This window comes from Castor canadensis, chromosome 14 (assembly GCF_047511655.1).
Source record: "Castor canadensis chromosome 14, mCasCan1.hap1v2, whole genome shotgun sequence".
NCBI lineage: Eukaryota > Metazoa > Chordata > Mammalia > Rodentia > Castoridae > Castor > Castor canadensis.
In genome coordinates, this window is record NC_133399.1 from 21,833,204 (window position 1) to 22,076,996 (window position 243,793).

The window sequence follows — 243,793 nt, forward strand, 5'->3', positions numbered from 1 at the left end:
TATGAACTATTTTCCCAAGATGGCCTCAATCATGATCCTCCTGATCTCTGCCTCTCGAGTGGCTAGGATTACAGGCGTGAGTGCCTTGTCAGAGATGCCATTTTTTTTTTTTTTTGCAGTGCTCGGGATCAAACCTAGGGCCTCACCCAGAAGCAAGTGCTCTACCACTGAGCTATTTCCCCAGCCCAGATGCCAAGTAAAATACGTTTTTGCAGTGTGGAATTGGTTCAATCTGTGGATGTGTGTTAGGCAGCTTTTCATCACTGTAACAAACTGCCTGAGATAATTAACTTATAAAAAGGGAAGGTTGACTTTGGCTTACAATTTTGGAGGCTCCGCCCATGATGGATTGGGCCTGTGACAGCACATCCTGAGTCAGGGAGTGAAGAGAAAGAGGCAGGGTCTCTTTTAGCGCACAGTCCCCCTTTTAGGGCATAACCACAGCGAAGTCATAACCTCTCACTGGGTCCCATCCCTGAAAGGTACCACTACTCTGCAGACCAAGCCTTTCATATGTGGACCTTGGGGAACATTCCAGACCCAAATGACAGCAATGGACCCATATGGACGCCTGGGTCTGCCTCCATTCTCGGGGCCTCCGAGGAAGGTCAAGCCACACGGCCTTTGGCTGGCCTCAGTATCTCTTAATCCCGTCTGTCCCCCTTTACCTGTCAGTCCCTCTGCTCTTATTCCTCCCTGTCCCCCACCTCGGGCTCTCACCCATCTCTTTGGTGTCAACCATCATTTGGAGATTTCTAGGTTTGAGTCCCTCCCCACAAAGGTTCACATACAGAGCTCTGGTACCTGGTGTGGTGGTGGCAGAAGGTGGTGGGACCTTTGAAAAGTAGGACATGTGACAAAGTCATTTGGTTACCATCCTCAGAAGGGATTAATGAGGTCCCCTACAGCAAATTGTTATATATTTTTAAAAAGTGACTTTGGGGGCTGCTGACAGAGTGGTTCAAATGGAAGAGCACCTGACTAGCAAGTGTGAGGCCCTGAGTTCAAACCCCAGTACCACCAAAACAAAATTGAGTTTGGCCTCTGACTCCCTCTGGCTTGCTGTCTTGCCATGTGTTTTCTCTGAGCGCCTTTCTGCCACGATATCATCCAGCCCATTGTGGTCCTCACTAGATCTGAGGAGATGCTCTAGAATCATCAGGACCATGAGCTACATCGACCTCTTTTCTTTATAAGTTACCCAGACTCAGGAATTTTATTCTAGCAGCACTGAACAGACTAAGACATATGCTCATGATGTCTGAATCTGTCTTCCATCCTCTTATCACCTAGTTATCTGAATTTCTCATTCAACATCCAACAGTGGGTTTTCTGCCATTAAAACAGCCTGGGCTGCATGGCGAGGCCCTGTCAGTTGCTCTTCTACTTAGGATGAGATTACGACCTTGTCCACTCATCATCAGATTGGAAAACCACAAGTGGAACCATTTCATAAGTCAGGTCGGGGACCATCGGGACTTTGCCTTGCAATTCTTTATCAAGAAATCACAAAATTGTAAACTGGGCACAGTGGTTTATGCCTGTAATTCCAGCTACTTTGGGAGGCAGAGTTTGGGAGAATCACGGCTTAAGGCCAGCCTGAAATAAAAGTTACCAAGACCCCATGTCAACCAATAAACAGCTGGATGTGGGGCTCATGTCTGTAATCCCAGCTACACGGGAAGTGTGGAGGCCCATGCCAGGCTGGACATCCACTCAAGATCCTATTTGAAAGATCACTAAAGCAAAAAGGGCTGGAGGAGTGGCTCAAGGGGTAGAGCCCCTGCGTAGCAAGTGCAAGGCCCTGAGTTCAAACCCCAGTGCTGCCAAAAAAAAATCACAAAATTGCAAAATAGCTCCAAGGAGGGGAAAGAGGGCTGCTGTAGACTGTAGAGGATCAGGTTGTGTCTTCACCTGTGGTAGCCTGTGATGGCCACTGGCCCCAAATAGCTTTAGACAGACCTCTGGTCTGAACTCTCCCAATTTCCCTGCCACACACAGTGCTTAGACACTTTTTCCAATATAGACGAGGTGATTGACGGGAAAACATCACTTGGCTTCCTGCTGGCTAGGCAGGTGCTCTACCACTTGAGCCAAGCCCCCAGCCCTTTTTGCTTTAGTTTTCTTTCAAATAAGGTCTTCTGTTTATGTCCAGTCTGGACCATGATCTTCCTCTATTTGTGCTTTTCGGTGGTGTCTGGATTTGAACCCGGGACCTCGTGTGTCCTGGGCGAGTGCTCCACCCCTGGGCCGCAGCCCCGCCCTGGCTTTGCCTTCTTATCTCTTGATTTTCTCTGTCCCCCTCCTCCCTGTCTCTGTGTCATTGGACTTTGCCCAGAATATACAAGCAGCAATTTGGTCTGGGCAAATGACAAAGGCGTTCACTGGTGGCCTGGTGCCATATCTCCCAGCACAGTGCTTCTTGTGTGTGCAGGAGAGAGAGAGAGAGAGAGAGAGAGAGAGAGAGAGAGAGAGAGAGAGAGAGAGTGAGAGTGCTCTGCCACCGCAAAGGACATTAATTATAAACTCGTCCCTTTTCTCCTCTTTTGGCTGGTAGGAATCTGACCAAGTAGTGTCCCCTCCTCTCAATGGATGGCTCAAAATGATGTCACTAGAGACAGACACGTGCAGGTGAAATTGTCCTTGAGATTGTCGGCTGGGGTTCCCTGAGAATCCATTTCCCCTCCTGTATCTGTTTCCTCTGGTGACCAGAGAGAAGAAAAAAATCCAATCAGCCACAGCGGGCTTCTTGAGAAAAGTGACCTGAATTACAGCAACTCAGACAATCCTCCCCTCACCCGGCCCTGTGTCCTCCACCCTGCTCTGTGCCCAGGGGCTTGACCCCAAAAGACACCATGGGGCTCTCGTGCCCCTGGCTGCCATCAGGATGACGGTGGGGGGGGGCGAGGAAGGGGACAATTTAAGTTTCTTTCCTCTGCTCCTGGTTGCCACAAGGTAGGTGCCATTCTTCTGAAGGGTCAGCCTCCTGCAGGCTGTCCTGTTTGCAAAATCTGGGAAGTTCTCCCTGTGACCCCTTACATTGCTGTCACAATGTCCAGCTCACCCTGCCTGGCTGTAAGTAGCACTGAAAGCTTCTCACGCACCCAGGCCCAGTGTGCGCTCTGTTTTCCATGGATGTTGGTAGGAGTAAAAGTTGTGGTGAGTAGGACTTACAGAGCGTGTGTCACAGGTCATGCTGGGGCGTCATGGCTGTTAACTCCCACAGGCCCTGAGTGAAAGCAGGACCGTTATCACATGCATCCTACCATGAGGGTGTTGAGGCACAGAGAGGTTGAGAAGGTCCCTAAAAATCACAGAGCAAAGATTCTAAGGCAAGCTGGGTGGCTGCAGGGTGCAAACTATTTCCTGTTGCTTGGGGGTTTCCAACAGACAGTGGTGATGGTGATGGCAAAGGAGGATGGTGGCAATGGCAGTGGTGAGATGATGGGTGGCGGTGGTGGTGATGGTGTGGAGATGGTGATGGTGACAGTGGTGGTGACTGTGGTTGTGATGATGGTGGTGGTGATGGTGGTGATGATGGTGGTGATGGTTTGGATGGTGGTTGTGATGGTGATGGTGGCTATGACAAAGATACCTGACAGAAGCAGCTTAAGGGGGGAAAGATGTATTGTGTCTCATGCTTCCAGACCACAGTGGTGGCCTCATGGCTTTGGCCCCAAGGGAAGGGAGAACACTAGGCTAGCAGGAGTGTGTGGAGGAGGAGCTGCTCACTTTATGGAGGCCAGGAAGCAAAGAGAGAAGCGGGGAGAGGAAGGAGCCAGGGCAGTGTTGTCTCCAGGGTCACACCCCCAAGGGCCCACTCCGTGCCTCCTAAGTTTCCATCACCCCCAGCAGCCCATCACCAATGGATTCCCACATTGATGACGTCAGAGCTGTCATGAGCCACTCACTTTCCCAGCACTGCTGCCAGGGAACCAAACCCTCAGCACTGAGCCTTTGTGGGAACAGCAGACAACATCAGAATCCAACACGTAGAACCTGGTTGCTGGGTCCTGACCCCAGACTTGGACATGACCCTGGAATGTTCTCTGTCTAAGTAAAGCTCAAAACTTTGCAGGACGAATGGGCTGTCATGGTGTCTTTGACCCACACAGTGCTCTGGAGGGTGACATCTTGTGCAAACGCTCCACAGACCCATCCAGAAGTCGTCTCGCCAGCTATCTGGGCAGCTCCTAGCCTAGTCAAGTTGATGCCTGTGAAATGAGCCATGGCAGCTGTATTCCAAGTGACTCTAAGGTGCAGTGGCTTCAAGCAGTAGCCCCAGGGGTCGTGAGGGTTGACTGACTGGTGGTGACTCTACTCCATGCCCTGTCATCCTCCTCCAGGGACAGTTGTCCTCAGGGTAACAGCAGGGGTGCAAGAGGCCCCGTGGAAATCTGGAAGGGCCATATCTCATCATTTTTGGCCATTGACTGAAACAAGTCATGTGGCCAAGTTCAAAGCCAAGGGGTGGAAAAATACGACCAGCCGCCATGCCAGCATGGCAGAGAGGCGAAGAGGAAGGAGTGAATAATCGGGGGATTGCTTTGTCTACTCATGGACACCCCACTTGGGAGAGCTGCAGGAGCTGAAGAGATGGTTGACTCAGCAAGGTCCCATTTGCATAAAGGAAAAAGCAAAAGTTTTTGACATTTTCAAAGGACTTTTAAGAAGCGAGGAGGGCTATTTGTGTTGGTCATGAAGTGACTCATCCACATCATGTGATTTAAAAATAGGAAAATTCAAGGCTAACTGCAGGGACTTATGCTCCCCCCGTAGCAGTGCCTATCGCATAGAGCATTTTAAGCTCACAATGTATTTTGATAACCATGTCTTATTTTATATCAAAGCAGTATATCTTAAGTCATTCTTATCCTGATTTGAGACTGGATGCTTAGGGACATGCCCAGGGTCACAAAGATTCAGGTGTTACAGCCTGGAGTTAATAAAAACACCTTCTTTGTAACAGATGATAAATGTTTATATATTCCAGACATAGCAAATTGCAACCCAGGCGCCAAATCTAGCTTATAACTATTTTTTAAATTTTTGTTCTTTTTTCATTAGTGTATATTAATTGTACAAAGGAGTTTCATTGTGATATTTCCATGCATGCATATGATTTACTTTGATCAAATTCCTTCCTCTGTTACTTCCTCTGTTATCCCCTTTCTCCTTCCCACTTTAATTTTATTTCTTTTAAAGGCACTAGGATTTGAACTCGGGGCTTTGCACTGGCACTTGAGCCACACTCTCAGCCCGTTTTATGTTACTTACTTTTCAGATACAGTCTCTCACTTTTTTGCCTGGGCTGTGCTTGGACCTTGGTTCTCTTACCTGTATCTTCTGAGTAGCTGCGATTACAGGCATGTGCCACCATGCGTGGACTTAGGTGTTTTTTTTTTTTTAATAGGAAAAACACAACCCTTACATTTAAAAGAATGCATCTTGATAAAAAGACTGGGGGTGGTTTGGTTTGGGGGTGTGGCTCATTTAGCATCTGTCAGGCCCTGGGTTCCATCCCTGGCATGAAGAAAAAAATATCTAGTGACCTGAGGGTGTTGCTCAGTGCTAGAGGGTTTGCTTAGCATGAGTGAGACATCGGAGAAAGAGAGAGCAAGAGAGAGAGAGAGAGGGAGAGAGAAGGGAGGGAGGGAGAGAGAGAGAGAGGGAGGGGGAGAGAGAGAGGGAGGGAGAGAGAGAGAGAGAGAGAGAGAGGTATGACCTGAGTTCCTGACTTTTGGGCATATATCTGATTGAATTACCAAAAACCTACAAACTTTTCTGACAGAAGGACTCAGTCCTCCTTTTGTCTGTCCTCTCATCACACAGCCCCTGGCCCCAGGAAAGAGGTCGGGGGAGGGAAGGGGAGCTCTTCCCAGACGAAGGCACCAGTCTGGGGGCCTGGGATAGCAGCTGTCCTATAATTACCCTTTCCTAAGAGCGTGAATAATTTAGGTTGCGATCTGGCAGAGGGAAGATGGCTAGGTCCTAAACACAACCCCATCCTCCTGACGCCTGGTGCCTATTCTGCAGCCCCCCTCTCCAGACCCTCACCAGGAACAGGTGGAAGAGAGGGTCCCTGTCCTCCTGTGTCATCTTCCCTGTGAGTGTCCTGCCCTGGGCTGGGAGGTCACCGCACCCACACAGAGAAGACAGAAATATCTTGATTTTTTCCCCCCCAAGGAGTAATGGGGGTGTCAGGCTCTCGTCTCCTGGCTGCATTGGCGTGAAACACTCAACTACAGATTCTTGGGAGCCATCAGTCCACCCCTTTCCCTCCCTCATCATCTTCCTCATCATGGGGAGCTACCTCCTCCTTTTCTTTTCCTTCCCCCCCCTGGCGCTGGCTCAGCTGCCTGGGCTCGGCGCCTGCCTTTGTGGGGAGCCCTGTGCTGGCGACATGGTCTTCCCCACACCCCCTCTTTCCTCTCCTCTCCCCAGGGCACCCTTGTCCTTCCTCCTGGGCGGGCCATGGGTCTGTGGGCTTCACGTGGCTCGGACCCCTGGGTGCTGATGGGGTGGCACCCCCAGGACACCTGGAGGACTCACTGCGCTGGCCACTAGCTGACTCAATGCAGGTGAGTGGGTCTTCTGAGAAGTGGGGGTACCGGGGTGCGGGGTCCCTCTGGCAGTGCTTGTTGCAAGAAATGTGCAGAAGGAGTGACTTGAAAATCTTCCTCTGTGAATAATTTTTCTAGGGGTGTAACGTGTAATTCCACATTTCACTTGTTTCTGTCTCAAAAATGTCTGCCCCTTTCTGAGGAGTTTTGGGGGTGTGTGTGTTTGTGTGTAAGACACCTCGTTTCCAGCTTATATTTGTTTATTTCTTTAAAATGCATTTTTTCAACTACGTCCAGCTCCCCCCTCTCTATTCCCCAGCAACCAATGTCTTTGCCACCTCCCTGGAACATGTGACATGTTTGTTCCCAGTAATGACAGTTTCAGACCTCAGTCACATTCTAATTTTTTTTACCCCCTCCTCTCAGGGAAGTTCACATGGAGTCACTTTCTGCTCTGACGCCCAAGCAGGTGGGACCAGTGCCAGGGGCTGCAATCCTGAACCCCTGGTCCCCTCCACCTGCCCCTCATGGGCTCAGGGTTTGGGGTCCCATGCAGGAGTTCCTGCCACCTGCCTGGCCACCCATGTTGCTAAATCTTGTTTTCTGTGCTCAGGGCAGCATGGATGTGTCAGAAAATGTGAGGTGGCAGCTGGGCTGAGGCTGGTGACAATAATGACATCGTCTTAGGAAGTCCCTTCAGACCGTTTAATATTTAATCGTCTTCAACCCCTGCCGAGGAAAAGCAGTGAAAGCAGAGGGATACCTGCTACCCTCCCTGCTTGTTGTGTGTTGTGGATTTTGGATGGAACACTCTCTCTCTCTCTCTCTCTCTCTCTCTCTCTCTCTCTTTTTCTCTCTTTCTCTGTCTGTCCCCACTATCATTTCCTTTCTCTCTTCTGTCTATCTCTCTCTGTCTCTCTGTGTCTGTGTCTTTCTCTCTGTCTCTTTACTCTCTCCATCTCTCCTCTCACTCCCCCCGCCGTCTGTATCTCCTCTGTCTCCCTCCTCTCTCTCTCTCCTATCTCTGTCTCGCTCTTTATGCCTCTGTCTCTTTCTCCTCTCTCCCTCTTTGTCTGTCTCTGTCCATCTCTATTTCTCTCTTTGCCTCTCTTTCTCTCTGTCTCTATATGTTCTCTGTCTCTCTCTTCCTCTCTATTCTCTCTGGCTCTCTTCTTCTGTCTTTCTGTCTGTCTGTCTCTCTCTGGATGCTGATGGCTCCATACAACAGATGCTACCAGGACCCTGGGCCGGGGGGGTGGGGCAGGGGCTCCACACCCAGCCTCCACTGTCTTTGCCAGGGCTCTTGCTTTGGGGGCTTCTGGGACAGCCGCCCCGAGAAGGAGCAGAAGTGGAAGGTACCAGGGTCACAGAGCACCTTCCTGGTGGCAGAGCCAGCAGGTGGAGCTTCCATTCACCCTCTGCTTCTTACCCTACAGCCAAGGTGCCTTGAAAAACCCACACTGGGTGTTCCAGCCCTGGATCACATCCTGGGACCCTGCCATGTCCCACACAGGCTGTTCTGGGACATTCCCTTGCAGGAATCCCAGATGCATACAGCCCCCACTAGTCTTTCCCTCCTTATGTAGCCTCTCGACCCCATTCTTGTCCTCAATCCCCGCTGGACCCCAGATTGCAGGAAGATCCCCAACTCCAGAAGTCTCTGACACTGACTGTCCCTAGCAGTATTCTGTTTTCCTCTAAAGACACAGGGACCTATAGGGATGTACAAAGATGTCACCACCTGGCAAACCTGGTTTAATTCAATGCTACCTCCCGCAAATGACACTGAATGCACAGCCCTGGAGGTCAGGAGGAGAGGGTGAACTTGACACAAAAAAATGGCCTGCACAGGGATGCCCAGTGCAGCCCACGGACACAGAAAGCTCCTTTATTCACTGTATCAATAAATTTGGAGACAGAGTCCGGCTGTGTAGCCCGGGCTGGCCTGGAGCTCCCCATCCTCCTGCCCCAGGAGGATCCCCAAAGCCAGGATCACAAAGCTCTTGCCATCACGCCTGGCTTGTTGTACGATTACAATTATTTTCTTAAATGCTAGCCTGCAGGACCCGAGGACCCTGGGGGCGAGGCCAGTGAGGGAGATTCTATTCCAGGATCTTCAACCCGGCTGTCCTGACGCAGGCAGACAGACCAGGGCTCCAGGGCGCTTTGCTGTGCCCCTCGGGCAAGGCCAAGCTCGTCCTCTGTGGGAGGGAGGGTGACTGAGCCCATGGGAGGAGCTCCTGTCATGAGCGCTTGGACACTGTGGTGCAAGTTCAGACCTTGGACAGCAGCCCGGCAGCAGCGGGAAGCCCCGGGGGACAAAGTCTCAGGTCCGCCAGGCCTGCTGGGTTACAATCCGCCCTGGACAGCCATCCCGGTGAGTCAGGCACAGCTCAGAGTCTGAGAAGTTCCAGCTGGTGGCTTAGCCTTTCTGTGCCTCAGTGTCCCCAGCTGAGGGTGGATGCGAGGTTGTGCAGTTGGGTACTTTACACTTACTCTCCAGAGCTGGAGTATATGTCTGATTTTTTCTTCTTCCTTCCTTTCTTTCTTTCCTTTTTTCCTTCCTTCCTTCTTTCTTTCTTATTTTTTTGTGGTGCTGGGGTTTGAACTCAGGGCCTTGTGCTTGTCAGGCAGGTGCTCTACCTATCTTTGCCTCCCTAATATCATGATCCTCCTCCCTAACAGCTTGAATTATGGGTGGCTTATTTTTAACTTGTAGAGCCAGGCATGGTGGTGCATGCCTGTAATCCCAGCACTCAGGAGGAGAGGCAGGAGGATCTTGAGTTTGAGGCCAGTCTGGGCTACATAGTGAGACCCTGGAGAGAGAGAGAGAGAGAGAGAGAGAGAGAGAGAGAGAGAGAGAGAGCCTACAAAGGCTGTGGCGTGGCTCAGTGGTAAGCATATACATAGCATATGCAAGGCAAGATTTTATTTCCAGCACCTCAAGAAAAAAATGAAAACCAAGGGACCATGTTGTAGACATTCTTAATTTGTTTGCGATGACCAAGTGTCGCCCATGTCAATGTGTAAATTAGCATCACCAAAAACAATGTTTCTTTGTCACTGAGACTTTTCTGGCCACCTATGTAAATGACAATCGGCTCCCTCCCCCTTCCTCTGTGTTTTTTTTTTTTTTCTCTTTTTGACATTCTCTACATTTTACTTGTATTTCTTTTCTTTCTTCTTTTTGGTGGGACTGGGGTTTGAACTCAGGGCTTCACACTTGCAAAGCAGCACTCTACTGCTTGAGCTACACCTGCAGTCCATTTTGCTTTGGTTATTTTGGAGGTGGAGGTCTCTGGAACTATTTGCCCAGGGCTGGCTTTGAATGGGACCCTCCTTGTCTCAGCTTTCCAAGTAGCTGGGATTACAGGTGTGAGCTATTGCACCCAGCTATATTTTACTTCTTTTTCTTGTCCCTGTCTGTCTCCCAATTAGGATGTCAGTTCCAGGAGGAACAGAGCTTTTCTGTTCACTGCTGGGTGCCCAGGGATGAGAATAATGGTTTGTATACAGTAAGTGCTCAATATATACTGTTGGCTGGCTGAAGAATGAATGATGGGGTGGATGACAGAGGTAGGGAGTGAACTTGGGAGAATGAATTCACTGGAGAATCAGAAGCTCAGACTGACCAGCCACACCTGGGGGATGTCCCCTCCCCTCTCCTTCCTTCAGTCATGTGTCAAGGTCCTGGGGTAGCCATCCCTGACCAAGCTGCTCACCTCTGGGGTGGGAGGGAGCGTGCATGTCTCTCCCCACTGTGATGGCAAGAGGTGGAAAGTGACACCAGCTGTGACTTGGTTTCTTCTTATCAGGAAGTGGACATTTCCGGTCCTACTTGGGGCCACATAGGCTTCCTGGTCTCAGTCTTGTATTCAACCTCTTCCATGTGATCTGGTGTTTCATTTAACTCCGTCCGTGTGTATGTGGAGCTGTTTTAGAGTGCTGCCCTAGGCCACAAGAACTCTTGATGGACTTGAATTTCTTGTCTTTTTTTTTTCTTTCATCTTGCTTTTTTGCCTTCTCTGCAAAGATGAGTGTGAGAAAATCCACAATGCCCAAGATGGAAGAGCATGGGGCTGTTAGCAAAATCAGAAAAAGAGTAGGGTGCCAGCAGCTCACACCTGTAATCCCAGCTACTTGGGAGTCAAAGATGGGAAGAATTGTGGCCAAGGCCAGCCTGTGCAAAGTTAGTGAGACCCCATCTCAATAAGTAGGTTGGGTGTGGTAGTTCATGCCTATGATCCCAGTTAGTAGGGAAGCATAAAAAGGAGGATCAGGATCTGGAACTGGTCTTGGAAAAGTGTAAGACCCTATCCCTAAAATATCCAATGCAAAAAACACCCCCTCCTCCAGTCCCTGGTACCCATGTCTTACTTCTTGTCTCTGGATCTTACAACTCTTGGGACTTTCTATGAGCATAACCTCATAGCAAGTCTAGTATAAAGTTCTCAATTGCATCATATGTCAGAATTTCCTTCCTTTTTTATTTCACTTGAGACAGGCTCTCACTATGTAGCACAGCCTGGCCTCAAACTCACGTGCTGGGATTACAGGCATGCACCACCACGCCTTTCCTGCTCAGTTCCCTCCTTTTTAAGGCTGAGTAATATTCCATTGTGCACATACACAGCAGTTTGCTTGTCTGTGCATCCATCCATCCATCCATCAGTGGGCATCTGGGTTGTTTCCGGTTACAAGTTTTTGATACCATGTAAATCCTGAACTCTTGTCCCATACCTGGCCACCTGCAGTCAGGAGTGTTTGCTCAGGGCTGAAAATTGCTTTCACTACCAGTCAGATCTGGAAGGTGACAAATGCATTTGAAGGTCAATTGGAAATGACCTTTGGATTAGCTCCATCCCCAGCCTGAGTGTTACCTGTTCCAGCCTAGAATCAGAAGGGAGACCATTCACGTGGGTCTGAGCGACCTGCCTGTCATCTGGGGCTGCATGGCGATGCCTCATGAACCAAGGTCTTAGCACACAGAGAAAGACGGGACCAAGAGACGAGTGGAAGGAGGAGGAAGGTGGAGGAGCGCAGAGGCCAGCGTAAGATGTGATGTCGCAGGGTCGGGGACAAGTTCTTTTTAAAGAACTCTCCTAGATTCAACAGGAATCCCCACCTGTGGATCTTCCACAGATTTTTCAGAACAACAGAAAATATTTAAACAATGGTGGTAGAGGGTTGCTTTGCATTCCTGAAGCTGTGGTTCGATCCCCAGCATGAAAAAAACAAAAACAAAGTGAGACCAGTGTTGCTGTCACCCAGTAGTGTCCCTTATTACCCGTGAAGGGATTGGTGCCAAGACCCCCAAGGAGTTTAGTCTTTGTATAAAATGGTGTAACATTTTTTATAGAATCTGTGTGTACCTTTGATTTGATTGGATTTTTTTTTTCGGTTGAAGCTGAGCACTGGTGGCTCACATCTGTAATCCAAGCTACACTGGAGGCTGAGCGTGGGAGGATCGTGGTTCAGGGCCAGCCCGGGCAAAAAGTGAGACTCCATCACCAAAATAGGAAAAAAGGGCTGGGGGCATGGCTCAAGCAGTAGAGCGCCTGCCTAGTAAGCAGGAAGTCCTGAGTTTGAATTCCAGTACTGTTTCTAATTTTTTTTTTTTTGGTTGAGACATTGTCTCATCATGTAGGCTGGCCTCAAACTGTGATCCTCCTTCTTATCTGCCTCCATGTAGCTAGGATTACAAGTGTGAGCCATCGTGCCTGTCGCTCAACTTTTAAAATGTTCATCCTCTTGGAAATAGCAATTCCATTTTCAGGATTCTACAGAGATGCTTGTAGTGAGTCACAAATATCTACGTTCAGGACATTGACTGCAACATTTTGTAGAACAGCAAAAACTCAAAAGACCCAAGCCAGGCATGGTGACACACATCTATAGTCCCAGCCATTGGAGGGGCTGAGACAGGAGGATCACTGGATCCCAGGTTCAGGGCCAGTTTGGGCAACATAGTGAGACTCCATTTTAAAAAAGAAAAGAAGCTGGACGCTGGTGGCTCACACTTGTAATCTTTACTACTTGGGAGGCTGAGATCAGGAGGATCAAGGTTTGAGGCCAACTCAGGCAAATAGTTCATGAGACCCTGTTTCCAAAATAACCAGAGCTTGGAAGTGTGGCTCAAGTGGTAGAGCACCTGCTTTGCAAGCGTAAAGCCCTGAGTTCAAACCCCAGTCCCACAAAAAAGAGAGAAAACAAAGAAGAAAGGAGACTGAGATGTTCAGGCTAGATAAATTCTATGGAGTCCAATGCCAGCAACTATAGTGACCTTGTGAGGTGACAGTCCAGGGCCCTGTCTGGCCCTGTTTTTCTTTCTTTGGATGATGTAGCCAACACTTTTGAGGAGTAGCTTAGATTTTTCTAACATGTACAATGAGTGTAGAAGAGAAGTTTCCCTCTACTTTTGGGCTCAAATGCTGTATCTCTCACTCATTTTTACCTGTCAGCACCACTTATTTCACTCCTGGGTGGAGAAGCCTGGTGTCCAGTGCAGTTAGGTAAGTGTACTTTATCCATACAGGAGGAAGGGGGTCACATAAGTGTCCTCAGACTTCCCTGCCGTCCTTTCTCCTCCCCCCATAGCCTCTGGACTGGGGCCGTACGGATCAGGAGCATCCTTGGGCTCCATCTGGTTGCCATGGCAACACAAGTTGGTCCAGCCTTGGCGATGGGAGTCAGCCATGATTTCAGGTGTGGATTTCACGTAGATGAGGGCTGACAATGGGTACAGCCAATGCCTAGTGTATTGGGCAAGTCCTATCATTGTTATTATGCCACCAAGGCTTTGTGTGGCCTCCAGCTTAATGCTGTTTATCTTCATCTATTTGTCTTTCTCCATTGTCTTCGCACGACACCATCTGTTTGTGGAGCCCAGCTGCTCCTAGGTGAGGCAAGCCCCACCTGCTTTGCTTTTTCCTCTGTGCTATGGTTGGGCAAACAGAGAGAGGGTGAGATTGACACACTTGGTCATGAGGCCTCGCAGGTGCCAGGGACAGACACCCGCTGGGGAGTGTCTGCTGCTTAGGGATATGTTTATTCCTGTGTGTACACACACAGGACAGCTGGGCGCTGGGGGACAGATCTGAGGGCTCTGCAAAGCACCGTTGGTGATGTGGTTGGAGCACCTTCCTCACACCCTGCGGACATCCCACTCTGCTTTCTGCCACAAATCAACAGAAGAACTGGTGTCGGTGGGAAGTTTCCACAGTTCTAGGGTTATGGTCTTGTCATGGCGAGCACTTGAACTTCACAAGGGCTCTGTGGAGAGCAGTCATGGATGGATGGATGACTGTGTGGATGGATGACTGAGTGGATGACTGGATGGAGAGATGGATGGGTGGATATGACTGAGTGGATGACTGGATGGAGAGATGGATGGGTGGATATATGGATGGATGACTGGCTGGCTGGCTAGCTGGCTGGATGGATGGATAGATGACTGGGTGGATGGATGGTAGAATGGATGGATGAACCTGTATCATTTGTTCCCCATCTACAGGTTCAACCTACCACAGACCAAAAATACTTTTAAAATTGCATCTGTACCGAGCATGTACATACTTTTTCCTGTCACCATTTCTTAAACAATACAGTGTGACAAATATTCACATAACATTGACATTGTGTCAGGAGTTAAGTCATCTGAAGATGACTTAAGGCCTATGGGAGGACATGCGTGGGTTGTATAAAAATACTGTAACATTTTATACAGAGGACTTGAGCATCCAGAGATTTTTAGTATCTGAGTGAGTCCTGGAATCAACTCCCTGGTGATACTAGGGGAAAAGTTTACTTGTTATGGTCCCCGTGGTGTGGAAGGGAAAATAGAGCTCCAGGGGAGTAAGGGATTTGCAGGGGACCCCACAGCCAGCTAGTCTATGCTGCTGTCCAAACTGGCTTCAGTATACCGCAGCTTTTTCTACCTAGGAAAAGCCCAGGTCCCAGGTGTGCTTTGGAGGATGCCTGGTAACTCATCATGAATAGACTCATTACTCCATCTATCCATCCACCCAGCCAGTCATTCATCCATCCATCCAGTCATCCATCCATCCATCCATCCATCCATCCACCCATCCATCCATCCACCCATCCATCCATCCATCCATCCAGTCATCCATCCATCCATCCACCCACCCATCCATCCATCCATCCATCCATCCATCCTCCATCAATCCATCCAGTCATCCATCCATCCATCCATCTATCCAGTCATCCATCCATCCATCCATCCATCCAACCATCCAACCAGGGATCCATCCATCCATCCGCCCATCCATCCATGCATCCATCCATCCAGTCATTCATCCATCCACCTATCCATCCATCCATCCATCCATCCACCCATCCTTCCATCCACCCATCCTTCCATCCATCCATCCATCCATCCATCCATCCATCCATCCATCCATCTATCCATCCAGTCATCCATCCATCCATCCAGTCATCCATCCATCTACCATCCAGAACTTTCCCATCAAAATACTTCCACCACACCTACTTGTTTTGTGGGTGCTGGGATGAAACTCAGGGCCTCATTCCTGCTAGTAAGGCACTCTACCATTTGAGCTAAGTGCTCAGTCCTTTTATTTTGCTTTTGAAACAGGGTCTGGCTTACTTTACCTGGGCTGGCCTTGAACTTGTGATCCTCCTGCCTCCACCTCCTAAGTAACTGGGATTACAGGCATGAACTAGCATGCACAGTTAGCAGATTTTTTTTTCAGGGCTATGGAAAAGTATTTGGAAAGAGACAAAACATTTTAGAAGTGAACAGTCGGAGGCAGCTATAGGGGAGGAGGTGGAGGTAGGAAGATCATGGTCCAAGTCCATCCCAGGGCACAAAGTAAAAGATTCTATCCAAAAAATTAATTGAGTAAAAAAAAAAAAAAAACCTGGCGGAATGGCTTAAGTGGTAGAACAACTGCCTGGCAAGTGGGAGACCCTGAGTTCAAACCCCAGTACCACCAATCAATAAATAAGTATATACATAACTAAATAAAATGAGCAAGCACACAAGCCAAGACAAGCAGGCCCATTTTGCAGAAGGGAACATTGACATGTTGAGAAATCCTGTCTTGTGGCCAGCACCTGGGAGGTGGAGCTAGTGTCAGGGGACCCACCCTTTCGGTCTTTCAGCCCATCAAGCAGCATTTGTTGCTGGGCAGCCTCTGAGAAGTGGCTTCCCGGCCTGGAGTTGCCAAGGGATACTGCCCGGTCCCCACTTGCCAGGCAGCGCTGGGGAAGGAGGGTGGGGTGGCCTATGTTGTCATCCTCCCAAGTTCTTTTTCTTTCCGCCTCTCTCTCTCTCTCTCTCTCTCTCTCTCACACTCTGCCTCTCCCTCTCTCCTCTCTCTTCCTCTAGTTTCTTCCCCGCTGTGCTGGAGGCAGAAGACCCTGGGATTTCTGAGCAAGGCCCATGGATGTTGAAGTCGTCCTGGGTCTCTGACCCCATGCTGTCCCCCCTCAGTTATTATGACGTCCTGCACGACCATAGCTCGGGGTCTTCAGGTGCAGACTGCATCACACCCCACACCCTGCAGGACACGTGGTCCCTCCGGATGACCAGCTCAGAAGGGCCCACTCTGAAACGGCGGGGTGGCGTGGTGGACCACCGGGATGTCATCTTGGCTCACCAGGCGCACAAAATTCACAGCACCCCGCAGGCCAGGAGGAAAGAATGGGAGTGAGTATGCGCAGTGGTGGTGGTGATGGGGCTGCACTTGGAGTCCCCTGTGGTCAGGAGGAGCTTGTGTCTGGCAAGCCTGGGGGTACAAATTCATGTCCTGAGGATGCCCTGATAAGCTATGGTGACTGCTGCAATCCCACATCCCTCCATGCCGGTTGATGGACACTTGCTGTCTTCAGAGTCCCCAAATTCCCAACTCTGGGGGCCCCTGGGCTGCCCCATGCCACCATGCAGTCACAAAGGGTTACTATGAATGTGGCAGGGAGGAACCAGCTTTGGTTGTGAGCACTCACCAGGATGGGTTGCTGGGCATGTCACTGTTTGGGATGACACATAGGACCTTCACTTCTGCCTCCACCATTGTGTCTAACTCTGCAGGTTTGGGGTCCATAGGTAAAAGTTGGGGTGCAGGCAGAGAGGGGATTGGGTGGGGCTGGGGATGTGGTGGCTTTGGTGGAGTGTGGTCCAAGGTCCTCCTTTCTCTTTGCTTGTGAACCCCAAAGTGGATCTTCCTGTGGGAGGTGTGGGGGTGGAGCAACTTGCCACGTGGTGCTGCCTGGGTGCTGGAGTGAGCAACCTTCCAGAGCACAGTGATGGCATCTGCGAAATTGCTGTACTAGGGCACTGAGAGCTGGAGGGGTCAATCCTTAATTAGCCGTTCTGTGTCCTGCTTTCCAAAGTCAGGGACAAGGGCTTTTCTTTTTTTTAGTGCCCAGGGCTGGGGTGGATTCCTTGGCAGATATCTAGGGGTATAATATGAAGGAGGATGACACTCACCGACCTGTCCATCCATCCATCATCCACCCATCCATCCATCCATCATCCACCTTGCACCCATCCATGCACCCATCCATCCATCCATCCATCCACGCACCCATCCATCCATCCACCCATCCATCCATCCATCCACGCACCCATCCATCCATCCATCCATCCATGCACCCATCCATCCATCCATCATCCACCCATCCATCCATCCATCCATCCATCACCCATCCATCCATCCATCCACCCATCCATCCATCCATCCATCCATGCACCCATCCATCCATCCATCCATCCATGCACCCATCCATCCATCCATCCACCCATCCATCCATCCATCCATCCATGCACCCATCCATCCATCCATCCACCCATCCGTACATCCACCATCCATCCACCATCTACTCATCCATCCATCCACCATTCATCCATCCATCCATCTACTCAACCACTCATCCACCCACCCATCCATCCATCCATCTACCCATCCACCATTCACCCATCCATACATCCACCCAACCATCCGTCTATTCACCCACCCATTCCACCATCCATCCATCCATCCATTGTCCATCTGTCCATCCACTCACCCATCCATACACCATCAATTCATCCACCCACCCATCCATCCATCCACCATTCACCCATCCATCCATCCACCCACTCACCCACTCATCCACCCACCCATTCCACCATCCATCCATCCATCCACCATCTACCCATCCACCTATCCACCCCACTCATCCATCCATCCATCCATCATCCAGCCATCCACTCACCCAGCCACCAATCCATCCATTTGTCCTTTCATAAATAGCCAGGATTCACATGTTAGCTTAGCTTCAATGCTAAACACTGCTCCTGGATTATCCCTCTCCAGGACTTACCTTTGTGAATCAGTCTTGAAGATCCTGAAATCCACCTTCCCACCCTCTCCCTGCTCCTGTCTTGACCACGTGGGAAGTCAGGCTTGTCCACCAGTACAGCTTTCTTCTGGGTTCCCCCTATCTTTCCTATTTGTGGGCAGGGGAGCGAGGGTTTAAATGCCAGTTCAATTGGGGAGCGCTGACGAGTGGCGTGTAAATACAGGGTGTAATGAAAACTGTACTTTCAGTTTGCTCAGTGTGAATCAGCTTCAAGGCGACAATGAATGGGGTGAACGTGGCCTCTGTGGTGGTTCCTGAGGTTAGGCTGACCTCTGGTGGCGCATTTCAGAATTAGTTAGGAAGGCAATGCAAAGACGTTTTATGTGTTCCCCCCTCCATCCACCCACCATCCATCTCCCCTCTATCATTCCTCCCTCCCCTCCTCCCTCCTTTCTTCCTTCCTTCTCTCCCTCCCTGCCTTCCTCCCTTCTTCTTTCCCCCTTCCTCCCTCTTTCCCTTCCTTTCTTCCATAAATAACCGGGATGCACGTGTCAACAAAAATTCAGTGTTAAACACTGGTCTCTCTCTCTGTCTCTGATGTCTGTCTATCTGTCTGTCTCTCTCTCCTCTTCCTTGCCTCTTTAAGTTTCTACTTACTTCATTCTCCCCTTGCTTTCTTTTATTTTCTTTTTAAAACAAAATTCGGGGCTGAGTGCAGTGGCTCAAGCTTGTAATCCTAGCTACTTGGGAGGTGGAGATTGGGAGGATCATGGTTCAAGATCAGCTCAAGCTAAAAAGTCTGTAAGACCGCATCTCAACCAATGGCTAGGTGTGGTGGTATGCGCCCGTCATCCCAGTTACACAGGGAAGCACAAACAGAGAATTTCGGTCCAGGCTGGCCTGGGCATAAAGTGAGACCCTACCTAAAAAATAGTATCAGCGTGGCTCAAGTGGTAGAGCACCTGCCTAGCAAGCGGGAGGTCCTGAGTTCAACTCCCAGTACACACACACACACACACACACACACACACACACAGAGAAAGAGAGAGAGAGAGAGAGAGAGAGAGAGATACTTGAATAGTTCTCTCTGACATAGTGAGATTTCTTAGGGGTTCCAATGAGTCATGTTGAAAAGAGATTTCTTTTTAGGGAAGGGAAAAGTGAATTAAAGAATTTAAAAACGCTGTTGTCCAAGCAAAATGATAAGTACAATTTATATTAACAGTGACAACAAATGCTTCCTAGGCAGCTATTTTCTCCATGGTCTCGCGGCACTGGCTCATCTTAGCATGAGCTAAGCCTTTTCCTCAACTTGTGGGTAAACAGAGGCTGAAAGAAAGGAGGTAACACCCAGGGTCTTCCAGCCAAGAAGCAGCAGGACTGGGATTCAAACTCAGAGCTGTCAGACCCCAAACCCAATCTCCCAGTCAATCATTTGATCTAAGACTTTTGGCAACAGTACTTGGCAAGGCGTTGCTTCCAAATAACTCAGAAAATAAGAAAAGAAATATTAAAGACAAGAAGAGAAACACAGTAGGGTGTTTAGAATCAGGATTCATTACTTGCGGTGACTTTTTTTTTTTTTTGTGGGACTGGGGCTTGAACTCAGGGCTTCACATTTGCAAAGCAGGCGTTCTACAACTTGAGCCACTCCTCTAGTCCATTGTTGTTCTCATTATTTTGGAGATGAGGTCTCATGAGCTATCTCCGTCAGTTGGCCTCAAAACATGATCCTCCAGTTCACAGCCTGTAGCTTGGATTACAGGTGTATGCACCAGTGCCCGTCTCTCATGAGGACATTTTTGTGAGGTTTTATGGTCAGCCTCGCTTGGTGAGCACTGTGCCCCCAAGTGGGGTTCCCACTGGCAGAGAAAGGCCCCCAAAACTCACAAGAAAGTCCAAAACAGTTTCCATACAGATAGTTTAGAACAGAGGACAGACCAGCTGCAGGACGATTGTTCTGGTTTCCTCCACTTGTCAGTGAGGTGGAAAACCACAAAAGACTTAAACAAACAAAACCAAAACAACAGCAATTCCACTCCTGGGCATAAACCCAGAGCAGGGTCTCCCAAATATCTACATGGCAGAATTGTTCACAATAGCCAAAAAGGGGGAGCCACCCAAGTCCCCATTTTGATGGGTGAATAGATGAAGTGTGGTCCATATACAATGGAATATTCCTTAGCCCTAAAAAGGAAAGAAATTTTGGCCGGGCTTGGTGGTGCACACCTGTAATCCTAGCACTCAGAAGGCTGAGGCAGGAGGATCGTGAGTTTGAGGCCAGCCTGGGCTGCACAGCAAGACCCTGTCTCAAGAGAAATCATTATGAATATTGTCAGTGTGATATTTGTAAGAAAAGATCTATGTGCTTTAGAGATGAAGTCTGAAGGTTGTAAAATCACATAAGGTCTGAGATTTGCTTTAAAATAGCTCAGAAAAGAAGAAAGAAGCAAATGGATTTATGATCCAGTCTGGCAAAGAGCTTGGCGATGATTAAATTTGAGGGATGGATATGGATGGCTTGCTGATCTCTGTGCTGTTAGTGTATTTGCACATTTTCACAATAAAAGACTCAGAGAGCACAGGATTCACACGGCAGAGGTGTTTTGTACCAATCAGTTAAAAAGTTAAAGCCAGGTATGGTGGTTTATGCCTGTAATCCCAGCACCTGGGAGGCAGAGGCAGGAGGATCAAGAGTTTGAGGCCAGCGTAGGCTACATGGGGAGACCTTGTCTCCAAAGAAAAAGTTCAAAGCACTTAAAAGCATTATGGATTTCATTGACGTCTCTGAATGTTTTTATTTTATAGGGCATGTGTTATCTGAGCACAATATGTGTATAATTTATAAGTGAATGCAAATGCGCTTGTTATGAGTGTGATGAAAAATTGTTTTGCTGACAGGGTGTAGAAATTCAGAAGTTTGGACACCATGGCTATACAGATGCTTTAAGTCTTTTTACGGGACTAGAAAGCAACAGAATGGGAAACTGAGGCAGGGTCTGGCCATTCAAAGAGGTTGTGGTAGAAATGGGCTGGGATGTGACTCGGTGGTAGAGTACGTTGCTGAGGTCCTGGGCTCCATCCCCAGAACTGCCAAAAAAAATAGTTTTAATAACCTTGCTAGGCACCGGTGGCTCACACCTGTAATCCTAGCTACTTGGGAGGCTGAGATCAGGAGGATCAAGGTTCAAGGCCAGCCTGGGCAAATAGCTCTTGAGACCTCCATCTCTAAAATAACCAGAGCAAAATGCACTGGAGGTGTGGCTTAAGTAGTAGAGCACCTGCTTTGCAAGAATGAAGCCCTGAGTTCAAACCCCAGTGCCACCAAAAACCAAACAAACAAATAAAATATAAGACTTTTGACAATTGTGGATCACCTTCTGATGACTATTGAGTTAATTTGCCCACACTTTTACATCTTTTGCTGATGGCACAGGGTCCTGACTCATTGTTCCTTTCTGCTTCCCGGGCAGAAATCTTTTAAAAGCCATATGTCCCCTTGGTCAACCAACTCACCAGTCCAGTCACCCATGTACGTGGGTCTAAGAGGACCATGCTATGACACTGTGCACAGGCAGGGTTATCAGTCTCATTTCTTGATCCTGCCCATAGTGTCACCAGCCAAGTGAGCTTGGACACCAAAAAGCTCAATGTTTTTCTTAGCGTTAGATGAAAAAAAAAAAAAAAAGAAGAAGCAGAGATAGAAGTTCGACTACGACTGACTCTGTATCTGGGAATTCTGCACTTATGGATCCAACCAACTTTGGACCAAAAAGATTTCTTAAAAAGTTACATTGTTGGGAACCAGGTACAGTGGCTCATGTCTGTTATCCCAGCTACTCAGGAGGCAGAGATAGGAAGATTATGGTTCAAAGCCAGCCTGGGAGAATAGTTAGTGAGGTTTTATCTCAGCATATAAACCGGTGTAATGGTACATACCTGTCACCTCAGCTATGAGGAAGGCATAGGTAGGAGGATCAAGGTTGAAGGTCAAAACATCAGACCCTATCTGAAAAAATAACAAAAGCAAAAAGGACTGGAGGACTGGCTCAAGTGGTACAGCACCTGCCCAGCAAGTGTGAGGCCTTGAGTTCAAACCCCAGTACTGCAAAAAAAATAAAAAATAAAAAAGTCACATTTTTGGGCTGGGGTAGGGCACTTGCCTAGCATGGGCAAGGTCCTGGATTCCAGCCCAGCAAGCAAAAATGTTATGTTGTTGCTCACAGATCCTGTGTGTTACATAGTATCCCCTGTGCAATGGTGACAGCTCTACTGAATGTGACGGTTTGATACATTGTGGAACGATCAAATCAAGTGAATTAGCACATGGAGGCATTTGGAGTAAGAATATTCGTCTTGTCTTTAAGTTCCTTTGAAATACAGGTACCCTGCTGTACAACAGACCAGTTCTCCATGTGACTGCATCTTTGTCCCTACCCATCAGCCTCTCTCCTTTCCTTCTCCATCCCCCATCCCTGTCACCACGATGCTCACCTTTACTCTTACATTTCCTACCTTTAATGAATAACATTTCCTGACTGGTGCAAGTTCTAAGGCACCCACAATTCAGCATGCATCAGTACTGTTTTGGAATGCAGCCCTGTATGATTCTGGGGATACTGGAGCTTCTTTCTTTGGAACAGACTGTCCGGACCTTGTGGCCAAAAACATTTCTCCTGGGGTCTTTTATGGAGGGACATTTTTGGGGCTCTGGGCTGCACCAGCGCCTGGCACATAGTAAGTGCTGGGTGAAGCCCTAGGGTCGTTCTCTGCATTCACCTGCTGTCTCCGCGGCTGCAACGAGTGGACAGTAGGTGGCGCTGTGGCCCACGAATCGGCTGCGAAAGCCCCAAGCCCGAGCTGAGCAGCTCCAGTACGGAGCTCCCGGGAGGTCTCAGTTTGCAGGGCTGAGTGCAGCCTGGCTGCTTGCAACTCTGTCTGGCTTCAGTCTGAGATGTGATTCAGTGCCCCATCTGGGAGTTGCATGGTCAGGGTTCAAATCCCAGCCAGCTGATTCTGGGGAGAGAGAACAGTTTTCCTCTCTGTGCCTCAGTTTCTTCATCTGTAATAGCACAGGTCTCCGGGGCTCTAACAGACATGAAAACCATCACATCATTTTCTGGACTGTGCAGCTCCTCACAGAAGCTTGGTGACAGTTTGCTACCATTTGAGGGGACACAGGATATATTGTCAAACATCTGTAGGCCTCTGTCCGAACAGTTAAAATACAGAGTAGTAATCAGTAGAGCCAGTAGATTAAACTGGAATTGAAATTTACACAGGGTCTGCTTGGGAATCAGCAGGGTTTTGTGTTTTTTTTTTCCTTTTGGTGGCACTGGAATTGGAACCCAGGGCCTCACGCTTGCTAGGCAGGCGCTCTACCACTTGAGCCACTCCACCAGGCTTTTTTTTTGTGATGGATTTTTTTTTTTTTGAGATAGGGTCTCCCAAACTATTTGCCTGGGCTGACCTCAAACCATGATCTTCCTGATCTCTGCCTCTAGTAGCTGGGATGACAGATGTGAACCATCGTGCCCAGCCCGGGTCTCCCAGAATTTTTGCCCTGACTGGCCTCGAACTGTGATCCTCCCTATCTTGGTCTCCCACGTAGCTGGAATTATAGGCCTGAGTTACTGTGGCTGGCCTTTTTTCTTTTCTTTTTTTAAGGGAGGCAGATAGGACGATTCTAGCCTAGTTGATATTTAAAAAAAAAAAAATAGGTCTGGTCCCAGGGAGCTTCTTTTTTGGTGCAGCGGGCAGGTTTTTGGCACAGAAAGACCCTCCTTTTGTCCTTTGAATTAGCGGCTGTGGGACAAAGTTCCCTTCAGAGTTACTGTGTTGTTTGATGTGACTTTTCCCTCCCTCCCTCCCTCTCTCTCTCTCTCTCTCTCTCTCTCTCTCTCTCTCTCTCTTCCTCATTTTTATTTTTTCTTGCTATGTAGGCCCAGGCTGGGCCTGGAACTCATGACCCTTTGGCCTCAGCCTCCCTGTGTGCTAGCATTACCACTGCATCTGGTCAAATGTGACTTTTTGATCTAGGATTTAGCTCTGCCTTGGTTTCCCAGTCTTGGAGGTGACTGCATCCTTTCTCCTCTTTGTGGGGTCTGTGTGACCCTACTTCCTAACTGCTTTTATTCTGTCACCCCGCCCCCCCCCCCGCCAATTCTACCTTTTCAACACCTCAGGTTGCTTTTGATAGACTCAAAAACCCGAGCCCACTGTGGATGTTTGCAGCTGCTCCCACTCAGGTACACGCCCACCATGACTGCTCTCATTTTGGTCAGGTCCCATTAGTGTCCCGTCTGTTCCTTTATTTATTAACCCGTGTGCCTGGCTTCTGACTTTTTGATGACCCAGTGTGACAGGCATGGTGGCCCTCACCTGCTATCCCAGCACTTGGGAGGCTGAGGCAGGAGGATCTGGAGTTGGAGACCAGTGAGACCCTGTCTCAAAAACAGAACAAAACATAAGAGATCCCACCATCTCCCCCCTAAAGTCACCTTGTCCCTTCATCATGCTAGAAAGTCATTTCTGCCTGTTTTAAGTTCCTCCGAAAGATCCAAATATGCTGCAAAGGACATATTTGGAGGGGGGAAGTCACAAAGTCCTAGTCTGTCCCATTATTGCTGGGTGACCATAGGCAAATACAACAGCCTCTCTGAGTCCTGGGCAAGAAAACAAAACTTCCTGGAGCAGAAAGTCTCCGGGAGAGCCCACCACTGAAGCAGAGTTCTGATAAGAGTCTTTGAGGACCAAAGGGGTCACCCTTGTCCCTTCCCTCCTGTGGCTTGGGGATCACCTGCTTAGTATTTCCATGTAGCTCCTTCAATCAGCAGCGAGGTCATGGGCTTCTGAATGAGATGTCTGTGGGGCTCAGTGGCTCTGGAGCCAGCTTGGCTGTTTTCATAGCCTGGTTCTACTTATGTGCTGTGTGACCTTGGACAGGTGACTTCACCTTTCTGGGATTCTGTTTCCTCACTTGCAAAATGCAGAAAAGGGCAGTGCTAGCCTAGCCCAGTTACTATCAGGATGAAACACTTGCAAAGTGATAAGCATTACAGATGTGTCAAGTTAAATAAACTAAACAACCCTCTCCCGCCCCCCAGTTGTGACCTTTAGAAGGCTGCCTCCCTCGTTCTACTGGCTGTAATTGCTGGAGGATCAGGGTGGGATGGGTGGAGGCTTAGATCAAAATCTAACCTTTAACCTTAGAGTGGGCAATTTTCTGTTAAAAGCCAGATCAGGAGGACTTTTGGCTGTGTGGTGATCACATAACAGTCTCTGTTGGAAAAACTCGCCCCCAACCTTCAAGTGTAAAAGTGGCCATAGAGTGAATGAGGGGAGGTGATGGGTGCAGCTGAAGGAGCAGGGTGCCGTGGAGAAGCTTCTAATGGTATACAGCTCAGCAGGGTCACTGTGTTTGATGACAATGAAATGTATTTTTCAAAATAGTTACTAGAGGGATGAGCATGGTGGTACATGCCTGTAATCCCAGCGCTTGGAAGGCTGGGGCAGGAGGTTTGTGAGTTTCAGGACAGCCTCGGTCGGCTACACAGTGCTCAAAACAAATATATAAAAGAATAAAAAGTAAAAAGTAAAAATGAAAGGAAGCTTCATAAAACTGGCCAGCTTGTTGCATTTTATTTCTTCCCCCTTCCCATGGGCACACTCACGTTTGCCTTAATTCCCATACAGCTGGTTCCTACAAGTGCTGCTGGTCTTCTGGGAGTTGACCTTGACTCCTCTGATCTGTGTTTGAAATCTGCAGCCCTGGGTTAAAGGCCCTGAGGTAGATTCTGAGACCTGAGCAGGTTAGTGGAATAGTGAAATTGAGGATTTCTTTGGGGATAAAAATGTGGTTTTGGTCACGGTGTAATCAGGTGGCTTGACTGTCCTGCAAAACTAGACAATCAGACCTTGTTCTTTATTTTATTTTACCTTACTTTTTATTATTGAGGCAGGATCTCGCTCTACAGCCCAAGCCAGTCTTGAACTTGTGATTTACCTGCCTCCACCACCCAAGTGCTGGGATTACAGGCATGAACCACCACACCAGTCTTGGCATTAGTGTTTTAAAAGTTCCCAGATGTCTTGAGCCCCTCATTGCTCTCTGCTGAATTTTACACTCAGTGGAGACTCCCACCCCCTGTTTCATATACAATTTGGAAATTTAAAATCCACTGGTGGATGAAAAAAAGAAAAAAAGCCAAAACAAAACTCAAATATGGGGTCTGTCTAATCCATTCCTAAGCCAATACAGAATTATTCTTGTATGATTCATGGTTTGGATTCTTATTCGTTTGGCTTTGGTGATCTCTTCTGTATTCAGAGCCGATACTGAGTGGGGACACATTGATACAGTTGATTGTGAAAATATTCAAATATTTCCTCACCAGTTAGTAAATAGCTGTTGTCACGAGTCCCCTGAGTGTCTGTCCTACCTGCCCACTCAAGTCCCTTCCTGAGTCATCCCATGTTCCTACCAGCAACCACACAGGATGGGGTCCAAGACGCCCTGTAGATACCCAAATCCAAAGATGACGCAGGATTTGTGTAGATCCGATGCACGTCTTCCTGTCTCTTTAAATTCTCCTAGGAACTAGGAAACGATGTAAGTGCTGTGTCAGTAGTCGCCGTTCTGTGCTGTTTAGGGAATAAGGACAAGAATAAAAGTCTGTCTGTGTTTGGCGATTTTTTCCTAAATACTTTCAATCTGTGGTTGGTTGAAGCACACAGATACCCACACAACAGAAAGCCAGCACACTCTGAATCTGACCCAGTTGTCTGACTTGCTCATCCACATCTGTGTCATTAATTTTCATGTCTGAGCAGATGAGGGTCTTGAACAGGTAAAACTCGATCTGTAAACTCAGGAGTGTAAAAGCAGTCCTCTATGTTGAGAGAGAGTGAGGAGGTGGGGAGGGAGGAAAGGAGGGAGGGAGAAGGAGAGGGGGTGGAGAAAGAGGGAGAGAGATTGAGATTGACCAGGTAGACCAGTTGTCTAAACTCTCTGTGGCTTAGTCTGTTCGTGGGCAAATAGTTGTAATGCCTTTCCCACAGGTGTGGGGTCAAGTTTAAGTGAAGGGATGCATGGGAAAACCCTAGAACAGAGCCTGGTGTGTAGTTGACATTGAATATATGTTAGTGTTTGTATTAGCTAGCTATTGCTGTGTAACAAATGATCACAAACAAATTTCAGCATTAAAACAGAATGCATTTGAGTAAGTACTGTGCACTAACCAATTGCACCACTGGAGCACCCTAACAGAATACATTTATGATCTCAGCATTTCTTTGGGTTCAGGAATCTTGGTCCTGCCCAAGTCCACAAATCAAGGCATTGCCAGGGCTGGTGTCATCTGAAGGCTCAGCTGGGGAAGGGATCGATCCAACCTTGCCTAGTTGTTCAAATACCCAGTGTCTTGCAGAAACTGTTTGACTGTTTGCTTCTGGCTGGCTGTTGGCCAAAGGCTGACCTCACCATCAGTTCCTCTCCAATATGGCCACTTCTTTTTTTTTTTTTTGTCAAAGTCAGCCTAAGGGAGTTTTAGCCAAAGAGACAGGAGATGGAGCCTTTTATGAATGAATTGTGGAGATGACATCTCCTCAATGTTGAAGTGTCCTACTGGATAGAGGCAGGTTCCCAAGGATAGGGAATCCCATAGTGTCTTGAGCACCAGGAGGTGGGTGCCATGGTGGGGTGCCATCTTGGAAGCTGGTACTACAGTTATTTTCCTCACCCTCTAGATGTGGAAGACTGATGCTTGGTCATAACTGCTTACTCTTGATGGTGTATTTTATGAAACATCTGGAAATTTCTTGAGTCACCAGCTCATACTCCTTTTGCCCAGCTTACAGGAGCCCTGCAAGTCTGAGGTGTCTGAGTTGATCCTGGGGCTCAGGAAACTTTGGGGGTGTTCCAGAACCCCCAAAGATCTGGCCACCTCAAAATCCTCCATGCATCCATCCTTCCACTCTTGGAGAACTTCACAGCTGTTGAGCCCAGCTGTCTGCAGAGGCCAAGCCTCTAATGGAGCATGGTGAAGGGAGCTTCCATGTTGCCATGGTTACTCTTGCCTAGGCACCTCTGGGAGATTAGTGAAGTGCACTTCTGGATGTATCTGTGAGGGTGGTTCCAGAGATGATTGGCATGTGAGTCAGCCAACCAAGTGGGAAGACCCACCATGAATGTGGGTGAAACTGTTCCATAGGTGCAGATGGAAAAAAAAAAGGAGGGAGCCAGTTAGCTGTCTATTCTCTCTCTCTCTCTCTCTCTCTCTCTCTCTCTCTCTCCATCTCTGTCTCTCTCCACCTCTCTCTCTCTCTCTCCTCTCTCTTCCTCCCTCCATCCCTCCCTCCTTCTGTCTCTCTCTCTCTCTCTCCTTTCTATCTCTCCTTTTTGTCCACCATGAAGCAAGCATTCAGAAGCAACAGAGCTAAGTGACCATGGACTAAGACTTCTGAAACCATGAGCCAAAAAATAAATCCTTACTCCCTTAAATTGTTTCTCTCAGGAATTTGTTTCAGGAACAAAAGCCTGAATAACACAGGTCAACAGGGAGACAATAGGGACTGGTGAGGCTTGTGGCAAACTGAGGAGCTCCACTCTGTATCAATAAGATCTTTGCTCAATAGAAGCTGATTGCTGGTAGGTGGGGATTTGGACTCAGTTTGGCTAAATCTTTTGATTTTTAGAGAAAAGGCAAAAATTAATCTTTGTGTATAACTTCAAATCTTCTGACTTGCTCTTAGCCTGTTTTTATCTTAAGATGCTGGTATCAAGGAAGACATTTGCAAGTGCTCAGTTTGTAACGTCTGCAGTGGTCAATAGAAATACTAGCTATTGATTTTAATTCTACATTTTAATTTTTGGAGCTGTGGTCTCATCATGCAGCCCAGGCTGGTCTGGAGCTCAAGATCCTTAGCCTCCTGAGTTCTGGGATTACAGACGTGCACTGCCAAGCCCAGTCAGACTAGAGACAGACGTAAGGATTTAAAGATAGGACTGAGAGTAAATGGAGTTTCACAATAACTGTAACGATACATAAAAATGTGGTGTTTGTTGGTGATAGAGTTACAGGTAGTGAGAATGCTGCTAATATCACTGTGACTTGTTGGCCTCCCTGTGTAATTACATCTAGACGTAGTGAAATAAAGATGTGACTTTCTTACTGTCCAAATGTACGGATTTTTTGAATTAGAAATAAAGACCCATGCTGGGCATGGTGGTGGAGAAAGGACTGTCAGGAGACCAGACGTGAGGCTACTGCAATCGTCTGAGTGAGCAATAATGATGGCCAGGACTGTGAGATAAAAAAATTCTGTTGCTTAAACCACACTCAAGTGGCTCGTTACAGCACTCTTAGCAAACTTATGTGGCCTAGCAGTGTTAAATGGTGTATTTAAACTGGGTGTGGTGGTGCATGCCTGTAATCCCAGCACTCTGGAGGCTGAGGCAGGAGGACCAAGAGTTCCAGGGCAGCCTGGGCCACACAGGGAGACCCTGCCTCAAAAACCCAAGGGCTGAGGATGTAGCTCAGTGGTAGAGCACTCGCCTAGCATGCTCAAAGCCCTGGGTTGCAAAAAAATTGCTTTTATGTTTAAATGCTCACATGCCTCAAATCTGCAGTCAGCAAGCTGGAGACCCAAGAAAGCCCACAGTTTGAAGACCTGAGAGCCAGAGAGCCAAAGGTGTGGACTCCAATCCAAGGTCACTAACCCAGTCCCAGGAGGCAGCTTTAATCCATTCATGGGGTGGAGCCTCCATGACCTAAGTACCTCCCACTAAGCCCCGCCTCTTAAAGCTCAACCCCCTCAACACAGCTGTATCAGGGACGACGCACATGAAACATGGAGGATACATTCGAACCATAGAGATGATCATTTGTTATCTCACCCAGGATTACAGCCAAAAAAGACAAGTCTAAAAAGGAAAAAAGAAAAAAAAAAAAAGCCTCCCACCCTTTCCCTAGTCATGTGACCAGACTGCCCTGCAAAGGCAGCTGGGAAATGTAGTCCACCCCTTAGACCCTGATGTGGGCAGACATACACAGCCTCTCCCACTCAGGATTAGCAGAGGTGACTGAGCCTGGACAAACCGTTGGCAGCTCTTATTTGTCAAGTGCACCACTCATCTGCCTGTCTCTGGCCCAGGTTAGCCCAGAACAGTTTCAGGCTTGTTCCCAGGAGCTGAGCTGTCTTCAGTCTTGGAGTCAGTCTCTCTGTGTTTGAATCCCGAAGCACAGAGAAATCCATCTGTTTTCTTTCCTCCTATTTAGAGGCCACATCTATGGAACCAGGTAGTGAAGGAGCCCCCATCTAAGCTTGCAACCACACAGGCATGGGACACAAAACCACTTCTTCATTTCTTCTGTTAGCCTGACCTTCTATTTATACCCAGTTTTCTTGGGAACACTCTGAGACAGGGTCTCCCCATGCAGCCCAAGCTGGCTTCCTGCTTCTGCCTGCCAAGTGCTGGGATTACAGGTGTGTGCTACCATGTCCAGCTTGGAATATTCTTTAGAGAGGGTTTTTTTTTTTAAATTGAGATCTATTTTCATTTGGGAAGAGGTTGTTGATGCAGCTTAAGCCTCATGCTTTTGGGTTTTCTTGGCTAGGAGGAGGGAAGGACAGGTGGGAGTCTGCAGGCTCGCAGACAGTGGATCCAGAGCCATAAGAGCTGCTGCTGCATCCTTTTTGCTGGGAATGCACTTCTTTTTCCAGCACCCTAGCATCTTGCCTGCCAGTTCTTCTGAGCTCTCTTCTTCCTCCCCCGGCTTGAAGGCTTTTCCAGAGCTTTCAGATGGAAAAGTGCTGAGGCCGGTGTCTCTAAGCGCTCTGTACACTTGCTGTCACAGGAAAGGAGCAGGAGCCGGGTGCCAGCTCTGCCTCCCTCTCTCCCCGAGGACCAGCAGCTATCTGATGCCACTGCACACATAGAGGCTGAAGACCCCCTGTCATCACCAACGCAGCCCTCTATCAGCTGGCCCATCCTGGTCTTTAATAACTTAAACAATTATTTTTGCATTTTATTCGTTTTTTTAAATTGAGGTTTAAGATATATATTTGATAGGATGTGTAAAGTGCATATAAACTTGCCTCCCCCACCCATGGGTTCCACAGCTGTGGATTCAACCAGCGGAGGATCAGAAATATTCAGAAAAAATTACACATGTAGCGGGGTGCTGGTGGCTCACGCCTGTCATCCCAGCTACTTGGGAGGCTGAGATCAGGAGGATTGAGGTTAGAGGCCAACCTGGGCAAATACTTCTTGAAACCCCATCTCCAAAATAACCAGGGCAAAACTGACTGCAGGTGTGGATCAAGCAGTAGAGCGCCTGCTTTGCAAGTGCAAACCCCAGTCCCACCAAAAATAAGTGTGTTGCACATTACTTTGTTTTTCTTTGTGGTGCTGGGGATGGAATCCAGGGCCCCAGGACGATGAAGTTTTTGTGGCACGACTTGAAGTTCTTCTATTTACTGAGCAGCTACTTTGAGCTCTGTTCTAAGAATTCTAAATATCACTGCCTTATCCTTGCCTGTATTTTATTCGCCTTTTTCATCTAAAAAAAAAATGGGGCAGATGCCAAAACCTGTATCAGCAAAGTGTCTGGTACGTAAATAAGACTATATTTATCAGTCATAATAATGACTAGAACTGATTTTCCTTTCTCTGTGCCCTTCTTCCTTCCCTCCTTTCTTTCCTTCTTTGGCAGTACTGGGATTTGAACTCAGGACCTCATGCTTCCTAGGCAGGAGCTCTGCCACTTGAGCCATGTCCCCAGCTCTCCTCCATCCATCTCTCTTTTGCAAACCTTCTCATTGTCTCTTTCCTTTCCAGAGGGGACAGGGAACAGAACTGTGGGTCCTTTGTGGTGGCTGGGAAGAGGGAAATGATCAAAATCAGGAGATGGGGGGAGGAGGAGGGCTGCGGCCAGCTGGACCGGATGGGCCATCTTCCTCCCTACTTCCCATCCCACCCCACCCTGTCCCCAGACAAATGATCTGTCATTGTTTCCCAGGACCTGCAAGGGTTGAGAAGCCTGGCAGGTGGGCAGGGGAGGCAGGCTTGGCCAGGCAGCAGGAGCCAGGGGAGGAAGCCAGTGGCTGGTGGAGCCACCCACCCCTTTATCCGCCTGTCTCCCAGGGCCCTGTTCCCTCCCACACACACCTTGACTGCTATTGAGCCAGCGCAGCCGGGCCCTGCAGTCACCACCTGCAGTCACACCCTTTTGTTTCTCCTACTCTTTTTACAAGAGACATCTCACCGTGTCTGGTTCATTCAGCACAAATGCTGTTTCCTGGGTGCTGCTGTGGGCAGGCACAGAAGGAGAAGGGGACAAGCAGTGTAGGGCGGTCACCTCAGGAAGCGAGGTTCAAAGCCAAGTGGGACCCTGGGTGGGCGTGAAGAATCCAGGGGCGGGGGCTGCGTGGTGAGCTGGAGTTTGTATTCCCTCTGGATGGGGTGGTCCCGGGGTGTTCATCAGAATTCTTTTAGTTTTTTTTTAACTTTTTATTAGCCTAAATTAATTGTCCAAAGGGGTTTCATTGTGATATTTTCTTTTCTTGTTGGAGGTACTGGAATTTGAACTCAGAGCCTTAAGCTTGCTATACAGGCTCTTTTAACACTTGAGACACTTCTCCATTTGGTCTCTGTCCCTGGTTTCTGACACCAGAGGCCACAGATCTGAGTGACAAGTGGCTTTGGTTTGCTAGTGAGAAGGCTTTGGCAGGGAGGCTCCTGGCTGGTTTCAGCATCCCTAGTCGAGCATGGTGGCACATACCTGTAGTCCCAGCACTTAGGAAGCTGAAGCAGGAGGATCATGACTTTGAGGCTACATAGTGAGACCCTATCTCAAACAAAATAAATGCACAAATACGACTTGAATCTACTTACGTGGGGAACTAGAACAGTTTAATTGCACAGCAGAGGTAGGAGGGTGGGTGCCAGGGGCTGGGTGGGGGATGGGGAGTGAATGAGAGAGAGAGATTTTGACAGCCATTGATCAAATGTGACAATTGGAATGAGCAGATAGGATACTGCAATGGTCCAAGCCTGAGGATGAGAACAGGGGAGGGGTGAGGGAAGTGTTTGACAAGTGACTGAGTGACTGACTAATAGGAAAAGGACTTTGTTCAGAGAGGGTTTGTAATACCCATCAAAGTGGATATCATCTGAACTCGGGCTCTCGGAACAGCCTAGACTGGGATTCACAGTTGGATCCTTTCAAATGCAGAGTTAGGCTTGTGGCTTGCTCAGAAAATCCACACACATGGGGTCTGTGTGGAAAGTCTTCTGTTGCCCTGGCAGGCTAGGAGGTTGGGCTGCATGTGACAGCAAACACAAGCACACTGAAAACTGAGTGATGACATTGGCTTTCATAACTAGAAGTTGAAAAGTAGGTGAGGTTCGGGATGAGGTTGACCAAGCACTGCTTTTATCTCTCAAGAGCCCAAGCTGTTAAGATGGCTGCCACTGTGTTTAGTAGGGGCCACCCTGTCTTCCTTTTCACAGCTGCAAAATCCAAACCCAAAACACTCAAACCAAACAAAACCCCTGTAACCACACTCACTGCCATTGTTTTAAAATAAGCTTTTATTTCAGAATACTTTTAACTTTTCAGAAAAAGTGCAAAGATAACAGGCAGTGTGTTGATACCCTTCACCCAACTTCGAACATCACCATCTTCCATTACCCTCAAATATTCAGCCACTTATCTTTACTCCCTGCTTGGCTGGTTTGTCTCGAAGGTCTTTTGGAATTTCCAACCCTTTGTTCTTCCTGGAGGTTGTTCCACCCTTGGACTTGAACTTGGGCTTGGCTGGCTGTGTCCCCCATGCTGGTGGTTTAGCTGTTCTGTCCCCTGTATTTCCTGTGAATTGGCAGCTAAATAAAGCAGGAACTGGAGGACTTCTTTCTATAAAGATTCAGGTAATAAATATTTGTAGGTTTTCATTTTTGTTTTGTGTGTAAGGGGAGCGGTACAGGGGTTTGAACTCAGGGCCTCATGCTTGCTAGGCAGGTGCTTTACCACTTGAGCCACTTTCCCAGCCCTTTTTGTTTTAGTTATTTTGGGAATAGGGTCTCACTTTTTGCCTATCCTCCTATATATGCTTCTTGCATAGCTGGGATGACAGGTGTGCACCGCCACACTCAGCCATTGGTTGAGTTAGGGTCTCACTAACCTTTGTCCAGACTGGCCTCAAACCGAAATTCTCTCCATCTCAGCCTCCTGAGTAGCTAGAATTGCAGGTTTGAGCCACCACACTTGGCTTGTTTTGTTTTTTGAGTCAGGGTCTCATTGTGTAGCCCAGGCTGGCCTTGAGCTAGTGATCCTCTCAGTTGCTGGGATTACAGGCATGTACCACCACGCTCAGGGCTACTATTTTCAATGTGGTGATCCGTAACTTATTAAGCAAGCCTTACTTATGGATACATGGGTCATTCCCAATATTTTGCCTTTCCATATAATGTTGCAGTAAATTTTAGGCAGATGTCATTGTCACATGGGGAAGTTGTACAGTGGGTCAAAGACTAAAGGTGATCTGGATGCAATTGTTGAATGATCAGTCCTTGGGAATGCATCAATTTCCATCCCCTCCCAGTGGGCACAGCTGCCCGGTGCCCACCAGCTCTGGTGACAGGGCATGTTTCTTAGCTTTTGGACCTTTTTTTCCCCATAAGATAGGTGACAAATGACTTCTCAGCACAGTTTTAATTGCCTTTCTCTTACTTTGAGTGGAAGGGGTCCCTTGTGATCCGGGTGAGGGCCATTCGTTCTTCCTCAGGCTCTTGGGGACAAGACGTGCGTAATTGGCTGACTGGCCTATTTTTACCACCCCCACCACTGCCAGCCAACACATTCTGATTCTGGTCGCCTGATTTTTGGCATGGAGTTGTCCTCACCTGCTTGATTTGAATTTTAAGTGTCTGAGGTCTGCCATCCAACACTCAACATCACCTCTTTGTAGTGTGAGTCGTGTGTTGTCTTCTGGGATCACGTGGTTTATTTAATGGTCAACTGTTCTCTTTGCTTCCATCTGATCTGTCTGTTCATCCCCAAAGAGAATTCCAAGTCCACTAGAGTAAAGATGAATGGCACCGGGTCTCAGTCAGTGGCTTCTTTGAGGATTGTCAAAATGGCAGCCACTTCCAGGTTCCTTTGAACCTACAGAATTATAATAAGCACCCTGAGAGGGAAATTCATCCACCCATCCATCCATCCAACCACCATCCACACACACACCCATCCCTCCATCCATGCATCCACCCATCTGACCATCCACTCATTCATCCACCTGCCCATCCATCCATCCATCCATCCATCCACCATCCATCCACCCACCCGCCCATCCACACACCCACCCGCCCATCCACACACCCACCCGCCCATCCATCCACCCGCCCATCCACACACCCATCCTTCCATCCAACCACCATCCATCCACCTGCCCATCCATCCATCCATCCATCCACCCGCCCATCCACACACCCATCCCTCCATCCATGCATCCACTCATCCATCCACCTGCCCATCCATCCATCCATCCATCCAACCACCATCCATCCATCCACCCGCCCATCCATCCACCCACCTGCCCATCCATCCACCCGCCCGTCCATCCATCCACCTGCCCATCCACACATCCAACCACCATCCATCCATCCACCCGCCCATCCATCCACCCACCCACCCATCCATCCACCCGCCCATCCACACACCCATCCCTCCATCCAACCACCATCCATCCACCCATCCGCCCATCTGTCCATCCGCCCATCCGCCCACCCACTTGCTTGTTTTCAATGCTATCTTCTCCATCACCTGGCACGTGCCATTCCCCACACTCGAGCTGCACACGGTGTGAACAAAGCAGACATATCCAGTCTGTCAGGTGCGGGGAGTGCTTTGAAGGCCACAATTACTAACTGCAAGGCTGAATGGCATGAACACTTCTTAGGCAAGGGAGCGTTTCAGCTGAGACCGAGCACTTCAGTAGAGCTCATCTGGGGAATGGGGAGAGGGTCCCCATGCTCCTAGCCGTGGGATCGGCACTGTAAAGTCTGGAGGCGGGAATGCATATGATGCATTTTTGTAGGGTGGTATTGGGATTTGAACTCAGGACTTTGTTCTTGCAAAGCAGGTCCCATGCCACTTGAGCCACACCTCCACTTCTAATATGGTGCATTTTAAAGAATTAAAGGAAAGGGCTGGAGTGTGGGGGCAGGTTGGCTCAAGAAGTAGAGCACCTGCCAAATAAAAGAATGAAAAGGAGTCCAGGTGACAGAGACAAAGCCGTGGGTGTGAGGTTTGCCAGGAGCTTTTAGTACGTCCTGAGCAGCAGGTACCTCCTTCAACAGCACGGTCTGTTGTGCACCTTTGGCACACCAGCTGGGGACTTAGGGAAGGTCAGAAACTCTGACGCGAGAGACAGCTTGGTGAGCACAGTGACAGAGATGGGGTTCCTAGGAAGGTGTGGGACTGCAGATGGATGGTGTGAGGGTGGGGTCTGTCACCAGATACCACAGCCTGGGTAGTTTAGAAAGGATGCAGGTGTTTCGCTCAGGGTTATGGGAGGTGGAAAATCCAAGAGCATGGCCCTGTCTCTGGTGAGGGTCTTGTGTTGCATCGTCACATGGCGGAGGGCAATGCTTGGTGAGAAAGAGCAAGGGTGCCAGTGTGGGTCTCTCTTCCTGTTCTTCAAAAGCCACTAATACCATCCTTGGGGCCCCACCCTCATGGTCTCATCTAATTCTATTCTCATCCCAAACAACCCCCTGCCCCACAAACACAGCCATTGACTTTGGGGATGAGGTTTGTAAACTGAACATTCGAGGGACACGCTCAAACCCTAATAGAGAATAGATTCTTCCTTAAAAGTAGGATAATAAAAGTTCAGAAGCCGAACAGGAGAGAATGTCAATTCCATTCGAAACACATGGGTCACCCTTATTAAAAGACTGCTGTGACAGATAACCCCTATTCCCATGGCTAAACTCAGTGAGCGTGTCCTTGTCACTGTGCTGTCCAACGGGGGTGTCCTCGGGAGGCTTTCCTCCAGGTGGTGACTCAGGGGTCGAGGGTCCCTCGCCTTGTGGCTCTGCTGTCTTCTACAAGGGCCTCTTGCGCCCCCTTCCCCTGTCGAGCTGAATTTCTATGGCGCTGAAGGAGGCAGAACACGGGCTGGGCGTTTCCTACTGGCCAGACCTGAGGGGGTGTGTCACTTCTGCCTGCAGCCATTGGTCGGGGTACAGACCCAGGGGTCCAATCAGCAGCAGGGAAAGGTGGAGGCGGGCTATTTGGCGCCGCACGTGGCGCCAGCCAGGGAGGGAGGCTGCGACCACCGAACCTGGCTCCCATTTGCCAAAATGGGGGGGAGAGGCGCCCACCACAAAGGGTGGCTTGGTGGCCAAGGGGCAGCAAGGCTATCTGTGAAAGATAAGAGCTTGGTTCACCAAGATCCTTCAACAGCACAACCTGCTTTAGAAAGTTCTTTCTCTCTCTCTCTCCCTCCCTCCCTCCTTTCTTCCTTCATTGCTTCCTCCCTTCTTTCCTTCCTTCTTTCTTTCTCTCTCTCTTTCCTTCCTTCCTTCCTTTCTCTCTTCCTCCTCTTCCATCTTCTTCTCATCCGCCTCCTCCCCTTCCTTCCTTCCTTCCTTCCTTCCTTCTCTCTCTCTCTCTCTCTCTCTCTCTCTCTCTCTCTCTCTCTCTCTCTTCTCTCTCTCCTAGTTCCTGCCACCCGCTTGACCCCAGACCTCACACACCTCCAGTCCATTTTGCTCTGGTTATTTTGGAGATGGGGTCTCGTGAAGTATTTCCTGGGTTGGCCTCTAGCCTCGATTCCTCTGATCTCAGCCTCCCAAGTAGCTGGGATTACAGAGGTGAGGCACTGCTCCCAGCTTTTATTTTATTTTATTTTATTTTTGGTGGTGCTGGGGATGGAACCCACAGGGCTTGCATATACTCAGCAAGTGACCTACCCCCGAGTCACACCCTGGCCCCATCTCTCCTTCCTTTGCTCATCGTCCTAATCCTGCTCCCCTCCCATCCTTCTTCAGCCCCATTGGTGTTTATCTTCCTGTGCAGGCGATCCCGCTCTTATCGAGGGGTGGCTGGTGGAATAAGTGTTAGATTAAATAGATTCTCACACGAGGCAGCGACTTCCCGTTCCCCAGCGTGCTCCCTGATGGTATTTTATTGGCTTTGATAGCTACAGAAGGTTCATTCGGGACTTTTTTTCTGGCAAAGTTCCCAGAGAGCAGGGTTTATCTAAACTAGCTAATATGCAGCATTTACAAATAATTATTAATAGATGTTTGCATTCTCATTCTTTATGAACACTGCTGTGGGGTGATTCTATAATTTGAGGGGGGATGGGGTGAATGAATTGTTTTTCTCTCGACACTTCCTCTTCCCCCTGTTGCAGTCTTTCCCTCAGTTGATGGCAGCTGGCGTCAAAATCTCACAGCTGGCCTTGGCCTCCCTCCTTCACTCATCCTCCACATCTGACCCATAAGCACTAGACCCTTAAATAACTTGCCATGGACCCCATCTGGCCACAGAACCCACAGCCTCCCACCTACAGCTGCCTCTTTCCAGTCTCTCATTTTGTGATTCAGTGAACGCCTGAGCCAGGTGACCTCCATCCTTAGCTCACAATCCTCCATGACTTGTAGCTCAGTGATGACAAAAGGCCAAAGTCCTCACGTGGTCCACAATTTGCCCCATCTTCTTCTTTGTGCATACTAAGTGCATTCCTGCCCCAGGACCTTTGCACATGGGGTTCCTCAGCTGGGAATGCTCTTGCCATGGATTTTTGCTGGCTCTTTTTCTCACTTCCTCCAAGTTTCTGCTTCAATGTTACCTTGCCAAGGAGGCTTCCTTAATCACCACTGCCTCATCCTCTCTCTCATCCTCTCTCTCTCTCTCTCTCTCTCTCGATCTGCACCACTTAAGCCACTCCACCAGCCTTTTTTACTTTCATTACTGTTCAAATAGAGTCTTGAATTTCTGTCTGACCTCAGACTGAAACCCTCCTTCCTACAGCCTCCTGCATAGCTGGGATGACAGGCACTCACCTCCATGCCTGGCTTGTTAATTGAGATGGGGTCTCACTAACTTTTTGCCCAACTGGCCTCAAGCTGCAATCCTCCCAATCTCAGCCTCCCAAGTAGCTGGGATTACAGGCATGAGCCACCGTGCCTGGCTAGGATTATCTTTTAATTGTGTGTAATAAAATTGAAGTCGTAATTGCAAGTTTGCTCAGATCCTTGGACTGAAGAGACAGAATGAGCCAACAGTTGGTGTTTTGCACGGAAATCTTTCCCTAATGAAATTGTGCGGTGGAGACACAGAACTCTTCATTTCATCTTCCACTGGGGAGGTTTAGCCATGAGGCTGGGCATTTGTGCAAACAGCACAGAGAGTTCTTCATCAGTTTCCCCAGAGGGGCTGTCATTTTCCAAAATGTGTGCTCTCTCTCTCTGTTTTTATTTTTCTCTAGCAATATATTTATACCTGAATCTATATCTATATCTGTTTGTCAGTTTATTTCCGCCCTGCCAGGAATGGAGCCCAGGCCTCTGCACAACCAGCCTAGCTGGTTCATCCCTCCGTCACCTGTTTAGTCGTTAGCCACCCTGTCTGCCGAGTGTCTCGCACATCCTCTGCGTTGCAAGAGCCTCTTCCCCATCCCGATCCCCGTCAGAGACTTCGTAAACCCTGCCGTCTCTTGCCAAGATTTCTGGTTTTCATTTTGCAACAGATCGAATTGTCTCATGTGCTGTGACGTTTCACGGAACTGTCACCGTGAAGCGCTAAAGACACACGCAAAAACTATTTAAAAACCAAGTTATAAGGGGATTAAAGAGAAGTTCCAGGGGCTGGGGGTGCAGTTCAGTGGCAGAGTGGTTGCCTAGCACGTTCAAGCACAAGGCTCTCTGTTTCCATCCCAAAAGCACAAAAAGCTCTAAAATAAATTAAAATTAAAAATATAAATAAATAAAAGTCCCAAAGTCATTGGGGGTGGGGAAGGAATCGGTTTGGTGATTACAAATGACTTTAAGCCCGGCACTGGCACAGTGGCCCATGACTGTGGTCCCAGGAACCCAGGAGGTGGAGGTAGGAGGATTGTTTGAGGTCATGAGTTCAAGGCCAGCTTGGGCAACATAGCAAGATCCTGGACCACAGAGAGAGAGAGAGAGAGAGAGAGAGAGAGAGAGAGAGAGAGAGAGAGAGAGAGAGAAGAGAGAGAGATGTTTGTCACCAAAGAGGCCATCAGAGGCAGTAACAGTCAGTCTCACCCAGTCTCTAAGATCATCTAGCATGAACCATTTAAGCAAACACTGACACTCTCCCATTCTACAGATGAACCTCCTGAGGCCAGAGAGGTCAAGCAACTTGCTCAAGGTCACACAGCTGGGCCACTCACCATGCTGTCTTGTGATAAGACTGTGAGCCCAATTAAATCCCTTTCCCTTGATTTGATGGCATGGGTTTATGTCCTTGCTAACGCTGTGAGACATTTCTGGAACGGGTGCCTTAGCTCTCAGAACACGGGATGAAAGCATTTATCTACGAGAAAAGACACAGCCACGCCAGGCAATGGAGTGAGAGACACAGAAAAGCGGGTTCCCCCTCCTGAGTGGGGTTGGGGTCTCTTCTGTCTCCTTTCCTGGTCTGTGTCAGGCACAGGGGGTCCTTCCTGTGTTTGCTACCTCTGTTTCTCCAACATGGACGCTTCCCTGAATAGGAGGGGTAATTCTCCCTGCACACAGCAAAGATGGCGGCCGAGGCCCTCATTTTACCTTTTCATCTTCCCATGGGGTGCTGCCCCATTCAGCAGATGAAGAAACTGAGGTTCAGAGAGGCTGAATGACAAACCAAGCTCACAGAGCAGAACACAGCCTGGAGGACTGGTTCCTATGGGGGGAAACAGAGTCTGGGAAGGGGTTGAAGGTCGTGCTGAAGGTCATGGAGCTGTGGCACTGTCCAGGAGATAGATGATATGGGTCACATATGGAATTAGAAATTTTCGAGCACTCACATCAGAAAAGAGAAAAAGACACAGGTGAAGTTGTTTTTGAGATGGGGGTCTCATTATTTGGCCCAGGCTGGCTTTGAACTCCAGGGCTCAAGCGATCCTCCTGTCTCTGCCTCCCGAGTAGCTGGGACTACAGGGGTGAGCCACCTTGCCCAGCTTAATTTTAACATTTTATTTATCCTGATATATTTAAACCGTTACCATTTCTGTACAGAACAGATGTAGAATTATTGATGTTCTATTGCATTTTGTCATGTTAAGGCTTTTTATACTTATATCTTTTTATATATTGATGTGTCCTGTGCTCAGTGACAAAGTTTTTGCATGCATTTTGGGGCTACCCTTTGGATAAAGGGAGTCCAAAATTTTTTTTTTTTTGCAGTACTGGGATTTGAACTTGGGGTCTACACCTGGAGCCACTCCACCAGCCCTTTTATGTGACGAGTTTTTCAAGATAGGATCTCTTGAACCATTTGCCCTGGCTGGCTTCGAGCCGTGATCCTCCTGATCTCTGCCTCCTGAGTAGCTGGGATGACAGGCGTGAAAGGCCAGGAAGAAATGAACCATTCATGGTGTAAATCCCCCCATCCCCACCGGTGACCTCTGGGCATTCTCTTCCCACATTCTCTGCTGTCTTTTCAAATCACTGGGCCAAACAGAAGAAAATAAGGTCCATTTTTTCTGGGGAGTTAGTGCTGCTCAGATGGCAAGGCCGCATCAGGATCATTGTCACATTTCTTTGTCCCCTTGCCCTAGGGGAAAATCATTTGTGTTGGGTTCAGGTTTATTACTTGTCTTTTCGTGAAAATACGAGCAAATGTTTTTTATATTTTCATGTAATTCTGTCATGCTGATCACCCACACTTCTGCCCAGTTTCCCTTCTTTACTTGTTTTTTTTTTTTTTTTCTGTTTTAACCTCTGTGTTGCTGAGGTCCTGGAACTCAAAAAATATTTTTTTTTTTTTTTTTGGTGTCACAGGGTTTGAACTCAGGGCTTTGTGCTTGCAAAGCAGGCACTCTTACCACTTGAGCCACGTCTCCAGTCCACTTTGCTCTGGTTATTTTGGAGATGGGGTCTCTGAACTATTTGCCTGGGCTGGCCTCGAACTGAGACCCTCCTGATCTCAGCCTAGCAAGTAGCTGGGATTACAGATGTGAGCCACTGTGCCCAGCTGAAACAAGTGATTTTTTTTTTGTTCTAGTCATGGTTCTATTATCAGTGTCTGAGACAGGACCTGGCAAAAATAGCTACACAAGTCAGGCGCCGATGGCAGAGAGCAGGAGGATCGAGGTTCGAAGCCAGCCTGGGCAAATAGTTTGAGAGACCCTATTTCGAAAAACCCCTCACAAAAATAGGGCTGGTGGAATGACTCAAAGTGAAGGCCCTGAGTTCAAACCCCAGTACCACAAAAAAAAGCTACTCAATGAACATCTGTGAATAACCTGAACACACGGAGGTGACAATTTTTCTTGAATGTCCGAAGAAATCACCACACACTCACTCAATGCTACCATCTGCAATTTCATCTCCAGGTGTGGGAAAGCTTGCTATTTTCCAAGTTGTTGGGATTTTGCTCAGGTCTTACTCAATGGAAACCAAGACCAGAGATCCCCAAAGCAGGTAGCTCATGGGATTAAAAAAAAATTTCCTGGCTAACTTCTCGAGGTAGACATGAAGCAAGAATTTAATCACGAGCCTGGCATTCTGTAGGCTACCTGCGATTTGTAATGGCTAGAAAATACAGCAAGCCTGAATACTTTTACTTCCACAATTAAACACAAGATTCTTGTCGCAATGTGCATCAAGAATATTTTGAATATTTTACACGCAAAAGTCTTTCCCCCGGCCAAGTTCAAACATGCTCAAAAGGAGAGAGAGTACACGACAGCCCGCCGTGCTTTTGTCATCGGTCTTCAATCATCAACCACTCACGAACGACTTGTGTGTCTGTCTCTACCTTTAGCTTCCACTTGCTTTAATATAACCCTGGGGAATATGTCTCATACATTGTGTGATTTCTCCTGGAAATCTTTAATTAGGCATGTCTAGCAGCTAAGGACTTCCCAGCTGCTGTGGAGGAGGGGATAGTCAAGAAAAAACTGAGTATAAAGTTTAACATACAACCGAGTAGCCCTGTTTGAGTTCATGCCCCATAGAAATGAAAGCAGGGTCTTGAACAGATTTGCACACTTGTGATCACAATGGATATAGTCACTGTAACCAAAAGGTGGACACAACCCAAGTGTCCATCAAGAGAGAAAGGGGTAAATAAATACGTGTGGTAGAGCTATGTGGTGGCATATTATTCAGCCCTAAAAAAGGATAAAGCTCTGGCACATGCTACCTTGAGGTTATTATGCTAAATAAATTCTGCCAGTCATAAAAGGACACTTGCTGTGGGATTCCACTCACAGGAGGTCCCTAGAGTCGTCAAATTCATAGAGACAAGAAGTGTCATGGTGGGTGCTTGGGGTAGGGCGGGTGGGAGTGGCTGGTGAATGGTGACAGAGTTTCAGTTGGGGGAGTTGAGAAAGTTCTGGAGACTGATGATGGGGATGGTTGCACAATAATTTAGTATGGTCACTGGAATGTATGCTTAAAAATGGTCATGGTGTCAGTTCTGTGTCTTCTGCAACAAAAGAATACTCAAAGCCACCGTCACACCTGTCATAGATCCAGGAGGGTGTTTTTCTGTCCTCTCGCTTGGTTTTGCCTGCATTTGATCTTTGGGATCCTGTACGCTCCCGCTGTGGCCTCCTGTGGCCTCGTCTGCCAGGGTTTCCTCCCTTCTTCTTGATGGTGGCATCTCTGCCCCAGTGAGGACGTCCCTTCCCGCCTCTGCCGTCCTGCCCACACTTCTCAAGGGTCTCTGCTGCCACCTCAGCCCTCTCTGTGCCCATTGTCCCCAGGCGGTGTGGGGCTGTGCATTCGTCTGCTGCCGTTTTGAAACTTCCCACCATCTAACAGTTCAGGGCGATGGACTTCTGTGCCCTGTACCCTGCAGTCTCAAGTCCAGCGTCAGGTGACAGCAGGGTCACACTCCCTCCAGAAGCTCTCAGAGAGCCCTTTCCTCGTCTCTCCAGTGTGTCCAGTGTCGCCAGCTGTCCCCAGCACTCCTTGGCTGGTGGTGCATCCCAGGGTGTCCTCTGTGTCTGTCTGTCTGTCTCTGTCCCTCTCCCTCTCATCCCAGATGGATTCATCTCAAGATCCTTAAACTACAAAGTCTCACTCACGGGTTCTGGAATTCAGATGGGAACTTCTCTTGGCAGGGGTGGGGACATCATTTGGTCCAATGTATCCCCCAAAATATGTGTTCATGTCACAGTTGCTCTCCTGGGTCAAGAGCCACACACACTGCAGGCAAATCTATAATCCCCTCTTCCAATCCTTCCCATAAACACCTTTCATTTACTTATTTATTTATTATAGTGCAGTACTGGGATTTGAACTCAGGGCCTTCACCTTGAGCCACTTCGCCAGCCCTTTTTTGTGATAGGGTTTTTTGAGATAGGGTCTCACAGAACTATTTGTCCAGGCTGGCTTTGAACCGCGATCCTCCTGATCTCTGCTTCCTGAGTAGCTGGGATTACAGGCATGCACCACCGGTGGCAGTTTGTTTTTTTAGAACAACCATCTTCTGAGACCTAACCAGGGTCCTAGGAGAATGACCTCAGTTTCTTTCAAGGGCAGTGACCCTGTGACTTCCCACTAGGCCCTGCCTCTTAAAGGCACCACCACCCTGAAGCTGTGTTGGTCCCGCTCCCAACATGGAGACCTTTGTGGGACAAACTCAGACTGTACTCAAAGCACCACAGATGCCACAGGAAGAGGGTCTGCGTGCTGTGAATGAGGTGATGGACACTGTTGAAGCAACTCGGCATCTCTGTGGGCTTACAGCCACCAGTGCCATTCTCACTTCCCCTGCATGTCCTCACACATCGAAGGGGACCTCAGCCCTGTGGTATTTTCACTCCAGGAGCCTGGGTGGGGCTGAAGGAGCCCTCACCATCTGGAGCTGTGTGTGCAAAAGAAAAGCTTCTCTAGAGGAGCGGGCACCATGCAATAGAACTCTCCAGAAATGCCCTTCACCGTGCTGGTCCACAAATCAGCTTCTAGCCAGGTGTGGTGACTCATGCCTGTAATCCCAGCTACTTGGGAGGCTGAGATTGAGAGGATCGAAGTTGGAGGCCAGCCAGGGCAAAGAGTTTGTGAGACCTCCCTTCCATCTCCAAAGTAACCAGAGCAAAGTGAACTGGAGGTGTGGTTCCAGGAGTAGAGCACCTGCTTTGCAAGTGTGAAGCCCTGAGTTCAAATTCCAGTCCCAATAAATGCATAAATGCATAAAAATAAAACAGCTGCTAGACACGCATGGCTTTTGAGTACTTATAAATGTGGCTTGCAAGACTGAAGAACTGGGTTTTGAATTTTATTTAATGTGAATGCCCCATGGGACCAGAGGCCACTGGGGGCCAGGAGGTGCCACCTTGCCATGTGCCTCCATGGAGAAAACTAGTAATACATTAGGTGATCGGCTTCAGTGCCTGTCACACCATAAGCCTTTGTGGGGGTCCAGAAAGGAGAAAAAATGGCTTCTTTTCTTTGAGGAAGCGCTATGGCTTAGAGATCTCTCTCTCCCTCCGTCTCAGTGTCTGTCTCTCACCCTTCTCCCCTCTCTCTTCTTTCTTTCTCTCCTGTCACGCTCTCTCTCTCTCCTGTCCCTCTCTCTGATCTCTCTCTCTCTCCCTTGCAGTTCTGGAGGTTGCACCCAGGGCCCCTAGGAAGCACTGTACCACAGAGCTATACCCCCAGACCTTTTAAAAACAAAACCTTTATTTTGAGACTGGGTCTTGCTAAGTTGACCAGGCTGGTCTCCAGCTTGATGTGGCCGAGGCTGGGATTACAGGTGTGTGCCATCATGCCTGGCTTATGGTTTGGCTCTTGAATGTTTCCTAAAAGTCCATGTGCTGAAGACTTGGTCACCAGCCTGTGGCACTATTAGGAGGTAGTGGATCCTTTAAGAGGCGGGGCCTGGTGTGTGGAAGTGAGGTCATTGGGGGCGTGGCCTTGGAGACTATATTAGGATCCTGCGTCTTCCTCTGTCCCTTTGCTTCCTGGCTGCCATGAGATGAACAGGCACCGTCTACCACAGCTCCCACCATGACCTACTGTGCTGCCACAGGCCCAAATCAACCAGACCAAACAAACCTTTCTGCCTTAAAAGCTTACTCACTCAGGCATTTAGCCACAATAATGGCAAGCTGGCTGACACAGGGAGAGAAGGTGAAAAAAAAATTGGAGCCCTAATGCATTAGTTATTTGTTAGTTATTTAATACTTTGTATAAGATTGTAACCCAAAACTTGAGCTGCTGGGCTGGGGGCTTCATTTCCTCTGGGGTTGTAGGCTGGAGTTGTCCTTTGTTCCTTGTCATAGGGCAACCTACAACATGGCAGCTGACTTCCCTCAGGGGAGGAGAGAGGGACAGGGAGAGGAAGAGAGAGAGAGAGAATGGAATATGGAAACCACCACAGTGTGTTTGTAACCTAATCTCAAAAGAAAGAGGAGGAGGAGGAGGAGGAGGAGGAGAAAGGGTGTGAATTCCAGCAAGAAGGCACCGATGAGGGCCATGTCAGAAGCTCCTTCCCACATTTCAAGAGTAGAATTTCAGTGGCATTTGATGGACAAAGCTTTATTGAAAGCAAGTAGTTTGTCTTGTCTACAATACCAAACAGAGCAGAACTGCGTGCAAAGGTTACCTCATACGGTCACGGTTGACACGAAGCTTACATTTTTTGGGGGGGGAACCAAGTTTCAGAGAACACAAATGGGTGGTGACATCAGAGACTCCCCAAACGAACAGCCCACCCAGATCACCCAGCAGGATCCACAGGAGCCTCGAGGAGGTCCTGTGTCCTTAAGTGTAAATCCTCTGCATTCACCCGAGGGTTTCCATTCAACTGAGGACAACCTCCAAAATGACAGACACCAAAAAGTAACAAAGGAAAGGAAGAAACTTGGAAAACCAGAGAGTATGCAGGGGAAAGTACTATAATCGTGAAACAAGAACAAGTTGCAATAGAAAAGGAACACGCAAAGAACAATAATCTAATTTACATTTTTTTTGGTGGTACTGGGGTTTGAACTCAGGGCCTTGCACTTGTGAGGCAGCCTTAAGGATGCTTAAGTCACACCCGCATCCTTGTTTGCTCTGGTTGTTTCTGAGATAGGGTCTCGTGGCTTGGACCACGATCCTTATGTTTAAGCTTTCCTGCATGGCTGGGTGACAAGTGTGCACCACTGTACCACCATTGCTTGAGATGGGGTCTCGTGAACTTTTTGCCTAGTTTCCTGTTCTTTGGCTCCCAAGTAGCTAGAATTACAGGCATGAGCCACCACGCCCAACCTGCTTAACTTTTTATTTTGTTGAAATTTCTGACTTAACAAAAGTTATGCAAATAGCAGGCAGATTTCCTTTCCCTCAAATGTTAACAATTGATTCCTCTCTCTCTCTCTCTCTCTCTCTCTCTCTCGATCCTTTTATGATTCCTTTTTAATTTAGTATAGGTGAAGTGTGGAATGGAATTTGCCTGTGGTATTTCCATGCATGCATGTAACGTTCTTTGGTCACTTTCACCACCATTGCTCTTTTTCATCCCTTCCTAACCCCACACCCTCGGTGAGTCCCTGAAACACGACACTCTCTTACAATGCCACAATGCTCCGAATCAGGAAATTCGCACTGGCACACCAGTAGTACTCATCTACAGACTTTATTCAAATGTCGCCAATTGTCCCCAAAACGCCCTTTGGTGGCAAAATGAGATCCTGACCCTCCTCCTTTTGGATTTGATGGTAACTTTTCCTTTCATCTGGACCAGTCTCTGTCTTTATTTGAGCATTGTGACACTAACACTTTCGTAGAGAAGTTACTTTGTAGCCCGCCTTGCATTTGCAGATGGTCAGATACAAATTACTCAAATCATGCACTTCTGCAGGAAGTCCCCAGGTGGGATCCTCTGGTCACCACAGGAGGAGCTGCATTTACCCAGGACCGGTGTCCTCGACTTTAATTGATTGCTTGTCTGTTAGGGACCCCAGAGTTACTGCTATTTAACCATTAAAGTTAACAATTAGTCCAGACACGGTAGCTCACACCTGTAGTTCCAGCTACTCGGGAGGTGGAGGTCAGGAGGACCACAGTTGAAGGCCAGCCAGCCTGGGCAAAAATTTCTCAAGACTCCAAACAACCAATAATGGGGTTGGTGGAGTGAGTGGCTGAAGTGGTAGAGAGCCTGCCTAGCAAGCGTGAGGCCCTGAGTTCAAACCCTGGCATTGTAGCAAAACAAAAATTTTTTTAAAAAGCCCACCCACGTTCAGTATGGACACAATTTTTTTCTGATTTTTTTTTGTTTTGGCAGTAGTGAGGTTCGAACTCAGGGGCTTGCATTTGCTGGGCAGGTGCTCTACCACTTGGGCCACTCCCCCCAGCCCATTTTGCTTTAGCTATTTTTCTGACAGTGTCTCATGTTCTTTCCTGAGGTAGCTTAAGGCAAAGACCCTCCTACACCATGTAATCCCATGGTTGGGACTACAGATGCATGCCCCCACACCTGGCTTGTTGGTTAGAATGGGGTCTCATTAAGTTTTTGCCCAGGCTAGCCTCAACCTGTGATCCTCCCAATCTCTGCCTCCTGAGTGGCTGAGCTTACAGGTGTGAGCCACCATGCCCAGCTCTGAATATTTTTGATTGGCAGTTTTTTTTAACCCAGTTGGATTCTGAGGACCAGAAAGTGGTGCTTAGTTCTGTCCCCCACTAAGCGTGAGCAGGTCTTAGTGACTCAATTCCAAAGAGGAGAGTAGGAAAGGCAGTCACTTGAAGCTGGGCATGTTACACACTCCTGTAATCTCAGGCCTTTGGAAGTAGAGTTAGGAGGATCACAGGTTTGAGGCCAGCCTGGGCTACATAAATAGCAAGACCCTGGCTCAAAAAACAAACCAACAAAGAACCGACAGACTCATTTTATGCACAGTGTTAATGTCAGAGGAAGCTGTGTGAAGGGTATGTGGTCACCCCTTGTGTATCTTTTCAAGTTTTCCGCAAATATAATATTACTCCAAAATGAAAACATTTACTTGAGAAATTAAAAATGAGCCAATAGTGAATCAATGTTAGTCAATGCCATTCAGATGATGATTTGAACTCAGATCTGTGCCCAGAGTTAGTTTTGCCTCATTTGTTTTTGAAAAATTTTGCTGGGGGAGGGGGTGGGGGCAGGGGGGTGAAATGACCCAAGCCTTGTATGCACATATGAATAATAAAAGAAAAAAAATTTTTGCTGGGTATATGTTGCTATTTAACGTTATGCTGGGAGTTGGAGCCATGTTTTATTTTATTTATTTATACTTGAAACAGGGTCTGGCTAAGTAGCTTAGGCTGGTCTCAGACTTTCAATTCTTCTGCCTCCACTTCCTGAGCGCTGGGATTACAAGCGTGAGCCACCATGCCTGGCAAGGTCTTGGTGTGCAGACCAGAAGGCAGAGACTAAATGTCCTCTTTGGAACGACACGTGACTGGATCTGCTGGTAATTGTTTTAGTCGTTGGATGAATTTGATTTGCTTTTATTTATTTGGAGCATTTATTTCAAAGAGGTTAGCTCTGTTCAATTGAATAATGTTCTTAAAACCAGGATGGTAACACTGTGCCTGGTTGATAAGTTAACCCCCCGTAGGCAGATATTTTAGAGGTCAGAACCAATGGCCACAGCCATTTCTGGGGGCCTACTGTTAGATGGCTTCTGTCCATGTGGCTGTTGAGACACCAACTTTTCTACCCAATCCACACTACAGATTGGTATTTGTGGCGAGGTCAAGGAACTACCTATGGTAGTCATTTGAGGACGGTGTATAGAAATCTCTTACCCAAGCTGGGCACAGTGGTAAATGCCTGTAATCCCAGCTACTCAGGAGGCAGAGATCAGGGAGGATCATGGTTTGAAGCCAGCTGGGCAAATACTTCTCAAGACCCTATCTCAAAAAAAAAAAATCACAAAAAAGGGCTGGTGGGGTGGCTCAAGTGGTAGAGTGACTGCCTAGCAAACGTGAGGCCCTGAGTTCAAACCCCAGTGCCATTTCCCATCCCCATCCCAAAAAGTGAAGGGCTCAAACCCAGTGGGGCTCTGGACTCTATAAAGCTTTACGACACAGTGCAGGCTGACTTGCAGCCTCTGGCCTGTTTGGAGGCCAGGGTTAGGGACTTGCCATTTGTCCTCTGGGGAAAGGGGGAGGTGGGCGTTGTCTTCTGGGGTCAAACACCTCAGAAGAGAATGATTACAAATCACCATGAAAAACGGGGCTGCCAGAAGACAGGCACGGTGGTGTCAGCCTATAATCCCAGCTGCTCAGGAGGCTGAGGAAGGAGGATTGAGAGTTCAAGGTCAGGCTGGCCTGGACCTTGATCCCTCTATTTTTAGCTTCCAGTCTTAGCTGGGATGACAGGCATGTATCACTACGCCCAGCTTTTTTCCATTGAGATGGGGTCCCTCAAATTATTTGCCCAGGCTGGCCTTGAGCTGTGATCCTCCAGACCTCAGCTTCCCAAGTAGCTAGGATTACAGGCATGAGCCACCGATGCCCAGCTCAGATTAGAAAATCTTAAAGGTTGTTCTCCCTCATATGTGGACATTAGATCAAGGGCAAACACAACAAGGGGATTGGACTATGAGCACATGATAAAAGCGAGAGCACACAAGGGAGGGGTGAGGATAGGTAAGACACCTAAAAAACTAGCTAGCATTTGTTGCCCTTAATGCAGAGAAACTAAAGCAGATACCTTAAAGCAACTGAGGCCAATAAGAAAAGGGGACCAGGAACTAGAGAAAAGGTTAGATTAAAAAGAATTAACCTAGAAGGTAACATCCACGCACAGGAAATCAATGTGAGTCAATGCCCTGTATAGCTATCCTTATCTCAACCAGCAAAACCCCTTGTTCCTTCCTATTATTGCTTATACTCTCTCTACAACAAAATTAGAGATAAGGGCAAAATAGTTTCTGCTGGGTATTGAGTGGGGGAGCGGGAGGGGGTGGAGTGGGTGGTAAGGGAGGGGGTGGGGGCAGGGGGGAGAAATAAACCAAGCCTTGTATGCACATATGAATAATAAAAGAAAAATGAAAAAAAAAAAAAAAAAAAGAAAATCTTAAAGGTGCTATCCATAACTTTCAAAGGCACAGACTGGGGGAATTTATATAAAGACATATCATTTTTTCTAGAATATTCTAGAATAATCTTTCCATGGAATACTATACAGCAGAGAAAGTGAGCCACCTATAGGTACATGTGGAAGCAGGTGAGTCTTAAAGATGTAATTCACCAAAGGAAACAGAGGCTGTAGAATTAATATGAGATGATTCCACTTATATAAAAGTCAAAAGGAGGGGAAAAAATAACAAAAAGTCAAAAGGAAGCAAAATAAAACTGTAGTGTTTATGGATGTGTAATTACCTAGTAATTATAAGATGTAAAGGATTAACGGTGGCATTGCAGGTGTGTGGGTTGGGGGGTGGTTTGGTGGCAGCTAGCTTGTTTTATGAATGTATTTCACGCAGCTTCTTAACCTGGTCACTTATGTTTTCTGTGTTTTTCTTTGTGTTTTGGAATTTCCCACTTTTAAAAAAATGGTGGAATCAGGAAAGTTCTTGAGGAACAAGGGCAACCCAGCGAAATATAACACAGGAAGGCCTGTCTAGCCAACTAGGACCTGGTTATTCACTCCTGGGGACCCAGACTAGTGGCCTTTAGGGTCTCAAATAAACCCAAGACTCAAAACATTTGCACAAGTCTCCCCAAACCATTCTTCCAACTTTCACAAACTGTCTTTTGCTAAACAAGGGCCAATGACACCCAGTTGGCCACAGCCACCTCTCTTACCAGCTGCTTCCTTCCTTGTGTTCTCTGATGCCTGAGTGTGTTGGCTGTCACCCTGGAGGACAGAGGCAAGGGGACAAGGTTCCTCAGGGTTGGGAGGAGGCCTCGGTCCCGGCTACCCACCCCTTCCCTGGCCAGGCGACCATGCGCTTCCCCCCCTCTCCTCCACAAACTCTGCTGGGCCCTGTCCCCCCTCACCTCGCGATTGGTGGCGGGCCACCATGTGTCCCAGCGCTGGGTGGGTCTTTCTGTCTTTCAGCACTTGCTGGCCTTAGAGCTTCTGGGGCCAGGGTCTCAGCTCTTTGCTCCCATCTAAAGTTCCCTCTCCCTTTCTCTCCACCCGCCTCCCGCAGTCTTATTTTAGCCGGGGGAGCAGGAGGAAGCCATGGCGGGGGAGGGGAGGCCGCTAGCCTTTGCCGCACCAGAGCAGCTATTCAACAGCGGCGCATCGCTTCTCTCCCTCTTTCTCTCTCTCTCTCTCTCTCTCTCTGTCTGTCTCTCTCTCTCTCCCTCCCTCCCTCTCCCTCTCCCTCCATCTCTCTCCCTCTCCCTCCATCTCTCTCCCTCTCCCTCCATCTCTCTCTCTCCCTCTCCCTTCATCTCTCTCTCTCTCTCTCTCTCATTCTCTTCATCTCTCTCTCTCTCTCTCTCTGCCCCCACTACCTTGATGGGAATTTTCAGGATTTCTTTGCTGCAATTTAACCCCAAGATGGGGCAGCACGGGGCGAAGTGCGCGCACACACTCACCCTGTTCCCTAAGCCCGAGATGCGGCGGCTAATGATTCAGGAAGGGAAAAAAATATATATTTATATATCTCTATATTTTTAAAAACCCGGGACTCTGAAGCTTGAAGACTCCTTAAGAGCCCTCCGGAGCGTCTCCCCGCCCTTTCCCTCTCCCCTTTCCCCTTTTCCTATCCTTTTAATCTCGAAATTTTGCTGTGGGAAGGGACTACCCATCTTCCTGGATTTTTTTCAGGTCTAGGAAAGTCAAGCAAAACAGGCGGAGGGCTTTTAATTGTTTTGTTTTTTTTTTTTTTTGACTAACTCCTCCCCTCTAGCAAAGATCTGCTTTTGATAAATTTTCTTACATCCGATTTTTTTTTTCCCCAAATGGGCCGAGCGCACGCTCTTTGCAAGGTGCCAGGCTGACTGGGACCTCGGAGGAATTTTGCAGCTTCCCCTCTACGTCCCTGGGGAAGAAAAGGAAGGGAAAGGAAGGAAAGGGGTGGTGGTGGGGGGAGCACCTGCGGTCCTTGCAGAGCGACCGCATCCTAAAAGGCCTCTGTGCATTGTGTGTGGGGTGCGCACTGGAGGGGGTGCGCACTGGAGGGGGTGCGCATTGGGGTTCTTTTTTTTTTTTTTTTTTGCTGGAGTGGGTGGACTGGGGATTGCCTGGATCCCTTCCTCGGTTATTTTTTGCCTCTCTCTCGCGCTCGCTCTCTCGCTCGCTCTCCTCTCGCGCGCGCGCTCCTCCCCTCCCCCTCCGGCCCCCGCGCCCCGCCCCCGCGCCCTCCTCCCGCCCCTCCCTCTCCGGGGTCAGCCAGGAAGATGTCCCGAGCTGCTGTCCCCGGCTCGGCGGGCCGGGCCTGGGCTTCGTGAGCCCCCGAGCCGAGCCGAGCCGCCGCCCGATGGGCTGGGCCGCGGGGCGACTCCGCAGTGGCAGGTGCAGCCGCCGCCGCGCTCGGAGCAGCCTAACCCGGAGCCCTTCGCTCTCTGCAGAATGGCCCGCTTCGGAGACGACATGCCGGCCCGCTACGGGGGAGGTGGCGGAGGTGGTGGCGGCGGAGGTGGCGGCGGCGGCGGCGGCGGCGGCGGAGGAGGAGGAGGAGGAGGCTCCGGGGCAGCCGCCGGGGTGGTCGTGGGCGCCGCGGGCGGGCGCGGAGCCGGGGGCAGCCGGCAGGGCGGGCAGCCCGGAGCGCAAAGGATGTACAAGCAGTCAATGGCGCAGAGGGCGCGAACCATGGCCCTGTACAACCCCATCCCGGTCCGGCAGAACTGCCTGACCGTCAACCGCTCCCTGTTCCTCTTCAGCGAAGACAATGTCGTGAGAAAATACGCCAAAAAGATCACCGAATGGCCATATCCTTTCCCCGTGCGCCTCCCCTCCTCCCCCTCCTCCCCCTCCTCCTCCTCCCTGCGCCTCCCCTCTTCCCGGCTGGGGCTGGAGACAGACCCGGGGGTTGATGGGAGCTGGTGGTGATGGAGTTTGGGGGGTGGGGGGTCTTTCTGAGGGTCTTGCTGGAGCTGAGCAAGGTATGGCTCCATCCCTGGTCTGGCCTGAGCCACACTTGGAAGTGGGCTGGGGTGGCGGGGGGCTCCCCAAAGAGGAGAGTCCCTTTTGAGGATCCCAAGCAGAATGAGGGCTGGGCCCTAGAGTGGTGCAGGGGCCTGTCTAGGGGGCTTTGGAGCCAGTTGCAGTGAGCTCGGACTTGTCCCCAGTGAGCCTAGGCCCAGGCCTTGGCTACAGGGCAGAGAGAGAGAGAGAGAGAGAGAGAGAGAGAGAGAGACAGTGACAGTGACAGTGGGGGCCTTGGCTGGTGCCCCTTCTAGGACCAGCTTTGCTTGTCCCAAGATGTGGGCCCCAGGCATAGGGCAGGGCGTCTGGTGGCTCCCAGAGCCAGAAAGGATATGGGGAACCATGTGGCCTTCCGAGGGAGAAGCCAGCAAAGGGCCAGGCCGGATGTTCCCAGGGTGAGCTGGGGATGGTCAGTGTCCAGTTTGAGGCACTCTTATTCTCTTCCTATGTCTGAAGGCCCCATCTTTTTGGGATGTAAAGAAACACAGCCAGTTTGCCTTCTCTGGAGCCCTAGCCTGGGACGACACAATGTGTGCTATTTCAGTAAGAAAGACAGGGGGACAAGAAGCCAAGGACTGGGTCCTTTCTCTGGGGGCCTCCCAGAGTCCAGCCTTGGGTTGGATTCAGCTTCTCCCACCTTGGGGAACTGGGAGGAGACATCAGGAGAACCAGCCTGCATGTGGACGCCTTGGTCAGGTAAACGCTTTTTTTTTTTTTTTTAAATGCAGAGGAAAAAAAAAAAAAGGTTGAAAACCACCTTTTCCCCTGTGGAAATGTGATCAGAATTCAGGTCCTTGGTCCTGACTTCAGGTAAACCTGGAATAGGGCTTCTGGAGATGTCAGCAGGCAAGGGTGGGTAACATCGCACAGTTATCTAAGCGTGACCCAGATTTCAAGTGGGGGGGATACACCCTGCTCCCCAGGCTGGCTGGCCACTCTGCCATGCCCGAATGTGTCTCTTCTCGGCCCCGCTCCAACTGGCTGCCTTCTGTGTAGAAAGGAACTGACTATGTGTGTCTTTGTGGGCTCAGCCATGGCTCCTCAGGGGTCAGTGATAGGTCCCCTGCCCTTTTTTTGTCTCTGTTTGGTTTTGACTTTCATATATGCACCAGGGCCGGACCCCTTGTGGTCTTTTGGGGTTGCTACTTAAACAGCGAGGTGATGGGTGGATTCCCTTTTGCGGGGCATGCAATCGTTGGGTGAATGGCTGAAATTGTATCAGGAAGCATTAGGTTTTGGAGTAGGAGGTCTACTTTGAGGATTGTGAAAATGAAGATTCAGAAAAAGTCCTTTATTGGGGGGAGCTGTACCCCTAACCACGATCTTACCTTCATTGTCTCTCAAGGCAGGAATGGGGTCCTAGTGCCCTTAATTCCAGTCTCTAATGGTTAGAAATTTCCTCACCACAGACACACAGACACACACACTCCAGGCTGGGCCAAGTACTCAGGGGTTATGTTTTTCCATCAGGGCAGGGAGTGGTGGGGAGCTTGGAGGGTGGCGGGGGGCCCAGTGTATGTGTGCATTTAACTTCAGGGGCTGTCATGGGGTGGGCTTCGCTGTGCTGACAGGTTTCTCTATTGAGGGTGACTTTAAGCCCACCTTTTGGAGCCTTTTAAGAGGAAGGGAAGGAGGCGGGGAGCCTTCTGTTATCCTTACCTCACCCCTGGTCAGCCTGAATCCTGCAGATCTGAGAGCTGTTGGCTAGAGAGGGGATGACAAGGGCCCCTGACAGTGGTGGGGACAGATGCAGGTGAAGTGGAAATGTGGCTTGAAGCTGTAAGCTTTGTTTTCGACAGCTCGTCCAAGGCAAATGCTCTTGCTCTTAGTAGATTTCTGATGAGTCTGAACATCTCTCTCTCTCTTTCTCTCTCTCTCTCTTTCTCTCTCTGCAGAGTTTTTGCTCTCTCTTTGGCCTGAGGAAGCAAACATATTAGAGAGTCCCACTCCAGAAAGGAATGGCTCCCCACCCTGGCTCCAATCTGTCACCAAGCCAGGCCATCCAGCTCTGAGCTTTGTCTGGGAGGGATGGAGACAGGAGGGAGAGACAGAGACCTGAGGCCAGCAGAAGGAAGGGATAAACGAAATGCCAGGGTGTCAGGACACTGGGGTGGAACATTGGACTTTAAAAAAAAAATTCAAATACTATTGGTGTTTAAAAAAAATATGCTTAAGTACTTTTGAACTTTCAGAAAAGTCTGGAGGATGTACAGAAGTTGGTTTCAGCTTAATGAATGTGCGTAAAAAGAATGTTCTTGCATCTGTCACCCAGGTCAAGGGCACACCACAGTAGGTGCCCCAGAAACCTCCTTCCCACCCTGGCCTAGTCCCACTCCAGACAAGGGTGGGTAAGGTAACCAAGGTCCCTCCTGAACCACTTCTGTGTGGAGTCACTCCTTTGTTCTTTTGCATCTGGCTTCTGTGCGTGTGTCTGTGAAAGTCACCCACATTCACAAGCACTTGTATCTTTGCCCCGTCGTGTTGTATTTTGTGTGTGTGTGTGTGTGAGACTGTACCTTAATCTAGCGGGTGTGGACCGGCATCGGAGTGGGTTCCAGTTGTGGACATTCTTGTGCATGTCTGCTGTTGAATTTTCCCGGTGGCTTTCTTTCTCTTGGATCCACCTAGGAGTGGCTGTGCTGGCCACTTTTTGATGTATTTGATTTCTTTTTTGTTTTTTGGTTTTTTTTTTGGTGGCACTGGGGTTTGAACTCAGGGTCTCATCCTTGCTAGGCAAGCGCTCTACCACTTGAGCCACCAGCCCTTTTTGATGTGTTTGGAAAGGGTGTCTGCTAAGAGTTGCAGGTAATCTGGTGAGTGATCGCTCCACAGGCTTGGCCACACTCGCAGAACCGAGGTGTTACTCGCAGTGCAGACCCCCGCGTGGTGCACAGGTGGAAAATGGGTCTTGCACCCCATTCCAGTGGCTTGTTCAAGCCTGAACTTGGTCATCAAGTGAACTTCCTAAGTCGGGAAACCCAAGGGGAACTTTTGGTGTTCACATCTGTTTTGCTGCCTTCTTCTCTTGAGCCGTGCCAGGCAGCAAGCTGTCCTGATTGCACACATCATGGCTTTGGGATCGCCTTTCCTGGAAGTCTGATTTGAAGGTGGCCAAGATGGACTCCGATGGCTTCAGCAGAGCTCAGCTCTGTCAGTTCCCGAAAGCGCATCTGTTAACTCGCCTAGAGCCCTTGCTTAACGCCATGCGCTCCTTCTGATGTGCCACAAGTGACAGTGTCATTTCCGTATGTCAGCTCGGCTCCCACTGACAGGGTGTAGAAATCCAAGCCATTGCAAGAGCCAGGGACTCGGGTCTGTGTCTTACCACCTGGGTCTCCCAGATCATACCCAGCATTGCATCCGTGTTTCTCAATAAGAAACCAGCCAGGCACCCGTGGCTAAGCCTGTAATCCCAGCTACTCAGGAGGCAGAGGTCAGGAGGATCATGGTTCGAAGCCAGCCTGGGCAAATTGTTTACAAGATCCTATCCTGAAAACACCTTCACAAAACAGGGCCAGTGGAGTGGCTCAAGTGGTAGAGCACCTGCCTAGCAAGGATGCAGCCCTGAGTTCAAATCCCAGTGCTGCCAAACAAACAAATAAAAAACTCACTGACGTCCAGTAGCCTGTAGATGTTGACCAACTGTAACTCCCCCCATTTTTATCTTATTTTATGATTTTATTTTATTTTCAAAGGAAAGGCTCTTTAAAAACAGAGTGCCCTGGGAGATGTGACAGTCCTGAGACGTAGAATATTCTAGAAGGCTCTACTGTAAAGGCACAATGGCACAAACCCCAGGACCTTTCTCTTAGATTAGCTTGGCTGGTGTTTACAGAAGAACAAAATTGGGGCAAGTGACAATTAGTGTGGCTTTGCCATTGGGAATTATTTTTCCAACAACAGTGTGATCTATTATCCATAATTTTAAAATTCCCCAAACTGCAAACCAAAAGATGAGACTGTAAAGGTAACACCTATCAGGAGATGAATTAATGTACTTTGGTTTTGCTTTTTGTGGATGGGGTTTTTAGGATGTCACTGTGCCAAGAATCTGTCCATGACAGTGCATTCCCCAAACTTCGGCGTGGACAGGGGGTCCTCTTGCTAAAATGGTGGTTCTGGTCCATCATTCTCCTCCTCCTTTGGAGACAGGCTCTCACTAAGTAGCCCAGGTTGGCCTCAGGCTTGCAGTCCTCCTGCCTCTGCCTCCTGAGCACTGAGATTACAGGCGTGCACCACTGTGCCCGGCGATGCTGTGAGTTTTGACAAATGCCTGCAACTAGGTAGCCACCACCTAAGCCAAGATGTGGAACAGTTCCGCTCTCCCTAAATAGCCCCTCATTCCCTTCTGAGTCAGCACCCCACTCCTCTGGTCCCTGGCAACCCCTGGCCTGAGCCCCTGCGATAGACCCTGGCAGCGTGTGCCTTTCTGAGTCTGGGTCACTAAACCTTTGAGGTCCGTGCATGGTGATGTGTGTATCAGCAGCTGTTTTTGAATGACTGAGTAGTATTCTGAGGTACCGATGGACCCCAGCCTGTTCCCCCCACATCCCAGCCAAAGAACATTTGGGGTGTTTCCAGGGTGGGCCATTATAAATAGTTGGCATCAACGTTAACGTGTGGGTTTTCAGAGTATAGGGTAAATACACAATCCAGACTGTGATTGCTGGTGCGATGGTTGGCGTGTTTATTTGTTTATTTTTTTGGCAGTTCTGGGGTTTGAACTGAGGGCTTTGCACTTGCTAGGCAGGTGCTGGACTGCTTGAGCCGCTCCACCAACCCACGTGTTTACCTTTATGAGGAACTGCCAAACTGTTTCAAAGTGGCCTGGCTATTTTACATTGTTGCCTCTGTTATCTTTCTAAAAACCCCAGTTCTAAACTCCAAAGCTTGTCTGGCCTGGGGGTTAAGAATTAGAGATGTGAATCGTAGAAAGTAGAGCGAGAGGTCGTGTGAAATGCCAGACAGAGACACGGGAATGGTTAAGGGTTTTGCCTTTCCCTGCGTGCACTAGAGAGACGGAGTGGTCTCTGGTGTGGGATGTACTCGGCCTGCCTGTCACCAGTCAGAAGTCAAACGGAGCTGTGACATTTCATGCCTGTCAATCTGTTCTTCATTTCTGCAAGCCACACTGTGCTGCAGTGTTTGTTGAGTGACTGAAAGAAGTGTCCATCTTCTTCCGTTAGCTAAATCCTCTACCGTCTGATCTACTCTTGTACCAGTGTCAGTGGCTTTTGGATGTGGGAGGCTGGGGGATGTGGATGAGGCTGTTGGGGTAACAGAGGTCTCTGTTTGAGCTCTTGGAAGCTGTGGCCTTTTGAGAACCAAGTTTTCCTTCAGGTCCTAGGGCGGGATGGGGGGATGCTTGGAGCCCCCCTCCCCATTACCCCTTTACCCCGAGAAGCAAGCGAGCACATGTATGCACTTCCTCAGCAAAGAGGCACCCATGGGAAGGTGGACTTGAACCAGAAACAGTCCAGAATGTGCAGTCAACACATTCCCGAAAATGCTCTCAGCTTTTGGGGAAGTGACAGGGCGGGTGTCCAACCTGGAGGTAAGTTGTTCCTCTCTGGTGGCATCTCTCTCGGGAGACAAAACGAGGCCACACAGGGAAAATGACCAGCCCGGTGTCTGGCCCAGAGGAAGCCTGAAAAGATCAGAACCCTAATTGCAGAGGGTCATTTGGTCCCCTCTGTTCTTTTGGAGGAGGCTTTGGCTAGGCGTGGCGCTCTCCGGGAAGGAACGGGAGCCCCGAGCCCCCTCGTGACTGGCTGCTGTTCAGTTGTGCACTTGAACTTGGAGCTCTTTAAGGCAACCACGAGATGTTTTGCCTTCTTGGTTCTTTCTGGGAGGTTTCAGAGAAAGATAAATATTCCTGCCTACTTGGCCCACTTTTCTATTCCCTTTGGTTTAAGACAAAATTAATTTTCTTCCTCTCCCCAGGTCCCTCCCTCTGTGGGTGAGAAGGTGAGGAAGGGTGCAATTAGCTTTTCTGCCCCACCCCGCACCCCCAATCTTGTCCTTTGGGGCCAGGATGTTAACGAAAGCCCAGGATAGGTTCTGTGGCCGCCCCTCTGCCAACTCAATGGGAGAACATTGCTTGAATGTCAGGTTAGAATTTGGGTCCTTCCCGGGCATGATAGTGCATACCTATAATCCCAGCACGAGGATCACAAGTCCCTGGCCAGCCTGGGCTACATAGCAAGTCTCTGTGTCACAAACAAAACAAAAAAGAAGAAATAATAATAATTTGGAACTCTCCTCCATCTTCTACTTTATCCCCCCCTGCCCCCAGCTTTCTTCTCCCTAATCCCTGGGAGAATAGAGAATTTAAAGAACATTTTAGCCATTTGAGTTTCAAAACACCACGATCCACAGATCATCTCTCAAGACTCATCAGTCCTGGAAAAATTGGGGGCATTGGTTACTCTAAGCCGTGAGTTCTTAACACCGTAAGTGAGAGGACAGAGGCTCTGCCCTATGACCTGTGTGTGACAGGGGCACCTGTCCAGGTGCCAACAGCCAGGGAAAGGGCAAACTGATCGCTTTTCTCTTTGAAAAGCCAAGACATTTTATCAGAAGGAAAGCTGGTTTTGGGAGCTTCATAAAGGCAGCTGATGTGAGCAAGAGAGATCAGAGCTTTGCTTCGTAGCTGAGTTTGCCTGAGTTAAGTCTGGATCAAGTTCTGTCATCTGGGGCTGAGCTCGGTGCCTCAAGCCTGTAATCCCAGCTATGCAGGAGGCGGAGATGGGGAGGATTGAGATTTTTTAGCCCAGATAAAAATGGTTGGAGCCTTTTAAAACTGATATTAGAAAGGTTTTTAGGGCTGGGTTTGTGGCTCAGTGGCAGAGCTTGCCTTGCACACATAAGGCCCTTACTTCCACCCCGAGAACTGATAAAAAGAAAAAAAAGGGGAGAGGTTTCTTGAGACAGGGTCTCTCTGTGTAGCCCAGGCCAGCTTTGAACTTTTTTTTTTCTGGTACTGGGGTTTGAACTCAGGGCCTCACACTTGCTAGACAGGTGCTCTACCACTTGAGCTCTTGATCCTCCTGCCTCGGCTTCCTGAGTGCTGGGATTACAGGTGTGCACCACCTCATCCAGCCAAAAATGTGTTTTTATACAAGCACTGGCTCTGCTGTCAGATGGTTGTGCTGAATTTCCTGTGGAATGGCGTCTGTTGGAGTGGAGGGGCTGGAAGGAGGAAGAGAGAGTGGTGCAGGGCAGGGGTGAAGAGGATGAAGACCCCATGAGGGGTGTCGGGGGGACCCAGCACCTGCTGCAAATCCAGCTCTCACTGTGGTGCCTCTAGCTTCTTACCTGTAAAATGGGTTACTAGTCCTGTGTCCAAGGGACTGCGGGAAGGACAGAAGATACCGTGCTCAGAAAGCACAAGGCATGTGTAAATCAACCACTGTGAAAAGAAGCCACCGTGAAAAGAAGACTTTGGACCCTGTGAAATCTAAAGTTAGACTTTGTGCTGATACTTTGGTCCTGAGCCTGGCAACTCCAGGTACAGAATAATAATAATAATAATAATAATAATAATAATTACTATTACTATAATTACTATAAAAATAAATAAATAAATAAATAATTACTATATAATAATTACTATTATTATTATTATTGCAGTGCCAGGGATGGAACCCAAGGCTGAACACTGAGCCGCCCTCCCAGCCCCCTGCATCCATCATTGTTTTTGTTTCATGTTAACACTTACTTTAATGCTAATTCAAGTTCATAGCATTCTGCTGATACAGTCTCTCGTTTTACCTATTTTTACTTATTTATTTTAATGATAAAGATAGCTTTTCACATCCACAAGCTCAGCCCAACCACAGATGGAAAATATTTGGGGGAAAAAGTTAGATACTTAACTAGACATCTGCAGACATTTTTTTTCTTGTGGCTCAGTGATACAGTGTAATAACTAGGTGACAGCGTTTACATTGTATCAGGTAGACAAAGTTATCTAGAGAGGAATGAAAGTGTATAGGAGAGCCAGGCGGGTGTGGTGGTGCACGCCTGTAATCCCTGCTACTTGGGAGGCAGAGGTTGGCGCTTAGGGCCAGCCTGGGCTACATATCTCAAAAGACATCTTTTTTTGGTGGTGCTGGGATTGGAACGCAGAGCTTGGTGCATGCACCCTACCTAAGCCTCACCCAGACCCTGTGACCCCCTCCCCACCCTGCCCCCTCAAGGCAACCAGTCTCTTGAATTACGTGTTGTCTTAATCCCTTGAATCTTCTTTTTAAAAGAATAAAATTAAGCCAGTGCTGGTGGCTCACGCCTGTAATCCTAGCGACTCAGGAGGCAGAGATCGGGAGGACCATAGTTCAAAGCCAGCCTGGGCAAATAGTTCATGAGACCCTATCTCAAAAAGCCCTTCACAAAAAAGGGCTGGTGGAGTGGCTCAATGTGTAGGCCCTGAGTTCAAGCCCCAGTACTGCAAAACTAAATAAATAAATAAGAAAATGTTAGGTATTTATAAATGCTTTACCCATGTGCATTTCACTCCCCTTACTTTTGAGTCTTTTATATTTTCGGACCTATATGGTGCCACTGGGATTTGAACTCAGGGCCTTGCGCTTGCTAGGCAGGTGCTCTACCACTTGAGCCACGCCCCCAGCCCTTTGAATTTTGCACTTCTAAGACTCCTTTTTTGCTGAAGGTAGCGGCAAGTCACTGACTATATTTTTCTCTGCTGTGTAATATTACACCGTGGGACAATTCGGCCATTTATCCTTTTTCCTGAGTGAGGGGCGCTTGCGATGGTTCCAGTTTGACGTTTCTTTGTTCGTTTTTATTATGAAGAGCGCTAACGTGGTGACTCCATAACTTGTGAATTGAAGAATGAAACCAGGGTGCTCATCTGAGTGTGTGTGCGTGGGAACGCAGGCCCAGCCAGGATCGCCTGAGCGTCATCAGCATTTACGGGGCGCCGGCCTGGTTTCTGCGGCAGTTTGAATGTGCTCTGAACATTCATGTGTCTGACATTTACTCCCCAAAGCCACAGTGCCGAGAAGAAGGGCCTTTAAGAGGTGATTGGGCTGGGTTGGGTGGGGCTCGGGGTGGAGCACTTGCCTAGCATGTGTGAGGCCCTGGGTTCCATCCCAGCGTCTCCCACCGACCTCACCAAAAATACTGATTGGGTCTTGAGGTTTCTTCCCTCGTGTGTGTATTAATACCACTGTGATGAGACTCGGATCCTGAATTAGCCACCTTCACTTCCTCTCCCTGTCTTGCTGGCTCTCTTACCTTTCCACCTTCTCTCATGGGGTGATGGCAGACTACCCAAATCAGACACTAGCCCTTTGATACTGCGCTTGAAAACTGTAACAACCTTCCTTTCTTTATAAATTACCCAGTCTGTGGCATTCTGTTACAGCAACACCAAATAGACTAAGACAGTTTCCCAGTCTGTCTGGTGGGGATTCTGATAGCGCCTCTCTTGGAAGATTAAATGCATTCATGCGCACGATTAGAATGGCGCCCGGCACACACTAAGCACGATGTGTCTGTCCATGGGTGGAAGGATGGTCGGGTGAGGGATGGATTTGGATGGCCATTTTTGGGCTTCTTAACCCAATACTTGAAACTCTGCATGGCACACAGTAGGTGCTGTGTAAGTGTTTAAAGTCTACCCTGTGTTGCTGAGGCCCCAAACTCCTTCCATCTCTGTTATCCTTTGGTGTCTGTGTCGTGCTTAGCCAATGTTACTACAAGATATAAGTCAAGGGAGACCCTATAACAATGTCTTTGTGGTTGTTATTTGCAGTGCTGGGGATGGAATCCAGGACCTTTGCACATGCTAGGCAAGCGCTCAGCACTGAGCCAGACCCAGTCCTTGGTGATCGTTGGTTCTAGAATTCCATGGTGTCCAGGCCCGGGCAGGGTTTTCCCCACCTCTCAGCGCACATGTTCCTCATGGTCTCCTCCCATTCTCTACAACCCAAAGCCTCCAGTCTCCATACAGCTTCTCCTTCCTGTCCCTACCTTGCCTTGTCCCTTTGCCATCTTTGAAGACATCAAATCCTTCAAAGTAGCTGGAATAGACTAGCTGCTGTGAGGATCTTACAAGCACTTGAAGTGTTTTGGTCTTGTGCAAATTATAAGAGTCAGAAATCTTATGGCCTTGAGCTCTCATTGGACATTGTTAGAATGTTAATCATTGATGGCGTGGCCTGTTCCTTATGGCAGAGATTGTGGATGGATGGTTTAGGGGCAGGAAGGGCTTCCCACACAGTTGCTGTTGGATAAGTTAATGGATGGAGGTGCATGGGAGAATAGATGGATGCATGGAGGGACAGTGGGTGGATGGAATTGATGGATGGGTGGATGAACAGATGGATGGGTGAGTGGATAGGTGGATGGAGGGGTGGAGGGAGGGATAGACAGGTGGATGGGTGGGTGGATGGGTAGATGGAGGGATGGGTGTGTGGATAGATAGACAGGTGGGTGCATTTGTGGATGGGTGGATTTATGGATGGGTAGATGGAGGGGTGGAGGGAGGGAGGGATTGAAAGATGGATGGACTGTTGGATGGATGGATGGATGGATGGATGAACAGGTGGATGGGTGGGTGGATAGACGGGTGGATTGATGGATGGGTGGGTGGATGAATGGATGGAGCGAGGGAGGGACAGAATGGTGGATGGGTGTGTGGATGGATTGACAGGTGGATGGATTAGTGGGTAGATGGGTGGGATGACGGAAAGAAGGAAGGATAGATGAGCGGGAGAAGGGATGGATGGGGGACTGGATGTGTAAGTGAGTGGATCATAGGTTGGTAAGTAAATTAGTAGATGACTGGCTAGGTGGGCAGACAAATGGATGGATGGATGGATGACTGGATGGATTGGTGTATGGGTGACTGTGGGTGGATGAATAGTCAGGACAATGACAAGAGTAGACTGAAGACTGGGAAGACGGATGGGGTGGTGGATGGGTGAATGCTGGGTATCATGGTCAGGGTGAGTCCGTGTTTGGTCTCTCTTACATTGGGTGAATCTTATTTGCTTTTATGAAAACCAGTAGGATTATATGTTTTTGTCATACTCTCTAGCTAGAAAACTCCTTGAGGGCGGAAGACAGGGATTTACATTTGTAGTCCTGTGCTGCGTCTTGCATGAGTGTTTAATTGGGAAAGGGTGAGGGGATAGACAGTGTCTTTGACAAGGATTATTATTATTATTATTTCCTGGTACTGAGGTTTGAACTGAAGGCCTTCACCTTGAGCCACTCCACCAGCCCTCTTTTGTGAAGGGTTTTTTTAGAGATGGGGTCTCTCGATCTGTTTGCCTGGGCTGGCTTCGAACTGCAATCCTCCTGATCTCTGCCTTCTGAGTAGCTAGGATTACAGGCGTGAGCCACTGGTGCCTGGCTCAACAAGGATTATTAAAATTCTGAAACACTTAATTTTTTTTTTTTTTTAGTGCCGGTACTGAAAGTGGGATGCCTTTGGGTCTTGCTCCATTGGTAGGAAGAGCGATGGGCTGGTGGAATGTCTTTCTGCCAGGCGCAGAGTCCATGTCAGATATCACAGGGTCCTATAAGGCCCTTTGTGATTTGATCTGTTTTGTGTTCGATCCCATCCCTCCCACTCTCTGTCCCTTCCAGGTGTCCCCTCCTCACTGACCCACCTCACTTTCATCTCCTTGCATTAGCTGTTTCCCAGATCACCCCTGGAGGGGGAGCTAGGTCTTTCTCTTCATTCAGGACCCCAAACTCACCTCCTCCAAGAGGCCTTCCCTCTTCATTTATCGAATTACAAAGAAGAAACAAAAATATATGTATACCTACCCCATCCAGAAAGAATCTCTTAATGATACTTTTATTTCATTCCATGTCTTTTGATGGATACAAACTTTTGTGAACACAATTCCATGCCACTAGATATTGTTGGAAAACACCAGTTGCACAGGCTGTACACTGCACAAAGGTAGCATATCCCATACAGGCATCCCAGGGCTGTGTATGTATTAGTTCAGAATCTCAGCTGATGGAAGCTTAAGTGTCTTGTTCTAACAAAATGAAGATATTGTGACAATTTTTGACAGATGGACCTCACAACTCAAGAAAGGGCGTCTTGTTTAAATTCACACAGTGGTGCTGTATGAGTTGGCAGTAACCCCAGAAAAAGACTGTCGTTAATATCTGAGATATTCTGCTTTACGGTGTATTATACTTCCTGTTACCATAACCAGTTATTTGTCTTGCGGTTATAAACAACAGTGCAGCGAACATCTTTGTGGGTGGAGCGCTGTCCAAGGTTCTGAATGTTTTCAGAATGAAATTCTTGTCTGTCTATGACACTCTGGGTCCATAATTGAAACTGTACTGTTATCACTTTCTTTGAATCTGTCGCAGGGATTTTGAGGCCAGGTGACTGGTATATTCAAGACATTGATGACGAGAAGCAGAGAAAGAACAGTTAATTGAGTTGGAAATTTTCCTGGGCTGCATACAAAACAGCGTTTTTTGAACTGGGGGCGATTTTACCCCTGAGAGAATTTTTGGCAAAGTCTGGGGACATTTTTGGTTGTCACGAATGCAGGTGGGGGTGGGATGGGGAGGTGCTATTGGCGTCTAGTAGGTAGAAACCAGGAATGAGCTGAAGAATCTAAAATGCATAGGACAGCCCTCGCAGGAAAGAATTATTCAGCCCAAGATGTCAATAATGGCAACAGTGAGAGATTCTGATGTCACAGATGTCCTGGGTTTCTTTGAGGGGAGTGGGTGGATTTAGGGTTTTTGGGTGACTTAAATTTAATTTACAGTTTCTCTTCCTAGCTGGGTGTCTAAGGCAGCTTTCTGTGAACTTTAGATCCCACACGATCAGCAACAAGCTTGCTACCGACAGATTCGTTGATATAAATATAGATGGGTGTATAGAAGGAATCTCAGCTGGAGTTGGAAAGGGCTGGAACGTAAGCTGCTGCGGCCTCCCATTCTCTCTCCTCCTCCTTCTGTCGCCCAGTTTCTAAGTCGTGCCTCACTTTTTTTGGGCTCCTGGCATGGTGAGCACTGCCCTCATTCCCGCACTAGGTGGTCGCCTGGAGCCGTCCAGAAGACCAGGCCCTGGAGTAGAATATGGATTTGAAGGGGAGAGAGGCTCATCCACCCATCCACAGATCCACCTGTGCACGTATGCATGCATCCACCCATCCATCCACATACCCATCCGTCCATCCATCCCCCACCACCCACCCAGCCGTCCACCCACCCATCCATCCATCCATCCACCCGCCACCCACCCAGCCGTCCACCCATCCACCCATCCACCCAGCCGTCCATCCATCCACCCATCCACACACCCATGTTTACTGAGCACAACTCTGTGCCAGTGATTGGGAGGCAGTCATGGCAGGGAGGTGACCAGGGTAGAGGGTTGAGGGCTCTGTGTATCTTGGTGAGTGTGACCCTTCACTCCAGAGGACCCGGCATACCTACTCCCTGTTCTTCCCCAATACCCACCTCAACCTTTTGTTTCTCATAGTGAAAATGGGGTCATCTGGGGTCTGTGTTTCAAGACCAGCTATTTTTTCACCAACATGAGCCACTCCACAAGGAGTGACCTGTTAGTGATGTCTGCACACATCTCTCCCTTTTTGTGCCTGTTTTCTTGGGCTAGATTCCTGGAAGAGGTATGGTGGAGTCCTAGATAAGACTTCGGGGCCAGGTTGTGAGGAATGGGAAGTGTGTGTCCTTTCAAACTCCGATGCTCTCTTTCCCTGACCATGTGACCAGCCTTCACCAAGCTCCTATGTCAAGGGTGGACGCAGAGTCAGCTTTTGCTGGTGTGCACTTGGCCAGTTACAGAGGACACGACTCATTCCAGATTGACAGGTGCTGTCTTTGTATCCTGTGCTCTGCTTTTTTGGAGACATTCCTCACAGCTGTCTTTTGGGGACTGGACCTGTGTTCCACAGATACTGAGGGGTTTCTTGATTCTGTTTTGGGCTTGAAGCCATTCAGCCTTGTGTTTAAGAGCGAGGGATGTACAGTCAGGCTACTTGGATGCAAATCCTCACTCTGCTTCCTGTCCACATCATCTTGGGAAAGTGGTTAAACCCCGGGGTCTCCGTTTTCTCACCTGTAAAATGGGTACCTCGTCAGTGCCCAGCTCAAGATGTTGATTTAGAGCCCAGAACAGCATCTGACACACAGCCCATGATAAGTTAAGAGTTTGCATGTGTTATTTATTGTTGCTAAGTGCTAGCTGTGTCTCAGCGTGATGGTGCCTGTATTTCCGCACTAGCCCCTTTATTTCGGGGACACAGCAGCTGCTGTGTGACATAGAGTGAGTTCTCTGAACCTTCATACCAGCCGGGACTCCTTCAAATGATCAAACAGGATTGCTCACTGCAGCCCCAATCGCAAACTGTAAATGCAAAGCAGGTGGACCATTTTTCACATGATCCCTGTCCTCGGCCCCTGTGCTGTCCCGGACTGAATTGCACTTGGTGTCTGTCTGGTGAAGAGGACACGCTCTGTTCCAGAAGGACATGGGATCCCTCTCTCTTTGCAGAACAGTTTCAGTAACAGTAGCTTTCCTTCCTGGGGCGTTTACGAGCTGTAGGAGAGCTACCTTAATTGGCTTACCCTCATCCCAGCCCTGGACGCTCCTGGCAGAGGCTTCTGCCCCATTTCATAGATATGCACACTGAGGCTTGGAACCATAAAGCCAAGCCTTAGCAAATGGAGAACCCTTATAGCAAGTGATAGCTCAGCAAAGACAAAACCTAGAGGATGGCAAATGGTCAAAAAATCGTGTCTGGGAGACCATGGGTGCTCTGGAGAGGTTGAAGTGGCTGTGAGCCACGGGAGATGGTTAAGGGGACAGAGTTTAGGGTCAGCCAGGACTAGGTCCCTCTCTGTCAGTTGTGTAGCTTTGGGAAGCTACTTAACCTCAGCACCTGTCAGTTTTCTCATCTGTAAAATGGGCCCAGGAGTCATTTTCTCTCTTGTGAGTGTAAAATTGATGGTGAACTTGACGGGTGGTGGTTGCTATTGATTTTTTGAATGCTCATGCCCAGTCTCAGCCCCACAGATGCTGGTGAGGTTGCTACAAAGGTGTGCGAAGTGCTACGGTGCAAAAAGAAAGGTCCCCAGGTGACCTCCTGCACCTGGAATGGACAGGGAACTATCAGGGTGTGGCACAAGAAGCTGAAATGGGGACGACCTGAGGGGGTGTGGGGTAGGGGAGGTGAAGAGTTGGTGTGGAGGGATGGGGGACCCTTCTGTCTCATCCCACAGGATGCTTTCTCCTATGAGGGGAAGCAGGGACTGACAGGGAGACCCCAGGGCACGGATGGGCCAGGGGTCCTGAGCAGGTGGGTTCTGGGAGAGTTCTGCCAGGTCTGTGAGTAAATGACGTCACAATTCCAAGCGCTGAGCAGGATAGGGTCCTGCATTCTTGCCCAGGCCATCCTTGGACCACTGTCCTCCTATCTGTGCCTCTCAACATAGCTAGAATACAAGAGCACACCTCCATGCCCAGCTATTGCTTGAGATGGGGTCTCACTGACTGTTTGCCACGATGGCCTCCATCTGTGATCCTCCCAATCTCCACTTCCAGAGAAGCTGGGATTACAGGTGTGAGCTACTGTGCTCAGCAGTGAAGTGTTAATTTTTAAAAATCAGGTCAGCAGCTTCGCAAGGGGTAGCTGGAGTGGTGGAAACCCAATTCTTTTTTTTAAGATGAGTTTCAGTGTGGGCTTTTTCTTTCCTTTTCCATTAAAAAAAATTGAGGACTAGGAGTGTAGCTCAGTGGTCGAGTGCTTGCCTAGCATCCATGAGGCCCTGGGGTTTCATCTCTTCTTTCCAGACAAAAAAAGTTAACAGCTAATTTGATGTTATATGCATTTACCTCAACTTTTTACTTCTTTCTTTCTTTCTTTCTCTCTCTTTTTTTTAAAATGGGTCTGGGGTTTGAACTCAGGGCTTTGCACTTGCAAAGCAGGTACTCTGCCACTTGAGCCACACCTCCAATCCATATTGTTCTGGTTATTTTGGAGATGGGGGTCTCATGAACTATTCACCTCGAATAGTTCTCAATCCTTACAATCTCAGTCTCCAAAGTGGCTGGGATTACAGGCATGAGCCACTAGCACCCAGCTGTAGTTCCAAGACATTTTGGTCACTCTGGAAAGAACTGCAAACTCGTTCGTAGTTACCCCCCCCCCGCCTTACTTCCCAGCCTCTGACAGCCACCAGTCTCCACTGTGTCTCTGTGCATTTAGCTATTGTGGCTTTGGGGGCATTTGAAGTCTCCTCCCCTGGCAGATGATCCCTGGATATCCACGTGAGACTGAAAAAGCCCAGGTCCCTGCCTTTCTGGGCCTCAGTGTCTCTGGCACGTGGTGTCCCACCTGGTCCCCTCAGGGGTCCCCACTTCTCACCCGTCCCTCAGCCTTGGTTAATCGGAACAGCAGGCTCCGTGTTCTGCACCCTGGGGTGGCCACAAATGAGAGGTTTCATCTCAGCTGGGTTTCTCCCCGTTAAATATTTAATAAATAAGACCTACAAGTCACGATGCTGGGAGTGTTTGATAGTGAAGTTAATGAGAGGCTGATAGCGGCAGGCGGCCACTGGTCCCCGCCTGAGTCTGGCCAGGCGCCCTGGGGGCGGGAGCCGGGCTCTGTCCCTGCCTCGAGGTTCCTCAGAGGTTTTGTGGCCGCTGTGGGAGGCTCCATGTCGTGTGCCTCTTTCTTTAGCTCTGTTTTTGGCCACTTGATAAATGTGTGTTAAAAGAGAGAAAGGTGGCCAGGTGTGGTGGTGCACGCCTGTAATTCCAGTGCTGGGGTTGAGCAAGGAACATCAAGAGTTCAGGTCAGCCTGGGGTATGTAGAGAGCTCGTCTCAAAACAAACAAAACAAAACAAAAGGGGGGAGGTGACAATGAAAAGTGGAAGGAGAGACAGACAGAGAGAGGTGGAAGGAATGGAAATGATGGGGGAAGAGAAAAAAATGAGAAGGGATGGAGGAATGTGGTGAGAGACAGAAACAGAGAGAGAGGACTGGGGAAACAGAGGGAATAAAAGAGAAACAGCAGATGAACGGTGCTTCTTGTAGCTTCTCCCTCCCCACTATCCTCAACCATCTTTTATTTTCTTCTTTTCTCTCTCTCTCCACTTCTCATTTCCCTGCCCCTCGCCTCTCCGCCCCACCCTCATCCCTTTTCATTTCCTGTGTCCGTGTCGTCGCTTCACTCTCTGTCTGGGCACTGTCTCTTCTCTTTTTTATCTTTGATAAACTTCCCCTTGGTGTGGGCATCTTTTTTCCTGTCCATCTTTACCTGATAGTGTGTGTGTGCAAGACTGAGAGAGACAGAGACACAGGCAGACAGAAAAACAGACACAGACAGAAAGACAGAGACAGAGAAGCAGGACTGAGAGAGACCGAAAGGGAAACAGGCACACAGAGACGGAAAGACAAAGAGAGAGACGGCGGTCAAGTGGGAGGAAGGGAAGAGAGAGAGAGACAGACAGACACCAAAAGAGAGACAAAGAAGAAAACCTAGAGAAACGAGGCAGACAAAGAGGAAGATACATTCAGACAGACAGAGACATAGAGAGACTGACAGACCAAAACAGAAGAGAGACACACACAAAGAGAGAACACTGAGCACAGACAGGGGTGGAGGAACATAGAAAAACATTTTACAGATAAACCTTAACAAACACATTTTACTTAGATCAAGGGCCACAAGGGCCACTGTGTCCCCAGATTCTTCCCCATGCTGTTCCCAACCCCAGCCCCTCCTTCCTTTCCTCGGGAGCCACTGCTGAGGGGACTGGCCTTGTCCCCTTGTGGCTCCTGGAGCAGTGTAGTCCGGTGTCACATGGTTTTGGACTTCATATTCTGTCTTGGGACTTGCTGTGTATCTGGGAAGATGGCATTTGTCACTTGGGACCTGTGGCCCCTTCATGGTTGTGTTGTCCTTCACCAGTGCTGACTGTGTGACTTGCTCCCTTTTGGTGGCTGTCTTTGCTGGTTGTTTGTGGATTTTGCTGTCTCTGGGTGAAATTGCCGGGTATCAATGTTGGTGCATCTTTGACTTAACTGAACACTACCCAACACAGCCAACTCTTTTATTGGGCTGCTTGAATTATTTTTTTTAAATATTGATTTGTCAGTGATCTTTACATATTCTGGAAACATCCTCGACTATTCATTACGTGCTGTGAAATGTCTCCTTTGGGCTTTTAAAAGAATCATCGTATTGTTGTACTGGGGTACATTGTGACATTTATGAAAGTGCTTACAATATATCTTGGTCAGATGCACCCCCTCCGTCATTCTCCTTTATCCCCCTCCCCCCTTCTTAGAATAGTTTCAACAGGTCCCATTTTTCCACTTTCATACATGAGTACCTAATATTTCCACCACATTCACCCTCCTACACCCCTTCCCTATATGGGCTTGCTTGCTTTGATTCCTTTTTTTTTTTGGCAGCACTGGGATTTGAACTCAGGGCCACACACTTGCTAGGCAGGTGTTCTACCACTTGAGTGACTCCACCATCCTTTTTTGTGTTTGTTATTTTTGAGATAGGGTCTCAAGTTTATGCCTGGAACCAGCCTGGACCGCACTCTTCCTGTTTCTGCTTCCCCTGCATAGCTGGGATGATAGGTGTGTGTCACTGACCCCAGCCATTGGTTGAAATAGGGTCTCACAAATTTTTTGCTTGGGCTGGCTTTGAACTGTGATCTTCTGTCTCTACCTCTTGAATAGCTAGGATTACAGGAGTGAGCTACCACAAGGATCGAAGGGCCACTAAAGCTATAACCAGTGCCTGTATGTCTGCATGTGAAGGATGGCTTGGAACAAGGAAAGAGTGGAAGCCACAAAAACCAGTTAGGAAAGCATGGCTGTCCTTCAGGGAAGAGCCAGTGGCCTTGGACTAGGATGGTTAGGGTGCTGGCTGAACAGATGGAAATCTTTGAGCAAACTGAAAGGTTCTTCAAGCTTCCATGATCTCCTCTCCCTCCTTCCTTCTCTCCCTCTCTTTCCTTTTCACTCCCTCCCCCTCCCTCCCTCCCTCTCTTTCCCTGTCTCCCTTCCCCTCCTTCTCTCCTTTCCCTCTTCCTCTACCCCCTCCATCCTCTCCCTCTTCTTCTCTCTCTCCCTCTTCCCCTCCCTCCCTCCTTTCTTCCCTCCTCCTCCTCTTCCTCCTCCTCCTCCTCCTCCTCCTCCTCCTTCTTCTTCTTCTTCTTTTCTCTCTCTTTCTCTCTCTCTCTCTCTCTCTCTCCTGGTAAAATTGTTTGGGTGATGAAAGCGATTTGTGTTTCTGCCAAGGATATGTGCTCCAGAGGACATATTGCCACAGATGGTCTTTGGAACTCTGGCCGAGAGAGTCACTGGCCAGCCCCTGGCCCCCAGGGTTTCTGGCGCCAGCTCAGCAGTGTGACTTATTAATAACCACAGCGGCCCACAGCTTGTAGCCTTTTCTACGGAGTGCCTTTTAGTTATCACCACACTTTGTCACCAAATTGTCATATCATCCATTTTAGTATAAGAGGGGGAGGTTAATTCTTTAAAAAAATTTTTAATTGACATATATAATTGGCACATTCATGGAGTACACTGTAATATTTCAGTGCATGTATACATGTGTAATGAGCAAATCAGACTAATTAGCATATCACTCACCTTAAACATTTATCATTTCTTTGTGCTGGAAACACTCAAATTCCTGTCCTTTACTTATTTTTGAAATATTGAAATATTATACTATCCTTCATAAATATGTGCAATTAATCAAAAAATTGAAAAAAAAACATTAGGCAGATGGAAGTGCTCACCACTTGTTTCATCATGACAGGTTATGTGCATGTATGGAATTACTACACTGTATTATTTTAGTGATCATTAAAATAATAAAACTGTGACAGATGGTTGTAAACCATACTTGCCTTGCTTGAAGTCACAGGAAACCTGGTGGTTTGGGTGTTGGAAACCAGTTGCAAAGTCTTCCTGACTAGGAGGCTCTTAAGCAATTCAAAGGGCCGCAGTGTCCTTGCTTGTAAGTGGCCATTAGAATAAAATTTTATCCCGACACACCCTGCGCTGTGTCTGACCTGTGGTGGGGCTGACTGCACTGGACCATGAAGTATCTGCTGTGCCCTTTGGTTGCAAGGGGCAAAAAATTCAAAGGGGTTTAAGCAAGACGGGGGCTTGGGGTCTCACAGGACAGAAGAGTCAGGGAGGTCCAGTTTCAGGCTTGCCTGGATCCAGGATCAGATAATCAGATGACATCATTGGGCTTCAGTGTCCTTCCTCTCTTCCCCCCACCCCTTCTCTCCCTTCTCAGGGCTTCGCACTTGCAAAGCAGGCTCTCTGCCCCTTGACCCACACCCCCAGTTCACTTTGCTCTGGTTACTTTGAGGGGGGGGCATGTCTCGTGAACTGTTTGCCCAGGTTGGCCTCGAACTGTGATCCTCCCTATGTTAGCCTCTCAAGCAGCTGGGACTACAGACGTGAGCCACTGGTGCCTGGCTCCATGATTTGATAGCAGTCCCTGCCCTCCCTGGAGCATAGCCACAGACAGTTTCTTCTTTCCTCGCCGTCTTCCCAGAGTTCTGGGCAAAGGCGTTCTTGTCTTTGATTGGATGTTCATGGAGTCATGTGCTCAGGCCAGAACCAATCACTGTGTGGAAACGGGAGGAGAAAGGAGGTTCTCTGATTGGCTTAGCCTTGAGAAACTGAATTAGGATAGTTTACAAAGGCATCCAAAACAGAGAGGGAGGGAGGGAAGGAAGCAGGGTGCAGGGAGACAAGGCAGGATAAATATTCTAATCTCATTGCCTCTTCCCAGTGTCCTGCCAGGGCACCACATTGTCCAAACCCAACTGGATGCCAGCGGGCAGAGAGCCCATGCACACAGTCACAGGAGGGTAAGGAAAGAGGAACAATGCATGCTGGGTAACAAACAACAGCCAATCCCTGAAGCCCACCCGACCACAGGGGACGCTGGGAAATGTAGTCCATGGAGGAGGCATTGCACGTTGTTTTGAGTGAAATATTCCTGGTATTCTTAAAGGAAGTTAAATTCTATGCTAAGTGTAAGTGTGGTTCTGTGTAGAGGGTGAAACCTGGGTAGCTAGGGTCCCCGCAGCCATTCTTTGCCCCTGGGAAAGTCCTTGGCTTACCCCCATTTGGAGTGAAAGACAGTGCCTTGATGGGTTCAGAAAAGAAGGGAAGAATTGTCACCTAAAGCCAGCCATCCCCTGCTGTAGGTGAGCTCTACACAAAACCCATCAGGTCTAGTCCGGAAGGTGAACTCAGGTGCCAGGGGCAGGAAGCGATCGTCTACCCCTCACCAGTGCCCGCTTCTCTTTGGAGCCTGTCTTGGCAGCTAAGCAGGTGCACAGATGACCTTGGAGGACTTCAACAATGGCACCCACCCCCGTCTGGTCCAGCTTTGCTGGCTGCAGATCCTGTCTCCAGCCCCCCAGGGTCAGCCCAGCGAGTCTAACAATGGCCAGCCCCTCCCAGCCTCGCCCACTCCTGTCATCTCCAAAGCCTGCTGTCTGTGTCCCCACGCCCAGGAAGAGCAGCCCACAGTGTCTCTGGCAGCGGACCAACCAGGTGCCCAGTCCCTCAGGACCGGGCTGGGGCCGCCTCTCATGAGTTCTGGTTTTCATTCCTTTCCTGCAAGCTTTGCTTCTAAAAGCGGTGGCTGCCCATGACTCCACCTTTCTGTGCCTCAGTTTCCATCTGTAAAATCAGGACTGTCGTAGTAGTAAGAGTTACATGCCAAACACCTCACTTGTCCACCCTTCTAATACCCTGAGGGATGGATACTAATGTCCCCATCCTGTGTGACAGAAGGGAAAACCAGGACAAAGAGAGGTTTGGAGGCTGAGTTCTTGAACTCCAGAAAGTGGGATGTGAACAGATTATTTTGGCAGTACTGGGGTTTGAACTCAGGACCTCACACTTGCCAGGCAGGTGCTCTACCATTTGACCATTCTGCCAGCTCTTTTGTGTGTGTGTGCGTGTGTGAACTTTTTTTTTTTTTTTGAGATAGGGTCTTGTGAACTATTTGCCCGGGCTGGCTTTGAACCCTGATCCTCTCAGTCTCTGTCTCGTGAGTAGCTAGGATTACAGGTGAGCCACCGGCACCCAGCACGTTGGCATAACTTTTTTTTACCTAATAATGGTCCCAATGTACAAACAGTGTGATGTCAGCAGGTTTGTTATAGTGTGTCGTTTTCCTTGTTCTGTTTTATTATTAGTTCCTGCTGCTTATCTCTTCCTGTGCCTAATTCAGACTTTATCATTAGTGTTATACAAAACACATGGGATATGGAGGGTTCACTTGTGGCTTTAGGCATCCATTGGGGATCTTAGATTATACCCCACACAGATAAAGGGGACAACTGTATACAATTTTAGATTATTGCACAAGGGTTCACGACCTGTTTTGGGGAAGGCTGGACAGTAAATACCTGGAGCTTTGCAGGACAGGCTCTCTCTCTTTGGGGCCACTTAACACTGTTACTGTGGCAAAGGCATCAGATGCTATGTCAATGAATGAACATGTGCCAATAAAACTTTATTTACACAGACAGGCCACGGATGGAGTTTGCTAACAGAGTGTGTATTACTATATATCACCGTCATGTTTGCGTCCTTCCTTTCTTTCCATTTTTTTTTACTTTGGTTTGGTTTTTGGAGAGAACATCTCACTATGGCACCCAGGCTGGCCTCGAACTCGTGATCTTCCTGCCTCAGCCTCTGCAGTGCCGGGATTACAGGCATGTGTCACCACACCTAGTTTATAAATTCATTAAATTTCCTGTTAAATTTTTGTAGCCTTTTCTAACCCATTCACCTACTGCAGGTTAAAATAGCATGCATACATTATTCTACACAGCTTAAGTCACACTGGACAGTGATAAGTGATTTTGTGGAGGTGGAGATGCCTTTCTGGCCAGAACTGTCTACTTCCAAAGTAACAATTTGGAAAAAGCAGAGAAGAAGAAAAAAAAAAAAAGCACAAACAGTTAAAAAGTTCAGGAGAGACACTTTTTTCTCTGGATTTCCAGGAACGGAGAGATAAGGATTGTCTCAGGAGAAAAAATCATGGGCTGCTTCTTGGAGGAGCACTTAAATTCTCATTAGGAAAGATAAATAACAAAAGTAAGTTGCATGTGACATCCAAAGGTTATAGGGACAATGGTGGGGACAGTGAGGGAGGGAGCGGGAAGCCAGTGGCCATGGTAGATGGAGTATCACTAAGAGGCAGCATTCTAGCTAACGATGGTGAGGAGGAAGCCAGGCGCACATGTATGGAGAAGAGGGCAGAACATGTGCAAAGGCCCTGAGGTCTAGCCATACTGGACGTGTTGGAGGAGTGAGCAAGGGACACGGTTGGACAGGCTGTGCCTGACCTGTGGGCTGTGGAGACGACACTGGCTTTTGCTCTGGTTGAGATGGAGCCATGCCGGGTTCTGAGCAGAGGGCTATGGCCTCACTCAGCTCCTCTGGCTTCAAGTGGGGAACACAGACTTGTGGTAAAACACTGTATTTTCCATTTTGGGGTGTTCAATTCAGGGGTATCTGCTAGATTCACAGTGCTCTGCAACCATCGCCCCTGCATCATCTCAGAACATTTCATCACCCCAAAAGGAAGCCCTATACCCAGTCATGGTCCCTGCCTCAGTTGCTGGGTATAAGTTTTTTTTTACCATGTGTCAGTACTCCATCCTTTTTTATCACTCAGTAATATTCCACCACATGGCTGTAACACATTTTATTTATGTGTGCATAATTTTATGGATATTTTCATTCTTCTGCTCCTTGGCTGTTATGAACAATGTCATCTGTGCATACTTTTTTGTATTTGTATCTTGCTGGTATCGATTGATATTCTTTCCGGGGGTAGTTAGACATTTATGTGTCTTCTTTGGACAAATGTCCCCTCTTTTCGCTTGGGTTGTCTTTGAGTTGTGAGGACTCTTTATATATTCTGATACCACACCCTGATCAGATATGCACTTTGTATATGTTTTCTCCCCTCTGTTGGGTTATCGTTTCATTTTTCCTTCCCATTTTTTTATAGTACTTAAAATTTTTTTGGCAGTACTGGGGTTTGAACTCGGGGCTGTGCACTTGCTAGGCAGGTGCTCTACCACTTGAGCCACTCCTCCAGCTCTTTTTGCTTTGGTTATTTTTCAAATAGTGTTTGGCACTTTTGCCCAGGCCAGCACAATCCTCCTCCCTCTTCCTGCTGAAGAGCTGGGATTGTAGATTTGTACCACCACACCAAGCTTGTTTGGAACGAGGCCTTGCTAACTTTTTTTTCTGGCAATAAACCCTGACCCTCCTATTTCTGCCCCCTAAGTAGCTGGGATTACAGGTCTTTTTAATTTTTTTTAATGGGCTCTGAGATGACGTTTTCACACATACAATTCGTGGCAGAGCCTGGACCTCTTCCTACTTTCAGTCTGGCTTGGGTTCGTAGCTGGGGGAGGAGCAAGCAGAAGGGCTGAGTCCACGCCATCATCCTGGAACCCCGTCCAACACCGGTCTCCACTTCCCCGATCTGAGCAGGAAGATGGCTAGGGCATGACAGAGCAATCCCAGTCCCAGCTCCCTGGGGCTGCAACGGCACCGACAATTGCTTGTTGGTCCTTCTGTCTGAGCCAACATGGAAGAATTCCCACATAAATTCCTGCTCCTGGCTGGGCATGGTGGTTCACTCCTGTAATCCCAGCTTCTCAGGAGGCTGAGACAGGAGGATTGCTTGTGGCCAGAAGTTTGCAGCCAGCTTAGGCTGAAACCCCCTCTCTTAAAACAAATCTATTCTCTGTTACTTTTTACTTCTGACTGAAAGGAGTATAAACTTTATTACTAACATTTCCTGAATACTTTTCATTTAGTTTCTAAAGATGAGTCTTGCTTAGGCTCTGGTTTTAATTTTCTAGCTCCTTCCAGGTATTTTTTAAATATATTTTTTTCTTCTCCCTTCTCCCCTCTATTTCCATTGATATTTTCTTCTCACTGTTATTCAGGTTTCATTCCAAACTCCTATCAAGGGCAGAGCAGTTGAGCTAAAATTGGCATGAAAACTCAAGGGTCCTCAATTCAGATCCCAATCCAACAAGCCATAAAAGCTTCCTGAGTGGAAGTGGGTATCCTTTTTCTTGCCCATCTAATATTTCTCATTCTTCTGAGGACACATAGTTGAGTGTCACTGCTCCACTTCTGTGTGGCTAGGGGAAGTGACATGGTTATAATTTATCACGTTCCATTGCCCCTGCCTCCCCGACGCGCCAAGATGGAGTCTCTCTCGGACTAAGTGCTGGAGAGAGGGGGCACAGGATCGTCCCCATCCCACCTGCGGCAGACGTGAGACGTTCCCAGCTGCTGAGATTTCGGGACTGCTTGTCACTGCAGCAGAACGGGGACGATACTGACTATCTTGCCATCGGTTACCCCGGGATGCACGTCTCAGTGCCATGTTCTCACGCAACGATGTAAAATCACGTGCATTTAAAACTTCTAGTTGGCAGGTGTTACCTCCTGTCTGCTGTCTCCCTCCGGTCTTTAATCTTCCAACAAAGAAAAGTTTGACTTTTTCTTTGAAAAGGTTAATGATGTCCAAAGCCTTGGTCTTGGTTCAGTCTCTCCACATCTCCCGTGATCTCTCTCTGCCCTTTGTGGTCCCTTAGGGTGAAAGGACCTTTTGTAACTCATCTGAACAACCTGCCACCTCATTTTGCTTCTTGTTCCCTTTGCTGTCCCCTCGGGATTTTACATTTGGGCTCAAGAAGTCAGGCCGTTTCTTGTTCTCTTCTTTCTGGCTTTCTCAGCTCCCCTGGGGAATCAGTCATAGTACCAAATTAGCAAATGACTCCTCAAGCTTGAACCTGCTGCTTTCTGCTCCCCTAAGAAAGAGGTGAGCTGGGCGCTGGTGGTCACACCTGTAATCCCAGCTCCTCAGGAGGCAGAGATCAGGAGGATCGTGGTTCAAAGCCAGCCCAAGGCAAATAGTTCATGAGACCCTATCTCAAAAAAAAATCCATCACAAAATAGGGCTGGTGGAGTGGCTCAAGGTGTAGGCCCTGAATTCAAGTCCCAGTACCACAAAAAAAAAAAAAAGAAAGCTAGAAGAGCTGCAAATATCCTGTTCCTTTCTGTAAATCCTTCATCTTCATGTCCAGGGCAGTGGTGACCCCAGAAGGACATCTTGGCTGGAGGCACTGGATGCTGTCATATTGGTGAAGCCCCTGGGGTCCTTGCTGGTCTATGGGATGAAGTCAGGAGAGCTTGCCTGCGTAGAACAACTCTGAGAGACCTGGGGTCTGTCTGTTTTCTTAATTCTTCCGGGAGAATCTTCATGGAAGAGAGCGGAGCAAAGGGAAAGGCCAGGCAGATCCTTGGGAGCAAGTGAGGGAGGTGCCACCAGCTTTTGGAACTTTCCAGAAGATCTGTTTAACTTGGGTTGCTAAGGCAACCCAAGTTAATTGTTGAGTCAGAAGGGAAAGTGGAGCCAGGTGTTGTGGGGCACACCTGTAGTCTCGGCCACTCAGGAGGCTGAGGCAGGAGGGAAGGCCAGGATTGGAGGCCAGCATGGGCTACATAGGAAGATCTCCTCTCTTTCTCTCTCCTTTCTCCTCCCCTTCTCTCTCTCCTCTCCCTGTCTCTGTCTCTCTCTTCTTCCCCCTCTCTCTTTCCCTCTCTTTTCTCTTCTCTCCTCCCTCCCTCCCTCCCTTCTTCCTCTATCCTCACCTCCCTCCCCCTTTTTCTTCTCTCTCTCTCTTTTTCTCTCTCTCTGTCCTTCCCTCCCTCCTTCTTTGTAGCAGTACTGGGGTTTGAACTCAGGGCCTCTAGGCAGGTACTCTACCACTTGAGCCACACCCCAGCCCTTTCTGCTTTAGTTATTTTTCAGATGGGGTCTCACTTTTGCCTGGGGCTGGCCTCGATCCTCCTACTTCTGGGGTCGGGCATCTGGCCTTTGGAACAGTGAGAGAATCCATTTCCATTGTTTTAAGGCACTCTGTTAGCCAGCCTTCTGTCACGGTAGCAAAATACCTGAGTCGGTTAACTTGTGAAGAGAAAATGTTGACTTTGCACAGAATCCCGGCCAAAACCGAGAAGTCGCCGAGACCGAGCCCCCTCCACCGGCGCTGGGGGGGGGCGTCCTGTCCCTCTCGGCTCCCGGAGCCTCTGGCTGTGGCTGCCCCTCCAGTCTCTGTCCCGTTCCACATGGCCGCCCGCCCTGTGCCCTGTGTCACATAACCGCACCGATCACAGAATCCGGGTCTCCTCTGATCCCAGGTGACCTCATATGTGTTTGCCTCAGTTTACCTGCAAAGACCCAGTTTCCACATAAGGCATCCCGGTCCGGGTCAGTGCTGGGCAGAAGACGCATGGCCGGATGTCGACAGCGGGGAGCAGCAGCTCGGGGATGTGGAGTTTTATTTTGGGGGTGATGGGTAGCCACGGGAACACACTGAAGGCAGGAGTCGTGCCTCGGTCGTTATTGTGAGGTCAGGCGACTCTGTCATCCCCATTTAAATGTTGCTTAGGGTGTCCTGCGGCCTGTAGAGCAGAGCTGAACTCCAGACCATGGCCCAGAGGGCTTGTGTCACCCATCCCTGATGACCTCTCGTATCCCCGCCCCGTCCCAGACGTCCCCAGGCTCCAGCCACACTGGCTGTCTCTGCACATGACAACTGGGTCACAGCCGATGTGCAGTTGGTGAGGTGGGAGACGAGGTCAAAGAGGGAGATGAGAAATGGTTGGGTCTGTTGGTGGCGGGTCACCAGACAGACGCTGGTTTGCATTTGAGAGGGAGCGTGGGCTGGATGGGGGAGTAGGGGACTCCATCCCCTACTGGATGCTTTAGTCACCTCCAGGCGTGTGTGGCTGGAGTGGCTTGGAGGGGACATTAGTCATTGATGAGGAAGTTCCTATTTCCTCCAGTGACCATGGCAGGATGGGACCGTGGTCTCCACATAAGAAGAGGGTTGTAGAAAATTAACAGGTTCCCGTGGGCCTCAGCATTTTGGCTGTTGACCTTGGACTTTCCACTGAGCTCAGCAGCACTGGGAAGGACTTTGCTGGCCTTGGCTGATGATACGACAACCCTCCCTGCTCTTGCTACTTTTCTTGGGACCCTTCTTGGGCTGCACCTGCTTTAGAAAGTGCCTCCTCCACTTGTTTGGCTTTTTAAGGTTCCTCTTTCATCTCACCTGATTTGGGAAGGCCCTTTGTGGGTTGTAGTTTTTTATGGTGGTACTGGGGTTTGAACTCAGGGCCTCACGCTCACTAGGCAGGAACTCCACCATTTGCTCCACTCCACCAGTCCTGCCAGCCCTTTTGTTGAGGGGGGGCAGGGGTTCAACATAAGTTCTCTCAAACTATTTCCCTGGGCTGGCCTCAAATGGCAATCCTCCTGATATCTGCCTCCTGAGTAGCTAGGATTACAGGCCTGAGCCACCAGCACCTGGCCATCCTTACTTGCTTGTTTTGTTTTATTTCTGAGACAGATCTCATTGTGTAGCCCAGGCTGACCTCAAACTCATGATCCTCCTGCATCACCCTCCCAAGAGCTGGGATTACAGGCGTGTGTCTGCATGCCTGGCACCTGCCTTGCTTTCTTGGGACGCTTGGCCTCAGCCTCCTGGGGGCCATCCATTCTGAGGGTGGGTGTCCTCCAGGGCTGGATTAACTAAAGTAAACCTGTAGGTGTTCCCCTTGGGTTTGGAGTTGATGGCCTTAAGAAGATCTGCAACTTTGAGAATCAGGACCGTGAGAAGGCCACAGCAGGGAGAGCAGTCCTAGGTTTGATCATGACCCAGAGCCCTCATCCAGGTGCAGCCCCCACGGTGTTTGTGGGGGGTCCTGGTTCTCACTTGAATCTGACTCCCAGAGCCCCTCACTACTCTTCCCAGACCCCCCAAAGCCTAAAATCAGTGAATGCCTCCTGCTTCACATGTATCTTGCTATTTTTCCTTTTCTCTTTCCATTAGGGAATCTTTACCGTGTCTGTGTTTCCCTGAGTTCTGGTGATGCCTCCCTGTTTTAAGTTTTTGGTTTGGAGCAATTTATACATTTAAATTGTGGATTTTCACAATTTTACATATTCACACACTCACCTCACTTTTTCCAAGAAAAAAAAATTAAATAAAAGCCAGACAAGTGTTCTACCACTGAGCTAACCACCCCAAGTCCGTCACCTCATTTAAAAAAAATAATACAGTATAGCCCTGAATGCTTTGATGACGTGCCAACCCTCTGAGCTGACAATTCGGCCCCATGGAATTGATCCTTAGAAAAACTCTCACAAATGCAGAAGGAGCTAGGGTCAGAACGCTCAGCATGCTTTGCTGGTAAGAGACAAATTGGAGTGTTTAGGGGAACATTAAATAAACGATGATGTCTCACTCACCGGAATATTTTGCAGCCTTTGAAAGGCGTGAAGTCCATTGTGTCCATCTGGATTAATGTGCCCAGGGTGGTTAGAGCCACAACAAATGGAAATTATGATACTAGTTTTGTGAAAGGAAAGTACACTGTTCTATGTTGGTTTGCGCTCATTCAGTCATTTGTTGAAGCCGGGCATGGTGGTGCATGGCTGTAATCCCAGCACTCATTAGGATGAGGTGGGAGGATTGAGAGTCCAAGGCCAGAGTGGACTACATAGTGAGACCTTGTCTCAAAAACAAAAGAAAACAACCCAAAGCAAAAATTCAAACGAATTACAGGTACCTACTGGGTGTCAGACCTGTAGCAAGGTGCTGGGCAGACAGCCAAGAGCAAGGCAAATTCTTGTCCCCATGGGGCTGAGTGGTCACGGAGGGAGACAGAAATAAAATACACTGCTTTTTAAATGAGATACGTTTGGTAAAAATGACAGCAAGGAAAACAGAGAAAGGGGTTGAGATTTTACCATCTGGTGCAGCCGGGGGAAGGTCTCACCTGGCTTTGTTGTTGTTGCTTTGTTTTTTGGGATTTTTTTTTTTTTTTGGAGATACTGGGGCTTGAACTCAGGGCTCCACACTTGCAAAGCAGGTGCTCTACCATTTGAGCCACACCTGCAGTCCAGTTTGGGTTTTTTCTGTTTGTTTTTGTTTTTTTTTTTTTTTGAGACAGTCTCACTAAGTAGTCCAGGTTGGCCCTGAGCTCGCCATCCTCCTGCCTTAGCTCCTGAGTGCTGGGATTACAAGTGTGCACCACCATGCCCACTTGCAGATAGTAAAAGCAGGATGGGCCCCACTGCTACTGGGAGGAGAGGCAGCCAGCACAGGGACCCAAAGATGACAGTCACCTACCACTGGGTCACTGTGGGAGGGGGGCAAGGAGTTTTCATTTTTTAATTTAAAGAAACATAGACGCTAACAAATAAATAAGCATACATGTTTTATAATCAAAACCACTGAGGGTTTGAGAGGCGAGATGGTCTTTGTGTTAATGACGCAATGACTTTCAATGTCACATTGTCATGTGCTTTGGTCATATATTCCCCATCCCATTCATTGCCCTCTCTTGTTGGCCCTGGGAAGGAAGACAAGAGAAAGGGGGAGAGAGAGAGAGAGAGAGAGAGAGAGAGAGAGAGAGAGAGAGAGAGAGAGAACCAAGGAGGGGTTTTTAAAAACGAGGTGGAACATGCATTTTTAATCAAATAATAATTGCTGCGTGTTGTACACACTTGTATTCCAGCACTTGGGAGGCTGAGGCAAAAGAGCAAAGGATTGTGAGTTGGAGACCAGCCTGGGCTGCATCATGAGACCCTGTTTCAAAAGCTGCTACTAATAATTTTTAAATTAAGTGAGATTCACACCCCATAAAAGTAAACTTTACCACTGAGCAACAAGCCAGCCCTCAGCCATTTTAAAGTGAGCAGGACTGTGGCATTGAGGACATTCACGGTGTTCAGAAACCTCTTCTTCTAGCCGGGCGCCATTGCTCACGCCTGTAATCCCAGCTACTTGGAAGGCAGAGGCAAGGGGCGGTCACGTTCCAAGCCAGCCAGCCCGGGCTCCAGGGTGAGACCCTGTCTCACAAACAAACGAAGAGGACTAGGGTGTGGGTCAGTGGTGAGTGCTTGCCGAGCGCACACAAGTTCCTGCGCTCCATCCCCAGCACCACCAAAAAACCCCACCTCATCTCACATAGCTTTCTAGCTCTCGGAGCAGGAGCAGGAGCGGGAGGTAGCTGCTCTGAGTAGATGTGTCCTTGCAGCGCCAGAGTTTTGCAAGTTCTTGCATGACATTGAAATGGAAGTGACCTAGCAAACATACCCGGTGTTGAGTTTTTAGACTTCTCTCTTCATTTGGTTTGTCTGGGGACACAGTGACTGCCCTCTCTGTACCCGGCATGTGAAATGTAGGTCTTTATTTAGGGTCTTAGGGAATGCTAGCGCTGGGTCCCGGGTCTAAGCCCCTCTGAGTGGATGTGAACTTAGTCTTGGGTGGGGGGGGCTTGGTCGCTGGCCGTGGTGCTGAAAGCCACTCCGGGATGGGTGCTGGCCATGGTGCTGAAAAGGCGCCTCTTGCCGCTGGCCGTGGTGCTAGGACATTCTTGGCACCGGTTGTCCTTGTTGGTCATTGTCAGAGACTCGGGCTGGTCAGCTGGCAGAGAACCTTTTATAAGCTTGAGTTTGGTTGGTACGGTGTGTTGGGGGCTTTGGGGTTTGGTAATGACAACTGGAGAGTTTTTAGGATCCTTGCAAGTGTCAACACAACCGTTTCAGATGGGCTCATGCAGCCAATGATGGCTGATCACCAGCGAATTAAATGGTGGGCCAGGGTGTGGCGTGGTGATGAGTGGAGACAAGGTCTCCATGAGTGAACAGACTTGATTTTTTTTTTTTGGTGGTGGTACTGGGGTTTGAACTCAGGGCCTCACAGTTACAAGGCAGGTGTTCTACCACTTGAGCCACTCCACCAGCCCTCTTTGCTTTAGTTGTTTTTCAGGTAGGGTCTTGTGTTTTTGCCCAGAGCTGGTCGGTTCCTTTAATTATCCTACTTATGCCTCCCATGTAGCTGGGATGACAGGCGTGCACCATTGTGCTTGGCTCACTGGTTGAGATGGAGTCTTCTAACTTTTACCCCCAGGGCTGACCCCGACCGGTGATCCTCCTGATCTCCACCTCCCGGTGGCTGAGATTACAGGTGTGAGCCACCGTGCCCATCCCCCTGATTTGATGTTGACATCAACCCCAGGAGTTTGCAGATAAGACGGTGTAGACAGCATCACGAAGCTCTTGCTGGGATGCTTGTCTTTCTGCAGTGTTTTGCTCAGGGGTGGGCACCCTCAGCCATGTCCACTTTGAGAACTAACTTTCTTTGATGCGTGGGGTCCCAAGGGGCCAGAGACTTTTAGCAAATGCAGCCTTCCTTCCCCATGAAGAATCGCTCGGTCAGATCCAGGGTTGCGTATGACCCCCCTCTGGGGCCTCTGACAGTTGGGATCAGTCTTGTGGCTGGCGTGGGGTGGTGGCGCGGGGTGGTGGCAAATTGGGGGTGGGGTCTGCATTCGCATACCTGCCCCAGGCTGTCTCCTGTCGCCATTTTGGGAAGCAGCATTCCTCCTTCCCATCAGACTTGCTTCTCTACTTTCAGCTCCTCTCCCACCCTCCCCCCATGGCCTCCTTGCTGACTTATTCTGGGTTTGCTGACATGGACATTTTCTCTCCAAACCAATGAGGACGCAGGAGGCTCAGCTCAGCTCAGCTCAGCTCAGCTCAGGGTCGCTCGCCCTCGCCGCAGCTGCGAGCTGGAACCCGGCTAAATCAGGAGGAGCAGGCACGGCCGGAGCTCATCCTCCTCTCCTCCGGCGCCACCCCTGTGCAGATGACCCAGTGCGACCTTTGCCTTCTGCCTGGGGCAGGCCATCTCCTCCTCCACCAAGAACTCAGCTCCCCATCTTTGGTCTGGCACTCATCACTTATTTGCACATTTCAAGGGGCTCCTCGCCACCTTCACACGCCCATCAAAGCCTGAGATGAAACCTGGGGACACGGCAGAAGGCAGATCCGCCCTGCTCACAGGTGTTTGCTAAGCACCCGTTATAGAGTGCATGCTTTTTTTTTTTTTAAGATGTGCAGGACAAAGCAATTAACAAATGAGGCCCCTCAAAGTCCTTGCTTCCGTGAAGCTTATAGTCTTGATGAAAGACTGCAAAAGATAGTGGGTCAGATTTTTTTTTTAAAAAGGAAAATGTAGATGATATTTAAGTAAAGGCTGAAGAGAAAAAATAAGCACAGAAGTGATTTGAAGGACGTGACCTTTGAGTAAAGATGTCCAGGAAGTGAGGGATAGAATCTTTGTAGGTGTCTTGGGAAGAGCCTTTCAGGAGCGTAGGGAGCACATGCAAAGGTCCTGGGGCAGGAACGTGCCTGGAGCACCTGGGAGACATGGAAGAGCTGTCGTCCCTGGAGGGGAGAGGAGAGGTGATGGGGGCCTTGCTGGCTGTGGGGAGGACTTTGGCTTCTTTTCTTTTTTTTTTGTTGGGACTGGGGTTTGAACTCTGGACTTCACACTTGCAGGACAGGCACCCTGCCACTTGAGCCACTCCTCCAGTCTCTGGGGTCTCAAGAACTATTTTTGAGCTGGCCTCAAACCATGATCCTCCCAATCTCAGCCTCCCGAGTAGCTAGGATTACAGGCGTGAGCCACTGATGCTCAACTTCTTTTTTTTTTTCCTGAGTGGGGTGGGATTCTGAGAAAGGCTTCAGATACTTGCGTATGCATTAACCTGGAATGTTCTTTTCTTGATCTGTCAAGAATGGGGCCTCTTCTCAGCCCCCTTGCCCAAATTAGGGACATAAAAGTGCATTCAGGATGACTGAATTCTGCTGGGCTTGGTGGAGAAAGTGGGACCCCCACCCTTTCTGCATGACTCAAAACCACAAGTCACCTGAACTAAATCTAAACCTGGCTGTGCACGCACAGGTGGACATCTCTGCGGTGCACATCTGCACATCCCGACTTAGCAGGTGGATGCAAGGCTTGGCTCCCACCAGGGGCCACCGGGGCTGCTTTGCAAGGGTCTGAGGTCAATATTGCAGGTTCCTGCCTGGCCTTCTTTGCGGACCATTGCGGGGTCCGAGGGTGAGTGGAGGAGAGGAGATGACACGTGTCTGCGTTTGACAAGAAGAAAAGGAAAGGCCTGGGAAGTTTCTTTCACTTGGGTGCAGCAGTGTCTTTTCTTTACTGGAGACTTCTGGGTGACATCGGAGGGGGGGTAGGGAGTGGATTGAAACCCGGCTAATGTAGTCCATAAATCGCTGCCGGCCTCTGGGGCTCTTCCTGGAATGTTTAGCTCAGAGCTGATGCAATGGGTGGAACATTGCAGCCCTTTGGGGTCAGGAGGCTGGGGACCCGGATGAGAGACATAAGGGACCTGAGTTGCCAGTGAGGGGGAGAAGCAAAGTCAGATTCAAGCCATAGCGAGTGGAGGCCAGGGAAAGGGCTTGGTGTGGCATCTCTGTGTACAAATATTGGCTCTTGTTTTCCAGGCTGCCCGGGAGACGAGAGCAGTATTTGTGCAACACGGCCCGGCTTTGTTCTCTGAGCTCCTGATGACTGTCAGCTCGGAGGCAGGAGGCCAATCAGAGATGATGGTGGCAGGGCTGGCTTTTGTTGTTTCCCCAAATTGCCTGAGAATTGGCTTTGCTTTTTCAGAGAGAGAGTGGAGTGCAGCGTCAGCTGCTTGCAGCGGGAGGCAGAGACTGAAGCCAGAGGAAAAGATGGGGTGGTTTTCCTGCCTTCTTGAAATGTTCGTCCCTGGGTTTTCTGTTTCAGACCTTGTTTTTCCACCTGGAAAATGGGTTTATGTTTCAACTCCCTCATCCAGAGGGATGATCTTCCTTCCTTCCTTCCTTCCTTCCTTCCTTCCTTCCTTCCTTCCTTCCTTCCTTCCTTCCTTCCTTCCTTCCTTCCTTCCTATGATCCTTCTTATCTGCATTCTGAGTAGCTGGGATTATAGGCATGAGCCACTGTGCCTGGCTTGAAATGGATGAGTGGATGAAGTTTCCAAATGCCAAACGGAACCGGGCACATTGGCAAATGCCTGTAATTCCAACCTTCAGGAGGCAGAAGCAGGAGGACCAAGAGTTCTAAGTCAGCCTGGGCCAAACAAAACTCAGGCTTGAGGCATGACTCAAGTGGTAGAACGCCTGCCTGACAAGTGTGAGGCCCTGAGTTCAAATCGAAGTACTGCCAAAAAATCATAAGAAAACAAAGCAAATATGCCAAGCCTAATTCTAGGGCCAAAGGTAGACTGAGCCAATTAATTTTCCCAAGTCAGGAGGAGCAGGGGGAGCCAATTTCCTCTAAGACATTATTGATCTCTTTGCAGAACATGGATTTCAGTGTCCCCACGGGCCAGTGGGCAGTGTCAGGTTGACGCTTTGGTTGTTCTAAGTGGAGAGGAGGTGGCAGCACCCACAGATGTCACACAGCACCCTACATTACCCAGGGCAGCCCAGCCACAGAGGACCCCCCCAGGTCAGTCCTAGTGAGGTCAGAAACCCTGTGCCATCACTGGGTACCGGTAACTTCCCCCAGGTGGCGTCCACTTCTCCACATGGGAACCTTCTTCCCAGGGACCACCAGCTGCCAATACCAGGGCTGTTGGACTGAAAATGCTTTTGAGTGAAAAGGACAGGGGACAGGGGACACTGTTCTCTCTGCCTGGTCCCCAAGGGCAGAGCCTCTGCTGGGGCTGGATGGGAACTTTGTGAGCCCAGAAGAGAGCTGAGAGCTATTGGGGAGCAGAAGAATCTGTCCCCACTTAGAGAGAGAGAGAGAGAGAGAGAGAGAGAGAGAGAGAGAGAGAGATGCATGCATGTTCTCTGCCTTTCTTCAGATCGTGAAAAATCACCTTGTTAGATGTTTGCCATGACCACTCTTTCTTTTCTTTCTTCTTCTTCTTTTTTTTTTTTTGTGGTGCTGGGGTTCAAACTCAGGGCTTTGTGCTCACTAGGCAGGTGCTCTACCACTTGAGCCACACCACCAGGCCTTTTCCGTGTTGGGTTTTTTTCAAGATAGGGTCTCTTGATCTATTTGCCCAGGCTGGCTTTGAACCGGGATCCTCCTGATCTCAGCCTCCTGAGTAGCTGGGATTACAGGCGTGAGCCACCGGCGCCTGGCACCATCTTGTTATAGGAACTAGTCTATGTGACCTACAAATGTCTCTTCATCTCCATAGGGGATCGATTCCAGGACCCTTCATGGAGACCACAACCCACCTGGCCTCAAGCCCACTCTGGAGGAGAGTGTGGTATTTGTACAGAACCTGTGCATCCTCCTGTAGATTTTAACTCATCTCTAGTGACTTAAAAATACCGGATACATTGTAAATGTTACGTAATCAGTTGTTACCCTGCATTTTGGGGGGACAGTTAGGACAAGAAAGTCTGTACATGTTTGGAACAGATGCCATTTTTTTTTGCCAAACATTTCCATCTCACGCTTGGTTGGAAGTTTGTGGGTGTAACAGCCCTGGTTAGAGAGAGCCGACTGTCTCACCCGCCATGCTTTGGTACTTAGCCTCGTCTGTGAGCAATCATTATTTCATTTACTGGATTTTCTGTGAGGCCACGAACTTCTACCTCTTCTGCCCCCGGCTGTCGCTGGTGTCAGGAACAGTGCCTGACACACAGTCAGTGCTGGATTAAATTGCACGCAGTCAATGGGGAGCGCAAATGTTCACATTTTCCTAAAAAGCAGGAAATAGCCGGGCACCGTGGCTCACTCCTGTAATCCTGGCTACTCAGGAGGCAGAGATCAGGAGGATCGAGGTTCGAAACCAGCCCAGGCAACTAGTTCATGAGACACTGTCTTTAAAATACTCAACACAAAACAGGGCTGGCAGAGTGGCTCAAGAGGTAGAGCACCTGCCTAGCAAGCGGGAGGCCCTGAGTTCAAACCCCAGTGCTGCCAAAGAAAAAAAGTTCCTTGTCCTGCGTTGGGAGCTGTAGGGACCGAATCACTCTGTCTGCCAGTGGGGACCAGAGGGACCTGGAGGGATGAGGGTACAGGGACAAGCCCATGGTGGAGAGCATTTGGGGCAGCCTGTGGGGACAGGGTCACCTCTAAGCCCCCCGCCCCGTGATGCCCTGGAACGATTTTCCTTAATTCCGGACACTCCGTTTGAATATATGATTTTAGCCACCATTATAGCAAACTGCATCGTCCTCGCCCTGGAGCAGCACCTGCCAGACGACGACAAGACACCGATGTCCGAGCGGCTGGTGAGTGGCCCTCCCGTGCCGTCCCCTCCTAGGTTGCCAGCATGCAGCTTAGGATGGGGAGAGGGGGACAGTTCTCATCCCAGAACCACGAAGGTCACCTGCCTCTCACAGCCACCACCAAGGATCTGGGGACCCAGATGCCCCCCTTCCCATCCCCCACTCACAGACCCGGGATGGGACAGTGGCACCTAGTGACATGATCCACGAAGACCTGACATTCAAAACTGAATGGGGACCTCGTATTTAGAGTCCCACGTTCAGGATGGAAGTCACATTGTCTTGGTTCGTACTGAGAAACAGAACATTTTGGTGGAAAATTTGGACCATCCCCAAAAAACCGAGGCCCCCAGGGCTGTGCCACCTTGCAAATCCTTTTTCTTCTTTAAAATTTTTATTTATTTGTTTATTTTTATTTCCTTGGCTCGTCTTTCTTGGCAGAAGTATTCTAAGTCACATCCACAAAGCAGGTCGATTGACCCCAGGTCCTTTACGTGTGTGTCACTGGAAACGTGGTCGTTATCGTCCCTGCTGTGACATTGTCAGACCCAGCACAGTTATCACTGGAGAATTTCCACGAACATCCAAACGTGGTCTGGAGTTGCGAGCTTGTATTTTATTGCGGTGTTGGGTGTGGAACCGGCATCTCCAGGTCCCTTTTGCGTCTAGTTATTTTTCACATAGGGTCTTGCATTTTTCATGGGTTGGACGTGCCCCATAGTTCTCCTCCCTACATCTCCTGCATAGCTGGGATGACAGGTGTGCACCACCATGCTTGGCTTGTTTGTTGAGATGGGGTCTTGCTAATTTTTTGCCTGGGCTCCTCTCAATCTCTACCTCCCAAATAGCTGGGGTACAGGTGTGAGCTACTGGACTCAGCCACACACATTCTAGCTTTTGTGTGGTTTCTTCCTTCTGGTATCAGTTATCTTAATCCTCCATCTCCTGTATTTCTTATGCATGGACGTCACTTCTGGAGGACATTTAAAATCCAGTTGCTCAATTGGTGAAACCTTCCAGGAGTATAAAACAGCACTAAGACCCTTCCCAGGAACTGGCAGTCTGGCTCCTCTCCTGGTTTTTTCATCAGGGCAATGAGGGAGACTCTCTCGTCTCTTACTGCCTCCCCTGAGCCAGCAGTAATACCTCAGAGGGGGAAGTAGAGGATTTCAGAAGCCACTCTTTTCTAACCCACAAAACATGGGTATGTTAGCCTTCTGTCACTGTGACAAAACACCGGAGATAGATCAACTTATAAAGAAGAAAGTTTCGTTTGGCTCAGTCTGTGCACTCCTGGAATCATTTTGGGCCTCTGACAAGGCAGAACATCCTGGCAGGGAACACGTGGTGGACCAAAGCCATTCACGTCATGGTGGCCAGGAAGCCAAAGGCGGAAGCAGAGGAGGTTGGGGTCCCCTGTCTCCTTTAAGGCCACACCCCCAATGACCTCACTTCTTCCTGCTAGGCCCCGCCTCTTAAAGGTTCCATCACCTCCCAGTCGCACCACAGGCTGAGGAGCCAGATTTTAGCACATGACCTTTGGGGGACATTTTTAAATCCAAGCCCCGTAGTAGCTGTCTCCTGACTTTTCATTTTCATAGCTAAGTATAAAAAATACAAACGGCCTAGTGAATCTGTGCTTGCAAGACTTTTTTTTTCTTAACATGAAGCTTAATAAAAAGTATCTGTGGAAAGAGTGGTAAGCAGATAACAGTACCAGTGGCAGGAAGATATTGGGAAAAAGTCGAAGCCAGGTGTGGTAGTGCTCACCTGTAATCCCAGCTCTCAGGAAGCTGAGGTAGGAAGATCGTGAGTTCCAGGTCAGTCTGGGCTACATGACGAGACCCCGTCTCCAGAAAATAAAAATCAATGAAGGCAGAAGTGCAAATGATGGAAGTATGAGGGAGTGCCGACAACAGATGGGTGGAGACAGACATGACACATTAGCTCCAAGCAGCAGCGACTCAGCAGGAGCCTGACCCAGCGGGAGGTGACCTCGGCAGGAGCCATTAATCAGCCAGAGCACAAATATGACCGTGCACGTTGACAACCTGAGCAGCTGTGCCGGGACACCCCAGCTGGGAGCCATCCGTGGGGGTCAGACTTGAGGGTGAGGGTGGCAGCCAGGGTGCGACCTCAAGCCTTTGGACTGCTCACCGCCACCCAGCCATTTCCAATGGAGCATTCCTCAGTGATGGACATGTCCCCTTGGCTACTAGGATGTCGCTGGCGTGACTGCAGAACTGCATTTTAAAATTTTATCCCATTTCAATTAATTTAGATGCACACAGCTGCGTGGGCTGCCATCTTGGATGGCACAGGGCCAAAGTGACAACTGCAGTTGGCTGAGTGGTAGGTGAGGTTGGCCAAAAGCAATGAAGGAAGGCATCTTCTGGAAGCTTCTGCATCCCTTTTGAAAGCTTTTGGATAGAAAACTGCAGCTGGGTGGGCTGGAGGGCTGGAGGGCAGGGGAGGAGACGGGGTGGTGGGCTGCTTGCTGCTCAGTCATGACCTCCCTCTGCCAGCCCAAGATGCTGACTTTGTTCTCTGTCCCTTCCAGGATGACACAGAACCGTACTTCATTGGAATTTTTTGCTTCGAGGCTGGAATTAAGATCATAGCCCTTGGGTTTGCTTTTCACAAAGGGTCCTATTTGAGGAACGGCTGGAACGTGATGGATTTTGTAGTGGTGCTAACAGGGTAAGCGGGCGGTGCGCCCTTCTCTGTGTTTGTCTTGCTAAAGGAGGAGCAGGCTTTGGAAATGGCGGTGGTTGGTGTGGTCCAGGTGGGCTCAGGAAGGCTGCCTTCCTCCTGCCATCACCTCTGTATCTCTGCTAAGTCACAGAGTGGATACTTCTGTTATAATTCAAGTAATTGCTTGTAACCGTTGGCTGCTTTCAAAGTCGTTTTTGTGCATGCTTTCCGTGTAATTCTTACTACGACTCTGTGGGTTAGAAAATACCATGTCCCCATCTGATCCCTGAGGAAGCGGAACCACAGAGTCACTTGCCTCTGAGTGCCTAGCTGGTAAGCGACAGAGCTGGGATTTGAACCTGAAATTCTCTGATTCCAGAATGGAAGTTCTTTTTCTGGTCTTGGAGATGTTTTGCCTTTATTTCAAGGCGGTGAGTGTTTGTGGGGGATTTCTGGGGTTATGACATGGGGAAATCCAGTGCGAGCAAGGCGTTTTCAGATCTGCACACAGTGGGCCAGAGTTGGGAATTGAGTGTGTACGCCCTTCCTCTCAAGAGCCCTGTCGAAAGGATGCCAGGAGCTCTCACAAAAGATCCCAAGCGAGGAAACGAGGAAACGCGACTAGCGGCAGGCTTGTGTCTCCCGTGACTGACAGGTCTGTACCTTCTCCATATTGTGGGTCCTCGTCACCGCACACAGCTCCCGTTAAACCGTGGCAGAGAAACAAGGCGATGCTTGGGAAATTCTAAGTGGGTGGAGAGACCTGACTGGTATTGCCTCCATTCTTACTCCACTGGGTCTGCTTGACGGTGTGGCTCGGCAGTAGAGGCCTCATCCACGCTCGCTAGGGAGGCTCTCTACCACTCGAGCCCCCAATCCTTTAGTTACAATAGTTATTTTCCATATAGGGTCTTGTGCTTTTTGCCCAGGGCTGGCCTCGGACCACAGTTCTACTACCTAAGCTTCTCTAATAGTGGGGATTACAGGTGTGTGCCAAAATGCCCAACTTGTTGAGATGGGGTTCTCACTGATTTTTTTGCCCAAGCTGGCCTCCAACCATGATCCTCCTGATCTCCAATACCCAAGTAGCTGGATTTACAAGAGTGAGCCACAATGCCTGACTTGAAGACATTTTTTTTGTTGTTTCAGAAGAACATTGCTCCTAAGAGGAGGGGCTGTGACTGCTTGGATTGTGTCTGTACAGGTTTTCAGATGTGGTGGTTTGTCATGAAGATCCTGGGCCAGCTTTTGGGGTTTGGAAATTCATTGAAGGACTTCAGTTGGCTCTGAAGGACCCCAAAATCCTTTGATTTGGGATCTTGGCAGGTTCCTGGGGCATGTTATGACATTGTGCGCTTTTCTCTTATGCTGCTAGGAAACTCACCTATGAAACAGCCTAGTGAGCTCTCTTTACTGCTATTAAATATATATATATATATATATACACATAGGCAATAAAATTGGTGTGGCTCAAGTGGTAGAGCCCAGTACCACTCCCCCAAAATTAAATTTTTATAAACATATAATAAAATAATCAGACATTCACAGAGAAGTGGAGAACGTCTACTGCATGCAGGAACATTTGTTAAACGTCTGCTACATGCCAAGCCCCGTTCTAGGCTCAGAGTCACAGCAGGAAACAAAGCAGACGAAATCCCGGTGTCCCCACCCTGGTGGAGAGGGGACATTCCTCCCTCTGCCCCGTCGTCCAGGAGCTCTCTGTTGGCTGTGCCTGTCGTTTGCGTTTGTCCACTGACCACCTGAGCACCACGGCCCCCACAGACCACAGATGCTCAGCCCCTACTTTAACCTGGTGCAGCATAAAACGTAAGCAACCCTCCCATCTAAACCATCTCGAGACAGCACAGAATCCGAATTCAGTGGAAGCGCTGTGTAGATACGTGCTGTGTATCCATCAGGGAATAAAGACAGAGACAAACTCTCTGTGTTCACACTGCTGGCGTCAAGCAGGTTCTTTTCAATCGGCTGTTGCTTGAATCCGTGCATGAGGAACCCCTGGGTGTGAAGGGCTGCCTACATGTTACCAATATGGCTACCGTTTTGCAACCTTAATGTTTCTTTATAAATGTGTTCTTCTGCACCCCGCATAAGTCGTCTGACTCACAAGACTAGTTCTCTGTCTGTTTTCACTGCTGTATAGTAGTCCATGGTATGATTCTCCTACCATGTGTCTGTCTGTTTGGATGGTTTCTACTTTGGGCTGTTTTGAACCAAGCTGTTGCCTCTTTCTTGCGAGGGTTTTTTCTGTAAAGCACATGCCAGGAGAGGAACTGTTGAGCTGGGTGCTATATGCATCCTTTGCCTCGGTAGCTCCTGCCAAATTGCTCTGCAACGTGGTTGTGCCAATTTCTTCTCCCTGGGGGCTGACTTTCACTGGCAGAGTCTGGCTTGACCTTGCTGGCAGGCACTAGCCTTAAGAAAAACCCTGATTTTAGCCAAGCATGGTGGTGCACACCTGTAATCCCAGCATTCAGGAGGCTGAGGCAGGAGGATCATGGGTTTGAGGCCAGCCTGGGATACCTGGTGAGACCCTATCTCAAAAGAAAAAAAAAATACCCTGACTTTTTAAAAAATGGCATAATTCTTGAGAGATCTGAGGAAGCTCCTAGACTGTTTAGCACACAGTAAGTTTCAGTGACTGGTGACTAATTGATTTGAAGGGCAGTCGTCTGACAGGTCAGTTTGTATGACTCCCTGTTTGCAGGAGGGTGGTTGCATGAGTTGCTTTTTTGTTGCTGTGACAAATCCCTGAGAGGAGCAGTGTAAAGAAGGAAAGAGTTATTTTGGCTCACAGTTTCAGAGGTTACAATCCATGGTAGACTGGCTCCATTGTTTCTGGGCTGTGGTGAGCAGAGCGTCATGGTGGATGGACCTGGCAGGGCAGAACTACCGGTCATGGTGGCCAGGAAACAGAGAGAGCCGCAGGAAGGAGCGGAAACAGGCAACTTTCCAGGACAAGACCTCAGGGACCTTCCTCCATCCAGGCCCGCCACCGACTCCCCACCCCTACCAATGAGGCCATTGAATTAAAAATCCATCAGTGACTCGATCCATCGATGGGGTCACAGCTGTCACAGTGCAAGCGCTTGTCAATGGTTGGGTCCACCAGCCAGGGACCCCAATCCTTCAACAGCCTGCCTCAGGGGACACATCACACCCAAATCTAGCTTTTTGGCACTTAATGCAACCTGAGAGAAGAAATATTTCATAGGGGATGGAGTCCAAGAATGCGACACCATAGTTGAGGTTCAGGTGGAATTTGTGTGCAGACATGGTGTGTGGTGTGTGTTTGGGGTGTAGTTTTCAGGAGGTCCTGACCCTAAGAGCACAGGGGCTATTTTCCTAAATTCTTTCCCTTTTAAATTCCTTCTCTTTTTCCTTCTTCATGCCTCTATCCTCCCTCTCCTGTTTGTCTTGCTATTTCTGTTATGCTAAGCCATCCTTCCTCATTACCTGCTCGTTAGGTCCCCTTAAGTCAGTCACAGTCCAAATTCCATCACTGCCAATTCCACAGGGCTGTGTAGTTCCTGTGGGGTCGGAGCCGGGGATAGAAAGTGAGCCCTAAAAGATTGCTCCAGACCTGGCCTTCTGCTCAGTGTCATTGTTGGGGAACTCAGTGAACCCTGGATTCCGTGTTCTGGAGGGGGACAAACCTGACCCTGAGATAAGCGGTGACTTTAATGAGGATTTTCTCCTTAAGCTGTCATCTGCTCATGTTCCTAAGCAAACCACATTAAAACACCCTTCATTTTCTGTGGATTATGGCCTCCTTCTGTGTGAGGTTTGGCGAGAAGGATCATACCTGGGGATTTTTTTTGTTGGTTGCTTTTTGTAGCTCACTGCCTCAGAGATGCTGTCACTTTGGTTTTATCCCTCTCCCTCAGAGCGTGCTTCTGCTGTACCCGAAGCCACCATGGGTAAGTCAGACGGGTGTCAGAAGATGTAGGAAGCCAGACTCTATTTCTGAGACGAGAAAGCATGTGACTGTGATGCTCGAGCAGGTAGATGGACAGACAGACAGATGAGATGGACGGATAGATACATGACAAGACAGAGGTAGGTCGTAGGCAGATACAGAGTTTTATGTATGTCCATTTGGTTTTCTAAGACACCGAAGAATACAGTCGTGCATGCTAGGAAGAGACTGTAGGGATGAAGACAGTTGCCTTAGTCACCGGCACGCACAGGTGACCGTGCAGCTGGAAGGTGGTTACACTTGTGACCCTCAGAAAGTTCTGAAAGTTTCCCTAAGCTGTTCAAGGGGACAGGCCAGCCATGGACAGAGACAGGAAGTCCCGGAGTCCACAGCAGGTGCCTCCAATAGCAGATGGCATGGGACAGGGGAGCCCTGGGTCTTTGCCACCTCTGATGATTTGTCACTCTGAACAGAGGGCTCCTTTCTGGAAGGTTCTATGCACGGCTTTGGGCAGCTAGGTGACGATCCAAGCTATGGAACCAGCTGGGAGGGACAGTGGCTTTGGTGTCACAGCACCGTTGAACTTGGGGGCTGAAAGAAAGGACTCTGGCAGGTCTGACCCCTTTATTCCACTCACAAGGGAGGCAGAACACGGAGAGGCTAAGAGATTTTCCTAAGGTCACACTCCAGTGGTTAATCAGGGAATCTTCCACAATTGGAAGACATCTTGGTGTCATGGAGCTGACCCTCAGTTTGAGAGGTCTTGAGAGTGACATAAATGCTTAACGTCACCCTCTGCGTCCACCTGAGCCGGATTCTCTTCCTTCCTTCTGCTTCTCTCTCCCCCTTCCCGGAGAAATGGCAATGGCTCCTCAGAGGACAATCTCACCCCCCTCTTTTCATCGTATTCATGAGGAACAAGAGCCCAAAGTGATCGGAGGTCTTGACCACAATGACACACCACTCGTGCTCTGTGTCGGCTTTGATTGAACAAATGCACACAGTCCTAGGGGCCTCTCTTCCTTCCTTCCTTCACCTGTGTGCAGCTGCCCTGACTTGCCTGCATATGAAAACAGCGTTCTGAAACCAACAACAACAAAACGCAGTCAGCATTCTGATCCCCGGGGAGGCAGAACGGCTCCTCGGGAGACAGGCTACGTTTTATTTTCACGTCTCTCTGCAGCCATTTCTCCCCCCACTAGTGGATCCGCCACCCTTGGTACAGAGGGTTCCCCGCTGTGGCATAAATGCTTTCTATCGTTCTCCACGCAAGCGATGATGTTGGGGAAGCATCGATCTTTTTATTGCTCAGGGCATTTGGTTGTCATGAAATTTGCTGAACCACCTTGGTTCCTAGCAGCAGGAGCTAGCTTCTCCCAACTGCTAAGGGCAGGAATACGGACAGCAAAAACAGTGACCTCAGCTGCCCCTGGCTGCTGTTCTCATCATTTATTGAGCACTTACTGTGTGCCAGACACTACAGTAACTGTTTCCTGGGCGTTATCGTATTTCAACCTTCACAAGTCTTTTGGCAGCTGAATCGGAGGCTCAAAGACACTGGATTATTGATAAAGGGGTCCCCTAGCTAAAAAGGGGTTCATGAGGATCTCAACAAATCTCCTGGGAAACTACCCTCAATTAGCATAGACCTGGACTCAAGTTAGGTCCAGATTGGGAGCTGTAACCAGCTCTCTAACCTTAGGAACATTTTACTTGCAATAAACGACAGAGTGCAGAACTCACAGGTGTGAGGCTGGCCGCAGTGGCTCACGCCTGTCATCCCAGCTACTCGGGAAGCAGCCCAGGTAAAAAGTTGGTGAGACCCCCATCTGAACAATAAAACCTGGTGTGGTGGTGGTACACGGCTGTCATCCCAGCTGTCCAGGAGGCGTAGGTAGAAGGATCAAAGTGGACTCTGGGCAAAAGCATGAGACACTAATCTCATAAATAACTAAAGCAAAAAGGGCTGGCAGAGTGGCTCAAGTAGCAAAGCGCCTGCCTAGCAAGTGTGAGGCCGTGAGTTCAAACCCCAGTGCAATAAATGAATAAATAAGCGAACAAACTTACAGTCTCTTCTATCCATGTGTGTATGTTCTGGTGACTTGTTAAAAATGGTTAAGTACCCCATTTTTTGATGGTACTGGGCGGAGGAGGGGGAAAGGAGCGGAGGGGGAGAGAGAGAGAATCAGGGCTTTGCACTTGCTAGGCAGGCGCTCTGCCACTTAAGCCAACCCCCAGTCCTTTTTGCTCTGATTACTTTTAAGATAGGATCTCACTTTATGCCCAGACTTGCTTGGACCACGATCCTCCTATTTGTGCTTTCCTGCATAGCTGGGATGACAGACACATGCCACTGCTCCCCAGGCTGGCCTTGAACCATGATCCTCCTGATCTCAGCCTCCTGAGTAGCTGGGATTACAGGCGTGAGCCACCAGCACCTGGCTTATTATCCCAGTTTACAGATGAAGAAACTAAGGTCAGGAGGTTAAATAACTTGCCCAGAGTCACCCAGCGCTTATGCAGGATTTGAAGTCAGGCAGCCTGGATCTAGAATCTATTCACTGGGTTCTTCATGGTTTCCCCAAAGTCAGGTTTGCCAGGAAAACCGACTTGAGAATGTGAGCAGAACTCTCCGGGGTTCTGCTGTGGCAAGGAAAAAATGGATGAAAGAGATTACCAGAAATGAGGGAGGGCTTGGGCTGTGTGGCTCATGTCCATCCTGAAAGGGAAAGGGAAAGAGGAGAAGGGGGAGAGAAGGGAAGGGAGAGAAGGGGAGGGAGAGAGAGACAGAATCAGAAAAAGAGACAGCGACAGAGAGGGGAAGAGAGAGGAAGACAGAAAGACAGAGACACACAAAGATATAGAGAAAGAAAGAGAGATTGAGAAAGAAACACACACAGAGAGCAAGAGAGAGGTGCAGAGAGAGACACCCAGAAATTGAGAGAGACAAACAGCAAGAGAGAAAGGGAGGAACACAGAGATAGAGACAGGGATACAGACAAAAAGATTGTGACACAGAGATACAGAGAAAGAGAGAGACAGAGTGAAAGAAAAAGAAAGAGGGAGAAGAGAGAGAGAGAGAGAGAGAGATTACCAGAAACAGGAGGTTGTCACAACCCAGTGGTCCAGTGGTTAAGACCTGGGCTGAGCTCTTGGGAAGTGATGACCTTGACTGTGGAGTTGGTCTCACTCTGAGCTTGAGTTTCCCATCTGGAAAAGGGAACACCGTCCTTTCCTCCTTCTAGAGCTGTGGCAGGGGTCAGAGCACACAGCGCTGTGAACTGAACCCCCGGGGCCTTTCTAAGTGCTTCACGAGTGACAGTTGGGGAAAGGAAGGGGGAAAATTGAAAAATTCTTTGGAGAGTGCTTGAGAGATGTTGAAACTTCCCCGCGTCTTACTCAGACACCCTGGTGGGGGCGAGCAGTTCCCCTGCAGGCGACCCTCTGGGTGTCTCCAAGGGTCCCGTCTCGCTGCATCAAAGTTGGGGAGTCTCCTCCAGGACTGCAGGGTTCGCCCAACCAGTGTCCTTCATCCAGTGAAGCTGGGAGTCGGGGTACAAATACTCAGGTGTCGCCATTGCTCAGTGAGAAAACTCAGCCAAGTTACAAAGCCATGGTGGTGTCAGCAAGGTGTCAGCCCAAACCCTTCCGTCAGTCCACCCTTTGCAATCTTCCTTCCTAGTTCCTCACTTGCAATTCCTTGGTCACCTCTCAGCTCAGCCACCTGCAGTTAGGTCCTTGACTTGGGGTCTCTGAGGATCCCAAGCAGAAGCTGGAAGCCTGTTGAGTTGTGGTTTCAGCACTGCACAGAACCAGCACCGCTGCCATTAACCTTTCCTCCGAGTGGAGTGGGGAGGGACCAAGTGAAGGACAGGTGGCCAGGTGACTGATCTGTACTGAGCTTTCTTGGCCATTTTCCCTGTGGGGCTGGAGAAGACCTCCCTGTCTGTGTCCACCAGTTCAGGGGCTCGTCCAGGTCTGGTCTTCTTGCTGGAGACACTTTCACAGGACCTGGAGATGCTGTGTGGGGACACACGGTGTAGAAGGTGGACGACCTGCCCTCTCTCTGGGAAGCGCCTGGTCCTGACCTGGACACAAGATGTCCTCATCTTTAGTGGGGCTGTGTGGTAGAGAGGCAAAGCTGACATTTGGGGCAGAGGGGTCTAGGAAAATGAGAGCAACCTCCTCCTCGTCCATCACCACCTTCTTCATCTCCTTCTCCCTCTCCCTCTCCCCTTCCCCTCCTCCATCTCCCACTCTCTTCTCCATCTTCCTCTCCTCCATGTCCTCCTCCTCCCTTCCCCTCCCCATCCTCCTCCCTCTTCTCCTCCTCCTCCCTCCTCCTCCTCCATCTTCTCCTCCCTCCCTCCATCTTTAACCTCCCACCTCCACTGCCACCACCTATCTGGATCCTCCTTCTGCCCCCACCCGGTCCCTGCTTCTGCCCTCCTCCCCCTGCAGCCTTGTATCCACACCAGCAAGCACAGAAGTTAGATCCAGTCACTTTCTTGCCTTGTTCAGTGCAGAGGCAGTGTCCTCACTGTGGCCCCCAGGGACGTGCCCAAGCTCATCTGCCCAGTCACCCGCCATGCTCGTCACTAGCAGGCTACTTACTGTCCCTTCAACAATTCAGGCAAGTTTCTACCCCAGGACCTTTGTTCTTGCAGTTCTGTCTGCCTGGGACTCTGCTCCAAACCAGCTGATTGATCCAATCCCTCATCTTCAGATGCTTCCTGTCCTCTTTATTTTAGTTCATCCCTGAGCACTTCATAAACTGGGCATGGTGGCACACATCTGTAATCCCAGCACTTGGGAAGCTGAGGCAGGTGGACTATGAGTCCCAGGACAGCCTGGGCTGCATAGGAAAATGAAAAGATACTTGAAAATAATCATCAAATTGCCCGATTGCTTTGTAGCCTGGCTGTTTCTTTTGCAGTGCGTTTTAGGCAAGCGTAAGTCCAGGTTCGTGGATGTGTTTCAAGCATGGTGCTTGAAACCTTGGCTTTGGAGGTAGAAGAGACTCCCACCCCAGCACTCCCGTCTCCCTGCTGTGTGACCTTGGGCCAGGTACTGTCCTTCTGTGAGTGTTGGCTTCCTCTGGAAGTTACCACAGTCCGCACCTGGTAGAGTTACTTTTAGAGGTTCGTGAGTTCACGTCTAGATGTTAGGTTGGGTTTGTGGAAGGAAGAGGAAGGGAGATGGTGTTTGGACTCTTTACTTTCTCACCTGTACAATGGGAGTCCCAAATGCGCCTGCCGTGAGAGGTAGCAGTCATAAGACAAGACACACAGGACTCTTAGAACGGGAGCTGGCACGGAGTGGGAGCTGAGTGGTATTAACTATTGTGAGGCTGATAACCGTAATTAAAATCGTGATAATAGTTATTACTCCCGGCCCCGTTCCACAGACCAGTGAGTGAAATACAGGCGTCTGCTGTTCTTGGTTGGGTACCCACTATCCCAACCTCCCCTTCAATTTGGGGGATCCTCCCTGCCACTTTATTTGTTTTTGCATTTGGGGATGGGGTCCCGCCCTGCTGCCCAGGCTGGCACTGAGGTTCCAGGCTCCAGGAATCCTCCTGCCTCAGCCTATAGTCGCTCAATCCTTTTTCCCCCCAAGACAGCCAGTCCTCTTCTTCTCAACCAAGCATCCTAACTGAAGGCTGGGGTGTAGCTCAGGTAGAGCGCTTGCCTAGCATGCAAGAGGCTCAGAGCCAGGTGCAGTGGCTCACGCCTGTAATCCCAGCTCCTTGGGAGGCTGAGATTAAGAGGATCAAGGTTCGAGGCCAGCCCAAGTAACTAGTTTACGAGATCCTATCTCCAAAATAACCAGAGCAAAAAAAAAGGATGGGGGGCGTGGCTCAAGGGATAGAGCACCTGCTTTGCAAGTGCAACGCCCTGAGTTCAACTCCACCAAAAACAAAAAGAATTTCCTTCCCAGCAGGTTGAGTCACATCCCATGGGCCACACTGAGCTGTCCATCTGCGCCACATGGGCTGCTCCCGCCTTCTGGCCATTGTATTGGAGCCCAGGCTGTGCCCAGTGGGAACATGTCTGGGTCATTGTTCTTCCCTTTAAAAAGAAAAATCAAGATTTCACCCCCGGGACCCTCGGGGGTCCCACTGGCTGGCACCTTTGAAAGGAGAAACAGAGGTCAGGGGCTGAATGGGGCAGACAGAGTTCATGTCGTTCCTCCCTCCTTTTAAAGAGTGTATTAGCATATATTAATTATCCAAAGTAATGGGTGTCATAAAGACATTTATATGTGATGTGCACCCCTTGTACTTTTCCCTTTCCAAATCCCCTGAGAGTACCCTTTTACTTTTGTGTCGTTTTTTAACTCCTGAATTCCACATAGGAGGAAGAAAAATATGTGGTGTTTGGCTTCTGAGTTTGCCTCACTTTGCTTCACATCACGATCTCCAGTTTCATCCACTTTTTCCCCCGCAGATGACGCGAGTTCGTTCTTCTTCCTGGCTGAGTAATACTCCATTCCAGTTCGACTATTGTGAGCAGAGCTGCAGGAAGCATGGGTGTGCAGATGTTTCTCTTGTACATGGAGTCACACTTCTTCCATGTGTCCGGGAGCGGTGTGGCAGGGTCAGACGGTACTTCTGTTTTTAGTTTTCTGTAGCAGGCTTTTTTCCCCACCGTGCATCCTCGCCGGCATCTGTTGCTTTCTTTGTTGATGATGACTGGAGCCATCGGGTCAGAACTGAAACCTTATGTCATTTGATTTGCATTTCCCTTAGGGCTGAGGATGCTGGACGTGTGGTTGTGTATTTTTTGGCCACTTGGGCTTCATCGGACGTGTCCATGGGGTTCGTTCACCCTGTGTTCTTTCAATTCCTGGGAGGAAGATGTGGAAAACCTCCCCTCCTCCCCCAGCACCCCCCTGTCACCCTGCAGTGTCTCAAAAGCCTGTGTCTTCAGAATCGGTGGCTGTGGCATGGGCCGTGTGGCATCTGACACACAGTGTCACCAGAGAAACCAGGACAGGAGCTCTGGGGACAGACAGGGAGACGGAGCTAACTCTGCTGGCTGGAGAGACTGCGAGAAGAGAGAGGCTATGGCGGGGGCCGGATGGCTGGGGGAGGGGGAGGCCAGCTGAAAGGATGGCGTCCAAGGGACAGGGTGAGTGCTCTTAGAAGAAGGGGGACAGGAGGACAAAGCTGGTCCTGTGGGGCTGGCACCAGTGTTAGGGGGGTGCAGGGAAAGGGGAAGGAGGGTGAACATGGTGGAATATTATGCACTCGTGTATGAAAATGGAGAAATGGGACCCGTTGAGACTCCTCCAGGAATGGAGGGAGGGGATAAAGGAGAATGGTGGAGTGGTGATCTCACCGATGATATATTGCAAGAACTTTTGTAAATGTCACAGTACAATAATGACACGATGCCGGTCACTCAGGCTGCCATATTTGACGGCGTGGTCGGTCATGCAGGGCTGCCACCCGTGACGGCTAGCGAGACTCTGGCTCAGGCGTGCCTCAGTTTACCCATTTGCCTCTCACTGGTTTACGGATTTCCGCTCACCGCACCCATGACGTTTTGATTTCCAGCTGTTCAGTCTTGCTTCACCTTTTGCAGTAATTTTGTGTCCCGTCATGGCATTTCTCAGCTGTGGCATCACTGATATTTTGAGCTAAATAATCCTTGGCTGTGAGGGGCTGTCCTGGGCATTATAGGATTTTTAGTAGCATTTCCGGCTGGCACCTATCAAGTAGTGGTACCATCCCGTTCCCCTTTGTGAGGTCCCAAAATGGCTCCAGACATTCGTTACCCCCCAGGTGACAATTGTTCTATTAATATTTCCAGTCTTGCATTACATCATTTAAACATTCCATACAGAGCTGAGCAGAGTGGCGCATGCCTGTAATCCCAGCCCTCAGGAGGCTAAGGCAGGAAGGTCATGAGTTCAAGACCAGCCTGGGCTACACAGCGAGACCCAGCAAGGCCTGGGGGCTTGACTCAAGTGGTAGAGCACATGCCCAGCAAGCACAAGACCCCAAGTTCAAACCCCAGTTCCACCAAAAGAAATAATATGTGAAGGATTGTTTTATAATCAGCATTGATAACCTAAATACCTAGTCATTTCTGCCATCTTCTTTCCTCCGGTTGCATCCTTGGGGTACCTGTGAGTGTCTTACTATTCTCGGTTGTGCAATGCTCATTTTGCTCAGGATGATATTAGAGTGAATTCTTTGAGATCTCAGAGGATGGCAAAAGACTCTTATTTATGTTTTCCCAGGCGACTGGGGCTTTCTTCCTCCAGGGCCACTGTAAAAGCTTGGGCCAGCCAAGCTTTGAGGATTTAGGTCTGCAAAGATGAACGTGTGGCAATAATGTCTCAAAGCTTTTGTTTTTCTTCTTCTCTTCTGAGTACCAAAGGTGCTGTCTTCAAAATTTCTGGAGGTGGGAAGATAGGGCTAAATTAACTCCCGCTGTCCTTTATTTATTTTTTGGTGGGACTGGGGTTTGAACTCAGGGCTTTGCACTTGCAAAGCAGGTCCTCTACCATGTGAGTCACTCCTCCAGCTCACTTTGTTCTGTTTATTTTGGAGATGGGTCTCTTGAAGTATTTGCCCAGGCTGGCCTCGAACCACGATCCTCCTGATCTCGGCTTCCCAAGTAGCTGGGATTGCAGGTGTGAGCCACCATATCCAGCAGCTCCAGGTTCTTTACAGGTGTCATCTTAATTTTTCAGACTTCCTTTTTTGCTTCTCTGTCATGGGTGAGCCCTGGTCTTTGCCTCCTACCCTCCTTCCCCCAGGATGCTGGTAAAATGAAAATAGCAGATTTCTGAGTTAGGCAGATGCTCTCAAGGCCAAAGTGATTTGACTGTTCCAATTGCCTCCTTATTTATTTGGGGCAGATAAGTAGCTATTAAATTGCCAGGCTTTTAGTATTTCCCCCAAGATGGCTTGCAGATTTGCTGCACGGATTGTCGTTGTTCTTAGCAAGAGGCTCTGTCTGGTCACTGGCCTGAGACAAGATGTGCTGTGTGACTGAGAAAAATCATGCCTGTGCTGCAGAAGTGAGGATGGAGGGAAGGGAAGGGAGATGGCAGATTGGTTTGGGGGCTCGCTGGAGGGGAGGGACAGGGGCCGTGGGGTGGCGATGACAGGGCACTCTGGCTACCAGAAACACTGCCTTCATCCAGGAGGACTTCCGAAAAGCAAATTCTCTCTGGGACTCAATCAGGGGCCAGGCAACATTGGTGGCTCCATTTTGCCTCGTTCTCTTTGAGATACTCAGGTCCCCCTGCCACCATCCCCCAGCTGTTCCTGTCAGCTTGAAGTCTGATTTCTGTGCCATGCCTCGTCCCCATTCCTGGCCAGAAGTTAAAGGAGGAATCCAACAGCCCTGTGTCACCTGTGGTGCCACCGAAGTGAACCCCGTGCTGCGTGTCATCTGTGATCCTCCTCTGGACTCTGAGTTAGTTGGGACAGAGGCCAGTTCAGCTCTGGATTGTTCGGGATTACCAGCGAGAGAAGAGAGGCGCAAGTAGCTCAGGACTGTCACTGGCAGGGAGAAAATTTAAGGTTATAAGATGAGTCAGGGGTCTTCCAAGACCACCCCCAAAACTATGGGATGCGGGAGGCCCTTTAGAAAGTTCAATGTGGACTGGAGGTGTGGCTCAAGCTGTAGAGCACCTGCTTTGCAAGCCCTGAGTTCAAATCCCAGTACCGTCGCTAAGGTGGAGAGAGAACACGGGTGAGGTGGGCCCAGCAACTGGGTCGCTTTGGAAGGACTTCCAGGAGCTGGACATTGGCCAGTCCAGTTTTTGGAAATTGCAGTTAGGTCTGAACAGAACTTGCCAAGTTTTGATCTTTTGCAGTCTTTGAGACCAGCTGACCTCAGCCCACCTCACCTGTGTTCACTCTCCCCTCTAGCTACATTGAACTTGGGTTTTTTAAGACAGGGTCTCACTCCGTAGCCCAGGCTGGCCCGGATCCTCCTCCCTCACCCTCCCGAGTGCTGGGATTACAGGCATGTGCCACTGCACCTGGCTGAAGTTTTTAAAGATACTGTAGTACCTACCCCATGTCTTCTTCCACTGGACACATTCGTAACCATCCCAATCTACTCCATCCTGAATTCAGTCAGATAACAAAAACTACCAGTCGTCTCATTGCCCCGTGTATTCACTTCCCATGGCTGCCCTGGCAGAGAACCATAACCGAGAAGCTTCAAGCAACGGAGGTTTATTCTCTCTGTGTTTGAGAAGGCACGGGACCAAACTCAGGCTGTTTTCAGGCCCATGTTCCCTGCAGAGAACCCAGGGGAGCTCCTTCCTGCTGCTTCTGATTCTGGCATTCCTTGGCTTGTGGCCCCATCGCCATCTCTGCCTCTCTGGTCACGTGACCCTTCCCTTTTCCCTCTGCTGCTCTCTCATAAGGACACTGTGACTGCGTCTGAGGAACAAGCTCCTCCCCTCAAATTCTTTCTTTTTATCATTAATTAATGTATTTATTTTTGTGGTCCTGGAGATTGAGTCCTGCTCCCAGTCCTTTTTTAAGAAGGTTATTACTATTTTGTTTTTGAGACAGGATATGTAACCTAGGCTGGCCTTGAATTTGAAATCTTTTCTGCCTCAAATTCTGAGTGCTTGGATTACAGGCATGTACTACCACACCCAGTTTCAGATTCTTAACTTACCTCTGCAAAGACGCTTTCTCCAAATAATCTGACAGTCACAGGTTCCCATTTTGGGGGCCACCATTACAGCCAGAATACACTTTGGAATTCACTTTCTGATATCTGGGGTCCCCTTTTTTCCCAGGACATGCTGTGTGGTTTAAGAAATTTAATATCATGCAGGCTTAGTTCCACTTACAGTCACTATTCAAAGGAATAGTTTTTTTTTTTTTTTTGGTAAATTAACAAATTTCATTCTCTCTGTGGGCAAAATGACAGAGAAACCAAGGCACAGAGGGGGTAAGTAACTCACCCAAGAACACACAGTAACAGAGCCAAGACTTCAGCCCACATGGACCAACTCAAGATGTCTGTTCTCAGCACCTCACAAGTGTGATCACAAATATTTTTTGAGCTTCCGCTCTGCTGAATGCCAGGCACCAAATAAAAATGGGACCAGGAAGCCTGGCACTTTGGTGCCCAGCTGCTCAGGAGGCTCAGGCAAGAGGATCGCTTAAACTCCAAAGTCCAGACACCATCTCAAAAATAAAAAGAGAGAGGTGGAAGATACTGTGTCTGTTAAGTCTCCTTGCTGGAAGTATTCGAGAAGCCCAAGCTAGTGGCCCCCCAGAAAGCGGGAGACCCCGTTGTCCTATGGATGGAGCATTCAGCATGGGCTCCGGGCGGACTGTGCTATTTGGGGAGCACCCCCCACCAGCCTCAGCCCTTGGCGGCTCTCTTTTGCTGTCACCACAGCTGCTGGGTTCTCAGAAACCCAGGCGTGACAGCCTTCCATCCCTGTCTCTGCCAGCAGAATGGAAAGACCCTGGGGCACTGAGTGTGTGTGGCCCTGCAGGGCTGCAAGGTAGCAAGTGTCACCAGGTAGTCGGCTGGCTGCCCGCCAGGGCCCCCCGAGTTTTTGGCAGTTGCTTTCTGACCTGGACAAGTGACTGTCATCTCTTGGAATGTCGGGCTGGCTCCTAGGGGATGGGTGACAATCCCTGTTGAAAGACTGTGAGCTTAGAGGGGACCATCCAAGCCACCTTGTGTAGGTTCTTGGTACTGCACTGTGGAATTTGGTCAGCACATTCTAGTTAGTTTTAATCGTGGTAAAGTATACATGACATAAAATTTACCATTTTGGTCATTTCTGTTTTGGATTGTGGTGGTGCTAGGCAGGTGCTCACCACTGAGCCAGCCGGGATTATCAGGACTCAAATGAAATCTGGTCCTCTTCTTTTCCTTTTTCCTTCCTTCCTTCCTTTCTCTGTCTTTCTTTCTTTTTTGCAGTACTTGAATTTGAACTTAGGGTCTTATGCTTGCTAGATTGCCTCTCTGCCACTTGAGCCAAACCCTAACCCAGCATCTATGCTAATTCTAATTTTAGTGTTTTTTTTTTTTTTTTTTAGGAACTGACATACTAAAATTTGAATTAGTTAAAATTAAGTTAGGACTGGGAGTGGAACTCGGTGGTAAAGCACTTGTGCAGCATGCATGAGGCCTTGGGGTCCATGCAAAAAAGTAGAAAAGAGTTGTAATTAAGTCCATTCTTGCCTGGGTGCTGGTGGCTCACACCTGTGATCCTAGCTACTCAGGAGGCATGGAGGCAGGGAGATGGAGGTTTGAAGCCAGCCCAGGCAGATAGTTCTTGAGACTCCATCTTGACAATACAAAACAGGCCTGGTGAAGTGGCTCAAGGGGTAGAGCACCTGCCTAGGAAGTGAGAGGCCCTGAGTTCAAACCCCAGTGCCACAAAAGAAAAAAACAAAAAAGAGCTCCATTTTTTTACTCCCAAGTGTTTCACAGCCTAGCCGAATGTGGCTGGTCACTACAGGAAGGCAGCAGAGAAGGGGACATTTTTAGCACTGTGGGAAGGTCCATCCATCAGAGAGCCTGGCACCTTGCAGAAGAAAGGCAGGACTGTGCTGGGGACGGATTTGTCTTCACCCCCCGCCATCTATCGTCTCTTGTTTCCTGGGTGACCTTGGAGGGCTCCCTCAGCCCCTCTGGAACTTTCCCTCTTTGGTAAAGGCAGGAAGTGGTCCTCTGGGAATTGCCGGACCCTATTTCTAACTGTTGTGGCCCACCCGGGTCTGAGCACCGGGGAGGAGAAACTTGTCTAGCTCTGATGTCCAGGGGTCTCCCAAGTCTCCACTAGGTGATGCAGGTGGACGTGTTGGGGGTTCAGAGGGAGGAGAGATGAGGTTCAAGGGTTGTCCCCTACACACTCTGCCCCATCTGAGTCACCTATGCCCCCGCCATGCCACACCTCCCTGTCTCAGGAAGACAGAACCTTACCTTGTCCTGCCTGGTGTCCATTGCTATAACAGGAAAACCATGGACTGGGTGACTACAATGAATAAAAAGTTCTTTCTCACACTGGGAAGGTCCAAGGTCAAGTTGCCAATAGGTTCAGTGTCTGGGTGATTCCAAGATGGTGCCTTGTGCTGTCCTCCACAGGATAAATGCAGAGAAGGGCAAACTTCTATCATGTCTTTTTTTTTTTTTTTTGGTGGGACTGGGGTTTGAACTCAGGGTTTCACTCTTGCAAAGCAGGTGCTCTACCCCTTGAGCCACACCTCCAGTCCATTGTGCTCTGGTTATTTTGGAGATGGGGTCTCATGAACTGTTTGCCTGGACTGGCCTCCAACCTCGATCCTCCCCATCTCAGCCTCCCAAATAGAGGGATTACAGGCGTGAGCTCTTGCACCTGGCTTGGCAAGGCATTTTATAAAGGCTTCTATTCACCTCTCCAAAGGCTGTACCCCTTAATACCGCCACAGTGGGGAGTAAGTTTCGAGACATGACTTTTGGGGAACATTCAGACCAAAGCATCCACCCCCCAAATCCTGCCTTCATTCCTCCTTCCCTTGCTGTCTCCTGTCTCAACTCTCGTAAGCTTCCAAGAACGTGACCGGCCTCCTATCTCCTCCTCACCCCACCAGCCTCTTATCCCACATTTCCCAGAGTGCTTTGGGCCAAGCACCCCCAGTGAGTAGCCATTTGTCCCAGGTGAGAACTTTTTTGTGCTGGCTGGGGACAGAAGTTAGGGCAAGGGCTCCACCCCCAAGCCACACTCACCCCAGAGCTCCATTCTTGACTACTCTCGGTCTCTTCTCAGCCCAGTGACACTTCTTGGCTTGTGTTTCCTCTTTGCTAATAAATCCTTCCCAGTCCCCCTTCATAGGGTCAGGGTGTCTTCTGTCCACCTAGGGTACAGCCTTGGAGTGCCACTCATGATTTGCAGGCCCTCTCTAGTGACAGTCTCGAGGTTTTAAACACATACAGACTGACTATTGTGTCACTGGACCCTCCCTCACCTCGGCTCCACCTGTTCTTTTTGGTCACCTCCCACTGTTCCTGGGTTCTGTGTTGGAACTCTGGGCGTGGACCTTCCCCACGCGCCTCCAAACCTTTGCTGAGGCTGGACGGCCCACCTTCTTGATTTTTTTAATTTAAGAGACATTTCTACTTGTCTGACATGCAAAAGGTGCTGGGTTCCATCTTCAACATGGAGGGGGAGGAAGAGAGAGAGAGAGAGAGAGAGAGAGAGAGAGAGAGCTCAGCCAAGCGTGGTGACACACACCTGTATTTTCATTGTGTCCTCAAAGTAAGTGGTGTCTACTGGAACAGAAGTGAGAAACCACCCTCTAAATCCATCCTGCTAGGTTCAGACCCCAGCTCAACCACTCGGTAGCTCAGTACATGAGTCAGGTGTCACTGGTTTCTGCTCCACACAGTCACCAGGGCCCCAGGTTCTGTCCATCTCTGGTTCTTCCTTCCCCTTCAGTGTGGAGTCATCCATTGCATCCTCTATTTGGAAGCAGATGCCGGGTGAGGAAATGCATGGATGGAAAGACCTCCAGGAAGCTTGAAGGCCTCATGTCTGGAAGTAGTTAATTTTGCTCCCTGCTGAATCCCATTGGCCGTATTGCATGTGACTCTGTCCGGATGCAAAAGTTGCTGGGAAATATAACCCAGCAGTGTCCAGGCAGATAAGAACATGGAAAATGAAGAACAACTGGTCAACCTACACCATGACACCCCACACTAAAGGGTTCCATGGCTAAGTAGCCAAGCACAGGCTGGACCACGGTGCTACACACCCCAATCTGCTCCCCTTCCTCTCATACACACACTCATCAAATCTGATGGAGACAGTCATCCATTCTTCTCCACCTTCCACCTTTCTTTATTAGTTCATAGTTTGTCATCTGTCACTCGGACCACTGTAGTCAGTCAGCATCCTTTAGGCCTCCTTCTTCTCTCTCTCTCTCTCTCTCTCACACACACACACACACACACATTCTTTGAGACAGGGTCTCACCATCTAGCCCAGGCTGACCTGGAACTCTCAATCCTCCTGCCTCAGTCTCTGGAGTGCTGGGATTACAGGTGTGCACCACCACATTCAGCCCAACCAAACAGTTTTCATTATATGAATACTCAAGTTGAATTGCTTAACTTCCCACTTCAAAAATGCCTACGAAAGGGGTCTTTTCTAGATTTATTTTAGGATGACTTTAGACTTTGGACCAAACTTTAGAAAGTTTGGCAAAGATGGGACGTGAGATGTCCTTTATATTACCACATCATTGTTCAAACGAAGAATTGCACATTAGTACATTACTACTAACTAAACTTCCAAAATGCTACTGGAACTCTAATATGCAAAGCAATGAAAAGGGAGCTTTGAAATAGAAAAGAACTTTCCAGAAAGTTCCACCTGCTCAGTCCACATCTTACTCCTCCTTGGCCATGACATGGTCCCTGACGCTCATCAGAGGAAGCCAGTTTGAACTCACTAATGCTTAGGACCAAAGACAAACACTTTGTCGTGGCCACATTGCCCCTTTTCCAACTCGCTAGGCTTTCTTCTCAGTGTTCTTCCTTCATTCAGTTATTCAACAAACATATTGCAAATCTGCTGTATGCTAGGCAGTTTTTTTCCAGCTGCTGAGGATACAACATGGATGAATTTTCAGAACTCATGAAGCCAGCAGTCTGGTAGAGAGGAAACAAATCATGGGTCATAAACTTAATGAGTTAAACATATAGCAATTAAATCATAATGAGTGCTGGAGAGAAAAATAAAGCCGACAAGGACCAGAGGTGTACAATTTTAAACAGGGTGATTAGGGAGGTCTCACTGAGAAAATAATAGGATTACTCTGTCTACATCTGTATCAAGGACAGATTGGACAGGGCTGAGGATGTAGTTCTGTGTGTGCCTAGTGTGTGCGAGGCTATGGGTTCCATCCCTAGCACCACATAAAAAAATCCACTATTTATGGCTGGGCGTGGTGGTGCATGCCTGTAATCCCAGAACTCAGGAGGCTGAGGCAGGAGGATCATGAGTGCAAGGCCAGCCTGGGCTACATAGTGAGACTCTGTCTCAGCAAGAGAGAGAGAGAGAGAGAGAGAGAGAGAGAGAGAGAGAGAGAGAGAGAGAGAGGTGGAATCAGGGAACCATGATGATGGCTTCAGTCCGAACTCTCTGTATCAGAGGATGTGGAGGAGTGGTTGGCTTAAGTGAAGAGATGACCGGATTTACAGACAAGTTGGGGGTGGCTTTAAGGAAAAGAGGAGTCAGGGAGGACTCCATGGTTTGGGGCTAGGAAGTTGGGAGGATGGTGGTGTGGTTTGGATATGAGGTATCCTCCAAGACTGGTGTGGAAGCTTGGTCCCCAGCTGGTGGCATTGTTGACAGTGCTGGGTCATGAGATCGCTGACCTCATCAATGGATTGACTCATTGGTGAGTTCATTGCTGAATGGGTTGTTGGGGGTGTGGCCCAGACGAAGAAAGGCCACTGGGGGCGTGCCTTTGTAGGATCTCTCTCTCTCTCTCTCTCTCTCTCTCTCTCTCTCTCTCTCTCTCTCTTCCACCATGCCCTTCCACCATGATGGTTCTGCCTCCACATGGCCTGGAAACAATGGAGTGAAGCAGCCATGGGCTCAACCCTCTGAACCCATTTAGTCAAAACACCCCCTCCTCCCTTGAGGTTGTTTTTTCCTCAGGCATTTGTCACAGCAATGGCACATGTGACTTCACGCAGATGGGCTTGCTGTCAGCTGAGACGGGGAGGGACAGATCAGGAGGGTGGCTTTGGACATGGGAAGCTGGAGCTGCTACTTGTGGGTCCAGGTGGGGTGTTGACACTGAGTAACGCATCTGAGGTTCATGGTTGATTGGAGAAGTCAACATGGACCTATCTGTCCATAGAAGTTATTTAAAGCTATGAAAATAGTTAAGGGAGGGGAAATTAAAAAAAAAAAAGCACCCAGGACCAGGCATAGGGCTGGCTCTCTGTCACTAAATAGACTTAGAAACTGAGAAGAAAAACCACAAAGGAAACAGGTGGAGCCAATCAGAGAAATGTGAGTCCTCGATATCTTGCAAGGAACATTGCATGATGCTTCAAGGAGAAAATGGTCTACAGCCACGACAGACACCAGTGAGTCCACTTAAGTGAAGAATGAGAGTCTGTTTTCTGTTGCTGCAACAAAGTACCCGAGACTGGGTGACTTAGAAAGAAGAGAAGTTTGTTTAGCTCATGGTTCTTAGAAAGCCACTAACCCCATCATAGGGCCTTCATCATGGCCTCGTCTGATTCCTAATCACCTCCCAGAGTCCCCCACCACCTTCACATACCTTGAATGTGTAAATTTGGGATCAGCTGTCCAACACATGAACTTTGAAGTGACACTTTGAAAGCATCACAAGGTGAAAGGCTGGTTTCAGGTCAGAGTGCACAGGTCAGGTGCAGAAACAAGTGAGGAGGTCGGATGTGGGGGCCGGGGAGGGGGGACTGTAGCCGGAAGTGCTTGGAGAAGTTTGGGTCTGGTGCTTCTGTATTTTGACAATTTTTCAAGGCCAGATTCATGAGCAAAAAGTTCTAGTTTATTTCAGTGACTGTCTGTAAGGTGTTCCTTCTTCCATGGCGCTGGTAGGCGGGGGATACAGACACCAGCAAGGACAGGGACAGACACCCGCAGTCTTTGTACTGTGAGTTCATTAGAAGACATCACACACACATTAAAGGACCCCCCACCTCCAGTGTCAACGTCAGCAATGATGTTTATTGCTCTGTCCTGTGTCCCTCTGTCACGTGTGCTGTGAAGCCTGAGACCCCCCCAAGTCACCCCCAGAAGTCTTCACCCCTACTTCCTCCCATGAGCCCCTCCCCCTCCCCCACGGGGCCAACGCTCTGTCATTCAGAAAAGCAGAAGTTGCAGAGAGCCGCGATTGTATCAATGGACCCGTCTCCATGGTAACAGGCATGAATGAGCCAAGCAGGCGAGGTAACCGTGGAGATGGCGTGAATGAGAGGTGGCCCGTTGCCACGGAGATGTGCTGAATGGAAAAGCCCCAACTTGCAGGGATGCGTCACAGGGATGCAGAGAGTCAGTGTGAAGTCGCTGTGTCTATTTTCAACTCGGAGTTACAAAAATACATTTTCATAAAGTCCCTGATTCATCTCGGTCCTCCTCCCCGCCTCCCACCCCAACCCGTTCCTCGCCCTTCTTCCTCCATCGCCACCCCGGCCCACCAGCTATCCTTCCAACCCCTCAGGGACACTCGGGGACTCTTTCTTTATCACCTGTCTTCTCAGCCCTGGGCTGAGGTACTTCTTGGGCCAGTGAGTGTCTTTCCTTTGGGGATGACAGTGTCCTCAAAAACCATGGATGGATAGGGACAGCAACCCAGCCTGTGAGAATCTGAATAAAGCAGTTGTCCACAACGGCTGGTGCGGCAACCTCTCCTCCATGGTGGTGGCATCTGGCCGTGCTGGTGATGTTGGATCCACACCCTTGGGACCACGTGGAAGGAATCTGTAAAGGACAGGGCTTGGCACTTGAAGGTGTCATAGGGAACCTTGAATGTGTGTGACTTACCCATGCTCCATTTTTTTTTCTTCTTGGTGGTACTCGAGTTTGAACTCAGGACTTCACACTTGCTAGGCAGGTGCTGTAGCGCTTGAACCATGTCTCCAGCCCTTTTTGCTTTGGTGATTTTTGAGATAGGGTCTCGCTTTACGTCCAGGCCAGCCTGAAGTTCGATCTTCCTGTTTGTGCTTCCTGCAGTCGCTAGGTTGGCAGGCATACACCACAACACCCAGCTTTTATTAGTTGAGATGAGGTCTCATGAACTTTTTAACCTCCCAGGTAGCTGGGATTACAATCATGAGTCACTGTGCCTGGCTTACCCAGAGTGTTTCTGCATTTATTTCTTCATTCATGGATCCGTTTGCGGCTTGTTCGGCTATATATTTATTAAGCATTTTCATAGCAAAAGGCTAGCAATTACTCCAGTGTCTATGAGTGGGGAACGTGCGTACCCCAGGACGTTTTGAAGGCGTTAACGAAATGAAGTGTTGGGTATTGTAGCACACACCTGCAATCCCAGCATCTGGGAGGCAGAGGCAGGAGGATCATGAGTTCCAGACCAGAAGAAGGGGAAGGGGAAGGAGGAGGAGGAGAAGGAAAAAGAGGAGGTGGAGGAGGAAGAAGAAGAAGAAATATGAACACTTCAGATAGTGTTATACAGCATCTACTCTAAAAACAGTTCTACAGTGACTATTAACTCATTTAATCCTTAAAATATACCCCCGAGGTGGACTCTCTCATGTCCCCATGGGGACATATTAATCTAAATAGCTAAGATAAGTCATCAGGTGAGTAAAAGCCTGATTCAGAGAGTTTCTTCCGTCTGTTTGGAAGCGCGTGCATTCTCTCTGGAAGCCTTCATGAGAAATTAGCAACCGTGTCTGCACAGAGGCTTGGTGTGCAGAGAAAACGTTTTTCACAGCAAACGTTTTGTGCTTTTCTGAATTTTCTACCAGCTAAGCGTATTGTCTCCCAAACAAGATAGTCATGAAGTACATAGCGTGTGCTTAGCACTCTCGGATCCTAGGGAAGTCTGGGAGCACAGGGTATTGTACCCACAGGGAATCGAGAAATGGCGAGCTGACACCCGAGATTGCAAAGCACGATGTGGGGATGCAGGTTTTAGGCAGGAAGCAGAGCCCCGCAGGAGCTACGCGTGCCTGCGTGTGCATGTGTGAGTTTGCAGGTGTCGTGCATGCGCACCTGTGTGTGCATTTTGAAGCAGACAGTGGCAGGAGAAGAATGTACTGGGCTATGCATTGAGGGGTTTAGACTTTGTCCTTAGGGTCCATGGGAGCCATGGGAGGCTCCAGACAAGGGGTGGTTGCTGTAGATTTTTATTTAGATGGATCATGCTGGCTGAAGGGTGGTGGCCCAGGATGCAGGAGGGTATGTGGGGCTCCCTGTGATTGGGCACAAAGATGGTCACCCACCTGGCTCAGCCCAGCACAGCCTCCTGGGCCTCACCAAGCCAGGAAGCGCCCCTCTGAGGTCAGACAGCCGATACTGAGGGTGTCAGCCTCTCGTCCTGTGCACGCTCTGAATGAAGCCATCCCACGATGTTGGAGTTCACGTTCTCACGGAGCTGACCCGTGAAGATCGCGTCTCCACGCAGCCCAGGCTGGCCTCGAACTCGTGATCCTCCTGCCTCTGACTCCCAAGTGCGGGGGTTAAGAGTGTACGCTCCCACACCCACCCAGCCCCACCGGACATTTCTGAAGTCACTGATGCCAATGCAGGTGGTGAGACTCTGTCACCTTCCACCCATGTGGCCCCAAGAAAATCAGCAAGCCCTCCTGCCCTGTGCCTCAGTTTCCCCATTTATAAAATGAGGCCAGTCATAGCTGCCCTGGGGAGGTTGAGTTATTATTGCAAAATACACAGACTGTCACTTTTATGGTGAGGATACGAAGGGTCCTAGTGACCAGACCGCTTGAGCACAAACCAGTTGTGCACGCTGCGTGACTTGGGTCAGGTTTCTGAACCTCTCTGGCCCCCACTGCTTTCATCAGTCCAAGGGGGAAATAATACTCCAGCATCATAAGAGAACTCACTTGGCAGTCCTGGGATTTGAACTCAGAGCCTTGCGCTTGCTGGGCAGGCACTCTGCCACTTGAGCCACTCCACCAGACCTTTTTGCTTTAGTCATTTTGCATTTTTTGCAATCTTGGATCAAGATCCTCCTACCTTTACTTCCCGCGTAGCTGGCATCACAGGCATGTTCCGCCACACCCAGTTTGGTGGCTGAGGTGGGGTCTCACTAACTTTTTGCCTAGGCTGGCCTTGAATCATGATCCTCCAATCTCTGCCTCCCAAGTAGCCAGGATTACAGGTGTGCATGATCACGCCTGGTCCCGTCCTGCTGATTTTTCAGGGCAAGTGTCTCGAGGTATGTATTGTGAGGACAGTGTCACCCAAGATAGCTGAAAGTAGCAACAGACCCTGGCTGCTTCCGATAGGACAGAAAATGTCCCAGAGCAAGGCCGAGGTGGGCAGGGCTGTGTTCTCTGTGTCTTCTGCTGACCGGGATATGGGGTCCAGAATTGGCTAAGGTTTGGTGCAAGCCCTGCAGGGTCCCCAGCCAACAAGCCAGGTCCACCTCCAGAGTGAGTTTCAGACATGAGCTGGCCACGCTGCAGGGCTGGGACCTGGTGCTAACTGTGACACCACAGAAAACAGGCCAAACCACAGGGCAGGGAGGAGAGCCCTTTAGGAATACTGGTAATGGTGACAAAGATGTGTTATTATGATCGCCATGATTTGATCGGTTTTGCCCCACCACATGCTTCTGCCTTGGTGTGTTGTCTCATCCCAGACCCCAGTCGCAGATAGAAACCTCCAAAACTGGGAGCCAAACTAACCTTTCTTCTTTTTGAGTTGACTGTCTCGGGGTTTTTGTTACAGTATTGGAATGCTGACAGAGAGTAAATATGTAAGCCAGAAACATAGTCAGTTGTTATCATTATCAAGCGTTATGTGACACATACATTGGGTTTTTCAACTCAAATGCCCGATCCCCAGGTGACATTTGAGTAAGTACAGTCCAGAAACTGGCTCCATCAATCTCTGAGCTCCAGGTGGGAGGTGTGGTTATTGATTCTTTAACAGACACCTATATAGCCAGGCATGGTGGCTCATGCCTGTAATCCCAGCTACTCAGGAGGCAGAGATCGGGAGGATCATGGTTCAAAGCCAGCCCTGGGTAAATAGTTTTAGAGACTCTATCTCATAAATACCCAACTCAAAAGGACTAGTAGAGTGGCTCAAGCTGTAGAGCAACTGCCTAGGAAGCATGAGTCCCCGAGTTCAAACCCCAGTGCTGCCAAAAAAAAAAAAGACACCTATATAGCATTCACCATGAACCTTGCTGTACTGCACGTGTGCGTGCATTTGTGTCAGCGTGTGTGCCGTGTGTGCCGGTGAACCTGCTCTGAGCACTTCATAGGTGTTAACTGATTTCATCCTCCTGTCAGCCCATTTCATTGATGATCAAACAGAGGCACGGAGAGGTGAAGGTGCTGCCCAAGGTCACACAGCTGGTGACCAGCAGGGCCAAGATTGAACAGGTATGCGTCTCCATTTCCACCCTTCTAAGAGTGTGAGCCTGGCCGTGTCCACACGCCATCCATGTTTTCCAAGCTAGCTGAATAAGCAAGTTTGTTTTAAGTTCACCTGGGGGGGTGGTTCCCCAAAACCCAAGATCAGACAGTGAGCATTCAAGTTCTAGCTTCCCCATGTTCTGGGTTTAGAGTCCGTCTGAACCTGTTTTCTACATCTGTGGACTTCCTGCAATCCTCCTGCCTTTGCTTCCTGACTAGGAACGGAGGGGATTGCAGGTGTGCATCACCACACCCGGCCATCGCCCACTTTTAATCACTAAGGAATTCACTACTTGTGAAATTGAATCTCTACTCAAATATCCCTCTGCGGGACCACCATGGTCCCCGGGGGTCCACATCTATGTTCGCTGGGTCCCCACACAGTGAGGCTGGATGATTCTCTGTGCCTTCAGGCGAATCGCTGGTTCCAACCCACTCAGTACTGTGGCACCTCCCTGTCATGACCAGTGCCATCTGCACACATACCTGTCTGTCCCCAGGGAAGCGAAGTGACTTCTGGTTGCAAGTGGCTACTGTTCTGGATTACCAAATATTTGCCTACACAGTAATGCAAGTTCAAAAAGCTTTGAAATCATCAGCGTTTCAAACAATGCAGAATTTCCTAGTGAAAGGACATGATGGTGGCAAGGGCTAAAACACACCCTAAGACATGCACAACACATGGGACCTGGACAGGGTTTATCTAGCTGAAAAGTGACAAGGACAGGGACCCTCTGAGGTCTTCCAAAGAGAATGGTTTGAGTAGCAAAGGGTCAGGACATTGGTGGAAGTGCTGGAGAATTTGGAAATGAAATCCTCCTCTTAAGAGTTCACCTCACAAGGCCTAGCATGGTGCACGTTTATAATCCCAGCACAAGGAGGAGACAGAAAGATCTTGGTTTAAGACCAGCCTGGGCAAAAGCATGAGACCCTATCTAAAAAACAAACTAAGAGCAAAAAGGGCTGAGAGTGTGACTCAAGTGAAAGAGTACCTGCCTAGCAAACGCGAGGCCCTGAGTTCAAACCCCAGTACTGAAAACAAATTATCATTCCTAACTCTGGCAGGTGTTTATGTTTTCATCTTAGCAACTCTGAGCAGGGAATTTATTCTCCCTCATTTTACAGAGCAGAAAACAGAGGCACAGAAAGATTGACAAATTCTACCAGGACTCCACACAACCAGGGTTCAAACCCAGCCTGGTTCTGGTGCCAGGTTTGGAGCCAGGAGGCTTGTGAACTGGATGCAGTGGTGAAGGGTACTTCTGCCCACATCCTATTGGCCAGAACTTAGTCACCTGGCCCCAGGTAGCTGCAAAGGAGTCTGGGAATTGTAGTCTCTGACAGGCAGCCCCCATTTCTGAACTCTTCTCTCCTTCCCTGTGCTCCATTCCCATTGACCAGTGGTAATATGACTCCCTACTCTTTGACAGTTTTATAAAACATGGCCATAATGTGTGAATTGAGAAGCGAGTTTGGACTTTGTGAGGCGAAACAAAGCAGAATGAGAAAGATGGATGTTTGAGGCTGTTAGCATGTCAGGAGCCTGTCATCGTTTGAAGTAAATAAGAAAGGATTTGGGGGGCTAGGATACAACTCTGGATGCATATTCTGGATGGAAAAATGAGAAATGGCTGTGTTTATTAGATGGTCTTACTGTTAGGTCTTGGGGAAAGAATTGGGGGACAAATTTTTGCTAAGACAAGAAATAAAGGGATATAATTTCATATTTCCACACCTCCTTCTCAGTCTCTCTCCTCCCTCTCCCTTCCTTCCCCTCCCTCTTTCCTCTCCTTTTTTTTTTCTCTCTCTCTCTCCCCCATTTTGGGAACTGTACTTCTGCTGATTCACCTCTCCCAGGGAGAACGAGAACGGAGGGAGGAAGTCAGAGCTGCTCATTGACGGGCTTCTTTAATGACTCAGTTGTGATTCACATTTTAATTAATGGAGGGAGCAAGCTGATGGGTCCTAAGACATCTGTCCAATCGCGCACAACTCCAGGCTGCTTACAAGAATAATACCTGAAAAAAAAGGGGGTGCCCTGAATTAAACCATGACTCGTTCCCTTCATGGGTCCTAAGGACTCTGCTCAGGCATTCACAGCCCCGGTCCCCTGTGCGACTTTGTGGGGCAGAGCGAGTGGACCTGAGTCCTGGGCAACCCTTCTGCAGAGTTGGCATGAGTCGGGAAAGAAGCAGAGGCCAGGGTCCTCCTGGGACAGCTGGAGGGTCATGGGAATGCAATATCCTTTCCTGAGCTGGCCTTTGGCTCTCAGCGCAGACTCAAACCCAGCCTCCCTCCCTCGGGACCTGGAATTTGTCAGAGCCGATCGCAGACGCAGTCTGTGTGCATTTTATTTTTTGCTCAGAAAAGGAGAAAAGTCTACATCATCATCATCAGACTACTTCCTGAGTATGCACCAGGCTGTGGCCTGCTCAGCACTTCCATGAGTGATCCTACTTCATCCTCCTGCCACCCACCCCCAAAAAACAGGCCTTTTATATCATTCTCCATCATCCCTGGGAGGAAACTGAGGCTTGGCGCTGTGTCCAGCGTGGACAATTAGGAGATGATCGGACAGGATGTAAACCCAGCCCCTTCCCATCTGCACTGCTGAAGTCTCCCCGTTCTCATTCGGCAGAAAAGAAATATTGAAGTTCACAGTTCCCTCGGCACATTCTTGTTGACCCCTCCCTTCCATGTGCCAGGCTCCATTTTAGGTCCTGGGAACCCATCATGGAGGCAAAGAGACAAATCTGTGGATTTGTGGCGTCGACATTTTTAGCTACTCCAGGGAATTCATTGGTATGGATTAAATTGGTCAAGTTCCCATGAGGTGTATTAGTTGTGTTTGCTGCTGTAACAAAGAACTGCCCCCAAACAGAAAACGGTTCAGACACAAAAGGAACATGAATGCTTGAGCTTCAATCCTTGTCCCCAAGGGGACTTTTTCCATCGATACATCATATTTGTTTGTGTTTATGGGGTGTAGTGACACCTGGATGCGTAATGACCCAGTCATGATAATTAGCATTTGCTTTGATTTGCTATTTCTTTGCATTTCAAAGTTTAGAATTCCTCTTCTAGTTCTTCACTGAGTATAATAGAACTTGGCGGTGTGGCTCAGTGGTACCCTCTCCAGCCCTACCACTAAATTAATTAATTAATTTAATAAATCATGGTCACCCTGCAGTGCTGTCGAACCCAAGACCTTAATCCTTGCATATAACAGAATCTTGGCCCCCGTTACCCAGCTTTCCTCAAGGTCCGTCCCTACCCCTTCCCAGCCCCCAGTGGTCGCTATTCTCCTCTCTACTTCTGTGCAGTCAACTTTTTAGGATTGTGCGTGGGAGTGAGACAACGCCTGACTGTCTTCCTGTGTCTGGTTTATTTCATTTACCATGTCAACCATTCGGTTCCAACTACATGGCTGTGAAATGACAGCATTTCATTCTTTTCATGGCTGAATATTCCATGGTGTAGAAAGGCCACTTTTTCAGAAGATGGGCTCTAGGGACAGCAGACAGTTCTTTCAGCAGTCAGGTGAGGCCCGTACTCCTTTGCGTGGTGGCTCCTCATCTCAGCCCTTGGCTTCCACCATCTCCATGCCCTCAATGTCAACAAGTCGAAGGGGAGAGAATCTGAGGGAAGTGCTCAGGCCTGACCACCCATGGTCCACCTCCTGTCCAGTGGCCAGAATACTCATGTGGCCACGTTTGCCTCAAAACTGGGAAACTCAGAAGGATGGACAGATCCCAGTCGCTGCCGTGGAGCCTCACTGAGACGCCAACTCCACATCTTGGTCCATGTCCCCTCCTTTCCAGCGAGGGACACCCCTTGCTCCTTTCACTCACCTCTTTTTCTTGGGTTTCCCTCCATCAGGAATTGCTCTTTCCTTATAATGAGAAGAGGATCGCTGCTCCTTCAGGTGGAGAAAGCTGAAATCAAAGGCGGAGATCAGGAGGATTGTGGTTCAAGGCCAGTCCAGGAAAAAAGTTGGCAAGACCCCATCTCAACCAGTAAAAACTGGGTGTGGTGGTGTGTGACTACCATTCCAGCTATGTGGGAAGCATAAACAGGAGGAACACAGTCCAGGCCAGCCCAAGTATAAATGCAAGGGCCTGTTCAAAAACTAACTAAAGCAAAAAGAGCTGGGGGAGTGGATTAAGTGGTAGAGTGCTGCTGGGCGCCAGTGGCTCACACCTGTAATCCCAGCCACTCAGGAGGCGGAGCTCAGGAGGATTGTGGTTGGAAGCCAGCCCAGGCAAATAGTTTCAAGACCCTATCTCTTAAAAAAAAACCATCACAAAAATGGGCGGAGTGGCTCAGGGTGAAGACCTTGAGTTCAAGCCCCAGTACTGCAAAAAAAAAAAAAGAAGTGGTAGAGCGGCTACCTAGCAAGCACGAGACCCTGAGTTCAAACCCCAATACTGCCAAAAATAAAAAAGCTTGCAATGAAGCCTGCTTTTCAGTGACTGACCTCAGAAAAACATGTTATGCAAAGACTTTAAAGAGATGGTAACAGAGGAAGGAAATAGATATAAGGGATGTTGAGGCCCCTACAGCCAATACTCCAACCTCTCTTACTCCTTCCATCTTCTCCCAGACCCAACCAACAATTGGAACAGAGCATTCTGGGAGATGTAGTCCCAATGCCCAGCCTTAGCCAGACCCAACCAGGAACCGAAGCAGAGCATTCTGGGAGATGTAGTCCCAGTGCCCAGCCTTAGCCAGACCCAACCAGGAACCAGAGCAGAGCATTCTGGAAGGTGCATTCTACATAGGTCCACCTCAAAGGACACAGATCAGGCTGTAGAATGGACATGGGGTCACTGGGGAAACAATCAGCATACACCAGCTGTGATCGCCTGCATGCCCTCAGTTATGTAACTCATTCTATAATTCAAGTAAAGAACTCAAGTACATGTATTAGTCTGTTTCCCGATACTGTAACAAAATCCCTGAAGCTGGGTACTTTATAAAGAACAGAGGTTCTTTTGGAGGTCCAAAGGCATACACTGGCCCTCAGGTGAGGGCCCCATTTCTGTATCACATGGAGGATAGCATCATGACCACAGCACATAGGGAGGAGAGATCGCATGGAGAAACAGGAAGCCCGAGAGCCCAGGGGAGAAACTCTTGACCTTTTATGACCTCCCTCCTAAAAACCAACCAGTGTTCCATGATTAACTACATTAATCTCTTCCAAGGCCACACCCTAAGATCTCCAACTAAGCTCCACCTCTTAAAAGTCACACCATGTCCTGATACCCTCAGCCTAGGGACCAAGCCCCTAGTGCGGAAACCTTTGGGGGTCAAACCATAGCACCCCTGAACAGGACATGGGGGAGTAAGACTGTGTAATGCTGCCGTGTTGGGAAAGGTCATTGAGCCCGAAGTGGTATGGGAGGATCAGCAGGAAGGACGCTCTCCTTCCCTGTCCCTTAAGTGCACCTGTAATATCTCCCTACAACATTTTTCTTTTTTCGGTGGGACTGGGATTTGAACTCAGGGCTTCAGGCTTGCAAAGCAGGCCCTCTACCACATAAGCCCACACCTGAAGTCCATTTTTCTCTGGTTATTTTGGAGATGGGGGTCTCACCAACTATTTGCCTGGGCTGGCCTCAAACTGTGATCCTCCCAATCTCAGCCTCCCAAGTAATTGGGATTACAGGCATGAGCCACCACACCTGGCTGCTCTGTAACATTTTCTTCATCTTCCACTCGGTGCTTTATTAAATTCACCCACGCCTGCTTCAGACATCCCGGTTCCTGGCAATACTGGCAGCTTGGTCCAAGGATGTCGGTGGGCACATTCACGGGTGACTCCACTCCGTTCATTTCCTCAGGGTCATGATCTTCCTTCCTTTCTCCACGTCTAGAAAGTACTGCAGAACACAGCTGGTCTGTAGGATCTTCTGGAGATTCAGCCAACTCTGGATCAAAAATATTAAGGGAAAAATACTGCATCTGGACAAACCTTTTTCTCACCATCAGTCCCTAGACAATATGGTATAAAAACTGTGTGCCTAGCATTTACGTTGACTTAGGTATTATAAGTCGTGTAGAAGTGGTTGAAAGTCCACAGGAGGCTTGCATAGGTTCTGCGCAAATGCTACAGCATTTTATATTAAGGATTTGAGCATCTGAAGACTTTGGGGTCCACAGGAAGTCCTGGAACCAACACCCTGTGGGTACCAAAGGACAGTTGTACTCAGAAGTGAATGAGATGTTGGATTGAAACCTGGCTGAGTTGCGTTCTAGCTGTGTGTGCTTGGGGCAGTATCTCAACCTCTCTGATCTGAAAGTAGAGAGTAATAGGACCCACCTCATAGGGTCATCCTGGAAGTCCAGTGAGACAATGCAGATAGCCTGGCTTGCAGCCAGTACTCAATAAATGTTAGCTACTTTCTTTTGGGTTTTTTGAGACAGGGTCTTGCTATGTAGTCCAGGCTGGCCTCAAACTTACAATCCTCCTGCCTTAGCCTCCCAAGTGCTAGGATTACAGTTCTGCACCACCATGCTCAGCTCTGTTTTAAGTTTTTTGGAGGGTGGCACTGGGGTTTGAACTCAGGGCCTGTGCTTGCTAAGCAGCTGCTCTACCACTTGAGCCCCGCCCCCAGCCCTGTTTTAATTTTTAGTGGCACATGTTTGTATGTGTGCATCTGGTCTGTGTCTACAGTGCTTAGTGCATTTGGTCAAGTGAGGAGTACTTACCATGTCCACCTTCTCTAACATTGATCGCTCCTTCATTTTTGGAACCTTTGGTTTTCTTAAGTTGCCCCTAAATATCGGGGAATTCACATATAAACACACTTGTGCCTTTAGTCAAGGATTTTAATTTCCAGCCTCTCCTTTGGGTTTTCATTCTTTTGATACTATGGCATGTCCCGAATTTGGGGGACTCCCTCCTCCCCCTGACTTAGTCACAACATTATCTTCCTCCCTGCCTCATTCCAGCCTCTGAGTTTCTTTTCCACCACCTTCTTCTACCCTGGTCATGGTCAAGGTCATGAAGTGGCGACCTTGGAGACACGCATGAACTGCCTGTCTCCAAATCCACTGCCCGCAGCGCCGTCTCCATCCCTGACTTGGTGGCCTCACAGCGGACACCTCCCTCCAGTCTTTTCTAGATTTTCTCACCACGCCATCTTCAGCACTGTTGATCTATCCCTTCCTGATCCTTCTTACTTAAGAAAACATCGCACCAAAATAGAAATATGTCCTTTGGTTCAATCCTTTCAAAGCCAAATAAAAGGAAGAACGGCTCTGCAGAAGGTTAAAGAGCTTATGAGGACCTTGTGTAAGTGGTAAGAATGTCACATGAAGGAAGGAAGTGTAATCCGAGGTGACGAGGACTTCAGAAGTACAGGCTGGGCTGCAGTGTGGCTCAGTGGTGAGCGCTGGCCAAGCATGCAGGAGGCCCTGGATTTCGTCCCCAGCATTGCAGGAAAAAAAGGCGGGGGTGGGGGTGGGGACCAGACAGGATGATAAAATGGAGTGGGTGCATGAGGGACTGAATGAATGCATGAGTCCGCAGTGAGCCAGCAAGACAGTAACTGTACAGACCAAAGGTGAAGATGTCCCATGGGTGGGTGACTATGATTAACCGAGTCTCTGCATTTGAGGGTTTAGAGGAGGTAAAGCTAGGTGTCTGCTTAGTCCATCTGTGCTGCTATAATGAAATACCTGAGGCCGGATAGTTTATAAAGAACAGAAATTAATTTCTTACCAGTCTGAAAGCTGAGAAGTCCAAGGTGAAGGTCCTCGCATTGGGTGCTGGCCAGAGCTGCTGTCTGATTCCAAGATGGTGGCCCCCTGGTTGCATCCTTACATGGCAGCATAAGGGCGAGACAGCATCCCTTCAACCTCTCCCCTCTTCATAAATGCTTAATCCCATCCTTAAGGCCTTGCCTTCGTCACTTACTCCCCTACTGCACTGGGAATTAATTTTCAGCAGGAATTTTGGAGGGACACTTGTAATCACCCCACAGCACCAGGTGATAGCAACGTGAACTTGAAGATTTGCACAACGTGGCTGTGGCAGAAATACAGGCCACGCAGGAACAGTCGTGTCCCAGGTTCCCGTCTCAGAAATACCTGAGCAGTCGAAGACACCTCATTTAACCTGAGGTAGAGGGCCACGACAACCCCCACCATCCTCCTAACTTTCCAGCTACACTGCCACTCTCCTGTCCTCTGTCCCTCCCTCTCTGCCGGCAACCTCACTCCAAGGTTTCTCGAACCCCAGGACCTTTGCACATGCTCCCCTCCTTCCTCACATAGCACATGGAATTGCTCCTCTGTAAATATTTCTTAACATCTTGACTTCCAACCAGGAGAGGAAAATCCAGCTCCTTACTACGCTCAGGCTAGCGGGGACATGAACTTGGCTGAAGTCCCAGGGGAAGGTGAGTGGGATGGTGGAGTTAACCAGACATGGCTCTGTGTTGGGAGCAAAAGCCACACTTGGTAGCAGGCACCACGTGGCAGCTGTGTGACTTTGGTCAAGCAGCCCAATCCCTCTGTTAGGGTCTTGGGTTCCCTAACAATGAAAGGGGGACTAGAACATTTACCTGGTAAATGATCATTTACGTAAAGCCATAAACACACAACCAGGCACAGAGAATACACTCAATTGACAGGTGGTGGCTTTCTCAGTTGATTCTGGTACAATTTAGCTGCACATAAAATTTTTAAAAAGATGATGAAAGCAAACATTTGCATAGCGCTCACTACATGTGAGGCGCAGTTCTAAGCGCGTTAGGTAAGTTCCCACGCCCAGGCGGGAAGTACTGGCATCACCTCCCCTTTTGTGCAAATGGAAGTGCAGAGCTTAAGTGGCTGCCCAAGGCACCAGCTAGTGACTGGAGGAACTGAAATTTGAAAGCAGACTATCTGACTGTAAATTTTAAGCGAGGACCTTTTTGGCTTCCTTACAAGAAGGATGGAGGCTGGGTAGTTGGTTACAGGGTTGGTTCTGTGGTTCCTCCTTCACGCAAAGGAATATTTTCCATCTTTCCAATCCTCCATCTTCACAACTCGGCTGCCACCAAACGGCCAGCCTCAGTGCCATGATGGCTACTCAGACTTCCTGTGTGGGCACAAGTGCTTCCTGCCAAAGAACAGGAAGGGGGAGGGCTACTTCCTGTCACATGACTCGTCTCAAGAAAGGGAGACCCTTTCCCAGAAGCACCCCGTGGACTTTCACTCAGGTCCTCTTAGGCATGTGACTAGATCACGTGACCAGGACTTCCATTGCAAGGAATGCTGGGAAAAAAAGAGACTACTGGGCGTTTCCTGCCTCTTTGATGGGAGGTGGGCTCTGCCAGTAAGGGATGATGAAAGTGGCAATTGAATAGACTACTGTCTATTCATGGCTTCCATGATTCTTTAAACCACCTGGTCTTCTAGAGTATGCTCCAGGAATTATCTCCACACTTTTATACATTTTCACTTCATTATTCATTTGCCAGATGTTTATTGATTGCCTAATGTATCCCAGGCACAACTTCAGATGCGGGGGATTCTATCAAGAAAATAGATGAAAAGTCATGGCCACACCAGCACAGCACCATCCACTGGAACTTTCTGCAGTGATGGAGTTCTGTGTGTGTCCTCGCCACGTGTGGCTGTGGGGCACAGGATATGCAGCTAACCACAACTGAATGTTGTGTTTGCAAATTTAGTTTAAATATATATTTAAAACTTTTATGTGAGACCTGTTATCCCAGCACTGGGGAGGCTGAGACACGAGAAAGGCAAATTTGAAGCCAACCTGAGGTATGTATTGATACCCCGTGTAACCAGATGAATGATGAACGGATGAATAAAATTTAAAAAAAATAAGAAAGCTGCCAGGCACAGTGACTCATGCCTGTAATCCAAGGTACTGGCGGGGTTGGAGATAGAAGGATTGAGGTTCCAGGCTAGACTAGGCAAAAAGTTAGCAAGACCCTATATCAAAGAGCAAGTTGGGTGGAATAGTGTATGTCTGTGGTTCCAGTAGCACAGGAGGCCTAGGTAGGAGGATCAAAGTCTGAGGCTAACCCCAGGCAAAAACATAAAGCCCCATCTGAAAAATAATGAAATCAAAAGGGGCTGGGGGCATGGCTCAAGTGTTAGAGGGCCTGCCTAGCAAGTGTGAGGACCTGAGTTCAAACCCTAGTGCCACCAAAAATTAAATTAAAAATAAATCTGTGTGTGGCTAATGGTCACTCACCAGCCATTGCAGCCCTGAAACCAAGGAACCTACCACCAACTTCTCTCCTTGATGTACACCTGAAAAATCTCTTCTCAAACCTGGACTCAGATTTTTCTCTTAACTGTCAGTCACAGCAGGACTGCCTAATGCCACACAGAATAGCCACACTGCATCCTAGCATCCTTCTACTGTCCAGTCTGCTCTGAAGACCAGTGACCTCCAGCTTCTCAAAATGCTTTTGAACTTGACCCCCAGGAACACCATTCTCTGCCAGCTTCTGTATTGTCTCCTTCTTTTTCACAAATCCCCATCTTCCCCTTGTCTCTTAAGATGTTACTCTTTCTCAATATCCTACCGGGGTCCCTTGGGTTTTTCCACTTTTCCCATCTACTTGGGGATATCTAGTTGGCCACCATCCTGTCTTCTGCCACCACCAAGGTCTCTGTCCTCATGGAGATGACATTCTAGAAGAGATAGTGAATAACAGATACAACTCCAAGCCAGGCGTAGTGATGCATGCCTGTAATCCCAGCACTTGAGGATCCTGAGTTTGAGCCTACTTTGGGCTACATAGAGAGACCCTATCTCAAAATAAAATTCCAGGGAGTGAAGGAGTAGCATGAGGTTAGCTAGGGAGACCAGGGAAATCCTCTCTGAAAAGACGGAGCCTGAGGCTTGATCACAGGATTTGAAGATTTAAAGGAAAAGAGAGAGGTGAGCAGATAGGATCAAACATTTACAGAAGGGAAGGAAGCCACTGTAGTGTCCCCCTGGAGGGAAGGACCTTTTCCTATTGCTAGATGGAGTGTTGTGGGACAGTGATCAGCAAAGATCGAATCACACATTATCTTGAGGTTGTGGTAGAGTTTGGATTTTATTTGAAGCCTGAGAGTAGCCGTTGGGAGGTTTTAACTGGGGAGTCGCCCACACTCAACTCATCTGCAACTCAGCTGGGGTGCAGCTTAGTGGTAGAGCCCTTGCCTAGGGTGCACAAGGCCCTGGATTCCAACCACAGCACTGCAAAACAAAAAAACCCAGGAAACTTACCTACCAGTGTGCAAGTCAGCTCTTGGTCCTCCTCCAACCCTACTCTCTCCTCCATCTTCCCCACCTCTGTTGGCATCTTTGAGGCAGCTTATGCCAAATACATGTCCTGACCCATCTCTCTCCCACCTGAACCTGGGTCCTTCCATTGGAAGCCCTGGGGGCCACCATAATGTCCTCTGCAGCACTGTCTGTATTCTATCTATGTATTCTCTCATTCTGTCTTGTTTATGGAGGGCGCTTTGGACCCTACCTGGGGACCAGGCACCTACAAAGTTGAATAAATGAATGAACATCTCTTCTTCCTCAGCTTGGCCTCTCACCCAATCTAACGATCCAGGTGACTGAGTGAAGCCCAGTGCACTGGACTTGTGGGATGTAAGAGTCCTGTGCTCCTGGGTTCGAGTTTTTACTTGGTGGTATGGACCTCTGTGTGTTACTAACTTCTGGATGGTTTTGTTTTTGAGATTGGGTCTTGCTGGGAAGCCCAAGATAGCCTCAAACTCACAGTCCTCCTGCCTCTGCCTGAGTGCTGGGATTACAGGCGTGCACCACCATGCCTGGCTTGTAATTGACTTCTGTGGGCTTTAGTTTCTGCCTCTGTAAAATGGGACTCAAACTGATGATGGCTGGGATGCAGGGCGGATGTAGTGCACCCAGGAGAGCTCCTTGGTCCCCAGCTACTAGTGGCAGTTATATATAAATCAGGGCCTCCTTTGTACTCCCACCGCCTCTGTCCTAGTTCCAGCCCTCATTACAGCAGCCTGCTCTGCAGCTCCCTCCTAACTTCTGCTTCATCACCACCAATCTGTCCTTTCAGCTGTCAGGCTTGTCTTCCCCATGCCAACCCTAATCACGTCCTTCCCTCACTCCACAACCTTACATGACTCCCACTGTCCACAGGACTCATCTCTGCACCCTCCAGCTTCTCCTCCTGCTCTGAGTCGGAGAGTCCTTCCCCGTTCTCCCCTTCCCCTCCCAATTCCTTGTCATCCTTCCCGCGACAGAGACTGGACGGAATATGTCTTGGGTGCTGGCTGGGATTTCATGGGACGTGATGAGGTCGCATGTCTGCATTTTTGAGGCTTGGATGGGTGTGCAGGATTTAACCCTGGTCCTGAGAATTTCTGCCTGTGTTCTAGATTAGGGGTCCACAACGCTGGTGTCCCTGGTCAGTATTTATTCCTGCCCTCCTCTTCTTCTCTGGGGTCAGAACTTGTACTTGAGTGGTCTCCTTAGGGCAGAGTTCAGTTGAGCTCTAAGTCATCATGGCTCCCAGAATGACCTTTGGGACTCAGTCCTTCGGGTGGTCACCTGGACCCTTGTGTCAGAGCCTCTCCAGTCTCCTGGTTTCTGGTCTCTCCTTGCACAGGGATTGCATTGCTTTATTTATTTTTGAGACAGGGTCTTGGTTTGCAGCTAGGGCTGGCCTCAAACTCACCATCCTCCTGGCTCTGCCTCCTGAGTGCTGGGATTACAGGTGTGCGTCCCATGCCCAGCTGGGACTGTATTTTCGTACAACTGTGATGATGTCCTTTCCCTGCCCAGACTCCTCCATGGCTCCCATCATCTCAGGAGGGAATGTCAAAGTCCTCATTTGGATCCACGGGGCCCTGTGCCATCTTCTCCATCACCTCCCCTCCCTCATCCCCCCCCTCCACTGTCCCTCTTGCTCACTCGGCTCCAGCCACACCAGCCTCATCCCTGTTCCTCAAATGCCCGGGCACAGTCCAGCCTCAGGACCTTTGCACAGGACTAGAGTTTTCCCCTGGCATATCCATGTGGCCCGCCCTCTTGCTTTCTTTAAATACTTACTTAGATGCCTGTTTGTCTGGATGTGAGTGTAGTCCGATACAGGTGCCACTGGCCACGCGTGGCCTTTCAGCATTTTGAACTACAATGCACAGAGAGTATAGAAAAATGCATCAGATTTCAAAGAAAATAATGTGTAAATGTCTTACTAATAATAATTTGTCTGGGCATGGTGGTACATATCTGTAATCCCAGCACTTGGGAAACTGAGGCAGGAGGATCACAAGTTCTAGGCCAGCCTGGGCTACATGGCAAGACCTTGTCTCAAAGAAAATTTAAAAATAAATAATAACTCATGTTGATTACCTGGTGAAATTATAATGCACTTGGCTGTTCATAGTTACAGCTTCTGTATACAAGGATTCAACCAATCTAGAATCAAAAAATAAGCCAGGCACCAGTGGCTCACACCTGTAATCCAGGTACTTGGGAGGCTGAGACTGGGAGGATCAAGGTTGGAGGCCAGCCAGGCAAATAGTTCTTGAGACCCCATCTTCAAAATAACCAGAGAAAATGAACTAGAGGTGTGGCTCAAGCGGTAGAGAGCCTGCTTTGCAAGTGTGAAGTCCTGAGTTCAAACCCCAGTCACACCAAAAAGAAAAAAGAAGAATCAAAAGGATTTGGGGAAGAAATTGTTTCTGTACTGAACGCGTATAGACAGACTTCTTTTTCCTGTTTCCCTGAGTAACACGGTGTAGTGACTACTTACACGGACCCACCTCGTATCAGGTCCTGCAGGTCATCAGGAGATGGTCTGGACAGGAGACTGCTTAGGCTCTGTGCAGATACTACCCCACTTTAAATAGAGTCAGGCATCCTTGGATTTCAGTATCTAAGTGGGCACCAATGGATGGTTGTACTTTGTAGACTGGATTAAATAAACTGTAATAATAAAATTCATTTTGCTGGGTGCCAGTGGCTCGTGCCTGTTATTCTATAACACTAGCTCCTTGGGAGGCTGAGATCAGGAGGATCATGGTTCCAGGCCAGGCCAGGCAAAAAAGTTCAAGGAACCCCATCTCAATGGGAAAAAGATGAGCATGGTGGCACATGCCTGTCATCCCAGCTACACTGGGAAGTGTAAAATAGGAGGATAGGATCTAGGCTGGGCTGGGCCGAAAGCAAGACTTTATCTCCAAAATAACCAGAGCAAAAGAAGCTGGAGGTGTGGCTCACGTGGTAGAGTGCCTGCCTAGCACACTCAAAGCCCTGAGTTCTAATCCCAGTATCTCCAAAACTTATTCTTATTTTTTAAAAACTTTTCTTAAAGTGGCTGTTAGAAATTTAGAATCTCATATGCGACTCTACAGAGCAATGATGGTGTGACCCTCTTTTTGTGGTGCTGGGATGGAACCCAGGGCCCTAGCACGGTGTCACCACCTGCCCACACGCAGTGCAGTCTGAACACAACACTGAGCTGCTTCCCTGCTCGGTGGTGATGACACTTATGAATACAAGTGTCACCACTTCCCATTCCCCACCCTGTCCTTGGTGTCCCCCACCTCTTTACCTGGCTGTCTTCCTCGTTGGTACTCATCGCTGTGACGTCTGGCATATTTACCAGTTTACTCTCCACCTCGCCCACACGGACCAGGATTCCTGTGACCTGTGTCCCCAGCAGTCAGTTAATGTTTGTAAAGTGAATAAATCAAGACTCAACCAATGCATGTGGTTTGTTATGCACACCCTAAATGACACCTTCTCTCTGCCAAGAAAAAGGAGACATAGGAATAGAGTGGTCATCTACCAGACAGAATGGGAGGAACTCAATAAATACCAGTAGTGCACGCCTGTAATCCCAGCACATGGAGGGCTGAGGGAGGAAGATTGAGAGTTCAAGGTCAGCCTGGGCTGTATAGTGAGATCCTTGTTAAAAAAATGGAGTTACTCCTTGTCCTAGTTTGGGGTAACCAGAATAGATCCTGCAGTAACTGGGAAGTAGTAGGGAAGAGTGGAGAGGAGGCAGGGAGGTGAATTGTGGGGTAAGCTACCCCTGGGAAGCGGGGCTCAGGCTTGTTGGAAGTCAGTCCATGCAGGTTTTAGACCATGTTTGTTTGGCCTGGTGGCTCTGGGCCTGAAGTAAGGCAAAGCATCATGGCGGGAGCACATGGGAGTGAGCCCTGCAGCCAAGAGGTACAGACACTGGCTGGCCACAGATTGCAGTGGTCAGGGGTCCAGGTCCTCAGACTAAACTCAAGACTGTCCCAAATTATTTGCTGTCACCTCTTAACCATCCAGCCTTCTGGCTTTCAGCATTTCGTGCCTATCATAAAAAGCCAGTCTAAAATGTAATACTCCCCATCTCCACCTCCTGGGTAGCTGGGATTACAGGAGTCAGCCACTGAGCCCGGCCTGGGTTTTATATTTATTTATTTTGAGTAATGTAGCACACTGCCTGGGTGCCTATCACTGGAAGTTTGGACCACTTCACAAGTATCTACTTATCTTAACCTCACAAGCCTTCCAGGTGTTAATATTGTCGATATCTCGATGATACACAAGGGAGAAACTGAGGCGGGAAGTGACTTGCTCAAGGTCACCCAGCAGGGAAGTGGCAGAGGAGGGATTTGAACTCAGCAGATCGAACTTTGCTTTGTTGTTGTTGTTGGCACAGTCTCACTATGCAGCGCAGGCTGGCCTGGAATTCAAAATCCTCCTGCCTCTGCCTCACGAGTGCTGGGATTACAGGCGTGCCTCACCATGCCCAGCCTAGGCTGAGCTTTCAATACTGAACTGCCTTTCTGCAGGCTGGTAAAGAGCCCTGAAGTGGCTGCCATTTCCTCAGGGTCCTGGGCCCCTCCGTGATCTGTGCCGGTTCTGCATTGTGAAATATATCAGTTGTCACCCCAGTCATGTGCTTTAAAATCATGTGCTTTAAAAATCACCTTTTGCAAGGCATGGCAGTATATACTTGTAATCCCAGCACTCGGGAGGCTGAAGCGGGAGGATCGTGAGTTCCAGGTCAGCCTGGGCTACATAGCCAGACTCTGTCTCAAAAAAGAAAAAAATAGGAAAAGGAAACATGGCATAAATCACCTTTTAATCCGACAGGTAGGAACTATTAACATCACTTGAGAGGTGACAAAGCTGAGGTCCCATAATATCACATCACCTCCCTGTGGTTACCCAGTCAATAAAGGACAAGATGGAGCCTCGAGCCCCCGCCCAGCTGTCTCACCCTGACACCCACCTTCTGTTTTCCCCTCCGACTTTTTCTTGCAGCATCTTGGCAACAGTGGGGACGGAGTTTGACCTTCGGACCTTGAGGGCAGTTCGAGTCCTCCGACCACTCAAGCTGGTCTCTGGAATCCCAAGTGCGTGAGTTTCCCAGCCTGCCCGGGGCTCTGCTCAGGGGTCCGGGGAGCCCTGGGTGTCCCCTCTTCTGTGCGTCCCAGGAGGCCCCCACCTCAGGTCCTCCTCTTGGGGACTCCTGGGAGCCTCATCCATTTATTAAACACCTCCTGTTGTTCAGGAACCAGGTTCCACACCTTATCTGACTCAGTACCCCCAACCCTGTGAAGGTGATAACACTCCTCTCTCCATTGTGCAGAGGGGGAAACTGAGGCACTGAGTGGCCAAAAAAAAATGGAGCAGGGTCACGTGGTCAAGAAGTGGCCAGATGAGGAGTTAGCAAGAGAGGAAACTGGTGGGCATGCTCATTGTCATTTATTGAGTACCTACTGTATACTGGGCACTGTAAAAAGAGCTTTGTGTGCTCTTACTTTGTCCTCACAGTGACCCACTTTACAGATTAGAAGGCTGAGGCTCCGGAAGGCTTAATATTGAACGGTTTTCCTGATGATTGGTAAAGGGCCCCAAGGGGTCTGCCATCTCTCAGCAACCCTGAATTCTTACAGGTTGACAGGGATTGAGGCTGCAACCCCATACTCGGCTTCCTTCTCTTTTCTCGTTCTGTGAGGACAGATGCACCTGCTCCACCCCGTGGAGGAGGCTGCAACACCAGGGTCAGGATTCAGTGTTGGTTCAGCTGCAAACATTAAAAGCAAATCAGAACAGGGTTGTTCAGTGGCCCCATGTAATCACTTATGAAGACCTACTATGTGCTGAGCACTGGACCACGTGGGTCCTGTTCTTTAAACTCAACTTACCTTCACCACAACCTCGTGGGTTTCATTCTGTTTACATCCCCGTTTTAAATGTTACTGGCTTTGTTTTTTCGGGTTCAAGAGTTAGAATTTCCCAGAAGGGGCTGGGGGTGTCACTCAGTGCAGTGCAAGGGCCCTGAGGTCCATCTCCAGCACCAAAAGATAAATTTCAAATCCCAACTGATGCTTGAATCATATTAAATTAGGAACAGCTTACAAAGTCAATGCTAGCGAGTCTCTGTTTAATATGACACATCGGGTACTGTGCTAGTGTGTCATTGGGCTTTCCATTGCTATAACAAATTGCCTGAGATAACCAACTTACAAAAAATGAAAAGTAGCCAGGCACCAGTGTCTCACACCTGTAATCCTATTACTTGGGAGGCTGAGATCAGGAGGATCAAGGTTCAAGGCCAGCCTGGGCAATTAGTTCTCAAGACCCCATCTCAAAATAACCAGAGCAAAGTGGATTGGAGGTGTGGCTCAAGCAGTAGAATACCTGCTTTGTGAGTTCAAACCCCAGTCCCATCAAAAAAAAAAGTTTATTTTGACTCATAGTTTTTGAATATTTTAGTTTTGGGCCTGTGGCCAAGACAGCACATTTTGGCTGGGAGCACATGGCAAAGGTCACCTCATGGCTGCCAGGAAGCAAAAAGAGGAAGAGGAGGGGCCAAGGGCCCAATATCCTCTTTGAGGCCACGCCCCCAATAACCTAACTTCCTCCCAATAGGCCCCACCTCTTAAAGGCTCCACCATCTCCCGGTTGGGTCACAGGTTGTAGACCAAGCCTCAACCTTTAACCCAGGGGCCTGTGAGGGACACTGCTAGGCATGAACTTTCTTATTTAACCCTAGGTGGACGGTTGTGGTAACCATCTTTGGGCAGCAGGACGGGAAGAGAAGGAGTTTAGCAAGGGTGTTGTCTGTCTCAGCTGCAGTTTAGCCTCAGCCTGACCAAAGGAGCGCTCTGGGGTGGATGGGGCAGTGGAGTCGACCTCCAGTTGAGGCAGACACATCTCTGGTCAGTTATGGGTGACAGGAGGTGGAGAAGCAGTAGCTCCCTGGTCTGGCCGCCCTTAATCACCAAGGATAAATCTACAAATAAAAGAGGGGGTGCCTGCCGGGAGCCATAAGCAGCCAGTGCCCAAGGCTGGGATCCAAGCTTGGCACTGACAGTGGCCTGTGCCTTAACCACTCCACCATGCTGCTCCTTACATCATGGGCACCTCCAAGCATCGCCCATGGCGACAGTTCCCCTCTCTCTGTGGTCTGGAAGTCCTACAAGTGTGGTGCACATCTGTGATCCCAGCACTCAGGAGGATGAAGCAGGAGGATTGAGTTCCAGGCCAGCCAGGGCTGCATAGCGGGACACTGTCTCAAAAATAAAATAAAATGATATAAAATAAAATAATACAATTAAAAAGGCACAAAGCCCCAACCTGTGTGTATGAACCTAATTTTAAGCATAGGCATTTCTAATGCAGTCATCCCTCCGTGCCTGTGGATTCTACACCCATGGGTTCAACCACAGAAAAATGGTAGCTAGCTGCATCTGTTCTAAACTTGTACAGATTTTTTTTCCTTGTCATTAATCCCTCAACAATCCAGTGTAGCATCTACTCACATATCATTTACATTCTATTAGGTATTCTAGGCAATCTAGAGATGACTTTCTTACGTGCTTTGCAAATGCCTCATTTTATATACGGGATTTGAGCATCTGTCCATTTTGCCATGGGGGGAGGGGAGCTCCTGGAACCAGTCCCTTGTGGATACCCAGGAACAACTGTATATAGCACGGTGGTCACAGTCATAGGATTTGACCTGATTCAGAAGGGAGTTGGAAGTGTCATTCTGACCCTGTGCTGCAAAAAAAAGAAAAGAAAAAAAAAAGGAAGGGGGGAGGGAGGAAAGAATGAGGAAGAGAAAGAGGGAGAAGGAAAGAGGAAGGATAGGGAAAAAAGGAAGAAAAGGAAGGAAGGAGGGAAGAGGGAAGGGAAAGGAAGGGAAGGAAGAGGAGTAGCTCAGAACAGAGAAGTCCCATCAGGGCTTTGAGTCAGATGGTTTGGGGTTCGAATACTGCCATTCCTTGGGCCCTTAGAGAAGTCTCAACACCTCTCTGGGCCTTGTTTCCCACTTCTGTAAACTGGACTGATTTTTACATCTGCAGCCCCTCCTCAGGCCATGGCTAGAAGCCAGTGAGTCTGGTTCCTTGGAGCAGAGCGTGGGGTTGCTGGCTGCTGTCCTAGGCAGAGCCACAAGTAGTCGGTCTATAGGGCGCTTAGGAAAAGATGCTGGGTGGGGGGAGGGGGGGAACTTTAAGAGAACAGCGCCCCCTTCTGGATAGAAACTGCCCAGCACCCAAAAATGGCTCAAAAAGACATGAATAGCTTTCATGACCAAAAAGTGTGCGGCAAATACCTTTTTAAAAGAAATTCTTTAATATTACTAGGGCTTTTTAAAATTAGAAAGGGCTGATCCAGCCTCTGTGAGGTTTCTCCATCATCTCCCTTTGCCATGGGTTCTCTGGGGAGGGTCCTGGAGGCAGGGTTTGGGGTGTGCTTGCTCACCGGCTTTGGGGCGTCTCTCTGTGTCTCCCCTAGGTTTACAAGTCGTCCTGAAGTCGATCATGAAGGCGATGATTCCTCTGTTACAAATTGGCCTCCTTCTGTTTTTTGCAATACTTATTTTTGCAATCATAGGATTAGAATTTTATATGGGGAAATTTCATACCACCTGCTTTGAAGAGGGGACAGGTAGGTCCAAATAGCCTGGTGGGGTTTTTGTTGTTTATTTTATTTTGTTTGTTTTCTAATTTCCTCCCTGGTCACCTGGGAGACCCTCCTTCAAAATTCCCTCCAAGGGGCTGGGGGTGCTCCTGGTTCCACCCCCAACACCTCCAAAAGAAGTTTAATAATAAAAAGCCTAAAGGGTCCCCCAGACGGTGACCCCGGGGCAAGAGGTTTATTTGGGATTGAGGCAGAAAGACGGAAAGGAAGGTGTGCAGTAGAGGGCCGTCTTTGAGCTGCTCACCCCTGTGAGCTTCCTCTGGGAGCCCGATCCTCCGGGAGACCGCGTAGACACGCCCGAGCCAGGAGCGAGGTCCACCTGCTGACCGCTGCCCAGTGGCCAGCACACCTGGCTGGCCACAGCGGCCTTCACAGGTCATTTGTAGGTGGGTGCACCTAGGGACAGGGCACCAGACACAGGACGTGGGCAGGATGCCTTCCGGACTGTCCTAAAGGAAAGCGATCCTGCCCGACGGCTGTGGGGACAGCGAGGCCTGTCCTGCTGAAGCGGCGAGCCAGCTCGGATGCCCCTCATCCCCTGCCCAATCAGAAAACCCAGCTGCCTGGGCGGGTCCTGACCCCACCCAATCAGAACTTAGCACCGCCAGGGACCCCCCCCCCCCGGGGCCTGTCCAATCCCAACCTAGCTCCTGGCCCCGCCCAGTCAGAGCCTTGGAACCAGGGAGCCCTGAATTGAGACGAAGGGGACAGAAAAGAGAGCGCCACCGAGAGGCAAAGAGGTGTGGAGCCTCTTATTGGACCAGGTGACCAGAGAAGACAGTCCGAGTGACTTCAGCCCCCACTTTGTCCACCTTTGACCCCAAGTGGAAACATAGGGGAAGCTACTGAGACCTGTCTGTCCCCACACCTCCCCAGGGGGAGGGACACCTGGAGGGAAGGGTTTATTCCAGAAGGCTGGAGGGTTTTTTCTTCTTTTCCTCCTGCTTCTCCTGTCTCCTCTTCTGGGCTGCGAAGTTTGCTCAATATGGAAGTCCTAATTATTTCTCTCCCCAATGAAGAAGGTGTTAATTGAGGCAGAGCTATTTCTGCACCTGGCCTCATCAGCTAGACGGAAATGGGGTGGGGGGAGAAGAGAGAGGGGAAGAGACAGGGAGGGAGAGGGAGAGAGAACTCACTTCGAAAGTAGGGAGAGGCCAGGACTCCTAAGATCCTAGTCTTTTGTGAAGTTTTGTGGGGTTTTCTTTTTTCCCATGTAAGATTTGCTAAAAGGAGCCCCAAGGCTGACCTGGGTCTAAATGAGGCTGTGAGGGAACAGACGTGGGTTGGAGTGGAGCCACTGGAGGGTTAAGACGCCTCAATTTAGGGGGGAAAACTGAAAAGCTCACAATTAAAAATATAAGCTGTGTGAATAAGAGACAGATTATATGCAGACACCCAGGCAGCAGGTTAATTTTAAAATATATTTATAACCCAATTCCTCAGCCTCTCTGGATGGCTGTGTCAGAGTGTTTGGTGTCGGTGGTGTTTGGGGGGCTGAGGGGACCTGAAGCCAAGAACACCACTGGGGGCTGGCCATGGGGCTCAAGTGGTAGAGCACCTGCCTAGCAAGTGTGAAGCCCCGAGTTCAAATCCCAGTGCTGCCAAAAAAAACCCCAACAGTCTGGGCATCACTGCTAAAGATAGAGTGGTTCTCAGTTTCCTTCCCTCGCATGAGCAGCACAGTTCCTGTCTCCGATGCCATCCTAAACACCCAGCAACTTCAACACAAAGTAGAAACCTTTCTGTGGGGTAAGAGCTCCCAAAAAGCCCTGGAGGAAAGAGACACTCCCCCCCCCCCCCGTAACCATTTATAGCCCTGAGCCTAAAGTGGGATTCTATCTGCACACCACCCCCAGTTATGAACATCTGGGGGGTACTGGAAGCCTGAGGAAATGGGGACGCCTGAATTAACTGGGCAAATGGAAGGGAGCTGCTGACAAGGGTGGGACTGAGCCAGATGGGGACACTGGCAGATCTAGAAGGTTCCAGACAGAGGCGACTTTCCCAGCACACCAAGCTTCTGTTTATTATAAGAGACGCTGAGGTTTTTCTCTGAGCCCATGTTTAAAAGATTTTTTTTTTTTTGCTTTCCTGACTGTATTTATTAAGTAGTCTAGCATCAAGGGGGAAGGTGCTTCCAGCTATTTAAAGGAGTGGCAAGGCTAGACTTAGTATTTTTCTTCTTTTTTTTCTGTCTTCTTTTCCTCCTCCTCTTTCCATTTATTATTAAGGTTTATTTTTTATTTTTTGATGGTACCAGGGTTTGAACACTTGCTAGGCAGGCGCTCTACCACTTGAGCCATGTGCCCTGTTTTGTGTTAGGTGTTTTTTGAGATAGGGTCTCACAATCTATTTGCTTGGGCTGGCTTTGAACTGTGATTCTGATCTCTGCCTCCTGAGTAGCTAGGATTACAGGCGTGAGCCACCGGTGCCCAGCTATTTTTAAGTTTTTTTGAGGCATGGTATTCCTCTGTAGCCTGGAGTGGCCTCCAACTTGTGATCCTCCTGCCTCAGCTTCCTGAGTGCTGGGATTACAGGCGTGCACCACCACGCCCAGCACATCTTTCTATCTAATGGGACCTTGAAAGGCCACCAAGATTCATTTAGCCAGCATTGGTGTTACTTCTGTCTGCAGTGTGCCTGGCGGAGATTGGGAATTGATGCAACAGGCCTGTCACGCATACATTGAGATGTATTTTTGTTGAGTAGGAAGCTTGAGTTTACACATTCAGCTGCTTGTTTTCATGTGGGACATACCACTTTATCTTAACCTTCAAAAGTGTCACTCAGCCAGGCATGGTGGTGCACGCCGTAATCCGAACACTCAAGAGGCAGAGGCAGGAGGATCAAGAGTTCAAGGCCAGCCTGGGCTGCATAGGGAGACCCTGTCTCCAAAACAAGAAGTGTTGCCAGATACTGGTGGCTCATGTCTGTAATCCTAGTTACTTGAGAGGCTGAGATCAGGAGGATCCTTACTCAAGGCCAACACAGGCAAATAGTTCAAGAGGCCATATTTCCAAAATAACCAGAGCAAAATGGACTGGAGGTGTGGCTCAAGCAGTAGAGCCTCTGCTTAGCAAGCACAAAGTCCTGAGTTCAAATCCTAGTCTCACCCAAAAAAAAGGAAGAAAAAGAAAAGTGTCATTCGTGCAAAGATTGCAGCTGTGACCTGATGAGGACGTGCCCAGGCGTGAGCGATGGGTACTCGGTGCTCCCCACCCCCCTCCTCAGTTCCTTGAGGCTTGGACTTGACCTTTAGCGCTCAACCCGCCTGCTTCTAGCACATTTCTCTCCTGGCATTTGCACAATCTGTCTCGTGCTATTTGGAGAGAGAGCTCAGTTCCGTTCCTCATCCTCAGGCAGGGATAGGGACTGTGTGTACTGGTGTCCGTCGCCCCCAGAACAGCTCCCAGAGCCCGGTATATGTCAAGAAGCAAAAAAAATCATGGAGTCTATAGAAGAACAACACAAGTCAGTTGACAGATTTGTCCTGGTGGCTGAGAACGCTGCGCCCAATGACTGTAGGTCCCACATTTGCCCAAAGCGACTGTTAAGGACAACACTCAGCCCAGCAGAGCGCAAAAGACTGGAAAACGCAACGTGGAGCCTCGTCACAGTGCAGTTAGGCTGAGCGTCCAGAATTAAGACAAACACCTCTCTTACTTGTGCATGAAGTGATATGTCTGAGGTTTGCTTTTTTTCCTTCTGGTGGGATTGGGGTTTGAACTCAGGGCCTCTTGCTTGGTAAGCATGTGCTCTACTGCTTGAGCCACACCTCCAGCCCTGAGACGTGAGATTTCCTTTTAAAAGATTCTAGTGAGAAAGGCAAAGTGTTCAGAAGAAATCGAAGTGAAACATTGACCCAGGGTGATAAGTGTTGAAATTGGTGATGGTATGTGGGGATTCATTGTAGTATTCTCTCTCTGTCTGTCTCTCTCTCTGTCTCTCTCTCTGTCTGTCTCTCTCTCTGTGTCTCTCTGTGTGTCTCTCTCTCTGTCTCTGTCTTTCTCTCTCTGTCTCTCTCTGTCTCTGTCTCTCTCTCTCTGTCTCTCTCTGTCTCCATATATGTAAGAAGTGTTTTTTTTTTCAAAGAAATGTTTCTTAATTATCCATGGGTCAAAGAAAAATCATGATAGAAGTTGGGAGGAAGGAAGGGGTAAAGGAGAGTGGAGGAGGGGGTGAATTCGAGTATGATATATTTGATACGTTATAAGAACTTTTGTAAATGCCACAATGTACCCACACCCAGTATAACAATAAATAAATAAATATTTTTAAGTTGGGAAATATTTTAACAGTAATAATGCATGACAACTTTTAATGAGATACAGCTAAAGTCACACTTTAAGGGCAATTTATAGCCTTTAAAAAAAATTAACATGCCTCACAGTTTAGGAAAAGAACTGCAAAATAAGCCCACAGGGTTGGAGGGAGGAAGAGACTCATGATAAAGGTTCAAGGATGCAGTAGTGAAATGAGAAATAGTTACTAGATCGACACAGCCAGACCTTAATTAACAAAATGACTAGCCTCCCGATCGCCATGCTTCCTGGCAGCACTGACTGCTCAGTGCTCCTTATTTCTCTGTTGGTTTTTCCTGCTCCTGCTGCTGACTCCTCTCCTTTCCTTCCATAGATGACATTCAGAGTGAGTCTCCAGCTCCGTGTGGGACAGAGGAACCCGCCCGCACCTGCCCCAATGGGACAAAATGCCAACCCTACTGGGAAGGGCCCAACAACGGGATCACTCAGTTTGACAACATCCTGTTTGCAGTGCTCACCGTATTCCAGTGCATCACCATGGAGGGGTGGACGGACCTCCTCTACAACGTGAGTGGCTCGGGACAGTGCGGGGACACCGTTCAGTAAGGACTTCAGCACAGCCCTAGAGAAACCATCCTGGGCTTTGATGATGCCAGAGGCTTGGGGCTCACGAGTTAGTTAGGGAGCTATAAGAAAGGTCTTTGGGTAATGGAAGGCTAATGCTTTAGCAGTTATTTAAATATAATTTTAGATTTTGGGATATGTAGAGGCTATGCAATCCTAAACCCGACATGGATAAACTAGAACAGTCATGTGTTTGAACCGGGGCAAGGTGGTCCATCCTGGACCCCATCTGGTCTTGTGTTCACCATGAGATATGGGGTCCCCAAGGAGCATGTATACCAGCAGACCGCACCCCACTTTCTAGACAAGCTGTGGGTTACTGGGGCTCCCTGTCCACGCCCAAATTCCGTGCACTTCCAAGCAATTCTTCCATGGGTCTGGTGACACCTTTGATACCCCTCAGGGGCAAGCAAGCTCCAGCTCTTAGTTGAAACTTAGCTTTGACTGTAGCTGGATGTCTGCCCATGTGCACGGAGAACAGAGCTGTGAGTAGAGGCAGGAAGAGGAGGGGACAGGCCACGGTCAAATTCAAGGCTGACCCACCACACATCGCCATCCAACACAGCCATCCAGATTCTGGATCCCACCCCTGCCTGCCAAGTGTTTATGAAGCTTAGTTTGCAAAGTGGGTGCACAGAGCATGTTTTATTTACTGGCTTTCAAAGATTTGCATGCTGTATGTGGCCTCTGTTTGATTCTTGCCCTAGATCATAAAAATGTCATGAGGAGGACTGGCGGAGTGGCTCAAGTGGCAGAGTGCCTGCTTAGCAAGAGTGAGGCCCTGAGTTCAAACCCCGGTACCACAAAAAAAAAAAATTAAGGGGCAGGTCTGAAAAGGTGTATGCCCCTGCTCCTGTGCCCCTTCTGCCCGTGCTCCTGTCCCCCTCCTTCCATTCATGACCCCTTTTCTTCTCTGACTTCTTCCATTGTGCACAGACAGTCATCCCTCCATACCCATGAGGGACTGGTTCCAGGAAACCCACCCATACCAAATCTTCTCTACAAAATGATCTTATAGCCCAGTGCCAGGGGCTTACGCCTATAATCCCAGCTATTTGGGAGGCTGAGACCAAGAGGATCACAGTTCAAGTTCAGCCTGGGTAAATAATTCTTGAGCCCCCATCTCCAAAATAACCAGAGCAAAATGGACTGGAGGTGTGGCTCAAATGGTAGAGTGTCTGCTTTGCAAGTGCGAAGCCATGAGTTCAAACCCCAGGACCACCATAAATAAATAAATAAAAATAAATAGATCATAAAATAAAATAGTGTTACAGTGGCACAGAATGAATTTACATCTTTCCATATTCTTTAAATGACCTCTGGCTGACTTATGCTAGGTAACAGAATTTAAATGCTATATAAATCACTGTCATACTGAATTAGTTAGGGAGTAATGACAAGGAGAAAGGTCCGTACGTGTTCAGTTCAGGCACATTCTTTTTTTCAAATATTTTCAATGTGCAGCTAGTTGAATGTGCAGAGGTGGAATGTAAACTACATAAGCAGAACCACATGTACGTCCTCCCTCTTCTTCCTTACACCAAATGCTGTCCTAGTCAAGCATTTTCTCTCTCTGTCACAAGACATAGAGAGTCTCCCCATCCTTTTCTATAGCAGCATAATATTCCACGGTATGACTGCCTATCGAGAGAAATGTCTAGATGTTTTTCACTCACTGATACATTGCTGCAGTGTTGCACATGTGTTTTCTTACATAGGAAGGTGGGGATGTCTAGTCCCAGAAGTGGGCTTGCAAACTCAAAGGCTAAGTTCATTTTTAATTTTGATAGATTTGTTTTTTGTGGATCTGAATGGGGCTTCACACTTGCAAAGCAAGCACTCTACTACTTGAGCCACATCTACAGTCCATTTTGTTCTGGTTATTTTGGAGATGGGGGTCTCCACTATTGGCCCAAGCTGACCTCAAACTGTGATACTTCTGATCTCATTCACCCCCCTAAAAAAAAATTTTTTTGACGGTACTGGGGCTTGAACTCAGGGCTACACCTTGAGCCACTCCACCATCCCTTTTTTTAGTGAAGGGTTTTTTGAGATAGGGTCTCGTGAACTATTTGGCCAGGCTGGCTTTGGACCTCCTGATCTCTGCCTCCTGAGTAGCTAGGATTACAGACGTCTACCACCAGCACCTGGCGATTTATTTTATTTTTGAGATGGAGGTCTCACTATGTTGCCTGGGTTAGTTTTAAACTGCTGGTCTCAGGGCTCCTTCTGCCTCAGCCTCCCAAGTAGCTGGGGTCGTAAACATTTAGCTGTGCAAATTTTAAAGCCACCTCCATCCTCGACACAGTACATCTTCCTTCACTAAGCGAGTTTGGGGCCAGAGAGCCCCAAACCAGTGCCCTGTCAGCAGCCAGAGAAGGGCAAGGGCAAAGATTTGGGATCAGAGAGAAAAATGACGTAAGTGTGGTGACTCCACAGAGCACCCTGGGGTTGTTTGCATGTGTGGCTCTCGGGGCTCACAGAAGTCTCCTGTCTTCCTGCCCCAAGGGCTGAAGTTGCCAGATAAGCTGTTGCTCATTTGTCCTGCTGGGAAATCAGTCCCTGGCTTCCTCCTGCACATGGAGGACCTGCACTCTCCCACTCATCTACCAGCCATGCCCAAGTCAATCCTAGGATGCTTAATTTGTTTTCTGCTGCTATAACAAAGTACCTGAGTCTGGAAGCTTTATAGAGAAAATAATTTTATTTTGCTCACAGTTCTGGAGGTTTAAGGGCATGGTACCAGCACTGACTCCACTCTGGTGAGGACTTCATGTTGGCCCTCATGGTGGGCAAGAGGGAGAGTTCACATAATGAGGTAGGGAGCCAGAAAACAGGGAGGAGCCATCTTGCAAGAACTAACCAGGTCCCTGAGAACTTCCTTAATCCCTTCCAAAGCCACACCCCAGTAACTTAAAAGACCTCCCACTAAGTCCCACCTCTTGAAGGTCCCACTACCTTTTAACATCACCATGCTGAGGGCCAAGGCTCCAGCACATGAACCTTTGGGGGAGAAACTACTTCCAAACCAACCGGATCTCCCTTGGTCTGTCTTCCCCCCAGACAGGCACAGTGTCTGGGATCTTTGTGATAAATAATAAATAATAAAATAGAAGATCGACAGTAAGAAATGTGTCCCCTGGGGCAAGAGGACAAGATGAATGGTGGACACTAGTCTAGGTCAGGCTATCAGGGAGGGCTGCTTGGAGGAGGTGCCATCTGAGTAGAGAAAGAGAGAGTCAGAGAGATGTTGGGGAGAGAGCATTCCCAAACTCATCTTACATCTCAGGTTTGCAGGTTTTTGATTTATTTCTCCCCTTACTCTTTTCCTTGACTTCCTGATTAAATTGCCTTTTGAAGAAATCCTAACCTCAGTTCATCAGCATTGCTGTCGAAGGTTTATGTCAGGATGTGCAGCTTGGAGTTATTTATAAAACCAGAACAAAACAGGGAACAACTAAAAGCCTGACATTAGGGAATCGGTTAAATACCATATGTTCCCTCCAGATGACAGAGAGCCACATCGTCATTAAAAATCATCTGTTGGGAGAAGAATTAGGGTGTGGGGATGTGGTCACTGCACAATGAGTTGGGGGAGATTAATTTTAAAAGAGAATCAAGTAGGGTGTGGTGGCTCACACCTGTAATCCTAGATACTTGGAAGGCTCAGATTAGGAGGATCACAGTTTGAGGCCAGCACAGGCAAATAGTTCCAAGACCCCATCTCCAAAATAACCAGAGCAAAATGGACTGGAGGTGTGGTTCAAGCGATAGAGCAGCTGCTGTGCAAGCACAAAGCTCTGAGTTCAAACCCCAGTACCACCAGAAAAAAAATGGGGCAGTCAAGGCTAGTATCCCATGTACATAAAATAAAAACTGTAAATAAAATTATTCAAATCCCCGCCCTGAAAGACGCCATACTCAGCTGCTGTCAGGTGGTGGAATCCAGGATCCTTTTTTCTCCTTGCTTCTTCGTCTCTTCCAATTTTTCTTCCACAAGCACAATTTAGTTAATACTATAGAAAATATTTAAAGGTGCCTTGCTAAATGTCAAGGGGGGGAGAAAAGGAAGATTTTTTTTTGTTATTCCTAGACAGGGAGACAGAGAGGAAGGAGGAGAGGAAAAGGGATTATTTTCTGGGTACCCAGTTTTTGGGGGAGCTTATCTTACGTAATCCGTCCCAAGATCCGTAGTGAAATAAATAAATGATCAGGTGATCAATACAGCAATATTCAATAATGATCATTTTTATTATTTTATTATTAAATACACAAGGTCAATGAAGAAGACAAAATGGTTCTTATGGAAGAATTCCACTTCATATATGTGACCAGCTGTCTGTCTGATACCCAGCGTTTTGTCACTATAGCAGAATACCCGACACAGGCTATTTAGAAAGGAAAAGAGGTTTGTTTAGCTCACAGTTGGGGGGTTCAAGGGCAAGGTGCCAGCATCGGCTCATTTCTGGTGAAGACCCAGTAGTAGAGGGATCCTGGGACTCTCTGATGACTAACCAGGACACCGTGAGAATGCCTTTAATCCCTTCCAAGGCCATGCCCCCAGCGACCTAAGGACCTCCCACTAGGCCCCACCTCTTAAAGGTACCATGACCTTTTAACAAGCCTTCAGCACGTGAGCCCTGGAGGGTGGCAATGGCAGATACAGGGTCCAAGCCAGGAAGCAGAGAGAGATGGATGAGCCAGGCTGCTCCTTTCATAACCACCATGCCATGGGAACTCCTTAATTCCTCCTGAGGCCACGCCCCAATGACCTAAAGACCTCCTATTAGGCTCTGCCTCTTAAAGGACCCACTGCCTCTGCATAGGGTCACCCTGAGAACAAGCTCCAATTACAGACACTTTTGGGGGACCATCAAATCATAGCCGAACTGTACCATCTCAGGACATGGAACGTGATCTGTCCTCCTTTGAGGAGGGGCTGGACTTAAGGACTCACTTCCGAGTATATAAAGAGGGGAAAAAAGCTGAAAGCCACCACCTTAGCCCGGTGATGAAGTTTGCCATCCCCCATGCACGTGGGTTTCAGGTGATCCCTGATTTGAGGCAACAAGGAGGGTGTGTGTCTCCCCTCTGTGGTCCTCTTGCCACAAATTCACAGCCCTAATTGAGTTACAAACAAAACATCAGACACACCCAGATTGACTTCCATTCCCCAGGTCACTTGGCCAGTCCCCCTTTAAGGTGGTCGAGCTCATGATAAGCAACACTGAGAAACTGTTCCAGACTAGAGGAGGCTAAACAAATGTGACAACTACATATCATGTGGGATGCTGGGACAGGAAAAAAAAAGTGATGAGAAAGTCTCAAAAAAACCCAAAAACTGTGAAAGTGAAATTATTAGCCCCAATTTTACAAGTAAGATTCAGAGAGGTTGAGTGAGCTGCCCAAGGTCACCCAGCCAGAGAATGGCAGTATTGAAATGTAAGCTCTGCAGAGTCTCTCTCCCCTGTGCCCTGAGCTGGTCACAGAGAGATAAATATAAAGAATGGAGGAAGGGAGGAAGAGAGGGAGGAAGGGAAGGGAAAAAGCCATTTCTTAAATCTCCATACCAAACTCTGAGGCAGAAAAGGTGGACAATCAGGAAGAGCAGAGCTCACCTGGCAGGTTCTTAACCTTGTTGACCGTGATTTTGAAGGTATAAATAAAAGACATGAGATGAAAGAAGCAGCTAAATGTATTGCAGTTGTAATAAAAAATATTTTTAAAAAACATATTCGTGAGCCGGGCATGGTAGGGCACACCTGTAATCCTTTGTGAGCCTCAGATGGATCATGAGTTCAAGGCCAGCCTGGGTTTACATAGTGAGATCCTGTCTCAACAAAAACAAAACAACCAGATTTATGATTAGAGGTGTGATCCTTTATCACACGTTGACAACAAATGCAGCAAGTCTGGTAAGCTCGCGGAGTGTCTAGTGGCGTCTGAACGTGCGATTTCTGTTAATCAAGGGGACACTGGTTCTGCCCACACTTACTGCTGGAAAGTGGAGGGAAAGGTTAAAAGTCACCATTTCCTACACTGTCGATACTACTGTGTACAGGCACACTGTCACTGCCTACTGTGTGCACTCACCTAATGCACTCATAATGGCTTCACATAATCAGTGCCTGCTGTATACAGATACCCCATCGATGCCTACTGTGTAGAAATACACTCTCAGTGCCCACTATATGCAGGTACACTGTTGATACCTACTGTGTGCAGGGCACTGTCACTGCCTACTGTATGCAATAGGGATAAGCACTCTTGCGGGCGCTGCAGCATCAGTGTGTTGGTGGAACTCAGAGACCCTTTAGATGAAGGGTAGGTAATAAACATAAAATGCTTTCGGAGGTGTGGACGTACGATCTGCACTGCGATGGCTTCATCTGGTGCCGCAGGGCAAAGGCAGCGCACACACAACGCAGCTGAGCCATGTGGCCAACTGTGTGCCAGGCAAACTTGAACTTACAAAAGCAGGTGGACTGGAATTTGTTGCCGTCTGTGTTGGAGATGAGAGAGGTGACAAGAGCTGAGAAGAGTAAGGCAGTCAAGGGACCATGGGTCACGCAGGGGAGAGGTTGCCATCCTTCTAGTAGCACTGGCACAGGTGAACACGGCTCAGGAAAGGCAACTCGGGCGGCTGGAACGGCGGTGCAGAGGCCCTGGACCCGGAGTCCTGGTGTTTGTGAGGAATAGCGAGGCTGCCCAGGGGCTGGAGGGGTAGTGATGAGGCCAGGCAGGGGACAGATGTCATAGATAGATGACATCCCATGTCATTTATCATCCAAGCTGTGACATATGGCCTTCCTCAAGGCCACTGTCACATGCTCCTTTTTAACAGTGAAATCTATCCCACTTTTACCTCACAGACTAGGGAACCAGCTGTCCTCCTGAACTGAGTATTTTTTAATATCCTCTATACTTTTTTCTGAATGAATCAGACTCAAAAAAATTAGAGGAGAATAAAGCATACGACAGAAAGCACGTAAGGATTTTGCTGGGACCAGCCATTAATTCGTTGGACGAGTTTTATCGACAGCTTACTCAACTCCTGGGGCAGGCTCGCCATCAGTGATGCGGGGACAAATCAGAACTCGCCAGCCCCGGGGGCCGGTTGTAGAAGATGGTGCGAGGGTGGTGAGGGGTGAAATGGGGGTTCAGCTGAGCTGTGCCCTCTGCACCCCATGTGACACGGACAAGCAGGTCACGTCACCTCTCGGAGCCACTTTAGGCTGCCTGGGCATGAGGAGGTGCGGGTCAGCTTTTCGGTGCTATAACAAAATACCTGAGATAAACAGAGCCCTTGCTGCTGGCTCCATCGCTGTGGGCTTGTGATGAGAGAGAGGGAGAAGAGGGAAGAGGGGAGAGGAGAAGAAGAGTGAAGGAGAGGAAGGCAGAGTGGGGAGAGAGAGAGAGAGAGAGAGAGAGAGGAGACGGGCTGGTGGAATGGCTCAAGTGATAGAGTGCCTGCCTTGCATGCATGAAGCCCTGAGTTCAAACCCCAGTACCAGCAAAAGAAATTTTCTCCTGAGAGAGGAGAGAGATCATGCCATGCCAGCTGACTTCCCCTTCCTCCTTTCTGTTCCCCCTGAGCCTCAGCCTGCTGGATGGTGTTGCCTATATTCAGAGAGTGTCTTCCCCACTCAGTTGGCTGACTCACATGCCAATCATCTGTGGCTCCGCCTTCATAGGCTCACCCAGAAGTGTGCTTTGTAATCTTCTAGGCCGTCTTCATCCAATCAGGTTGACAATCAAGACCAACCATCGCCTGTAATCCCAGCTGCTTGGGAGGCAGAGGCATGAGTAGCTTGTGTTCGAAGTCAGCCTGGGCTGCTTAGTGAGACCCTAGCTCAAGAAACAAAATACAGTCCAGGTGCTGGTGGCTCATGCCTGTAATCCCAGCTACTTGGGAGGCTGAGATCAGGAGAATCATGGTATAAGGCCAGCCCAGGGAAATAGTTTGTGAAACCGCCATCTCCAAAATAACCAGAGCAAAACGGACCCCAGGTGTAGCTCAAGTGGTAGAGCACCTGCTTTGCAAGCACAAAGCCCTGAGTTCAAACCCCCAGTCCCACCAAAGTATATATATGAACAAAATGAAAATGGCTAGGTGTGGCTTCTTGGTAGAGTGCTTGCCTTGTGTGTGTGGAGCCCTGGGTTCCACCCCCAGTACTGTGGCTAACCATCACAGGTTGTGGGATTAAAGGAGATAAAATATGGAGAATATTTTGTCCCCAAAATGGCCCCACTAATGTGCTCAGGGAAGCAGCTGGATTTGGCATAAATCCATTTCTTGTGGTTCCTGTCAATCCACGTCAGGAACCTGGAGATGGTGTGGATTCCCCATGAAGCCAATGCCTAGTGAGTGCTGACTGATACAATCCCTGGTGTTGTTCTGGACACTGGGCACCAAGACAGCAATTATGGCCGCCCTTGGGGAGGTGACATTCATGACAAGACGGTGTAGACAGTGGAACACACTGGAAAGAGAAAGATGTCTGCCGGGGTGTAGGAGGGGACAGGTCTTCTCTAAGTGACATGTCATGGAGCCAAGGCTGAGGGAGGAGAAGGAACCAGCTAAGCCAGGATGCCAGGGAAAGGTAGAGGCAGAGGCTCAGAGAACTGAAGTAACTACTGGCTTGTTGTGACTTTGACCTTGACCTTTGGAGTATCAATTTTCCCATTGAATAAGCTAGACCTGCTTTTCTTCCCCACCTCTCTTATGAGATTCATGTAAAGGTCAATGGGAAATTGTCATTGGAGAATGACCTAAAAGAGGGAAAGGTGCAAACCATGGAGACATCAGGGTGTATCAGTCAGGAAAGCAAGGTTATGATGCAGTAACAGACATCCCCCAACCTCAATGGCTGCAACAGTGAATGCGTTTCTATTTGTGTAATAATTTTATTAGCATACATTAACTGTGCAAAGGGGTTTCACCATGGTATTTCCACACATGAGTATAATGTACTTTGAGCAAATCCACACACACAGGCCCTCGATTAATGCATTTCTTGCTCAGGCTGGCGGGGGGCTCTGCTGAGTGTAGTCACTTGGGACCTCATTAATAGTGGGCCAGCCGCCACTGAGAATGTTACCACTGACTGTTCCAAATCCCTGGAGTTCAAGGCTCTGGCCTCAAAAAATGACACTGGCCCCACTGGCCAGAAAGGCCACTCACCCTATCACCGGGAATGTGTGCTGACAGCACCCATGGGGGATCGGATGCTGGCAGTGGAACTGTCTCTGGCAGTGTGCATGCTTCCTGGTTGTTACCAATGAACTTCATAAATGAGGCTGCCCTGAATTTGAGCCCCAAAGGGCTGGGATCCGTGCCCTCCACCAGTGCTGATGAGCTGTCGTTAATCCACTGGGACATCTCCAGTTCATCTCCTTGGGAATTTTTTTTTTTTGGTGGGTTTCATGAACTATTTGCCCAGGCTGACCTCAAATCACAATTCTGACAAACTCAGCCTCCCAAGGAGCTAGGATTACAGGCATAAGCCACGGGCACCAGGCTCCTTGGGAAATTTATTTCTCATTTTGCTCCTGAGCAAACAGCTCCACTCATCCAAGGAAAGGTCATTTTCTAATCCAACCCTCCACCAATCTCTTCCTTGTGGATTATTGGATCCAAAGTAGGGAATTGAAAAGCAGAAAAGGTGGCTCCAACATCAGGCAGCAGAGCCTGAGTCTCCAGTGAGGAAGATACAGGCAAAGGTTCAGGAGGGAGCTTGGCTTTGGAGTTGAGGATGGAGGCTATGCAGGAAACTTAGGCCTGCCTTTCATTCATTCAACAAACATTTGTGAGCTGGCACTCTGGTGGCTCATGCCTGTAATCCTAGCTACTTAGGAGGCAGAGATAAGGAAAATCATGGTTTGAAGCCAGCCCCAGACAAATAGTTCTCTAGATCCTATTTCAAAAAAAAAACCCATCACAAAAAAAATGGCTGGCAGAGTGGCTCAAGTGGTAAGAACACCTGCCTACCAAGCGTAAGGCCATGAGTTCAAACCAAGACATTGTGCTAGGGGCTGGCATCTGTCATATGGTAAGGAAGAAAAAGGACAGAGCAGGGAAGCAGCCCACGCAAAGGCCGAGGTAGGTCTGTGCCTCACGTGTCATGGAGGAGCTGCAAGGAAGCCCTGTGGCTGGAACAGAGTAAGCTAGGGGAAGAAAGGAAGGAGATAAGGTGACAGATAGAAAGGTGACAAAAAGGGAGACAGCCTCTGTTACTTAGTAGCTTGGTGACTGTTCGTTTCCGGTAGCTCCTGTAGCAAAGTGACTTATAAACAACAAAAGTGTATTTGTCTCACATTTCTGGAAGCCTGAGTGCAAGCTCAAAGTGTTGGCAGGGCCACGGGTTCTCAGACTTGGGATGGAGACCCTGCTGGCTTGTCTCCTCGCCTCAGTTGGTTTGGTGACAATCATTGGTGACAGTCCTTGGCTTGCAGACATGCCACTGTGATGTCCTCCTCATCACGTGGCCATGTCTGCCTGTGCCCGGATTCCCTGCTTGTTTCATAAGGACATCAGTCATATACGATGAGCGTGCACCCCAGTGACCCCATCTTGACTTGTTCACACCTGTGCCGAGACCCAGTGTCCAATCTGCAGGTGCCCCAGGCCAGGACTTTGACACGTCTTTTTGGGACATTCCATGAAACTCCCAACAGGGCAGTGGACATGTGACTTTAACCACGCCATGTCTCAGTTTCCCTGTCTGGGGGGATGGGAATGATTTTGTGCCACCTTGGGATTCATGAGAAGATTAAATGCACTCCAGTAGGGCTGGGCTGTCATGTGTGACTGTCACTGTGTGGGCACCACGTCCTGTGGCCCAAGGCCCTTAGCCTGTTGGGGACCGGGACACCAGGCACCTGGGCCACTGGTCCTCCCCGTCCTCTGCCTCCCCACTCTGTCCCTGTCTTTGCTGGCCCTGGTGACAGGCAGAGATTTCTGTCTTGCTGTCTGCTGCCAGGGCTATATTTAGCCCTGAGAAATGGGACCAAGAAGTCCTCGGATGCAGTGGTGACAGAGCACAAAGCCAGCCCGGCCTGCTGTCCCCCCATGCCCTGCTGACACTGTTACTTCTTCCAGAACCTTCTAGAAGAAACGAGTTGGAATTTTGGGGCTTCCTAGAACAAAGGCGTGGACTCAGGCCTGGAATGTTCATTCTTTCCAGAATCCTGACTTCGTCCATGATTAAAACGGACGTATTTGTTTTAAATTATTGTGGCAAAACACCTATAACATAAAATGGGCTATTTTAACTTTTTTTTTTGGTGGTGGTGCTGGGGATTGAACCCAGGGCCTATGCAAGCCTGGCAAGTGCTTACCACTGAGTCACATGCCTAACAACATCTTTTTTTTTAATTCTTTTTGTTTTGGCAGGACCGGGCTTTGAACTCAGGGCCTCATGCTTGCATGAGGGCAGGCACTCTACCACTTGAGCCACGGTTCCAGCCCTTTTTGCTTTAGTTTTTTTTTTTTTTTTTTTTTTTCAGTACTGGGATTTGAACTCGGCCTACACCTTGAGCCACTGCACCAGCCCTTTATTTTGAAGGGTTTTTCGAGATAGAGTCTCACAGACTATTTGTCCAGGCTGGCTTTGAACCGCAGTCCTTCTGATCTCTGCCTCATGAGTTGCTAGGATTACAGGCGTGAGCCACTGGTGCCCGGTTTAGTTATTTTTTTTAATAGGGTCTCACGCTTATGCCTGGGCCAGCCTCAGACTGTGATCCTCACTTATGCTTCCTTTGTAGCTAGGATGGACAGGTGACGCCACCATGCCCAGCTTTTGAAAAGGTTTTCTTTTAATTGAAGCAAAATAAGCATATAGAAAACCCATGGCTTATAAATATGGAGCTTAACAAATTTTACAAACTGAACATAATGTTGTTCTAACATTACTGTGAGGAACCTCAGCTCTGGAGCCCCCACACCACCATGTCCCCTCCCTAGTCACTACCTCCTCCGAAGGGGACCCTCCTTAGGGCTTTGAGCCTTGTTCCCTGGCTTGCCTAGTTTTGTCTTGTTGAGATGGGATCTCACCATGTTGCCCAGGCTGGCCTTGAACCCCTGCACTGAAACCATCCCCCTGTCTCTGCCTCTGAGTCGCTGGAACTACAGGCGTGACCCACTGCACCTATAGTTTCCCTAGTTTTGCATTTCACGTAAGTGGAATATTCCCTGTGTGCTGTTTTCTCTCTGGTTTCTTTGGCTCAATATTAACTTGGTAACATTTCATATGTGACATCTGACTGTCCTTCCTCGGATAATATTCCAGCCTGTGTCCTGTTGATAAAGATCTAGATTCTTGTGCAGTTTGGGAATTTTTCATGGACATCACTTCTACGTGTGTTCTTGGGTATGCCTTTGGTGAATGTGAGCTCTACTTCTATCGAGTCAGTCATCCAAAAGTGCCGTGACTAGGCCGTCACCAAAGTACATAATTAGTTTGAGTAAAACTCTCAACTCATTTCTCAGAGTGGTTATGGTTGTACGTGTTCCCTTGTATGTTAGTTGGGCATGGTGGTGCGCGCCTGTAATCCCAGCACTTGGGAGGTTGAGGCAGGAGGATCATGAGTTTGAAGGCAGCCTGGGCTATAGAGTAAGATCCTGTATCAGAAAATAAACAGATATGACTCGTATATTGAAGTTGTACCACCGCCACCGCCCAGTATCTCAGAATGTGACCTTTGGAAGTGGGGTCACTGCATATTAAGCTGAGGTCACCAGGTAAGTCCTTAATCCACTAGGACTGGTGTCCCTAGAGAAGACAGAAAGTGTGGACACTGATGTGAGGATGAAGGCTCACTAGGGCGATGTAGCTACGAGCCAAGGGACACAAAAGATGACGGGGAAGGCACCGGAAGGGGCAGCACGGCAGGGGGTGGACTCTGTCTGGTGGTCCTCAGAAGGAACTGCCCCTCCCCCACCTTGGCCTTGGACTTCTGGCCTCCAGAGCGGGGAGACCGTAGATTTCTGTTGTGGAAGTCACCCAGTTTGTGACTATTACAGCAGCTGCAGGAGACTAATACACCGTGTCACCCGCCCACCCACGGGGCACGAGACTTCTAGTCGCTCCGTAGCCCCAGCAACACCGGGCGGTGTTGCTCATTCTCCTTTTAGCTTTTGGGCAAGCTTTTAAAACCACATGGGGGAGCCCTGTGTTCTGCAGGTGCCACAGGGTGACAAGCCACTGGATCACCAATAGCTGGAGTCAAGGCTTCTTAGGCACAGAGAGGTGAAGTCCTCTATGGCTGCTGGGGGAGAGCCAGGCGCCTGGTGCAGATCTCACATCTGTTGCTTAACTGACTGTGACTCTGGTGATTTTTGTCTTTCTGAGCCTGTTTTCTCGACTGTAAAATGGGTACGGGGGTAACATAAGGCACCATGAAGAGGAAATGAGTAAGTGAATTCACAGAGCAGTGGTTCGAGGGGAGGACCCTCAAACACAGCGCATAGAGCATATGCAAGTGCAGATGCTATTCTCACAGCAACCTCCTTCTGCCTTCTCTCTTCCTCCCCTCCTTTCTCTTCCGTTCTTTTTCTTTCCTCCTCTTCTTTCTTCTCTTCCTCCTTTTTCTTTTTCCTTTTCTTGTCTTTTTCTCCTCCTTGTCCTCCTCTTTCCTGCAGTTTCCTGTTCGCTGTTTCAGGCAGTGTCCTCTTTGTGGACTTCTCCCCCCTTGAGAATTGAGCTGGGCACTTATGGGAGGTTTTTTGTGTGTGGGTGTGGGTGTGTGTCTGTGTGGGTGTGTGTGTGGTTGACATTGACACCATAGGGAATAGACGAGGAAAAGGCTCGTGGCCCTGCTGTCTCTCTTGGTGACTTCATCAGATGCTTCAGTCCATCACCCATGCTGGGGGTGTCTGTGACTGCGTGGGGAGAAGAGAGGGATGCAAGGATCCCTTTCTCCAATTCAATGGCTTTTTTTTCCCCCTTCTCCTTCTGGGATCTGTTCTGGAAAGTTCTCTTAGGTGTCATGCTGGTTCCAAGGTCCAGTGAGGACATGTGACAAGAGAGACCTTTGTGATCCTTTGAGATAGAGCCCCAGGAGAGCAGGAGGCTCTCCCATGTCAGGCCTCAACTGAGTCCCACTCAGCTCTCACTTGCTGTTCCTCTCTGCACCCCACAGAGCAACGACGCCTCAGGGAACACTTGGAACTGGCTGTACTTCATCCCCCTCATCATCATCGGCTCCTTTTTCATGCTGAACCTTGTTCTGGGTGTGCTTTCTGGGTAAGTCTCTGCCTCCCCCCTTCCATCCCACTCTTCCTTGTGAACTTCCTTCCAGAAAGAGGCCATGGAAGTTGTTTTGTCACCAGGCAAATAACAAGGCTCTTTCCTTGTTTTGGGTCAGCCAGACATTCATTAGCAAGCCATGTACAGTTGCACAAGTTGTGCACTGCTAAGAGCAACCAGTGAGCCAGCTCCTGGGGGCTTTATTGTCTATAAATTTATGTTACTGCATGGAATTTTTCTTTTTACTAAAAAAGCACAATTGTTTGGGTTTCTTCCACTGCTGTTTTCTAAATTAAAAAAAAAAGTCATCGCATATAATCAAAAATGCATTTTCCTGACACAAATTGGGAGGAGCTTAATTATAAATGGACTCCGCATTTGTCACTATAAGAAGTTGTGGGGACTGCTGTGGGGGCTCCATGGTGCCCACAGCGACCTCAGATTCTTCCAGCTTTCCACTCTGACCAGAGGTTTCTGACCAATGGACACCTCCTGGTCTCCAGACGCTGCCTGGTGCTCACAAGAGGACCACACCACACTCCAAACGGGAAGAGGAAGGAGAGACACGGGAAGAGGTGGGGTCTACATCAGGGAAATGAGTCTGCCACAGGAGTCTCCAGTTTATTTCTCATTGGCCTAACTTAAAGGAGGCCTGAAAATATCTTTTAGCCAGGTCTACAGAGAACGAGAGTGGAGTGTGCAACCAACAGTAGCAGTGTGGCATGGTTTTATGCTCTTCATTTTTTCTCTAGCTGGATGCAGGTGATGGAAAGAGCGAAATGGGCTGGAGGTGTGGCTCAAGCAGTAGAGCGCCTGTTTTGCAAGTGTGAAGCCCTGAGTTCACACCCCAGTGCCACCAAAAAAAAAAGATTACAATTCTTTCCCAGAAGACTGACCCCTGCTGTTGGAAACCACTAAACACACACCAGTCAACCTCCAAACACACACACACACACACACACGCACACGCACGCACGCACGCACACACGCTCCCTAGAATTCTCATAACAGCACACCCTGGCTCTTTATGCTTCTACAGGGAGTTTGCCAAAGAAAGAGAACGGGTGGAGAACCGGCGGGCTTTCCTGAAACTCAGGAGGCAACAGCAGATTGAACGTGAACTCAACGGGTACATGGAGTGGATCTCAAAAGCAGGTGAGTCCCTTTCATCTGGGGACCCCAGATGGAAATCCCAGAGCAGAAAGCCCAGAGAGACACACACACGCTTCAGAGAGGGCTCCAGGGAGGGTCATAAGGGAAGGAGAAAGACAAGCTCAGATGTTGGTCCTTTACCAACAAGAATCCACAATAGGATATCAAAACTCTGAGAGAGCCAGGCACAGTGGCTCATTCATATAATCCCAGCTACTTGGGAGGCTGAGGTTGGAAGGATCATGGTTTGAGGCCAGCCCAGGAAATAGTTCTCCAAAATAACCAGAGCAAAATGGACTGGAGGTGTGGCTCAAGCGGTAGAGCACCTGCTTTGCAAAGGTGAAGCCCTGAGTTCAAACCCCAGTCCCACCCAAAAAAAAAAAAAAAAGAAGACCTAAATTAACATTGCATTATGGTCAAGTTTCTCCACTCCTACCCACACGTCACCTTCATATGCCTCAGTTTTCTTAGCCGTTCAATAAAAATAGTGGTAGTACAGTCGTCCCTTGCTTTCCATAGGTGAGTGGTTCCAGGGTCGCCCCGATGGGTGCCAAAATCTGTGACTGCTCACACCCTCTGGAAAATAGCGTAGTACTTCTGTACAACCTACTCAGGTTCTCCCGTAGATTTGAAATCGTCTTCAGATGACCGCAAATGCTGTTACGTGGTTGTGTGTTACATTGTTTAGGGAATAATTATAAAGAAAGTTTCACACATTCAGAACAAATGTCTTTTTATGGATATTTGTGATCCATGGTTGGTTGAATCTGTGGATTCAGGGCCCGTAGGGGCTGACTGTACCCACCTCACAGTGCTGTCTGAGCATTCAGTGAGATAATTTAAGCTAAGTCACCTACAGCTGTAACCTGGCACACAGTAGGCACATATTTATTGCCAGCTATCTGGTCAGCACTTATTGGGCACCTGCTGTGTGCCAGGCACTGTCCCATGCTCTGGGGATAGGTAGTGAACAAAACATACCAAATCCCTGCCCTGCCCTCGAGGTTCCCACATTTCTAGTGAGAGAAACAAAATAATTATGTGTGGGCTGGGGGTGTGGCTTGAGTGGTAGAGCACCTGCCTAGCAAGCCATGAGGGCTCTGAGTTCAAACCCCAGTGCCACCAAAAAAAAAAAAAAAAAAAACATACAAAATAAACACGTGTACTGCTGGCAGCCACCAGTCCTCCCGAGGGCTGGGACATCTGAGCAGAGATCTGAAGAAAGAGAAAATGTGGGGAGGTGAGTTTCAGGAAGAGGGAATGGCAAGTGCAAAGGCCCTGGGGCATAGCCAGGAAGCCAGTGTGCCTGCAGAAGTGAGTAAAGAGAACAGTAGGAGAGGACAAGGGGTTGACAAGAGTCACATCAAACAGGGGTTTATAGGCCAAGGCAGGGATAATGTTGGTGTATTAGTCCATTTTTCATTACTGTAACAAAGTACCGGAAGCAGACAGACTTTTATTAAGAAAAGAGTTTGACTCAGCTCTCAATTCTGGAGTTGAGAGCGTGGTGCCTGCAATAGTGAGGACCTTGTGACATCCTCAGGGCACAGAAAGAGATCACATCATCCAACAGGAAGCCAGAGAGTGACTGAGGGCTCAGGATCCCTCTTAGAACAACTTGCAGGAGAGCTCCCTTAGTCCCTTTTGAGGACACGCCCCCATGACCTAAGCACCTCCCACTGGGCCCCGCTTCTTAAGGTCCCACCACCTCTCAGCACTGCCACAGCCTGGACGCAGCCTGTGACTCTGCTGCGACATGGGACTGGGAGCCAGAAGCAGCCGGGCTCCCTCCTGGCTGGCTGAGTTGTACCATCAGGAGGCGAGGAGTGGACGAGGCCAGGTGGATGCTTCTTCCCAGTCCAAGGGTCCCCGCTTCCCCCACACCTGGGACCCCCAGACCCGGCTGCTTAACTCTGTGTCCTTTCTTCTCAGAAGAGGTGATCCTTGCTGAGGACGAGACAGACGTGGAACAGAGACACCCCTTTGATGGTAACTGCTCTGAGCCAGGCTTGAGGCTGGGGGACAGGGGACTGGGTCCTGAGGCCTCTAGAGGTGGACACTCAGGGTCCCAGCCATGCCAGGAGCACACACAAGGCCCGGTCAGCTCAGGGTGGCTCCAGGAATGGGGATATTGCTCTCTGGGAGGGGTTCTGGACCTGCCCCTCCCTCTTCTGCTTTAACCATGTGCTCAGCCTCTTCTGGTTTTTCTTCCTCTTCTGTAACACAGGAAGAACGTTCACAACACAGAATCCCATTAACTATGGGATGCAGCCCAAGCCCCCCAGGGACACCTAAAAAGCCACAGATTGTACCAAATCCTGTATATACTATATTTTTCCAATGCTACTTATGCTGCAGTTTATTAATTAGATGCAATTAGGGCTGGTGGAGTGGCTCAAGTGGTAGAGTATATACCTAGCAAATGTGAGGCCCCGAGTTCAAATCCCAGTAAAAAACACAAACACGATAACAGATTAGCAACAATAACTAATGAGAGAATAGAATTATGACAATAGACTGTAATAAAGCTTACTTAAAATGTATGAATGGCTTATTTCCAGACTCTTCAGTGCACTGTGACCAGGTGGCAGGTGACTGAGGGTAATGGAAGTCTCAGCTAAGGGGAAAACTGCTACCTCTACCTCACTGGACAGACTTAGGATCAGCTTCATTATGGCAAAGAGAAAGCCTTAAGGCTCTGTCCAGCACAGGGTCTGCACCATTTCTGTTTGCAAAATGAATAAATAATAGTATTAATAATCCCACTGAGTGTTCAGCTCACTGTTAAAGACTATTGTCCCACAGGGGAGAAACTTGGTTAGAGAGAGCTGAGTGTTGACTGAAAATACCATGCTTGCTGGGCAGGGTGACCCCCGCCTGTAATCCCGGCCACTTGGGAGACTGAGATTGGGAGCATGGCTTGTCAGGTCAGCCCCACGCAAATAGTTCTTGAGATCCTGTCTTCATAATATCAGAGCAAATGCACCGGAGGTGTGGCTCAAGCAGTAGAGCACCTGCTTTGCAAGTGTTCAAACCCCCGTCCCTCCAAAATACAAAGGTCTTCATAAAAATAGACCAGAGGGGAAATAGTGGCTGAGAACACGAACTCTGAAGGACTAGATTCTTGTGTTGACCCTTTAAAGCAAAGTGATATTGCCTTCCCAGTCCCCAGCTTACCCATCTGTGCAATGGGCGTACTATCCAGGCTGCCAGCCACTTGTGGGGGGTTGAAGCCAAGGACATATTGTCCTGTCCATACCGTCACTGTTGGAGGAAGAAGGTAACGGGCTTTTCTCTTGCTATGTCCCATTGTTGGAGCTCTGCGGAGAGCCACCATAAAGAAAAGTAAGACGGATTTGCTGAACCCGGAAGAGGCTGAGGAGCAGCTGGCCGATATGGCCTCCGTGGGTGAGTCCTTTCCTCCCTCGGCCGACCTCATTTTGATTCAGTTATCTCTTTAAAGATCCTATTTCTGTATGTAGCCACATGCTTGGGTCCCAGAGGTTAGGACTTCAATGTGAATTTGGGGGGAATCCACACACTGAGCTGTGTCACGTGCCTCATGAGTCACATGGTTCCACGAACATGCTCAGTGGATGGCTGGCTGGATGATGGGTGGGTGCGCGGATGGGCGGACGAAGGACAACGAATGCATAAACAAGTGGCTGAAAGGAGAGATGGTTGCATGAATGGATGGATGCACTAGTGAGTGAATAAATCATGAACTGGTGAGTGCAATTAAAGCAGCAGAACAGGTATTTTAGCTGGAGACGTAGCCCAGTGGTACAGCTACTTGCTTTGCATGCAGAAAACCCTGGGTTTGATCCCCAGCACAGCAGTCACTCAATCAATCAACTCCGTCTACCAAAACTGAGCTCCTCCCTCCTCCAAAGCCTTCCCCCATTCAGTGGGTGGCAGCCCCACCCCTCAAGGAGCGCAGGCTCTATAACACCCACACCCAACTGCTCAGCAAACGTCGAGTCTACCTTAAGTAGTATGTCCCAAATCGTCCACCTGTCCTCTTCTCAGCCTCCACCTGAGTCCAGGTTGTGCGTTATCACTTGCCTGGACCATGGCAGTCACCTCCAACTTGGTTTCCAGGCTGCCACAATTGCCTCCCGCTGCTCTCCCCACAGATACAGACACCTGAGTGAGGTCACATCTGTCCTTTGTTGAAAAACTGTCCGTGGCTCCTGCCTCACTTAGTGAAAGCCAAAGCCCAGTGTGGTCTTCCTTTCACCTCCCCGGCCTCACCAATCTCCCTCTCAACCACCCCATTCCAGCCACACAGACATCTTCGTGCTGTTTCCCTACACGTCGGGCAGGCACGTTCCTGCCACAGGACCTTTGTATATGCTATTTCCTCTGCCTGCGACACTAGGGTGACTTAGGCCAATACCCTGGGGGGCCCCCAGTCCCCTTACTGTGCTTTACTTTGTCATTTTTCCATAGCACTCTTCAATTTCCATCATAATGCTGATTTACTTATTTAATAAATATTAAATTAAAAATCATTATTAAAATTATTAATTAAATGATTATTTTAATAATAAGTAAACTGTCTATCTCCCCAGCAAAGATGTCCCAGGAGGGCAAAGCTCTATTGCCCAATGTGTCCTGAGCACCTGTTTCACCCAGAATAGGCCCTCCAGCTCTGTCCACATTGTTGTGAGTGACAAAAATTCCCTCAACTTTTTAAAGGCTATTATTCCATCACATACATACATTATGTACAAGAACCAAGCCTGACACACAATAAGTACTTGATAAATGCTTAACAGCAAAAATATGTGCAGGAAAAGGACATGCCTGGCTCATTCCTCGGTGATTATTTCTAAAGTGAAACATGTACACCTCTTCTTGGAGGCCTTCCATGCATGCACCAGGCTGCTCTCAGAAAGTGATTGCACGCTGGTGACTTCTCTCCCCAGGAACATGCTAAACCTAACACTGTCCATCCTCTCTTCCCCCACAGGGTCACCCTTCGCCCGAGCCAGCATCAAAAGTGCCAAGCTGGAGAACTCAACTTTTTTCCACAAGAAGGAGAGAAGGGTGCGTTTTTACATCCGCCGCATGGTCAAAACTCAGGCCTTCTACTGGACTGTGCTCAGTTTGGTAGCCCTCAACACGCTGTGTGTCGCCATCGTTCACTACAACCAACCCGAGTGGCTCTCTGACTTCCTCTGTGAGTATCACAGCACCCAGAGCCCCTAATCCCCACCTCACGCCACCTCTTCCATCTCTCTTCCTGTGGTAGTGACATTCCCTTTGTGGTCCTCACTGCATCTACTCTTCCGTTTGGTCATTTCTACAGCAGTGACTGGGGCCAGTGTAGATGGTACTGTAGTGGACACTTACGTACATAAGTCAGATTTACGCTACTGTAATGAAGTGCTGAGGCAGCTGACTTTGTACAGAGAAAAGGTTTATTAAGCTCACAGCTTTGGAGATCCAAACAGTGAATCATCTCGGTTACGGCAACATCATAGTGAATGGCAGGTGATTCTGTTGGTCACATCTGAAACCAAGGGGAGAGGGGGAGAGAGAGAAAGAGACAGACAGACAGACAGACAGAGACAGGACTCCCACAATCGCTTTGGGAGGCCATGTCGCCAATGACCTAAAGACCTCCCACTAGGCCCCGCCTCTTAAAGACCCATACCACCCTGAAGACCAACGCTTTCATCACATAAACCTTTAGAGGGACAAACCATAGCCCATCTAACTCAGGCCTGAGAGCCAAAAGCTGCAATTCAGGTTATTCATCCTAAGAGAGGCACAGGGGTGCTGATGGGGGAGTGGGAGGCTACAAAAGGAAAGAGAAGCAGAGAAAGACAGAGACCACAAGACAGATAAAAACAGAAGCACATATTTAATGTCTGTGTGCATCTCTTGGAGGGTTAAGGTAATTTATAGTTAAGAGGTGGGGTGCCTTTGAAATGGAAGGCTATAATTTTCTCTCATTTCTGACTCCCTGCTTCCTTCTTCATTCATACTTTTGCTTCTCTCCTTCCTCCTTTCTGATCTTTTCAGCTTCCTTACATTTGGGGCTCATTCTTAGACTATCCCCTCCAGTGGGTGCCAGGACCCCCAAGGATTTGACCTCTGGGTCTGTTGCCAGATTCCAGGAGTCAGAATAAAATTTGAGGGCCAGTTGGGAGCTAGGAGAATCAGTGAAAGATAGGGAGACACCCGGCCAGGTCTTCAAAAGTAAAGAGTTCTCAGAAACCAACAAGACGAGTGCCTGGGCGGGGAAGGGGACAAGTGGATGGCCAGGCTCTGTCTTCTGAGCCTTGACTGGGGACTTTCAAACATTCTTTTCACCTAATGGCTGCCTTGTCCTGCATCTGTTAACCCGTCTGACTTACTCGGTAACCTCCTGACCTGGTCCACAGCAAGAGATGTGAAGTGTTTGCCCTATAAAGACCCACGAGCCTCATCAAGGTCATTGTCTCATTATTCCCCATCCCGTTGGCTGACACCTTCACACGCAACCCAGACACCCCCGAGGGAGCAGTTCTTCTTCTGAGAATCCTGACCTACTTCAAACTTTATAATTGTGCTCGGGTCCCTTGGAGTCTCTTATAAATGAGGCCTTTACATCTCCCATTTTCTGATGGGCTATTTTTAATCTCTTTTCTCCCCACTAATCACCTTGTCATCTGTCCTGGTTTAGAAACAAGAGACTGGGACTTCCTGTGTGGGGCCTTTGTGTCTATAAAGATCCTTTTATTATCCCCATTTTCCATTTAGAAAACTGAGGCACAAAAAGGTTAAGTCACACAGCTCGGAAGTTGAAGCCAGGGTCTGAACCTAGGTAGTTGGGCTCCAGAGTGAAAGCTGTGTCTGATGATGAGGTCTCTATTCTGGATACCAGGTGACCTTGAATTCTCAATGCTTTCCCTGCCTCCTAACGCACCATGTGAACTTGCGCAAGTCAGTACCCACTGACCAAAGATGTCTTCAATTATTAGGAACTCTTATGTGCTGTGAAGAAATAAAAGAGCACAGCTGTCTTAACTAGGGCATGCTGAGTTCAGAGATGTCAAAATGTCAGCAAAAATGGGTCTTAGAATCAATGGAGTGTAGTCACTTGTCTGGGTGTCACACTCCACATCTGTCCTGGGTGGAAGTTGGATTTGAGGTCCTGAGGGTCCCCCCAGACTCACCAATGCTGTAGCTAAGAAATTCCCACAGGTCACTGGGCACCACTGGCTCACGCCTGTCATCCTAGCTACTTGGGGGGCTGAGATTGGGAGGATCATGGTTTGAAGCCAGCCCCAGGCAAACAGTTTTTGAGACCCTATCTCAAAAATTACCAGAGCAAAATGGACTGGAGGTGTGGCTCAAGTGGTAGAGTGCCTGCTTTGCAAGTGCGAAGCTCTGAGTTCAAAGTTCCACCAAAAAATATATATATATTGTCCTGATGGTGGCTGGTGATTGGAAGGGGGGACAATTGCTCCTCTTCTTCTTTAATCGATGTGAAACTGAGGCTTGTGGAAAGGAAGCAGCATGGAGCCTTTGACCAAGGTGTCCCTTGGATGCCCTGCCTACCAGGCCCAGCTGGGGACAGAGGTTTTGTTCTCAGTGAAAATGTCCGAGCCTCATGGAACTGTACTCCTGGCAAGCCTAACCGCCTCTATTTCCTCCTTCCTCTAGACTATGCAGAATTCATTTTCTTAGGACTCTTTATGTCCGAAATGTTTATAAAAATGTATGGGCTTGGGACGCGGCCTTACTTCCACTCCTCCTTCAACTGCTTTGACTGTGGGGTAAGTACTCTGTTTCTGCCATCTGTTGCTCCTGCTCTGGCCTGGAATGGCTGGAGACAAAGGCTGGAAGGGGAGAGGGACCTGTGCATGGTGGGACACATCTGTAAGCCCAGCCCTCAGGAGGTGGAGGCAGGAGGATCAAGAGTTCAAAACCAGCCTGGGCTACAGAATAAGACCCTGTCTCAAAAAAAAAAAAAAAGTGAGGGGAGAAGTAAGGTGATCCCTGGGTATGACAGACTGAGATGAATCAGAAGGAATAAGAAGAGACCCAGAATGTAGACACTGTCATAGAGAGGGGACATTTATAAGAGAGGTGGTGGCCCAGCAACTCCACTACTAAGGATTTATTTTAGAGACACTCACAGGTAACCAGGAGACTCAAACAAGGATGACCCACAGCTGGTGGTGAAAGGAGGGTTTTGCTGTGTTCATCAGCCTTCCGTCACTGTAACGAAACACCTGAGATGACTGACTTATAAAGAGACAAGGTTTATCTTGCTCACAGTTTTGGAAGTTCCATGACCATTTGGCTGTGTTGCTTTGGGCTTGGGGAGGCATTCCATCATGGTGAAGCAGACAGTTCACTTTACATGTAGGAAGCCAAGATTAGAGGAAGAGGCCAAGGTCCCCCTGTTCCAATGACCTAAAGACATCCCACTAGGACCTGCTTCACAAAAGCTCACCACCTTCCAATGGCAGAAACCTGGGGACCAAGCCTTTAACATTCAGGCCTTTGGGGCCCAACATTCAAACAACAGCAGAGTTGACAGTTTCAGGCTGCCGGGCACAGGACAGCCAGATGGATGTACCACGACCCTATTAATCTCAAAAAGGCTTAGTAATGCTTTTTGGTGTTTTGGTTTTCACAGTACTAGGGATGAATCCGGGGCCTTATGCATACGAGACAAGTGCTAACCACTGAGCTATATCCCAAGTCCTTAGTAATTCTTAGTAACTGAGCACTTTAAAAGAACTTTCTTGTTATTGGAGGAAAAAGTAAATACATATGACTAAAACTCCCAAACAGAAATAACCCAAATGTTTAAAGAATAAGACTAATTTTTTTCATTTAAAAAAAAAAGGGGGTTGAGGGCGTGGCTAAAGTGATGGAGCACCTGTGACCAAGAGCAGGATTCTGAGTTCAAACCCCAGTACTACAAAAAAAAATTGCTCAGGGTATATCTCAGTGGGAAAGTACTTGCCTAGCATGCTCGAGCCCCCAGGTTCCATCCCCAGAACTGCCAAAAAGAAATGCCTCAAACTACACTGTTTAGAAATGGTACTTTCATGCCAGGCACTAGTGGCTCATGCCTATAACCCTAGCTACTCAGGAGGCAGAGATCAGGAGGTCAGCAGTTCAAAGCCAGCCCTGGGCAAATAGTTCAAAAGACCCTATCTTGAAAATATCCATCACAAAAGAGAACTGATGGAGTGGCTCAAGGTGTGAGCAAATGCCACTATTGCAAAAAAAAAAAAAAAAAAAAAAAGGGAGGGAAATGGTACTTTCAAAAGGCAAAGATCTGAAAACACAAATCTCAGTGAAAGAAAATAGACACAAAGGTCACATATTGCATAACTCAATTTACAAAATGTCCAGAGCAGGCCAACCCTAGAGACAAGAAAGTAGATTCATGGTTGCCAGGGGCTGGAGGAGGTAGGAGTGGAATCAAGTACCTGCCTCAGCTTCCTGAGTGCTGGGATTATAGGTATACACTACTACCACCACACCCAGTTCACATCAATTTTTTAAAAGCGCAAGGTAATGGTTAGTGCAAAATTAAGGCTATCTCTGGGGTCTCTGGAAGCTTACAGAATACTGCCTCGACCTGTGCTTGTTTGGGGAGGGGCAGGGCCTGTTTGTTTGCTTGTGGTGCTGGGGATGGAGCCCAAGGCCTTTGCACATGCTAGGCTGTCACTCTACCACTAAGCTGCACCCCAGCCTCATCCTGTCTCTAGAGTAGCTGCTTGGGCATCCCCTGTGTAATTCTCAGAAGTGTGTGTACTTTCAATAAATAAAATAGAAAAGGACCTTCCTTGCTGCTCCACTGGGGGTGGGAGTTGGGCTGAGTAACACTGCTGGTGGGGTGGACACTGTCCGTGACCATGAGACCTGGTTCTGTGCACCAGGTCATCATCGGAAGCATCTTTGAAGTTATCTGGGCTGTCATAAAACCCGGCACGTCCTTCGGAATCAGTGTGTTACGAGCTCTCAGGTTACTGCGTATTTTTAAAGTCACAAAGTAAGTCTTTGGGGTCCCTTGGCATCCTGACAGTGGGTGGGGACGGAGGGGGACAGGATGACACAGTCCCCTCCCCGGGCTCTGTTGGCAGGTACTGGGCATCTCTCAGAAACCTGGTCGTCTCTCTTCTCAACTCTATGAAATCCATCATCAGTCTCCTGTTCCTCCTTTTCCTGTTCATCGTGGTCTTTGCCCTTTTGGGAATGCAACTCTTTGGGGGCCAGTAAGTACTGCTGAAAATCTCCAACTTCTCCTCTACACACACTCTGTACAGCCAGGGATCCTCGCTAGCCTCCCTCTTTGTGGCCAAGATGCTCATTGCAGCCATCCAGATGCGTGGGGCCCTGGGTACCACTCCTGCTGCTGCTGTTGCCATGGAGATGAGATGCTGAACCGAGCCCTCGGGGCAGCTGGGGTTAGTCTAATGTGAAATGTCCCTGTTGTTCCCTGCAGGTTTAATTTTGATGAAGGAACTCCTCCCACCAACTTTGACACATTTCCAGCAGCAATAATGACAGTGTTTCAGGTATGACCTTCACCCGGCCTCATGGGCAGACACTCCTAGTGTCAGAAATTAAAAAGGGGCTTTTCTGAATTCCTCCTCCTCCCCTTCATCTTTTCCTGCTGTTAGAATACAGATTTTATTAGTATTAAGATGCAGTGAGGCCAATGGAACAGGAAATGTTTGTCCTTAATAAGACAGCTTGTGCCTGCTGCAGTGGCTACTGGTAATTCCAGCTCCTCAGGAGACAGATGGAAGGGTTGTGGTTCAAGGCCAGCCTGAATCTATGTACAGGATACCGAGTGGCAATCCAATAGCTGTATACCGTGTACACTGATCAAGTCATTACTTTGTATTTGAAGCCTCCAGTCCTCCTTTTTTAATTTATTGTAAAATATGGGCAGAGACTGGGAGTGTAACTTAGTGGTAGAGCACTTGCCTAGCATGTGCTAAGGTCCTGGGGTCCAGCCCCAGCACCACAATAATTATGTATTTATCTTTCTCTGGTCACCGTACCTGCCCTGTCTTGGCGCAGTGGTCCAGCAGTACGGGTGAATTTTTTTCACGCTGCTTTTAAAGGAGCGGTCCTGGGTGGATAAATGCCCCAGCTCCCTCATCCTCAAGAAGGTGGAATTTTGCTCCATTACACAACCTGACCTTGAACTTGCAGTCCTCCTGCCTCAGCCTCCCAAAAGCTGGGATTACAGGCAATAACATACCCTTTATTTCCCACCTCCCCTTCCCAGTCTGGTTTCTCCTCTCTGTCGCTGGCGCTTTCTGGCCATCAGCTCCCAATCCACCACTTGCCCTTGAGCCCGGTTTTGGTTTTGGGGGCTGCCTCGTGCACGCTGAGCTTTGTATGTAGTTCAGTTCTCTATCGCCATGAGCCCATGAGGCTTCATAACAGAATATCACAGTGTGGTGGTTTAAACACCAGACAGCCAATTCTCACAGTCTGGAGGCTGGAAGGTCAAGGTCAAGGTAGTGGCAGGTGGGTTTCTGGTGAGGGTTTTCTTCCTAGCAGACAGCCACCTTCTTGCTTTGTTCTAACGTGGTGGAGAGTGAGGGAATCCTGGTGTGTGTCTGTTTCTGTCGGTCTGTCTCTTTTCTTCTCTCTCTCCCCACTCCCTCTCCGTCTTCCGGAACTAGAATTTGAACTCAGAGCCTTGCACTTGGTAGGCAGGTATTCTACTACCTGAGTCATGCCCCTGACCCTGGTCTCTTTCTCTCCTTATAAGGGTGCTTATCCTGTCACTAGGGCCCCATCCTCGTGACCTCGTCTAACCCCCTTACTCCCCAAAGGCTCTGCATCCAAACACCAACCGTCTGGGAGTCAGGGCTTTGGCACAGGAGTTTGAAGGGGACAGGAGTCAGTTCATCACAGATCCCCAGACCCCATCAGAGAAAATGGAGTTACAACCAGGCTGACGGCCTCCACTGCAGGGACGGAGGCCCAGGCGGGTCACTGCAGATGTGGTGGGGCAGACTCTGCCCCGGGCTCCTCCGGGGACGGTGGGGCTGAGGCCAGCTGGGCGCCTCTCCCTCCAGATCCTGACGGGCGAGGACTGGAACGAGGTCATGTACGACGGGATCAAGTCTCAGGGGGGTGTGCAGGGCGGCATGGTGTTCTCCATCTACTTCATCGTCCTCACGCTCTTCGGGAACTGTATCCTTGGGGATGTGGGACGGGGCGGGCTGGGCTCGTGGGGGCGGGGACCCGGTTACTCGGGCCTCCCTGCGACAGCTGTTTTCCCTGACTCCGGTGTCCACAGACACCCTCCTGAACGTGTTCCTGGCCATCGCTGTGGACAACCTGGCCAACGCCCAGGAGCTCACCAAGGTGGGGGGCGCGGGGGGACGTCTACCTGACCAAGTTGCCTGTCACGACAGATCAGGCTGGTGGGACACGGGGACAGGGTTGCGGCATTTGGCCTGGCCAGATGCACCATGCACCTCTCACCTCTCCGTCCCCCAGAGTCACACTGATCCTGAGCAAACCAGCTCCATGGCAGAGAGAGGGGAGGGAAGGGGAGCCAGTGGCTGCCGGCCAGAGAGATGGCAAATTCCAGCCCAGGACCCATTTACAGAGATCAGGCAGGGCCTCCATAGGATGGCTTGGTCCCCAGGCTAGCAAGTGCTGTCACCACCCAAAAGGATGGGACAGGGAGTAGCTTTACAGGCACCCCCAGCAGAGCTGGAGAATTATGGAAAGAGGCTGGCACAGACCGTGTCATCAGGGGACCCACGGGACGACACAAACAGAATGGCACAATAAGTGCCCCCCACCTTCTCTGGTCTCTGGCTGGAACCAGCCAGTGGTGGGCTGGAATCCACCACGAGGCTCAGTGTCGTACACACAGGTCAGCCTCCATGGAGGACAGAGAATGGGGTTGAGGGCAGATGGGCAGTAGCAGCCTGCACAGGAGCCTGGGACTCCATGTATGTCTTTGTGTACTCAGAGGTAGACAGATGGAGTGCCCCTGGACTGTACTTCTGAGTAGTATCAGTAAAGAATTATATGATGCTAAGCAGGCATGACGGTGCACGCCTGTAATCCCAGCACCTGGGAGGCTGATGCAGGAGGATTATGAGTTCAAGGCCAGCCTGGGCTACATATATATTGAGACCCTGTCTCAAACAAAAAATCAAAATAATAACCACAGAAAAATGTAATTGTCCTCTTTGTACGCCAGGCTCCAACAACCATGAGAGGTAGGGAGTTACTGTTATCCCCACGTCTCAGACGGGGAAACTGAAATAACCTAAGGGATCTTAGTGACTACCACATGACTAGGAACTGAAAGAGCAGAGATCTGATCCCTCAAAGAGCAGAGAAGAGGCTGGGCACCAGTGGTTCACGCCTGTAATCCTAGCTGCTCAGGAGGCAGAGAGCAGTAGGATCGCAGTTCAAACCCAGATCGGGCAAATAGTCTGCGAGACTCTATCTAAAAAAAAAAACCAATCACGAAAAAGGGGTGGTGGAGTGGCTGATGATGTAGGCCCTGAGTTCAAGGCCCAGTACCACAAAAAAAAAAAACCAGAGAAGAGGAAATGAGGCCAGAGAGAATTTAGGAGGTGGGGGAGATGCCATCTTTGCAAGGTGAAGCCCAGTTAAATAGATCAGAATAAATTCATGATCAGTGCCTTTGAATTATCTGGGCAGAAACCGGGCACATGCCCCAAGGCACCCTTGGACTGCCCGGGAGTCAGGTCCACCTCTGTAGGCAGAAAGGAGGTAACATTGCTTTCAGTCGCACAGCCCTTGCCCCTGGGACAGCCTGTGAGCGGGCTGCCAAGAGTGGTGGTTCAGGTGGCACACTGCACAAAGGAAGCAGGGCCAGGAGGAGAGACAGGGCTGAAATCCAGGCTGTATGCCCAGGGGCAGGGGCAGGGGCACTGGCCTGGGAGAAGGAACAATGAAGCGCACCTTTGTGCAGTTTGGGGGTGGGTGGGTGTCAGGAACATCTCAGGAGCTAGCCAGAGCTGGCTCCATGGAATTAAAAAAACCAAAAAAAAGCAGGTAGCAGGCACAGGCTTCCTCTTGGCTCCCCAGCCAGGACCTGCTGGTGAGACTGAACTGAACCTTAGCTGGCCCTGCCAACCCTCCACCTGTCAGCCCTGGCAGGAGGGACAGAGTTTCCTGGCTCCATCACTGACCGGTGAGAAGCAGAAATCTCCCTCATCCCAGGCCCCAGGCGGCCATGGAGCCGGGCTGGCATATGTCACCATGGGGCCATCCCACTGTGACCTTCAGTTTATTAGACCAGGGGCTGGCATGGGGGAGAAGCCGGGGTCAGGCACTCATTAGCCCACACGCATTTCTGGAACTTTCGCTGAGTTCCACTTTACAGATTTCATCACTCATTCAATAAGCGTGTACTGAACCTGCTGTGAGCAGAGCCTCCGTCTTGAAACCAGACACACAGTACTGCACAAAACACGCACATGCCCCTATCCTCATGAGCAGAGATTCAAGCTGGGAAGACAGACGAGAAACCAGACATTTTTGTAAAAATCCATAGCTTGTCAGATTGAAGTAAGGCGAATCAGAGAAAAGTTGAAATTTTAGATAAGGAAGGTGAGGCACAGAGAGGTTAAGAGACTTGCCTGAGGTCACACAGCAGTAAGTGGCGGTGCTAGAATTTGAACCCATATAGTCTGGACTGGAATGTGGAATGTAGTGCTTTTAAGTATTGTGTCTTGGTTGCTTGAACCTGAACGTGCTTCGTACTCACTTGGGAGCTTGCTGAAAATGCAGATTTGGGGCACAGACCTGATTCTGTGGCTGTTTCGTGGGGGGGGGGGGTGCGGGCTGGGAGTCTGCCAGGGCCTGATTCTAAGAGATGCTGGGTGTTGGGTGTGGCACCAGGAGACAGGGAGTCACAATGTGCTCATCTATTGGGTTCTGAGGTGGCGGCGAGGCTGTTCCTTGTCCTGAGATTCCTTCCTGCAGGGAGACAGCCCCGCTGTGGCCACAGTGCTTTTTCTCTTAGTGGTGGGTTTGTATCTGTCTTTCTCGTTCTCTTTTTCTTTCTGTTGGCTTTTCTGTTCAACGCATGCTGGCTGAAGAAGGATTTAAAGTCCAAAAACATCTTTTTCTGTATGGATTTAAAAACAAAAATCTTCCTTCACCTTTTTCTTCCTCCTCCTCCCCTCTGAGCCAGGTGTCCAGCTGGCCCCTTCCCTCCCTTTCCCACAGTGGGGACTGAGACTAGCAGTTCCTTTCCTGACTCCCTTTCTATGGGCTGTTAGCAACACAAGGCATGAGCCATGAACACCAGACTTTTCTGTGTGCCAAGGCTAGTGGGGTTTGAAGGGGAAAGATGGCTCAGAGAGCACTGAAAAAAATCCAAGGGGCTGGAGCGCAGCTCGATGCTCCACAGAGTGTCCACCTAGTATTTGGGAGGCCTGGGCTCATCCTGCAGCACTGCAAAAATAAATTAACTAATTAAAAATTAGCAATATGGGAAGGGAAGAGAGCTGTCTTCCTCTGGCTCACTTCTAGTGGTGTATTAAAATAGGGTTAATAAGATGGGCATGGTGGTACATGCCTATAATCCCAGCAATCAGAAGGTTGAGGCAGGAGGATGTCGAGTTGAAGACCAACCTGGGCTACATACCCAGACCTTGTCTCCAAAAAACAAAACATTAAAATAGGGTTACTAGTGAGCTAGAGAGCAGACCTGTATGGAAGGGGTTTCACAGTACCCCATTATCAGTACTGACTGGTTAACACCAGGGCTACACCTGTTCTTTTAAATATTTCAAATGTCGCCATGGTCAGCAGTGGGATGAGAAGCGAGGCCCGAGGCCCAGTTTTGTGAACAGGGATCCCTGTGCCTTTTAGGATGAACAAGAAGAAGAAGAGGCTGCCAACCAGAAACTTGCTCTACAGAAAGCCAAGGAGGTGGCAGAAGTGAGCCCCCTGTCTGCAGCCAGCATGTCCATAGCTGTGTAAGTGTCCCCAGCCCCCGTGGCGCCACACCCGAGCCTGGCAAGGGTTTAGGGGGAGGAAAGGGGAGGGTGGACCCCAACAGCAGAGCCTGAGAGACACCAGTGCCTTCTCACCCACTTTCTCCCGGGAGACGTTTAATGAGCACCTAGTATGTGCACCCTGCCCTGTTCTGACTGCTGCGTCAGTGGTAAGAGCAAAGTCCCACTTTGTGTAGCTAGTACTGCAGTCAGGCCTAGAGACAGTAAATGACAGAAGTGAGTAACTGCCTAGTCGATTAGAAAATGAGAGAACCACAGAGCAAAATCAAGCTGGGAAGGGGTACAGAGAAGACTGGAAGTACAGAGCTGGGATTCCTTTGCCACGCTGGGGATAGATGGAACGGAGCCTCACACGTGCTGCGTGGGCGCTCTACCACTCAGCTGCAGCCCCGGCCCCCTTAGAACACTGGGGACACTCCTGAGGGCTGAGAGGTTCCTCCCGTGAGACCGGGACAACCAGTCACCTTGAGAGCCCCGCCTGGGCTAAGATGTCCACCTGGGCAGAGACACCTTGCTTTTAGACCAAGGTGCACTGCCTGGTCAACTGGGACACCCAGCTGGGCCAAGACATCTGGGAGGCTGAGAGTGCTTTGCGCTGAAATACTCAGCCGGGTGAGACACCATTAGCCGTTCACCTGGCCAGGTGAGTCAGGCAAGTGGGTCAAGACCCCCAGCTGGGCCAAGACACGAGCTGTCCATCCAGGCTGAGTCCTCAGTGGGTTGGGACAGCTGGCCAGGTGAGTCACCATGAGCTGATCTCCCTGGCCAGGTGGGTCAGCCAGGTAGGCCAAGACACCAGTGAGGCTGACATGTCCGTCTACACTGAGCTTGACAGTTACTTACTGGGCTGGGACACTTGGTCAGGTGGGCCGGGAGCTGTGCGCTGGCTGCAGCCCCGGCCTTCTGTCTGTCTGTCTGTCCGCTCGCCCGCCCGCGCAGGAAGGAGCAGCAGCGGAACCAGAAGCCGGCCAAGTCGGTGTGGGAGCAGCGCACGAGCGAGATGCGCAAGCAGAACCTGCTGGCGAGCCGCGAGGCGCTGTACCCGGAGCTGGCGCCCGAGGAGCGGTGGAAGGCGACGTACGCGCGCCACCTGCGGCCCGACGTGAAGACGCACCTGGACCGGCCGCTGGTGGTGGACCCGCAGGAGAACCGCAACAACAACACCAACAAGAGCCGCGCGGCCGAGCCGCCGCGGGCGCCGCCCGCCGCCGAGGAGCTGCTGCGCAAGCGCGCGCGCGAGCCGCCGTCGGGGCTGGCGGACCGCCGACCGTGGGGCCCCGACGCCGACGCCGACGCCGACGCCGAGCCCAGCCGCGAGGGTCCGTACGGGCGCGAGGCCGAGCCCCCGGGATTCTGGGAGGCTGAGTGCGCGCCGCCGCCGCCGCCGCCGGCAACGACGACGACCGAGGACGCGCCGCGCAGACCCGCCGCGCACGCACACGCGCACGTACACGCGCACCGGCCCGGCGCCCCCAGGGACGGCCGCGGGGGCTCGCCGCGCGCGGGGGCCGACGGGGAGCCGCGCAGGCACCGCGCGCGCCGCAGGCCGGGCGACGATGCGGGCGACGACAGGGAGCGGGACCGGGACCGAGCGGAGCGCAGGCTACGCCACCGCGACGGCGACGGCCCCCCCGAGGCGGGCGAGCGGAGGAGGCGACACCGGCACGGAGCCCCGGCCCCCTGCGACGCGGATGCGCGGCGGGACGACAAGGAGCGCAGGCACCGCAGGAGGAAGTGAGTGCGCGTGCGCGGGGCGCCCACAGCGCGGCTGCCCTGCGTGCGGCTCGACGGCGCCGGCCACGCCGCTCCCTGTACTGCTTGTTTCCTGTTTTACTGTATTTCATTTATTTTCTTGTTTTACTCTGTTTATTTTAGTGCGTCTGCTTAATTTCGTTTCACTTGTTTACTAATATTTCACTGTATTTTATTTTATTTACTTTATTTCACTTTTTCATTTACATTTTATTCTTTACATAATTTTACTTTATTTCATTTCATTTATGTTATCCGTCTTGGTGTTTATTTTAATTTTATTTTACTTTACTTCATTCATTTTACTTTGTTTTTATTTTATTTACTTTTTATATCTACTTTATTTAATTTCACGTGTTTTATCGATTTTATTTTATTTTACTTTATTATGTCACTTATTCGTTTTATTTTGTCATTTTATTTTATTTTTACTTTATTCATTTTATGTTATTTCTTTTGTTAGCTTTATTTCATTTCATTCTGTGTGTTTTATCATTTTATTTTATTTATCTGCTTGTGTTTTATTTTATTTCATTTCATTCACGGTGCTGAGAACAGACATTTGGCTCTTGTTATTTTCCAAGTAGGGTCTCCCATTCTTGCCCAGTAGGACCCCATCCTGCAGTCTAGCTGAGGTGACAGGTTTGTTTTTTAAACTGGCGGCACTGGGGTTTGAACTCAGGGCCTCACACTTGCCAGGCACGTGCTCCACCACTGAGCTCCTCCTCACCCCGCCTGGGTCTCACCAGCTTTTTGTGCGTTGGCCTTCAACCTCCATCCTTCCAGTCTCTGCCTCCTGAATAGCTGGAATTACAGGAGTCAGCCACCAGGCTCCGACCTGATTTTTGTCAGTGATTGGTTTAAGTGGTTCTGTCCTGGACGTACAAACTAGGTCAGCCATTCTCACAACTGAATGTGTATGTGGGGACTGGGTGGGTCCCCAGGGATCTCATTAAAATACAGCGTCTAAGTCAAGAGGGCTCAGGCCTCACCCGCCTGAGATGCTGCATTGGGTCTCAGGCAAGGACACAGACGATACTGCTGGTCCTGGGACCACACTTTGAGTAATGAGGCTGCGGAGGCCAGAGTAAAGGAATTCTGACTCAGGCATCCACGTGCAAAATTACACTGGGTGTGACAGGTATGAATGCTGGCTGGCTCGGGTGGTATGGACAGCTTTGTTCACATGAAGGCAGTTATCTTCAGAATAGAGACATTCAGAAGGAGAGGGGTGGAAGGGGGAGGGCAGGAGAGGGAGGAGGAAGAGAGGAAGGAAGGAGAAAAGAGAGTTCTTTGTACGTGATAGGGTATTTAGTATACTTACCTCCCATTCTTTAAATTCTCCCACGGTGTCACTCAATTAGCATGTCATAAGCCATTGTTCTGGATCATTCTTCCTCTAGAGCCTTCTGTAGGTGTATTCGGCCCCATTCATTCAGTTAGTTTAATAAGTGCCTAGCCAGTACCCTGCAGATGAGGGGCAACGTGAGGCTTAGTCTGTGCTCTCTTGCTGTAACAAAGTGCCCCAGATCGAATGATTTATAAAGAACAGAGGTTTGTAGCTCAGGGTCTGGAAGTTGGTAGCTCCCAAAGCATGCTGCTGGCATGGTGGGGGGGGGCGTGGAGGAGTCTGTGCTGCACCCTAACATGGTGGAGGGTGTCCCATGGCGGGACGGAGCAGGTGTGCCAGCTCAGGTCTCTTTTTTTAAAGCTACCCATGCCATCATGAAGGCCCCATCTTATCAGCTCATTGAATCCTAACCTACTTTTAAAAGCCCCACCTCCAAGCACCATTAACACATGAATTTGAGGACTAAGTTTGTAACACATAAATTTGGGGGTGGGGGACACATTCAAACCGTAGCAGAGGCACTTTGGGGAATATGACCAAAAACAACCCCTCCAAGTCTGGGGTCTCAGATCACCATTACAAGAAGAGCAATAAAGAGTAGTGTCTCCACTCAGGAGCAGCATGTGCAAAGGTCCTGAGGTGGAACAGAGGTGGCATAGAGAGTGAGGACAGGGTGGCAGACAAAGACATTGGAGGAACCAGAGAGAAGTTAGCAGGACCTTAGGTTCCTCTGGAGAATGGGAGACCACCAAAGCGATTTGAGGTGGCTCAGAGTGGTTAGCAGTGGACTCCCTGTGTAATAAGGAACAGTGAATACTAATTACTCTTGCTATGATTATCACTTGTAATGTTACTGTAAGTACCGCCCCTGTTATCATATCTGTTATTTTACTGAAGGAGGTGCAATCTGGCAGTGGACGTCCCTAACAGCGTCCCTGAGAATCTTCCAAAGACTCTGAGCATCAGAGGTTACAATGCTACAACAGTCCAGTAGGGAAGGACGAGGACTTTGGAGACACAGGTGACACCCTGCCCTGTCTCTGCCTGGGTGTGTGACCTGCAGAATGTCACTTTGCCTCTCTGGGCCTCCATTTCCTTATCCGCAAAGGGGGTAACAATACCGACCATGGGGAGAGATGCCAGGTGTGAAGCAATCAGCACACATAGAATGCTTGGAGGAGTTCCTGGCTTAGAACAAGTGCTCAGTCCGCCTTCCACGTCCTCAGGGAATTGGCTCCAAGATCCCTGCAGATACAAAGCCTTTGGGTGCTCAGTCCTTACACCGAATGGCGTAGGATTTGCACAGGTCTTGCGCACATCCTCCCACACACTTTCAGTCATCTCTAGTTGACATCTGACAATGCAGTGTGACCACTGTGGAGATAGTTGTCATACTGTACAGTTCAAGAAATAATAACACGGGAAAGTCTTTACAATTTTTAAAAACTATTTTCAGTTCACAGTTGGTGGAATCCATGTACATGGAACCCACAGATTCAAAGGGACAACTGTATTTATATATATATATATATATACATTGCTGGGCACCAGTGGCACCAAGTAGCCTATCATCCTAGCTACTTGCAAGGCTGAGATCAGGAGAATGGAGGTTCAAGACACAGGCAGATAGTTCACGAGACCCCATCTCCAAAATCACCAGAGCAAAATGCACTGAGGTGCGGCTCAAGCGGTAGAGCACCTGCTTTGCAAGGGTGAAGTCGAGTTCAAACCCAGTCCCAACAAAAAACAAAGCGAAACAAAAAAGACTCTCTCGTTGCTAGACTTCTTTTTAAAAATTAAAGCCTGGCAGGCACGCCTGTAATTCCAGCACTTGGAAGGCTGAGGTAGAAGGATCCTAAGTTCCAGGCCTGGGCCACACAGCAAGACCCTGTCTCGGGAAAAAAAAAAGTTCATATGTTCATTGATAATATTTATGAAGATTAAAGGCACTTTTATTTGGGAGAATTGGGGAGGGTGTTGTTTTGAGGTTTTTTAGGCAGAATCTCATTATGTAACCCAGGTTGGCCTTGAACTCACTGTGTCCCCCTCCCCCCGCCATTTCTGCCTTTGTCTCCCTGTTCCCTGCCCTGAAGTTCTCATTGGCTCCCCCAGCAAGCGTGGACTGGAGCACTTCCTACTTACTCTCATTCCATAGTTACTGCTCCCAGGTCGCTCTCCATGTAGCTGAGCCCCTTTCCTGCCCCCAACCCGTGACCAAAGCAACGCTGAAGCTCCCCTAATTCCCAGTAAAAATCCATGACCCCAGCGCATCCGCCCATCCCAGGATCAGTGTCTCAGCCACTAGCATCCTGGTTCTGCCTGCATCCATCACCATGGCAACCCACTTCTCCATTGGCGCCAGGAAAGATTTGCACCTTGCAGTGATGGCAGCTGGCATATGACCCTGTAACTCCCTCATTCTCACAGCACCCCCTTTCCAGTTACCCAAAATCCTTCATGGTCCCATTTTCTTACCCAACTAATGCTTGTAGCTTAAAGTTTCTGGGACCAGCTTCCAGATGGCCCTTTTCAAGCTGAATAACATGGGGGCACTTGCTTTGCCTTTGTGGGCCTTAGTTTCCATCTCTGTAAAATGAGACTAAATCATAATCCCCACCTCAGAAGCCAAGGTGGAAATTCAGTAAATAAATACGTGAAGTCCTGGGGTTGTGGGGAGCACAGGAAGTGGGCAGTAACTAGTGGCTACTGTTATCACCGCCCCCCAAATAATGGGGAGCCATCTACTGTCTCACATTGAGCATGCCATGGGGGAGTGTCCCCAGCCCCTGGCAGAAGGAAGCGGCAAGGGACAGGCATCACACAACCACCAGCCACTGTTCCTAGCAGACAGTGTGACATCCCAGGAGGGAAGGGGGGAAGAGGCCCAGCTTTTAAGTTTTCTGTCTCTTGAGACCTCCTTGGAGACTTTGGAAATGAAATCTCCCAGGAATCGAGCTTAGGGCTCTGCAAGCTGGGCTCATTAAAACTCTCCAACCAACAGAGCCAAGAGAAGAAAGCAAAAAAAAAAAAGACCCAAATTCCACAGGCCCTCAGGGCTGTGGATGGGACGTCCCCAAGCAAACGCCACCTGAGCTTTCTCATCATCTCTGCCGCCGGAAATTAACTTACCGCAGTTCTTCAGATGGCAGGCAGAGGGTTAGGTTCTTTTGGAAATTCTAACTGAACTGGGTCTGCTTTTTTGGTAAGGATATCTATCAAACGTGCACACTGCCGGCTCTCAAGGGTTCCAAATCCTTGGATTCAGCCAACCTTGGAGGGAAAATCCTGGCTCAGTGGCAGAATGCTTGCTTCGTATGTGCAAGACCCTGGGTTCCATCTCAGCACAGAGATGGGGGGGTGGGGGATAAAGTTAGGCTCAGAGAGGTCAAGCAAACTATGCATGCCCACACAGCTAAGTAGCATTGCTAAGGCTCCCACCTGGGTTGTCTGTCTTCCAAAATGTCCATCCATGACCCATTCACATTACTGAGAACTGAGAGTTCCCTTTGTGGCACAGAGAAGCCTTGGACCAAGCCTCAGTGTCCCCTTCCACAAGATACTCATAGCAACATCCCACTTACCTACTTTGGCCTGGAAATATATTACCTTGTCTCTCTTTGACCAATGAAAAACACAATGAATGGGCCAGGCAAGGTGGCTTGCGCCTATAATCCCAGCTACTTGGGAGGTGGAGATTAAGAGGCAGTTTGAGGCATCCTTGGCAAAAAGTTAGCAAAATCCATCTCAACCAACAAGCTGAGTGTGGTGGTGCACATCTGTAATCCCAGCTATATCGCAGTTTCTCTGGAGTCAGGATCAAGGTCTGAGACCAGCCCAGAGGAAAAGCACAAGACCCTATCTGAAAAATAACTAAAGCGAAAACAAAAAAGGGGGCTGGCGGATTGGTTTAACTGATAGAGCATGGGCCTAAGCAAGGTCAAGGTCCTGAGTTCAAGTCCCAGTAATGCCCAAAAAAAGAATTTAAAAAATTAAGCAATACTGTACAGTTGTCCCTGGTTTTCTTGAGGGAATCGGTGCCAGGACCCTCCTAGATACCAAAATGTCCAGATGCTAAAGTCGTTTCTGTGTAATGATGACCTGTTTGCACAGAACTTATACTCATGCTCCCTGGACTTTTACCTTTTCTACATGAGTTAGAACACCTGCCACACTGTAGCCACTGTGTGGGTAGTTGGTACACTGTGACTCTGGAATCCTGACAAGAAGGCTGTCTGCACATGCTGAGTGCTGACGGTCTTTCCCCACTATTTTGGATAATGGGTACGGATGACCCACAGTCATTGCGTCTCTTTGGGCTGAGGCTTATGGGGTTACTACAGGTCAAGCAGAGCACAGCATCCAGGGCTTTGTGTTATTGAACTTCAGCTGTGGTTTCTGGAAGATTTTTTTTTTTTGGTGGGTTAGGGTTTGAACTCAGGACTTGGAACTTGCAAAACAGGCGCTCTACCACTTGAGTCACTCCTCCAGTCTGAAGATGTGGCTTTTATTATTTTTTATTATGTTTCAGTGTCCAGGGCAGAGGGTGTGGCTTAGCATGCATGAGGCCCTGGCTTTCATCCCCAGCACTGCAAAACACATTTCAAAAGAGTGTCATTTGCTTTATGTCAGATAACCATAGGACACCTATCCTGCCTGGGAGCTGACCACAGAGTGACACAAAGCCTTGGCTCAGGGGCAGTGAAGGCTCTGGTGGAAAGTTCTTTTTTCCTCTGAGATTTTCCCCAGAGGAAATTCCAGGGAGGGTGGGATGTTACAATGCCATAGGTGTGGGTAGGAAATAGGTGACAAGGATTTATGGGGACCTGTGAATTGGCCAATAAAGGTCTTAATTTCTGAGCCAGGATGAAATGGAACCCCTGGGTTTTTGGTGTTTTTTTTTTTTTTTTGCATTGCTGGTGATGGACCCCAGGGCCCTTGCACAAGCTAGGCAAGCACTGTACTACAGAGCTCACCCCAGCCATGGACTTGACTTCCTGATGTCCACCTTGAATGATGGGATCTTGGGCAGCCTCTGCCTGCTGATGTCACTGCATAATGCTTTCTTGTCTGCTGTTCTCCTCAGAGACATCCAGGGCTCTGGGGTCCCAGTGTCTGGCCCCAACCTGTCAACCACCCGGCCGATCCAGCAGGACTTGGGCCGCCAAGACCCGCCACTGGCCGAGGACATTGACAACATGAAGAACAACAAGCTGGCCACTGGGGAGTCACCCAGCCCCCACGACAGCCTCGGCCACACTGGCTGTGTGTCCCACAGCCCAGCCAAGATAGGGAACAGCATGGACCCTGGCCCAGTCCCACCCACCATGGCCACCAACCTTCAGAACGCTGCCAGTCGCCGGATGCCCAACAATCCAGGGAACCCGTCCAACCCTGGCCCCCCCAAGATCCCTGAGAACAGCCTCATCGTCACCAACCCTAGCAGCAGCCAGACCAACTCAGCCAAGACTGCCAGGAAGCCCGACCACACCACTGTCGATATCCCACCGGCCTGCCCACCCCCCCTCAACCACACCGTGGTCCAAGGTGAGGCCCCATCCTCGTGGGACCCGGGGTCAGGCTGCCGGCCTCCCTATGCCCCTGGAGGCTTTGCCTGGCAATCCCATCTTTCTGGCCTCAGTTTCTTCCCCTGGAAAATTCATACAGAGCTGTGGGGGGTTCAATGAGATAGGCACCCAGAGTCACATGGGCACACTTGGCAGGGTCGGTAATGCTTAATGCATCCTGTGTTCCTCTTGGGAGGCCAGAAGCCACTGTCCTGGTGGAGAATGCAGTCTGCAGCGGGAAATTGGGGTGGGGGGTGGCAGAAGGAAACTCAAGAGGGTTCACTAGGGCCAGTGCTGTCCAGAAGACACACAGCATGTGCCACATGCATGATAGTGAACTTGCTGGTGGCTACATCAGAAACTAGGAAAGAAGTGGGGCATGGTGCTACACACCTGTGGGCGTGGCCTGGCTCTGCAGGCGAGTTCAAGGCCAGCCTGTGTTACATAGCGAAACCCTGTCTTGAAAATAACATCAGTAATAACGGTGTGCTTGTTTATTTATATCCAAAATGTTGACATTTCAACATGTTAATTCCATTCTTTTTAAAGGCAGCTTGATTTAAGGATCCAACCGAGCTGGCATCAGTGGCTCACACCTGTAATCCCAGCTACTTGGGAGGCTGAGATCAGGCGGATCACAGTTGGAGGCCAGTCAGGCAAATAGTTCTTGAGACCACCATCTCCAAAATAACCTGAACAAAATGGCTTGGAGGTGTGGCTCAAGCAGTAGAGCACCTGCTTTGTGAGCTCAAAGTCCTGAGTTCAAACCCCAGTGCCACCAAATAAAAATTAAAAAACAATTCCAGCCAAGTCAAGGCTGGTGGTTGGAAGCACGGATTCTGGGATCCAGGCTGCCCAGGTTCACATATCATCTCTCTCTTGCCAGCTGTGTAACCTTGAGCAAATCACTTAACTTCTCTGTGCCTCAGTTTCCTCAGCCATCAACTGAGGATTCTAAAGGCACAGCCTCACAGGGTCATGTGAGGATCAAGTGACGCTGTATTGCCTGGTGTGCAGTTGATGCTTCTGTATGCATCACCTGCTTATCACTGGCTCTGGATGTGGACAGGAGACCCAAGACTTGTGGGAAAGGATGGAGGAAGCCCCATGCCCATTTTTGTCCCAACAGTGAACAAAAATGCCAACCCGGACCCACCACCAGAAAAAGAGGAAGAGAAGAAGGAGGAGGATGACTCTGGGGAGGACGGCCCCAAGCCCATGCCCCCCTACAGCTCCATGTTCATCCTGTCCACCACCAACCCGTGAGTGTGGTCCACTCATTGTCATAAGTATCAGATCTATACTGGAATAGAAAGGGCAGCCCTTTGAAAAAGCTTCCTGTGTACTGCACAACCTGCACTACCATCCATGGCAGCCCCAGCCCGAGATCTCCTAACAGCTACACCACAAGGGTGTGGGTTCTGGACAAATGGCTGCAGTATTCCACAGCCTTCTGTCTTGAGCCTCCTTCAGGGGGATAGGTCATTTGGGGGAGAAATGTGTCACATAGATGTCATCTTGGCTTACAGGTGGTTTCAGGATTGCATTTTTCAAAAGGGTATTTTTCAAAACCGTGATTTCCCAAAATGCTTCTTGACATCAAACAAGCTGGGAAGAAGCTGATTTCTATCACCTGCCTCTCAGACACTCACCCTGCACATTTAATTTTTTATCTAGTTGACTTTTCTCCCTTACTAAAGAAACACTGAGCCAGGTGTGATGGTGCATGCCTACAATCCCAGTTATTTGAGAGATGCAGGTAGGAAGATCATCGTCTGAGGCTAGCCCCAAGCAGAATCACCAGACCCTTATCAAAAAAATAAACTAAGAGCAAAAAGGAATGGGATGTAGTTCAAGTGGTAGAGCACCTGCCTAGCAAGTGCGAAGCCCTGAGTTCAAACCCCAGTTCCACCAAAAATAAAAATAATAATAAATAAATCTATTCAACCCATAGGTAGCCAGTGTTGTTTGACCCTAGAATATTTTATGTGTGAAAAATCTTTTCATCTCTGCTGGGTACCAGTGGCTCACACCTATAATCCTAGCTACTTGGGACACTGAGATTTGGAGGATCGCAGCTCGAGGCCAGCAAATAGTTCTGGAAATCCCACCTCCACAATAACCAGAGCAAAATGGCTGGTGGTGTGGCTTAAATGGTAGAGTTCCTGCTTTGCAGATGTGAAGGCCTGAGTTCAAATTTCAGTTCCAAAAAACCTTGTTGTCTCCGATGGAAGCAAAGAAAAAATTTCTTCAACCCAGCTTGGAACTTGTGATGTTCCAAGAGAGTTGTGTGTACAAGGCAGGCACTCAGATACACAGGCCTTGGAGAGTGTCTCTCCTAGCTGTGCTCGGACCCCTGCCTGCCTTTTTGGGGCTCCAGGGAGACCCCAACTGAAGGAGCAGGACGATCTGCGGATGTGCAGCCCTGGAAGCTGGAGGGTTGCACAGTGCTAGTGGCACGAGACCCTGGAGGAGAACCGGTGGTCTCACCTCTGTCCCCGCAGCCTTCGCCGCCTGTGTCATTACATCTTGAACCTGCGCTACTTCGAGATGTGCATCCTCCTGGTGATTGCCATGAGCAGCATCGCCCTGGCAGCCGAGGACCCTGTGCAGCCCAATGCACCCCGGAACAACGTGAGTGCCCACACCAGAAAGCACATCGTGGGGGGCAGGGCGGGGAACACCCTGCATAGTGTGCTGGGGAACGGTGGCCCAGAGTGGTGGAGGCAGAAGACCACCAGACTCCCTGATGGGGAGGGAGGCCAGCAGGTGTGGAGGTCGTGCACACTGTGGATGGGATGTGGAGCTCTGCCCAGCTTCTCACAGGTGGCCCGGGAAAGCTGGCCTCATGCTATTCCACATGGAAGACAGTGGTTCCACTCAGGCATGCAGTCTGTGCTTTTAGCTTACTTCAACTCGCAGTCCTCCACCTCAGTCTCCTGAGTGCTGGGATTACAAGTGTGAGGCACCATAACCAGCTCCACTTTTAGTTTTTTGGGCAGCAAAATTTGCCTCAGGCTCTTACTGTGACATCTTATTAGCCCTCACAGCTCCCCTCCAGAGTCCCCCATTGAACCTATGGGGAAACTGAGGCTCGGGGAGTGGGGGGGCTAAGGGGCTACAAGTGTACTGTCCATGGTCACACAGCCAAGTAAAAACTCTCTTTCCCACAGCTCCCACTGTTTCTTTCAACTGTCTGCATTTATTGAGCGCCCGCTGTTCTCTGGGCTGGGCCCATAGCCTCTCCTGAGTCCTGGGAATGAGCACACACCATGTCCTCACATCACTAAGATGGGGAAATTGAGGCACTGCCTGTAGGCAACTGGGCAGAGATCTCCCTGAGCACCTGGCAGAGGTGGACTGGTGTAGTCTCCTCCTCCCTCCCTTCCCTGGCACTCGCTCCCAGACCAGAGCAAAGGTGCATCTTGCACTGGGCACCCTGGCTAAGTGGGTTAGGAGCCTGGCAGGGCCAGCGTGTGCTGTCCACATACCTTCCTTGTACATCTGCGGGGTCCCTGGCAGAGACACAGTCATTTAGCAAACCAGGATTTTTTTTGGGGGGGCGGGGGGCGTTGGTTTGGTTTGATTTTGAGACAGGGCTCTCCCTATAGCCCAAGCTGGCCTCCAACTCATGACCCCCCTGCCTCCACTTCCCAGTGCTGGGATTTCAGCCTTGTGCTACCATGCCCAGCACAACAAACATTTCTTGAGTACCTATTGTATATAGCCTGCTCCTGAATGATGAGCTAGAGATGCTACAGCAGGGACATGCCTATCCTTGTGGGGCTGAGAAAACTTATTATCAATTTTTTTTTTGCAGTTCTTGGGATGGAAGTGAGGGCCTTGTACATGCTAGCAAGTGCTCTACCACAAGTCACATACACATGCCCAAGGTGGAATTTTAAAAGTGGTGGCCAAAAAGGCCTCACTGGGAAAGTGATACTTGAGCCAACTCACAGAGGAGGAGTGATGGGGAACCAGACAGGATCTATAGAGAGCATTCCAGGTTCTAGGACCGGCCCATGCAAAGGCCCTGTGGTGGAAATCTGGCCTGTGGGCCAGGAGGAGGAGGGAGGTGCCTGGCTCAGGTGCTTGCGGGCACCTCTTGGTGGCCATACTCGGTAATTATCTGTCCTTCAAGATGGACTTCACCCCTCTGGGCTTGAGCTGAACAGTACTAACCCACCCATATCTTCCCCCCTGGGGTCACCCCAGAGGTGGAGAGGGACAAGGACAAAAAAATGCTCATCCAGGCTCCAGAAACAACTGGATCCTGGCCAGGGGTGAGATAGTGGGGTGGGGAAATGGGGACTCCACCCTCCACCCACCCAGGGGAGACCAGCAAGCAGCAGGATTACTGCCCCCCCCACCGCTTTCCTGTAGCAATTTGTTAGGATTTGGTGCCACCTACTGGACGGCTTCATTCACAACCTACAAATCTAGTAGAGGCAAAGGCCTCTAGTGCAGTGCATACCCTGCCCAACCGTGCCACTGGGTTGAAGTGCTGCTGCTTGGGAACTTTCCCACGGGGCCACACCCCAGGGGGCTATTGCTAGGTTTGCAGGGGGTTCTGCTGGAGCAAGCCAGTGAGCCAGTGCCCCTTTTTTGTCCCTTGAAGGTGCTGCGATATTTTGACTACGTTTTCACAGGCGTGTTTACATTTGAGATGGTGATCAAGGTGAGTGCAGGGATGGAGGGACCCTGGGCGCATGAGGAGGGGAGAGCCAAGGGAAGGATGGCAGCAGGAGGTGACTACACAGACATAAAACTTGAGGACCAAAGAAGGATTTGACTTTTACCCCAAGGGAAGGGAGAGCCATAGAGGGTTCTGAGCAGGGGAAGGATCTGGCTCTGGCCTTCCCAGGAGCCCTCTGGTAGTTGTGGGCATTGATGGCCCTGGTCCCAGTTGGCTGTGATGCATGCTGACCTGCACTGTGGCAAGGACAGGGTGAGAAGTGGACAGGTATCTTGGAAGGTCAGGAGGCAGAGGTCTGAGCATAGGTCGCCAGCATGGGGGTTCAGACGGGGGAGTCCTGGGAGGATTGGGCTTAAGAGCCTGCAAATCAGAGTTTCCCTACTTTAGTCAGGAGGGGCCGTCTCCCACGCAGGGTCTCCTGTTCTTCCCCAGGTCCCGCCCTGCAGGTGGGGACACATGGCTCCTGCCTCTCCTCCACTCCTGCCTCTCCTTTCCCTACGGTAGGCAGGTGGGTGTCCTGCCTACCCTGAACAAGTGGGTGGAGGTGCCTGAGCACTGTCTTCTCCCCCCACAGATGATCGACCTGGGGCTCGTCCTGCATCAGGGCGCCTACTTCCGTGACCTCTGGAACATTCTTGACTTCATAGTGGTCAGTGGGGCTTTGGTGGCCTTTGCCTTCACGTAAGTCTTCCCTCGAGTACCCCTTTCCCTGGTCCAGGGCCACCCACTGGGTCAGGGGATGGATTCCCAGGGTGCAGAGATGGGAAGTGCAGGGTCCGGAGTGGTGGGGCACTGGCATGCCGCCAGGAAGAGCTGCAGCTGGCTTTGTGCATGACATCAACTGGAGGAAGGAGGGAGCCATCCCCACCTCTGCCTCCTCACACAGCAAAGGGCCGCGGTGCTCGCCAGCCTCTTGCTGGGCTGCTTCTGTAGACTAGATTCACACACATCTCATCCCCTTCCCTCCAGAGCTCCGTTCCCCTCCCCGGCCGCTGTCTCTTTGGGCACCCCTAAAAAGACAGTCAGAAAGTGAATGTGCGTCAGAATCCTCACCCCCTGTGTGTGGAGGCCCTGTAGTGTGGGCCTGGTGACTTTCTTGTGGATCTTCCTCTTCTCCTGACTATCCTAGGAGACTCTGCCTCTACAAGGTCACCCCAGTTGTATGTGGCACTTTTCAAGGCAGTGCCCAGTGGCTGAGCAGCCATTTCGAGATGGCACTGTGGGGCTTAGGAGCCATTCCAAAATGGCCCCCAAGTTATAGGTAGCCATTTTGGGATGGTGTCCAAGAGCTGAGTAGCCATTCCAGAATGGTCATGGAGTTCTAGGCATCCATTCTAATGTGACATCCTAGGTCTTAGTACCCATGCCAGGATGATGCCTAAGTTCTGGGCAGCCATTCCAAAACGGCACCCAAGTTCCGAATGACCATTCCAAAATGGCACCCAGGTTCTAGACAGCTATTTCAAGATGGTGCCCGAGAGCTAAGCAGCCATTCCAAAATGGCACCTGAGTTCTGACACTCAAGTTTCATGTGGCCCTTCCATTAGGTTTAATCAAAATGGAACCTGAGTTCTGAGTAGCCATTCCAATAGGGTGGCCAAGTTCTAGACAACCATTCCAAGATGGTGTTTAAGAGATAAGTAGCCATTTGAAGATGGCACCCAAGTTCTGAATGGCCATCCCAAAGTGGCACCCAGGTTCTGGACAGCTAGTTCAAGATAGTGCCCAGTGGCATCCAAGTTTTAGATAACCATTTCAGGATGATGTCCAAAGACTGAGCAGCCATTCCAAGATGGCACCCTGGGATTTACAAGGAGTAAGGCATTCCTGGGGGACCATTCCAAGATGGCACCCAAGGGCTGAGCAGCCATTAGCCTTTGGGGCCCTAGTAGCTTCCTCCTGTTGTAGACATTTGGGGCTGGTTGAAAAGGTCTGCTAAGCTCCTCATCTAAAATCTAGTCCCGGGGACCTGGCTGTGCCCATCATAGTGGGTCATTCCTGGGCAGGAGGTCTTACAGGGCTCCTGACCCATCTTACCCCATAGTTAGGCATCAGGGTGGGGGCGGAGGGGCTTCGTCCCTGCTGCCTTCTGGTCAGATATCGAGGGGCCCTGATTCATGTCCCTGAACCAACAACCAGGGCTTGGTTTGTGAGGAGGGCCAAGTCAGTGGCCATTTCTAATTGAAGGGAAAGTAGGCCGCCATTGCTCTGTTGTCTGGGAGTACAGTGAGGTCGAGCTGTGTAGAAGCACAAGAGCCTCTGGCGCCTTGGGGCTCAGAGTGGGGAGGCCAAGCCTCTGTCTCTGCACCTCCCACCCTCTCTTCTCTGTCCTTCTGCCTCCTTTCTCTTCCCTCTCTCTCCCTCTTTCCTTTTTACTCCTTGTGCTGCAGATGACAGAACCCAGGGACTTGAATAAGTTAGGCAAGGACTTGAATAAGTTGACTATGAGAGAACCAGAAGAGGAAATTACAAAAATCTCAGTAATAACCATAACCAGGAGGTTTGCTACGTTATCATCAGGATGTTAGGTAACAAATAAGTTCTTTAAACGCACAGCAAATTAGGGGAGAAAGGTTGCTGTAGATAAGGAGAGCAAGCATGATCCAGCACTGGGAGGCTGAGAAGGAGGATCAGGAGCTCCAGGCCAGCTTGGACCACAGAGTCCATTTACATATATACACATAAGACAAATAGTCTATGTTCTTAATATGTAAAAAACAGTTGCAAATCAATAAGAAACACCAAACCTCAGTAGATAGTGAACATGAGGCTGAAATGATCATTCTATGGAGATAACCTAAGCCTTTCTCCATCCCTTTCTCTGTCTCTCACACTGTCTCCTCTCTCACTAGTTTCTCTCCTTTCTCCCTTTTCTCCCTCTCTCTCTCTGTCTCTCTCTTTCTATCTCACTCTCTCTCTCCTTCTTTCCTCTCACTCAAAAATTTATAGCTCCCTGTTGTCTCTCTGTGTCCACCTCCCCCTTTCCCTCTTCCCCACGCCCCACTCCAGCAGTCCTGTGTCTTTGGGTCTCACCATTGGCCTCACCCTGGGCGTGTGTCATTCATCGGTCTGGCATCGGGATGGGATGCGTCCCCAGCATCTGGTCAGGGTTGGTGTTCAAACCCAGGCCAAGCCCAGGACAAAGGCTTAGGTGGGACCTACCTGCCTTTCCTGGGCCTTCTGGAGCAGGTTCTTCCCGGCAGACCTTGCCACTCCCAGGGCTCAGGAGATACACAATGTTCCATTTGTCAGTTATGCCCTTAGTGGTGGGTTTGGCCCTCCATGGGTCCTCTGAGCTGCAGCACTGCACAGCTCAGATCCATTCTCCATTTGCTTTTCTCCCACACCTGTGTGAGAGCCATCACTTCAAAAGACCCAGAAGCCAGTCCATCAACCACAGACCCTTTGCCATATGGGCCCGCACTTAAAACAGGCTGTTCGTGGCTTATCCGAAGTCACCATGAGCCGTTTTGCAGTGGCAGGAATGGAACCCAGGGCCTCCCCCATCCTGGCCAAGTGCCCACCCCTGAGCTGCATGCCCAGCCCTGAACTTGAGCTCCTAAACTCTTCTCGTAAACTTGCTGTGGCCATGAAGCTGCCTGTGCAGCTTTGTGCATTCCAGTTTGAATGTTCTCTTATTTTTAGTTACCAGGCAAGGAAAGGTGGGTACAGGGATGTCAGGCCACCCCGGGAGCCTCACAGGGTCATTTCAGTCCTTATGTATCAAGACTTGGGAGGTGGGAGATTTTGCTGGGAGCATCCTGCAACAGGCTGGAAGCTCTCACATGAGATTTTCAGATCTTATAGCTCTTGTCAGCTCCTCTGACAGAGGAGCCTGTGAGACCCCATCCCCGCCATGCCCTCCCCACCTCACTCAATGTCCACAATACCCTGAGACTTTTCCCTAAGGGCAGGACTGCAGCCCATCCCAGCTTGATCAAGCCATTCCTCCACAGCCAAAAGCCAAACTTCCAGAAATAAATAAATAAAAACATAGGAGGAGCCATTAAGCTAAAACTTTCCCCCAAAAAAAGTTTCAGAATCTGGCCAGGTACTGGGGGCTCATACCTGTAATCCTGCTTACTTGGGAGGTTGAGATTGGGAGGATTGCAGTTTGAGGCCAGCCCAGGCAGCTAGTTCACTGCAAGACCTTATCTCCAAAACAACCAGAGGAGAATGGACTGGAGATATGGTTCACATGCTAGAGCACCTGCTTTACAAGTGTGAAGCCCTGAGTTCAAACTCTAGTCCCACCAAAAAAAATAGTTTTGGAACCCTCCCCTGGCCCAGATTTCTAATCTTTTATGCCTGAGGTGTAGAGCATCACACTGGGGTGCTCTGAGGACCTCATCCTGCTCTTTTCTGCTCACAGACAAGGTAGAGAGCCCCAACAAGTCATAGATTAAAATTACAGTTTTAGGGAAAGATCCCCTCCACCTGTAATCCAAGATACTTAGGAGGCAGAGATCAGGAGGACTGCAGTTCAAGGCTAGGCCAGGCAAAAAGTTAACAAGACCCCATTTCAGTTTACAAGCTAGACACTGTGGTGTATATCTGTAATCCCAGCTATGCAGGAGGCAGATGGGAAGATTGTGAGGCTGGGCAGAAGTGTGAGATCCTGTCTGAAAAATAACTAAGGCAAAAAGGGTTGGCAGAGTGGCTCAAGTGGTAGAAAGCCTCCCTAGCAAGCACAAGGTACGAGACTCTGATTTCAAACCTCAGGCCCCAGGGTTGTGGCTCACCAGAGGTCAGAGAGGAGACAGCTGCCAGCCACCAGCCTGAAGGAGCACAGGGAGCAGAATGACATTGTTGGCCCAGCCAGCTGGGTTCTTTGTGGCCCTGGAGGGCCCAGGAGTCTCAAGGAAGGGGACAGCGGGGGCAAGGGGAAGGTTGTTCCTTTCTTGTCAGAAGGAATCTAGCTGTCACAGCCTTTGAGGGTGAGAAAGGATCCCATGTCTCTACTAGGAGAACAGTGTCTCTCTGGTCCCCCAGGGGATGTGTTGAAGCTCTCCCAACCGTCCACCCCTCCTCACCCCACCCAGATACCTGTGCGTGTGTGCACACGCATGTGTCCTCCATTCACTGTGTTCCATACCCGTGCAGTCATTGTTAACGCGCCATTCCACCAGCCGTCATCCTGGGTATCACGCTCTGTGCCCATGCATCAGGGCAGCCAGCTGGCATCTCCCAACAGCTGGCGGATCCTGATCCTCCCCTTACTGCCAAGAGTTCATCTGGCGCTGCTGTTTCTCCCCAAGGCAGGACCACAGCCTGGCACAGCTGGCAGAGTGCCTTGATCCAGCCACTCCTGCATCCTTGGAAACCACATTTCCAGGAAGCCAGATGGGGAGCCCTGAATTGGCCACTTTGTTACCCCCAGCCCCTCAAGGGTGTTGTTTTTGTTGTGTGGTGAAAGGAAAAGATTAGAATAGAATACAAGATTATGCACCTGGGTTTGAATCTCAGCCTGCCACTTTCTAGCTGTGTGTCCTTAGGAGAGTCACTGGGCCTTTTTGGGTGTCAGCTTCCTCATGTGGAAAATGGTGCCGTGTCCATGCAGGCAAATGCAGGACCATTCACGAGACTCACACACTACACTTGACACCAGCAGATGAGGCAAAAATCAAGGTCATCAGAAACTCCATCAGTCATCCCTAAAGCAGCATTGCAGAAGTCCAGAGATGAACAGTCAGAACCACTGATTGTGCCTTCAGGAGACGAGGCTAGGGTGTGAAGGAATGGGAAGATTTATAGGCATTGAAAGTACTCTAGGTTTTTGTTTTTAAAAGAATCCATCAGGTACAGTGGTGCCCATCTGTAGTCCCAACTACTCAGGAGGCTGAGGCAGAAGGCTGGCTTGAGTCCAGTTCAAGGACAGTTTGGGCCACATGGGGAGACCCCATTTAAAGAAAAAAAAAAAAGGCTACAATCCCAGCTTCTCAGGAGACACAGATCAGGAGGAAGAAGGTTCAAGGTTAATCTGGACAGAAGCTTGTGAGAGCCCATCTCAGTGAATGAGCTGCGAGCAGTGGCATGTACCTACCATCCCTGCTGCTGGGACACGCAGTCAGGAGGATTATAGCCCAAGGCCGGTCCTGAGTGTAAATACAAGACCCTACCTGAGAAATAACTAAAGCAAGAAGGACTGGAAGAGGGCTGGTGGAGTGGCTAAGTGGTAGAATGCCTGCCTAGCAATCATGAGACCCTGAGTTCAAACCCCGGTACTGCAGAAAGAAAAAAAAAAAAAGATCCCTTTTGAGGGTGGGGGGGAGGGGGAGAAATGACCCAAACAATGTATGCACATGTGAATAAAAGAATAAAAAAAATGTTAAAAAAAAATAAAAAGAGACTGGAAGAGTGGCTCAAGTAGTAGAGAGTCTGCTTAGCAAGTACAGGGCCCTGAGTTCAAACCCCAATACTGGAAAAATGAAAAAAAGCCAAGACAATGGTGCCAGTTATGGAGCATCCAAACACCACCAGCCATTTCACAGATGAGGATCCCAGCAGGCAGAAGCAGAGTTCAAACCCAGGTCCTTCCCTCCACAGCTCGAGCCTCCCAGAACCAGAAGTTCTGACGAGCAGCAATTCCTGCAGTCTTGTCAGTGTCATTGAGTGGCAGATCGCCTTTAGTAGATGCCAGCTCTCGGGCTCTCCTGCTTTTAGGGCTTCAGCGTCTAAAACTGGGGTTGTTAGACGCTGGGGCCCTGGCTGGTGGGGAGGACGGATGGATGGGGAGGTTTGTCAGGTGGAAAGATAAACAATGGGCCAGAACCATGAGGCTGCCAGCCCCAGGCTGTCCAAGTGCCCTGTGAGACCCGGGGTGTGGGGGTGCACGTGTGTCCGTGCGTGTTCTGTGTTCTCTCTCTGAGGCCGCTTACGATATGTCTCTACCTCCGACGCCACGTGACCAGGAGCAGCACACGGTAAAATCTCTCTCTCTCTCTCTCATTCTGCATTCTACATTCTGTCTCTCACTCTCTGTGTACTTCACAGCTGTGTTGGTTCTGGGCCTCTTTTCTGTGGCCTTGTGTTCTTGCTTCTGTCCTGTCAGAACTCCCTCCCCCAGGGAACAAAGGGGTCCCAAGGTCTTGTGACCAACACCTGCCACGGTGACTCCACTCATTTCTTACAGAAAACACATAGGGCATCGTGCCTCTTCCCCAAGATCCAGGTTCAACTGAGCCCAAGAACTGGGGCGGGCAGTTATCAGAGCAATGAAGGTCACCAGTCCCCCACAAAGGAGATGCATTGACTATGTAGGCAGTGGGAACTGGGTTGGGAAAGGGGAAAGGGGTCACCACCCCGGGAGGGGCCCACTCTGTGCAAAGAGGTTGGCAGCTCTCATTTTTCCAGCCAGGCATGGAACATGCCTGTAATCCCAGCACTTGGGAGGCTGAAACAGGAGGATCTGAATTTGAGGCCAGTCTGGACTCCATAGTGAGACAGGCAGTGGAAACAAGTTGGGAAATGGGTGATCTGTTATCTAAGACACTGACCTGCTGGGGATGGGACAGGGACAGAGGACAGGCACTGGTTTCTGGCTTGGGTAGCTGGGGCAGGGGGTGTTCATCTCGATGCCTCCAGTTGCCGTCCTCTTCCAGAGCCTGGGTGATGGTTGGCCAAGGGTATCCTGGAATCCTGAGGTCTGATCTGCTAAGCTCAGGACCCCCAGATCCCAGATGAACCTCTCTGTACTTAGACACTCTTGGAAGTGAGGCCCAAGCCAGGGGTGAGCAATGCGGGCTTCTGAGTTCAAGCCCAGCATTGAACAGCACCAACTTGGGCATTTCCTGTCCTGGGGGCTTGGGGAAGACAGAGGGCAGAACCCCACTCACCTTGGTTCTCAGGCCCACGGGAACGGGGCTGTCTTCAAAGAGCTCTGGAGATAGCCGTGCTCCCAGACCACAGGCTTGCTGAAACCATTGTGAGAACTAGGGACAGGGCAGCTCCCTTGAGCTGGGTGTCAGGGCTATCCTGTGCGTCCACTTGGGCAAGCTCATGGCAGAGGGCCGTTGAGAAACCCTGAGACAAGAAATTTAAAAGTGCTGTCTGCTGCTGGCTCCTGAGCCCAAACTGGACCAGTTGTCACCAGGCTTGTCCCAAACCCCTAGACCCAGAAAGCAGGGTCACTTGGAGCCGCGGGCCCCCACACCTCCCAGCCTCACCTCCACCCCTGTCTTCCCTTCTCCCCACCCTGACGCCCTCCACAGTGGCAATAGCAAAGGGAAGGACATCAACACCATTAAGTCTCTCCGCGTCCTCCGTGTGCTGCGACCCCTAAAAACCATCAAGCGGTTGCCAAAGCTCAAGGTGAGATGGGGTGTTGGGGAAGGGTAGCAGGCTGGGCACGTTGGCTAGGGGTGGCGGCACATGCCTGTAATCCCAGCGCCGAGGAGGCAGAGGCAGGAGGATTGGGAGGTCCATGCCAGCCTGGACTACACATATAGTGAGTTCCAGATGATGTAGGCTACGAGATCCCATCTCAAAAACAAAACCAAAATATAATTGAAGCAGTTGCCTTTGTATATAGAGAGAGTTCCGGTTACAAGTTTGCAGCAGGTGGCAGTAAAATGTGTCTACGGTGGTGATTTTCCGTTAGATGAAATGTGTCACAGTAAGGATGGTGTCAGGAAATTCACATGAAGGCCTGGTGTGGATACAGCAGGGCTTAGCCTTAACATGGAAGGCAGGGACCAAGGGTTCTGGTCCCAGGGAAGCCGTAACTTGTTATCTACGGATTCTGGGCTGTGGCATCTCCTGCTCTGAAAGAGACTGGGCCAACTTTCCCCAAAAGCTGCTCTTCAGAGAGAAGGAGGGAGGGAGGCAGGCTCTAGCATTTGAGCCCTCTTCAATTTTTTGCTTCACCTGAAGGCCACCTGTATTTTCTTAATGTTTCTTTACATCAGGTCATTTGGGTTTTTACTTAAGTGAACTTATTTTAAGAAGAAATGCTATTCCAGTTTCCTCAGTGGAATGACCAGATCTCAACTGAGAACAGAGGTCAGCTTAAATACAAGATGCTATTACTACAGTGTAGCCAGAGAGGGCTTTGAGCTGGACATCTGCTCTTCCTCCGCTAGAAAGTGACAGGCGATGCAGCAGGGCCACCGCTAAGCAGGGCCCTGCTTCACTCCAAAGGTCCAAGGCCGCGGGACAGGGTGGCTAGCATTGGGCTCCAGTGTCTTCTAAGATCATCTGTGATGTTCCCTTTGGGAGAAAGCGACTCTCCAGGTGTTGGAAATGTTAAATGAGAATTGACCAGGGGCTGGGAGCTCCAGTGACTCAAGCAGTAGAGTGCCTGCATAGCAAGCACGAGGCCCTGGGTTCAAATCCCAGTACTGTACATGCGCCCACGTGGAAGCCTAACTCTGAAATACATGCAGTTCCTGCAGCATTGAGTTACTTTCCTGTCACCATTTTGGAAATCATTCTGAAAACACCCAGGGCAATCCAGGATCCCCAGTGCCGTAAGGGCAGAGCTGCAGTCAGTGGCGTGGGGACATTCCAAGCCAGGACCCCACACACACCTCTGGGGAGGATGAAAGGATTCCATGTGTCAGGCTTGCCCTGTACAGTTGAACAGGTTGTGCACCACTCAAGAACAAATGTTGAAGAAGGTGCTGGTGACATTGTAGCCTTTGTATGTCTTACCCCATGCACAGTCATCACAAATCCAGGGAGCCCTCCCTCACCCCAGCTGCTCAGCAAGCAAAAGGGAGAGACCACAAGTCCAGCTGTTGGGGCGGGGGCGGCACACACAATTACCCAGCAGTAGCATCTCCAGTGGGGGTCTTTCCTTTCCTCCTGAAGAGGCTCAGAGAAGGGACTCCGGCTCTCAGGAGTTGAGATCTACGGGTGTTAGATGCACCAAAACCCAAGGTTAGCTAGGCACACACCTGTAATCCCAGCACAAGGGAGGCTGAGACAAAAGTGTTATGAGTTCAACCGAGGACAGCCCAGGCTATACAATGAGACCCTGCCTCAAAAAAAAAAAAATGATTCCAATTCCAGCCCTAATTTCTCAGGTTGAGCCAGGTGGCCCTGCTTGAATGACATACCTCATGACCTCATCTATCACATAGGAACTACAATGACAGCATGATCATTAGTTCCAGGACCCCATCTGATACCAAAATCGCAGCCACTCAGGGTCCTTGTATAAAATATGACAGTATTGCGGAGACCCTGCACACGCCCTCCCAGAACCATTTTAAGGTGACTTAAAATACCTGACACAGTGTAGGCGCCACACACAGCAGGTGCAGTTTTTCCCATCTGTGGTTGGTTGAGCCCGTGGACATGGGGCCCGCAGGATGCATCCCACAGACGCAAATTGCCCTGTAGATGTGGCCACCCCCATGGACGAGGGTCTCATGGACGCGGGCATTGGGGGCGGCTGTCCCTTGGAGTCCCGGCTGCGGGGCTGTGCCAGGCCTCACGTTGTGCCCCCGCAGGCGGTGTTTGACTGCGTGGTGAACTCGCTCAAGAACGTCTTCAACATCCTCATCGTCTACATGCTGTTCATGTTCATCTTCGCCGTGGTGGCCGTGCAGCTATTCAAGGGCAAGTTCTTCCACTGCACCGACGAGTCCAAGGAGTTCGAGAAGGACTGCCGGTGAGCCCCACACCGTGCCGCCCAGCCTTGGGAATGACTCCACTGTAACTGGCTCAGATCCATCCGGAACAGGAAGAAAACAGCTTTGGAATTTGAGTCACATAAACCCCTGTCCCCATCACCACGGGGCTGGTTGTAAGCTGATGGCTAACATTTCACCTGGAGCCTTTGTCACACAGGGGACGTTAATTCATGTCCACGGTCCCCCTTTTGAAACCTTTATGGGCAGATATGTTATGACGTTTGGAATATAAGCCGGGTATGGTGGTACGTACTGTAATCCCAGCACTTGAGAGGCTGAGGCCAGCCTGGGCTACATAGTGAGACACTGATTCAACAAAGCAAAGGCCAGGCACCAGTACATCATTCCTGGAATCCCAGCTACTTGGGAGGCTGAGATTGGAAGGATAGAGGTTCTAGACCAGCCTGAGCATGTAGTTTACAAGACCTCATCTCAACAGAAGCTGAGCGAGGGCACACACCTATCTGCCCAGTGACTGTGAGAAGCATGAAATAGGATCAGGCTGCAGGCTGGCCTGAGCAGAAAGCAAGAGCTTATCTCTAGAATAACCAAGTAAAAAGAGCTTGAGTGGCTCTAGTGTCAGAGCACCTGCCTAGCAAGTGCAAGACCCTGAGTTCAAACCCCACTGCCTCCAGAAAACGAAAAAGAGTGACCCCAACACTTGGGTTGGATCAGCTAAGCCTTGTTTCATACCACAAAAAGAGCATTGGCCACTTCTTACGGCCTGATGAGTCCAGAGATGAAATGTCCCTTGGGTGTCTTTCCCTGTCCCTTATCTGTCCCCCACCCACAGGCCTGAGGCTTTCACCCTAGCATGGGAAGGTTTCAGGTTGGAAGAGGGTGCTGTGCTCTGAGTCGCCGCTCCCAATGGCCGTGTCCTCCAGGTGGTTTGAGCCCAGCTTAATGTGCATGAGACTCCCACAGGAGGCAGGGGATCCATGATGGCCTGCTTCCTGAGTTGAGGGAGGCCACATAAGTTTCACATCCCTCTTCTCTCTCCTCCTGTGTCTCATGGCCAAAGACCAGTGCCTGAGCCACTGCCCCATCAACTCACAGCCCACACCCTTTGTGACAGGGGCAAGTACCTCCTGTATGAGAAGAACGAGGTCAAGGCCCGGGATCGGGAGTGGAAGAAGTACGAGTTCCATTATGACAATGTGCTGTGGGCGCTTCTCACCCTCTTCACAGTGTCCACGGGAGAAGGCTGGCCACAGTAAGTGTATGATGAGGAGTCCCCAGGGCGGGGTCAGGGCTGGAGAAGCAGGAGAATGGAGGGTTGGCTCCCGGCTCCCCCAGAACCTTGCTAAGTGCCCAAGAGATTGTCGCCAGGACAGGACAGCAGCTTCAGGGTTGGGGTGGAGCTCAGTGGCACAGAGCTTGCCCAGCATGGATGAAGCCCTGGGTACCACCAAAAAATAATGATAATAAAATTAAAAAACAGCAAATACAGCCATGGTGGTGAATGCCTGTAATCTCAGGATGTGCAGAGCTGCTGTGCACATCCACACTCCCAGGTGTATCCCTATTGCACCTCCTAGCACCCATTACCACCTCTGCTTTAAGAAAAAAACCCTACACTAAGATGTAGGTTTAGTGGCTCAAGTGGTAGAGTGCGTGCCAAGCAAGCATGAGTCCCTGAGTTCATGAGTCATGAGTTCAAACCCCAGTACCACCACCAAAGAAAAAAAAACCCACACTAAGAAGTGTCTGCCTCCCATGAGTCCCTGTTCACTCCCATCCATCACCATAAACTTGGTTTCAAATCCCAGCATGGCCAGTTCTTGAATGGAACAAGTTTCAGTGACTGAACTTCAGTTTCCTTGTGTGCAGAATGGAGCCAGTCACCACCTCCCTGAGAGGTCGCTGGACTTAACAAACCCCAGTACTTAGCAGTAGAGCTGACTGTTTTCACTTGTTTTGTATTTCTTCTTCCTGTTTCCCTTGTTCTGTCCCTCTGCCCGCCCTCCTCTCGCAGGGTCCTGAAGCACTCGGTGGATGCCACCTTTGAGAACCAGGGCCCAAGCCCTGGCTACCGCATGGAAATGTCCATCTTCTATGTCGTCTACTTCGTGGTCTTCCCCTTTTTCTTCGTCAACATCTTTGTGGCTTTGATTATCATCACCTTCCAGGAACAGGGGGACAAGATGATGGAGGAGTATAGCCTGGAGAAAAACGAGGTACCATGCACCCCACGTTCACACACACGCACAACCAGGAACTGACTTCTGGGGCAATCTGGGAACAGAACAGCAGAGTACAGTTTGCAGAACACCCTCTCTGTGGTGTCCAGAGAAGAAAACATCAGCCATCTGGTGTGTGTAGCAGTCAGTTCAGACCATGTTGTGCTGCAGTAACAAACAGCCCCACATTGTCACAAAATGACTGGTTTCACTTTCTTCACTCACTTAAACTTACTCACTTAGTACTCTTTTGAAATTTAAGGGGAGGGTCACCTCTTCTCCATGAGATCTTTATTCCTGGTTCCAGGCCAATGTAAAAACCTTAGTCTGAGATGTTTTATGGTATAGTGACAGCATGATGAACAGAGGTCTAGCTTTTGAGGCTTGTCCCTAGGTGGCACACATCAATTCTGATCACATTTTCATTAGCACAGCAAGTCACACATCCCTGTGTGATGTCACTGGGGCAAGGAAGTGTAATCTCCCTAAGGGACAGGAAACGAATATTTAGGAATGGAAAACTCAGTCCACCTAGCCAGGCATGGTGGTACATGTTTATACTTCTTGCACTTGGGAGGCTGAGACAGGAGGATGGTGAGGGCAAAGCCATCCTGGCTACATAGTAAGATCCAATCCTGTCTCAAAAAAATAAAAAATCCAGGCTGGTGGAGTGGCTCAAGTGGTAGAGCGCCTGCCTAGCAAGCATGAGGCCCTGAGTTCAAACCCCAGTACCACCAAAAAAAAAAAGAAAAAATCCAACCCACCAGATAGTCCAGATGTGGCCCTTTGCCCTTCTAGAATTGTCAGACCTGGGTGCAAAGTCTAAGTCACATCCTTCCTCGGAGCCATTGACCCTGAGGCACAAGGATGATTCCTCTCCCTTCGCGTCTCTGTCCCTCCCTCTCCTCCTCTCCACCCACCCAAAAGAAAAAGAGCAGGAAGGAGGCGAGAGGATCGTAGTCCAAGACCAGCTCCAGGCAAGAACAGGAGACCCTACCTGAAAAATAACTAAAGCAAAATGGGCTGAAGCCGTGGCTTAAGTGGTAGAGCCACTGCAAGACCCTGAGTTCAAACCCCAGTACTGCCAAAAAAAACAAAAGGAAAGGAAAGGAAAGCAAGACACTCAATAAGATAAAATAGTCAGAATTCAGAGTCAGACTTTAGTTTAAATTCCGATCTGGCACTCTTTTTTTTTTTTTCTTTTTTTTTTTTTTTGTGATAGTGGGGTTTGAACTCAGGGCATTCACCTTCAGCCACTCCACCAGCCCGTTTTTATGATGGGTATTTTCAAGACAGGGTCTCCTGAACTATTTGCCTGAGTTGGCTTTGAACCTTGATCCTCATGATCTCTGCCTCCCAAGTAGCTGGGATTACAGGCGTGAACCACCGGCCCCAGCTGATCTAGCACTCAGGGCTGTGCCATCTCAAGCCAGTGGCTCAACCTCTCCGAGCCTCTGTTCCCCTCTTCTGCAAAGTGGGGTGCAAGATAAACGTTTGCTAAGAGGATTCCGTGAGGTGACAAAGGAGATGTCTGCTCAGGCTCGCAGATGGCGACTTCTCAAGGAGCTGTAGCTCCTGGGAGAGGAAAGCTGTCTTCCTGAGGACTTCGTCCTCGCCCATGCCAGGGCTGTAGCATCAATGGGCTGGGGGTTGGAGGGTGGGGGAGGGGTCCTCTGTGTGTGGCTCACGCGCTGGCCTCCCTCCCACAGAGGGCCTGCATCGACTTCGCCATCAGTGCCAAGCCACTGACCCGGCACATGCCACAGAACAAGCAGAGCTTCCAGTACCGCATGTGGCAGTTCGTGGTGTCCCCACCCTTCGAGTACACCATCATGGCCATGATCGCCCTCAACACCATTGTGCTCATGATGAAGGTGAGTGCAAGACCCTCCCTCCACTCCTGTAGCCCCTCCTGCCTCGACGCTCTTCCCACCACTGTGCCTGACCAGCTGCCCCTGCACAAGGCTTCCTCCCTGACCTCCCCAGGCTCTGCGGCATCCTGCTGAACAGCTCACGGGCAGTGACATCTCTGTTGGTTGCACCATAGGCATCCCCGCCAGCCTTTGTGCTCCAGGCAGCCAGAGACCTGACCCCATAAGTTCAGCAAGGTCCTGGTTCAGAGGGGACAAGAAGCCCTCTATGAGTGTCTGATGGATAGATGGATGAAATGAGGGACGGGGACAGGAGGACTTTCGGAGCCTCTGGGCCATGGAGCCTCACCATGGTGAAACCTCAGAACCTTTGAGCTGTGAGGTTTGGAGTCTTGGATTCAAATTCAGCACTGCCATTTAACTCACTGTCCCACCTTACCAAGTGCCTAGTGACTCACTGTGGTCTCACTTTCCCTGTCATTAAAATGGGGAGTCGGGGGGACTGAATGAGAAAGCTCATATGATCTCAGCACCTTCGTGGCATTTCAGAATTGCTCCACAAAGTCAGCAGCTCTTCAGCCAGACTCAGTAGTGCACACCAAAATCCCAGCATGTCCTCAAGTTTGACCAAGCAAGGTTCTTAGGTTTCACTAGTGATAATTCTCTAATATCCACATTCACATGTTCCTGATTGTCCCTAAAATGTCTTTTCTACCTAGTTGTCCTTTGAGCCAAGATCTGAATAGCTGCATGGAGCCTCGAGCTTTTATTTAAGTCTCTGCCCTACCCACACCTTTTATTTCTCGATGCCACCGACTTTTTGGGAAAACCAGGTGAACTGAGCTCAGACTATGTCACTTCTGTGCTGTGCTTGTTGTGGGACATTATTATTGCCTTCTCCAGCTGTCATATTCCCTGTAATCTCTGTTTTAGCCTATTTTTCTGTTACTATAATGCAATACCTGAAACAGACTCACTTGTAAAGAAAAGAGGTTTCCTAAGTTTACGCATTGGGAGACTGACAGGCTGGTGCAGGCTCCAGCAGGGCCCGTAACAAATGGCATGGAGAGGAGCACTGAGGAAGGTTTACCGTCCCTTCTAAGGACTCACCCCCAATAACCTAGCGTCCTACAACCAGGCTCCAGCTCTTAAAGGCCCCACCTCTCAATCCTACCACCCTGAAGTGGGCCTTTGAAGGACACACTGGACCATCTCCAAATCAGAGAACTGGCAGCTAGGTCTGTAGGTTGATTCAGCTCTGATTAAATCACTTATTGAAATGGAGGTGTGGCTCAAGTAGTAGAGCAGAGCGCCTGCTTTATGAGGCGCAAATAATAATATTGCCAGAATATTTCCTACAGAATGAGCACAGCAGTGACCTTTGGGGTTGGTTATTGACTGGGAAGTGATGCACGGAGTTTCTTGGATACTGGAAATGTATTAAACCTTGACCTAAGGAGTGGTCTCATGAGACAGGTCAGTAAGAATTAGAGCAGGTGTGCTTCTTGTACATTATACATTAACTTAAAAAAGAAAGGTGTAAGGCAGGCGTGGTGGTGCACATCTGTAATCCCAGCACTCAGGAAACAGAGGCAGAAGAATCATGAGTTCAAGGCCAGTCTGGGCTACATAGCAAGACTCTCTCTCAAAACAAACAAAATAAGATATCCCCAAGCCCATGAAGACCTGGGATTTTCAAAGCTTTTCCTCTGAAAACAATGTTGCACCATCCTTGTCTGAGGCCCAGGTCAGCCACGTGCCCGAGTCCTGCACGGGGAAGATAGCCATGAAACTGTCTTCCCAGTCCCCACCAAATCACTTACTGCCACTGCCCTCCCCTTCCTTCTCTAGTTCTATGGCGCCTCTGTGGCCTATGAGAATGCTCTGAGGGTGTTCAACATCGTCTTCACCTCCCTCTTCTCTCTGGAGTGTGTGCTCAAAGTCATGGCTTTTGGGATTCTGGTAAGTATATAGTGGGGCTACTGTTGTGGGCTGGGAGGAAGCCTATGGGGCACAGGAGCTGGGTAAGGTCTCCGCACTGGGCCCCAAGACCCCTTTCCCCAGTGATGGCCTGAGCATCCTGCCCATGGCCACAAGCCCTACTTAGGCACCTGCGCATGCCAAGTAATGCCTATGAGACCAGGCTGTCATTGTATGCCAGGTGCAGGTAGATCAGAACACTGATCCTCTGCCCTAGAGGTAAGGGCACTAAGAGGCCCTTATCAGAGGCTCTGAGTCCATGATACTCAAACTGTAGTGGCTGGCATGGTGGTGCACACCTGCAATCCCAGCACTCAGGAGGCTGAGGCCCGAGGATCGTGAGCTCCAAGACAGCCTGGGCTGTGCCGTGAGACCCTGTGCCAAAACAAAAACAAACAAAAAAACCTTTTAACCACAGTTCACAGGAAGACATACATTTTATAATTGAGCCCAACATTGCAGACATGAAATGAAATAGTGGTATCCAAAATGAAATTTTGTACCCAACAAATGAGTTGTTAGGTATAATCAGTCCCCAGCCTTACTGTACACTGTGTATTCTGATACGGTCTTTCCTCGTCAGTTCTGTTTCTTTTCCTTTTAAATGCATTTCATGATAGACTAGCTTGATTTTTATCTCCGTTAGTGCATTAGTCTCAACCTGATGCCCTTCAACCCCCAGGAGCTCCAGGGATGGGGTGGGTGGGGGATGTGACATTAGGTGGGAAAGAATTTCATCTTCATTTTTCACCGCTGAGCTTGAGCATTATCTTGACGGCAAATGTGTTAGCTGTTAGTTCGTCAGAATACCTGAGATAATTAACTTTTTAGGAAGAAAAGTTTATTTTGGTTCATGGTCCAGAGGTTTCAGTCTGTGGTCACTTGGCCCTGTTGCTTGGAGCCTGTGGTGAGGCAGAGCATCATGGTGGGAGCAGGTGCTGAAGGAAGCTGCTCCCCTCATCTCAGAGGAAGAAGCTGGGTTCACAATATTCCCTTCAGGGTCACACCCCCAGTGACCTAACTTCCTCCCGTGAGGCCCCACCTCTTAAGGTTCCACCACCTTAGTCACAGACTGGGGCAAGGCTTTTAATGTGACATTGGGGCACCTTTCAGATCCAAGTTATAGAATGGATGACTGTGTTTAGTCACCTCTTGGACATCCTCAGGGAGTGGCCAAGCTGAACTTGAGTCATATCTGTTCTCTTGATGGCTGGTCTAGTCCATGTCCCTGAAGGGAATGACCTGTAGTCACCTGGCTCTCAGGAGATTGGGTCCTCACCTTGGCACCCAGCGGTGCCCGTGAGCAGGAGGGCCTGTTTCAGCTGAGCCCTTCTAAGCACCAAATACTATAACCCATGTGTCAGCAAAACTGTCCTTGGGACCACCTCCCGGATAAGTTCCTTGCACTTGATCCTTGTCTCGGGCTCTGCTTCTGAAGAGTTCCAAAGGAAGCCTGCTGTGGAGTGGCACCCCCCAAATTTATGTTTGTGTTTGAGACAAAGTCTTGCTAGGCAGCCCAGGCTGGCCTACAACTCACAGTCTTCCTGCCTCAGCCTCCCAAGTGCTAGGATTACAGGGTTGAGCCACCATGCCTGGTCCACATTTGTACTTTCACGAGTATCCCTAGGGGCCTCTTTAAGGTACAACCAGACAGACCTGTTGATACTGTGCTTAGCACCTGTCAGTTGAAGAAGACATTCTGCCATTGGCATGGGAGCACCAACTCAGCCTTCTGGTCTTGGGGACGCCACCTATGGGCAGTGTAACTCAGGATGAATCACGGAACACGTGCAAGGAAGAACTCGGCTCCCTGTGCACCCATACCTGGGTTCAAATCCTGCCTCAGCCCCTTTCTAGCTGTGCAGCCTCTACCGAGTCATTTAGTCTCCTTGCTTTCAAGGGCACATCCACAAAATGGGAGCCCGGCTTCCCAGGGCTGAGAGCATTGGGACATCCCAAGTTGGTCCTCCACTAGCAATGTGATTCTTCTTCCCCTGCCTATCCTGCAGGAGTCTACACTGAGCTTTCCTTTCCACCTAAGAGAATGCCCACAGTCTTCCTGTGCTGCTCAGGCTAGAGACAGAAGGGAACCTTTCAGCTCTGGGGCATGAGAACTGTAGACACCTAGGACATTGTCTGAGCTCCTCGGAAGCACAGCCCAGAGCCCAGCAAGGACAGGAGGGGCTGAGGGACAAGGGCGGAACTAGCCAGCAAAGGGTGCTCAAGAAGCCCGTTACCTCCAGGAGCGGCTCCGGTGGGGACCTTCAGGTGGCAGCAGAGAGCACGCATCTTGTTGGAGTCCCATTCCAGGGTGGGCAGAGTAGTCGTCCCCGGCTCCCTGTCAGTCAAAGGCCACTCCCAGCACAGAGTCACAACGGTGTATACTAAGGTTTGAGGGACACGAGTGGCGCGGTGGACACCTGCCAAGAGACCGGAAGTGCCAATGGAGCTGAATTCCATTTGGGCAATTGTAAGACAGCCTCCATGTGCTGAGCACCTACTGTGTACCAGGCTCCATGCCCAGGGACTCACATTCACTGTCTGACTGCTGTCCTTTCCCCGCCTTCCAGGACCCTGTGCCCAGGCAAGGTCCAGCTCTGGACCTCTGTGAGGTACAGATGGGCCTGAGTCTTCGCCTGCTTTCGTGGGGACTCTGAGGCCTGTGTTGGCCATGGGACCCACTGAACCCATTCCTGCTTGGAATGGACCTAGTTAGAGCAAAGGTCCCCCCCCAGAGCCTGGAGTATCACCATTTCAGTTCTGGGTTAAGGAGAGCAGGGGACTCCTGGGAACTTGGATTGGAGCTGTTTACCAAACAGTATTGGGTATTTCTGTGTTTTAACAAGACAGCTGTACGTCTGTGTCTCTCATAGCCAGCACCCAGCCCAGGGATGTATCAGTCAGGTCACATCATGTTAAGCTGCAGTAACAAGCATCTCAGTAGCTTCTGTCAGCAGAGGTTTTCTTTATACTCTGCAGAGGGGCTTTTGATCTCCAGGTTATTTAGGGGCCCAGGCTTACAGAGAATCGCTGTCTGGAATGCTGCTGGTCACTCGGGCTGAGAGAATTCTTCAGAGTCCCTTGCTGAGCAGGAAGTAACTGCACTACTTCTACTCACAGCAGCCTTGAGGCCCCTGTTTCAGTGCTCACTCTGCACTTCTGTTATTGTCCTCCTTCTCCAGATAGGGAAGGGGGGACACAGAGAGGTTAAGCCACTTACCCATAGCCACACAGCTTTGGTACTAGAACTGGGATTTGGACCCAAAAGTCTGCTGTTGTAGTGAGTACTGTAAACACAATGATGTTGGCTCACCCAGGCCTGGGTTTAAATCCTGACTGCACCTCTGTGCTGCTGGCCTGGGGCAAGTGCGTGGTGTTGATGTCTGAGCCCCCTAATGATCTTTGTCCCAAGTACCTTGGTGAGAGACCCAAAGTTCTTTAAATAGCACCTAGGACCAAGTGCTGCTGGCTCATGCTGGTAGTCCTAGCTACTTGGGAGGCTGAGGTCAGGAGAATAAAGGTTCAGGGCCAGCCCAAGCAAATAGTTGGTCAGACCCCATCTCCAAAATAACCAGAGCAGAGGGGACTGGCAGTGTGGCTCAAGTGGTATAGTGCCTACTTTATGGACACAACGCCCTGAGTTCAAACTCCAGGACCACCAAAATTTTTTTTTAAATACGGCATCTAGGGACTTAAATGCTGGGCAAAGAGCAGCCACTTCCCCAAGGGAGAGGGGGAAGTGCTAGAAGCCCACGTGGGAGTCCTAGGGAGGGGATGCACATGACACGGAGCAGCCCTCAGTAGCAGTCTGTGCATTTGGATGGCCACCAGTATGCGGGCTTCTGACCATACCAGTCATGTCCCAGATGTGCCTGGGTGGCCAGGGCACAGAGCCCTCTGTTGGCATCTCTGTCTTGTGCGTCCCTATTCTAGAATTATTTCCGCGATGCCTGGAACATCTTCGACTTTGTGACCGTTCTGGGCAGCATTACAGACATCCTCGTGACTGAGTTTGGGGTAAGTCTCCTGCTGGCTTCTCTCTGGGTGTGTCGGGGCTGGACAGCTGGGCGGCCCAGTGAGGGGGTTCCAGAAGCAAAAGGTCCTGACGGCCACAGCTGGCTCAGCCCAGAGCTGGGCTAGAAAGAGAAGTGGGAGTCCCCGGGGCAAGGGCAGCCCCTTAGGAGGGTACCAGGGGAAACGGGATCCAAAATCCACTGCAGGGTGGGCGTCCCTGCCTTATGGCTGTGGACTTATGAATAAATGAGGCTCATGAGTAATGGCGATGAGTGCATGAAGAGAATTTGAGACATTTAAAGGCAACAAAGCTGAACCTGCTCCAGGGCCAGGGGAAGTCGCAAGTACATTCTACTTGCACTGTCCCTGTGTTGGGCCAGGATGGTACTCCCAGGGGCCATCAGAGGGTCCCTGCAGCAGACATCCACCCTCCCCATGCCCCACACCTGGAGGATCCCCAGCACAGGGAGGACTTGTTCTCTGGATCTCCCTTGCTGGGAAACTCTGGCCCCATGTTCCTGTCTCAGACCCTATTCTTGGCTGTTTGCCAATGAGTGCAGGCTTGGGGACCCTGGAGATTGTGAGGAGGGTAGGGCAAAGTGTTGAAGTTCAATTGCAAGGGCTGGGGTGGGGGTCAGTGGCATCTTAATAACAGTAGGAATAATAATAACCGGCCGGGGTGCAACTCAGTAGAGCCTTGCCTAGCAGGTGAGAGGCCCTGGGCTCCATCCCAAGCACTGCAAAACCAAACAAAAAGTGACCAGTGTGGCTGGAGGTGTGGCTTAATGGGCAGAGAGACTGCCCAGCAAGTGCATGGCCCTGAGTTCAAACCCTAGTACTGCCAAAAAAAAAGTGATCACTGTGAAATGCTTGTATAGAACCAGCCAGGAAATAGCTCACAAGTGGTTATCATTATTGCTACTGCTGTTGTTGCCTTGACTGTCCTTGGAGGTGCGGTTTTGAGGGCGAGGTAGTAGCTGGGTGACACCCCCCCCCAGTATGGTGAATTCCCAGACTGCTTTAGGTGGTCCCCAGAGCCCCTGTCTGCCTCCCAGGTAAGGCCACCAGGTCTGGGGCCAGAGCTCAGCCAAGCTGAGGCCTGGGAAGCACGATACTGGGGAGGGCAGGTCCCAGGGGCTCAAGGGGCAGAGGGCGTGTGGCAGCCATCCCAGCGCCCAGGTGGCCGGGGTGACGCGGGTGGCCCTGTGCGCGGCGGATAATGACTGTGTTTCTTGTCTTGTCTTCTTTTCATGCCTTCTGTTTAAACTGTATATTGGCACAACGCCGTCTGAAAAAAACTCATCCAATCAAAATGCACTATGAAATCATTGTTCATCCATGAACGTGGTCTATGTGTTCATACACCAATGACTTATCTCCCAACCCACCACCACCCCCACTCCCCGCCCGGGAACCGAAACCCATGGGTTTTTTGGCACTGGTTACAAATCAACCTAAAAAACGCTGAATCGCCTCCCCAACCAATCCCGCCCGCCCGCTCCCCCTCCATCTTCAACATCTGCATCTAGAATCCGGTTGGTGTTACTTCTTTCTGAAGTCTAAATGCCTTACATTAACTGTGAACGCGTTGCATGGTCCACCTCAGCTTTCCAACGGGGCGCCCGCCTGCCACACTCCCCACCCTTCCCTTCTGTCTGTCCATCCTTCTCACCCTGCCTAACCCCTCCACCTCCTCCTCCCAAGGCTCTTCAGTTCCCTCTCTCCCCCTCCCTCCTCTCCGTCTGTCCCCTCATTCTTATTACTTCTGGACTGGGGACTCCTGTCTTGGTGGGTTTGTGTCTTTTGCAGAGAAAGGGCTGTACCCCCATGCAGCCTCCACCTCCTCCAGTACACATCGCTCACACTCTGAGCTGTCAGACACACATCCGCTGCCCACCTGCCTCTCACATCTGTCTCCTTTTCAGTTCCGTAAAGCTCAGGCTCCAGGAAAGCTGCCCCCCACCCCCCCACCCCCCCACACACACTGTCTCTCTCCCTCTCTTCCTCCTCCCGTCCCTCGCCTCCACACAAGCCCATGAGCTCTTTGGCTTTGGCCGACTAGAGTTGCATCTCCAAGTCCAGTGGAGGGGCCTGAGGGCGGGGCGTCCTGCAAGAAAGACTGTAGCAGGGAAACCCCAAAAGCCCACACTGGGGTCTAGTGGCCTTTAGATGGGTGGCTGAGGCTGTGCACAAATGCTGCAACACGCACGGTCATTTACCCATGGCCACTGCACACTGATGACCTGTCCTCTTTGTCACTCCTTCTCTACCTCATCCCGCCCCCAGCCCCCAACACAGAAAGTCCCTCTCTGTTAGGTCCATCCAACCCTCCAGCCTGCACCCCTTCCACACATCCCTCGAGGTGAAGTCTCTTACACCTCCCCTTCTGCTGCCTGCTTCTGCTGAGTCTTCTGGTGCTGCTCCAATGGTGTTTTTGGTGCCACCGATGGAGCAGTGGGCAGAAGCAGTCCCAGTGAGGTAGAGGAGACAGACATTGGTTCAGTGAGCCCAAGACTGCACTTGAAATTGTAGCTGCACTGCAAACTGAAGAATAAGTGTCATTTACAAAGAAAAGGGCACTGCATGCTGACCCCAGGGCAACATGTACAAAGGCCCTGTGGCAGGGCAGAGTGTGCAGGAGTCAGGGTTTGCAAGTGAGGGGCGTGGTTGGAGCAAAGACAGCAGAGAAGACTGACTTAGGAAGCTAATGAGGCAGGGCCCCAAGTGGGGGCTTTGGTGGGTTCATCCTGCGCACCAGGAGGACTAGGTGAGGCTCTGTGAGGTGTGTGATTAGAGATCCCAGGCTGCAGAGCCAAGTGGGAGGGGCTGGAGGGGGCCCAGGAATCCCAGCTGCAGGTGACAGTGGACAAGGTCAAGGTAGCAGGGCCAACCACCTCAGCAGAGGGTCTGGAACACCTGGGGCTGAGCTCATCAGGCCTGGGGGGCCAGTGCCCTGGAGTGCTGGCTGTGGCTGGAAAAGGGGAGATAGAGGTTATAAGGGAGGGCAAGGAAAGGGTCGGAGTGGAGAAGAGAACAGGTGCTGGCCTGGCAAGGCTGAAGAATCCTTAGGATTCCTGGAAGAAGTTGGGTTAGGTGTCTGGAGCTTAAAGGGGGGTCTGGTGGGAAACAGGGTCTAGAAGTGGCAGGACTTCTCTGGAGCCCATTGGGTGGATGCTGCTCATGTCTCTGCACCCGAGGGACATCACACCATGATGACAAGATATGGAGGCTAGGGAGAGGAAGTCCCTTGAAGGTTCTGTCATGCTCAAAGGACTTGGTGCACACCCAGGAAGAGCTGGAGGGTTTGATGAGGGCTGACCAAAACCCCTGCCCCCAACTGGACTTTTGCCCTCCCGTCCCCTCCCTCCCTCATGTGTCTCCCACCTCCCTTGCTCCAACAAGGGCGCACGCTGTTGCTGTCTGCATGTGTCTCCTGCCAGCTGCCAGTTCCCCCACTGCTTCTGCATGGTGCCAACTCTGCCCCGAGCCCCGGCTGCTTTCAGGGCCTGCCTGCCTCTGCATGCCTGGCCGAGTCCACATGTTATGACCCACCCATGGAAGGGATGGCTTGTACTTGGGGTGCACGGGAGGGGGCTGGGGACACCTGGGCCAGAGGCCCCATCCCCAGGTGGAGCTGGGTGGCCAGGCAGGGCTGGGGTTAGGTCAGCTGGGCACGGAGGTTGACTCTCTTAGCTAAGCTGGGTTTGGGAACCTGTGTGAGGCACTGGGAAGACTCACTGGACCCAGTGTGGTCAGGATAGGGTCTCCCAGCCCCCTGCCCCATCCCAAAGTCCTAAGGCCAGTGTGTCCCACAGAGCATCCTAGACACCATGGGCAAACCCAGAGGCCTCTTGCTAGCCACAGAAATTCCTTGAACTCTAGTCCCTGCCAGTCAGCTCCCAGGCCAGAGCTAGTGCAAGGCACAGATCCAACAGCAGTGGGAAGCAAGATGCCCCTGTCACTTTCTGTCCAGAGGCCAGGCATGGTGACATACCCCTGTAATTCCAGCACCTGGGAGGCTGAGGCAGGAGGATTGCCAGTTTGAGGCCAGCCTGGGTTACATAGCCAGATCCTGTTTCAAAAGAAAAAGAAAAATTCATTACCCAGCTGGGACACATTCGAAACCAAGAAGGATGTTGTGATTATCAGGCAATGTATACAGTCACCCTGTTCCATTTGAGTGACAAGGGTTAGGCCAAGCTGAATCTTGTCATGTGGCCTGTCCCCAGGACACCTACAGATCTTTGACACCAGAGCACAGTAAGTCTGCTCTTAGCAGGAGACTCCATGTGCCTCCTGCCTCCAGCCTGCTTGGTACTGGCCAGGGAAGAGGCAGAGGTTTCACAGTCAAAGGCCTTTGCCAGCCAAACACAGGAAGCCAGGAAAAGGGGTGTCATATCTAGAATGAGGAAATCTTAGAACACTGAAGGGCATGTGGGCTGCCAGACAATCACTTTTTAAATTAAAAAAAAAAAGGCTGGGTATGGTGGTACACAGCTATAATCTCAGCTGTTTGGGAGGCAGAGGCAGAAGGATCTTGAGTTCGAGGCCGGCCTGAGCAAAGGTAGCAACACCCTGTCTTAAAAAGAAAATAATTTTTTAAAGGTCTGGGATGTGGCCCAAGTGCCAGGCCCTGGGTTCAATCTCCAGTACATCAGGGAAGGGGGTTAAAAAAAAAAAAAAAAACAGGTGCTGGTGGCTCATGCCTTTAATTTTAGCTACTTGGGAGGCTGAGATCAGGAGGATCAAGGTTTGAGACCAGCTAGGAAAAATAGTTCTAGAGACCCCATCTCCAAAATAACAAAAACAAAATGGACTGGCAGTGTGGCTGAAGACATAGAGCACCTGAGCATGAAGCCTAAGTTCAAACCCCAGCCCCACCAAAACGAACACTGCTCAGGCCCAAGAAACTGCTTCATTGGCCAAATTGGGGCCATTTGTGACGTGGAGCCTCCCATCCCTCACTGGTGTCCCCTGAAGCCCCAGGAGGGTCATGAGCCGTGCCCACCATTTGCAGCTGGCAACCTCCACCACTTCTAGCTTGGGTGGGAGGAAACAGAGGCAGTGACTTAGTCAGGGGGGTTCTGAGCCAAAGCAGGAGCCACCCAGGGAGGTCCTGGGGGCAGGGACGGCGCTACCTCCCCACCCCCAGCACCCAGCCCTCGGTGGGCCCGGGCTGATTCGGAGCTCACCCGCCCCCGGGAGCTGAGTCCTTCCTGCTTCCCGCAGGCCTGGTCCCGTGACACCACCCAGCCCCAGGAGCTGAGAAGCCATCCCTGAGAGGGGGGAAAGGGCCCCAAATGCATCTTCTCCGACTCAGCGGGCAGTGAGGACTCACCCTGCAGCCGAACAGCCCCAGCTCCAGCTCCCTCCCGTCCTCCCCATTCCCGCTCGCCAAGGGGGTAAGGAAAGATGCTCTTCCGTTTTCTCCCCATTGGCTCCAGCCGCTGTTCCTCTTGGCCGTGGGGTGAGGTCAGGGCGGGCAGGAGCGGGTGGGCAGCTCGGCAGGGCAGGGCAGGGCAGGGTGCCCGGTGAGTCCCGTGACAGATGCATTTCTGGCCCGGAGCGTAACATGCCCTCGGAACCGCACTTGTCCACCAGGCCTGAGCGCGCTGGCCGCCCCGCCCCCGCCCCGCCCGCCCGCCCCGTGTCTGTGCTTCGTACACTTGTGATGGGTTCCGCAACTTGACCGCTTATGTCCTACCGTCTCAGTGCATTTGGTTATTGGGACAAACAAAAAAACCATCTCGATTTTTTTCCTGATTGGATGATTCGGATATATTTTCTTTTCCTTGTTCTTTTGTTATTTCTTCCCCATCCCTGTTTCTTTTTCCTCTCCCGCCCCCTTTTTTTCTTTCCTTCCCTCCTTGCGGGTGGGGCTGGCAGGGAAGAGCTTATGCTTTTGAGTTGATGCCCCTTCCTTTCTTCCTCCCACCCTCTCTCCCCAAATTCTTTTTTTTTTCCTTTGATTTTAATTTTTATTTATTATTTTAGTTTTTCCTCAGCACCAGTGCATTAATAGTGCTTTCTCTCCTCTCCCTCCTTATTTGGGGTCTGGCTTGCTTTTTTCCTGTTGGTTGGCTTCATGTAGGGGCCTCTGAATGGTGACAGCTGTAAGCCCCTCGGGGTGGGCGGATGGTCACCCCTCTTCCTCCATCTCCCCAGAATAACTTCATCAACCTGAGCTTCCTCCGTCTCTTCCGGGCTGCCCGACTCATCAAACTCCTCCGGCAGGGTTACACCATCCGCATCCTCCTCTGGACCTTCGTGCAGTCCTTCAAGGTGAGCCCGGGAACAGACCCCAGGCTCTGGGGGACGAGAGGTGACTCCGTGGTATCGCCTTGCTGACTCCAGTCTTCAGGGTTCATGTCTGATTGCAAAGCTTTATCCAAAGGCGTTGTCCCAGAGCCTCCAAAGACGGCCATCAGTCCTGGAAAGACGCTGGTGTGGCATGTGGTCATCCCACCCAGTGGAGGAACAGGGGGAAAAGGCTAAGGGGCCCCAGAACGCTTCTTCACTGCCTTCATTCCCACCAGGCGCTGCCGTATGTCTGTCTGCTGATTGCCATGCTTTTCTTCATCTACGCCATCATCGGGATGCAGGTGAGTCCTCCACCCCTAAGGTACCCAGGGAGGCAGCCACAGAGGTTCATCTGGCTTCCGCCTGGAGCCACTATAGGGAACATGGCCGCTCCTGGTCGTCACCCTCCAATTCTCTAGGTGTTTGGCAACATTGGCATCGACGTGGAGGATGAGGACAGTGATGAGGACGAGTTCCAAATCACCGAGCACAATAACTTCCGGACGTTCTTCCAGGCCCTCATGCTTCTCTTCCGGTGAGAGGGGAGGGGGCGTGGCTGCCCCGCCTCTTCCGGTGGTGGGCGTGTCCTCGTTTTGCCTTAGGGGAAGAGGGCGTGCCTTAGTGCTTCTCTTCCGGCTGTGGGCTGTGTCTTCTCCCTTCTCTTTCCGTTGGGGGCGTGTCACCATTAGCTTCCTTCTGTACAGAAAGGGGATGTCCACATCCTGTTCCGGTGTCCAAATGACTTCAGTGCCCTAATCTCATCCTTCACTTTCGGGGAGGTGTGGGACTGGAGTGTGGGGCACTAGGATCCCGGCAGAGTAGGCGCTAAAGGCCCTGAGATACAAACCCAGAGGGCATTTTTACGATCTTTATCTCCTTCTCTCCTCCTGACGACCTTGAGAGGTGGGAATTCGTGGCAAGCCATCTGACAGATGGGAAAACCCAGGCTGTAGATTCTGAAGCTTGATTCTTTGGGGGGTGTACCGTTTTTTGTTGTGTTTTGTTTTGCTTGTGGGACTGAAGTTTGCACTCAGGGCTTCGCACTTGCAAAGCAGGTGCTTTACTCCTTGAGCCACGCCTCCTGTCCACTTTGCACCTGTGCTTGGAGATAAGGTCTCACTCACAGCGAACTGTTTGCCTGGGCTGGCCTCAAACCACAGTCCTTCCAATCTCAGCCTCCCATGTAACTAGGATTACAGATGTGAGCCACCGGTGCCCAGTTGATTCTTTGGTTCTTAATCTGGCTTCGCGTTGGAATTCCTTCATCTGTCAGCAGACGTTTATGGCAGCTATTGTGTGCCTAGTGTTGCTATAGATACAGATACAGCAAGAAATAGCGCAGAGGAAGAAAGAAAACATTTCCTGCCCTTTGGAGGCTTGGTGCTTTCCCTGGGGAAGACAATTGGTAAACTGATTGTTGATGGTGCAAAGGGAATAAAATTTAAGATCAAGAGGGAGTGGACAGAAAGGACAAATAGTGTATGACATCACTTGTATGGTGGCCCTAGAGTGGCAGAATTCATAAAGACAGGAGGCAGAATGGTAGATGCCAGTGGCTGGGGTCGGGGGAAAGCAATGGGGAGTTAGTGTTGAATGGGGACAGAGTTTCTGTCTGGAAAGATGAAAAGGTCCTGGATTTAGACGATGTGATGGTTACATACAGTGTGAACAGGGCTAGAGGCCTGGCTCAAGTGGTCGAGCACCTGTCTAGCAAGCAGGAGGCCCTGAGTTTAAACTCTAGTACCACCAGAAAAAAAATGAAGTAATAATTTGAACATACTTAATCATACTTGGTGTCACTGCATAGTACATTTCAAAATGGCTAAAACGGTAAGTTTTATATTATGTATATTTTGCCACAATAAACATTTTTTTCATCTGACAACAAAAAGAAAGGAGGAAGGTCACACCTCTCTGGTGTGATATTTGAGAGAAATAGGGAAGGGACGGGAGCCATGAACCAGGCATGGTGGTGTTCAGATGTAATCCCAGCTCTAGAAAAGCTGAGGCAGGAGGATCATGAGCTTGAAGCCAGCCTGAGCTGGCTTTTGAGACAGTAAGTGCCTGTCTCAAAAATCAAAAGGGATAGTTGGGGTGGGGGGGGCTACACCATATAAATATCTTGGGAAAGCATCCAGTCAGAGGGCACAGCCAGTGCAAAGGCCCTGCGGCAGGAGTATGGCTGGCAGGGTTGAGGACAATGCCCAGATTGAAGTGACCTAGGGAGAAAGTACTAAGAGAAAACAGCCACCTGGAAGGGAGGATAGCTTTTAAATCATACGGATGTCCCCAGACCCATTGAATCCAAGTCTGTGGCAGTGGAAATTAATAACAGCTTTTTTTTTTTTTTTTGAGGTACTGGGGCTTGAACTCAGGGCCTTCACCTTGAGCCACTCCACCAGCCCTTTTATGTGATGGGTTTTTCAAAATAGGTGAACTCTTTGCCCAGACTGATTTGAATCGCGGTCTTCCTGATCTCTGCCTCCTGAGTAGCTAGGATTCCAGGTGTGAGCCAGCACCCCCAGCTCCTCAGTGTTTGCATAATGCTTCCTGCACAGCCAGGATGAGAACCCCTCTTCAGCTAGGAAAAGATGACTAACCTTAGACTTCAGTTCATGGCCACATCCTAAGCGCAAGGCTTAACCTGCATGCTTCGCCTCCCTGGGAGGCCATGGGGCGTGGTCAGGACACGGTGCCCTGACGCCGTCCCTGTCCACAGGAGCGCCACCGGTGAGGCCTGGCACAACATCATGCTGTCATGTCTCAGCGGGAAGCCGTGCGACAAGAACTCCGGGATCCTCACCGCAGACTGCGGCAACGAGTTCGCTTATTTTTATTTCGTTTCCTTCATCTTCCTCTGCTCATTCCTGGTGAGTCCCCAGACAGGTCTCCAACCCAGGAGTGGGTTTTTCTAGAATGTGTCTGGTGTCAGAGACTTGCTCTGTCCAAGATCACGGAGCCAGGCTGGAGTGGAGTTTCCAGACGTTCACATGGGGGCCTCTTGAGCCTCTGCTCACATGGGTGCTGAGCAGTGTCTTTGCCTTCCATGTGTCAGGCCCGGTCACTTGCCCCTGTACCCAAATAAAGCACCGTGGTGAGGGGCAGATAAAGGAGGGTTAGTATGTAACATGGGCATCCCTGGGGAAACAGCAGTCAGTTCATCCTCAGACATTTTCAGGGTACACGTGAGCTTTAGGTTTAAATAGAGAAAGAATTAGAGCAGAGGGCAAAGCTATGCATAGTTAAACAGTCCCAGTCACACCTGTGGCCTTCTTGGTCATTATCTTAGTCCTTGCTCTCCAAAGGTCCTGGAGAAGTTATCACTGTTCTCAGTTGAGGGGACCATGTGGTTCCCAAGGGATGAGCCCTCCTGCTCCAAGTGATGGCCCTCATTTCTGGGTGGTCTGTCCTAAGCCCTCTTCGTAAAGATGCCATCATCAGTCCTGTCCTTGAGGAATCCAAGGTGGCTGCAAGGTGAATGGCTCAGCAAAGACAGAAACAAAATGGAGACAGGGATGCCAAGCTTCTCCCCTGCTCTTAGTTAACTTGTGTTCCCAAGGAGGGGGTCAGTGCTTTTTAGCACCAGCAGCTTAGGTACCTGTCACAGTAGCATACGCTGCCCAGTGTCCCCTGGCAGAGACAGAATCTCCCCCACTGGACACCCAGTGAAATATCTGCCTTCGGCCTTGTGGGAGGATTTGGGGTCCCCCAGGGATGGCTCCTCCACCCCACTCCATCTCTTGCCATCATCCGCATACTGTCTCTGTATCTCTCTGCTCCATCTGCAATGGATCCCTCTCTCCGGGCCTCTTTGTGTAACTGTGTGTCTCCTCTGACCACCATCTCTTTCTCTCCCTTTCCCCATCTCGTCTCCCTGTCTCCCCCAGGGTGAGTTCTGATGTTTTTTCCCCTTCTCTCCCCTCTTGCCCCTCTTGGGTCCCCACAGATGTTAAACCTGTTTGTGGCTGTTATCATGGACAACTTCGAGTACCTCACCCGAGACTCCTCCATCCTGGGCCCCCACCACCTGGACGAGTATGTGCGTGTCTGGGCAGAGTACGACCCTGCGGCTTGGTAAGGAGTCCTCTGCCTCCATGCCATGTCTCTCACCTCTCCCTGGAGCCAGGACGTGAGCTAAGTCAGGTCCCAGGCGCTGGGCCTTTGTTACGTGGGTTAGTCTAGCACATAGCGTGGGAACACTTGGAGGACACCCTCGCCCAAGCACAGACTTTATAGGAAAAGAGGGAAGGAGTGACCTGTGAGAAGGTTCACAGAGCCCACACCCCCACGAATCCTCTTGCCTCTTACAGTGAGGCGTCCAGATGGTCAGGACAGGCCAGGAGGAAGCCTGCGGCCTCAGTTCTCCTGGAGAGGCTGAGCCACCTTTGCGGATGACATTGGCCACAAGACCAGAGTTCAGAACCCAGTTCAAAACTCAGAGCAGCTTGTGGCTGATCCTGTAATCCTAGCTACTCAGGAGGCAGAGATCAGGAGGATTGCAGTTCAAGGCCAGCCCTGGCAAATAGTTTGTTTTTTTCCATCAAAAAAAAAAAAAAAGGCTGGTGGAGTGGCTAAAGGTGTAGGCCCTGAGTTCAAACCCCAATAGCACAAAAAATAAATAAATAAAGATAAACCTCAGAGAGCAGAGTTGAGTGTGGTAACACAGGCCTCTAACCGCAGAGGATCATGAGTCCTAGGCCATCCTGAGCTCCATAATAAGACCTTGGCTCAAAATGAAAAATTTTAAAATGGGCTGGAGGTGTGGCTCAGTGCTAGAGCACATCCCTAGCACGTGTGAGACTCTAGCTTCCATCCCCAGCACCACCCAAAGAAACAAAAATCGTTTAAAAAATAAAGTAGGGCAGGTAGTCACACGGGCCAGGGAGGCCAGATGCAGACCCTCATGGGCCCCTGTGTGTCAGTGGCCATGCAAAGACAGAGCCCCCTTGGTGGTACCGGCACGCCCCCTGCTGGCCAGCAGGCGATCAATCCTGTTCTTCCTGGAACCCAAGGGTACTTCAAAGTGGGGCAGGCAGCATGCATTGAGCCCTGTTCAGCACACAGAGGCAGCCATGCAGAGGCGTCATGTCCACGTCCTGGTCGGGGCTCACCACTAACAGAGGATCAAGTCCAAGCTGGACTTGGGGCCCGAGGAGCATGAGCATTACGGGGCCCAGTGGGCCTGAGCCACCCCCTTCCCTTGCCTCAGCCCTGGGGGGGAGGCCTCTTAAGGAGGCGGGAAGAGCCAAGTCCTCTGGGAGCCCAAGAGGCTGGGGTGCTCCCTGGCTCTGGGGGTCAGCATCTGGCTCTTTTAACTGTTGCTCTTTTGATTTTAGGTCACAGCAGTGGGATGCTGTCCCCTTCTGTAGTCCACGTGCCCGCAGTGTAGCCCATGTAGATGGTAGAGAAGGGAGATACACAAAGAGAGCCTGGAGTGGGGGGGAATTGCCCCAGGCCAGAACCCCCAGCACACCCCGAGCAGAGCCCTCTCCTCTCCCCCAGGGTCTGCGGGTGGCCCAGGACCTTCACTTGTCCCGAGTCTCTGTCACTGCTTCAAACCCAGAGGTCGCCAGCCTCTTCTCACGGCCTGGCGTGCTCGGGAGCCCGTGTGCTCACAGCTTACCCCATAACCCCACTAACCCTGTCTTCTCCTTGCAGCGGTCGCATTCATTATAAGGATATGTACAGTTTATTGCGAGTAATATCTCCCCCTCTCGGCTTAGGCAAGAAATGCCCTCATAGGGTGGCTTGCAAGGTTTGATTTCCACTAAAACCTGCTAGCATCGATGGAATGAGTGTGGCTTGGGGTTCTTCGATATATATATTTCATATATATATATATATATATATATAAAAACTCAGAAACAGAGCCATCTCTTTTTCTTGCATTAAACTAGAAAAGTGTCCTAGCCAACAGAACGCAGCCCTGTAGATTTGAGGAAGCATGGAACATATTTCTCTGTTCCCCCTCAGCCATCTCTGCTTGCTCTTAGCTAAAGCCCATCCTGGGGTCTCAACGGCACCCCAAATCAGATGCATCCCCCAAGAGGGGAAGTTGTAACTTGGCATTGCCCCCCACCATCACCTCCACTCTCTCCCTCTCCACCCCTCGCCTCCCAAAGTCCCCAGCCCTCCCCCCAACCCGCCCTGGTCCCCCTTTCCCCTCCGAGGCCCCCTCAGAGACCAGCCTCAGTCAAATCAGAGAACTCTAAATGACCACGAACCCAAAGCCTGGCTTGCGAGGAGCCCCACCCCAGCCCTCCGCCACCCCTGAGAGCCAGAGCTCAGAGTTCAAGTTGAATCTGACTGTTTCTCTCTCTCTCTCTCCCTGCTTGTGAGCAGTGAAATAATTCTTTTATTTTAATCACCTTTCTTCCATTTTTTTCCCCTCTTTTCCATTTATTTGAAATTTCTATCATTCTCTGCATCTTTCTCTATTTTCTTGGCTTGTATTTTTTTTTTATCCTTCTTCTGTTTCTTCCCCACCTCCCCCGCCCCCCCACTGCCCTTCCTTTGGTTCTCTGTTCCCGCCCCCACCCCCGTTTTTGTGTTTTGGTGCTGCCAGGGGCCGGATGCCTTACCCGGACATGTATCAGATGCTGAGACACATGTCCCCGCCCCTGGGTCTGGGGAAGAAGTGTCCGGCCAGAGTGGCTTACAAGGTAGTCTATCTTTACCGACCACACATCTCCAAGCACTGGGGACTTTTTACTGCCAACCGGAAACGCCCAGCCCGGTCTCTTTTTTCCAGCGTTTTCCTCCTTTTTTTTTTCTTTTTCTTTTTCTTTTCTTCTTTTCTCCTTAAATACTTGGATCGTGACCATCCGTGACTCGGCAGCACACTGTGTCCGTCCTCTCTGATGACTGTCTTCGTGTTTTGAGACTCCATTATGGCAACATGCGGGGGGGGGGGGGAGCACCCTGGTCCCCTGACACCCACTGGGTTCCCTACCACCACCAGGGAACAAAATTGGACCCCAACATACATCCAGGGGAGTCACCATTGTGTCTCCACCCACTTAGAGCAACCCCAACACCATGTACGGAGCAGGCACCTTGCACAGGGACTTTGGTCCCCCAGAGAAGGTGAGGCCCTGGCCTTATCCCTTCTCCTTTGAGCCCCCAACATGGTCACCTGAAGCTGATCTCTGACTTAGGGCCTTGGGGGGTCCAGCACCTCCCACCAAGTCTACAGAGCCTCCCCCCACACCCTCCTTTCCCCTGGAGATGCTTCCCCAACCCCCATCCTGTGCCACCCGTCCCCCTAAGACCCTCCAACATGCCTCTCCATTGTTCCAGAGTGGGCAGGCAGGCCGCAGCGGACCCCTGGACGGTGGCTCACTGATGCAGGCCATGCACGCTGCCTTGGCAGGGGCCTGGGGTGGGCAGGCACCATGGCCGACTGGGGGGGTGGTGCATGCTGGCTGAGGGTGTGAGGGGCCGGCCGCCAGGCCTGGCCAAGCCACCCCTCTAGACCTCTGTCCTGGAGTCTCCTTGGCACCAGTGACAGACGTTCTGTTCCCTCACCTCATCCTGGAGATGGTCAGGGATGGCCTTTAAAGACTCCCCTCCCCCCAAATTACCCCCTAAGCCCATCCTCCTCCCCCCCACCAAGCCTTCTGTGTTCCGTGTTCCTTCTGTCCATGTTACTCCTCCCTAATTGCTCACTGCTATGGTCCCCTTTCCTCCCCCTCATCCAGTTCTCTGCACCTGCCAGTGGCTCAGGCCACGAGCCCGTCCCTTCTCTCACATTTTCCTCTTGTCCTTCTCCTTGGAGGAGTATGTGTACAATACAAGGAGGGGAGTCCCTTCACTCCTGGTCTCCACGGAGGGCCCACAGCTCTCTCTTTGTGCAACTTTGAAAAACAGCACTCTTTCCACACAACACCTGTGTCTGCTGGAAAATTGTCGTAATCCACCAATGTGGTGAACACAAAACATCTGCTGTCCGAGGGAAAACTGTCATAATACACAAATCCACCAATTCCGAGATTGGGAGCCCTTTGTGCAGTGTACAACCTGAGCAGCTGTGCACAACATCCCAGCCCCTGTGCTTCTGTCTACTGCCTCCCTCTCTGCCCTGCCCCAGCCCTCATTTCCTATCCTACTCTGGGTTCACTGTCCTCTACCCTCCCATTTCCTTCCCTGTGTCCCCACTCTATAGCTTGCCAACGTGTATCTGAATCCCGTGGTGAGCCCCAGACTTGCCCTCGATCCCTCCCTACCTCCATACCACCTCAGCCTGGGCTGCCACACACCAGCCCAGTGTCCCCTCCGACGCCGCCCAGCATGGGATCAGAGCCCCCGCGTGAGACTCAGGGAATATTTTCTTTCCTGGCCCGAGAGATTGCCCCTCCCCCATTCTCCCTCTGTCACGCAGAGAGCCAAGATCCGGCCCCTCCCCCAGATAACTCCTCCCACGGAGCTATGAATGAGTCTCGATGCCGCGTCTGCATGCGCCCCTTGTCTGCTGTTCTGTGTCACCGCCTCGCTGCTGCATGTCTGCAGGGGCCACCTGCCTGCTGCCTCTCAGGAATGGCATGCCCTGGGTCCACCCAGGCTGCCCTGGTCTGGGCCGAGCAGGGAGTGGGGGGACTGGGAGCCTGTGGCCAGCCGGGGACCCTCTGCCTGGCTACTGCACGTGCGTTCTGTTGGCATCTGGCTTGTGCTCTTTCTTTTTGGGGTCAGGAGGAATCAGAGCCATCCAGAAGAACTCTGGGGCAGGGCGGGGTTTGGGGACAACTCTGGGAATGTCGAGTCTCAGGTCCAACAGTCGGGATTGAAAAACCTGGGTGTGGTGATGCACACCTGTAATCTCAGCACCTGGGAAGCAGAGGCAGGAGGATCTCGAGGTCCAGGCCAGCCTGGGCTCTATAATGAGTTCAAGGCCAGCCTGCATCATGAGACTGTCGCAAAAAAAGGGGAGGGGAGGGCGCAGAGGCTCTGAAGCAAAGAGGAGACCCAAGTACTCTCCGTACTACCACCAAAGGAAATCAGGAAATTCATCCTGGGACCAGAGAGGGACTGCCACTGCCTTCAGAGTTCTTCCTGGGGCTCCCTGAGTGGGGTGGGTGTGGCTCTCAGGGGACCTGGGCAGGGGCCAAGAGTGACCGCCCTCACCTGGGGTTCTCTGTAGAGGCTCCTGCGGATGGACCTGCCTGTGGCAGACGACAACACCGTCCACTTCAACTCCACCCTCATGGCTTTGATCCGTACAGCTCTGGACATCAAAATTGCCAAGGGTAAGAACGGGCTGGGGCAGCCACAGGTCCCCCGCCAGCTGGAAGCCAGAATCCGTGGCCCTGTCCTTTTCCTCCTTCACACCCGTGCGCTTGCTTGGCAAACCTACAGTGCCACGGTGAGCGTGGGGGACACAACAGCCTAACGCTCACCGTGAGGGAGGCCTTCCCAGGAAGGTTCTGAAGGAGGTAGGATGAAGAGTCTCACAGGTACTCAGGGAAAGGTGCCCCAGGCAGCAGGACTGGCATATGCAGAGGCCCTGGGGTAGGGGGGAGTAGGGAGTGGGGTCCTGCTGAGCCTGCTTGGCCTCTTGAGTTCAGGAGTTGATCTGACCCAACTCATATCCAGACAGGTTCTGTGGGTGGAGACAAGAGACTGGGAAGAGGCCAGGGTGGAGTTCTCTGTTAGTCCCACTTCTGTTACTATCAGGAAATAGCTGGGACTGGTTAGGGCTGTCCTGGGGTTTGAACTCAGAGACTTGTGGGCACAGAGGCAAGTGCTCTACCATTTGAGCCACACACCTCGCCCCCCTAACTCAAAGTTTTGGAGGTCCAAAGTTCAGACAGCATGGCACCAGCTCTGCTGAGGCCTCTCTGGTGGAAGGCATCATGGCAAGATTGTGTGCAAGAGGGAAACACCAGCTGGGTGCCTGTGGCTTATGCCTGTAATCCCACCTACTTGAGAGGCTGAGATCGGGAGGATCAAGGTTCAAGGCAAACCCTGGCAAAATAGTTCACCACACCCCATCTCCAAAGTAAGAGCAAAACGGACTGGAGATGTGGCTTAAGCCGTAAAACACCTGCTTCGCAAGTTGGAAGCCCTGAGTTCAAACCCCAGTCTCACCAAAAAAAAAAAAAGGAAGAGGTCATGTGGTGGTACAACAAGAAGCTGGAGTGAAGGGAGAGGCTAGGCCTACTCTTTTTATTACAACCCTGCCTGGAGAACTAGCTAGGGTCCCAAGAGAACTACCTTAATCCCTTCTGAGAACAAACTCCAGTGACCTAAAGACCTCCTGCTAGGTTCCGCCTCTTAAAGGTCCCACATCTCTTAACATCACCGCACTGTGAGCCAAGCTTCCAGCACATGAGCCTTTGGGGGACACAGGACAAATGCACACAGAACAAGGCCACATGAGCTGAGTGAAGACAGGGAGGCAGTTTAGACTGGAGGCGTGGAGCACTGAGGCTCTGGAATCTTCTGAGAGTTGAGCCCATGGGATGGCTCACAGATGGGATGGGGGCTGCAAAGAAAAGAGGAGGCAAGGACACCCCAGAGTGGCGACCTGGGCTACAGAAGGACAATGGGGCTACTTCGTCTTAGGACGGCAGAGGCGGGGAGGAGCAGCAGGTTGGAGGCCAAGGACACAGAGGTGATCAGATATGTGACACTGATGAGACTTCCAGCTCTCCAAGGGGATGAGTTTTAAATGAGAAGTCCCCAAATACCAAACCTGGGACTCACTGTCCATCAGTAGAGGGGGAGGAAAGCAGCTAGCCAGGTGTGGTTGTTCACCCCTGTAATCCCAGCACTCAGGAGGCTGAGGCAGGATTGCAAGTTTGAGGTCAGTCTGGACTACATAGGAAGATCCTGTCTCAAAAAAAAGCAAAAATTATTATGCTCACAGTTTCAGTTTTTTCCAGTGAAAGGTGGAAACCTGTGCAGAAGGTAGAAAACAGCGTGCCTCTTGGGTAGAGTGCTCACCGAGCATGCACAGGCCTTGGCTTCCATTCCCAGCACCACTGGGAAAAACATATCTGCACAGGAGCATAGCTGGTGGGTCACGGAGGGCAGACACAGGAGCGAGCCTCCAGTTGGTCCTTCCAGGGCAGTGGCGTGGCTAGCGCCCAGTTCTCCCAGCAGTGACATGTTTACACCTGGCGGACTGCCAACCAGACAAGCTCCCCCAAGCCTTGGGCTTCGAGGGTCACTCGTTTTGTTCAACAATACTGGGTTTGACCTCGGGGCCTCCCCCACGCTAGGGGGCGCTCAGCCTTTTGAGCCATTTTTACATTGGCTATTTTTGAAATAGGATCTCATGCTTGCTTATGCCTAGGCCAGCCCGAACTGGGATCCTCCTATTTGTGCTTCCTTGGGTAGCTGAGATGACAGGTGTGCCCCACCATGCCTGGTTTTTTATCGATTGAGATGAGGTCTTGCAAACTTTTTGGTCAGGCTGGCATTGAACCTTGATCCTTCAGCTCTCCACCTCCCAAGTAGCTAGGATTGTAGGATAAGCATGGTGGGCCATGCTTGTTATTGGGGGTGATTTACATAACAAGATCTGGCTGACCTTGCTTTCTCTATCTCTAACCCCTGTAGAGGTCAAAGTGATCTGACATGGCCCACAGCCTCCAAACATCACGTTTAGAATAAACTCTAGCCAGGAATGTGGCTCACTGCTGTATTATCAGCTAGTTAGGAGGCTGAGATAGAAGGATTGTGGTTTGAGGCCAGCCCAAGCAAATAGTTTTTGAAACCCCATCTCCAAAATAACCAGAGCAAAAGGAACTGGAGGCGTGGCTCAAGCAGTAGAGCACCTGCTTTGCAAGTGCAAAGCCCTGAGTTCAAACCCCAGTCCCACCATGGGATATGGTATATATGATTTTATGGCCCAAGGCCCCAGATCAGCAGATCCCCTTATGAAGCAGAACATTCCAGGAACATGGGGGTCATCTCCAAGGAGCAGGTCAAGGGCTGTCCTGTCCTTGGGTTGTGCAGGGTTTGGGCAACACAGGCCTGCTGAGTTCTCGCTCCCCTAGTTCACTTTATAAATAGGCTGGGCTTCCTTTGCAGCAGGCCGGGGGCTCACCAGGGGAATGGGTCGACCTCAGTCGTTCTTTTTGTTTGGTTTTTTTGGTGGAACTGGGGTTTGAACTTGGAACTTCACCCTTGCAAAGCAGCTGCTCTACCACTTGAGCCACATCTCCAGTCCATTTTGCCCTGGTTATTTTGGAGGCGGGGTCTCAGGAACTATTTGCCCCATCTGACCTTGAACCATGATCCTCCCAATCTTCAGATTCTCAAAAAACGGCATTGCCATCCTAGCTGGAAATCTGACACCCAGAGGAGGCAGACCCCCTTCATTATCTGTCTGTCCCTCTACTCCATTCCTCTGTGTCTGGTCTAGAAGAATGAGGAAAGACCTTCTGTATTGGGTTTCTTTTTGCTGTGGCTGCTTCCTCCTGAAGCTTCCTTTGGAGGGACTCAGGCTGTTCCCCTCCTCTTCCCCTTCCCTCCGGCTTGCCACCCCAGACCAAGAGCATGGAGCCCACCACCTGCCTGAACAATTTCAAACCCACTTAGCATATCAGGATTATCAAGCCTGCACTGGCTTTCCGCTGAGAGCCATGCACGGCTTTATCAGCACTGTCACTAATGGTGGTGGACAGCAGTGAGGGATTGGTTGGAGCAGCTTCCCAAAATGGAAAAGCCTTTTGCCTTGTCTTAGAAAAATCCCAAAGTAGCCAGGTGCCAGTGGCTCACGCCTGTACTCCCAGCTACTTAGGAAGCAGAGATCAGGAGGATCACAGTTTAGAGCCAGCCTGGGCAAATAGTTCATGAAACCCCATCCGAACCAACTGCTGAGCATCATGATACATGCCTGTCATCCCAGCCATGTGGGAATCTTAAATGGGAGGACTGCTAACACCATGTGTTCCTCTGCTTGGACCATAGCTAAGTGCACAGGCTGAGCGGCTTCAACAATAACTAGTTGTTTTCTTCCTGTTCTGGTGCCAAAGGTCCAAGGTCAAATGCCTGCAGGGTTTGCGCTGGAGGCCTGATTTCTTGGCTTGCAAATGGAGTTCACAGGTTCTTTGGGTTTTTCATTTTGTTTTGCTTTTTTGAGACAGGGTCTCACTATGTAGCCCAGGCTACATAGTGAAGGATTGGAACTCCCAATCCTTCTGCCTCAGCCTCCTGTGAGCCAGGATTATAGGCATGTACCACCACACTCAGCCCCATACTCTTTCTTCTTCTAAGCACAACAGCTGTATTGACTCTGGGCCCATGAGCCTCCTTCAAGGCCCTGTCTCCAAACACAGTCACTGTGGCAGGAGACCGGGACACAAGTCAGTCCATCACAGGGATAGTCCCCCTTTTCCCAAGAAATGAGAAACACAACTTATAAGAAGACGTGACCTTTTTTATTCACTTTTTTGTGTGCATGTGTACGCGCGTGTGTATGTGCTGCTGGGGACTCACCATGGGCCCGCCATGCCAGGCAGGCATTCTACCTGTGAGCTGCACCCTCAGCCCGATTTTTATTTTTAATTTACATAATAGTTGCACATATGTATGAGACAGTGTGATTTTGGTCAGATCAGAATAATTAGTGTAGGATTCTCTACAACATTTATTATTTCTTTGGGTTGGGATCATCAAAATAACTTCTAGTGAGCCAGGAGCTGGTGCGTCAAGCCTGTAATCCCAGCTACTTGGGAGGCTGAGATCGTAAGGATGAAGGTTCGAGGTCAGCCTGGGCAAAGAGTTCACAAGACCCATCTCCAAAATAACCAGAGCAAAATGGACTGGAGGTGTGGCTGAAGCAGTAGAGCAACTGCTTTGCAAGTGGGAAGCCCTGAGTTCAAACCCAAGTCCCACCAAAAACAAAAAAATCTCAATTCTTGTACCTATTTGAAATACACAATACATGATTGTAAAACACAGTCACTCTACTGTGATAGAATGCTTTTTCCTTTCTAACTGTAATTTTGTGCCCAATTACCAATCTCTCTGCATCTGTCCTCCAAATGGTGGCTTTTAACAGATATGTCACGTTCTCTTCTTTCCCTGCTTATAAAAAGGCACCAGTCAGACCCTGGACCCCTCCTTTAGCCACAGTAGGTGGTCAACAGAATCACTGTTTCCATCTGTTTCCCAGGAGGCTTTTAGAAGGAGGGGAAAGTGAGGGCCAGTCCGGTTTATCAGTCAGGATGGACTGCTCCTGCAACAAACAGCCTCACAGTCTCCAGTGCCCAAAAGGTTCATTCCTCTGCACTGTCTGTTTCCCATTCATGGGTTGGGGCTCTGCTCACCAGAATCACTTAGGGATGGACCTGAGGACACAGCCACTGTTCCAGATTTCACCAGCTGGGTGACAGGGAGAAACTTGGAAAAGTGCCCCATTGATGATAAAATGACCTGACCCCAAAGTGGGGTCACTGCTGACTGCCCATTAGTGGGCATTTATCCCATGCCCTCCACTCCCCATCTGCTTGGTAAGAGGGCCAAGCAGAAAGTCCTCATGACCACCAGGGCTGGGGTCGTCAGCCCAGGATCACAACAACGGCCAGGGAGACTGGGGAAGAGGGAGAAATGTTCTCAATGTCAGATGCTACGGGGTGCCCAGCCTTGTCCCCTCACGGGACACTGTGTTAATCTCTTTAAAGAAAGCAGGCATATCTGGGGTCATGGTTGTGGAGCTCCAAGGTCAAGGGGCGACATCTGGTGATGGCCTCCTGGCCGGGAGAGACCTGATGGGGCACTGGTCTTTCAGCATTGGGAAGTAAGCCCAGGGTCTCACTTGTGCACTCTGCACTTTCTGCCCAGGCCGGCCTGGACCACAACCCTCCTGTTCACACTTCCCTCCATCACTGCGATGACAGACATGTGCCACCATGCCCAGCTTTTTTCTGTTAAGATGGGTATCACGAACTTTTTTCTCCCAGGCTGTCTTGGAACCCCAATCCTCCCAATCTCAGTTTCTGACATAGCTTGGGGTGACATACGTATACCACCATAGCAGCTGTTGGTTGAGATGGAGTCTCTCAAACTTTTTGCCTGGGCTGGCCTCGAGCCATGAGTCTCCCAATCAAAGATATTTGTTTATTATTTGTCAGTAATAGGGTTTGAACTTGGGTCTCATACTTGCTAGGCAGGTGCTTACCACTTTTTTTCTTTCTTTTATCATTTTTACATTTATTTACATGTGTATGCATTGTTTGGGGCAACTCCTCCCTCCTCCCCCACTCCCCACTTCCAGGCAGAAGCTGTACCGGTCTCCCAACAAAATTGGAGAACCTCTTCTCCAATTTTGTTGAAGAGAAAACATAAGAGTTCACAAGAAAGACAAAGCGTTTTTGCTAGTTGAGATAAGGATAGCTATACAGAGAGATTCCTAGCATTGCTTCCGTGCACACGTGTATTACAGTCTGAATTGATTCATCTCTACCTGACCTCTTCACTACCTTCTGGTCACCTTCCCATAGTGGCCTCAGCCAGTTTAAGATTACTATATTAGCTCTTCTACAGTGGGCACATCAAGTACATTCAAGTTTTAGGTTTCCTTCCCTTTCCCTATTCCTCCTATGCGCATTCTCCCCTTAGTGTGTGACCCATGTCCAATAATATTACTGCATTTGTTTTAGATCTAAAGTCTGCATATGAGGGAGAACATGTGATTTTTGGTCTTCTTGCCTGGCTGACTGTTTAAAATGATGTTCTCCAGTTCCATCCATTTACTTGCGAATGATAACATTGCGTTCTTCTTCATGGCTGCATAAAATTCCACTGTGTATAGACACCACATTTTCTTGATCCATTCGTCGGTAGTGGGGCATCTTGGCTGTTTCCATAACTTGGCTATTGTGAATAGCACTGCAATAAATATGGGTGTGCAGGTGCCTCTGGAGTAACCTGTGTCACATTCCTTTGGGTATATCCCCAAGAGTGGGATTGCTGAATGTTGGAAATGTAGGCCCCAAAAGTGACCAAGTGGAGAGGAGTGATCTGGCCAAGAGATTCTTTATTGCCAGGTGGGAGAGGGAGAGAGCCGAGGCGGGGAAGCAGGGGCTTAAATACCACTCAGTGAGACTCAGCATGATCTGATTGGTTAGGATCTTATGGTTCATGCTGATTGGAGGTTGGGGCAGAAGGAGGATTCAAGCTAGACTTGAGGCAGGACTGTGACCCTGGGAAACAGAAGCTTAAAGGTGCAGTAAGAACCAAAACCCATCGGTGCCATTATTGCCAACACTGAATCATAAGGCAGATCTATGTTTAGATTTTTAAGAAGCCTCCAAATTGTTTTCCAAAGTGGTTGCACCAGTTTGCATTCCCACCAGCAGTGTATGAGGGTTCCTTTTTCCCCACATCCTCATTTGTGGGGAAAACAACATTTGTTGTTGGTGGTGTTTTTGATGATGACTATTCTAACAGGGGTGAGGTGAAATCTTATGGTTTTCATCTGAATTTCCTTTTGGCTAGAGATGGTGAGCATTTTTTCATGTGTTTTTTGGCCATTTGAATTTCTTCTTTTGAGAAAGTTCTGTTTAGTTCAGTTGCCCACTTCTTTATTGTGTCATTGATTTGGGAAGAGTTTAGGTTTTTAAGTTCCCCGTATATTCTGGTTATCAGTCCTTTGTCTGATGTATAGCTAGCAAATATTTTCTCCTACTCTGTGGATGGTGTCTTCAGTTTAGAGACCATTTCATTTGTTGTGCAGAAGTTTTTAATTTCATGAAGTCCTATCTGTCCATTCATTGCTCCATTGCTGAGCTGCTGGGGTTCTATTGAGGAAGTCCTTGCCTATACCTATTGCTTCCAGGGTATTCCCTGCTCTTTCCTGTACTAACTTCAGAGTTTGGGGTCTGATATTAAGGTCCTTGATCCATTTTGAGTTGATACTAGTACAGGGTGATAGACATGGATCTAGTTTCAGTTTCTTGCAGACGGATAACCACTTTACCAGCAGCATTTGTTGAAGAGGCTGTCTTTTCTCTGTTGTATATTTTTGGCACCCTTGTCAAATATAAGGTGGGCACAGTTGTGTGGATTCATATCCGGGTCCTCTATTCTGTTCCACTGGTCTTCATGTCTGTTTTTGTGCCAGTACCATGCTGCTTTTATTGCTATTGCTTTGTAATATAGTTTGACATCGGGTATTGTGATACCTCCAGCACTGTTCTTTTTTTGCTGAGAATTGCCTTGGCTATTCGAGGTCTCTTGTGTTTCCAAATGAACTTTAGAGTAGATTTTTCAGTCTCTGTGATGAAAGTCAGTGGGATTTTGGTGGGAATTGCATTAAACATGTAGATTGCTTTTGTTCGTATAGCCATTTTTACTATGTTGATTCTACTAATCCATGAACACAGGAGATCTTTCCATCTTCTGTAGTCTTCCTTGATCTCCTTCTTCAGGGGTTTCTAGCACTCCTTGTAGAGGTCATTCACATCCTTTGTTAGGTTTATTCCTATGCATTTTATTTCTTTGAGGCTACTGTGAATGGAATTGTTTTCATATATTCTTTCTCAATTTGTTCGTTGGTGGTGTACAGAAAGGCTACTGATTTTTTTAAGTTTTTGTATCCTGCTACATTACTGAAGCTGTTTATGGTGTCTAGGAGTTTTGGGGTAGAGTTTTTTAGGTCTGGAGGCATAGGATCATGTCGTCTGCAAATAGGGATACTTTGACTTCTTCTTTATCTATTTGTAAGTAAAAAATGACTTAATATTTTGAGTCACTCTGCCAACCTGTTTTGTGTTGCGTATTTTTGAAATAGAGTCTCATGAATTATTTGCCCAGGCTGGCCTCAAACCACAATCCTCCTGAGCTCTGCCTCCTGCGTAGCTAGGATTACAGGCATGAGCCATGGGTGCCCAACTTTATTTTGTTTTTAAGACAGGGTCTCACTATGCAGTCTGGGCTGGCTTCAAACTCAAGATCTTCCTGCCTCAGCCTCCTGAGTAGCTGAGATTAAGGTGTGGACAGCCACATCTAACTGGTCTCTCTTCTTTCTTATAAAGGCACCAGGAAGCAATCATGGCATCTCCACCCCTATGGCCTAATTTTTATTTATTTGAGACAGGGTCTTCCTATGTAATCTAACCTGTTCTCAATCTCGCAATCCTCCCGCCTCAGCCTCCCGCACTCTGGAATTACACATGTGCTCCACCGCACATGACTGTGGTGACCTAATTTCATCGTAATCATCCTCCCAAGGCCCCCAACTATAAGCCCCATAGTCATATGAACTTTCTACTTTATCTTCTTGTTTGTTTGCCATGCTGGGGATTGAACCCAGGACCTTGTGCTTGGTAGACAGGCGTCCACCCTCTTAACACATTCTGGGGAGGGACTCCAGTGTGAGTTTTGGGGAGGGGAGGGAATACACCACATTCACACCACAGGACGGTCGATACCTCCCGAAGGCTGCGTGCACATTAACTACTTTGATGGCCAAACAACCAGGTGGCGCAGGTGCTATTGCTATCATCCCATTTCACGGGTGAGGAAACTGAGGCAGAGAAATGCAGAGTAACCTAAGCCACATGGTTGGTGAGTGGGAGCCAGGGACCGTAGCCCTTCTGAGAACTGGAGCACACATGATCACTCCACCTGTACTGTCCAGAGCTGCCTCTGGGCCAGGCACCAGGCACCGGACACCCGGTGGGGACCAGAACAATGGAGTGTGGCTTTCTGGAGGCAGGCAGTCAGATCTGTCTGTCTGCACGTTTGCAGGCGGAGCTGACAAGCAACAGATGGATGCAGAGCTCCGGAAGGAGATGATGGCCATTTGGCCTAACCTGTCCCAGAAGACCTTGGACCTGCTGGTCACTCCTCACAAGTGTAAGAGTGCAGCCTGGGCCACGAGCCACCAGGACTCACGCAGGGGGAAAGCACCAGGGTGGGTGGGCCGGGGACGCACGGTGACCTGGCCCTGTGCCCCGCAGCCACGGACCTGACGGTGGGGAAGATTTATGCGGCCATGATGATCATGGAGTACTACAGGCAGAGTAAGGCCAAGAAGCTGCAAGCCATGCGCGAGGAGCAGGTACCTCCTTGTCCAGAGCTTGGGGACACCCAGGCTGGGATGCGGGAGTAGAGTTGAAGGGAAGGAGGGAGCCAGGCAGAGGGAAACAGCCGGTGCAAAGGCCGGAGGCTGGACAGTGAGGCTGGGCAGAGTGAGGCTGGGCAGAGTGAGGCTGGACAGAGTGAGGCTGGGCAGAGTGAGGCTGGGCAGAGGGAGGCTGGGCAGAGTGAGGCTGGACAGAGTGAGGAGGGACAGAGTGAGGCTGGACAGAGTGAGGAGGGACAGAGTGAGGCTGGGCAGAGTGAGGAGGGACAGAGTGAGGCTGGGCAGAGTGAGGCTGGGCAGAGTGAGGAGGGTCAGAGGGAGGCTGGGCAGAGGGAGGCTGGGCAGAGTGAGGAGGGACAGAGTGAGGCTGGACAGAGTGAGGCTGGGCAGAGTGAGGCTGGACAGAGTGAGGCTGGGCAGAGGGAGGAGGGACAGAGTGAGGCTGGGCAGAGGGAGGCTGGGCAGAGTGAGGAGGGACAGAGTGAGGCTGGGCAGAGGGAGGCTGGGCAGAGTGAGGAGGGACAGAGTGAGGCTGGACAGAGGCTGGGCAGAGTGAGGCTGGACAGAGTGAGGCTGGGCAGAGTGAGGAGGGACAGAGGGAGGCTGGGCAGAGTGAGGCTGGGCAGAGGGAGGCTGGGCAGAGTGAGGAGGGACAGAGGGAGGCTGGGCAGAGGGAGGCTGGGCAGAGGGAGGCTGGACAGAGGGAGGCTGAGCAGAGGGAGGCTGGACAGAGTGAGGAGGGACAGAGGGAGGCTGGACAGAGGGAGGCTGGGCAGAGGGAGGAGGGACAGAGTGAGGCTGGGCAGAGGGAGGCTGGGCAGAGGGAGGAGGGACAGAGGGAGGCTGGGCAGAGGGAGGAGGGACAGAGGGAGGCTGGGCAGAGGGAGGAGGGACAGAGTGAGGCTGGGCAGAGGGAGGCTGGGCAGAGGGAGGAGGGACAGAGGGAGGCTGGGCAGAGGGAGGCTGGACGGAGGGAGGAGGCCAGAGCCTTGGAGGGGACTTGGAGGGCTCTGGCTTTTACCCGAAGTGAGGTGGGAACCCCGGACCAGGTCTGGCTCAGGCGTTCGTGGGCGCCCCCTGGTGTCTGTGTGTGAGGGAGCAGGCTGTGGGGAGCAAGGGCAGCAGGCAGGAAACCTGCTGCCAAGTGTCTGCTGTGGTCCACGGGGGGAGGGGAGGGGCCAGATCCGGGTGCGGTGGACCAGTTTTCAATGGATTTGGGAAGAAGGATGTAGACAGATCAGGGGGTGTCAGAAGTGATTTCTGGGGGCTAGGAATACAGCTGGTGGAGCGCTCCCGCCATCTGGCCCCTGTCCCCCTGTGCCTGCCCCCAGAACCGGACGCCGCTCATGTTCCAGCGCATGGAGCCCCCATCCCCGACGCAGGAGGGGGGACCCGGCCAAAATGTCCTCCCGTCCACCCAGCTGGACCCAGGAGGAGGCCTGTGAGTGTTGAGCTGGCCAGGAGATGGCGGGTGACGGGGTGCCAGTCCCTAGGCTCCAGCTGCCCCTGAGGACCCACCGCCATCCTCTGTCCCCCACGCAGGATGGCTCACGAAGGCGGCATGAGGGAGAGCCCGTCCTGGGTGACCCAGCGGGCCCAGGAGATGTTCCAGAAGACAGGCACGTGGAGCCCAGAGCGAGGGCCCCCCACCGACATGCCAAGCAGCCAGCCCAACTCGCAGGTGCCCGTGTCACCCCGCACCTCGCCCCCTCCCCGGAGGCTCCCGCCCCACCCCCAGCCCCGCAGCTCGTGGACCCCGAGCTGCCCGGGGGCTCACCCAGCCCCGCCTTGTGCCCCGCAGTCCGTGGAGATGCGTGAGATGGGCACCGATGGCTACTCGGACAGCGAGCACTACCTCCCCATGGAAGGCCAGGCCCGGGCCGCCTCCATGCCCCGCCTCCCGGCGGAGAACCAGGTGAGGGCTTTCTTCACGCTGCCAGGCCGTGCCCCCGCGCACATGGGCAGGGCAGGACCCCTGGAATCAGGGAGCCCCCCACACCGGGCAGGCCTGGGTGGAACCACCTGCAGCTGCGTGCATACCCTGCCCCCTCCTGCCTACACACTCACACCTGGAGGAACTGGACTTCCCAGTCTCTCCCCAACAGAGGCCAGAGAGGGAAAAGGGGTTACCCCTAGGGTAGAGGATGGTGGTCGCTGCCTTGTGGCTTCCCTCTGCCCTATTTAGGGTCTCTCTGGGGGATGGAGAAGCTGGGAAGGAGCTCTGTCAGGCCCAGGTGAGAGTTGCAGCCAAGAATCCCCACCTCAGCCTGGCGTGGTGGTGCACACCTGTAATCCCAGGCAGGAAGATTGAAAGTTCAAAGATAGCCTGGGCTGCATAGTGAGTCCCTGTCTCAAACCACAGACAATTTAAAAAAGAAGAAAGATCTCCGTGTTACATATGCAGTTCACACACGCATACAACACACATGTACACCAGAGCCCGCACGCACATGCATAGGCACTTGCACATGCAAGCCTGTCGGTGGGCACATATGCCTGCACGTCAGAACTCAGCATGTCCTAGGACCTGAGGGAAGAGTCTGGGGTGGGTCTGGGGATCATAGTTCCTGTCTGGTGTCTGTGGGAGGCAGTGGGGTTGGTGTGTGCCTGATGTGTGTTTGTGTGTGGCTGCTTTACCCAGCTGCTGGGGCCCTGTAAGGGAGGCAGGAGGGACAATCCCACTGCCCCATCCCATGGGGATAGAGGGCCAGAAGCCAGAGCATGACTGGCTGCCCCCTGGCTTAAGAGGTGGAGGCAGCCTACCACCCAAAATGCTGTGAGAGGGGCGTGGTGGGCCTGGCCTAGGCAGGGTTTGGGCATGTCTGGCTGTGACAGCTTCCCGTGTGCTGTGCGTGGCGTCTGCACGGGGCGCACTGTGCTATGCCTGGCTGCACCAAGGTGGCCTAAGGGCCTGGCCTCTGGCTGCTGCGATCTTGGGATGGGAGACACCCTGGTGCATGTGGCTAACTGGCCTTTCTGTCAGGATTGACCTGCTGGTCCCAGGACAGGGTTGGGACCAGCACTGCTGACGCCCATAGGAAAGCCAGGGTGCATCGCATGAGGCAGGGGCCAGGGGCCGGGGGCCTCTCCGTCCCATCTGTCAGTCTCGTGCCTCTGCCATCTGTCCATGTGTCTCCTGTCTGTTTCCTCTGTACCCACTGGGGGACAGCCAACTAGGTCCCGGGGATACCCCGTCACCCACCACTGGAAACTCTAACCTCTCTCTTTCTACCCCTCCTCTATGTACCACCCACCACCTCCCACAGCCCGTCCCCGCCTTTTATATTTATTTCCTTCTTTCTGTTTTTCTGTGTGCACCTTCTGGGGCTGGGACAGAGGAGAAGGGGCCGGCCACGTGGGAGTGCCCTCCATGTATGTACCGCGCCTCTTCCTCCCCACCCCCCCCAGCAGCTCCTGTCACCTTGCGTCCTCAACCCCACCCTTTCTTTGCAGACCACACCCTCTCCCCCATGGAGCCCCCCTCCTCGTGTGTCGTGTCCTCTGTGTACAGGGGGGTCACCCCCACCCCCCTCCTTCCTCCTCCAAGCCCCCAAGCCAGGAGGCGCCATCTCTCCAAGAGGCTGCCCACCTGGTCCCCCCTGCACCTGTTCCAACTCCACCACTGACCCCTGGCCCCAAAGCCTTGTGTCCCTTTGGTTGGGGGAAGGGGTGTCCCCCATCTCCTTTTTTCCACTGGCCACAGAGAACCATAAGCCATCCCTGGCAGAGGGTGTGGGGGCCAAGTATGGATGCCTGGGCCCACCAGTGCTAGGACAGCTGCGGCCAGAGTCTGGGGCCACCACAGGAGAGGCCAATCTGGTTATCTGGTTGGCTGGGGGGAGCCCATCCGGGTGCTGGGATTTGGTGTCTCCCCCTCCCTGGAGGGCAGGCAGGGGCGATAGCCTCAGCTGAGGGCTCCCAGTCCTACAAGTGGGGTGTGTGTCTCCCTCAGCTGACCTGCCTGATCCCAACTGGGGACCTTGAGACATGGCAGGGGGTGTTTGGATTAGCCAGGGCCTTCCAGTGAGAACCCAACATGGACCTGGAGGAGCCCCGTCTGTGGGGGACAAGAGACCCCAGGACTCCACCCTTCGAGTAGGCAAGCCAGGCTGCATTCAGAGCCCCGCTGTACCCCTGGGCACAGTCCCTGGATGGTCGCACCCTGGGTTAGATCACTCAGGGCTGCGCACTGGCCAGGCTGCCTGGATGGGGTGGGAAGCAGCGGGGAGACTACAGTGCTGGCTGCTGACTCCACGCTGGCTTTCCCTCTCCCTGCCAGACCATCTCGGACACCAGCCCCATGAAGCGTTCTGCCTCTGTGCTGGGCCCCAAGGCCCGGCGCCTGGATGATTACTCCCTGGAGCGGGTTCCACCTGAGGAGAACCAGCGGTACCACCAGCGCCGCAGGGACCGAGGCCACCGAGCCTCTGAGCGCTCCCTGGGCCGCTACACCGATGTGGACACAGGTGGGCGCCCGAGGGACCCACAGGCAGGAGGCTGCACAGAGGGGTGGATGTGGTGGTGCACACCTGTCATCACAGCTATCAGGAGGCTGAGTTCAAGTTCTCAAGTTCAAGGCCAGCCTGGGCTGCATATGGAGACCTGGACTCCTTCCAGCCAAATGCATGCTACCAGGCTCTGTCCCCAAGTCCTGCCTCTCCCTACAGGGAACCCCAGACCCCATCGGTGGCCTCGGGTGTACATACCCCGCCCTGCCTCTTCCTCCTCCCGTACAGACATCTGTCTTTCCGGTCCAGGCTTGGGGACAGACCTGAGCATGACCACCCAATCTGGAGACCTACCATCGAAAGAGCGGGACCAGGAACGGGGCAGGCCCAAGGACCGGAAGCATAGGCCACACCATCACCACCACCATCACCACCCCCCGCCCCCCGACAAGGAGCGCTACCCCCAGGAGCGGCCAGACCACGGCCGGGCCCGGGCCCGCGACCAGCGCTGGTCCCGCTCTCCCAGCGAGGGCCGGGAGCAGATGGCACACCGGCAGGTGGGTGTGGCGCGCGGGGACCTCGGGCTGCGCGGGGTGGCGTGGGCAGGGTCCCCAATCCGGGCGGGCGGCGACTTGCGATCCTGCCCACCACCAACCTCCCCACGCCAGGGGGGCCCGGGCGGGGGTGGAGGCCGCACCCTCGGCGACCCAGCTGCCCCGCCCCCCCACCCCCCACCCCCGCTCCGCAGCTGCTTCTCCCCGGCCTCGGATCCCTCGAGTTGAGGGCCAGCGCGGCCCTGCGGCTCCCGCCCGCCCCTCGCTTGCCTTTAACCCGGCTTCCCTTTCTGTTCCATTATGATTTCTGTCCTCTGGACGCTGTGAGTAATTTTTTGAAACTTCTGCTATTTTAACCCCGAGACTTACAAAACTCCATCTCTCATTTCTCTTTTCACTTTGTTGTGTTGGTTTTTGACTCCCTTCCCTCCCTCCTTGTCTAACTCTTCCCGATCCTCCTCATCGCTCTCCTCCCCTCCTCCTCCTTCTCCCTCTCCTCCCTGTGGCTGTGGCTGCTCCTTTTTATTTTCCATTCAAATGTTCTATGGCCTCCTCACCCCCTCCTCCCTCTCCCCCGTGTCCCTCTCCCCCTCCTCTTCCTCCTCCTCCTCCCTGTGCCCCTTGTTCCCCTCTTCCCCCTCGTCCTCCCCCTTTCCTTCTCTTCCTGCTCCTCTCCCTCCCGGTGGTTCTTACTTTGCTCCTTTGGTTCCATCCCAATGTCCTGTGGTCCCCTTCCTCTCCCTCCCCTCCCCCTTCTTCCCCTCCCTCTCCTCCCTCCCCTCCCCTCCCCTGCGCTGTCGCTTTTCTCCTACTCCATCCCAATGTCCTGTGGTCCCCTTCCTCTCCCTCCCCTCCCCCTTCTTCCCCTCCCTCTCCTCCCTCCCCTCCCCTCCCCTGCGCTGTCGCTTTTCTCCTACTCCATCCCAATGTCCTGTGGTCCCCTCCCTCTCCCTCCCCTCCCCCTTCTTCCCCTCCCCCTCCCTCCCCCTCCTTCTCTCTCCCCTCCCCTCCCCTGTGCCGTCGCTTTTCTCCTGCTCCATCCCAATGTCCTGTGGTCCCCTCCCTCTCCCTCCCCTCCCCCTTCCTCCCCTCCCCCTCCCTCCCCCCTTCCCTCGCCCGCACTGTCGCTGTTCTCCTCCATCCCGATGTCCCGTGGTGTCGTCCCCCCGCCCCCCGCTCCCGGTGGCCGTCGCTTTCCTCCCTCCCCCACGTCCCGTGCCCGCCCGCCCCGTCGTCCCCGTGTGTGCTCCCGCCTCCCGGTCGGCGTGCGTGCGTTTTGGTTTGATTCCTTTGTTTCAATTTTCGTGTAGGGCAGTAGTTCAGTCAGTGGAAGCCCCGCCCCCTCAACGTCCGGCACCAGCACCCCGCGGCGCGGACGCCGCCAGCTCCCCCAGACCCCCTGCACCCCGCGGCCGCGCGTGTCCTACTCCCCGGTCGTCCGCAGGCCGCCCGCCGCGGGGCCCCCGCCGCCCCCGGGGTCGCGGCCGGGCCGGGGGACGCACGGGGCTCCGCGGCGGTGGCCGGAGCCGGGGGAGCGGCGGCCCGCGGCCCGCAGCGAGTCCCCCCGCGCCTGCCGCCACGCGGGGCCGCCGCCCGCACCCCGGGCCCGCGGCTACTTCCGCGGCTCCGACTACGACGAGCCCGACGGCCCGGGCGACGAGCCCCCCGCGCGACACGCGGCCCCCGCGGCCCGCTCGCCCAGGACTCCCCGGGCTGCTGCGGGCCCGGCCTGCGCCTCGCCCGCCCGCCACGGCCGCAGGCTCCCCAACGGCTACTACCCGGCCCACGCGCTGCCCAGGCCGCGGGGACCCGGCGCCCGCAAAGGCCCGCACGACCCCTACAGCGAGAGCGAGGACGACTGGTGCTAAGTCCGGGCGCCGCCCCGCCCGGGCCCCCCGCCCGCCCCCCAACCCCCGCGCACCCCGCACAGCCCGCCGGGAGCCCAGCACCTGCCCAGGGCGGGCCCACCACACTGCGGCCCCAGACTCCGCAGGGGCCGGCGCGGGCCGCACCGGGGGAGGGGCCCACCAGGGTCCCCTGGGCCGCCTCCCCGCCCCCCAGCGCCCCACTTGCAACCCAGGGCCCTGCGCGGGGGTCAAGGGCAGAACAACGCCACAGCCAAGGGATTCGAATTAACTCAGCCCTTTTTGAAGAACTTCGGGGAAAACGAAAAAAAAAAAAAAACATTTTTAAAAGAAAAACGGGAAGACAAAAAGAGCTTGTATTGATGAGTTTTATCATCTCAATTGGATCTTTCCTTTCCCTGGTGAACGGAATCTGGTGTCTACAAGTGGTGACCCAGCCGGAAGAAGTGGACACCCAGCGCCCCACACCAGAGACTCACCCTCTTTCTCAGACACACAGGAGTGCTTGCTGGGGACCATGCCACCCTTCTACTACTGCCTGCACAGATCAGTTTAAAAGAAAAAAATAACCATAAACGATTTTAAAAAGGACAAAAAAAATTAACGATTGAGAAACAAAAAGCATTTTTCAGACATTTGGTCCTGCTTGAAATAACAAAAGAAGAGAAAAAAGAAAAGAAAAAAAAGACCACCACCACCACCAATTCCCTGGCTTTTTTCTTCTTTTTCTTTTTTTTTTCTTTTTTTTTTTTTTTTCTTTTTTCTTTTTTCCTACCTTGTTTGAAAACTGTGGGCTTGGGACTGTGAATTATTGCATGACATTTAAAAAGAACAAAAAAATAATAATAAAAAAGTTGAATCCAAGGGCTTCTAGGTTGCAGTGTCCTTTGTGCCTTGGTCACGAGCTGCACATGTGTCTTTGGGGGCAGGAGAGGGAGTGCTCTTAGCTCCTAGGAGGGTTTAAAGCAGCCAAGGGGCCAGGGTGCAGCTCAGTGGGAGGGCTTGCCTAGTGTGTGCAGAGACCCTGAGTGTTCATCTCCAGCACTCCCGGGAGCTGCGCACTGGTGGCTCACACCTGTAATCCTAGCTACTGGGAGGCTGAGATCAGGAGGATCGAAATTCAAGGCCAGAGCACCTGTGTCCACTGGACGATTGTTCCACAGTGAG

The 243,793-nt window shown here is 50.2% G+C and overlaps 1 protein-coding gene, 1 long non-coding RNA gene and 1 other non-coding gene across 5 annotated transcripts; 2 read left to right on the forward strand and 1 right to left on the reverse strand.

Moving 5' to 3' along the window:
• Nucleotides 1-33,529: 33,529 nt before the first annotated feature.
• On the reverse strand, nucleotides 33,530-52,314 carry LOC141416360 (uncharacterized). 2 transcript variants are annotated; one of them, XR_012441106.1, is made up of 4 exons: nucleotides 52,057-52,314; nucleotides 51,862-51,913; nucleotides 34,798-35,059; nucleotides 33,530-33,808 (listed from the first exon to the last, which is right to left on the reverse strand). It is a non-coding gene; the product is annotated as an uncharacterized lncRNA (long non-coding RNA). The 2 variants fall into 2 exon arrangements; XR_012441105.1 differs by having other exon boundaries at nucleotides 33,530-35,059.
• A 1,409-nt stretch (nucleotides 52,315-53,723) lies between these two features.
• Nucleotides 53,724-243,490, forward strand: Cacna1a (calcium voltage-gated channel subunit alpha1 A). 2 transcript variants are annotated; one of them, XM_074053975.1, is made up of 48 exons: nucleotides 53,724-53,939; nucleotides 91,272-91,378; nucleotides 93,936-94,075; nucleotides 136,413-136,504; nucleotides 139,899-140,051; nucleotides 144,720-144,913; nucleotides 159,113-159,216; nucleotides 160,259-160,374; nucleotides 162,304-162,360; nucleotides 163,690-163,779; nucleotides 165,347-165,556; nucleotides 168,031-168,143; nucleotides 170,271-170,383; nucleotides 170,475-170,606; nucleotides 170,837-170,909; nucleotides 172,434-172,551; nucleotides 172,658-172,725; nucleotides 176,233-176,339; nucleotides 177,318-178,112; nucleotides 184,565-185,025; nucleotides 186,175-186,307; nucleotides 187,550-187,679; nucleotides 189,664-189,723; nucleotides 190,316-190,422; nucleotides 197,952-198,051; nucleotides 200,196-200,356; nucleotides 201,454-201,591; nucleotides 202,354-202,555; nucleotides 204,268-204,432; nucleotides 206,281-206,391; nucleotides 210,343-210,426; nucleotides 216,589-216,705; nucleotides 216,960-217,025; nucleotides 217,143-217,258; nucleotides 219,443-219,593; nucleotides 220,670-220,797; nucleotides 222,382-222,478; nucleotides 225,860-225,965; nucleotides 235,423-235,530; nucleotides 235,635-235,735; nucleotides 237,091-237,200; nucleotides 237,302-237,440; nucleotides 237,561-237,674; nucleotides 239,096-239,131; nucleotides 240,039-240,225; nucleotides 240,517-240,764; nucleotides 242,072-242,238; nucleotides 242,317-243,490. In XM_074053975.1, exons 1-48 carry the CDS (start codon nucleotides 53,786-53,788, stop codon nucleotides 242,627-242,629), a joined length of 7,092 nt encoding a protein of 2,363 aa, XP_073910076.1. In that variant the 5' UTR covers nucleotides 53,724-53,785; the 3' UTR covers nucleotides 242,630-243,490. The 2 variants fall into 2 exon arrangements, with proteins under 2 accessions (XP_073910076.1, XP_073910075.1); XM_074053974.1 differs by lacking the exons at nucleotides 222,382-222,478; nucleotides 242,317-243,490 and adding an exon at nucleotides 223,289-223,385 and having other exon boundaries at nucleotides 53,734-53,939; nucleotides 240,496-240,764; nucleotides 242,077-242,209.
• Trnaa-agc (transfer RNA alanine (anticodon AGC)) lies at nucleotides 203,223-203,295 on the forward strand. The gene has a single exon. It is a non-coding gene; the product is annotated as a tRNA-Ala (tRNA).
• Nucleotides 243,491-243,793: the final 303 nt, after the last annotated feature.

Coding starts and splice junctions, on each gene's coding strand:
- Cacna1a (XM_074053975.1), top strand. CDS start 53,786: ATGTACAAGCAGTCAATGGCGCAGAGGGCGCGAACCATGGCCCTGTAC. Junction 186,308..187,549: donor ATCCTGTCCACCACCAACCC/GTGAGTGTGGTC, acceptor CTGTCCCCGCAG/CCTTCGCCGCCTGTGTCATT. Junction 235,531..235,634: donor GCTGGTCACTCCTCACAAGT/GTAAGAGTGCAG, acceptor TGTGCCCCGCAG/CCACGGACCTGACGGTGGGG.